At 44.0% G+C, this 221997-nt stretch overlaps 2 protein-coding genes across 3 annotated transcripts; one reads left to right on the top strand and one right to left on the bottom strand.

The window, feature by feature from the left end:
- The first annotated feature begins 27008 nt into the window (after nt 1–27008).
- LRRC56 (leucine rich repeat containing 56) lies at nt 27009–99595 on the top strand. Of its 2 annotated transcripts, XM_084857245.1 has the most exons (14): nt 27009–27274; nt 31001–31395; nt 35636–35830; nt 44813–44900; nt 50054–50114; nt 69268–69364; nt 70665–70862; nt 79837–80014; nt 81501–81698; nt 88056–88120; nt 89417–89547; nt 93561–93751; nt 95801–96167; nt 97966–99589. In XM_084857245.1, the coding sequence occupies exons 3-14, from the start codon at nt 35675–35677 to the stop codon at nt 98156–98158; spliced, it is 1923 nt and encodes a 640-aa protein (XP_084713371.1). In that variant the 5' UTR covers nt 27009–27274; nt 31001–31395; nt 35636–35674; the 3' UTR covers nt 98159–99589. The 2 variants fall into 2 exon arrangements, with proteins under 2 accessions (XP_084713371.1, XP_084713380.1); XM_084857254.1 differs by lacking the exon at nt 70665–70862 and having other exon boundaries at nt 97966–99595.
- Nucleotides 99596–100521: 926 nt separating this feature from the next.
- On the bottom strand, nt 100522–171739 carry LMNTD2 (lamin tail domain containing 2). The gene is made up of 15 exons (XM_084851997.1): nt 171687–171739; nt 171322–171534; nt 164102–164287; nt 157663–157744; nt 154653–154814; nt 143389–143487; nt 140717–140829; nt 123532–123686; nt 119945–120071; nt 117264–117459; nt 115657–115773; nt 113686–113912; nt 110530–110675; nt 108082–108167; nt 100522–100668 (listed from the first exon to the last, which is right to left on the bottom strand). The coding sequence occupies exons 1-15, from the start codon at nt 171737–171739 to the stop codon at nt 100522–100524; spliced, it is 2109 nt and encodes a 702-aa protein (XP_084708123.1).
- Nucleotides 171740–221997: the final 50258 nt, after the last annotated feature.

The raw sequence follows: 221997 nt of genomic DNA, 5'->3' as shown, positions 1-221997 counted from the left end.
TCCTCCAGTCAAGCAAAGGCTCCTCTCCTTTTCCCCCTTTCCTCCCTCGTTAGGCAAATATTTCCTTCTATCCCCAGCAATCTCTCCGTCTAGGCAACGCTTCACTCAGTAGCCTCCCCGTTTCCTTCCTCTATCTTAATAATAATTAGAAAAGGCCCTTCTCTGTACGTGGCCTGGCTGTGTCGCCGTGTTTATTGCCGACTCTCCCCGCCTTTTCTCTGGCGGCGGCGGCGGCTCCCCCCATGGAGGCCTGTTTCTGTGCTGTAGTCTCTTTTGCTTCCTTCCTCTCCCTGCACAGGGAAGGATGAAGTGCCAGGCTGCGAAATGAACAGGGTGTGAGAAGACCACACCCGCCTGGATGGAAAATGGGGGTGGGGACAGAATCACACAAAGGACTGAAACTAGAGGGTCGTTCGCAAGATTCGCCTTCTGGTCGCTGATGATGTAAAACAGCATTCCCCAACCTGGTCCCCCCCAGCTATGCTGTCTGAGGGATTATGGGAGTTGTAGTCCAACACATCTGGAGGGCACCAAGTTGGGGACAGCTGATTTAAAATATTGCCCTCTGCTGAATTAGTTCCTGTACTGGGGGGGGGGGTGCATCACATGGTCAGTGAAAGTGGATTTTGAGAGCACTTGTGGTAGCAAAAAAGAAGCCATACTTAAAAACTGGAAGTCCAGGTCCATACCATCCACTCTTCAATGGACAGAGGACCTTACTGCCCTTTCTATACTGGAATGTGCAGCTTACTACAAACAGCAGTCTAGAGAAACTGCTGGATTTTTGGTCATCATATACTGATACATATGTTTGCATATCAATGAGAGCTTATATATGTCCTTGAATGTGTTCCAACTTAGTCCCAGTCCCCCCAACCCCATCCTCCTATTTTATTTGTATTGTGTAAAAGAGAAAATCAAATAAAAAATATTAATAAAATACTGCCCCCCACAAGGTTCTGTTCTCAGAAAAACAGATCACAATGTTTCTTTAGAGCACATTCTTAAAAGTGATTGATGTTTGGTAAATTCTTGGGGGTGGGGGGCAGGGAACACCTTTGAGCTTTGCTACTGTTTGACTACCACCCCCCTGATTGCAAGAACATCGGCATCAGTTAAAGTGACCTTGACAGCGAGTGGGTAAGGCATGATAAACACTGGGATTTTTCTACTCTTTCAAAGCGTGTTTTTGAAAACATTCTCACCAAGTATATATTAGTATCAAAATGCCCATCATCATGACGGGCAGTGTGTGCACAGAGGAAGGCTGTGAATCTTACGCACGCACGCCCTGATAGACACTGGGCTACCCAGTGTCTGGGATAGGGATTGTCCTCAAGGCTATGACTTTAAACTGAGCATATATATTAATGTTGGTTAGCTGCCAGAACATGGGAACTCTGCAACATGACCGCTCTCACACCACTTCGAGTATATGTGTGTACTGGCTAGGGCCTTGCATTTCCCCATAAGAATGCATGGCAGCCACTTGCAGCTAAAAGGGTGTACTTCAGGGGTGAGCAACTTGTGGCCCTCCAGATGCCGTGGCCTACAATTTCCATCAACCCTAGCCAGCAGAGCTAGGAGTGGTAGGCCAAAACATCTGGAGGGCCGCAAGTTGCCCATTCCTGGTGTACTTGATGGGATGGGAGCTAAAGTTGCTTCCAGTGTGACTACATTCTCTAGGCTTAGTAGCAGGCAACTTCTAACCCTCCATATGTTTTGGCTTACAAGTCCCATCATTCCTCACCATCGGCTATGCGAGCTAGGGCTTATGGCCAGATTATCTGGGGGGCCACAAGTTGCCCACCCCTGTTCTAAGGTGAGGATCAGCTTTTGCTCCCTGTGTTCTTCATACCAAAGTACTGCATACCTGCATCCTCCCTGAAGGGTCTCTGTCAGCAAAGACCAGGTTTGCTCAACCTCAGGGGTGGGAAGCAGATTTTGCCCCATTCCAATTATGGTGTCTCTAAGGCTTTTTCTTCTGTGGCACCCCAGTTGTGGAATGCCCTCCCCTTGCAGGCCCGATTGGCACAGACATGGTTTCATTTCGGTGCCAAGTTATAACACGGCCTTTTACAAAGCCTTTGATGGCTAAATGCATTCCCTAAAGTAGCACACTGTTTTAACTGTTGTATTTTTTTAGTTTTTACGTTGGTATTAGCTTGTTTAATGGTTTAATATGTTTTTAGCTGTTTAAATTATTTACTGTTTTATACGGTCTAAATTATGAACTTGAGCACACTCCGGGAGAGAGCGGAGGACAGGAAGGCCTGGCGTGCTATGGTCCATGGGGTCACAAAGAGTCAGACACGACTGAACGACTGAACAACAACTGTCTAAATTGATTTTATCTGTATTCCACCCTGAGGTCCTAATGATATAGGGTGGGATATAAATGTTTTAAATAAATAAATACAAATAAATAAGTACACCTAGGCTATAATCCTATACACACTTCCCCATACACACTTACCTGAGTAGACGTGGATAGGATTGCACTGCTAGTTACTTTGTATAAGGGCGCAATCCTATGCATGTTTAGACAGAAGAAAGTCCTACAACTCCAGCTGTCTAAACATGCATAGGATTGTGCACTTAGTGAATGACAATGGCCTATTTTTATGGCAGAAAGCAAAAGGGTAGCCGCAGGCACCAAAGGGAAGGAAACAAACACACTGGTGACCATAATGTCTGGAATAGCAGCAGACTTTGCCTCCAGCTTAACAACTCTCTGGGCAGTTCACAAAGTATATTTATCATCCCATCTTTCTGCCATCATAGAACTTATATCACTTAGGCATCATCTTGAGGTCATTGTTTTCAGCCCCAGGTATAGATGTTTTCATACCTGAAGGCTGAAGCAAAAAGAAGTAAAAATTATACCTCTCCCACACTTTTTAAAAAGCTACATATGCAGACATTCTAACTGAACCCATGGGGAGGACTGGGATCGTGCTGGCTCCACTTTGCCCCCCACCCCCAACATATATGTCATCCAAACATTGGACATTGCGTATCCATTGGCGCCTACTCATTTAGACTCCAGTGTGCATAGGCTTCAGTTGTGTTGTGAACTATAAGTGTAGGGCCCAGTGCAAACCTGATGTCCAACATATGGCCACTGGGCATGGGCACACCAATGGGTAGGGCTGGCAGAGTCATGATCCCACCCCAAATGTGTACAATTCAAACATCCGCGTAGAGTTACAGAGATGGAGAATAAAGGCAGGAAAATGGCAGTCCTTCTAGAATCTCCTGCCTACTTCACTTTATTCCACTGATAAGCCTGGCTGTTACTCAGTTCCATTAATTATGCTTCTTTAACATTTTTCATATAACAATTGCATACCATGCTACAAATATCTGTTCATCAAGCCTCAAAATACACTGCAAGCTATTCTAATTACGATAGCATACTGAAGGTAAGGTTTTCACACTTCATTCATGTGGATGCCTATGCCAAGGAAACATGTAATAACTTATGCAAAATCATCCACTTTATGTAAATTATCTTGGTTTGCCTAAACTTGCTTGATTTGTAGGACTTATGCTTGAACCCAACTTTTTTTTTTTTAATCCTGGAATTTTTGGCAGGGAGTACTGTAGTTTCCAAAGGAAAGATCTGAAGAACAGCAAAAATATTTGAGTCGGGGAACATCATTGCTGGAGGCTATAAGAGAATGATATTTAGCCATGTAAGGCACAGACTTTTCTGAACAATGGAGCTTTTCATTGACATTCCAATATATGTATGCCACCATGGGAGCTAGAAACTTGCTTTTGTCTAATGAATGCTGACCTGAGATGCTAAGACTGCAATCCTATTTACATACAGTAGGATCAGACTGCACAAATTCTATGCAACATGTTAGATTTGGTGACACAGAAGATCTATGGCTCCAATCAAGTTTTACAGGGCTCATCATTAACAATAGCACATTCTGATGAATATGCAATTACTAGTGTGATAAAAGCTGTTTAAATTTGTGACAAACCCTCCTGGGACTACATGAGAAAGATTTAGGAACATGTTATAAAATGAATTCCTGATGTTACACCATATTATTAATTGTATTACACCCCGCTGCCCAGCAGTCTCCCTGCCTGAGCTGGCTGAGCTGGTCTCGGAGGCGGTGTTGGAGAACCCTAGGACTGTGATTCTGGGAGACTTCAACATTCACGCTGAGGCTATCCTGCTCGGGACTTCATGGCAACCATGATAACTATGGGGCTGTCTCAGTACATCACTGGCCCAACACATGTGGCAGGACATACCCTGGTTTTTGCTTTTGGGCGGACGAGGGATGATCCGGTTTTGGGGGGGTGTTTCAACAACCCCATTGTCATGGTCAGATCATTCCCTTGTGGAGTTTGGATTGGCAGTAGCGAATCCTCCCTGCAGGGGTGGGGGACCAATTAAGACGGCCCGCCCCCAGAGATTTATGGAATCTGATGGATTCCTGAATGCTCTGGGGGATTTTCCAGCTGATAGGGCTGGTGATTTGGTCGAGACTCTGGTCTCGCTATGGAATGGTGATGTCAGGAGCACCCTAGCTGCGTCTTACAGTCCCCTCCAATAGCCAACTCAGGACACAGATGACAAGGAATTCTTTCCAAGGCTTTATTCCTTTATTATTTTATGACTCTTACAGATACTAATCACTAGCGACTAAGCAAGGAACTGCAATGGGGATAGATAGCAGAGTAGCCTAAGCTCCAGGTAAGGCAGTTGCTCCCCGTTTGAAGGAGAACCGCGGGAAGACACTGAACTTATGGGCTATGGAGAGATCCTCCCTCTTTCCCTTGGGTCCTCAGGACATGACCATTGTTTTAGCGCCAAACGAGCGGAGCGCCTCCGTTTGGCGCCCTCCATCTGTCGTCGCTCCCTGCGTCTGCACTAAGCATCCAGCAAGCCCCCCTCCAATGCTCTCTCAGTGCCAGGGTCACTATCTATCCCAGGAATGCTGGCAGGGGGAATCTCTGCCAGCTGCTGTGCCTGTGACGGATGAGCTGGCTCCTCTCCCATGGATTGCTGTTCTTCCTCAGAACCAGAACTGCTCTGGGGCTCTATGGGTTCAGTTTCCACCCTGACATCATCCCCGCTCCCATGAGGCCCCCCCTCATGCTCTTCCCCTGGGGCCCCGGGTTTGTGGGGGTACAGCTGGTGGAAGTGCCTCAGCAGCAACGGAGCATGCACATTTTCCACGGGTTCCCAGGATTGCTCATCTGGCCTGTACCCCTCCAGTCCACCAGATATTGCAGGCAGCTGTGAGAAAGGCGGGAGTCCAGAATCTCCGCGACCTCAAACTCCTCCTCCCCCTCCACCAGCACTGGCAGTGGCGGGGAGCCAGCCGAGCGATGAGGGTCGCCAGAAACCAGGGGGGACAACAAGGACCGATGAAAAACAGGATGGATCTTCATGGAGGCAGGGAGAGCCAGGCAAAAAGCAACAGGGTTAATCTGGGCTGTAAACTGGAAAGGCCCCGTGCGGCGAGGCGCGAGCTTCCTTGCGGGCGAGTGAGAGGGGAGGTATTGGGTGGACAACCAAACCCAGTCCCCCGGTTGCAGAGACAGACCCGGCTGGCGCCGCCGGTCTGCAGAGGCCTTGTAGGCTGTCTTGGCTTGCTCGAGGGAGTCCCGTAAGAGGTGGTGTACCGCTCGCAACTCCTCTAAAAAGTCCTGGGCCGCTGGCACCAAAGAGGGAGCTAGGGTGGACGGGAAGGCCTTGGGGTGGTAACCAAAATTGGCAAAAAATTGAGTTTGGTGGGTGGAAGCATGGCAGGCATTGTTATAAGCAAATTCTGCGAGAGGCAGCAAGGAAAACCAGTCATCTTGCTGGTAATTGACATAACAGCGCAAATATTGCTCCAGAGTCGCATTGGTGTGCTTGGTCTGACCGTCCGTCTGTGGATGGTGGGCGGAGGAAAGACGGAGCATCACATGGAGCAATGCCAGTAGCTCCCTCCAGAAATGGGTAGTGAATTGGGCCCCCCTATCGGAAATGAGACCCTCGGGCCATCCGTGGAGGCGGAAAACATGCGCCACGAACAGCTCTGCCGTCTCCCTGGCTGTGGGCAACCCAGAGCAGGGGATGAAATGGGCCATCTTAGAAAACAAATCCACCACCACCAGAATAGTGGTCTTACCGTGTGAGGGAGGCAAGTCAGTGATGAAGTCAAGGGAGAGCAGTTTCCAAGGTCCTGAGGGGGTAGGCAGGGGGTGAAGCAAGCCTGTGGGCTTGCCTGAGGGGGCCTTCGCCCGCTGGCAGGTTGGGCAGGAGGCGACATAGGACTTGACGTCCTGACACACACGAGGCCACCAAAAATCCCTCGTCACTCCATGCAGGGTCTTGGCGAAGCCAAAATGCCCAGCTGTGGGGGAGTCGTAGCACTGATGGAGGACCCTCTCACGGAGGGGTCTAGAAGGCACATAGACCCGGCCGGAATGGTAAAGCAGGCCACCTCGCAAAGAGAAGGGGGTAGAGTGTGGGGGGGCAGAGGCTAGCCCCAATTCCTCCACCTTTGTGTGAACAAAAGCATCCTGAGCCTGTGCAGAGAGAAGGAGCTCCTCCCAAGAATGAGGCACTGCAGCTGCCGCCAGGCCTTGTGGGGGAAGCCGGTCAGCCTCCTTCTTGTCAAACACATCCTGAAAAGCTGCATACTTCTCTGGGGGGATGATGGTAGCTGAGGGACTGCCAGAAGCAGAGAAGGAGGGGGGGAAAGGTTTAATGCTTGGGCCGGGACTTGCACCTCCTCCGTGAGGCAATGCTCCCGGCAGTAGGGAGATGCAAACTCCACTTGCCGAAGCCCCCAAGAAATCTGAGGGTTGTGCTTAGAGAGCCAGGAAAAACCCAGCACGACTGGGTATAAGGGAACCCTAGCTAAGTGAAATTGAATCTGCTCAACGTGGGACTGGGTGCGCAGAGTGAGCGGAACTGTAATACGGGTCACCTCGCCCGAAGAGAGAGGACGCCCATCAATGGTCTGCACTGCGAAGGGGGCAGGAAGGGGCAGGATAGGAATCCTGTGGAAGAGGGCCAAGGTCTCATCCATGAAACTAGTCGTAGCCCCCAAGTCCACTAAAGCTAGGGCCTCCACCCCACCCCGCTGTGAGGAGCGGAGGTGAACATGCAACAGCAGATGGGAGGGGGGGTTGGGGAAGGCACCCACCCGGTGGGGAGCTGACCCCCACACTGGAGGCCCCCAACAAGCTTGGGGGGCAGTCTAGTCAAGCCTGGAGACGAGGAGGAGGAGGAGGGGGAAGGAGAGGAGGAGGAGGCAGCGGAGCCGTGGATTTAACTCGGCAGGTCTTGGCGAAATGCCCCAGGTTTCCACATCGAAAACATCGGCGCTCAGCTCGCCGGCGCTCAAGTTCCTCTGGCAGCAGTGAGGCTCGGGTAGCCCCCAGCTGCATCGGGGTCTCCTCCACCCCCAGCGCCGGAGCGGGGGGTGGGGGAGGAGGCAGGAAACGTGGGGGAATGGGAGGAGGGAAATCCCGGCCCCTGGTGACCCGCCGGGTCTGCCGGCGCCCCTCCAGCCGACTATCTATCTGAAGGCAGGTCTGGATGAGCTCCTCCAAAGTAGCCGGGCTGGGCGTGCGCGCCAACTCATCTAAGATCTCGTCGTTCAAACCATCCAAAAACTAAGCCAGTAGCGCGGCATCATTCCATTATAAATCCTGCATCAGCAAGCGAAAGGTTGTCGAGTAGCTGGAAACTGAGTCCTTGCCCTGCCAGAGGCAGCGAATCTCCTGAGAAGCCATCTGCGTGCGCAGGAGATCACCAAAAAAATGTGCCATGGCTGTCATGAAACCTTGATAGTCCCCGAGCAGGGGGTCATTAGCGAGCAGGAGTCCCGAAGCCCACTTAGCTGCCATGCCTGACAGTAGGTTAATGATGAAACCCACACGAACCTGTTCCGTTTGGAAATCCTCAGGTCTAAGACGCATGTACAGCTCTGATTGGGCCCTGAAAATCTGAAAAAGTCCTTTCTCACCAGAAAACTTCTCTGGCAACACCACCGGGCACTTGCGGCGTGGGGGAATCGGAGGTGCGGGGGGTTGAAACGCTGCCTGTAGATTCTGCACGGCAGCCGTCAGTTGAGCCATCTGATCACGGAGCATCTGGTTCTCTTGCGCCAGAGCTTGCACCGCTGGGTTCTCGGCACCCTCCATAAGGCAACAGGAGAAGAGAAAGAGAGAGGAGAGGAAAAAAAAGAGGAACGGGGACCAAGCTGTCAAGGGCTCCTTGGAGGCCTCTCTCAGTCTAATCCAGTAGCCAAGTCCAGACACAGACAAAGGGATTCCTTTATTCTTCTTTTACAACTTAACAACTCTACAGGTAGCAACTAGGAGTGCACAAAAGCCACTTACCTGGTCTCGCAGCTTTTTGCGGTGCGGGGGTGGTTTCTTCAAATAGTGTTGCCCTTATTTTCGCCGTAGTCTACGTAATCTTTACGTAGACTACAGCGACCAAATAAGGAACGTGAATGGCGGCTCCCTATGGGGGCCGCCATTAGCCGTACGCGCTTTTTTTTTTTTTTAAGTCACCCATGATAGGCTACGTGACGATTTACGTAGCCTATCACGGCTGACTTTGCAAATCTAGCCGTGATAGGCTACGTTAATCATCACGTAGCCTATCACGGTGGCGTTTTGTTTTGTTTTTTACTTTTATTGGAATGGCGGTGGCGGCAGCCGGTCGAAAGATCGGCTGCCGCCCCCACCCCTGACGAAGACCTGACGAACCGCCACCGGGACCCGCCGCCGGGAGGGACATTCGGGAAAGGTAAGTCCCATCCCGGGGGGGGGGGTGCGGAGAATTTCTCCCCGAAACTTCTTCGGGGGGCCGAACACGTTGGCGCTCGGCCCCCCGAAGTTTCGGGGAGAAATTCTCCGCCAACCCTAGTAGCAACTAGATCTGAGCAGCAGAGTACCTATGCCCTAAGTTAAAACAGTTGGTCCCCGTTTGAAAGGGAATTACCGGCAGACCCCTGAACTTAAGGACTAGGGAGAGTCCCTCCCCTTTTCCCTTGGATCCTCGGCACGCAGCCGTTGTTTGCGCACCAACCGGGCACTGCGCCTCCTTTCCGTGCCCTCCATTTGGCACCGCTCTCTGTGTCTGCGTCGCGCATCCACCAAGTCTGCTATCTCTGTTCAGTCACTCCCTGGACTGCTTTCTAATCTAGGAATGCTGGTGGGAGGAATCTCTGTCAGCTGTGGGCCCTGGGAAAGAGGAGCGCGCTCCTCTCCCAGGAGCGACTGCTCTTCCTCAGAATCAGAACTACTGTTTGCGCACCAACCGGGCACTGTGCCTCCTTTCCGTGCCCTCCATCTGGCACCGCTCTCTGCGTCTGCGTCGCGCATCCACCAAGTCTGCTATCTCTGCTCGGTCACTCCCTGGACTGCTTTCTAATCTAGGAATGCTGGTGGGAGGAATCTCCGTCAGCTGTGGGCCCTGGGAAAGAGGAGCGCGCTCCTCTCCCAGGAGCAACTGCTCTTCCTCAGAATCAGAACTACTCCGGGATTCTATGGGCTCAGTGTCCACCCTGACAGAGGGAAATCTCGGCCCCCAGCACCCTGCCGGGTCTGCCGGCGCCCTTCCAGCCAACTATCTATCTGCAGGCAGGTCTGGATGAAGTCCTCCAAAGTAGGCGGGCTAGGCGTGTGTGCCAACTCATCCAAGATCTCGTCGTTCAAACTGTCCAAAAACTGAGCCACCAGTGCGGCATCATTCCACTGTAAATCCTGCATCAGCAAGCAAAAAGTTGTTACGTAGCTGGAAACTGAGTCCTTGCCCTGCCTGAGGCAGCAAGTCTCCTGAGAAGCCATCTGCATGCGCAGGGGGTCACTGAAAAATCTGGCCATCACTGTCATGAAACCTTGATAGTCCCCGAGCAGGGGGTCATTTGTGAGAAGAAGTCCCGAAGCCCATTTAGCTGCCACGCCTGAAAGTAGGTTAATGATAAAGCCCACATGAACATGATCTGTCAGGAAATCCTCAGGTAGAAGGTGCATGTACAGCTCCGATTGGGCATGGAAAATCTGAAAAAGTCCTTCCTCACCAGAAAACTTCTCTGGCAGAGCCACCGGGCACTTGTGGCAGGGGGGAATTGGGGGTGGTGGGGGTTGAGCTGCAGCTTGCAGAGCCTGTACGGCAGTCGTCAGTTGATCTACTTGATCACAAACAGCCTGGTTCTCTTGCGCGAGAGCTTGCACCGCTGCGTCCATGGCACCCTCCAGAAGCAGTAGGAGCAGAGGGAAAAAAAAAGGAATGGGGACCAAGCTGTCAGGAGCACCCTAGTTGCCTCTTACAGTCCCCTCCAATAGCCAACTCAGGACACAGATGACGAGGATTCTTTCCAAGGCTTTATTCCTTTATTATTTTATGACTCTTGCAGATACTAATCACTAGCAACTAAGCAAGGAACTGCACTGGGGATAGATAGCAGAGTAGCCTAAGCTCCAGGTGAGGCAGTTGGTCCCTGTTTGAAGGAGAACCGCGGGAAGACTCTGAACTTATGGGCTATGGAGAGATCCTCCCTCTTTCCCTTGGGTCCTTGGGACGTGACTGTTGCTTGAGCGCCAAACGAGCGGAACGCCTCCTTTCCGCGCCCTCCATCTGTCGTTGCTCCCTGCGTCTGCGCCAAGCGTCCAGCAAGCCCCTCTCCAGCGCTCTCTCAGTGCCAGGGTCACTATCTATCCCAGGAATGCTGGCGGGGGAATCTCTGCTAGCTGCTGTGCTTGTGAGAGATGAGCGAGCTCCTCTTCCACGGATTGCTGTTGTTCCTCAGAATCAGAACTGCTCTGGGGCTCTATGGGCTCAGTTTCCACCCTGACAGGTGAGATGGGAAGGGTCATCGATACAATCGCTCCCAAGCGTCCACTCCGGTGCTGTGGAGCCCATAATTCACCTTGGTTTACAGAAGATCAACGGGCAATGAAACAGACCAAACGACGGCTAGAGTGCAGGTGGCGCAGGTCTCTGAGCGAGTATGGTCAACGATTAGCAAAGACTCTTCATTGTGCCTATTATGCAGCGGTGAGGATGGCAAAAAAATCATACTATACATCTATTATTTCATCCTCGAAATGTCACCCAGCAGAATTGTTCCGAGTGGTGAAGGGCCTGTTGAGCTCTTGCTCAGGCTCAGAGAAACTGGGATTGGTCATCTGCTGTGATAAGTTTGCTAGGCACTTCGAGGAGAAAGTTGCTCATATTCGCTCAGAACTTGACGCCACAGTTATCGCAGAGTCTGGGGAGGTGTCCAGTGTTCCATCTCGTTGTATTTTCTGGGATCAGTTTCAGTTGTTGCAGCCTAATGATGTGGACAAGACGCTTGAATCAGTCCGGCCCATCACATGTAAGCTTGACCCTTGCCCATCTTGGCTTATACGATCTAGCAGGGTGGATTGGCTGGGTGGGTCCAGGGAGTGGTAAATGCTTCGCTCTGTCAGGGGGTGGTTCCTGCTGCCTTGAAAGAGGCTGTAGTGCACCCTCTCCTGAAGAGGCCCTCCCTGGACCCAGAGGTGTGTGAGAACTATCGCCCATTGCCAACATCCCCTTTTTGGGCAAGGTGCTTGAGCATGTTGTGGTGGCTGGGAAGCTTCAGGTGTTCTTGGAGGACACTGATTATCTGGACCCATTTCAGTCTGGTTTCAGGCCAGGGTATGGCACTGAAACGGCCTTGGTTGCTCTGACTGACGACCTACTCCGGGTGAAAGATAGGGGAAGTGCTACCCTGTTGATCTTCCTGGATCTCTCAGCGGCTTTTGACACCATTGATCATGGTGTCTTACTGGATCAGTTCTATGGGATGGGAGTTGGGCGCACTGTGCTACAGTGGTTCTGATCCTATCTGCAGGGCCGATTCCAGACAGTGGTATTGGGGGATTCCTGTTCTACCCCATGGCTTTAAGCTGTGGGGTGCCACAGGGTTCTATTCTATCCCCCATGCTGTTCAACATCTATATGAAGCTGTTGGGAGAAGTCATTAGGAGTTTTGGGGTGGGGTTCGCCAGTATGCTCTATTTCTCCTTGTCGTCGGAGTCGGCTGAGGCTGTGAAGTTGCTGGATCAGTGCCTGGAGGCTATAATGGGCTGGATGAGGGCCAATAAACTGAAGCTAAATCCTGACGAGACGGAAGCTCTGTGGATTGGTGGTTCCTGAGTCCGGGAATTGGGTAAGCGACCTGTCCTGGACGGGGTTGCACTCCCCCTGAAGGAGCAGGTGCGTAGCTTGGGAGTATTCCTAGATCCATCCCTGCCACTGGAGCCCTAGGTGGACTCCATGGCCCGGAGTACTTGGGGCCAGCTTCGGCTGATCCACCACCTACGGCCTTTCCTGGACAGGGATAACCTAGCCACAGTAGTACATGAGCTGGTAACTTCCCAATTAGACTATTGCAATGCACTTTACGTGGAGCTGCCCTTGAAGACGACTCGGAAGTTGCAGCTAGTGCAAAATGCAGCACCTAGACTGCTGAGCAGAACACCCCATAAAAACCATATAACACCGGTTTTAAAGGAATTGCCCTGGCTGCCAATACACTTCCGGTCGGAATTCAAGGTTTTGGTGATGACATTTAAAGCCCTAAGTGGCATGGGGCCTCAATACTTGAGGGAGCGCCTCTCCCTATATATGCCTGCCTGAGAACTGAGATCTGTCGGAGGGGCCCTCCTCTGTGTCCCACCAGTACGAGACATACACTATGGTGGGACGTGGGAGAGGGCCTTCTCTGCTGTGGCACCCTGGTTGTAGAATACCCTCGCCTTGGAGGGCTGATTGGCGCAGACATTGGTCTCGTTTCAGTGCCAAGTAAAAATGTGACTTTTTACCAAAGCCTTTGAGGGCTAAATGCATTCCCTAGCACATTGTTTTAACTGTTTTAGATGTTAACTGGTTTTAGCTTGTTTAATAGTTTAATATGCTTTTAGGTGTTTAAATTATTTATTGTTTTATACTGTTTACATTGATTTTATCTGTATGCCACCCTGAGATCTAAATGATACAGGGCGAGATAGAAATATTTTTCTATCAATAAATACATTTATTGTATTTTTCCATCAATAAATGGAAAATGTTTTCCATCAATAAATACATTTCCTAAACTGCCCTTCATCCCAGCAGACTCCAGGAGAGTGTACATAAAAAGTTCAGAATTATTAATAGAATCAATACAAACAATTTAAAAAATAACCAGCACACAAACATTAACACTCAGAGCCAGCAACCAATAGAACAATACCACAAGCAGAAGCAATACTATCAGTCAAAATGCCTGGGCAGTGAGTGGTACACCTCGGGTTGAACCTCCAGGCAGACGTCCTGGGCCCTGCAGCATAACTACTTCCTATATTGGTAACCTGGGTGTCCCCCAAATGCTGCCTCCAGTGTTGGCACCAGAGAGTACTACACCAGCTTTCCCACTGGCTAGCAACTAGGAGTGAAGTTGAAGGAAGCTTTGCTTCAGCCTAGGCTCTAAAGGAGAAAGAGAAAGACCTTTCAGGGGAAGAAGGGCTATAGCTCAGTGGTCGCTGAGAGCACATGCTTTGCATGCAAAGGGTCCCAGGTTCAATCCCTGGTATCTCCAGGTAGGGTTGGGAAACTCCTGTCCAAAACCCACTACCATTCAGTGTAGAAGACAGTACTGAGTTAGATGAACCACTGGACTGGCTCAGTATAAGCCAGATTTCTAATTTCCTATGGGAGAAGTGGGCACATCATCTGCATGGGACTGATCATCAGGATCCTATAAACTATAAAGGAGATTTGACGATATAAAGGTTTTGCAGGGAAAGTGAGGCTTAGTTGTGGAGGAGCACTTCCTCTGAGGCCAATTCCAACGCACCCAGCTTGTCCCCCATTGCAAAGGGAGTAGGGGACTGAAAGAAATAGTGGCTGGGCCAAGGCCACCTAAGCAGTTTGTGGCTGTCTTGAGGCAAGGTTTGAACTGGGCCTTTTAGGGCACAATCCTATGCATGTTTAGACAGAAACAAAATCCTACAGGGGAATGCTGGGAGTTGTAGGACTTTTTTCTGACTAAACATGCATAGGATTGCACCCTTAAGCTCACATTCTTAGCCACTTTACTTAACAGTACTTGCTACTATAAAGCTTTGATGTCCTGGGCACAAATCAGGGCCCTTGTGCGCAATGGCATGCATGTATCTTTAAAGGAGAATGATTTTTGGATTTCATACATGTTATTTGTTTGGCACCTTTTAAGTGTTTAAGGCTGCAAGCCCCGCTGAACACTATAGGGCATGGGTAGGCAACATTGTGCCCATGGGCACCAATGTGCCCCTGAACACTTTTCTTGGTGCACATCAAGGTATTCTACTCCTCCCACTTTTAAAAATAAAATTAACACATTTTCCTACTGGCAACTGGGATTGCTATGAAATAGATATCTGTTGGTACTTAAAACTATGGGTTCAAAGGAGTTGTTTAGTGTGTTGGGGCTCAGATCCCACCTCTGCCTTGTACTCAGTCTTTTGGGCAGGTTACTTGGCCTTTGCCATGCCTCCCATGGCAGCCATTTTGTGATGGTGCCCAAGGTAGTTTCTCAATATGCCAAATGTGTCCATAGCCCAAAACAGTTGCCTGCCCCTGCATAGGCCTTACCTCTGAGTAGACATGTATAGGATTGCACTGTAAAGCACTTCACAAAATCATCTCAGTAGTCCCTTACAGCAACTTTGTAAGATAGGCCAGCATTTCTATGCAGAATGCAGAGGGAACAGTAGTGGTTCCCTCAGGCCACCTAGCAAGTTCATGGCTGAGGCATAATTTGAACCAAGGACTTAATGGACTCAGAGGTCTCTTAGCCATGGTACTACAATAGCTTCTCAGAGTTCCCTCGGAAAGATGCTACTGTAGACTTCTGATGAGCAACTGTAGCACTGCCAAGGAGTGTGTTTGTTCCTTCAGAAGCATATTCATGCATGTCAGACCACCCAGCTGCCATGCTGGTCTAGCCTTGCCCTAGCCGTTTCTTGTGAGCATTCAGGCTGCCATATATGAGTTCTCCGGGGCAATATGAGAATGACGTTAGCACATAGCTATTTGGCTGCTCATGCTTGACAGGGGGGAAGATTAATAGGACAGAGGGAAACATCCACACATCCTGGAGAAAAGAGCAGGGTGGGGAAGAATCCACAGAATCTGGATCTTGGTGGATCTCTTGGCATTGACCTCTAAGAAGAAGCATTAAAAAATAAATACTGAAAACACCCCAACGTTTTCCATGTTGTCAGATTATAATGGCACACATTGATGCATAGGTATCTCGCAGCTGCAGTTTGAGCCAACTCACTCTAATGAGTCATAAGCGCATATACACAAGACAGAGAAATGGAAATCCTGTCCGGTATTTCATCTCTTTCTTTAAAACAGCTGTTCTCTGGAGCAAGATTCTTTTCTTCTAGTGAAAATCATTGTCCATGAAAATTTTTGACAAGACATGCCAATCAGCATCCCACCTGTTTTCCCCCCAAGTGCTAATTTAAGACTTTTTAGATTGATGAACATAGTGAAGGATCATTTAGAAAATTCAAGGTTAGGGATTGTTATCTCAAATATTGTCGTCTCCTATAACAACCTCCATCAACACAAACAACTCAAGGAATTCCAAGGAATTCCAACCACAGCCTCTTGTAACTTCTTGTATTATTCACAGGGCACTGTGTTTCTCTGTAAAACTGTGAATTCCACACAATAGGAATAACAAGCCTGCAATTGTATACATGTTCATGAATCTCCTTGGCCTATGTTCCCCATGTGATTTGTTCCTGTGACTCTGCGTTTAGCCTGTGTCCATATGCTGGTTGGTTCTATTTTATTTATTTATTGCATTTATACCCCGCCTTTCTCCCTCTCGCAAGGAACTCAAGGCGGCTTACATTATCCTCCTCCTCACCGTTGTATCCTCACAACAACAACAACCCTGTGAGGTGGGTTGGGCTGAGAGTCTGTGACTGGCCCAAAGTCACCCAGTGAGCTTCCATGGCCGAGTGGGGACTAGAACCCGGATCTCCCGGCTCCCAGTCCGTCACTCTCACCACTACACCACACTGGCTCTCTTCTATAGCAGATTCTGGTTTGATTTTCTGACTGTGTCCTGACATCACTCAGGCTATGATAACACTCTGTTTCCTGCCTCTTTATCAGATTTCCCAACAGTCTCTCTGTGGGCTACCCATGGGCCACATCCTTAACAACTAGTGGTGCTGTGGTAAATTTTGACGTGCAGGTGCTCTTCATGATAGTCCCCATAGTCATGCCCCAAGGAGAGTCCAGAAATGCAGCTAGCTGTGTTGATCCATACCTATCTCTGTATGTATTATCTACTATCTATCTATCTATATACACACACACACACACACACACACACAACAGCAGTTCATAGTATAATATCCAGTTTATTAGGATCAGCTGACAGTCATAGAATAATGAACTGGCAAAAGGCACTGTAGTGGTTAGCATGGTGGGTTTTGGCTGGAGAGACTTGAGAGTGCAAGAGAAAGAGAAAGAGAGGGATACCACGACCTGGTTCACACATAACAAGAAGCCACCCTGAGTTAATTTCCCCATGGGGCTTCTTGTTGCTTGCAGTGGCTGCCATTTTGAATATTTGAGCCACAGCAGGGGCATGCCATCGCTTGTCATTATATGTAAACCCAGCAAGGGTAGGTTGTTGAGGTGACTGACAAGCCACCCAGAACCCATGGCTGTTTTAGAGTTTCAGGCAGCTTGTTTATCACCCCAACAACCCACCCTTGCCAGGTTCACATGGAACAACATGCTATGGGGTGCCCCCACCGCAGCTCAAATATTCGAAATGGTAGCCACCACCGCAAGAAGAAGCCCCATGGGGAAATTCACCCACACTGGCTTCTCATTGCATGCGAACCAGCCCAACATGTCCCCAAACAGCCTAAGACCACCAGCTCATGATTTTCCAGGATTTTTTTTCTCAGCAATAAGGAGAAACATTTTATCTACAAGTCAACAAGGTAATTCTAGCAGTTTTCATTTGCATCTGGAGCATGTCTTTTGTAAAGCTAAGGGATCTTAATTGCCCATTCAAGTCCAAGCCACCCCAAAGCACTGTGCATTACAACAGTATATTGATGCTGGGAAAATCCATTTTATTGCAGCTAAACTCAGAAGGGAAAGGAAATCCTGACTGGGGTGGCTGATGACATCATTGTCCCTGCTCATGAAAACGTTATGCCACTTCAACCCTGCAAGTCCTGGCCCCACTACACCACTGCTAACAACACTTAGTGTACTTTCACACGTGAAGCGAAAAAATTTATGCTCCCATAAAGCAGGGTGGGGTTCCCACATCAAGTGGTAGAGTGGGAGGAGCAGCAAATTGTGCCACCCACCCTCACCCCGCCCACCCACCCTCATGGTCCTCCATTGGCTCTATGGAGGACCATGAGACCTGGGCTAGCTCTTGTGAGAGCCCCACAGCCACTTTTTCCTGCCGCATGGCTCTCCATAGAGCTGCCATGGCAGAGGGAAAGGGCACATAATGTGGCAGTGGTGGTGGGAAGGGGCACAATGTGGCAGCAGCGGCACATATTCTTTCCCACCTCAGGTGGTAAGAGAGCTTGCTCTGGGGCTCCTTTACCCACAAAACTTTTGGCAACTCTTTATGGGTTAACTCAAGCAGGTAAAAATACAGAGCTGCTTCTGAGATCAAGTTTGGTAATTTTGTTGTGTTTTTCTTCTGGAGAAAAACCAAGTGCTTCCTTTTATCACCCAACAATATGACACAAGTACTTTGCCATGGCAACCCAGCCCATGAAACAGAATCATGTTGATCATAAGGTACTGGTTGCTATGGTGAGTGAAGCTGAGACTTGCATCATCTAGAAAGCAGGGTTCATGTCAATAAGAGCTCTTGCCAGGATGCACCTGAGATAGGGGTCAAGCTAAAAGGCCAGTACTATCAAGAAACAAATAATGTGCATAAGGATGGATATAGTACAGAACTATTATGGTATGTTTCCACAGCTAGGAATTCATAATTTGGCTCCTGCAGATAACATAAGCTGAATAGGAAGTTAGGGGGGAAAACTTAATTGAACTGATATGACACAGCATGGGAAAATGCTGTGTGACGTTATAGTGGTGAATGTGCAGTATCCACTTGCTGTGACAACAATACAATGGCTCCTGATTGCAGCACAAGCTGGGCACAGGGTGTGTATTGCAGATTGTGTGGTCTGGATACACATACAACCCCGGAGAGTTACATCAGAGGAGGTGCACCTTTGGAAAACAAGAGCATATTAATAAAGTGAATACTTTGCACTTTGAGCATTTCCCCCATTAATCGGGGTGTGCGTGCGTGCGTGCTATTAATGCAGGACAAAACGAAGAGACTGAATGAATGTTCACTGTTGTGTGAGAAAACACCCTTTTATTCTCCAGCCCTTTCTTGTGACACATCCTCTTCCAAAAGGTGCTCTGTGATAAAACATGTGTGCTTACTTTATCAACAAAACATTGGACAGCTTTCCCCAACCTGGTGCCCTCCAGATGTGTTGGACTATGATTCCCAACTGGGTGGGGTGATGGGAGTTGTAGTCCATTACATCTGGAAGGCACCAGGTTGGAGAAGGCTGGTTTATGGATTGCTTTAAGCAGGTAAAAAACCTATGCTGCTTCTGAGATCAAGTCAGTGGAGGCTGCCCCATTGTCAGTGGGGTAGTAAATGCACTCCAGGTTTCAGTCAAAACTCTAAAGGACTCCTTTAGAGTTCTGACTGGTTCTGACTGAAACTTGGAGGGGAATCACTCCCCCACTTGACTTCAGAGCTACCAGCCTCCGCTGGATCATGTTCGATCATTTTGCTGTCCTTTCAAAGGAAAAATGTGGCAGTTGGGAGGAGGGAGATAAACCAGCATTCTCTTGTAAACCTGCTATAGGGCAGGATTTTCATATACTGTATCTACTCCTCCCAGATGATAAAGATATTTAAATATTTTAAATGGCTTGATGATCAAAAATTTAATGTGTCAAAACTTTGAAAGTCAATGACTCTTTGAATGATCCCTTCCAATTTATTCAGTCACATTGTTCCTACCAAATGAAAAACATACTTAGAATAGGTGAATTTATAATAATGTGATGGTCATGGCATCTTTTTGCTCAGTCTCCCTTTAGCTTTGCCATGCTTTATTCACTAACAATTAATTTTTATGAATGGGAAATCAATTAAACAGATCATATTGCTCACTTGAATGGTCAGTTCCTGCTCATCTGAAGGGCAGGAGGAGGCTGTGAAACTGGTTTGCGTAGTTTGTGTCTGAAGCAGGATTAAGAGATCTGGATAAAGGGACAGTTTTGAATTTGGCCAGAGGAAAAAAAAGTGTTGCTGAGCTAGCTGACAAAGGTTTTTAAGTGAGGTGGTCCTGGGGACTGCCTGTACAGACAGTCTCCAAGGCCACCTCAGAATGCCGCACTTTGACAAAGGACCCCTCAAAGTGCAGCATTTGGGCACAATCTCTTATTGGGGAGGGGATGAGGGGGCCGCTGCTGCCACTGCACAGTGGTGGCTGCTGTGCCAGTGGTAGCCCGTGTCCTCCCACCTCTGGTGGTGGGACATCTTGTGCTACCACTGTTAATAAACAATTTCCAGTGCAATCCTGTACATGTTTGCTCAGAAGTAGGTCCTGTTGAATTCGATGGGTCTTACTCCCAGGTAACTGGGCATAAGATTGCAGCCTTCATTGAAGTTTGGTAGCATGCTTAATAGATCAAAATGCAACTGGCGGGTAATTAATCAATGCCCATACTAACCCTACACCAAAAAGTTGAATGTAGTCTACAAAACAGAAGGGGCTGTTTTTCCTTCAGGAGACTATATGAGACTACATGGGAAACATGTAGAAAGCTACAATACATGTTCTGATGGGCTGCCTTTTTCTGGGTGGATCACAAGTTATACAGCCTTGACCCTATAATGTTTATCTGATAGCCAGCCTTAGCTTGCTGTTCTGTACTTCAGAGTTGTACAGCTTTTGGATAGCTGCCATCCTTCTTTACCCTGCTATAAAATTCCCACATGTCTGTCAAGATTCAGTATCCTTCACAGCAGATCAAGAGTTATTTGTAACCACCCACAAAGAATAAAGCATGTGGAAATAACTATTTGCTTTGAAGTATCTTCTAGACCATGGTGCGGGTGGGCGGGGGACCGTAGCCCTCTGCATGTGGTTGGACTTCCAATTCTCATCAGCCAGCACAGCCAATGGTTGGGATGATGGGAGCTGTAGTCCAGCAACAGCTAGAATGCTGCAGGTTCCTCTGTCCTGTTCTAGATCCTGTTTTTTAGTTTCTTCTGATCAGCAAAATTCCTCCAACACAAAAAGAACTTTGTCAATTTCAGGTGCTGATCAGATTGCTCCAGCCCCCTATAAAACATATGACTAAGATGATCATCTGATGCTGCTGTACTAACGCTTGAGTGATTTCCCAGCACTCATTAGCAACATTTTTTATAAGAAGACAAAGTATTAGCTATAGTTTTCCTGCAATAAGCTCTTGAATCATCACAGCTTACTGGCAGAAGGGTTTGTGCAGTAGCTTATATGATCACAAAGAGAATTAAATGAATTGTGTTTCCTTTGTATCCTACTACATGATATATTGTGGAAGGAGACAGTGACTGTTGGATTCTTGTAAAACCTGATGAAAAATATGTGACATTTCAGATTTAATATTAATGCACTACTGGAGAATAATTTAGGGTGGTGTTATATGAGTCTCATACTGAGTCCATTAACCTAATATTGCACCTATACCATACAATATATTTCAAAGCATCTAACCATGTGAAGAGTCTCATTTGTCCTCAGCATCGCTGTGTGTCGTTTCAGGTTATTCCCATCTTACAATTAGAGAACTGAGGCTAAAAATACTATCTCTAAAGATAGCAACCAAATTTGTCTATGGCTGAGCTAAAACTTGAATTCCAGTTGCCCAGGCTTTAGCCAACACTTGGCCAACTGGACCTTATTGATTCATACAGATAAAAGCAAATGTCTGAAAGTATTGTGTAGATGAAGCTCACTGGGTGACTTTGGGCCAGTCACTGACTCTCAGCCTAACTTACCTCACAGGGCTGTTGTGAGGATAAAATGGAGAGGAAGAGGATCATGTATGCCACCTTGGGTTCCTCGGAGGAAAGGCAGGATACAAATGCAACAAAGAAATAAAAAGAATAAATAAACCCGAATGTCCCTTCCTGTATTATGAGCCCATTAAGTCTGTATTAACAACTATGTTAAGTATTCTATAGAATGTGGGCTCTACTATGTTTCAGGCAATTAAACATTCTATCATTAACTAACCAGCCCTGGTTCCTTGAAGTGCACAGTGGTTTGTTGCAGCAGGTTCCCCCTTTACATTTCCAACAGCTCAGCAGCAGTCGATGAGCTCACACGTAATTTGAGAAGGAAGCACAGTAGCCATATATTCTCTGCCATCCCGTGTGTTTGAAGTACTGAAGAAGGAACACCCTGCAAGAAACATACCAATCAAATTGAGCACTGGGGCCTGTCTTCACGGAGAATTTGCTACAAATTGGGAATATTTTGAGGTTGTTTGCAGCACATGATGTTGTGGTCAATCCACAGCCACCTTGGAGTTTACTAGTGGAAAAGCTGGATTTTTGCAGTCTACTTTTACTCCGTTTTATTTCTTTAATTCGGCTCCCCTGCTGGCTCCATTTTATTTCTTTAATTCGGTAGAACAAGATGAAAGAGGGGAGATCAGGACCAGGCTATCAGGATGAAGACGTGCATCTGTACTGCTGGGACTCTGCCCAAGCCATCACAAAATAAGGCGAATTAGAGTGCTGTATGACCTGTGAAAAACCCAGGCTTGGGTGTGGGGTAGTATGCTTTTTTCAGTGTAGTGTCCCCGCTAATAGAGCAAAGATAAATTATTTAAAAAATGCAGAAAAGCTGAGAGCGATCTCAAAGCATTGCTGTAACGACCCCGGCCCCCCAAGCGGGTACTGAATCTATTAATATGCTGTAGGTATGGTCTGAATCGTAATATCTAAAGATGAGGAAAAGCAACAAAAAATCCTGTCATCTTAAACATCAACAATTTTTTATATAGTGATCTAAGCTTTCACTAGCAAGAACAGCCCCTCTGTCAGATGCATGAAGTGCTAACCTCAGTTGTCAGACATATAGGTAGACATTGGAACAGAGAAAAGAAGTTTGAGAGTAGAATCCCAAAGCCATAAACCAAATGCAAGGTCTCTCACATTTAAAACAGAGGCGCAAGAATGGCGGAATGCTAGTAGTTCAATGAGATTTTAGCGGTGAGGTACAATTGGACATGCAATTCCCCATAAAAAGCAACAGCGAGCTTTCATGCAGGGGGATGACAATGTGTGCAACCAATGCACCAGATCTCCTCCTTGTTTCCAGGTGGTTGTAATTGTTTCTGATACGGAAGGTTCCTGTCTCCTATTTAGAAGTACAGTGGTGAATAAGTCTAGGCCAGCCTTCCCCAATCAGTTGGTGCCATAGTGGCTGGGGGATGATGGCAGTTGTAGTCCAACACATCTGGAGGGAGAAGGCTGGTCAAGGCTGTGGGATCAACACCACAATAGTAGTGTTTTAGCAGGATTCCTTTTTCTTGTACCAATAAAATCACATACCTTGCCAATTTACCCTGACACAGCAGCAAATTACCTGCTGAACCGAAAGAGTCAGCAACCTAGAAGTGAAAATGATCTCAACCTGAGAGAATGCCAGTCCTCACCAAATCCCTGAGCACATTTAAAGGGAAACAAGGCCAACTGGTTTCTAAGGAAGGGTGTTTAGAATTACAGCATTTCTCGGGGCCATCCAAAGCCATTTCGGCAGAAAATCCAAATGACACCACCTCACTTGCAGATACTAAGTTGGAGCACAATCTACGAAGACATTCTCATGCCTTCCCTGATGCTAGGGAACTTCTCAGTGCAGTGTGCTCCATTGGTCAAACCTCTCTCTCTCTCTCTCTCTCTCTCTGTGCCATCCTTAATGGTGTCCAAAATTTGCTGCCTTTGGTGGCCCCATCTCTTTGTTTCATGGGAAGGCTACCTCTGGTCTTTGTCACATTAGAATATTCTTCTCCAACCTCGTGCCCTCCAGATGTTTTGGACCACAACTCCCAGCATTCCTGACTATTGGCTATGGTATTTGGGGCATGCATCTGGAAGGCACCAGGTTGGGGAAGGCTGCTCTAGAGAATTCTTTAGGCTAGCATACAGGATAGCTCAGATAATGTGAATAAAGACCCTCAAAACCACCCTACATCTTACCAAACATTGATCCACAGCCCACTGAAAAACACCGAGTAGTTGTTGATTTCTTAAGATGTAATTGTGTTCAGTAGGCACCTAAGAGAGGTCATGACAAGAGAAGGTGAGTTACACCAATTGAGACAAATAAAGTACTGCCACATCTCAAGAATGCTGAATGTTTTTCTACATGCGATCTAAAGCTTCTGCAGATTTTTACACTTAAAAGAACAAGATTCTACTATAAACTGTTCATTGTATCCTGGATGATCCTATACTATTGACAACATTCTGTGAGTGCCAAACTTTATGTAGCCAGAATGGCATAATCCATACACAAGAAGGAGGTATCAGCAGGCTTGGGGGAACCCCAAGGTTTGCACAAGTATTTTTAAAAAGTTAAGACAAATCCTAACAGGGAAAATAACTCCCAAAACAACCCAATGTGGACTGAGCATACTCAGGAGCCACAGAACACTGAGACCTAGTTCACATGATCATTTTCAGCTGTTTGTGGTATGTGCCATGGTTGCCTATTCCATAAGTCAACCCTGCTTGTAGGTTGTTGTGTCATCTGAACCCAGTGAGGATGGGTTGTTGGCATGGTTAACAAACCACCCACCACCCTAAAACAGCCCATGGGTTCTCACTGGTTTGGACAACATAACAAGCTATGAGCGGAGGTTGGGTTATGGAATGGGAACCCACAGGCTAAAAATGATCATGAGAACCTGCCCAGTGTGTGGGGAAGGAAAACTGGTGGGGGAAGTGAATCAAATGGAGTATCCTGTGGAAGGGCATGGTTGGTTAACTGGAAGCTTGAACAGGAGAACTACACTGCAACATTTTGTTGTAGGTCACAATTGTGGGATCCAGAATTTGTTCTAGTAGCCTAATAACATTTCAATAGGTTTAAGTCTGTCATTTCCTCTATGACAAGAGCTGTTCCTGATATTTGAGTAACTTGGGAAGAGTGGTTCTGTAAAACCCATGCCTAATATTCAGTCATCTCACACACACACACACACACACACTTTCAAGCATCTTATTTTGCTATCTTAGTATTTTTGGATAATCAGAACTGGCCGTTCATACCTCCCAAGCCCCACCTATCTCATGCAGTCATCTGAGCATGAAACATTTTCTGTCCTTTGTTGCAGTTCAAGGGGGAATTTGCTTCATCAGCGTACAACCCCACTGTCTACAGATATAACAGGCTTTTGCATTCCCTTGGAAAATGTCTCCCTGTGGTATTACACAGTGGCAATAATTCAGAGCATAAACGACTCCTTCGGGAACCTGTGCTAGCAAGTTACATCTGTTTCTTGAATAGGCTGCATGAGCACGACGGGGAGAGAGAGAAAGAGAGAGAGAGAAGAAAAAGGAAGGAAGCATATTTCAATGTTGTGTTTGTAAGCACTCTGAATGAGTTGTTCAACACACACCCCGGAGGGCTCCCATATCGCTTGGCAGTAATTCCTGCCTAAGGATTACAGACACAACGTTATATCTGATTTTACTAGGAGACTGCTGCTCCTGTAGGCCATGGATGCATTAACAGGGCGTTCAGGGCCAATTTTCACATATTTTTGTACATGCAGGCACACATGTATTTTATAATGTGGGAATGACCATTCCAGAACATGTCTCTGCTCTAATGCAAATGCTTATTCTGTTTTTAAATGTTTTAACTATGGAGGTTTTGTATTTTAACATTTGCTGTTGTAAACTGCTTTAAGATGTCTTTTTAAATATAGTCAAGTGATCTCTAAATCGATTCAGGGTGTAATCCTATGCATATTTAGAAAGAAAAAAGTCCTACAACTCCCATGTTGGCTGAGGCATGCTGGAAGTTGTAGGGCTTTCTTCTGTCTAAACATGCATAGGATTGCACCCTAAGAGCACAAGATTGGAGTCCTCTGTCTAGCCTATGCTCTGCCAGCAAGAGCCAGGTGGGGCAGGAGGAACGAGGGAGGCAATTTTGCCTCCTGTTCCTCCTAAAAATTAAAAATTTAGCTTCACAGGGTCATAGAATAGTAGGGTTGGAAGGGGCCTATAAGACCATCGAGTCTAACCCTCTGCTCAGTGCAGGAGCTTGATGGGCAAGGCAGGGCTCACTAGTGATGGGCAGGGATTCTCCTCTTTGCACCACCAGAATGTGCCTTTCCTTCCTCTTTGAGAACTTCTGAGGTCGTTGTTGCGACTTTGGAAGAGCAGGAATGATCCAATCTCGGATTCACCCTCCCGAGGTCATAGGAGTGTCTACAGCCTTGGGAGGGGGAATCTGCTATATCCTATGGGCCCTTGGATCAGGATTGCTCTGTAAATCAATCAATAATAAATTAGATTTGGAGCAAAAGGTACAATAGTACAGCCATTCCATGTTATAAAATACATGTGTGTCTGTATACAAGTGTGGGCCTGTGCATTTGAAAGTGTGTGTGACATTATGTGTACACATGTGTAATTTTCTCCCAGTGCCTTTTTAACATTGAAAAACAATCTCAGTAGGCTGCAATCAGGGCAGAAGAGTGACTCTCCCTGCCAGCTGTTTTCCTTTTCAAAATTACCCCTGAGTGCTTTCCCCTGTAGTAACCTACCAATATATTTTCCTCCATTTGTGTGTGTGTGTGTGTGTGTGTGTGTGCACACGTGCGGGGGGGCAGGGTGAACAAAAATTTGGTAGGCAGACCTCCCTTCTGCTTCCACTGTAACCTCCTCCAATGCAAACACAACACACACACACACAAAGCAACAAACAAAATCCTGGGAAAACATTTTGTTTTTGGCACTGATGAGAATTATAATTCATTTGTTATGAGAGAAAAACTTGAGAAGACTTACATTACTACACTGATTTTCTTTTCTGTTGTTTAATTTATAAAAGGGTAGTTAAAATATATTTATAAGAGGAATGAATTTTTAATTTATAAAAGCATAGTAATAATTATTATATTTGTAACTGGACTGTAGCAGCAGCAAGCTTCCTGAAAAGTGATCTATAGCCCTTAAAACCTATAGGAGTCCAGCTATGTGGGAGGTTTTGTTTTTTGTTTTGGAGTTCTTATAGTTCCATGATCCTAATTGTGGGTGAGGAAAATAAAGGGCAAAAATGTACAGTGCGCCTGAGACACAGCAGGTAAGCCTGCCTGATCATTGGCATAGCAGTGCAAGTGACCTGAAAGATCTTCCTGCGGAACGGTGGGTTCTATCCAATGTTAGTCCTACTTTGAGTAGACCCACTGAAATGAATGGGGCTTAACTGGATACAATCCTATAAGGACAAAAACTGCACATACACACACCTCGATTAAAGACTGCAATCCCGTTTATCTGGCACTGCCCCATTGGCATCAATGCCACTTCTTCCGGAGCAGACACGCTTAGGACCTGTTGGCCTACACCTACGTACAACTCTTTCAAGGTAGCAGCAGCTTCTCACGACCCTCTTAAGACAACTTTACCCAACGCGGTGCCAACGCCCATGCTGGCTGAGGATGGTGGGAGTTGTAATTCAACACACCTGGAGAGCACCAAGCCTCCTTTACCATCTTATCGACCGCCGGCCCCCTGCCGAGTTCTAGGAGAGGGGGCGGCGCCTCTCAAAACAGGCGCGCCGCGCCAATCCAGCCGCGAGACGATGATTGGTTCCGAGGCCTCCGTGCTCATGACTATGCAATGATCGTATTCAAAGTAGGCGGTTGTCAGGGTGACCTGAGGCCCTGCTGGTCGCGCGAAGCCCTGGAAGTACCCGAGAGGGCAGCAGACCCGGGGCCGGAGAGTTGTCGGCAACGCGTGCGTGGGAATTAAGAGCACCGCCTCCTTCGCTGGGGCTTGAAGAGGAGGGCTCTTTCTCGACCCCTTTTTTACGGTGGGGACGACGGGAAGGGGAGGGCGTCGCGGAGTCTTTTTCCATTTGCTTGCAACTGGGAGAAATAAATGAGAAGCAGGTCGGTGACTTTCTCCCTCCCCAGTCAGAAGAGCCTCTATGGCTGAGAACAGGGTGGTGAGCGGGAGAGACGGGAAGGGGGCATGCAGCTGGGGCGAGGTGGGAAACGCACCCCTTTTCTCACGGGTGAGCAGCTTTAGAGTTCAAGTCCACGTAAAAATATCTCCCCCTCTTTCCTGGAAGCTCTGCCCCGTCCCGAGTGATGATGAAACGCACTCTGCGTATGCTCAGAGGCACCCTCTATTTTTGTCTGTTTTTAGAGCTGAACCCTGGCATTGTTCACCTTGATTAAAACTGTGAATGTAACAATCGGAGGTAGCAGTGATTTCCTTGATTGAAACTGAAATCCTAAAGCACACTTATAAGGAATTAACTCTCATTAAACAGAGTGGGACTTACTTCTGAGTAAACATGCACAGGATTGTGCTACATGACTAGAGTTCGATACATGCTTAACTAAGAGTAAGCGCCAATGAACTCAGTTGGACTTAATTCTGAGTAAAGACTGATAGGATTGCGTACATCATGTGTTATAGCAAAGGAAACATGTGTTCAGATATTTGTACACTTTGTGTACAATTTGTACACTCAGTGTGTAAAGTTATTGAATATGTACCTTGTAAACATTGTAGAAATACTAGATAACAATCATAATATTTATTAATAGTTATTGCCCATTTTATAACTTGGCTATATATGAAGGAAACATGATTCTACTCAGAATAAGAAGACAGGTTTCTGTGGTAGAAAAGCATGTTTGAAAAATCCTGTGTTTGTTTTTGCACTCAGAACTTTGGATAAAAAGGTAGACTGTGTCTGAGTGCTGGCCATCTGTGCGGTTTTATACTGCTCCTGCACTTGTTTACTTGGAAATGGCTTAGTGGTTGCTGTAGTTTATTTCCCATGAATGTGCATAGGGTGTAGCTTTAGGCTGCAATCTGATGTATGTTTACCAGGCATTGTGAGATCCATTGAACTCAGTGGAACTTTCTTCCGTTTAAGCTTGCACAGGATTGGGCTTCAGGCTCCTTTTGGAAGCAGATTATGATCATTGTCTTCTGTTGTTTTATAATGAACTTGGTGCCTTATTCAGGAAGTTGTTGCCACATTTTAATAAAAATGTTAAGTGATCTTAATAGCAGTGTACACTGGTCTGATTCCAAGTGCCCTTAAATCTGGACAAGAGGGCCATTATAAGATAGGGCCTTCTTCATGGTGGCACCTAGACTCCAGAATGCCCTCACCCAGGAGGTTTGCCTGGAGCCAACCAGGCCAGGATAAGACCTATCTCAGCCTTCCCCAACCTGCCCCCCTCCAGGTGTTTTGGACTTCAAACTCCATCGGCCCCTGCCAGCATGTTGGGAATTGTATTTGAAATCATCAGGAGGGTGGCAAGTTGGCGAAAACTGTCCTGTTTCCCCAGGCATTTATCAGTTGTCAATGAATATGACTGGATCTCAGTTGTGTATTTGTTTCTCTCTGCTGATTGTTGTTGGTTTTATTAGATGTGCATTTTATTGTTTTAATATTGTTACCTGCTCTAGAATTTATTTTTATGATGGATGGGATATGAGAAGAATTTACATAAAGTGTTTTTGGATTGTGGACCAATGTCTAGAATTTATTTTTATGATGGATGGATATGAGAAGAATTTACATAAAGTGTTTTTGGATTGTGGACCAACGTCTTCAGGTAGAATCTTAACCAGTAGGGTAGTTGAACATTGTGAGGCTTAATTCCAGATAAACACATGTATAATTAGGCAGCAGCTTTTGTTTGCTGATGGATCACAGAATTTAAAAGCTCCACTGTACTTGCAGATCAAATAGCTACAGAGTACTCAAGCAAGCAAGCAAACAAACCACACTGTAAAAGCAAGACAAGTACACACATCCCGCCCAGGACCACTGGGCAACCTGGTGAAAGAGTCCTTACTGATCCCACATTTGGCATCAGTTAGCCTTTGCAGGTGATCAAAATCTCTTGGAGTTAAATCCAAGGAAATTTTATTGCATGCAGTTCCAAGCCATTTAACATTCTCTTTCTATTTGTGACCTGTGGTGTTAACATAGAGAATAGAGTATTCTCATTTAATTCAGTTAAATGTGTATGCTGCCTGATTTCAGAGGTTTGGAGTGGCTAACAATGTATTTTCAAACTGGTGAACATTTCTTTGACTAAAATAGCAAATGTAAGACATGTTAACATTTTAGAAACTTACAGTATAATCCTCTACGTGTCTATTCAGAGTAAGGCCCATTGAGTTCAATGGGACTTACACTCAGGTAAGCATGTATAGGATTGCAACCTTATTTACTTGTTACATTTCTATCTCGCATTTCTTCCAAGGAGACCAAGGTGGTATGCATTGTTCTTCTGTCCCCCCGCCACCCCATTGTGCATTTTATGTGCACAGCAACTGTGTGAGGTAGGTTAGACTAAGAAATAGTGACTAACTGAAGATCGCTCAGTGAGCTTCATGGCTGAGTGGGGATTTGAACCTAGGTCTCCACAGTCCTAGTCACAACATGCTGGCCTATTTGCCTTATTTCTAGGGGCACCTGTTTTGTCCCATTTAATGTTAATCCATTGTCAAAAATGTGAAATGATTAGAAGTTTTTTCCTCCCATCAGGGGACATTTGTCCATATAGAGCGTATCTATTCTGTGGTAAGAAAATAATTTCACTGCCTGTTTCTACTCTGCCTTGTACATCCTTCACCTAGTTGTTCTTCTCTCATCTTGTTCTTGTAACTATCCTAAAATATTTACTCCAGCTAGTTGGTTTATTCATATGTTGTAGTTTTCTCATAACAGTCATTAGATGCCTTTCTATCCAAAGCTACCCAAGATAATGTACAACATTAACATTACATGCAAGCCAAAAAAAAATTGAACACATTAAGAATTAGCAAATCAAAATCTGCCCAATTAATCAGGTTAGGAACCACTATCAATAAAATCACAATATAAAAAATCCCATTTTTTTCAGCCAGCCCTCCTTTTAAAGACTCTTCTGCCAACTGCAGCAATAACTAGGGAGGTGGCCAGGCAGCTCTTCTTGGAGTGAATTCCACAAACTGGATGTCAAAATGAAACGTGTTCCTTATCCACATTGGGCTGTTCACATGTAACAGCAACCCAGCATAAACTATGCGCTCTTGGGGACAAGTGGGAGAGAGTGGGCACACTGCGTGCAGTGGACCTGCCACTTCGACTTTTATTCCACAATCGAAATGACTTGCTCCTTTGTAGGCTGTAGGACATGATGTCCGAATTTGGACCACTGGGTTTTTTAGCCCCTAAACAACCTGCCAGTTAATCTGTCAACAAACGATGGTGTGCAAACTTTTACTCCATCTGGATAAAAGATGGAAAATAGACCAGAGCCTCTCCAGCAGATCTTGGAACTTCATAAGATATGTGAGATCCAGACCACTTAAGGTCTTAAACTTAAATTCCAGTACTTTGAATTTAATTTGGAAGATTAGCTAAACTTGGTGTTTTGGTTCTCTATGCCCCATCTCTCCAGTGGAGATGATTCTCAGGACCAGCTTTTAATGTAGCCATGTGTAGAGTGCATTGCAGTAACCCAAAACAGTTGAACATGTTTGAAATAACTCGATAATATTTGTTGTAGATGTTGACTGATATGCCTTGACAACTGTCTGTCCCTATATATTTAGAGTTACCTGCCTTCTGCATTTTTTTCTCTTATTTATTACAGGAAAGCTTTTTAATGGTATTTCAAGAAGATAAACAATTAAACCAGTATATTGCAAGTGGATTTGTTGTTGGAGAAAAATACAGTGGATGTCATAACAAGTAAATGGAGATAGAATAATCATAATTTACAAGCAGCAGAAATGTTATGGAACAATGGATAAAGACAGACAGAAACCACAGCAACTGTGGTCTAAAAACTAACTTCCTGCAAAGACCAAAATACATTTGATTTAAACTTTTGCTATCATATTGATGATATCACCATTATGACCACCAAGAAGAAATAACTGGAGGTAAATACAATTCAGGGAACTTTGGATAAATGCGTTATTACTGAGGCAACTGTCTTCATCTTATTTATTCGAAGGGGCTGTTCATATGTAATGGCAGCAAACTGTGGCTTAATTAACCCATGATTTTTCATGGTGTGTGCTGGCTGCATTCCCACAGTTAACCTAGCTACTAATTGTAGGTTAACTGTGGATTGTTTAACCCACAATTAACCTATAGTGTCTGGATTCAGAGGTCATGTAACAACCCGATATAGGCCCTATTGGGGGTTGAATATTGAAAATGGCTGCAGAACGCACCCAGCATGTGCTGTGATAAATTGTGGGTTAATTAATTAACCCACAATTTGCTGCAGTTAGGTACAAACTGGGGTGAAGTGTTTATAAGCTGCTTTTTAGGGCCAAGCTTTCATGAAGCAATGTACAAAGAGGAATGATACAACATAGGTATACAGTTACTAAGAGGAAAACTGCTGTGAATCAGACAAGCCATTCATATTGTTAAGGCATGGGTGCACTGAAAAGATAAGTTTCCAAGGCCTTCTTAAAAGCCTGTACTGAAGGGACTAAGGAACTAACATAAAATAGTCTTCATTTTGTTTTATTTCTTCCTGTTTCCCAAATAACTAAAAAGTTTCAAAATGCAAATCACATTAGATAATGCAATTTTTAAAATGTTTTACAGACTCAGACTTGGTACCTCAGATTAGTTGACTTAGAGAAGTTCACCGAAGGAATGTTTCCCATCCCCTCCTCCCCACAGCAGCCCTCCAAGCCCCTGAAAGGCCTCTCCAGAGAGTAGAGAGCTCCTGAACAATGTAGGATGGAGCCTGAGGGGAGGAGGTGATGGGACACTTCCAGGAACTTCCTTAACTTACCTTAGGATCAAAGCCTATGGGTTGAGGCAATATTTCCATTTCCAGATGTTAAATCTGATTTATAAAAGAACAGTGTTTTGGAGATAACTCTTGATCTCTACCATTATAAAGGGACAGACAAGAGTTAAAATGTAAACAGTTCTCATGGCTAAGAAGTTTTAATTTAATATAAAATGTCCAAAACCTTTGAATTGCTGGAACTGGTAAAACATTTTTCACTTGATTAAATGAGCATGAGTGTGGGAGAAGAACAATAATCCATATAACCCCACTTTATTCTGTTAATCCAGGGTGCTTCCAGATGAGACTTTTATTATGCATTCACCTTGGTTCAAATGTCTTCCCACCGCTTCTTCCATCTTTGTTTTCCGTAAAAAGTCAGTTAAAGAGAAAAAGATGGAATAGTTCACAATATCTTTTGGCTGGTAGCACTAGGAGCTGTCCATCTCGAAGCACCCCCAGTGGATAGAGTGCTCTCTCCTTTAGAATAACCTTCTAGCATTCTTCTTTCTCCTGCTGATGCTGGTGATGTCTGTAATGGATTGTACTTGAGGCTGCAATTCTGTACCCACTTACCTGAAAGTAAGTTCAGTGGGGCGTACTTTTGAGTAGACATGTATAGGATTATACTTTTAGTGAAGGTCAAGTACAGCGAAACGCCTTTCGATCATATCATCATGGTCTTGTCATTTCTGGAGCACTCTTGATGATATTCAATGCCAAAAATTTAACATATGCTTCCACCTGTTTGTTGGAGAAAAAACAACTTGCTTTCACATTCTACAATCTGTACCAATTTACCCAGTCTGAGAACAATTCATTCTGTAAATCTTGGATCTCTGCAGACTGCTAAAGAAAAATAATTTTAATTTGTTTATCTTTTGAATGCTTTAATGATTTCTGTTTTTAGTGTAAAGGTCTGTCATTTGCTTCAAAATAGCAGAACAAATTTTGGCTACTATCTCTACTTTGAAGCTATATTCTCCTTTGAAGAACTTCAAGATTATGAGAGAGAATTTCCGCTGCTGCTTCTCTAGCCTCTTAAAAAGAGATCTGGCCATGTTTTGTACACATTACTTTGATAAGTGATATTTTAAAACTTGTTTTTAAAAAAACATTGCTCTGATCTTCCTATTTGATTTTTATCAGCAAATGACACGGATCTCAGAATAATGGGCTTTTAAAAAAATAGTAAATGTCAGTATGAGTCCATAAAGGTGAGTTTTATCTATATGAATATATCATCTGATTTCCCGGTGTCTAACTTCTAATGTAATTCTGCCAGTATGCAAAATATCAACATCTAGTTTTTGTCTAAATTTATTTAGGGTGCAATCCTATGCATGTTTAGACAGAAAGAAGTCCCACAATTCCCAGCATTTGCCAGGCAGCCAATCTAAACATGAATAGGATTGCACCCTTATAGATTAAAAAAATGGGATTGGGGCCTGATCTATTGCAGAGGGATGCTTTATTTTCAGAAGATCATATTCTAGGCTTCTGTGTGAACATTTTATCAAGGTTTACTAGAGCAGGGGTAGGCAGAGTTTAGGTTTACAGGATCTACTTTGTTTTTTACAAGAACCCCAAGGCCCATCAACTGGAGCCAGGTGAAAAAAGTGGCTCAAGATGGTGGACATAGACTTGTAGAACAAGATGCCTATGAGCACATGGTCAGCCTAAAGATTTGTTTTCAATACCAGTCTTGGAGCGTGCACGCAGATTTTTTCACATGCAAATCTACTCCTGTTTCCCCCCAAGCTTTCTTGATTTCAGCAGCCTGATCTAGAAGAAAAAAGGCTTTTGTTTTGCTATTGTTAATCCCTTGAGAGTTGGAATCCCTTGCTGATCTACTTCAAATCACCTGGAGATCTACTAGTAGATCCCAATCTACCTTCTGCTCATTCCTGTTCTAGAGAAGTTGTTGTATTGCTACCTCTAATATAGCCTATAAAAGCAGGGGCTGGCAACTCAAGCCATCCCAAAGAAAAAGAAATGCAAGAAAGCCAAGTGGCTGTCTGATGAGGCTTTACAAGTAGCTGAGGAACGAAGGGAAGCGAAAAGCAAGGGAGAAAGGGGAAGATATATGCAACTGAATGCAGAGTTCCAGAGAATAGCAAGGAGAGACAAGAAGACCTTCTTAAATGAACAATGCAAAGAAATCGAGGAAAACAACAGAATGGGGAAGACTAGAGATCTCTTCAAGAAAATCGGAGCTATCAAGGGAACATTTTGTGCAAAGACGGGCATGATAAAGGACAAAGAAGGCAGGGACCTAACAGAAGGAGATGAGATTAAGAAGAGGTAGAAAGAATACACAGAAGAACTATACAGGAAAGATCGTAATGTCCCTGGTAGCCATGATAGTGCGGTCATTGAACTTGAGCCGGACATCCTCGAGAGTGAAGTCAAGTGGGCCTTAGGAAGCATTACTAACAACAAAGCTAGTGGAGATGACAGTCTTCCAGCTGAGCTATTTAAAATCCTAAAAGATGATGCTGTTAAAGTGCTGCACTCAATATGCCACCAAACAGTGGCCACAAGACTGGAAAAGGTCAGTTTACATTCCAATTCCAAAGAAGGGCAACGCCAAAGAGTGTTCAAACTACTGTACAACTGCGCTCATTTCACATGCCAGCAAGGTGATACTCAAAATCCCACAAGCTAGGCTTCAGCAGCATGTGAACCGAGAACTACTGGAAGTACAAGCTGGGTTTCGAAGAGGCAGAGGAACTAGAGATCAAATCACCAACATTCGCTGGATCATGGAGAAAGCAAGAGAATTCCAGAAAAACGTCTATTTCTGCTTCATTGACCATGCTAAAGCCTTTGATTGTGTGGATCACAACACACTGTGGCAAATTCTTAAAGAGATGGGAGTACCAGGCCACCTTACCTGTCTCCTGAGAAACCTGTACAAGGGCCAAGAAGCAACAGTAAAAACCAGACATGGAACAACCGAGTGGTTCAAAATTGGGAAAGGAGTATGACAAGGCTGCATATTGTCGCCCTGCTTATTTAACTTATATGCAGAGTACATCATGAGAAATGCTGGGTTGGATGAATCACAGGTCGGAATTAAGATTGCTGGGAGAATTATCAACAACCTCAGATACACAAATCTTACTGAGTTTTGATGTGTTCCTAACACTTCCTTGGTGGTTTAAAAATCTGATACCTTTGTTTATCATTTGTTTCTGGAGTGATGAAGCAGTTGGGTGTGGATACACTTTGCAAGTGTAGAAGGAGCTATAAAGAATAACAGCGGTTGGATGATTCTCTCTTTAACCTTAACTTTAAAACACTGATGCCTCATGGAAATATGTGTATAAAACCAAATGTGAGATCCATGGTGTTTGGATTGTAGGTTTTTATATCACCTTTCAGTATTATTTTAGCACTGCCTTAGATGCAACAAACTACTTTTGCATTGAATGCATGAAGTAAGTACTGGAACCAAAGAACTAGCTTCTGTTCTTGTGTGTTTAATATTTAGGGCACTCTGAGATGGAGCTAACCTGGAGGTTAGAAAGAGTTTCGAGGCCAAGTTCTGCGACAGTTCGGGTCACAGATTTGGGTTGGCAAGGCCTGAATCCCAGTCCATCGATTAAAGATGATGATGAAGAGCTACTTGTGGATGAATATCTTTCTCCCAATAAGCTGGTGAGTAGATGCCATTTTACTCCATCTATATTGAGAACTCTACAATGTAAGTAGTCCTATTAGCCTTACTAATCAACATTGAATTAGCATAATATATTTGGTAGAATTCCAGTTGGGTGGGGCTATTGATGGATGTTTTGGGGTACTCTTGGCTATTTCTCATCCTCTTTCACACACCAGTTTGATCAACATGAGTGAGTGTTAGAACCCACAGAGTTAGCACACAAGACCTGTTGTACATTGATCTATGTTTAATATCAGAAGGGTTAAAAGCATTTATATTTTAACATTGCAGATATAATTAACATTTCTGAATGAGAGAGGCAGAGAGCTGCCTTAGTATATGGGTCATATACGTTTGGCATATATAAATGGTTCTGTTGTCATGCTAGTGAGGTTCATCTGGACTGGTATAGTCAACTTTGAATGTCAGCGCACTTCTCGCAGTGTCTCAGGCACTCTTTTTTTGAGGCTTTCTAGTTGCTGTCCCATTGCTCCTGGGACCTACCACTGAGTTGAAGTACCTCCCTCATCCATCTTCCCTTGTCCACAGGAGGGTCAGCTACAAAACACTAGGTTGGATCCAGCTTCTTTTCTACTGTCAAGAGCATTCCTTGAGCAGAGTTTTTATTTTTATTTATTTATTTATTTATTTTCTATACCGCCCAATAGCCGAAGCTCTCTGGGCGGTTCACAAAAACAGAGTTCTGCTCAGAACACTCCCAACAGTGGAAGGGGAGGGAGAATCTCTACCAATTCTCCCCAAACCTCCAGAGCAGATTTTCAGGGGACTGCAGGGGGAGGGGGAATTGGCAAGATAGCTTCCTCCCCTGTTCAACCAGTGGAAAAGCTCCGCTGGATCAAAAGCCTCCTGCTAAGAGAAAGGAGCCCTTTTGTCCATGGGAGGCTTTTGCTGGATAAAACCCCACTATTTTCTATATGTTCAGCAAAGTGCATAAGCTTCCATATTCTGTTAATATTTGAATATTGTTTTGTGTGGATAAAATAACAGTGCTATAGCCTCTTGGAAGTGAATGAGGCTGGGTTCCCTCGTGGTTATTTCATTTCTCTGTTGCAGCATGCATTATTTACTTGGTTACTAATTAAGAGCTGAGAACGGCCTGAGGTGCACTGGAAATGGCTCACTTCTGTTGGCAGGGGGATAGCTGGATGATAGGCTGCATTTTGAAGGGAATGAGGATAGCTGGGAAACTGGCAGCAACAAGCACTGTACACAGCACTCTCTGTGGGAAAGGAGCTTCAGCAAGGCTGTGTCTAGGCTTCTCCTTTTCTCTCTGTATGGCCGTTAAAGAAAAAAACCCTTACTCTGATTGTTAAATGAAGTTTGGTGATTATTACTGTGTAAAGGCTTTTTTTTTTTTTTTAGACAAAATGCATCCATCAGTGAAAAGCAGATGGTCTTTGATGAAAGTGTCATGAGAAATTGGTGATAGAAACAAGGTGTGGTAGAGTGGACATCTTCATTAAACTGGCAATTGCTTTTAGAGTGAAAGAATTTTACTGTGAAAAATCTGGGGCATGAGGCCATCCAGATGTCCCTACCCTAATCAACCTATTATGAAAGCTATAACAGATTAGCAAAAGGCCCATCTGATTTCACCTGTCACTGGGTTCTACCATTTCAGACTGAAGATGGGAGATCAAATGTTGTAATCCTCTCCAGCATTTAAAAAAAAAAAAAACATCTTACTATACATACAAAACTAGCAAAACATACAAAACATGCTAGTTTTATATGTATAGGGAATATTCAGATATTAGATCCTCTAGCTGTAGTCTGAAATGGTACATCCAAGCAAGAGCTGTGTCTGATGAGGTTTCAGCTCCTCTGGTTTTAGCTCTGATTCAAGCCCTTCAAAGTTCCATGTGTCAAAAAAACAACAACCCTGCTACAATGGAGTAATTACCTCTGACAGTTACATTATTTTCTTCCAAATATGGACTTTCATTTGGCTTGGAAAATCAGTTTTGTGAGTATTGTTGGAGCAGACTCTTCCTGCTTTTTTTTTTTTAAGATACAGCATTGTCAAGGAAACACTAACTATGTTTGCAACACGCTTTAATAACAAGTCTGATGTGTATCTATTATCTGACCTCTTGTTGCTCAGGTTGCAACAGCTGCTTCCATACAGTTACTTCCTTTAGCTTATTCAAGTTTATAAATAGTAGTGCTGTTCATACAATTGATTACAAACAAATGTTCATTATGTATTTCTAGTGCTTAGATCTCTTTAATGGTTTAGTAGCAGTGTCACTGAAGAGAAATCATTTTCTCCTCAGCACATTTACACCATCATTCTTAATGGTTTTGATATCTGGGAGCAGTTTTTCTTGCTCGTTAGCATTTCAAAAAGAGCAGTCTTTTAAAATGGCTGCCGTGTGTGCCTGACTTCTTCTTTCAGTACATTAGGTCCAGATCCTCCTCAATGGTGCAATAGTATGGACATTTTCAAATGGGTATACTCTGCATATATTTTTTTCTATAGCCTTAAAGGTCATTTTTTAATCTTCATGGTGTAGTGGATGTTTTGATCCAGAGAGTATTGCAGGCAATGAACTGTAATTCTTGCAGTAAAATCCTGCTTTCATAAATCAGTGCCAAAGTCCCTATTAATCCTATTTAAATAGGGGCATAGTTAGTATTAGTTGATATTACTTACTAGTTTTAAAACGTGTAATTTGAGTGACCAGAAACGTTTGAAAGTTTAGTTCAGAATTAACTGAAATATTCAGCAATCTCCATCACACCCTGTCTCTCTCCCCACCCGCCAGCAAGAACCTACAAATTCCTGCCATCTGACTTCACATTTGTCCCTGCTGGCTCCCCTGCACTTTGTCCTGCTGTGCTGCTGCTGTATCTTTTGCTTTCGTATCTTCTCTTTTTGTCTTCTGAAAATGGTAGATGATGTGACCATGTGGTATTGTTTTAAAGTTTTTAAATTGTAAGTCACCTTTTGGCCCTAAAAGCACTCCCTGCCCCAGCACTGTGTAAATAATTGTGTAAATAAATCTGTGAAAAGTCCCTGCTAAATTTAGGGCATCCATTAAATTTGTGAGCACCCCAGATGTAATGCTTTTTTCTTTAAAACGGGTGGAGAACCTGTGGCTCTTCAGATATTGTTGGACCCCAACTCCCATCAGCCCTAGCTAGCATGGCCAGTGGTCAGGAATGGGAGTTGTAGTCCATCAACATCGAGAGGACCACAGCTTCCCAACCACTGCTTTAAAAGCAAGGTTCAAGTTCTCATGATTTTGGAGATCATCTTAAAAGGTAAACATTCTGAGGGTAATAGGGCTTCCAGTATCAGGATCTATTCAATCTTCACAGCTTCCGTGTCATTCTCCGTGGAGCTCAGTCACAGCAACCCTTCCCCTATTTATTTCCTGCCATTGCATTTGATTTATTACTACAAAGAATTTGAATGTTATATTTGCATTTATATAATAGAATATTTGTAAATTATATTTTTGCTCATGGCTTGCTTGCAGTAGTTGGATTACTGATTTTCAGTAAATGGTGGCCATTGAATTTTAGATGCTGTCCACTCCTCTGCCCCTGATGATAGAAGTAATGGTTTCCTCTGAATAATTGGTATGTTTGCTAGCTTGCTGTGGAAGCTGGGGATGTGCGCTTAACTGTGCTATGTGATCATCTGTAGGGAAACAGAAAGTTGGCGGGTCCTGTATCTACAATTTAGATCTTTATTGAATTGCTTCCTTTTTCTTTCTTTCTTGGCAGAGATCACTTTTGAATAGTAAAAGTAAATTAATTTGACAGGGAGGCCACAGACAAGTGCAAAACATGCCAGATAACTGACGAAGTTTTAAGGATACGAGGTGGGGGGATTTGGTTCATTGATGAATTTCTATTTGTGTACCTTGACATATGCAATCTGAGAGTCACAACATGGCAGCAGGATGTCAGTGCAGCTGAGATTTAAAGAATACTGAGGGGCGTTGGAGAGGGAAGAGCAAAAAATCAAAGCGGGTTGCCCATTAGTATTACTGAATGATATGTTGTATAACAGAAATAGTCAGTGGCTGGTAATGCAGAATCATAGAATCATATAAAATCTTCAGAAACATAATTGCATTTGTTGGTTCTGAATCAGGTTCAGCAAAGTAAACAAAGTTTTGCCTGAGTTTTAAAGTGCATAAATAAGTCGGTTGCTATTACACTGATATCTTTTGCTGAAGGATGAATGAGGAAATATCGGCTGTGAAAAAGATTTAATTAATGGGAATGCAGTCTTATAGCTGGTTCATCTTATGATGGCTATCTTTGGACCAAAACTGTAAATGCCAGAGCAAGGAAGGATTGACATCTACAACTGGATTTCAACTTAGCTGCTGAGACATTCTCTGAGTGTACTTACTGTAGCTGAGGAGTAGACCACATGCAGCCTTCCTAGTCTGCTGTGGTGTCATTTACTCTCCTGCTCTACTTCATCCTGGCTGTAAATTCTTCTGCAATTGTGTTTTCTCCCTAACTAGCTTGCACAGGACTGTTTCTTATGGCTGTTGCTAGACCTCTGAACATGTCTGGCTTAGACTTTTGCTCTGTCTAAATTAGGCTTTCCAAGCTTGGTGCTCTCCAGATATATTGGAGTGCAGTTCCCATCATTCTCAGTAAGCATGACACGCTGGCTGGGAATTATGGCAGTTACAGTTTAACACATCCCAAGCTTAGGCCAGGGATGGGCAGAAAGTAGGTCTCCAGATGTTTGGTCTTCAACTCCCAGCATTCCTGACCATTGGCAATGCTAGCAGGGGCTTCTGTGAGTTGGAATCCAAAACATCTACCTTGTGCCCACCTGTGGCTTAGGCTACCATCCTATACACACTTAACTGGGAGTGCCCCATTGAACTCAGTGAGGCTTACTTCTGAGTAGACATGCATAGGATTATGCTGTCAAAATGCAGATGTATAATATTGTTAACTGAGCATTCTGTCTGCCTGATGATCTGGGGTCAAATAACTGACTGGTTTAGCAATGTTAGCATGTGGCAGGGGAATGTCTGTAACAGTTAGGAAATGACCTAGCATTTCAGAGAAGACAAATACAACTTGAAAATGCCAGGCCCTGCATCTGCTTGCAGGTATAGTGTTTAGTAACAGCTAACTTTTTTTGAAAGCTGTTGCTATGAATTTGTCAAACTCTAAAGGATCAGCAGTGTGAATTCACAACTGGAAATGCTTATGTGGTCCCCACATATATAGACAGCTTGTTTTGGAGGTTTGGCACAATATATACATACACCTTTTATTTGTTTGTTTAATTTGTACCTTTCTACCAAGAAAATAGCACTCTAGGCAGTTTACAGTCACAAATAAAACTTGATAAAAATAATAATAAAACAAGTACATTAAAACACAACAATAATAAAGTGTTGTGAGCATGAAAAAATGTTGTCTTGGGAAAGGAACATTTCAGTCCTCCCCTCCTCTCCCCTTCCCCCAATTTGTTTTACTGCTATTGATTAGTGATGATTGACCATTGGTGTGTTTTTCCCCAAAGTTATTACCAACAGCAATTATTACTGGGGAGATAGACTAGTTTTCAAATCATCTTCCCTTACATAGACGTTCAGTAGATGAACAACAAAGCCCAGGACTTACTTTTCTTAAGTCTGATCAAGTCAGGCTTTGCTCTCTCAGTGCTAGATTGAACAGCATGGGCAGGGATGAGGGGAGATTATAAATCACAGGCAAATTAGGTGATCAATCTGAGTTTCCTACTAGATCTATCAGTGCACTTGGACAATCAGGTAGTGCCCATGGTTGGAAGTACTTTTTACCAATTGCCTCTGACCTATTAACTGTTCCCTTACCTGGAGGAGGGGATCTAGCAACTATAATCTATACTTTCGTAACTCTAGGATTAACTACTGCAATGCACTTTATGTGGGCTGCCCCTGAAGAGGATTTGACTTTCATCTGTTATACAATGCAGCAGCCTCTCTCCTGTTTCATCTGGGAACAAACAAGTGGAGAGAGAGGATCCCCACCCACACCCACCCCAGCACCAATGGTGATTTAAAAGATGAGTCATCATTGATGGTGTGCACACTTACACCTCTTTTGCTTCTGCTAAACAGATTGTTGCATTGTTTGATCAGAGCTCACAGTGGCACAAAAGAAATGTGTGGACATCACAGGAACAGAAAGTGCTTTTAAGCCACTCTCTTAACAACTATTGTGCCTTTTCAACCTTTTGTCCTGTTCTGTAGCAGTTTCACTACCTAGTTGCTTTCACTTCCAGCACAATTGCACTTGGAGTTTATCTTTCTTGCATATCATAGGGTGGAAGTACATGCTATGTGTAATTCCATGATTGTTCCTCTGAAGCTGCCATTTGAAGTGGAAGACCCGCATGAGAGAGCGTCTTCTTAATTCTTTCCCCATCATGCTATTTTTCTTTCATCTCTCCCCTCTGCTGCTCTTACCCCCACTGGAGAAAAAAAATACAAGTGGCCATCTTTTCCCCAGATGCAGTAAAAGCAGCAGGAGGGCAGTTTTCAGCAGAAAAATGGCACTGAGGGGAATGATAAAGGAGCCCCTCCCCCATGCCATTCTTCCACTTCAATGAAGAAAACACCCTAAATAAGAATCACGGAAGTACATGTAATGTAAAATTTTGCTCTAAGAGAGCATGCTCGTCCACTGTGGTCACCTGAAGGCCCTACTCCAGCTTCCATTTCGTGTTGTTAAATCTAGCAGAATTTGATATGGATTTATTCTGTGGTGGCGGCTCTAGAGTTATGGAACTTTCCCCGCCCCCAAGGAGCCCAATTTTGAAGCAACAGCAGTGTTGACAATTTTCTTTATTTTTACTGTCAGACAATGATTTTTAGGTGTATGGAGTACCAGCTCCTAAAACTAGGAATGACAAATCAAGGTACAATGTAGTTGTCCTCCTTAATTCATGGATGGAGAATTGTAAGGTTTTATTGTGAGGTCTGCAGATTTATTCTATAGAATAAGATACCAGCTGTCCTTTTTTACAGTAAAGTATACAGTTGTTGGATTCCTGTAGAGTCCAAGGACATTGTTGCACTGAAGACTAAAGACTGAGTTGTTGAATATTTTTGCTTGACTTAAAGCAGCCCAGGGCCAGTGCAGTATATTTCTACTAAGGGGCAAATGCTCTTTCCTGTTGAATCAGCCCCCCAAACTCATTTCTGCCTACTTGGATTTCTTTGCTGAAACAAAACAGATGGAAACAACTGCTGATAGCATTAGCATGAAGGAATCCCCAGGTGGGATGGGGCATACTTTTTGCACTGTGCCATGCCATCTCTTTTTGGCATTTTGGCATAGTGAAGGATCATGGAAAAGACTTGGGTGCTCCAGCAGTCTCCATCTGTCAGGATGTTTGTTTCATGTTATGGTAGACAAGTATAACTTTGAGCAACTTGGAGATCTATGTCATTTTAGCAGCTTCTTGGGAAGAGACAGATTGCTGCTGTGCCTACTTGTCTCCTGTCCCTGATGAAATCTTTTGATCCACTTGATTAATATGGCAAAAAGACAGAAAGAGCATTGATACCTTAACTAACTGGTTTACCGCAGCATAAACATACATCAGTCACCACCTATAAGGGGCTTCCATATATAGTAAAGAATAGTTCTAATCCATTCCTATTAACCCTTGTAGTGTGGACCATCATTAAAGTTATCCAAGATTTGCCCAATTACACAAGGATTGAGATTTGTCCATTTAAAGAAGGACTGAATCGTCTCACAATGAATAAATGGGCTGGTTTGAATATCATGATACCAGGCTTTTGGGGAAACCTGGCTTACTGGGATTGAGCAAACATTGTGGTACATGCTTTCCAATCACTCCCACTTGGCTCCTCCTGAAAGCAGGAGCAACTAAACAAATCACAGACTCTCTGTCCATGGTTTATCATGACATCCAAGCTGAGAATTCTGGCTTAGCCCCTTGCCCAAACAAGCCAGAGTCGTAATGACAACAAACCATGACTTATGACTGGCTTGTTGTGGGAGAGACAAGCCAGAACGCCCAGGTCAGATGTCATGATAAACAAACCATGGACTGAGAGTCTGTGGCTTCTCTAGAACCTGGGTTATTATGATGTCTGAACCAGGCCATGAATCCCAACACTTTTTATTCTAGATCTCCAAAAAGATGCCACCCCATATATATATTCTGTCTTCTGAGTCATTTTCCACTTTGTTAATTTTCTGAACTGAATTATTTCGGTTTAAAAATAATGTAATTTGTCTTTTAAAATTGCCTTTTAAAATAGCATTCTGCCAGTGTGTGCTGATATTGGGTTATAGAGCAGAATTCTCACATGAATGCATGTGCTGAATACTAGGGATTCAGATTACCTCCAGAATGGTATACGAGGTGATGCGTTCTATCATTTCTGCAAAGCCTTAAACTCTCACTATTATGGGGTTGGACTGCAACTGCAAGATGTTTTAAAAAGGAAAAACTAGTAAAGTTTGTCTAGTTCCTGCCTCTGGCTGATAATGTATCTCCTGTCTGTCTAAGTGTTGCCTATGTGTCTTTGTAAACTGCCCAGAGAGATTTGGCTATTGGATGGTATAGAAATGTTGTTGATGATGATAATGATAATGAGATTCAGTAACTTCTAATACATCTCAAGTTGAGCACTGCCAACTACTTGTCAGCACTGGGAAACCTAGCCTTTAGCCAAACAGTATGGCTATAGAGCCGCTATGGTTGATTTTTGTACAAAATTCTCTTTGGTATTGCTATATACATTCCTTCTGAGCTGCTGTAGCATTAAAGCTGAAGTTGAGTGCTATGTGGAGGTTTAGAACAGGAACTTAAAATCAAGTGTTGGGCCTTCTGTGAGAGCCCTTTACATAGGGCTGAATTATGAGCAGAATACAAATATCTTCATGGAATACCATGATAAAAGGATGCAAATGTCATACTTACCTTTTGCTTATTGTTGCAGAGAACACTGACAGGATTAGATGATCTGCAGCAAGTGAAGGCCCTAGAGATGCGTGTAGACACAAGAGAGAACAGCCTGGGAAACTTTGGTGAGAAAACATTTGGTTCTGACTGAAACCCTTCTAGCTAAAAAAAAAAAAAAAGTATTTTAGGCAATGGAAGCTCCCCAAATGGAGCAGTTTCCCCACCCCCCACCCCCTGTGTGTGTGTGAATTTCTGCATGCTGACAAATCAGGACTTATATTCAAAGCAAGTTTGAAAATTATAGTTGGTAAAGTCATTCATAATGCTACCAGGCTTCTTTATGCGAGAGCCACGAATTAAATTACCCTTAACTTATTTGATTTTTGCCTTCTGGCAGATGCACTAAGTTGATTATATGTCTGAGACGGCCTTCTTCTTTGGGTGTAGAAATACAACAGAAAGTAATCTTGAATGTTTCTGACAAAAGAAAAGTCGCCTTTGTCAAATATACATATGTAGGGGAAAATAATTGACATCTGTATGTTTCATAAGTACATCGTTTTTTGAAGTGATTTGTCCTGTAATAGAGTGCTTTCTAATACTGGTTGTGCTGCAGAAACAGGCTCATATAAACCATGCACAACAGTAATCACCAATGACAGCAATGACAAAATGCTTGTTGTACAACAGCATAAGACTTATTGAACTAGTCAGAAACTGGTCAATTGATTTGAACTTGCACTTTCTGCAGGCAAAGCTAACAGCTCTGTAAGATGAAAATTTACACCTGCTCTGCTCCCATTTTATATATTGGTGGAACAAAAAAGCATACAGAAAACATATAAATAGGGACCTGCAACAAAATGTTGCAGTCTGGAGCATTTCTGTTCAGGATACTATATTCCATTTTCCTGATACGATAATATATTCCCAGCCTCCAACAGTCAGTGAGCATTCCATGGTTACTGATCCCATTCAGTCGTCTTTGGGATTTTTTGGGGTTTCCCCATAGGTTTTTTCCCCCTAAAGATTTTTTTTTGTACTTCTGCGAACATTTGCATTGCCCCACACCTGCTGATACGTCAAAGGGGATGTATGGGTCATGCAGTTTTGGCTAGGAAACCTGTACGAGGGTCGAGAAGCAACAGTAAGAACCGGACATGGAACAACTGATTGGTTCAAAATTGGGAAAGGAGTACGACAAGGCTGCATATTGTCGCCCTGCTTATTTAATTTATATGCAGAGTACATCATGAGAAACGCCGGGCTGGATGAATCACAGGTCGGAATTAAGATTGCCGGGAGAATTATCAACAACCTCAGATACGCAGACGATACCACCCAAATGGCAAAAGACAAAGAGGATCTAAAGAGCCTCTTGTTGAGGGTGAAAGTGGAGAGTGCAAAAGCTGGTTTGAAACTCAACATTAACAAAACTAAGATCATGGCATCTGGCCCCATTACTTCCTGGCATATAGAAGGGGAAGAAATGGAAGCAGTGACAGATTTTATTTTCTTGGGCTCCAAGATCACCGCAGACGGTGACTGTAGCCATGAAATTAAAAGATGCTTGCTACTTGGGAGGAAAGCTATGGCAAACCTAGACAGCATAGTAAGAAGCAGAGACATCACCTTGCTGACAAAGGTCCGTATAATCAAAGCTATGGTTTCCCAGTAGCAACGTATGGCTGTGAGAGCTGGACTATAAGGAAGGCTGAGCGCCGAAGAATTGATGCCTTCGAACTGTGGTGCTGGAGAAGACTCTTACAAGGCCCCTGGACTGCAAGGAGGTCAAATCAGTCCATCCTAAAGGAAATCAACCCTGAGTGCTCATTGGAAGGACAGTTACTGAAGCTGAAGCTCAAATATTTTGGCCACCTAATGCAAAAACTCCCTGGAAAAGACCCTGATGCTGGGAAAGACTGAAGGCAAAAGGAGAAGGGGACGGCAGAGGATGAGATGGCTAGATAGCATCACCGATGCAATGAATATGAACTTGAGCAGACTCTGGGAGAGAGCACAGGACAGGAAGGCCTGGCGTGCTATGGTCCATGGGGTCACGAAGAGTCGGACACGACTGAATGACTGAACAACAACAACAATTCATATTACGCAAGTGGAAACCTGCACAAAATGTTGCAGCGTGGAGTGCTCCCTGTTCAGGATTCAAGCCACTCTATTCAATTCTACCTCCCCACTGGTCTCCAATCTTTTCCCCTCTCAGTCAGCATTCCATGGCATTAAGCACACTCTGTCCTCACTGGACTATTTTTGGGTGTTTCTCGCCCCACCATGTTTTTTTCTAAAGGTTTTTCATACTTCTGCAGATCTCAGGGTTCCCCCAAGTCTGTTGCTGCTTCCCTCTTGTATGCAGGTGCTGCTGTTTTGGCTACATATGTGTGAGGACTCTCTGCTGAAGATCGGTATTGGTATATGTAATGATACTCCAGTAATATGTGTCACCAGTATGTATGTATGGCACTAGAAAACCCATAAGAAGATATTACAAAATATGAAGCAAGTCTGTGTATATTTGTTTATTGATGCTGTTTGTGCACTGTGGCTTTGTCAATGTCCTGCAGAGATCCTCTAGCTGTGAAACCTGCACACTCTGATCCCTACTTCTCTGCCTTCCCTCCACCTGGCTTGGGAGCCTACCTAACTCCCGCTACAAATGCTGCTGTTCATGCTGTTATTTTTGCTGTTGTTCAGAAGTTTTTTTCTTATTATTTTTTCTTTGTTCAGATTTAGTATGAATGATTATTGGATTTCTTAATTTCAGTGTATATTTAGTAATGTAAGGTGATTTGATTTATCTATGTTATGACTATTTAAATCTCGTTATGACTCATATGTGTTAGAGAATTATCTGGAAGTGTTGCTGTATTATGTAAATTTTTCTGATGTTGCTGTAAGTAGCTTTAAGTATGGTTTTACTTTGGAAAAGTAGCGTATAAACAAGCAGCAGCTGCTGATCTTGTTCAACTGTTAGCACTGCCAGTGCTTAAGTGGGAATCTCATACAATCGCTACTCCTTACTGCTGTGCTGACATCTCATCCAATCCTCTTTGTAGTTGAGATGCTTGTAGGGGCATTTATTTATATTAAGTTCTAAATCATGGGTGGGAAACTTCTGGGGCTTGGGGGGTACGTTCTCCCCCCCCCGAACTGTGTGGGGTACGTTCTCCCCCCCCCGAACTGTGTGGGGTACGTTCTCCCCCCCCCCGAACTGTGTGGGGTACGTTCTCCCCCCCCGAACTGTGTGGGGTACGTTCTCCCCCCCCCGAACTGTGTGGGGTACGTTCTCCCCCCCCCGAACTGTGTGGGGTACGTTCTCCCCCCCCCGAACTGTGTGGGGTACGTTCTCCCCCACCCCCACCCCAAACTGTGTGGGGTCTTCACCCTTCCGCCACTGGGGGATTTGGCTGAGAAGTGGGGCACATGGGGAGCACATGCCTTCTTCCTCAACAGAATTGGGCTCCCAACAGCACACCAAACAACATGAGGGGAGTCATCCCTGCGAGCCACGTTTCTCTGCAGAAGCAGCAGTTCTGCTCAGAAACAGCACATGCTTGGCGCATTCACCCTGTGCCCACCAAACAACAGAACTGCACTCCTGACAGCCTTCCAAACAGTTGTTTGGTGGGCTGTCAGGAGCCTGATTCTGGTGGGAAACAAGGTGCGCACTCCTTGTGCACCTTGTTTCTCAGCGGAATGACTGGTATTTAGGGGTACAATGGTGGGGATAAGTACCAGGGGCCCTGCATAAATGGTCATGGTGAGCCTCATGTTGCCCACCCCTGTTCTAAATAAAAGTTTACAGATACTGTTACAAAATGACAAAGGGTTATACAAGGTGATGAAAGAAGGTTCAGTTTCTTTAGGTGAGGTGCCGTTAATCAGTTTTTAAGTTTAGGTAGTGGAGCACTAACCACTGTTACTTATTGCAGAGCAATAATGGTTAGAGGAAGTCTCTGTTGCTTATCTAAAAGTGCATGTTTAAAGAGTTAAAGAGTCCTCTGGTCCCCCTTCTTCCCCCTCCCAAGATCTTGATTGTGCCAATTTGTATAAAGTTGCTTATGAATGAAAGCAATAGGTCTGAAGAAAATACTTTTGTTTTGAGAACATTAACCAGGGACTGAGCTGGTTTCCATGCAACACCAATTTATGGGTTGTTTAGCCCAACAACAAACCATGAGTTCAACTGCTGGGTTGTTGTTCCTCAACATCTCAAGAGTTCTGGGTTTGCACATTGCCTTAGACAATCCAGGAACTGGGTGTTCCTGACTTGTTGATGATGCTGATGCAAAGCGAAGGTGGTGAGTGGACAGGAGGCAATGTGCTTTCTTGTATGTGTAAAAGGGGCTGCTGTTACCTTAAAAATAATAGGCGCACAAGGCTGCAACATTTAGCTGCATTCTGCAACCAGGATTCCAAACAAGTTTGTCTACATTTGTAGAGTGTAGGGTACTTCTTCTTGGGAGAAAAAAGTACATCTTTCTACCCTGTGCTTCCACTGCTGGTTCCCTATCTAGTCAAATGTGCTGATTCCTAATACACTCTCCCTTCTCTCTGCTTTCTCATGCTAATCAGAATGATGGGGCGGGAGAGGGAGAATAATTGATCAAAAGGTGTGGGGAATCCTGTTTTTAAAGTGGGAATGGTCTGGACTGTGCATTATTTACAGAGAACACAATGCTTTCAAAAATAAAGAAGAGAGATTGTGTGGATAAGCCTGAAAAGAAAGAGAGATAAGAAGGATAAGTGACAAAGCATATGATAGATACAGCCTTTGAGAGTGTTGAAAGTTGTTTGAAAGAAGTTTTGTTTCCTGTGGTGTACTAAATTTGGCCTGCTATTGTCTCTAATCAAACAGGTTTTTTGAAATACAAAAACCTCTTTGACCATAGGTGAAAGCTGGATGAGAGTGCATACCACATGCAGTAATCCCCCTTTCAAACTTCCTTTGTGAAAAAAATAGTGTCTTAGTAGAAACAGATGTTGGACACAGGGAGATGTTATCAAACATAACTTTTAAAATGTCAGTTACTAGTCAGGCAGTCTGTGATCACTTCCAGGCAAGCCTTGTCTTAGTATGAGCTTTTCATATGGGATAAGTCAAAGAAAATATATTGCACCACAGGAGTCAACCAAATATTATGGGGAACAAATATATAAGCTGTAGTATTAAAACAACTAAAATTATATGCCTGCGAGGGTCACACACAGACTACTGTGTTAGCCTGTAAATTGTTCTTTTTCCTTCCTGATCTTACAGGTACTTATCTCCCTAATCTAAAACAACTGAAACTGAACAGTAGCGTGCTTACATCTGTGAGGTAAGGAGCTCTAACTCAGAAAGTTAATTTCGGAGTACTTTTTCACCCTCCTCTTCCTCCTCCCCATAGCTCCGTCTTGCATAGCTTTAAAACATCTTTATAACCCATAGAGGCTGACTTGGTTCTTCATCTTCTGTATACTGGGAAAGCTTGATATGTTAAGCTATGTTGTGATAGCTTAATCACAGGAAGCTAGTGTGTGATCCTTGGGGAAGAGATGTCAAAATTCTTCCTTCCATAGGGGCAGCCACGTTAGTCTGTTGGGTTTTGCTGCAAAGAGTCTTTGTGCACTAGACTCCACTTCAATCAGAAGCATTATTCCTGTGTTTCATATTGTTGGGCCCAATCAGAACATGATCGGGGGGTTAGATTTCTGAACACACATGAAAAAAACCCTCCCAGGCTGCAGTTGGAATAAACTGTCAAAATAGGGTTCTTTTATTCCCCCCCGCTTTTTGTTTGTTTGTTTTCATTTACCAATTTCCCCCCCTCCAGAATGTGGAAGTTCTGGCAAGGACTATATAAGTAGAGAGCAAGGGACGCACACCAAACACAACAATCTGGAGAAGGGGAATAATAATATATGGGATGGAGTAGGAGGAAAGAGACTGCGGAAGGACAGGGAGATATGAAGAACTTGGCAGTGCTATCTCCTGACCTGTGGAAACTCCACATCGACAGCCTTTGGTTTCTTAACTTTTATACACCCTGTTTAAAAAGGTAAAGGTGTCCCCAACCAGTCGTGTCCGACTCTAGGGTGCGGTGCTCATCCCCGTTTCTAAGCCGAAGAGCCAGCGCTGTCCGAAGACGCTTCCGTGGTCATGTGGCCGGCATGACTGAACACCGAGGTGCACGGAACGCTGTTACCTTTCCCGCCGAGGCGGTACCTATTTATCTACTTGCAATTTCTTGCTTTTGAACTGCTAGGTTGGCAGGAGCTGGGACTAAAGACGGGAGCTCACTCCGTCACGCAGCACTCAGGCCTCGAACTGCTGACCTGCCGACCTTCCAGTCTGCAGTTCAGCGTTTTAACCACTAAGCCACCGCGGTCCTTGAGGACACCTGTTTGGGTGTCCTCAAAACCTTTGAGGGTTATGATAAGTATGTTCTTTTGTTAATTTAAAATGGCGGATATCTCTTTCCTGCTTGTGCCAGGATCTCATTTCAGTGCTGCACTGCTAGCTCACAGCCGTGTAGATCTTGGGGTTCCCTGAAAATGAATGAGGTATGGATAAGATTATGAGTTTTGCCTACTCTTGCCTGTTGCAGTATTTGGTATAACACTGCAGGGCAGTGCTTTTCATATGTTTCTGACAGCTAACAGGCACAGATGCACTATTAGAAGCCACACCAGGCTTCCTTTTGGATAACTTTTCTTTCTGAATATTTGTGGAATTAATTTGCAGGGAGTGGGCAAATGGTAGGGACAAGAACCTGGCAGCTTTCCTAGACTAGGCTTGTGCCAATAGTTTTAAAGCAGTCACTCAAGGCAAGAGTGGCTTCCTAGGATATATTCATAGCGTATCACTTCAATACAAGGGAAGAAGTCCCAGCAACAGCGCTGCAGGGTTTAGGTGGTTTGCTTGTTTTGTTGTTGACAGTTTATATTTAATGTCTATCCCACGTTGTCAGTCATAAAACTCTCTCAAAGAGACTTACAAAAGATAAAATAATATAAAACAACCTAAAATTACTAAAACAATCACAACCAATATACAAATCATTTTAAAGAGCATAACTTGGCTATGGACAGAGTAGTTAAAACTATTTTTGGCACCAGCACTGTCACGTTTGCTACCCATTAAATCAAAGTTCTGAAATGGTGTGCAGTCAGAAGGGCTGGTGTCATTTTAAAAATTAATGTAGTGTAATACATTTTGCACCTAATCCTCCGTTTCTAATCATTCAGGCCCATGTATAAGTTCTCTGAGTGATTTGGGTATTTGATCCCGAAATGTACGTGTGTGGTGGTTTTTGTTCAACAAAAGTGCATGCACACGTATGGGGTTAAGGGCATGTCCTCAAGTCATCCCCTTTAAGCTTGCCTCCTTTCTGCTCGCCTCTCAGGTTTTGTTTCTTTCTCCATTTGCTCTCACCTGGCCTGAAATGATGTGTAAATTGCAGGGCCATGAATGAAGTGCAGACTGCACCAGCTGAACTGCATTCAACATCAGGTTCGGACCCCCATCAGGAAATGTTCAGAGGGAGAGCTGATTGTCCCAGAGGAAGCTGTCCCTGCAGAGAGGCAGTTTTGGGGGTCAGTCAGTTGCTTTGTGGGGTTCTCTGTTGTGCTGCATCTTCCCCATCTGTGCTGTGTGTACCAGTTGCTGGGGTACATGGACTGGAGGGTGCTGTTGCACTCATGTCCTTATGGATTTCCCATGGGCCACTGTGTGGGCAGAAGGCTGGACTAGATGGATCCTTGGTCTGATCCAGCATGGCTCTTCTTATGTTCTTATGTGCTGTGATTGCCCAGCAGCACAGCCATGGGATGCTTGCCAGGCTAGTCACCAGATCTGGCAATCAGTGCATGGCAGTGCATCTTTGAGCAAGTGAGGCCAATCCTTCTCTCTGCCAGCAGCAGAAAGCCTAAGCAGTACCCAGACCCAGAAGCACCTCACCACTTCTGAGCATGTAGGGAGAACCTTTCCCATTAGGCCATGGATTTTAAAATATAAATTGTGGTAGCCCTGTGTCATTAATGCTGGCTCAACTGGTAGTTCCTGAATTTTGAGTAGTTTCAGTTCCTAAGGGATCCATAGCTGTGTTCGCCAAAGAGCGAGTCAATTCATTTTCATTGGGTGTTTTTGGCACTGCTTTGGGAATGAAAGGAGGTGTGGGTCTGAGGGCTGCTACTTGTATTACTCTTTTACTGTATTATGGGGAATGTGCTTTTGCAGATAAATCCCGTAAGTTATTTCTATATCTAAAAGCGTCGCATGGAAAGAGCAAACATGTACTACTGTTTTAGGGAGACGTAGGCATGACTGAAGATCTGTAAGTGACAGCAATAATCAAGGTTTTCTCAATGGTAGTAACTAATCCTAGACAATGTTGCTAAATGTGGTGGTGAATTTCAGGGGCACACTCCTGTGTCATAATGCGGCAAGTTGACCTTATGGCCAAGCTTAGCATCGGGATGTCTGGCAGGCACAGGGACACCAAGGAAGAAGGCCTAAAATACTTCCCGACCATAAAATGGATATGAGAAACAACAACTGCTCTTTTCCATCATGCAAGAGGCAGTGGTTGTGTGAAGCAAGCTCTTGACCTCTGTACAAGAGCTTTCAGAACCTATCATGTTCTTTGACTTCTGCTACTTTCAAGGTCAGACAAAGCAAGCTTGCAGCATTCAGTGGGAGAGTCTGTTTTGGTTTGGTAGTTGTGAGACAGGTGCTTGAAGGATGGGAAGCCATGTTTTTCCAATTTCAGCAGTATCAAAGCCTGTATTTTCATGTAACTCTGTGGGTTGCAGTTTATTTCTCAAATATCTAGAGGTTAGCCCACTGATTCTTTTGTGGTCACGAGGGAAACTAAATACACAGCATGTAGGTCCTTGTTAATTTCCTACTTTACACTTCTTTTATGAGGCTTTTACTCTATTGCTTCCATCTATCTCTCTCCAGCCAAGTAATCTCAGATTTATGAAGTAATAATTGAGGGAGAAACATGGAACATTCTCTGAAGAGAGCAAGTTAAAAAACTATCTTTTACTCCTCCATGATGACATATGTTACTTATCTTCCTAATGATTCTGGCAAAAAGGACTATATTTCAAAACTAATGGGGTTTTCGTTCTAGTCTGGATAACAGCCACAATTTTTAATCTAATTGCTTCTGCTTTCTAATTTCAGGGATGAGTAAAAGGATATCTGTAAAAACCGAGATAAATACTTTCTTAAAAGGGAGGCTGTTCTATTAGATGCAGCTTAGCTTATGTAGCTATGCTTTGGGCATAAGCAGTAGTCTCCGGCTGCTGAGTGACCTATCCATTTTGAAGTATCACAGAGCTGCCTGTTTGTTTTGAGAGGCCTCTGCACTGCTTTAGCAGCTAAAGTACAGGGGCTGCTATTTGTCTGAAGGCTTAATGTGCGAAAAGCCTGGGGATGACAGTAACAAAGAACGTAGCCAGTAGGTTCCAGGAGGAAACCTTTTATATGGGCTAGGAATGACCAATATTCTGTGGGTTCATGGAGTTCAACAATAATAATCATGCAAATGAAGCAAGAGATGAAGTTGATTTTCTGCAGTTTCAGACACTTTTTCATTTTAAGGATTTTTTTTAATATGGGGAGGTGTTGTTGTTTTTTTAAAGACACAGTCTTGGGAGTGTTGTAACATGTGGTGTTTCTGGATAATATATGTTTTTAAGATGTGTTTTCAATAGTGATAGATACAGGAAAAGTATTTTACCAAATGCTCTAGCTAATAGCTATCCTTTTGTTAAAATTAAAGGGCATGCTTGATAAACATTTGTTGTTGTTGTTGTTGTTCAGTCGTTCAGTCGTGTCCGACTCTTCGTGACCCCATGGACCATAGCACGCCAGGCCTTCCTGTCCTGCGCTCTCTCCCGGAGCGTGCTCAAGTTCATATTCATTGCATCCGTGATGCTATCTAGCCATCTCATCCTCTGCCGTCCCCTTCTCCTTTTGCCTTCAGTCTTTCCCAGCATCAGGGTCTTTTCCAGGGAGTTTTCTCTTCGCATTAGGTGGCCAAAATATTGGAGCTTCAGCTTCATTATCTGTCCTTCCAATGAGCACTCAGGGTTGATTTCCTTTAGGATGGACTGATTTGACCTCCTTGCAGTCCAGGGGACTCGTAAGAGTCTTCTCCAGCACCACAGTTCGAAAGCATCAATTCTTCGGTGCTCAGCCTTCCTTAGAGTCCAGCTCTCACAGCCATACATTACTACTGGGAAAACCATAGCTTTGATTATACGGACCTTTGTCGGCAAGGTGATGTCTCTGCTTCTTACTATGCTGTCTAGGTTGGCCATAGCTTTCCTCCCAAGGAGCAAGCGTCTTTTAATTTCATGGCTACAGTCACCGTCTGCGGTGATCTTGGAGCCCAAGAAAGTAAAATCTGTCACTGCTTCCATTTCTTCCCCTTCTATATGCCAGGAGGTGATAGGGCCAGATGACATGATCTTCGTTTTTTTAATGTTGAGTTTCAAACCAGCTTTTGCACTCTCCTCTTTCACCCTCAACAAGAGGCTCTTGAGATCCTTTTCGCTTTCTGCCATTAGGGTGGTATCGTCTGCATATCGGAGGTTGTTGATAATACTCCCGGCAATCTTAATTCCGACCTGTGATTCATCCAACCCGGCATTTCTCATGATGTACTCTGCATATAAGTTAAATAAGCAGGGTGACAATATGCAGCCTTGTCGTACTCCTTTCCCAATTTTGAACCAATCGGTTGTTCCATCTCTGGTTCTTACTGTTGCTTCTTGACCCTCGTACAGGTTTCTCAGGAGACAGGTAAGGTGGTCTGGTACTCCCATCTCTTTAAGAATTTGCCACAGTTTGTTGTGATCCACACAATCAAAGGCTTTAGCGTAGTCAATGAAGCAGAAATAGACGTTTTTCTGGAATTCTCTTGCTTTCTCCATGATGCAGCGAATGTTGGCGATTTGATCTCTAGTTCCTCTGCCTCTTCTAAACCCAGCTTGTACTTCCGGTAGTTCTCGGTTCGCATACTGCTGAAGCCTAGCTTGTAGGATTTTGAGCATCACCTTGCTGGCATGTGAAATGAGCGCAATTGTGCGGTAGTTTGAACACTCTTTGGCGTTGCCCTTCTTTGGAATTGGAATGTAAACTGACCTTTTCCAGTCTTGTGGCCACTGTTGAGTGTTCCAGATTTGTTGGCATATTGAATGCAGCACTTTAACAGCATCATCTTTTAGGATTTTAAATAGCTCAGCTGGAATACTGTCATCTCCGCTAGCTTTGTTGTTACTAATGCTTCCTAAGGCCCACTTGACTTCACTCCCTAGGATGTCCGGCTCAAGTTCAGTGACCGCACTATCATGGCTATCAGGACAAAAGAAAATCCGATGCTGTAAAGAACAATATTGTTTAGGAACCTGGAATGTCACATCAATGAATCAAGGTAAGCTGGAGGTGGTCAAACATGAGATGGCAAGATTGAACATCGACATCTTGGGAATCAGCGAACTAAAATGGACAGGCATGGGCGAATTTAATTCAGGTGACCATCATATCTACTATTGTGGGCAAGAATCCCTTAGAAGAAATGGAGTAGCACTCATAGTCAACAAAAGGGTGGGAAAAGCAGTACTGGGGTACAACCTCAAAAACGATAGAATGATCTCAGTACGAATCCAAGGCAAACCATTCAACTTCACAGTAATTCAAGTCTATGCCCCAACCACTGAGGCCGAAGAAGCTGAGGTTGATCGGTTCTATGAAGACCTACACCTTCTAGAACTAACACCAAAAAAAGATGTCCTCTTCATCATAGGGGATTGGAATGCTAAAGTAGGAAGTCAAGAAATCACCGGGATAACAGGCAGGCATGGCCTTGGTATACAAAATGAAGCAGGACAAAAGCTAATAGTAAACATTATCATCTACTTGTTCTAGGCATAGCTTTGAAAGTCCAGAAAGAGATCAGAGTGTAACGTTTTGCAAAACACAATTGTGTGCTTTTATTATAAAGTAGGGGGAGAAATCTAGTATTTCTTATGCATAGTAGAAATAATTTCAATGTAACTTTGTGCATATTTGTTATAAGTAAACCATAGGATACATATTTACTTGGAAGTAAGTCCCATTGAATTTAATAAGGGTTACTTCTGAGTAGACATGCATAGGAATGTGCTGCATGTATAGTGAAAAATGGTGTACTGCATTCAATTTCTTGAGAGCAAATCCACTTATTTTTCCATTACTATATCATTACTTTCAAATTTGAGATGAAATTTCTGAATCTTGCTAAGACAGTGTTAATTTTGGTGGTTGGTTTGAATTAGTATTATAAGATTAGGGGTGTTCAAAAATATCATTATCTTCAGGCTAGTAGATATTGAGGTCTGTGTAGAAAAGCATAAGGTTGTATCTTCTCCATGACACACACCACAGACGTATGTGGGCTTACTTGGAAGTAAGCGCTAGTACATTCAGTGGGACTCACTTCTTAGTAAGTATGCTTTCAGCTTCAGCCAGCGCCTGTCTTTCGTTGCCTGGGAAGTTGCTGATCTGAACTGAGTTTTGTAAACTGCCAGTTGTTGTTGTTATTACGAAATTCTTATTCCCACCACACATCTTCCTCTACTTGCCTGCATTCGTATCTGATTTTAGAGATAATTCTGGTAGTCACCAGCCTAATCATAAAATTAAAAATTGTCTGAGTGGTTCCAGCTACTGAAAAGATTTTTTAAGCAAACAGCAGCCTGTGTCTTTGACAGGATTATTTCTATGTCTGTCCTTTTATTGTGTTTCAGTTTTCAAGATGATTTGACCTGGTTTTTGACACTATCTAGAGAACATAAGTCATTTAGGGCGCAGTGCTATTCAGATAGGCTGCCTCCAAACTCTGAGTCGACTGCCTATCCAATGCAGGGCAGGAGAAGCACGGAGGGGATCATTCCCTCTGCGCTTCTCTTGCCCTGCATTTTTGGCTAGCCAGCCAGTTGCAGCTGTCTAGCCACAGGGGGTGGGGGAGAGCAGGGGAGGAGGCTGCTGTATGACACATTGGATGTGTCGTACAGGCATTTCTGCCCTCCCCACCCAGAATGCCCTCTGGGAACGCCCCTTTTCGCCTGCTCCGCACGCCTCTTGTGAGCATGGAGCACAGGGCTGTTCCGCGCTGCCTCCAAGGCAGCATGGAAGCGGAGGGAGGTTGGTTGTCTGGGAACCAACCTCAGAACACGGGCTCTGAGGTCAGTTCCCGGAAAACCAGATATCCTATGGCTATCTAGCCGCTGTCTAGCGGCCATAGGATTGCTCCCTCCATTTTGGAGCAAAGGGGTTTAGTAGTATGTGAACAGCCCACCCCTGCTTCAGCCTGCTATAGAAGGCTAGTGAACCTCCCAGAGAGCTTCAGCTATTGGGCGGTATAGAAATAAAATAAATACATTAATACATAAATAAAGAAATAGTGTCTGAGAGCCAGGGACTCCAGTAGGCAAGGAGGTGGCTTTCATTATACTTAGTAGTCTTTTCTCCTCTAAGGAATATCTGAGATTTTCCTCATTTCCCCTTCTATTTAATGTGTTGGGTACTCTGTCTTATATTTCCCACTTCTTGTCCTACCCTTTCTCTGCAGTTTTTAAGAAATATAATCGTTTAGAGCAAATCAGAGATGTAATCTCACCTTGTGAGCCTCCAGATTTCTATTACAACAAGAAATTTGGCAAATAATTTTGTCTGACTGAGAACAGATTCTTAAATATCTAACCAATTTTAAATTTACCTACAACATTTTGCTCCCATTTTGAATCCATGGACTCAATGATCTGGTAGGCCCCTTCCAACCCTACTATTCTATGATTCTATGAAGGTTCTGAGTGATTGATTTAGTCAGAAATGAGAAAGGAACAATTATCATTCAACTTTGAGAAAATGAAAAGAATTTAATGTTGGGAAATAATAATCTGGCAGCTGCCAAGAGAGTTGCCGATCCTTATCAGTCTCCATGGCAGCAGTGGTCCAAAAAGTCATCAAACGGTTACAGAAATGAGTTGAAAATAATCTTCAGCAAGAACAATATCTATGAAGAGTTGTTTTTTCACTCTTGCCTGTCCCCTGACACCAGCTTTATTTTTTTTTAATTTAATACTTTTTATTTATTTTTGTCTTTATAAATGAAATAAACAATACCAACAACCTGATCAATAACTACAATTTCCCAAGAATACAATATTCTTAGGAGGACACAACAATAACGAAAAGAAGAGAAGAAAGGAAAAGAAAATAATTTTTTTCTTTTTCTTTTTTAAAGGGTTAAATTTAAACTCCAATACACACGGGCTTCAGATCCCATTCTATTTTAAAAACTATACCTATAACATCAGCAATATTACAGTTTAATAATCAACCTTACATTTCAATATCATATCATCAGTCTTATAGCAAGGAAGCAGGCTTACAATTCATTCCGAGTAACCATATATTGCCCTTAAGTTTAAATATAATAGTAATAATAAAGCTTAACAGTTTAACCAACCAAAAATCTTACTCTTATAATAATGGTGGTGGTGATGATGATGATGATGAAATTATAATGTTATATAATAATAAAGCTTGGAAGCAACCTTACAACAATCAGTAATATATTTTATACTAGATATATAAATGAGTGTGCACAATACACCCTCAAACAATATATTTGAATATAGCATATCATATCCATTTTAGAGAACGAAAATTTAAAGAAAAATAAAAAAGAGAAGAAAAATGAAAGAAGCAAACGAATATATGTATAATCAGTTATCTCTGGCCTAGCCTGAATCATGCAGACTAAACATAGACAGTTAACAAAACTTGTTTAAAGATTCCAGTTCATGGGGCTGGAACAGAAATCTCACATACTTTTACGTTCAGTCATGCCTCCACCATTTCATGATTTAGGAAGTTCCTCATCTTACCTTCAGAAACAATGCAAAATGTAGCAGGATATTTTAAGTGATATTGAAAGTTCATTTGTTTTGCCACATTTTTCGCCTTGATGAATTGCCTTCTATTATCAGTCACCTCTTTGATGTAATCTGGAAATAACATAACTTTATCTTGTTTCCAAAAAAGACTTCTACCCTCTCTTGCCAAACGCAGGATATAATTCTTTGTGGAGATTCTTGCAAATTGGACTATAATCGTATAGCCAGTCCCTTTAGCATTTGGCACACGAAATGCCTGCTCAGTATCAAGTAAATAATCAGATGGCACAGGGAGTATCTCATGCAAAAGCTTGTCTACAAAGGCAAATTTAAATCACTAGGCAAATTTTTAATACCAATAATACGTACATTGGATCTGTGCATGAAGGCCTCCAGTTGGGAAATTCTGACAGAGAAATTTTTGAAAAAAGCTTGTGTCATAGTTTCGTTCATTGTCAGCCTATCTTGTAGCTTGTTAACCTTCGCCTCCATTTTTTGCGAAGAAGTGTTAATTAAATCCACAGCCCCTTGCAGGGCGGTGATGGAATTTTGAATTGAATCCGACCGCTTGGCTTGCTCCGCAAATTGTGAAGATAAAGTTTTTATCAGAGTAAATAATTCCCCTATATCTTCTGTTCTTGGAGCTTTTGCCAAGGGAGGTACGGGGGGAGTGGGTGGTGATGCAGTTCCTTTCTTTCTCCTTGCTGTAGCCATGTTTTTCTTCAAACAAATATTGCAGGTCCTCACGTATTCTCAAATATTGTTGATATTTCTTAAACCATCCCTTGGATGTTGTTGATCTTTCTTAATCCATCTATTACAATGGAACACGTCAGCCCTGTTTTCTCCTATTAGGAGTTTCAAAACAGCTTTTTGTGATGATTAAGCTCTGGGAGGGTAGTCTCGGAATCCAGCCCCCCCCCCCCCGCTGCCTCACGGAGAGTACTTTTCTCCAAGATCTCATCCAGATGCTGCCTTGCCCCCCCCCCCTTTAATTCCAGGGGGGAGATGAAAAGGTTTTTCAACCTTTTAAAAAGCTTTTTGAGATAGTGTCCTGTGGAGGCTCCGCGGAATGCTGCAAGGGCAACATTGGTCCCAACCTGAAGTCCCTTGACAACAGCTTTAAACAAGAAGAGAATTGTTTTTAAACAAGGAAGTATGATATAAGAAAGCAAGGTCAGAAGTGGCTTAAAGATGGTAAATTAATTGGCATTGCTTATTTGCCTGTTTGCAAATGTCATACAATGGGTTTTGGAGCTTGAAAGTGAGTTTATACAGTGTCTTTTGATACTGATCTTCATCTGTCTAGAAATAATTAATATACTTGATATTATTTTCTTTATAAGAGTTATTGCCAAAAGGAGAAGTTACAAATTTGGGTGATGATCCTATTGTGACATTGGGGTAGGGGTAAGACCATGTTATCAAAACATTAATATACTGTAATACCAAAAGGCATAATACTGAAAGCCAGTGTGGTGTAGTGGTTAGAGCATTGGACTGGGACTGGTGAGACCCAGGTTCAAGTCCCCACTTGGTGATGAAGCTCACCGGGCGACTTTGGGTTAGTCACTGACTCTCAGCCTAACCTACCTCACAGGGTTGATGTGGGGATAAAATGGAGAGGAGGAGGATCATGTATACCAACTTGGGCTCCTTGGAGGAAGGGGTGGACATTTGTTAACTGTAACAAATAAATAATAAATTAATGTGTAGCAAGTTAAAAGGAAATATCTCTTTCATGCATCTCTAGAACACACTGAAATAAGAATGAGATCATGCCCAGCAATATAAGTGAGCTGGGGAAAAACTCTAAACAACTTATTGGACATGAGAGTATGAATGGCTATTAATCAAAATGATCAAAACTGCCTCCCTGGGCAGGGAGCACCTGCCATTTCAGAATACTAAGCTGTGCTTGAGGGATTCCCATGGGAGACTTTCATGTTTGGGATATCTTCTCACATTGGGATTGCTGGCTAGTATGAACTGGTCCTCTGTGTTTTAAGTTAAGCTCTGTGCAAGTTATCCTTTCTTATGTGTATTAAAGTGCCATAATAGCAAATATGATACCTGTAATGATCTTGCATTATAAAATATATAGACCTGGATCTAGAGAAGCACCAGCAGAAGAGGGTTAGTGGAAGGTGATTTTCCCGCCCCGTCCCCCAACCCTCAGGAGAGGCTTTTGGGGAGAGGGGCTTGGGGGAAGAGAGTTTGGGAAAATCACCTTCCACCAACTTTCCTCTGCTGGTGCTTCTCTGGATCCAAGCCACTGTCCTTTATGTAGTAAAAACTTGGTAAGAAGCCATTGGGAATATGTTTTAATACCACTTTTTTGCAGACTTGCTTTGGAAAAATATTGTAAATGCTTGCATGGTAGAAATCCTCCCACTGTCATGATTCCCACTGTGCTACATTTAATATCCTTCTGCTGAAATTATAATTAATTTTTATTTATTTATTATTAAATTTATTAATTGCCCATCTGGCTGGTCACCCAGCCACTCTGGGTGATGGCAGAATGCCTTTCATCATATCGTTGTTTTGGGGCTATATAATCAGCCTCTTTGATGCGAAAGAGAATATTGAGTTCTAATTCAATATTGGTCAGAGTTTACCACCAGCCACCCAATCAAGGAGAAGACGAGGATGAAACTTTTGAAAAGCAAATAGCCAATGTTTTAAGGAAGCATGATGTAGTAGTAATGGGAGACTTCCATTTCCCCGATATTTGTTGGGAGACAAATTCTGCAAAACATGGCCCCTCCAGGAAATTCTTGACTTGTGTGGCGGATCACTTCCTCCTACAGAAAGTAGAGGAAGGAACTAGAGGATTGGCTATCCTTGACTTGATCCTAACCAACAGAGATGACTTAGTGGATAAAGTAGCAGTTACAGGAACTCTGGGGGAAAGCGACCATGTTGTACTTGAGTTCTTGGTTCTAAGGGAAGCAAAAGCCGGGCGTAGTCAAACGCGTACCCTGGATTTTAGGAAAGCTGATTTTAATAAACTCAGAACAATGATCAGTAAGGTCCCATGGCAAGCGATGCTAACGAGAGAACGAGTCCAAGATGGGTGGGAGCTTTTAAAAAAGGAACTTCTCAAGGCACAATCACAAACAATTCCAACAAGAAGAAAAGGTGGAAGACAACAGAAGAAGCCTATGTGGCTTCACAAAAAGCTTAGGGATGACCTGAAAACAAAAAAGGACACATATAGGAAGTGGAAAGAAGGCCAAGTAACAAAGGAAGAGTACAGGCAGGTAGCACAGAATTGCAGGGATGGTGTCAGGAAGGCTAAAGCTGAGAATGAGCTGAGGTTAGCGAGGGATGCTAACAACACCAAAAAGGCTTTCTTCAGCTACGTGCATAGTAAAAGGCAGAGGAAAGAAATGGTTGTTCAGCTATTAAATAAGGATGGCAAAACGATAACAGATGACAAAGAAAAGGCAGAGGTGCTCAATTCCTACTTTGGCTCAGTCTTCTCCCAAAAGAGGGTCTATGACCGCCCTGGCAAAGGCGAAGTACAGGCTGAAGGGGCAGGATTGCAGCTTGAGATTGATAGGCATATGGTCAAGGAACACCTAATTACTTTGAATGAGTTCATATCTCCAGGGCCAGATGAACTGCATCCTAGAGTAATAAAGGAACTGGCAGAAGAACTCTCAGAACCGCTGTCTATTCTCTTTGAGAAATCATGGAGGATGGGTGAAGTGCCAGATGACTGGAGGAAGGCTAATGTTGTCCCTATCTTCAAAAAGGGTAAAAAGGAGGAACCTGGGAACTACTGACCCCTAGCAGGGGGTTGGACTTGATGGCCTTGTTGGCCCCTTCCAACCCTACTATGATTCTAATAACTGCTAGCCTTTGACTTGTTTCTTCTGGGAGCTTTCTAAAACTTGTGTTCTCTTCATTGTGAAGAAGAGAGCGTTTACAAAGGTACCTATTTTTCCAGACCGTAATTATGTCACCTTTTTCTTGGATTCAAATTCTAGGGGGGAAATAAGCAATTGGAAAACATTCCCTGGATCTTTATGCAACGTACTAGAAAATCCCATTTTTAAAAAGATTGCCTGGTGCTAGAAAATTTATATAGTGCTAGCTGCATTTTTTAAAGACATGTTGCTGTTTCTGGTCTAGTATTTTAAGTGGGGTAGGGGGTGGGATTATGCTGACATATGGGACCATCATAGTTTATCCAAGGGCTCATTCTGTTTGTGCAGTGTCAGACTCTTCACAATTCTTCAAAAATACCAAGAATTTAGAATTGGTTTTTATATCAAAACCACTGACTTTTCCCTTTATTTATAGTATGTTTGTTTCTCTTTGGAAGTGCTGGAGCGTACCTTTTAAAGCTGTATATGGCTTAGGATCAGATGTCTGAAGGAATGCCTGCTTTCTTAACAACTTACCTCTATACTGAGGTCATCTTCAGAGGCTGTTCCCCAGGTGCTCCCGTCATCTGACCAGAGTCAGATGATGTGGTGGTGGTGGGGACCAGAGTGAGTGCCAGCGCCCCATTTGCAGAATCCCTGCCCCCCCCCCCCAGAGGCTCACTTGGCACCACCATTGTGAAGTATTTCTCCCTTTCTTAACATGTTATATTTTATTTGTGTATGATCTTGTGTTTGCAAACAATCCTGGATGCTCTGCTTCCAGGATGATACATACATCTTTTAAAGAAATAAAAATAACTCTCTTAAGCTTTATTGATATAAGTAGATGTCTCTATATAGGGCTGTATATCTTGGATCTGTAATTTTGCTGTTTCAGATGGATGGACATGTTTACTATCCATCAGTTGGCATATTCACAAGTTGGATTAGGAAAGAGAATGCGGCATACTGGCTAAGAGGCTAACCTGTATATCAGGTAGTCCCCAGCTCAAACTCAAATTTTTGAGACCTTCAAAAATTATGTTTATACTTGCAGGTAGAGCCTGTGCTGGGCCCAGCAGATATCCCCCACCTCCCAGGAAGTAGCTGCAAGTTTTAGAGCCTTTGCAGCAATTTGCGGGGGGTAGGGTGTCATCACCTGGGCTGACGATGTCTGCGGTAGCTCCCTTGGCTGGCTGAGCATGGTTGGTCTTTCCCCCAGATCAGCAGTGGGGATAAGGGAATGGGGGGCTAGCTGTGAAAAGTCCAAAACACTTCTTTCTCCCTGCTCCCAGCTGTTCCAGCTGCTGCTCAGAATTATGAGTACATGTATCAGGACAGCCTTCCTGGTTATATGAGATGTATATGGATAAACAGGATTTCATGCAGCCTGAATCTGCACTGTGCACTGAGGAATGGCAGAATAATAAGCTTGTACAGTATATTCCAAAGTCCTGACCAATGCTTACATTTATGGTGACACTTGGACATAAAACTACTATAAACAAATATGGCACAAACTATGGGTGAACATGGAACTGGTAGTATGTCTTCAGGTAGTCCTTTATTTACATCTATCCATCTCCCAGATAACTGCAACCTGCTAGAAAGAGTTCAGGGATGTTATTGTCTACACAAGAGAACCAGTGCAAAAGGCCAGTATGATCCTCTGTTAAACTTTACGTCTCTAAACTTTCAAAAGCTCTCCTACCAGCAGGACACAATACTATATTGACATATTTTTATTTTTATTTTTGCTGCTGTAGCAAATACCATTGTGCCAGCAGATTGCTAGTACTGCAGCCAGTGTAACTGTACTGCTGATGGGACTTTACCAGCACAAAGAGAAAATTTGGGCAGAATTGGAGGTATGCTGGGCAGGAATCCTATGCTTGTTCAGCGGAGAGCCCTGACAGCTGCCCCATGTCCCCTCTCTCCCTTCCAGCCACAGTGGAATATAGGATGCTGACTGACTCGGGTCTAAACTACACATTATGGCAATTGTGCTTTTTTAAAAGTGTACTTAACATGCCACTTATTTGGAAGGAGAGACAGCTATGGAGCTCCAATCTGGTGCTGTGCTCCTGATCTGAATGTGGGTGCCTGTACCATTTTCCTGCTGGAAAGCCCCCACCGCTGCTATTTGCCCCAAAGGCATTTTCAGGGGAGGAAACATGGCACCCTGCGACAGGCTTTGCGCCCCACAACAGGCTGTATGTGCAAACATTCAAAAAATGGCAACTGCAGAGCTCAATGAGGCTGCCGGGGTGAGTGTGGGCTGTTCGCTGAGCATGGGAGGGGTAGAGCGTGGTCCGGGGACCAGCAAGTGGGGGCAAGGGCTGGGCAGACGTCTGGAGAACCTGAACAGGGGTGGGTTCACACAGCCCCAGTTCTTACAACTTGTGTGTGGGAGAGGGTGGGCATCTGTGATGTCATCATGATGTCCCTGCTGTGGTTATGTGTTAATTGCTGCCTTCTGTATATGGGTAACGTGGGAGGCATTGATTCCCTTTTATTAGGAAAGTGAGCAGCACTCTAATAGGTGGGTGCCAATGTAGCTGTCAGATATCCTGTAGGACTTGTACCTGATGTTGCTACATTATCTCTGGTTTCTGTTGCTATTATAGTCCTTTCAGCTTTCTTGCTGGGAGGGCATTGCATTGTGACAATGTTATACCAGGGTACAAAGTGAAATCAAACTAGGTCCAAACTAGTCATGGTATTTGTCATGAGGTTTAATCTTGCATGCAAGGTTGTTTTTGTTTTTTATAAATAGCCATCGGTGGAGGCTGAGCCAGATTGAGACTATAGTTTGGGGAAAGCTTTTCCTCCTTGTGAATAGCAGATGTGGAGCCCCGCAGTTCCATTTGGGAATGTAGTGGGGACAAGGGGTAAAAAACCCTTCCCCCCATGTCACAGTCCCAATCCCGTTTAGTGCCCTCTGGCATGCCAGCTTTTTTTTTTTTAATGTTAGGAAGGCCAGATCACATGGCAAGTGGCATGTCTAGTTTGGCCATAAGAGGGAGCAGAAGAAAGAAGACAGCTCTTATCAAAACACAATAATGTGTCCATTTTTATGAGGACCACAGTTTCAAATACGTATAAAGAATTTTTATCAAAATCCAGCCTTTCTTAATATATCTAATACTATATAATTCTCTCAAATGCTTTTCCAGTATTTTTTAAAAAGAGATTTTCAAGGACAAATACAGTTCTGACAGTTTCCACTTGTCACTCCATTGAACTGCTGGCACAGCAGAAGACTGTGCTCACACTGCTACATCCATCAGCCAGTTGCATGTTTCTAGTACATGCAAGCTGTTTCTTCCTGGATTTGCAAACATGGGGTGCAGATTGGCCAAAAGAAGTGAGTGCTTTTATTTAACTTGCCCAATTGGCATTCCATTTCTTTGTCAGTTTTTGGTTACTTCTAATGCAATGACTTTGTTGAACACTGAGGTATTAGAATAACGTTTGGTACACACATTCAGAGGTCAGTTCTGCATTTCAGATTTGAATACCATCACAATTGCATGCCCATTTCCAGGGGGATTAAGAAAGGAAAATTGCATGCAAAACAGTATTTCATTCTGATATCTCAAATTGTGTTTCTATTGATGGTTACTGTGCAAATTCAGGATGACATTCTGCATTTCAAGAATGATGTCCAACTTGAACCCTACACTTGTTTTCAAATGGGCCAGGAAACACAAAAAACACAAAGCACTGTGATTATCTCTACTGAAGATACTTCACTGAATTTTTTCCTCAGTCTCAACTCCAGAACCAGCTGCCAACGGGAAGCCCACAAGCAGGACATGAGCACAATAACACCGCCCCACCTGTGTTCCCCTGCAGCTGGTATTCAGAGGCATATTGCCTCTGATATTGGAGGCAATTAATAACCATCATAGCTATTGATAGACATATCCTCCATGAATTTGTCTAATCCCCTTTTAAAGCTGTCCACATTGGTGGCCATCACTATCTCTTGTATTAGTGAAATCCATAGTTTTACTATGCTTTCTACTTCCTTTTATCTTTCCCAAATCTCCCACCAATCAGCTTCATGGGATGACCTCTGGCTTCTAGTACTATGAGAGAGGGAGAAAAATGTCTCTGGATCCACTTTCTCCACAACCTGCATAGTTTTGAACAGCTCTGTCATGTCTCCCCTTACTAGCCTTTTTTCTAAGCTAAAGAGTCCCAGACATTGCCCAGGTTCGGACAATTGCAGGGGCAAAAGAACCCATTGTGGGTTCTTTCCCTGCCCCAGTGCATTCCGGGCACGCGAGCACGATTTGCATCATTACCTGTGATGCAGCACAGGTTGCCATATTGTCCAAAACTGGCACACAACGCGGCAGGGGTGGCTTCTTACCCACCCCTCAAGTTGTGGGTTGTAGAGTGGGTAAGAAGCCATGTCCACCATGCTGCATGCCAGATTCAGACAACATGGCAACCTACGCTGCATTGCAGGTAATTATGTAAATCATGGTTGCTCAACTGGCACATGTGAGGCGGGGAAAGAACCCACGATGGGTTCTTTCACCCCCGCAATGACCTGAACCCAATAACTGTAACTTTTCCTCATAGGGGAGTTGCTCCAGACCTTTGGTCATTTTAGTTACCCTTTCCTGCACCTTTTCCAATTCTACAATATCCTTTTCAGTTGGTGTGACCAGAACTTCACACTATTCTCAAGTGTGGCTGCACAATAGATTTGTATCTTGTTCTTGCTCCGAGTAGCCTGGCCTAGGGAGGACTAGGCTACTGGACACTTTAAGATGGTGTATAGAAGGTGTCAGCTTGATATTAATGGCCTAGTGCTTTAGGGTGTGCCCAGTGCTGGAGCAACATGCCAAGGGAGGAGGAGCATTACATTGGAGTCCTATGAGGAGCCCTTTCTCTATTTCACGGAAGGAGCAGGAGTGCAATCAGGGAGATTTATCTGTGTTTGAAAAAGGAACATATGTGCACATGGTCCTGAGATCCCCAAATTCTTTGCAGCAATCCCCATTAGTTACAGAGGAGAATGGACTACCGCTGTTTCTCTTTCTTGTGAAGGGTGGAGAGCTATGGTCATTGACATGACATCTGGAATTAATTTAGGTTTATGCTGGTGAAGCCAAAGAGAGTATCTGGTATCTCTCCAATTATTTTTGGCTCAAATGGATTTATTCCTAGTAGTTCTGAATCAAGGATTAATTGAATAAATTCTACTTCTTCATCAAAATGCTACTCTGTGCTGCTGGCTTTCTCCCTTGTTTTTAAGAAGTGTCACCAAATGAGAGAATTGGATGTCATGAATATGTATTGTGGAAGCCTGTGTGCAAAGAGAAATTTTGCAATGCAGAATATTGAATTCTGGGAAGTTACTGGTGAGTGTTCACAACTCTGAGGCAGTTTCTTTTAAGCTACAGTCCTAAACACACGAAGGAGTAAGCCCTATTGAACACAGTGGGAATTGCTTCTAAGTAAACATGCATAGGATTGTGCTGTTAATCACTTGCTCACAGGAGCTGAAGTGCAGTTTCTGTGTTTCCTTCTCCTATGTTACACACTTCACTTGTATGAGCTCTTGAACACAAGTGTGTTAGTGTGAAAAGTAATGGATAAATGTGGCCCTCAAAGTCTCAACTTTTGCTCTTTGAAGGGACCTTGGAACAGCACTGACTCATCTTCAAGTCTTGTGGATGGCTCGCTGTGGGCTTCCAGATTTAGATGGGATCTCTTCCTGCTGCTCTTTGAAGGTAGGACAATCAGGGATTTGACATGTTCCCTCAGTTGACATGTTTGCTTAATGGTCAGGTTCTTTGTGCTTCTCATTAGCCTTTTGAAGGGCATCAAATTAATGCTTCGTATCTTTCTTTTTTATAAAGATGCTGGATCTATTTAAACATTAATTCTAGGTCTGATTCAGATAACACTGCCACGCATTGAACTTAAAAGGGATCACCATCATAATTTATCTTATGTATTACACGTGTGAAATTTGGCTTTTGAGAATTCATAACCGAGAGATCTAAAAATATAATTGTCAGGATTGGGCCCAGACTTCCTGATCTGGTTTCTGACTCAGATGCAGAGGCAGAACTTGAAGAAGCCCAGCTGGGACAGGGAGTGGGGGAGGAAATTCCCCAAGACTCTCCTGGGGGCAGTGAAGAACCTTCCCAGGGGCTTATCAGCCAGGAGGGCCAGGCTCAGAGACCATCTTCCCCCCTCCCTGTGGGAACCTGGTCTCTGTCAAAGAGAAAGGAAGGAAGGACGGACTGGCATCAATAGATGCCAGAGCTCACTGCCAGGTTACACAGGCAGAGCTGAGAAGAGGTGGGAGGTACTCCACTGGAGCGGCGGCCCATCAGAAGTTGAGTCAAGAGGACCCTCCCTGAAGGGAGGAGCCCAGAAAAAGCTTGTGGAGCAATAGTTGAAAGACAACTGCCCTGATTCATTAGTTCTCTTAACAAAAGCTCTGTTTTATTAATTAGGCCCAGAGGGCAGCTCCTAGCCTTTGTAGTCGCTTTAGGTGTGAATCATAGAATAGTAGGGTTGGAAGGGGCCTACAAGGCCATCGAGTCCAACCCCTTACTCAATGCAGGAATCCAAGTCCGAGCATCCCTGACAGATGGCTGTCCAGCCTCGTCTTGATTGCCTCCAGTGTGGGAGAGCCCACCACCTCCCTAGGTAATTGGTTCCATTGTCATACTGCTCTAACAGTCAGGAAGTTTCTCCTGATGTTCAGCTGGAATCTGGCTTCCTGTCACTTGAGCCCATTATTCCGTGTCCTGCACTCTGGGATGTTTGAGAAGAGATCCTGGCCTTCCTCTCTGTGACAACCTTTCAAGTACTTGAAGAGGTGCTATTAACTGAATAAAGAGCTTTTGGATTTCTAAGAGAGTCTCGTTTGCTTCACTACTCTGCGGGGGGGCTTGGAGTCCTTGACCATAATGTTGTACAATATTTTTCTAAAAATGGAAGCCATTAATTCAGTGTTGTTACTTAATGTACCATGGTTAAATCTTAACATTGATAAGGTCCCTTGATTTCCTTTAGGAACTCTACATAGCCTACAACAATGTCACTGACCTAGGTCAAGTGAGCCAGTTGGAGCATCTTGAGATTCTAGACCTAGAAGGAAACAACATTGAGGACCTCAGTCAGATTCAGTATTTGGGGCTCTGTACTAAACTGTCTACTCTCACAGTGGAAGGAAACCTTATTTGCTTGAAGCCAAGCCCACAATCTTCAGAGGTGTGTGTGTGTGTGTGTGTGTGCGCGCACGCGCGCGCGTGCTTGCAGGTTTCGTTACAGAATATGCATCTGACTTCTTTATCTTAATCTCATCATAAAGTCAAATTGCTTAGGGATTTAACACAGCATGCTTGCCCAGGGGCAACTACTACTCATCCCAGATGAATAGGTAAGTGGCATATTACTAGTGTGAGCTAGACAAGATGATGCATACTCCAATTTATTAAGCCGAAGGGAACCTAGGATTTTAATAAGCACTTGAAAGATTGAGCACTGTGCAATCCAAGGCAAAGTTTTTTGGAAGTCAGTTCCATTGAAATTAGTGGGATTTAACTTTGTATGAGGGTGTTTCACTAAGAAGTAGCAACTGTCTGCCCATTTTGTATTTTAAAAATGGCCACTACTTTCTGAAACACCCTTGTAGGTGGTGGCTGCAATTCAGAACACATTATCCATGCAAATGTTCTTCATTTCTAGCACAGTAACCCTTTTGTGCTTCATTGCAAGCAACTTCTGGAATCCTCAAGTGCTTCAAAAACAGTTTGCAGTGCCATGTGGAGGACTGCCGTGCCAGAAAAGAAGTAAAGAGCCTTTCTGCATGCACAACAGGGATGTGCTCCTCTGCTATGTGGGCAATTGTGTATTATACTGCACTTGTGGCAGTGAAGTTGTATCTGATGTCAGTGAAGTACTGGATGTGGGTGAACAAACTGAAGTATAATCTAGACAGAATGGAGTACTAAATTAATCTTGGCTGAGAGTTCTGCTGATATGGGGCTGGGTATATAGCCTGTGTTACATAAGGTTGGACTCCCCCTGAATCAAGTTTGTCACTTGGAAGTTCTCCTGGATTTATCGCTGCTCTTGAATGCTCAGGTGGCAATTGTGGCCCTGAGGCCTTTTCATCAGCTTCAACTGGTTTGCCCAAATGAGCCTGGCTGTGATCATTCATACCTTAGTAACATCCAGACTGGATTATTGTAACACGCTCTGCATGGGGCTGCCTTTGAAGAGTGTTCATAAACTATTAGTTCAAAATGCAGCAATTAGAATCTAGTTTCTAGATTGTTATCTGATGTGTGCTGTGCAGGGCATGTAAAGTGTAGTTATAACTATAGCGTTGTTTCACTTCTATTGGCTGCCGGTTAGTTTCTGGGCCCAATTCAAAGGATTTTCATAAATAAAAAAATAAAATTTGCCTTGTTGACTAAAATTATGACAAAATTTTATCGAGGTAGAGTAAGCTAATGAAGACAAAACCTCATACATATGTCAAACTTCTAGCCTGTACTAGTAAGAGTAACAGCCATAGGAACTGGGACAGCTATCAATGTGGAGGGAGGGTAATGCTGAATTTATTTTATTTATTTAAAACATTTTATACCACTCAGCCTTTTAGGATTTCAGGGTGGTGTACAATCAATTATCATAACAAAAATACATTAAAATAATACATAAAAATTAATAAAATCAACTCACGAGAAATTAAAATGCCTGGTAAACAAAAATATTTTTGCCTCACTTCATATTCTCATGCTACCTTTAACAAGTATATTTTATAGATTTCAGCTAAACAAATACAACCACTAACTCTGATTGGCTACTTCCATGTAAAAAAAAAAAGAAAGAAATTAAAATTACATATACTGATTCAGCTAAATTTACTGTTCTCTCTACAAGCTGTCTGTTTGCTCAGTGTAATTTGATTTCCAGATGAGCTCATCCTTTCCTGACATTTAAACCAAAAGCAACAATGTAATGATAAATATGGAGGTCTCTATCACAGCTGTTGTTGCAGTAGCATTGTATGTGTAAATGTAATGTGATGTACCTCTCAACCAGGACAGCTTTGCAGACTGGAAAGCTATAGTTTATGCATCGTGCAAACTACATGCACTAGATGAGCAGATGATTTTGTCTTCTGTGCTTCTGTATTAGGTACTTACTCTCTCGTGGGAAAAAATATTGGCTGAAAATTGGTCAGCTTCCTTAACATTACACTGATGCACAACACTGCCAAATGGAGTGACAACTTATAGTCCCAAAAAAATTCCAGTTGCATATATTTACTGCTGCTGCTACTTGTGCTAGAATTTTCTCTCACACCAGTAGGTTGCTAGGCCCTATATACAGGACCTGGAGCTGCTGCTGCATTTGCCCAGAGATCTTACAGCCTAAAGGCTGTTTCAGACGCAACCTTTTTAATGTGTGCATCTTGAGCCCTCCATCCTCTAGGAGCATCCCATCTGGCTGTAGCATAGCCTCTGATCTCAAGGATGCCTCATTATGCAGTTTGTCATTTCTCCCACACAAGATGAGTCATAAGCAAAGAACTCTGACCCCCTTCCTTCAGGTATGAATAGCAGAGGAGGCTTTGCAGAGCCCTCCTCTTATGTACCCCACTGCTTACACCTTGCCTGTGTCTTGGCTGAGGCACAGGAGTCAGTACATGACATACATAAAGGGGGAACAGAACACTGGCAAAGCCTCTGGTGTTATTCACGCTATAGAGAAGGATGCCAAAGTGCCCTTTGAGCCCTGGTACCTCAACTTGCACAAGAATGAATTATTAGAAGGAAGAGTACTGATCGTTAATCCATTAGCTGCTAACTAGGCCGCTACGTCTTAAAGTGCAAGAAAATGTCACGTAAGGAGAGCAATAAGAAGAAAGTACAGTAGTCTGGATCAGGGCTGGGTGGACTTCAAGGATCTTGTAGGATCTACTTGTAGGATCTACTTTGTCATTTTACTAGTATCCCAAAGACCACCGACCAGAACTAAGTGCAAAATAGTGGTTGTGGGGAGCAAGGCAGGAGGACAACAAGCATACACTTAAAATTAAGAAACAGGGTGCTGCTAAGTACATGTGCATCCCTGGAATTTGTTCAGTACCAGAACTGACCAGAACAATCATTTTGCACACAAATCTGCTCCTCATGTTCCTGCAAGTTTTCTTTGTTTCAGCCAGTTTTAGTACAAGTGACCTGTGATGATGATTGCACAGCTGGCGGTTGTGTGATTGGTGTTTTTGTTAGCACCTATGGGGTGGGGTGATCTGGATCAGGGCAGTGGGGGAGGAGAGGGGATTTAACCCTTTGCCCCCACCATAGTCCCAGTCTCGATCAAGCCCCCACAGCTGCTCTGTTTGGTTCATAGAAAAAGAAACACCTTTTTTAGCTGCTATTATCAATTAGGAGGCAGAAACCCTTGCCAATCTGCCATAAATCATCAAGAGACCTACCAGTAGATCCTACTCTAACTTTTGCCTGCCCTCCCTTTATCTGAATAAGCTAATCGGAGCATGAAGGAAAGTCTAAGCAATAATCCAGTGTGGTGATGGAGAGGAAGAGTCTACAGGGCATGGCAATAGCCTGAGGATGGGGAGAGAAGAGAAGATGTAGACATAAGATAATGTCAACAATGTAGGCATAAGTGCAGGCCAGGGAGATGGAGGGCATTGTATGTCCCCAAAGCACAGCAGTGATTTGTGTGCGCATGCAAGCACACATAGTGGGGCAGTTTGGTTTAATAATATTGGGTTGTATCCAATGTTAGTCCCACTTAAATTAGACCTATTAAAATGAATTAGACTTACACTACTCATAGAATCATAGAATAGTAGGGTTGGAAGGGGCCTACAAGGCCATCGAGTCCAACCCCCTGCTCAATGCAGGAATCCAAGTCAGAGCAGCCCTGACAGATGGCTGTCCAGCCTCGTCTTGAATGCCTCCAGCGTGGGAGAGCCCACCACCTCCCTAGGTAATTGGTTCCATTGTCATATGGCTCTAACAGTCAGGAAGTTTTTCCTGCAGTTCAGCCAGAATCTGGCTTCCTGTAACTTGAGCCCATTATTCCATGTCCTGCACTCTGGGATGATCGAGAAGAGATCCTGGCGTTCTTCTCTGTGACAACCTTTCAAGTACTTGAAGAGCGCTATCATATCTCCCCTCAGTCTTCTCTTCTCAAGGCTAAACATGCCCAGTTCTTTCAGTCTCTCTTCATAGGGCTTTGTTTCCAGTCCCCTGATCATCTTTGTTGCCCTCTTCTGAACCCTCTCCAGCTTGTCTGCATCCTTCTTAAAGTGTGGTGCCCAGAACTGTACACAGTACTCCAGATGAGGCCTAACCAGTGCTGAGTAGAGGGGAACTAGGACTTCCTGGGATTTGGAAGCTATGCTTCTATTAATGCAGCCCAAAAGAGCATTTGCCTTTTTTGCAGCCACATCACATTGTTCGCTCATATTCAGCTTGTGATCGACAACAATCACAAGATCCTTCTCGCTTGTCGTGTTGTTGAGCCACGTATTCCCCATCTTGTAACTGTGCATTGGTTTCTTTTTCCTAGGTGCAGAACTTGGCATTTATCCCTATTAAATGTCATTCTGTTGTTTTCTGCCCAGCGCTCCAGTCTGTCCAGATCACTTTGAATTTTGTTTCTGTCTTCCAGAGTATTAGCTATCCCACCCAATTTTGTGTCATCTGCAAATTTGATCAGCATTCCCTGCACCTCCTCCTCCAAGTCATTAATAAAAATGTGGAAGAGCACTGGGCCCAGGACTGAGCCCTGCGGTACCCCACTCGTTACCTCTCCCCAGTTTGAGAAGGTCCCATTGATAAGCACTCTTTGAGTCCGATTCTGTAGCCAACTGTGGATCCACCGGATCGTTTCATCTAGCCCACTTGGAGCTAGTTTGCTCATCAGGATATCATGGGGCACTTTGTTGAAAGCTTTGCTGAAGTCGAGGTATATGATGTCTACAGCATTCCCATGGTCCACAAGGGAGATTACTTGATCGAAAAATGAGATCAGATTCCTCTGGCAGGACTTGTTTTTGACAAATCCATGTTGGCTTCGAGTAATCACTGCATTATTTTCAAGGTGCTTCCAGATGGATTGCTTTATCATCTGCTCCAGAATTTTCCCGGGGATTGATGTCAGACTGACTGGTCTGTAGTTCCCAGGTTCCTCCTTTTTACCCTTTTTGAAGATAGGGACAACATTAGCCTTCCTCCAGTCATCTGGCACTTCCCCGGTCCTCCATGATTTCTCAAAGAGAATAGACAGCGGTTCTGAGAGTTCTTCTGCCAATTCCTTTATTGCTCTAGGATGCAGTTCATCTTGCCCTGGAGATATGAACTCATTCAAAGTAATTAGGTGTTCCTTGACCATATGCCTATCGATCTCAAGCTACGATCTTGCCCCTTCAGCCTGTACTTCGCCTTTGCCAGGGGGGTCATAGACCCTCTTTTGGGAGAAGACTGAGCCAAAGTAGGAATTGAGCACTTCTGTCATTTCTTTGACATCTGTTATCGTTTTGCCATCCTTATTTAATAGCTGAACAACCATTTCTTTCCTCTGCCTTTTACTATGCACGTAGCTGAAGAAAGACTTTTTGTTGTTTTTAGCATCCCTCAGCTCGTTCTCAGCTTTAGCCTTCCTGATGCCATCCCTGCAAGTCTGTGCTACCTGCCTGTACTCTTCCTTTGTTACTTGGCCTTCTCTCCACTTCCTATATGTGTCGTTTTTTGTATTCAGGTCATCCCTAAGCTTTTTGTGAAGCCACCTTGGCTTCTTCTGCTGTCTTCCACCTTTTGTTCTTGTTGGAATTGTTTGTGATTGTGCCGTGAGAATTTCCTTTTTTAAAAGCTCCCACCCATCTTGGACTCCTTTTCTTGTTAGCATTACTTGCCATGGGACCGTACTGAGCATTGTTCTGAGTTTATTAAAATCAGCTTTCCTAAAATCCAGGGTACACATTTGACTGCACTTGGCTTTTGCTTCCCTTAGAACCAAGAACTCAAGTACAACATGGTTGCTTTCCCCCAGAGTTCCTGTAACTGCTACTTTATCCACTAAGTCATCTATGTTGTTTAGGATCAAGTCAAGGATAGCCGATCCTCTACTTCCTTCCTCTACTTTCTGCAGGAGGAAGTTATCCGCCACACAAGTTAGGAATTCCCTGGAGGGGCCATGTTTTGCAGAATTTGTCTCCCAACAAATATCGGGGAAATGGAATTCCCCATTACTACTACATCATGCTTCCTTAAAACATTGGCTATTTGCTTTTCAAAAGTTTCCTCCTCGTCTTCTCCTTGATTGGGTGGCCGGTAGTAGACTCCGACTACCAGGTTCCTTTTATTCTTTGCTCCATTTATTTTAACCCAGATGCTCTCGATGGGGCTACCAAGCTCATCCTCCTGTATTTCTGTGCAGAGATATGTCTTTTTCACATACAGTGCAACCTCACCTCCCTTTCTGTTCCTCCTGTTCTTTTTGAACAAGTTATATCCTTCAATTGCTGTATTCCAGTCATGAGAGTCATCCTACCAAGTCTCAGTTATACCTACCAAGTCATAATTTCCCTCCTGTATTAAGAGTTCAAGTTCATTCTGTTTTGTTTCTCATACTCTGGGCATTGGTATATAGACATCGAAGACCACGTGCTTCATTGTCTGGCTTTCTTCCTACATGTGTCTGAAGACTATTATTGGGTGCTATTAGAGCTGTTCTCTCCGTTGCAGTGCATGAGCCTATGTCCATTGTTACCCCCAACTTTACATCTCCCTTCCCCATAGGATTCAGTTTAAAGCCCTCCTGATGAAGTTCTTCATGCTGTGGCCAAACACATTCTTCCCATCCTTTCTGAGGTACAACCCATCCCTTGCCAACAGCCCATCTTCCAGGAAGTATAGCCCGTGGTCCCAGAATGCAAATCTCTCTTGTCGGCACCACCTTTGTAGCCAGTCATTTGTCCGGAGTATTTTTTGTTCCCTTTCTATCCCTCTTCTAACTACTGGAAGGATGGATGAGAAAACTATCTGGGCCCCAAAGTTCTTGAGTTTCCTTCCCAAAGCTACGAAGTCTGACGTGATTTCTTCGTAGCTCTGCTTGGTGGTATCATTTGTTCCCACATGGAAAGGCAACCTTTCAGTCACGTCTCTAATTCGTCCTCCCAGGAGACAACATACCTGGCGAGTCCACGGGTCTTTGCGACATACTTGGGTCTCGATCCCACGCAGCAAAGAGTCTCCCACTACTACCACTCTTCTCTTCTTCTTGTTGTAGGCCTGGGTTTCATCGCCTCTGTTTGACTGACCTTCAGCCTCTTGCTCACTCTCATGTAGGTTCCCCTGTGATTCTTCCTCTGCAGGCTGTCCTCCAGTCTCATCCTCAAGTATGTGGAATCGGTTCCAGAGCTCCACTGCTTCCATTGGTGCAGAGTGGCATCTAGTTCTTCTTCTCCTAACTGTCACCCTTTTCCAAAGAGTATCCTCTACTCCATTTTTCTTCACCTCAGCATTTCCCACTGCCTCATCTTACTGTTGCTCTTCAAGCTTCTGGTCTTCCCTTTGCTGCTATAGTTCCCGCATTCTGTCCAAGAACTCTTCATGTTCTCTTATTCCCTGGAGGGTCGACAGTTGTCGCTTAGTTGTCCAGTCCACTTACTTTTTCTTCCAGCAGCGTGATCAACTTGCACTTGTTGCAGGTGTAGGCCATGTTGTTCTCAGGCAAGAAAACAAACATTGCACACACCTTGCAGGTCACCACCACTGGAGAGTCTTGTCCTTCCATAGCCTCTTTTCCCTTTTTGTGTCTAGCTTTGTGATTGTTCTAGACTAGCCTGTGCCTGCTCCTCTACTCACTAGAGGTTAAAAGCAGAGTCCCACTGTTGTGAAAGTGTGTGTTACAAGACAAATAAATGAAAAAAAAGTTAGTTAAAAAATGAAAAAAAAAATGTTAGGGGCCTCCCCCTTGACCTCCCCTGCCAAACTCCCCTGGGCAACTCCTGTTTGCTCCCTCTGGTCGCTCGCTCTGGTCGCTCGCTCTCTGGTCGCTCGCTTGCTTCTGTAGTCCTTGGACCAGCTGGAGCCGCTTGCTCTGCTCAGCTGGGAGGCGGGAAACAGTCTGAAGCTTCCCGCCCACTCAGCTGCTGGGAGTACTTAGGCCATACACCCCCAATTCAGTTGGAGCTCTCAGAAGCACCTGGTGAGCTCACAGCCACTCAGGAGGATGAAGGGCAGCCCCCTGGGCTTCCTGCAGCCCACTTACCTCTTAGCCTCTGTCTCCTTTGTCTCTTCTACCACTGCAACTCCCCTGGCCAACTCCTGTTTGCTCCCCCTGTTCGCTTGCTATGGTCGCTCGTTCTCTGTGAGCTTACTTGCTTCTGTAGTCCCTGGACCAGTTGGAGCAGCTTCCTCTGCTCTGCTCTGCTCTGCTCAGCTGGGAGGCAGGAAACCGACAGTCATGACTAACTTAAGTCCCATTAATTTCAATTGGTCTACTCTAAGAAAGATTAGCACTGGATATAACCTAGTATCTGATTACTAATAGTTGGATAGGCAAGATGAAGCTAGAATTAATACTTTATGTTTGCGTTGAATGTTTGGTACATATGTAACAAAATCATGCTTGGTCCTGCTGTTTTATTCATCATGAGAGTAAGAAGTATTAATCTCACATAGGAAAACAAGGAAGCTGAAATATTTGGCTACATTACACTTAAAAAAAGGTAAAGGTAAAGGTGTCCCCAACCAGTTGTGTCCGACTCTAGGGTGCGGTGCTCATCCCCGTTTCTAAGCCGAAGAGCCAGCGCTGTCCGAAGACGCTTCCGTGGTCATATGGCCGGCATGACTGAACACCGAGGTGCTCAGAACGCTGTTACCTTTCCCGCCGAGGCGGTACCTATTTATCTACTTGCAATTTCTTGCTTTCGAACTGCTAGGTTGGCAGAAGCTGGGACTGAAGACAGGAGCTCACTCCGTCACGCAGCACTCGGGTCTCGAACTGCTGACCTGCCGACCTTCCAGTCTGCAGTTCAGCGTCTTAACTACTAAGCCACTATAGCCCCTACATTACACTTACCTTCCTGTATTTAATGCTAGTGTATATATGTGCTTCGTTACTTATTTCTCAGACTCTTCTGCGGTTAAAATGGCTACACTTGGGAATTTTCTGCTTTGGTCCTTCTTTCCAGGTCCCAGACTACAACTACAGAGCTGAAGTGAAGAAACTCATCCCTCATTTAAAGTGTTTGGATGAAATACCAGCAAACCAAACTACTCTTCCTTTCCCATGCAAGATGAACAAGGACTGGCTCATTGTCAAGGAATCAATCAAAGAAGGAAGTTTAGTTGAAGAGGCTTTGGGTTCAGGTATGCTAAATTATTTTGCAAGGTACATTTTAACCAGGAATAAAATCTTAAGGGGAAGAACATGTGTCCATACACACACGGACTCTTACACACACCTGAGGCAGGCCTGATGACCAGGAATAAGAATAGACAGTAACTTGCTTGTGCAGAGAAGGGGCATCAGGATAAACTAGATGTGGCAGCAGCAGAATGAGTTCTTCATACTTCGGACATGCCAAACAGCTGAGAGGGACAGGGAGGCCGTGTGTGGGCCCCTTCAAGCAGAGATCTGGCAGAGGTGAAGGAGTGCTGAACTCTTCCCTCCTAACTCCCCGGCTTCTTTTCTCTAATCTTTGCTAAGAGAAAAGTAGTTGTGGATGGGCAGGGAGCAGCAGGCAATGGAAGGTTTCAGCTTTCCCTCCCCCTCTCGCCTCACCACTTGAAAGTATTCACCCCACTTCACTGCTGCTCTCAACAGCAAACCAACATTTGAAGGCACAGGTCGTCACTTCTAGTCCCAGCCTAATACTACCTTGAGATGGCTTTTTGGCTACAGCAGGAACAGTGCGTAACACTAGCTTCTTCATACAGTCTTGTAGCCCATTGATTATATTGCTTGTGGTGAAGTTCATTACCCAGGAAATAGGCATCTTGAAAATTCTCAAAGCTGGGTGATCACTGTATTTATTTGAATTACCCATCCATTTACAAAATAACTGAATGAGGCTCAAAAGCCCTTTTGTCTCTCATCCCATTCAGGAGTTAATGAACTGGCATTGTGCTGTGCTCTTTGGTGAAACTACTCTTGTTCCTTTAATGAGACTTTCTGTAGATCATGGGGAACTCTAGGGAGACCACAGGACTCTGCTAAGCTACCTTTATTTTGATTTAAAATATCAACAGTGGCATTAGCCACAGGTGCAGTTGCCTGATGCTATAACATAGATGAGCAACTTGTCTAGCACTTGGGATCATCTTGGAAATATACCAAGAATTAGAGAGCTGTGGATGCCAACTCAGAACTGGTAGTATATGCTTTGTAAAACTCTCATTCTGAAATGTTGTACCTAAATGTGAAAAACCTAGAGCTGGCGCCAAAGAATTTGAAATGTTCTTAAAATCATTAAGATTTCAAAGCTCATTCTCAATGTGTGCCCCTGTTCTTGCATTATGAGCTTGTTAGTTGCCCTAAGATACTATGTTATGTTGCCCTAAGATATTAATGTATCTGCACCACTCTGCGACTGCTGTTAGTGTCATGTTCTAAAGAAAGCTAGCGCACTCAAGGCTCTAACAGGGTTCCTGAGGTTGTACAGTAATAGCCTGAGGGACACATGTGATTCTCACTTGTTCTACATGAGAGAGCAGAAGTACAAGTATTACCTAAGGATAGGGGCAAAACTTTTTTTTTCTGTTCTCCACTTTGTTACTGCTTTGATAAGTCAAACACTATAGCATTTTCTGTGTTGCAATATCTTACTGTATCATCTCCCCACCTGGGGTTTAGATTCTCATTCAGGATCCATAACAAGAAGGCCCAGCTCTGCTTTGAGACCTTCCACAAGTCAGTTCTTATTAGCTTCCAGGCCTCAGATTGCACAGAAACCTCCAAGCGCTCATTTGATTTCTGGTTGTAGCACCCTCCTGGAGTCTACCATTAGTGATGAGATATTGCCTGAAGATGATGCCAGTGACTTGACCCATGGTAATGTGTGAAGACACGTTTCTTTTTAAGTTAGTCTTTTAAATTATGTAGTTGCTTTAATGTTAAAATATTTTACTGTTTTTAGTGTTCTTGTTTTTATTGTATTAAGGTTGTATTGTTTTAAACTGCTATGTACTGCCTTGATGGTTTATTATCAAAGGGGAGAGCAATCCTATGGTCCCTGGGGAACATCTCAGGGACCACTGGATTTATTGGAGCCCCCTTCCTAAACCGTAGACACTCCTACAAGCTCAGGAAGGGGACTACATCATCTGATGCCTCTCCCTTCCACTGCCCCCACCACAGAAAGAACCATGCCACCTGCTTTCTGAACTTGCAAAAGTGGCCTCGGGGGACTTTGTAGAGGTTGAAAAGAGGTCGTTCTCGTGGGCAGGGAGGGGGAGAAGAGAGGCCAGGATACAAGAAATTGTATGGCCTCTCTAGCCCTGGTACTGCCCCCACCAGTGTGCCTCCACTAGAAGGGATCAGAGGTATGTCTAGAGGGGAAAGAAAAGAAAAGCTGGTCCAGGGACTACAGAAGCAAGCAAGCTCACAGAGAGCAAGCGACCAGAGCGAGCGAACAGGGGGAGCAAACAGGAGTTGGCCAGGGGAGTTGCAGCGGTAGAAGAGACAAAGGAGACAAAGGAGACAGAGGCTAAGAGGTAAGTGGGCTGCAGGAAGCCCAGGGGGCTGCCCTTCATCCTCCTGAGTGGCTGTGAGCTCACCAGGTGCTTCTGAGAGCTCCAACTGAATTGGGGGTGTGTGGCCTGAGTACTCCCAGCAGCTGAGTGGGCGGGAAGCTTCAGTCTGTTTCCCGCCTCCCAGCTGAGCAGAGCAGAGCAGAGGAAGCTGCTCCAGCTGGTCCAGGGACTACAGAAGCAAGCAAGCTCCCAGAGAGCGAGCGACCAGGGGGAGCAAACAGGAGTTGCCCAGGGGAGTTCAGCAGGGGAGATCAAGGGGGAGGCCCCTAACATTTTTTTTCTTTTTTAACAAACTTTTTTTTTCATTTATTTGTCTTGTAACACACACTTCCACACTAGTGGGACTCTGCTTTTAACCTCTAGTGAGTAGAGGAGCAGGCACAGGCTAGTCTAGAACAATCACAAAGCTAGACACAAAAAGGGAAAAGAGGCTATGGAAGAACAAGACTCTCCAGTAGTGGTGACCTGCAAGGTGTGTGCAGTGTTTGTTTTCTTGCCTGAACCAATGGAAGCAGTGGAGCTGTGGAACCGATTCCACGTACTTGTGGATGAGACTGGAGGACAGCCTGCAGAGGAAGAATCACAGGGGAACCTACATGAGAGTGAGCAAGAGGCTGAAGGTCAGTCAAGCAGAGGCAATGAAACCCAGGCCTACAACAAGAAGAAGAGAAGAGTGGTAGTAGTGGGAGACTCCTTGCTGCGTGGGATCGAGACCCAAGTATGTCGCAAAGACACGTGGACTCGCCAGGTATGTTGTCTCCCGGGAGGACGGATTAGAGACGTGACTGAAAGGTTGCCTGCACTCATAAAGCCCACCGACAGGTAACCCTTTCTTCTCATCCATGTGGGAACAAATGATACCGCCAAGCGGAGCTACGAAGAAATCACGTCAGGCTTTGAAGCTTTGGGAAGGAAACTCAAGAACTTTGGGGCCCAGATAGTTTTCTCATCCATCCTTCCAGTAGTTAGAAGAGGGATAGAAAGGGAACAAAAAATACTCGGGGCAAATGACTGGCTACGAAGGTGGTGCCGACGAGAGAGATTTGGATTCTGGGACCAAAGGCTATACTTCCTGGAAGATGGGCTGTTGGCAAGGGATGGGTTGTACCTCAGAAAGGATGGGAAGAATGTGTTTGGCCACAGCATGAAGAACTTCATCAGGAGGGCTTTAAACTGAATCCTATGAGGGAGGGAGATGTAAAGTTGGGGGTAACAATGGACATAGGCTCATGCACTTCAGTGGAGAAAACAGCTCTAATAGCACCCAATAATAGTCTTCAGACACATTTAGGAAGAAAGCCAGACTATGAAGCACGTGGTCTTCGATGTCTATATACTAATGCTCAGAGTATGGGAAACAAACAGAATGAACTTGATTTCTTAATACAAGAGGGAAATTATGACTTGATAGGTATAACTGAGACTTGGTGGGATGACTCTCATGACTGGAATAAGAATAGACTGGAATACAGCAATTGAAGGATATAACCTGTTCAAAAGGAACAGGAGGAACAGAAAGGGAGGTGAGGTTGCACTGTATGTGAAAAAGACATTTCTCTGCACAGAAATACAGGAGGATGAGCTTGGTAGCCCCATCGAGAGCATCTGGGTTAAAATAAATGGAGCAAAGAATAAAAGGAACCTGGTAGTCGGAGTCTACTACCGGCCACCCAATCAAGGAGAAGACGAGGAGGAAACTTTTGAAAAGCAAATAGCCCATGTTTTAAGGAAGCATGATGTAGTAGTAATGGGGAATTCCATTTCCCCGATATTTGTTGGGAGACAAATTCTGCAAAACATGGCCCCTCCAAGAAATTCCTGATTTGTGTGGTGGATAACTTCCTCCTGGAGAAAGTAGAGGAAGGAAGTAGAGGATCGACTATCCTTGACTTGATCCTAACCAACAGAGATGACTTAATGGATAAAGTAGCAGTTACAGGAACTCTGGGGGAAAGCAACCATGTTGTACTTGAGTTCTTGGTTCTAAGGGAAGCAAAAGCCGAGTGTAGTCAAACGCGTACCCTGGATTTTAGGAAAGCTGATTTTAATAAACTCAGAACAATAATCAGTAATGTCCCATGGCAAGCGACGCTAACGAGAAAAGGAGTCCAAGATGGGTGGGAGCTTTTAAAAAAGGAACTTCTCACGGCACAATTACAAACAATTCCAACAAGAACAAAAGGTGGAAGACAACAGAAGAAGCCTATGTGGCTTCACAAAAAGCTTAGGGATGACCTGAAAACAAACAAGTACATATATAGGAAGTGGAAAGAAGGCCAAGTAACAAAGGAAGAGTACAGGCAGGTAGCACAGAATTGCAGGCATCAGGAAGGCTAAAGCTGAGAACGAGCTGAGGTTAGCAGGGGATGCTAACAACAACAAAAAGTCTTTCTTCAGCTACGTGCATAGTAAAAGGCAGAGGAAAGAAATGGTTGTTCAGCTATTAAATAAGGATGGCAAAATGATAACAGATGTCAAAGAAAAGGCAGAGGTGCTCAATTCCTACTTTGGCTCAGTCTTCTCCCAAAAGAGGGTCTGTGACCCCCCCTGGCAAAGGCGAAGTACAGGCTGAAGGGGCAAGATTGCAGCTTGAAATCAATAGGCATATGGTCAAGGAACACCTCATTACTTTGAATGAGTTCATATCTCCAGGGCAAGATGAACTGCATCCTAGAGTAATAAAGGAACTGGCAGAAGAACTCTCAGAACCACTGTCTATTCTCTTTGAGAAATGATGGAGGACGGGGGAAGTGCCAGATGACTGGAGGAGGGCTAATGTTGTCCCTATCTTCAAAAAGGGTAAAAAGGAGGAACCTGGAAACTACAGACTAGTCAGTCTGACATCAATTCCTGGGAAAATTCTGGAGCACATGATAAAGCAATCCGTCTGCAAGCACCTTGAAAACAATGCAGTGATTTCTCGAAGCCAACATGGATTTGTCAAGAACAAATCCTGCCAGACAAATCTGATCTCATTTTTTGATCAAGTAACCTCCCTTGTGGACCATGGGAATGCTGTAGACATATACCTCGACTTCAGCAAAGCTTTCAACAAAGTGCCCCATGATATCCTGATGAGCAAACTAGCTCCAAGTGGGCTAGATGAAACAACGATCCGGTGGATCCACAGTTGGCTACAGAATCGGACTCAAAGAGTGCTTATCTATGGAACCTTCTCAAACTGGGGAGAGGTAATGAGTGGGGTACCGCAGGGCTCAGTCCTGGGCCCAGTGCTCTTCCACATTTTTATTAATGACTTGGAGGAGGAAGTGCAGGGAATGCTGATCAAATTTGCAGATGACACAAAATTGGGCGGGATAGCTAATACTTTGGAAAACAGAAACAAAATTCAAAGGGATCTGGACAGACTGGAGCGCTGGGCAGAAAACAACAGAATGACATTTAATAGGGATAAATGCCAAGTTCTGCACCTAGGAAAAAGAAACCAATGCACAGTTACAAGATGGGGGATACGTGGCTCAACCACACGACAAGCGAGAAGGATCTTGTGATTGTTGTCGATCACAAGCTGAATATGAGCGAACAATGTGATGTGGCTGCAAAAAAGGCAAATGCTCTTTTGGGCTGCATTAATAGAAGCATAGCTTCCAAATCCCAGGAAGTCCTAGTTCCCCTCTACTCAGCACTGGTTAGGCCTCATCTGGAGTACTGTGTCCAGTTCTGGGCACCACACTTTAAGAAGGATGCAGACAAGCTGGAGAGGGTTCAGAGGAGGGCAACAAAGATGATCAGGGGACTGGAAACAAAGCCCTATGAAGAGAGACTGAAAGAACTGGGCATGTTTAGCCTTGAGAAGAGAAGACTGAGGGGAGATATGATAGCGCTCTTCAAGTACTTGAAAGGTTGTCACAGAGAAGAAGGCCAGGATCTCTTCTCGATCATCCCAGAATGCAGGACACGGAATAATGGGCTCAAGTTACAGGAAGCCACATTCCGGCTGAACTGCAGGAAAAACTTCCTGACTGTTAGAGCCATATGACAATGGAACCAATTACCTAGGGAGGTGGTGGGTTCTCCCACGCTGGAGGCGTTCAAGACAAGGCTGGACAGCCATCTGTCAGGGATGCTCTGACTTGGATTCCTGCATTGAGCAGGGGGGTTGGACTCGATGGCCTTGTAGGCCCCTTCCAACCCTACTATTCTATGATTCTATGAAAAGAAAAGGAGGATGGAGAGGTGAAAATCACCTCCATTTCTCCTCCTGCCTTGCTGGAAACAGCCTGGCAGGGCACTGGATACTTGGAAGCCTCCAAGATCAGAGGCTTCCATCTAGCATGCAGCAATTTGATAAGATTGCACCCTGACGTGGTATATAAATGGTAGCCAATAATAAATAAATAATGGAACACCTTATGCTATTCTTGCCCACTTCCTATTCCCGAACCTCTCTTTAAAAGAATGTGTGAATGCACAGAAATGATGATGGAGCATTCTCTCTCCTTTTTCTAAATATGGAAAGTCAAGGAGTATCTGTATCGTTGCATATAAGCTGTCTGGATGTATTGGTGCAGGAAAGAGGTTTGGGAATGCCATAAACATAGTATATCTTGATTTCAGCAAAGTACTTGACAAGGTTTCCCATGATATACTTGTTGACAAGATGGCAAAATGTGGGTTGGGTGCTACTATGGTTACATAGATAATTAGCTGGGTGAGCAACCTTATGGGCTAGTAGGCCCTGTGGTGTTCAAATTTTTATAAATGACCTGGATGAGGATGTAGAGGGGTTCCTTAGCAGATCTGCAGATGACACAAAGCTAACAGGGATAGTCAACACCATGGAAGACAGTATCAAGATCAAAAAGAACCCTGACAGGCTGGAACACTGGTATGAAACAAACAAGATGAAATTAGACAGAAATAAATGTAAATGTTCAGTACAAAAAAGGCATGAGTAGAAGATGGGGGACACTTGGCTTGGCAGCAGTACATTTGAAAAGGATCTAAGTGGATCATAAACTGAACATGAGCCAGCACTGCGATGTGTCTGCTTAAAAAGTGAATGCAATCTTAAACTGCATTAACAGAAGCATAGTGTCGAGGTCATGAGAAGTAATAGTTCTGCTCTATTAGTTAGGTCACATTTGGAGTACTGTGTTCATTTCTGGGCACCACATTTTAAGAAGGATATTGAAAATTGGTGCGTATGCAGAGAAGAGCGCCCAGAATGGTGAGGGGTCTGGAAACCCAAATCCTATGAGGAACAGTGGAAAGAACTGGTTATCGTTAGCCTGGAGAAATGAAGATTAAGGGGAAACATGATAGCAGTCTTCAAATATCTGAAAAAATGCCATGCAGAAGATGAATCAGAGTTCTCCTCTGTTACTCCAGAGAGTAAGACTAGAACCAGTGGGTGGAAATAGTCAGGGAAGCAGATTTTGGCTAAACATTAGGAGAAATGTCCTAATAGTGAGAGCTGTTTAGCAGTGGAACAGACTGCTTTAGGAGGTGGTGGATTTTCTTTGGCTGGAGATATTTAAGCAGATGCTAAACAGCCATCTGTCAGGGATGCTGCATCTGCATCCTGCATTGAGGAAGGGGTTGGACTGGATGACCTCTAAGGTACCTTCCAACTCTGTTTCTAATATTGTGAAATGGTAAACTGGAACAATACTTTTTCATTTTCTTTTTGCAGGTATCAGCAGAGTTATATGTGGGAACCCCATCAAAGCTCTTCATGCACGGAGACAAAAATTAGGTGTACGTTTTCTTTCATCTGTATTCTTTCATTTCTGTGTTGTGTGTTGTGTGTTTGGTCTGGTGGAGCAGTTAAGCAAGCCAGTATGACATGACTTCTAAAGAGAGAAAAGCTAAGAGTTCAATAGAACTTTATAGAGTTCTACTGTTTGTAGAAAACCATTATCAGAATAAACAAATTTTGGAAGAATACGTTTGAACAGTCTGCTTCCAGAGTTGCAGGGGTTGTGCAGAGCCTTCTGTTTCTTGGTGGGATGCTAGAGTGCGAGAACACTGGGAACTAGCAGAGATCTATATATATTTGAATCTCAGTGAAGAATAGAACTTTGGGAGGGGGTACATGGGCAGACGCTACCTCCGTTTTCAGTGGCTCCCATTGTTTCCTAGGAGACTAATTACATGGCTCCAATCTGGAACAATTGCGGGGAGAAAACATTTCCCTCTCACACCAGAGTTTGAGGTCACTGAGAGCAGGTAGTATATTTCTCACATCCCCAAAATAATGCTCCTGAATGCATCCATTTTACTTTCTTCTATTGAGTGAATGGCTGCCACCCACTTTTATGGAGCATTGTGCTTAGGGACATTGCTGTAGGAAAGGGGTATATTCCATCCACTACCTTGGCAGTGTGACATGAGGAGTGCAATGTGTCTCTGTGCTCGGAACACGCAGAAGTGCAGTGCACACACAGGGATCTGTCATACATAACCTACTCTGGTTCTTGTACATACATCCTTTCATACACACCCTGCCTGTCATAATGATGGGCATTTTGCTAATTTATCATAATAAAATCTACTTTGTGTCTTGGTCATGATGGACTCCAGGTGGACCCTTCCCACCTGTAGAGAGGTCTCCCTCTCACTCTCTGTGACACACACACACACGCACGCGCACATGCGTGCACAAAGCCCATGGGAAAGCTAACGGATGTTCTGAGGGGAGGAACACATAGGGACACCCTGCCTCTCCTACGTTCCTTGCGTAATGACTGATAAAGGCAAGCAACAGGCGGGATTTGGCATGGAAATTGCCTGGCCCTTCTTCTCCTTCATCTTGCAGTAGTCTGCCAGCCCATCTCCCCCCACACAAACACCAAACTCTGTGGCACAGCAGCAGTGGTCTGGTGATGCAGTATTCAATGGCCATGATAGGAGGAATTCTCCTAAATAAGACAATAGTTGTGAGAGAAATTAACTTGCAAAAATCACACACCACAGTCCCTAGCCCTTAAAACTTATAAAGTTTTCTGGGAATAGCAGCAGAGATGTTCTGAAATAATTCCACTGATGTTGTAGTCTGCAGTAATGAACCTGTTCCAGCCACCATGTCATCCGTCAGAACATACCTATGACTTTGAAGACACTGATTATGCAAATGGAGAAGACATCTTTGCTGAGCTGAAAGTCTTGAAAGAGCATCATTACCAGTAAGAATTCAGATTTAGTCTCTAAATCCGGAGTGTTTTGAGTTTGTCAAGTGAGCTTCCCTAGATAAAATAATGAATGGTTTTAACCTCCCTATATGGAACTAACACTCAATAATAAATTGGCTTGCATGAGATGTCATTCTATAAAATCCCTAAGGGAAGAAAAATAATTTGGAGTATCACCACTAGCCTCTTGGCCAGCCCAAACCTGTGTTGCTCCAATTGTGATAGGAGAAAGGGGTCATTTCCATACAGTGTCTCCTGGTCCATTCAAAACATGCACAAATCTGAGGGGTTGAGGGCTATAGAAACTTCTCCCCACCAAGCTGCCTTCATTCTTTAAGGACCCTGCTGTAGATTATCATAGGACAAACATGGGGCTGTCTCAATATGTCAGCGGCACAACACATGAAGCAGGGCACACCCTTGATTTTGTTTTTGCTCCAACTTGTGAGATGGGTAGTCTGAAGATTGGGGGGCTCCAAGTAACCCCACTGTCATGGTCAGACCATTTCCTGGTGAGATTTGAACTTAAGGCGCTACTCTCCTCCCGCGGGGGTGGGGGACCTATTCAGATGGTCCGTCCCAGGAGACTGATGGAATCCAATGGATTTCTGAATGCTCTTGGAGATTTTCCAGTGGAGAGAGCTGATGATCCAGCCAAGGCCCTAGCCTCACTGTGGAACAGTGAGATGCGGAGGGTAATTGACTTGATTGCACCTGAGTGCCCTCTCCGGCACTGTGGAGCCCATTCTGTTCCCTGGTATACTGGGGAGCTGTGGTCAATGAAACAGGCTGGACATCAGCTAGAGCGCAAATGGCGCAAGACTCGAAGTGAAGACGACCGAGCAAGCTCTAGAGTGCATAATTGTGTCTACTGCATGGCAGTGTGGGCAGCAAAGAAGATTTATTTTGCTGCCTCCATTGCGTCCTCAAGTAGCTGTCCAGCGGAGCTCTTCTGGGCAGTTGTTAACATCTTCCCCAGTAAATGGGGCCCTGGCCCCGTTGAGGACCCACTGTAAGCTTTTTGCATCATACTTTGAGGACAAAATCGCTTGTCTCCGCAGCAAACTTGATGCTGCTGTTAGTGCAGTACCAGTCAAGGTGTCTGATACCACCTTCTGCCCAATTTTGTGGGATCAGTTCCAGTTGTTACGGCATGATGATGTGGAGAAGATGCTTGCAATAATGCGACCGACCACGTGCCCTCTTGATCCCTGCCCCTCCTGGCTAATAAAAGCTAGCCAAGGGGGTATGACTGGGTGGGTCCAGGGAGTGATAAATGTTTCCCTACAGGAAGAAGTGGTCCCTGCTGTCCTTAAGGAGGCAGTAGTGCGGCCACTCCTGAAGAAGCCCACTCTGGACCCAACAGTATTAGACAATTACCGTCCAGCCGCAAATACCCCTTTTCTAGGGAAGGTACTTGAGAGGGCCATGGCGGACCAACTGCAGGCACTCTTGGAGGATACTGATTATCTAGACCCATTTCAATCTGGGTTTTGTCCTGGTTACAGGACTGAATCAGCCTTGGTCACCCAGATGGATGACCTTTATCGAGAGAGGGACAGGGGGAGTGCAACCCTGCTAATTCTGCTCCATGTCTCATTGGCTTTTGATACCATCGACCATGGTATCCTCCTGGATCGACTCTGTGGGATGGGTATTGGAGGTACTGTGTTACAGTGGTTCCGGGCCTACCTACGGGGCCGATTAGAGAGTAACATTGGGTGAATATTCCTCGGCCCCTTGGCAATTGAGCTACGGGATCCTGCAGGGTACCATCTTGCCCCCAATATTGTTTAACATCTATATGAAGCTGCTGGGAGCAGTCATTAGGGGATCTGGAGCTAGATGCCATCAGTATGCTGATGACACACAGCTCTATCTCCCTGTGACATCTGAATCAGGAGAGGCTGCGCAAGTCCTGAATCAGTGCCTAGACTCAGTGATGGGCTGGATGAGGGCCAATAAACTGAAGCTGAATTCTGGCAAGACAGAAGCCCTGTGGGTGAGTGGTTCCCGTATCCGGGAGATAGGCTCATTGCCTGTTCTGGATGGGGTTGCACTCCCCTTGAAAGATCAGGTCCATATTCTGGGGGTACTCCTAGATCCATCATTTTTGCTGGAGGCCCAAGTGGCTGCTGCGGCTCTGAGTGCCTTTTACCAGCTTCACCTGGTTCACCAGCTGTGGCCTCACCTGGACAGGGATAGCTTGACCACAGTGGTACAGGCATTAGTAAACTCAGGACAGGATTACTGCAATGTGCTCTATGTGGGGCTGCCCTTAAGGCTGGTCTGGAACCTGGAGCTAGTGCAGAATGCAGCAGTTCAGCTGTTGTCAGGAGCGTCCCCTTTTCAGCATGTAACTCCTCTGCTGAGGGAACTGCACTGGCTGCCTATTCGCTACTGGGCCAGTTTTAAGCTATTAGTACTAGTGTACAAAGCCCTAAACAACTTGGGACCAGGATACCTGAGAGAGCGCCTCCTCCTTTACCAACTTGCCCCGTCACTGAAGTCATCAGAGGGCATGTTCCTGGTGGTTCCACATGGACCTATGGCCCGGTTGGAGTCCACCAGGAAAAGAGCCTTCAGTGTGGTGGCCCCCTTCCTGTGGAATTCCCTACCTTTAGCAGTCAGGCAGGCACCAACATTTTGTTCCTTCCAGCACCTCCTGAAGACGTTATTTCAAGAGGCCTTCCTCGCATGACCAGCCGTGGTTTGTTAAATTACACTTTATTGGGGTTTGTCTTCTTAAAAATGTTTTAACTCTTTTAACCTGCTGTTTTATTATTTTACTGTGTTGTTCACCACTCCGAAATCTTCTGATGTGGAGCGGTATATAAATATTGTAAGTGAATAAACAAATAGATATGAGTAAAATGACAGTTCAGTTTTCTGCCTGTTCCCACTGACATAAAATAAGCATTTTGGCCATCTTGTGGTAGTGCTGAGGAATTGCCACTCATGTGTAAATTCAGATGTAATCTGATACCAGAATTGATTTTTCACCTCTAAGCCAAGACACTCTTCCTGTGGATGGGATAGTCGATTGCTTATCTTCACAGACAGATTGAAAGAAAGAAAAAGGTTCTAGGAACAAAGATTCCCAGGAGCGCAGACTGCTCACATTACTGCCCTCAGTCATTCTCAGTGCTGACAGTGGCGAATTGTGGTGCCAGTACAAAAGCCACCATCTGCATATCTGGAAGGAATATGTGGGTGAGATTTCTCCTGAATTGCATATTTCTGTTTATTCCAGGGGATTTGTCCTTAGTTCCCCACATTAACATTAATGTGTAATAAGGGAAATTCCTATGTATACAGTCCCTGTATCATACGCACATCATATCTGTGTAACAGGGTCCCACACAGGTCCCAATGGGGTCCCCCACACATTGGGGTCCCCAACCCCAATGTGTGGGGAACCCCACACATACAATATCTATTTATTGTATGAATATATTTACAAAAAGTCTTAGTTTCTTTTCCACTGCTGCTTCCAAAGCAGTTTACAAAACTGTCAAATAATTTTTTAAAAAATTACAGACTAAAAATTAGTATCAAAGCTAAAACAATGAAAACACAAAATAGGGCTAACTTCCCAAAGCAGAAAAAAACTTAATTGTCTTTACCTGCTTCTGTAATGCCATGAGAGAGAAAACCAAATGAGCAGTTCACAGAAAGGAGTTCCAGAGCTCTCAGAAGAGTTGTTGGTGGCAGCTCTCTATTTGTGGCATTTCTTCCCAAGAGGGACTTGCAAAAGCCTAAACCTCAACATCATCTAAATGTGCTATAAGATTTAGATTTACCTCGGGACTTTGCCTTTAACCAGGGTTAATGCTCGTATCAGGAGGTTTTAGCATGGGATTTTTATTCTTGCCTAGATATGGTCATTATGTATCTTGACCTAAAGATATTGATTACAATGCATTATGTTTTGGTTTTTAAATATGTTGTAACATGTGCTAGGGTTGAGGCAGGATGAAAATCTAAATAGATAAAACCTCTGGCAGGCACCTTCAAGCCCTTCAAAGGGAGAATTCCCCACAGATACTAAAAATCAGACACAGTGATGAGGAGGCGGAAAACTACAGCCTGAGTGACAGCTGTGATGAAGACATGAAAGAAACCATTCAGGAGGACATCCTGGAAATCACATCACCAGGTTCTTCCTGTCAGTCCCATCTTCCTCAGTTACCTTCAGGTACAGAGCTAATAGGACTTGTCCAGGTTATGAATGCATGTGTGTGTTGCAAATGTTTACATAACAGTTACACAAGCCCACCTTCAGAATTGAAAATGCAGTATCTCCTGGGGGCGGGGGTCCTTTTCCTACTCAGCTTCATCATCATGAGTAGCTGTGCACTTAGTATTTGAAAGGGAAAGAGTGCGGCTTTCAATAAACCAGATCAAATAAAACAATTGACAAATCGGGGTGGGGATTTGCTTTGAGCGGAGGGTGTAGCCTTGCTAGTGTTCCTCGCTTGTCTTTTTTTTAAAGGCCCCATTAGCATTCCTGTGCTGAAGTGGTATAGTGGGGAGGTGTTTAATCTTTAGAAACATATAAAGTACTTTTTAAAGGGCTACAAATGGTGTGAACATTGGAGGGGAAGTTGTTTTGCTCTTCTCAAGTAATGCATGAAGGGACATCACATGATTAAAAGGACTGCAGGGCCGCCCATCTGGCCCCAGCCCCAGTGACATGAGGTGGTCCTGCCCTCACTCCCCTGAAGTGGGGAAGCCCACGCCCACACCCACGGACCTCTATGTACAAAGGCTTCCCTGTGTCATTGAACACTGCACTGCCACCATGAACCAGACTAATGTTTGGATGCCAGAGGTGTGGCCATGCAGGCCCTTGAACTGCACAATGTCCCTATTATATGCTTACCTCAGGTTTTGTTGTTCTAGAGTTCCTGTGAATGATTTTTGTTTTTTGCTTTGGCAAGTCGCCATTTCCTACGTCAGAAAGTATGTGCCTGGAGTTATACTACGTTGTCAGCTATTTTCTCCTGAGGTATACTACACATAGAAATACTACTAGCTAATAACAACAACAATAAAAATGAGTGACTTGAGTAATTATTTTGCCGAACTTCCTATTCAAGATACCTGTACTCAGAAGAAATAATAATGCTAACTTGCATCAAAATAATTGTTTGGCATTGAAATTATAATAATTTATTATTTCGGGGGTGGGGTGGGGGTCTATAAAGGTAAGGAATAAAGGGAGACACAAACCAGGCTGTAATGGCAAAGTGACAAGAGACCAGGAGTCACAGAGCATAACAGGGAGCTGCATGGAAAAAATTCCCTGCTTGCTTAAATTGGTGGAAGCCCTACTCAAGGTTCCCTTTGGTTTTCCAAGATTTCCACAGTGATTGCTTGTCTACTGCCAAACTTTCCACAACAATTATTGGGGTTTGTAATGAATGAACAAAACCCAAGATTTACAGACTGAATCTGTAATTTGGTTGCAGAACAGACAGTTTTTTCCAACTTTGTAACTTGAATAGTAAGAGAGAATGACTCATGATTAAATTGTAAACATCACTGAAATTAGTGGGCTTACTTCTGAGTAAACAAGTTTAGGATTGTGCTGTTGATTCTTCAGGGGTTTGGAACTCCTTGTACCTGTCTATTCGCTACTAAGTTTAAGGTTTTGGTACTAGTGTACAAAGCCCTAAACAACTTGGGACTAGGATACCTGAGAGAGCACCTTCTCCCTTACCAACCTGCCCAGTCATTGAGGTCATCAGAAGGCATGCTCCTGGTGATTCCACATGGACATATGGCCCAACTGGAGTCCACGCGGAGAACAGCCTTTAGTGTGGTGGCCCCCTTTCTTTGGAACACCCTGCTCCTGGAAGTCAGGCAGGCGCCAACACTGTGTTGCTTTCAGGGCTTCCTGAAAAAGAGCAAGCATTCCTTAACTGACCAACCATGGTTTTTATTGGCATTCTGTTTTTTAAAAGAATAATTTTAGTAGTGGCATTTTTATCTTTTTACTATTTTACCTTTTATGTTCACTGCCCTGAAATCTACTTTAGCTATGGAGCAGTATACAAATGTTGTAAATAAATAGATGGGAGTTCAGACCATTATTCTCACTGTAGTAGAAATAAGAGTTCCTAATCCAAAACCCACCAAAATTCATGGAAGCATCTTGACTACAGTGGCTGTTGGTTCACTTTCTCACATTGGGAGAGGTGCTCTGCTTCTCAGTTGATGTGCCTTTCCCCTTTCATTTCAGATTCATCACACAGCCAGGAAAAGGCATTGCCCACCATTATAAAGCACTCTCTTGTACCCTCTCCTCCGAAATCTCCCTCGCCTGCATCCATACAGGGTGTCACCGCTGGATTTGTCAGAGCCAGACGCCTGAAAGTACCCGGTTCAAAAAGGGCAGTTCAGCTGAAGCCACAGTCTCCATCAACCGTGAACAGAGATGCTATGCAGCATGTGGTTGAGAAGACTGCCGTTCTGAGTCTCCACAGAAAATCTGATTCCTCATCTAATGCATCATTCTTAGGACAAAGGCATAGGACTTGTAGTACTGACAGCAAGCAGACCAGGAGACCCATTTCAGGATCAGCAGCACTTGGACCAACAAACAACAGGTTTGGCTACTTAGGCAGCAGTTTTGCCAGGATTGCTAAACCAAATAGAAAAAAACTGCATGGGATAAAGGCTGGTTCATAGTTATAATCCAGGACTGAGTTAGGCATGCTTTAAGCCCACTGGCGTCGGCTTACGCATACCTACCTTTTGTGTGGCCAAAATCTGTTGATACTATCCTTAGTAGTTGGCTTTTGATTTTGGGTGATGTTGCCCTTCTGAAACTGAGAGTTCCAAGAAGCTTAACAGACAACCTGTTTCCAAGATTAGGGGCAGCCTCCTAACGCATGTCCACTATGCATTTCCCTGTCATACATTAACTGTTGATTACACTCTTATCCTGCTTTTCCAACAAAAATTGTCTCCCGCAGTGGCTCATATCCACTAAAAATTCAATATGGTGCTGGTGACAGGCACTGTACACAAACAGAAATGAGACCCAGGCCCTGCCCTCAGGCTTACAAATTAAAAAGACAAAGATACAGAAGGTAAGGGACTTCAGGAAAAGGATAGGAGGAGGGAGGATCAATTTGACGGTGCCAGGATGAACTGGTGTAAATAGGCATTTATATCCAGTTGGGCCCAGGCTGATCTTCCTTTGCATGCATCCTCGCCTGGATAGAAGTGGTGCTGCTACCTGGCGGTCCTAAATCCTCCAGTCAATGGCAGAGGCTGACCTTCTCCTTGCTTCTGCGGTCCCAGGGCAACTGGCAGTTGGAGCAGAATTCTTTCTGGCAAGGAGCAGGGAAGTGAGTTCCTTTGCCCCCCTTGCCATGGTGCTCTTCTTGGGAGGCAGGGGCTGCAACCTCCCAGTGGCCCTTGCTCCTCTATAGCAGCTGTGTGTATAACTCATTTTGCTCTGGCAAACATGGTTGCTGAATTAAAATGTGAAGTACCCCTATTGTATTTTTCCTCTCTGAAGTTTTAAAGGACAGTAAACTACTCATGTTTGGGTGTGTGTGGCCAATGCTTTGATTTTAACCAGGGCAGAGCTCCAGAGCATGTTTTGAATGCCATCTCTCAAGACCAAGCTACAGGTCACACCAGACACGGAGGTGCTTTCAGATGGACTAGCCATGTCACATGCTTCCCTCTCTCCTTGTGACATGTTTCATTTGTCTGTGATGTGACATAGTTACATTGTGCATTTTTGTACTGCTGCCACAACCACCCCTTGCCAGCAGCACCTAATGCTGTAATGGGAGCAGAGAAATACATGATGTGACAATATCATGTCACAGCTCAGTGAAACGCTGCATCGAGGGGGATGTGACATGGGAAGATGGTTTTGGAGCAGACCCATATCTGCTGTACTGAGTGGTATGACCCTCAACCTGACCTACATGAAGTAACAATAAGTATGTCTGTAAGCATGTGAAGGATGCATTTTGCATGACTTCCAGGAAGCCTTCACTCTTGACACTGGTCATCTTAGACATTAACCATTGTGCTGGCAAGGTCTTCCTTCTATTTTCTGTCTCTTAGATCTTCTCTCCCACCCACTGGCAACTTTGCCACAAAAAGGGTATTCACTGTATGACTAAGGGCCTTTGAAGGAATCATTTGCACTCGGTTCAAATCTATTCACCCTTACTATATTCCACACACTATAGCCGAGCATTTCCCATCCCCCATGCTAATGAGGGCTGGGGGCATAAAGGGTCTCTAGACAAATAGAAGTAGTTCTATTCCTCTTCATGGCATCCTTGCAGGGTCTCCTTGGGTGAATACAGAATGCCAGTTCAGTCTCTCAAACATACTTGTGCTAACTCACTGTACTGTCGTGTTTCTTTTCTTCAGAGCCACTGTGGATAGAAACCTCCCCAAGACGATCAACACCCATCAACCTGTTGTTCGCTCGTGCACAAAAACACCTGAGAGATTTGCAGTGTTGAACGTGGTCCGCCCTCTGACCGCCAAGACTGCCCTGCAGAGCTTGCCAAACAGGCCGGATATCTCAATGACAGCTCAAAGCAAGACTCCCAGATTGTAGGAAATGCCCTGAGCAGCTGTGCATATGTTGTTGCCAAGTCACAGAAGCCTTCAGCTGCTTCCTATGTTTCCCGTCTTCCTAAGAGCAACACAGGCTGGCTTCTCTGATTCATCCTGAGCACTAAACACAACAGGGCCTCTAGGCAAGCAAAGCAGTTTAAAGAAACAATGTGATTTACCTCAAACAAAACTGCACCTGCGATGAAGAGAGAATCTGCAACTCCTCAATTAGCCATTTAAGCAGCCTTTGTAAGGAAGAGAGAGAGAGAGCTTGTGCTACCATAGCCCCTTCAAGTGATTACATACCTTATGTTTAGAGCAGCTGCATGGCTGGCCTCATGAACTAGGGTGGCCCCCTTGACTCAACCAGTGGGAGGAAGGTACAAGCAATCCCTCAGGTATCCAGCTGCAGCTCTTCGTGTGTCAGCCTGCTGTCAAAGGGATGCATTCCTACTAGTAAAGAACACAACAGACTGGGTAGGTTGTGTAGCTGCAACTGCCTTAGACTGGAATTGAGCATGCTTCCTTTTTCTTTGGAAAGGAATTTAACTTGCAGAACACATCCTTGATTCAGGTGCTAACCTCAATTCCACATTGATGTGTAAACAGTCCATCTTGGCTGTATCAATCAGTTTCAACAGGGAATTACTGAATAGCTCAGAGAGAGTTCAGGAGGGTTTGACTATGTCACTTTGCTTTGTTGGTGCCTGGAAGAAACTCATGGCACTCATCCAGAATTGCTGTTTTACAGATATACCTAAGTGGGTAGGTTGTACTTTCTTCAAGTTGTAAATAACTTTGCATTGGATGTGGGTTGTTCCCCCCAATCCCTCATTTACCTCATCCTTTCATGCCTTTTTACAACCAATGTACTCGAAATCAAATGTTCAATGACTTTTTTTTCTAGATCAGTTTCAGATTGAGGAAGCTTGTAAAAAATCTATATCAAAGACAACAGTTGGGGGAGACACCCTCTTTCTAATAACATATTTATTATGCATTTGGATATGATGTGAAGTGCTATGATCTGTTGTAATCTGGGCTGTTTCACATAACTAAGCTCTTGTCAATGCAAGCAGTCTCACTGGGCCCCAGGTGTGCAGTCAGAGAGATAAAGTTATTACGTGAACCGACAACTCACATATATGGCCAGCTGCAATGCTTGCAATTGTGACAGCTGGGAAAAAATGCTACCACAGTCATGGGAATTGGTGCTGGCCTTATCTGGAACTGCCAAGTTTGTATTGTATCTTTGTCCACACAAATCCCAGGGATAGTTGGGGCTGCTTGTGAGTAGAACAAAACCTTTGTGCGAACCGGTGCTCAGATGGATGTGTGTGGAGAATTATTGTGAATATTTTGAAACCAAGTACTGTAATTTAGAAATATATATATTAGATATTTTCTGTTTAGAATACATTAATTATGCAGCAATCCGAACTCTGGGACACTTCTTTCAAGTCAGATTTTTGAAATACAGAATAGAGAGTACTGGCTAGAACCAAGAATGGAACCAGTAATATTCAGTCAAAATTTTCAAAAGCATTCCAAAGAAATTGAAGCTTTTGGGTACTCGTACCCAAGAAGATATGCCTTCTCCCCTTGCCATAGGAAAGAGGGATGCCATTACTTTCCACAGTAAATGGAGCATGGAGTCTGTAGGAGAGCAGTATCAGAATTCATAGTTCACAGGCAATGTGGAAAAACTGGCCTTATCAACCGAAGCACCTTTTAAAGCAGCTTCCCCCTCCAATCCAGTCTCTCACTTTCCAGTCATGATTAACATTCTATATGAATTGTGGTAGTGTGGGTAGATAAGCAAGTCTGACACTTGACATTTTCATGGAGTATCTCTGGGTAAAACTGGATGTGACAAGTATTCTGTGCGTCGGATCCAGACTTGGTCATATTTAGAGTAGACCCATTGGGATCAATAGGACTTAACCTAGTCATTGTTTCTTGGTCTACTCCAAGTATGATAAAGTCTGGATCCAGCCCTTTATGTTTAAACATGAAACTGCCCCATTTAAAGACATGCTCAGTTTAGTCCGATGGCCAAATGGGTTGCCCAGTCTATGAAAGAGGTGGCCAGATTCAGACTACCACAACAGACTATCACTACCTCGATAGACTGAACACTTGGGGGCCCTGTTCACAATGCCACAGTACACTCCTCCTCTTCTCTGCCTGCTACCACCTTTCTTCCTCATTTTTTGTATGGTGCATCCACCTTCCAAGGTAAACAGGCACCAAGAATCACCTCAGAATTGGAGCTGTCAAAAGTAAGGGTACCTGCCAGACAAATAGCAGGATGTGTATTTCAAGAAGCCATGCAAACCTCCTTTGCCCCTGTTCATCAGTATGTCATCTAGCAGGACAGTAGCGCCTTAAATGCAGATCAGTGGTGGTAGGAAGGTGAGTCATATACTTGAAACCATACTTTGAGCGAGCACTCTTCTGTCCTATCAGCGACACCATGGGAAGCGTCGTATCTAGTGTAGTCTTGAACTCCTGAAGAAAAGGTAAGAAAGATATAAATATTAAAGGCAGATGTGTGATTGGCCTGTTGGATTTCATGGAGTATAATTACAGAGTTCCATAGCAGACCTGTGGCACAGACTGGAAGTAAATGCATCTAATTTAGTTAGCTGACTACACATTAAGAATCTAAATGCCATTTATTTATTTATTTAGCCTTTGGAAAATGCATCTATTTCCTTATATTAACTGGCTGTGCAGGCAGAGAGGGAAATACCAAAGCCATGTCATTCCTCTGCTAAAGCTTACAATTATAGGTTTGTCATTAGTATAAGGCCTAGCACATAGGCCTTATGTGGATGATTGTTGAATCATACCTAGGGGATGATGGTGAAAATGTTTCTGATTGCCCAAATGGGGATGGGGTAGAAATAGGCCCTTGGCATATGATAAAATGATAGCCAGTCAAAGAGGCCCAAGAGCCATAGCAGAAAATGAACACATCAGAGACATTGGGAGAGGGACACCATGGCCTGGTTTGCATGTAATGCTAACCCATGGTTTATTTAAACCATGGTTTGTTGCCCTACCATGGTTTGTTTTCTCAGTCCCTGGGTTGTTAGTGTACCTCCTCCTTCACCTGCTCCCCCCATATCCCAACTGCCTTTGCAGCACTGAAGTAAGGACGCTGGGGTTTTTTTTTTTACCTCTCTTGCCTGCAGCCTCTGTAGCTTGGTGAAACAACCCATGATTCTGGGTTTGCACATAACGACAACCTGTGGTTGAAACAACCCACAGTTCACAACCCAACAACCCATAGTTAACCTATAGTTCTGGGTTCACATGTAATGACAACCCACAATTCAACAAACCATGGTTAATTAAAAGATGCTTTGTCATTATGTGTGAACCAGGTCCATCTATAGGTGTCTCTGTGGTAATGCTAGTAGCCTCTGAGCCAAAATGGGAGAACTGGAATGCTTGGTTTGAAGCAGATGTAGCAGGCGTAATGAAAACCTGATGGAATGGAGAGAATCACTAGGATATAGTAATCTCTAGATACAAACACTATAGGAAAGACAGGGAAGGGCATACTAGAAGTGCTGTTGCTCTGTATATCAACGGGCATAGTGTCAAGCAAACTAGAAGCCCTAAAAGGGGCTGACTCTTCCACAGAATCACTGTGGATGACAAACCAGGCTCCAAAAGTAATTTTGTACTGAGGACATTCTATAATCCCCCTAACCAAAGTGCTCAGGGTGATCTTGAGATGGAAAATAAAATCAGGGAGGCATCCAAATGAGGAAGGGTTGTAGTAATGAGTGACTTCAATTACCCTCATATTGATTGAATAAATTAATATTCCGGTAATGACAAAGAGGTTAAATATTTCAATACCCTAAATGACTGTGTCCTAGAACAGTTGTCCATGGAGCCAGAGAGGAGGTGGCCCTGGACTTAATCCTAAGTGGTGCCACCCTAAACCTAGTGCAAGATGTGTTTTTTGAACCAAATAGAACCAGAGACCATAGTGTTATCAAATTTAATTTATATTTAAGTAGAAAATTGCCAAGGAAGTCCAACACAGTCATATTTGACTTTAAAAAAGGATATTTCTCTAAAATGAGGGAACTGATAAAAAAGAAGTTGAAATGAGAAGTCAAGAGCATTACATTTTTCCAAAATGCTTGGAGGTTACTGAAAACCACAATAATAGAAGCTCAGCTAAAATGTATAGCATAGATCAGGAAAGGTAGCACCAAGGAGAATAAAATGAAACACAAACTTGCACAAAGAACATGGAACCTCAAAAGGATATTGTAGAATTGGAAAAGGTACAGAAAAGGGTAATCAAAATGATCAGGGAGCTGGAGCGACTCACCTGTGAGGAAAGGTTACAATAACGGGGGCTGTTTTAGCTTAGAAAAAAGTGAATACAGGGAGACATGATAGAGGTGTACAAAATTATGCATGGTGTAGAGAAAGTGGATAAGGAGATTTTTTCTCCCTCATAATACTAGAATCTTGTGAAGCTGAATGGTGGGAGATTCAGGACAGATAAAAGGAAGTACTTCTTCACACAGTGCACAGTTAAACTATGGAATTCACTTCCATAAGATGCAGTGATAGCCACCAATTTCGATGCCTTTAAAAGAGGGTTGGACAAATTCATGGAGGATAAAGCTACCAATGGCTACTAGTCCTGATGCCTATATGCTACGTCCAGTATCAGAGGCAGTATGCCTATATACACCAGTTGCTGGGGAACATGGCGGGAGGGTGCTGTTGCAGTTGTATCCTGCTTGTGGGTTTCCCACAGACAGCTGGTTGGCCACTGTGGGAACAGAATGCTGGTCGAGATCGACCTTTGCTCTGATTCAGCAGGGCTCTTCTTATGTTTTCTCTGTTAAATCTTATTTCAAGGCTCCTGTAAATGACATATTACATGATAGAACCTTTACAGTGGTTTTGATGTGACTTGTGGGGCTGCATAATTGACAGAATGTAATAGCAGGAAGCTGTGTCTTAAATAAATACAAAATAAAAGAATTTACTCAAGAGCCTGAAAACATGCAAGATTTTGGTGGGCTCTTTGTCTGTTGCAGATGGATGCCACAGCAAGTCATCATTTCAGCCATCAAACACTGCCCTAATTGAGTAACTTGAATTAGCAGTTGTGTAGGAAGACTGGAAATTATAGTGGGTTCAGTTAGGATAGCTTTGACTTGTTTAGAGAGCAATCCTATGGCCCTTAGACAGAGTCTGGAGGGGCATAGGATAATTCGGATTCCTGCACCTGAGGTCAGAGACAGTGCTCTGACTTCAGACCCAGGAGTCTGAGCCTCCCTCCCCATTGCAGCCGGCATGGAGAGAACTGCACAGGCTGCCTCTCTGAGGTCTCAAAGGCAACCTTGGAAGGAAGGGAAAGGGAGTGTTCCCGAGGAGGGGAGGAGATTGGGAAGGCCAACATAAGCTGTATCCAAAGGCCTCCCCAGCCTCCTTCCCTCCTGCTCCCTGATGCATCAGCTAGACTGGTGAAAGTGTCCATGCATTGGATGGCCATAAGCCTCCGAGTTTGGAGGCTTACAGCCATCCCCATAGGATTGTACCCTTAATCACAAAAAAATTCCATGGATGTTACATAATGTGGACATGGAATGCACACACACACACGTGTGCGTGCGAGAAAGATAGAAAGACTAACAACAGAGTATTAAAAATATATTTTAAGCTAAACGTTTCGGTGTCCACCCTCATCAGTACAGCTACTGATGAGGGCGGAAGCCAAAACGTTTAGCTTAAAATATATTTTTTTAATACTCTGTGGTATAAGAAAGATAGAAAGACTAACATTTCCCTTAAGACTGACTGCATCCACAGTGGATCCAGAGCATCCTTGTTGCTTTGCTGTTGTGCCGCTTTACACCAACCTCTCTCTCTCTCTCTCCCAATTTTTATAAAGTCATATCCTGCCCTTCAGTGTAAAACACTTCTATAGCTGCATTTGTATGAATAATATTAACTGTGGTTCACTCCATGTGCTTTTCAACAGTTAAATCTGGCACTGGCACCCAGGGAGAAGAAACTCTCTGGAAGGAACAGCATGTTCCTTTGCCATAGCCCATTCTACTCATGTTAATCTCAGCAAAGTCCCTGGATCCAGTCAAATGCTACCATCTTCTAATGCTACTCTCTTCATATTTGTAAGAGACTAAGAAGCACAGACACTTTTAAAACTCTTTTGGAGTTAATGGGATTTGCTGCACACTATCAAAGTGTTACTTAAATAAACAAACTGATATTTATCGAAGAGCAAGTAAGAGGAACGGAAAAGAGATTCCCAAGTTAATAACTTGGCACCAAAAGGAATGCTTTCCAGATGGAGACTACTTATCAAGTTGGCCTTTTTCCAGTAAACCAATGTTGATATTCAGAGACTTTTTCCATGTACCTTTCCCTTCTCTCTCTCTCTCCTCCCCCCCCCTCGCTTATCTTGGGGCTTGCCTATATTATCAGCGTGATTCTCCAGGAACAGAGATAAGGTGAACCTGGCAATTGGAACAGGCACCATCGAAGGCTGGTTTCAATTTTCACTGCTTATGAAAAAAGAGGTACCAAAGTTTAAAGCATCATCAGGTTTATTAGAAGGCTGTGAAGATAGAAATACTGCATAATGCTGGCATGAGTTTCATTAGCTACTTCATATTTGTCCTCTCCCTTCCCTCTGCTGCCTTTGACCAATATATCTGGTATTTGATGGGCCAAGGATTTTTGGTGGTTTTGTGCAAAGCTGAATTTCTTAAAATGTTCTCTACAATTCTCTTGAATTGACAATTATTTGAAAGTAGAAGACTGAATGGGGAAGAACATGACACAAAGTACACCTAAGCTGACCTGTGTGACATAAAATGCATAATTGCTAACTAAACTTAAGGCTATTGATTTCAGTTGGCTTAGGCACTTCTAAACTAAGATTGTGTTAAGGGTTTGCCAAGTGTCCTGACAGCTCTTCCTTCAGTTAGAGAAGCAGATACCAAGAAGAACTCTTCAAGTCAAGATGATGATTATGAGATTGCATCTCCAGATCTTGCAATTTCCCCAACGATCAACAGAGCCTCAGCAGAGAAAAGAAGGGAAGCCTCTTCGGATATACACCTTCTACATGTTTATCCCCTTTATCAACAACAGAAATACTTCTGGCCCTAGTGGAAAACTGCAACGAAAATCCCACAGGTCCTTCAAAATGCCCCTATCACCAGAGTTCCAAGAACCCATTGAAATATCTCAGAGGTCAGTAGTTGGGTATGGAGGCGGAGAAATTCTCTGTGACTGGGTATGTAACAGCTCTGTACTTTGTTGAAGCATTCCCATGGCAACACAGAAGCGTTTGTTCTCCTTGGGCTGGTTTCTCCTGTCTACTTCTTTGGGAAGTGATGGATTAAGGAGCTTTTATTGATACCTAGATTAACCCCTGCTCTCCCGCTATGTTTTTTTCAAGAAACCCCTGTTAGTTTTGACTGCAGAACCGAGACTAGGATACTAATAATTCATTAGCAGTTTTAATAAGCGATACGCAGACTGAGAGGCAGTGCAGGACCAACATGCAGACAAGTTTACTCTCTTTGGTAGGTTTAAAGTGGTGGCCATGCTGGTTGGGGATGATGGGAGTTGTAGTTACCACATCTGGAGGACACCTGGCTGGGGAAGGCTGCTTCAAAGCAATGGGCAGGGCAGTTCTATTGTTTATTTGTAGTGCTCCAAGGTCTGAGTTCTCTGACATTTCCTAAACCTTGTTGCACTCCTGACAGGGCAGAAGGGGGCTGGGGAAGGAGCAGCATTTGCCACTCCTTTTCTCCCCGTTTTTCTTTTAAAATACAACTATTTATTTTTGTAAAAATACAAGCATTTGGACCAGCTCTTGAGCTGCTCTAAATTTCTCCCCAGAACTCTTAATTTCTCCCCAAGCCAGAGCCCTAACAATTCAATAGAAACTGTCACTGGGGGCTAAGATTGCAGCCTAAATCTGGCATGGTGATTTTTTTCATTAGAGTCTGTTCTATTCCTATCTGTTTACAGTGAAAGTCTTCCTATTCTGTGCATACTACATTTTACACATAATCACTCCTAAAATACATTTGGAGACAGTCTGCTCTCTCTATGCTGTAGACTTGGGGGCGGGGGGGGGGAGATTAGGTGGGAGACGCCTGCTGATGAGGATGGGAAGAGAAAATGGGTAACATCTGAGAGTTTCTAGCATGCTGCTTGGAATCCTTGAAGTTCTTGAGCTGCCTGCCGAGGTGTTCATCCTCAGGTTGTGAAAAACCTGATCTACGCTCTGGTGCCATGGAGGGTGTGTGTGTGTGCAGAGCTTTTCAAGAATGAATGAAGCCCATCACAAATGTTTCACGGATGGCAGGGCACTGCTGCATGAAGAAGGAGAGGGGGATCTTGCAGATGGTGGGCAGTTTAAAAAACATCAGCACAAAGCTCCTGGAGTGCTTTGCCACAGTGGGAAGATGGAGAGACTGCAAAGAATTAACAATCAATGAAACATTTTAAAAGAAAAGAGGTTATAAAATGGCACTGCCACAGAGGCAGGAAGGAAATTACAGAGTTTGTTGCTGGTGCTGCCACATACACTGTTCAACAGGTGCTCATAACTAACACAGCACATTCAACATTGGAATTAACAATTGCTGGGACAAAAATCCAGTTATTAGAGAAATGAAGAAAACGTCCCAAACCAAAGTACTACCTTTCTTGTCCTATGTATGAACACACACAAAACCGAAGCAGGGTCAGCCCTGGTTAGTACTTGGATGGGAGACCGCCTGGGAATCAGGCTTCCTGCATTGAGCAGGGGGTTGGACGTGATGGTCTTATAGGCCCCTTCCCACCCTATGATTCTATGATTTTATTATTCTACTGTGTGGAAATGCCCTAGATTGCTGCTTGGATCTGACAGTTGAATCCAGATAATGGACACATTGCAGAGATCTTCCTTCTAATTTACCTGTTTGAAGGACTTCCACTTAATGATTGGCTATTGCATAAACGAAGGATAGCCAATTGGAAGTCCACAGGCAACATCAGGACTGCAGCATGATTTTGTCTGACCCTAACCTATTGCCAAAGATGGATTACAGGAGAGGATGACATGAAGGCAGGAGTGGCATAGTTTCTTTTTTGCCTTCCTATTGTCTACTTTCTCCAAGTGTAAATAAGAGCTGTCAAGCTCAGTCGAGGGAAGGAGGAGGTAGAGACACTGCCATCCTTGCTGAAACTTGTCAGAAAAGAAAGCCAATGCATGTCTGGCCTTGTGTTGTCTTCCAGACTCCAAGCCTGGCAGAGCAGCAACAAAAAAACAGTACATAAATGGGTTGGTGACCTGGCAATGTCATCATAGTGTGGGCCAGCCTAGCCCTCGAGCAGTTTAGCTGAGGAGGGTTCAGACTCCAGTCTTCGGAAGCTACAGTAGCTGGTGTACACAAGGAGGATGCAAACAACAAATGAAAACAGGGCTGTTGTATTAAAAAATTGCGAAAGAGAAATCAGAGAATGACAGTCTAGGGATCTTCATTGGAATGACTGAGGGTGGAAAACTCACAGCCCTTCTCCTACTGGTCCTCCAGCATACACAGAGAGCGTGGGGGAAGAGGGACATGCAGAAGGTGGAAGCAGTGAAAGCCACTTGCACTGCTCCTGCTTTCTGCAAAAGCCCTGTGTAAGAGAGAGAACCTCCCCCGCCCATGCGTCCTCTAGTAAGAGCAAGGGACTCAGGGTTGCTGTGTGTTCTATCACATTGCATCATGCTTTGGGAACCCTCTGCTTTCGCTTCCTCGTTGTGTTTGTCCTTGATCTCAGAGGAACCAACATAGCATGACCAAGTTTGGGGAGGCTGCTAGTACCCTCTCCATGTATTTGTTACTAATGGACTTTACTTACTCTAATTTCTGGTTCCTCACATTCGGGTTGCCATGACTGCAAAGTAAAATATTCTCCCTCACTGGTTGAAGAAGGGTTCTCCTTGACTGCCGAGAACAATAAAAGCAGAGTGCTATTAGAACTAGACCCAACCCCCTCCATTCATGAGCTTGTCCAAATTGCAGAAGTCATCTAAAACGTTCCCATACTGAAGCAGAATCAAAAACTATTGGACTCCTTTATCTAGCCCCATGGAGCAATGATGTTGCACAATCTATTTTGGAAACATATAATACAAGTTGGTTTCACCATTTATCCCTGTTTTTACACACACACACACACACACACACACACACAGAATGTCATCAGCCATGATGTCACTGTCGGCAGAAAGGGCAGCACAACTGAATGGGGAGAGACTTTTCACTTATTGGGGCCATGCAGTGATGGGGTGGGAGGGTGAGCTGACTCACAGTGTCCCTCCCAAGCAACTGGGGCAGTCTAATAGCATCCCTGTGCCTGGACTGGTTGCTGAGGATTCTACAGGTTAGCCTAGCCACTAAATCCCTCCATCACCCTGTACCTCGAAAGTACACAAGCAGTAGGTCAGAAGCATTTTCAATGGAATGGGTTTCCCATGCTGATCTCCAACATACCACTCTAACACTGTGTGAGCAGTCATTTGGGTGTCTCCATCACAGTAAACTGAAAATCCTCAGTGGAAATAGCACACAAGAAATATATTACCCTGCCAAAATCATAGCCATTTGCCATTTTTATCCCTCTGTAGGATTTGTTTTTTACTTGCAAGGAAAGTGGACATAAATCAACCCAGGTGAAATAGGTTGTATTTGTTAAGAATTCATACAGTAATCGCCTGCTAGAACAACAGATAAATGCTGTAGTTGTGCTATTTTTTGTTCATATTCTCAGCAAGTGGGAAAGAACAGAATGGAATCATTATCTGCCTTTTAAATAACAACAAAAGTAAAGCAAAAGGCAGATCACTGGCAAAACAAAAGGTTCTGGGATAGGCAACCTGGTGCCCTCCAGATGTTTTGGACTACAACTCCCATAAGCCTCAGCCAGCATGGCCTATGGTCAAGAACTATGGAAGTTGTAGTCTAAAACATCTGGTGGGCACTAGGTTGCCTGCCTCTGCTCAAGGAATATTACCTAAATGTGATTGCTTAGTACACATGGGCACAGTTGAATGCGCATCTACACTGAAGAAAATGGTGGCTGTACTTTTGTCAGGATCCTGAGAATTCTGTGTTAGAAATTCCTGGTGCAAAGCAAGTGCTATAGAAACATGCACACACTGCTACTTCTAGAGCAAACAGCATTGTATTGGGAGTTCATAACACTGGAAAAACAGCTAGTTTCCGAAGTAAAGGTTGAGTGCAGCCATTATGGTTGCACTGTTCAAACAAAGGAACACTTACTACCATTGAAGGAGGAAGGAAGGAAGAAAAGCCTGAAAGTTGCAGTCTACATGAAAAAGTAGTTACAAGAATAAACTAGTAGTAGAAGAAAAAAAGTTCCCTTTTGTCTGTCACTCCACACTGTTTCAGAAGACTTCTCACAAGTGTTATTGCTTTACTCCAACAGAGCCATGGTTATTATACAGATGTAGATTGCAGAGTTGTCCTAAGGAGTTATGTGCTATATGCAAATGCATCAAATGGAGACCTGAAAACATTTTGAAAGAGCGAAGGGCTAAATTACAGTTACTTTGAACACAGAAGGGATGTGCTGTGAAGGGAATGCCTCACTTTTCCCCTTGCACACCATTTTTCTTCTCAGCAGCAATAAACATGCACTTTGACCTGAGAGCTGCTTGGAAAGTGATTTGGAGTAGAGAAATGATGGGGTGGGGGGAGGGTTAAGCACATCCTCTTTCTTTGCTGATTCTCTGCTCAAAATACCCCATTTCCTTTTTTGAAAAAATACATCGGGGCTCCATTACATGTGTTTGAATATAATAAGTAGTTACTTGTTGACTACCCCCATAAAGGCTCCTCCTTCCTCAAGTGTCACCAGCATCAGAGATTCCTGCAGGCTCTACAGAGGGAGATGAGAGGGAAAGCAGGGCCATTCTGCTGCTCCTGCTGAAAGACTACTTATTTTTTTCCTCTTCCCTCCCCATCCCATTTTCTTTGTATGTCATGTATTTTTAGAATGTAAGCCTACAGGTAGGGGCTGTCTTGTTTTACTAATTGCATGTGCCCCACTTTTGGAACCTTTTTGGCTGAGGAGCAGGATAAAAATACTTTAAATAAGTAAATTAGCTCCAGTATGTCTGGTTATGAAGGAATCACATTAAGTCATTCTGTTATCATGTGTACATTTTCTTACTGTTCTTAATGCAATACATAAATAAGTTGTTCTACATTGTAAAAGAGCTTTTAAACACCATATAACTCTGCAATACAGTTAACACAGATATCCCAATGCTAACCTACATACCCAAAATCGGAGGCAGATATTTTGCAGAAAACACAAATGAGCCAGAAGAAGCACTTGAGTCTCTGATTTGTTTCTTGACTCCTACAGGATGGTCACTTGATATTTTGCGATTCACTGAAGAATCAATAGAAAGGTGTCTTGTGTACCTGAATATAAAAACCAAATTGACTCAGTATGAAGCTCATCCTCAACCTGCAGAAACCTGGGACCAAGCATCACCTCCTTGCTCCCAACACATGACTCTGCTAGGCTAAACCATTTTGAAAGTTTTGCAGAACTGCTTCCAATATTTTACACCAATCGCCCTTCAGCAATGAAAGTAACCTATCTAATATGTAACAATTAAAAAATCAATAGTAACTTTAACATTTATACCACTCATGTCATATATTCAAAGCAATTCCCATACACTGGGCTCCTTCGCACTGAGCTTTTATCCTGCGATTGAGATTGCTCCTTCTCGGAACGTTGCAGCCTCTTTACATGACGCTGTGATCATTCAAGGCGTGTCCTGCAATAAATGCTCTTTGCTCCATTTTTAAATAGATCACAGATAAGCTATCAAATAACCCTCTGTGTTCTGCTTCAGTTTTCTCCGTGAAAAGAGGAAAAGCTTCAAGAAGAGGAGCAAGATCAATGAAAGATAATGGAAGACTCAGATACAGGGAGAAGGGGGGGAAGGAAGCATGTGAAAAAGGGAGTCATTGTGATCCTGCATTTAAAATGGAAGCAGAAAGCCCCATTTTAAATGCAGGATTTTAGGCTGGTGTAGAGATGCCCAATAACTCAGCAATCCTTACTGCAAATTGGTAAGGCAGGCCAATATTATGCCCATATTGAAGATGGAATGTAGGAGAGATGAGGCTGAGAGAATAGTAATGTGCCTAAAGCTACGTAATTAATTTGTAACTGAGGTGAGATTTGAGCTGAAGACTTCCCAGTTCCCTGCTCACATGCTTACACACTGCTTCACCAAACCTTTCTGCTGGAGCAGACATCTGTGCAGCACATGGTCAGAAGGGATATCTGTGCTGGCATGCCAAGACTCACCATGCTTGATTCCTCATGCTTTAAAAGCAGTGGTGGGGAACACATGGCCCTGCAGGTTTTGGGAGACTGCAATTTCCATCAGCCCTAGCCAGCAGAGCCAATGCTGAGGGATGATGGGAGTTGCAGTCCAACAACATCTGGAGGCCACAAGATCTCCATCCCTGCTTTAAAGGGACCAAAGAAACCCAGAGTGCACCTGGCCTGTTGGCCACTACTGTCAAATATATAGGCATCCTTTTTTCTAAGAAGAGCTCTCTGACACTCAGGGCCACAAACATTTGTTAACACCTCTCTGGACACCAAGAGTTACAGAACTGCTCTTTTAAACTTAGGCTGTGTCTTCATGCACATCCCAAAATCTGCACACCTAGCTCTTGCACAGAGTCCTTCATGTCTCAACCACTTAAACAGGATGTACAACCTGCACCCCCCCAGGCCCTAACTGTGCACCCTCATGAGTGCCACCAACACCTCCCCCCTGCCAATTTCTCCCTCTGCCAGAGATGTTCATGCAGCGAGGAATGAGCGACCTGTATCAGGGCCATTGGAATGCGTGTGCGCGCATGCATGCACATGGCTCTCATGTACAGCCCTCTGGGCTGAAAAGGCTGTGCACCCCTTAATTAACACCTTCCTGTGCTGCCCTGGAGAATGGGATTGGAGGCTAGATTCCACTTCAGCAGTGGCCAGGAAAATAGTTCAGGGCTGACTTCTCCCTGTTTCCCTTTAAGGCTCCTCTGTACTGCCATGAGCATATATGGAGAGACTCTGACTGGATTTGGACAACATGGCAACCCACAATGTGGCATGGGTGATTAGGGTGAAATGCCAGTCGCATGACCAGGATGCACAGAGGCAGGGGAAACAGCCTATACTGCATTGTTTCCCCTGCTGATTGTCCGAATGTGGCCAGTGACTCTATTTTCAGAAGAGCTTCCTGTGGCCTCAGAATGAGTTTTGTTACCATCACACGGCTGCAGAGTGCAGACATAGGGCCCGGTGTTACAAAGCTGCTGCTGGCCTCAAAGTAGACTCACAGACCTATAACTCTCAGTTGTCCTGAGATTCCACACTCATAATGGAAGCTGGAGTTAGCATGTGATGGTAATGTTTGGCCTGGGGAAGAGAAGATTAAGGGGAGACATGATATTTGTTTTCAGATGTCTGAAAAGCTATCATTAAGGATGTCCGGATTTTGTGAAATCCGTCCCATGTGTGTTTCATGGATTGTGCAATGTTGTTCATTTCGGCATCCGTTCACAGACAGATTCGAATCTTTTCCCCTTATGTGGAAAAATACGCAAATAATTCTGTGAGAGGGTTTGCAACAATTTCCGTAATTTATGTTAGTATGTAACATTTAGCATATGTCCCCATTCCATTCAACTTTTCCCTGCGTATATTTTCTAGGATGGAATATGTCTCAGCAGAAATTGCCGTATTTTCCTACGAATACATTTGCGTACATTTTGGGAAAGTGGGAAAAAAAAGCTTAGAAAGTCCATGGACTCTGTGAGGCCTGAGGGGGCCAGTCCCCAATGGATTCTGCAGGTTGGATTCTTAGAAAGCCAAACTCATTTTAGTCTGTCTCAAATTTCTTCAGGATCCCTAGCTGTCATCATGCAGAAAATATTATCTGTTCCTCCAGAGGGTAGAACTAGAACCAATTGAGTTCTGCTCATACTGGCGGAAGAGGATGGGGAAGAAATCGTGTTCCAGAGCAGCATGAAAGCCAATGCAGGGGGAATCTGCAAAGATCACCTCCCCATTGCCTTCCTCCAATGGGGAATCTTCACAGGAGCCCAGTGCCTTGAGAGAGATCCTTCATTCATGAGATGGCCAATCTGGATGCAATCTTGACTAAAGTTTAGGAGAAACTTCCGAATGGTAAGAGCTGCCCAACAGTGGAACAGATTGCCTCAGGAGGTGGTGGGTTCTCCTTTGCTGGATGTATTTAAGGAAAGGCTAGATAGCTATATATCAGATGCTGTATCAGGCAGGGTATAGACTAGATGACCTTCCAAATTCTGTGGTTCCAGGAATATATTACATGACACTGTATGCCATTCCTGTTTTTGACTAGTTCACTTCTAGATTGAATTGTACCTTCTCTTTATCAAGCTGCCTGAATCCCTGTCTTTGTTACGATTTCGTGAGGATGAAGCTTTCCTTAAGGGAAGCTTGAACTGATTAGGTCGCTCATCGTCATCGTCATCGTCGTCGTCGTCATCATCATCCTTGAGTGGAAACTTGTCCACCGAAAGGTCCACATTGTCAGTGTAGGCAGCTGCAGCTGCTGTTATCTGATGAGGGTTTGTGTATTGCGACACAGTCTCGGAAGATGCAAGCAAGAGGGAAAAAAAGTTATTCACCAGCCCTCTACTTTTTATTTATTTATTTATGTTTGCATGCCACCTCTCTGCCAGTGCTCTTGGGGAAGGTTACAATTTAATATATCAAACAAACCAGCCAAAAAAGATGCAGAAGAGAAAACAACAAAACAGCTGAAATCTCTCAGGACCTCTTCAGAAGCTGATGGTTATGTATGAGCACCTGACTTGGATGTCTCTTTTGCCTTCCCCTCTGGGCACACAGGTCTTTTACTATGTTCTTCTTTCTCAACTGTCATACAAGGTACCAGCAGTCGATAAGAAAATCGCAATCCAGGGTCACATACTTAGGATTGTGCTCTTTTATTCCAGATTTTTAAAGTGGCTTTATTTAGCGGCCAGCTTAGAACTACTATCGGACATGACTTAACGACTGAACAACAACAAAGTTGCAATGACATTTGATGACTTCACCTGATATTCTATGGGCTAGGGAGTAAATCCAGAGAACACAGCCCTATGTACACACTCCCTTAAGCAGTACTATAGAAGGGCCTGCTTAATACTTCAGTACATTATCTAGCTCTCACACCATGCTTTACAGTATAATTTGATAATGATCATTGCAATCCTTTGTGCTTAACATAAAGAATGATCATTGCAATCTTAAAATACATTTTAGGGCCAAACAAATCATGATATGGGTGACCCATGACGTCTTTTTCTTTGGGCAAAAGCAGCAGCTCATCATCCCCCCCCCCCGCTTACATTTCTCATTTAACCTTTTTCCCCTATGCAATTTCCTTGATTGATTCTCCCTCCCCCGAACTGTTTTTAGCTTTGGGGGCGGGGGCATACAATACTGGTACCCATATTTATATCCTGCCTTTCTTCCATGATGAAACTCAAGATCACATACATCAGGCTCCCAGGCAGTCCTCTATTTGAACTCCTCCATTTGAAGGGCTGCCAGAGGACAGTCCTCTATTTGAAGATCTATCCAGTCCAAGTCATGGATTCTCTTTCCCCACTTCTGCAGAACCGTAGGATTAATGGGGTCATCCCATAAAGCTGATTGCGGGGAGAGTTAGGACAGATAAAACGAAGTACTTCTTCACACAGCACATAGTCAAACTATGGAATTCGCTACCACAAGACATAGTGTTGGCCACCAATTTGGATGGCTTTAAAAGGGGATTAGACACATTCCTGGAGGAGAAGGCCATCAATGGCTACTACTCCTGATGACTCTATGCTACCTCCAGTATCAGAGGCAGTAAGCCTATGTAAACCAGTTGCTGGGGAACATGGGCAGGAGGGTGCTGTTGCACTTGTGTCCTGCTTGTGGGTTTCCCGTTGACAGCTGGTCAGCCACTGTGTGAACAGAATGCTGGACTAGATGAACCCTTGGTCTGATCCAGCTTGGCTCTTCTTATGCTCTTGAAGTTGTACCCCTCCGTGACCAAAACGGCATGCATGTGTTATTTTAGCTAACTGCATAGTATACAGATTTCATGGACAACTCAGACTGACTATACCACCATTTAACATTCAACCTATCTGATGAGCTCCAAGACCCAAACACTATCTCTCTTTTTACAATTCTGGGTTGGTGTTTACTCTGATATAGTCTCACCTTTGGATGATAAACCCTGGAATACTCTTCACTCACTTCCTTTTTTTTAAAGGAAAAGTACAAAGCAGTGCTTTTGCCTTCCCTTCCAAACTATTAAACAAAGCAATTCACCTGGCCACTGCAGTCACAAAGGATGGTAGTGCATTCTGGGCCTGCTCTGAAAAACCGTGGGCCTGACAACTTGTCTGAAGGATGCTCATGAGCAAGGTTAGCCCCTGCAGCCCAGACCTATAAAATACAGCGCAGATGAATAAGCCACACTATGTCTGTGAATCATCTGCAGTTCACCTTTATTTACCCGCAGCCTTCCATCTTCAGATGGATAAAACTGACCTGGTGGTCCCCTCTTTAGCTTGAAAATGCAAACTCTGTAGGGAGAAAAGCTATCTGAGGAGGCAATTTGGAGTGGGGAAATGGCAGAATGGGAAAGAGTTAATGAATATCCCCTCCCCATCACATTTCTTCTCCATTCTTCCAAAAATGCCTTTAAAGCTTAAAATGGCCCATCAGGCTACAGTTACACAGCTTTGCATTAAAGGTATAAAGGCCCTTTATACCTTATAATACTCTGTTAATATTATATTCTTTTATTGGGAAAGTTTGCAGATTGAGAATCAGGTGCAGAGAAGCCTACATTGTTTCCTGCCTGCCAGATCTCATGGCAGCCAGGAATTACTGTGGGTAACAATTAGAAAGAGGTATAAAAATCATAAAACCAGCAAACAAACAAAATCAATACATCTAAAATAAATTTAAATTGAATTAAATTTAGAATTTCAAAGTTCTCAAAATGCCTGGGCAAATAAAAACATCTTAATTTGGCACTGAAAATAATGGTGCTAATCCCATTATGCTAATCCTATTGGTTCCTATTTGTGTTTTGGTCTAACTGCATACAAAAGTTTCTGTGAGCCCAGGCACTCTTGAGTTTCCCCCCACATACATATATAATGACTGGGTTTGCACAACACGCTAACCCACATTGAGTGCTTGAGTGTGGGTTGTTCTTGAACCGTGGGTTTGTTTGAACCCAGGACATTTTCCACAGAGTGGCCTCTTAACCATGCAGTGTGGCTTATTTTTCTCAAACAAACCACCTTGAGAACCAACAGTTGTTGGGTTGTTCAGGGTGGTTAACAAGCCACACTGAATGGTTAACAACCTACCCTGTGGAAAATGTCCTGTGTTCAGATAACATGCTAACCCATGGTTCAACAAACAACCCATGGTTCAACAAACAACCCATGGTTCAACAACAACCCACACTCAACCACTCAGTGTGGGTTAGTATGTTGTGTGAACAGCCCCAACTAGGGATGGGCAAACTCACTATTTCTCACCCTGCACACTACCCACTGGATCCCCATTGGCTGCCTGACCCTGCTTACTGCATGTGGTGAACTCCCAGGCAGTCCATGGGCGCCTGGCGAGTGGCGTGCAGCTGCTAGCTCCCTCACTGAGCTGCCATTTTTATGCAAAATGGCAGCTTGGTGAGGGAGCGGGCAGCTGCATGCTTGCCCAACTCAGCATGCACTGAGTCAGGCAAGCAAGGGGATCCATGGACTGGCATCCAGGGGGCTGAGCTGGCAAGAAATTGACTGTCCCCAACTGGACACCCACGCCATCTCTAGCCCCAACCACTCCTGTTTTGTACTACATATCAACAGAGTTTACATCACATGAAGGGTTGGGAAATGGGAAGGGTCCCTGCTGCTTACGGTGATGTGGTGCTGTGCAGGCAGAATGGTGCCATTTGGGAAACGGTAGATAGACACCGGGTACCCTCCAACCCACTGCTGGATGACGTAGCTACTTAGGTCTACCTCCTTGTTCAACAATGAGTTGAAGATTCGGACAAATTTGCCTGTACGATGTACACTGACAATCCTTAGAGAGCCTGTGACAGCACAACACCTGGAGGGAGCGAGGGAGGGAGGGAGAAGGAGGGGAAAATAGAAGCATTTGATATTAGTTTAGAAAATGTCTGTAAAAACCAACTCTTCTAATGGGTATGTGGTTCAATTAGAATCATGATTCTTGAAGGCAAATTTCCCACAGGAAGTACCAGAGCTTGCTAAAGTGTAACAGCCCCCCTCCCAAGATTGCAGCAGGAAGAGATATGGGGGTGTGGAAGAAGGCATCATGGAAACAGAAAGGGTACAGTACTGAAAATCAGACCTTTTCTGTTTTATCAGAACTCCCTGAAAGGAGCACTGGAGTCAGGTGATGGGTTAGAGACCAGATATGAAGGACACAAGGTTTGTACAGTGCGGCAGGCAGAGCAGTTGCCATTAACTCTTGTACTTAGCACCCAGTGGTAGTTTGAAAGGGAATAGCAACAGCTTAGGTAATGGTGAATTTGTTGGAGGGAAAAGTGGTAGAAGTGGAAAAAGAAAGTGTGTGAGTGTGAGAGACCTCATTTATGTAGGAAATATAGTTTTATTGGTTTCTTGGCTAAACAAATGATTTTCTCTAACAGTAGTATTTATACCTCTGGTATTACATATGCAAATTGGCCTTCTGCAATTCCTAGTAAATAGTAAGTCTGTGGATGAAGAACAGAGAAACATGACATGACATAGCTGAAGAGGCACAATGTCACATCCTGTCAGATATCATATTTACTGTGCTTGAGCTAGATGTTCCAAGAAGGTTCAAGAAATGTTTAGTTTAATAAACAACAGTAAGCCAACTGGAGAGTTAAGAGCCAAAAAAGAGAAATATGTGGGGAAGGTACATAAGAAGGTGATTAAAGCACATGGAATTAGCAGTGGATGTGAGAGAGATGTGGTGTGCTGGTAAAGTCACTCCATCTGAGGTGAGGTGATTCTAACAGCTATTCCTTAAATAATGAAGTTTTTATGATAAATATGAAGGATTTTCTGCAAAATGTTGGCTGTACGTGTGTGTGACCCGGTTCGCATGACACGGTGGGTTATCATGGGTTAATTAACCCACAATTAGCTGTAGTGCATGTGTGTGGGGGTGCTGCTGCCCTTCTGAGGCAACCTCCAATCGGAGTGATCAGGGGTTATGATGGGTCATGTGAACCTGGCCATCACTTAAGCCTTGATTATTATCATCATCATCATCTTATATAGTGCTATCAATGTACAAGGCACTGTACAGATTACTAATTTAACCCAAGATTAACCCATTAACCCAGTCATTGTGGGTTAAACGAGCATTAAACAACCCATGCTTAAGTCTTGATAAACTGCTGTGTCATGTGAACCAGTGTGTGAGTGTGTATATGTGTATGTTTGTGATGTCATGGGTTCAGCTGTTGTTTGCAAAGTCCAAAAAGTGCTCAGCTGACAACTGTGTGACCAGCGAGCTGGTGCCTTTAAGCACACAGCTATCTATATAATGTTCTTTCTAGCTTTGCTTGTCAGGGTCCTTACACTGTATTATTATATGGGCAGCTCCTGGCTCTCCAGACACCTGACCTGCCTGACAGAGTTGGGGAAGTTAGCTCAGTCGGTTGGTCGGAAGATCCCACTGCATCACTGAGTGCCTCTTCAGAGTTGATCAGTGATAGACTGGCATGTACAAGCTCAAAATGTTCTCTCAGAAAAGGAATACCTGAGGTGGGTGGTAATCCTCTCACAAAAAAGGCGGGAAAACTGAAGAACAATGCAGAGTCTCAAATAGCAGCCAAATGTGCAGCAAAGGGCTCAAAAGTTGAGGACTGGCTGTTTGTTCTGCACTGTTCCTAGTTCAACTTGCAAATAATAAAAAAAGGTCTATCAGTACTTTACCGAACAATAACAGGGTCTTTGCTCCCTGCTTTGACAATGCCTATCTCCCCTTCTGAGGGGAGAACTGCTACTGCATTGTGAGAGGAGGGGATGGTCCCAATGCTCAGCCTTTGGTATACAGCTGGACACAGATACAGCCTGCTGCCTCCTACTGGCTATGCCGGGAATGCCACACACAGCATATGGACCATCCAGGGAGAAGGAATAATACTCGATTCTAAATGGAAAATGGTCACTTATGTATGTATGTATGTATGTATGCATGTATGTATTACATTTCTATGCCGTCCAATAGCCAAAGCTCTCTGGGCAGTTCGCAAAACAAAACATAAACCCATAAAATACAATAACACAGTAAAACATAATATAAAAACCATACTTTTAAAAAAGAATAAAACCAAAGTAAAAACCAAGGTAAAAGCCAGCATCAGTGCAAAGATCTAAAAATGTACCGATGCAGTTTGTAACACTGAAGAACTAAAAATGGATAAAGCATGCAGGAGTCTCTGCCTAACTTGGATGAATCTGTAAGAGAAAGAGTTATCACTATTCCCCTGAGCTGCAGAGAAACAACAGCCTTGCTCTGTCCAGAGTTGAGCTCTTCAAGTTCCTCCAGGCCTCTCCTCTGTGGCACTCACCATTTGCATTTTTCTATGAAGGGGGAGGGCATAAAGTGGGGGCATATTTCTCCACCTGATGGCTGTCCGAGTGTAAGACCAGACTGAGCGAGGCTCCAAGGATCCAGGGCATAAACCACGTGGATGGCTGTGGAAAGTGGAAACAACATATCCCCATGTGGCACATTAATTCTTTCTCATGGTGGGGGAGAACTGTGGCTGGAGGTTATACATTGCACAGTGGTGGTATTAGCTGCATTTAAAACACACACACACACACACACACACACACACACACACCAGTTTTCTGTATTTATGGATTTTGGTTTTTCAGACCTTATCAGAAAAACGGCTGTTATTAGGGGCTGGGGTGTGTGTGTAAAAATGTAAGAAATACATAATGGGGTTAAAAACATCTGTTGCCTATATGTCATGTGTATACCAAGTTGCCTCTTCGAGAATTTGTTTGATTGACAAGCAGCCTATAAACTGCCTCAGTCAATCAATCCTGCTCCACCACAGTCTGAGTTGCTGCGGTAAGGGATGTTCTAGTATTCCAGCTGTTCAGAGAGAATGTATCAGCCATAGAGTGTTGACAAACTGTGTATCTTCTTCCATAAGGCATAGCCATGTTAGTCTGGTGCAGCAGTCATATAGTAGTACCTAAAGACTAGCAAACCTATAATGGCATAAACTTTCATAGAACAGAATCTACGAACGCTTATGCTGTTATAAATTGGTTAGTCTGTAAGCTGCTACAAGACTCTTTCTGGTGTTTCTGTGAGGGAAGTGAAAGGCCTGATGTGGTTTGGAACTATCTTATGGGTCTACAGACAGAAGCAGCACTGTGCTATTGGAAGGAAAGAGGGGCAGCAGAAAGGTTGCAGGGCAGGTGAAAAAGTGAATGACTGGGAAACTAAGCAGAAGAGGTTCCATCAGGGAAGCTAATGAACGACAAGAATCCCGAAGGCAGGCTGACTTAAGGAGAGGGGACAGAGTAGCTAGGGGACGCAGAAGTGGGGACCCAAGAGAAGGATGGTCAGAAGAGGAAGGGACCCAGAAGGGCTGAGAGGAATAGAGACAAGGAGAGGAGTGCTGGCTACGAAAAGCTTTATGTGGGTCCTAGAAATAGAAAAGGCTATGTATTGTAGGAAGGGAGGGAGTGGTGAGGCAAATGTATTTATGTATTTGTTTAATTTCTATACTGCCCATCAGCCGAAGCTTTCTGGGTGGCTCACAAAATGAAACTTAAAACCATAAAATATAATAACATAGTAAAACACAGTATAAAAAACATATATCCAACACAGAATAAACCAAGTAGGAACCAAGATAAAAGCCGGCAGCAGTGCAAAGATCTAAAAACGTACTACTGCGATTTTTAAAACTGAAGGATTAAAATGCCTGAGAAAATAAAAAGCTCTTCACCTGGCACTGAAAAGAGCACAATGTAAGTGCCAAGCGAGTCTCTCTAGGGAGCTCATTCCACCACTGGGTTGCCACCACTGAATAAGCCCTCTCCTTAGTAACCACCCACTTCATTTGGTGAGGGCACCTGGAGGAGGCCCTTTGAGGATGATCTTAGGGTCTGGGCCATATGGCAGGAGATGAACTTTCAGGTAACGTGGCCCCAAACTGTTCAGAGCTTTGTAGGTCAATACCAGCACTTTGAATTGGGAGGTAATCTTGAGGTAAGAAATTATTGTGGACTAGGGTACCGTGAGGGCAGTGGATGGGCAGCTGCATTTCACATCTTGATTTGAACTAATCAGACAGATCTACAGTAGTTTAATATTTTAATGCTGGAAGGGACGGCTGTATATAGCTTGACCAGAGTGAACTCCATGCTTTGGTGGGCCCTGGACAAAAGATAGCAGCTGACAGATTATGGGGTTTCATTTTGTTTGCTTCACCTGCAAGAACACTGATTAGAAGCATCCTCTAAGAGTTAATTTTTATGAATTCTTTACAAAGAAACCTCACCCCACAGTAAAAAAATAAATCCTGTTATTCTTCCATTGTTAATAGTTTGGCAGGATTGTGCTCCTATGACAGTGCTAGGAGATGCAACCACAATTTTTCTTCTACTACAAGAAAGTCACCCAGGGGCATGGAAGACAAATGGCACAATTCTATGCATGTCTACTCAGACGTTAAGTCCTACTGCGTTCAATGAGACATACTTCCATCTAAGTGTGAATAAGTGCGATTTTCAACAGGGGGTCAGAGCAATCGAGATTAGTCCTCCCCTACCCAGCAGTGTCTCCCCCCAAAATGCCCCCTGCATGGCAATTAGGCTTTTTAAAAGCCCCTACTGGCACCAATAGAAGCTTTTTAAAAGCCTGATAGTGGGGCTGGGGGGATAGGGGAAATCTCATCTCTGATTAGCTACTGATGGGAGATGAGATTTTCCCACCTGGGGAGAGGGACAGGACCTGAGAAGAGTGGGCCAGGCCTGGGGAAGAAACTGGCAGGCCAGATGTGGAATCGCCACAGGCTATATCTGGCCTATGGGGCGCAGGTTCTCCATGCCTTGTGTATAGGATGGCGGCCACAAACTTATAAGTAGGAAATTAAATGTGCAGAAACATTTAATTGGAATTTCCTCATTTGTTTTTCTTCTGCTGGTGATAGCGAGAATACCAGTCTTTTGTCAGTAGGAAGGGAATTGGAAATCCCACTCACTGAGATCTGAGATTATAACTCTCTGGAATTTCCCTCATGTAGTAGAACTAGGTGAGTACTTCCAATTTTGTCACATAATATACTCCCTTTATACCATATGCATGTCTTGTTTGGATGAGGATGCAAAATGCTAGCCTATTTCTACAACCTACCTACCCAGTGTCTCACACCTTTTGCTAATTACTAGTGGGAATAAATGGAACAATACTTCTGTAGTCATTTCCCTTTGCTAAGGCTCCTCCCAAAGTAGGTGAATACTTGTCAAGGATCTTTACCTTTTTACTAATTCTGCCTGCCTCTGGACACAGAGTAAAGAGTAAGGCCTGGTTCACATGTAATGATATGTGAGTATAGCTTGTCCTTGAATCATGGATTGCCAGTACGTGCAAACTCTACACTATGGTTTAACTGTGGGTTTTTAAGCACAGACAGCCCAGGAAAAGAATGCATGGTTTGTTGGGTTGTGAATCCTGGGTTGTTCGTGGTTAACAACCCATAGTTAAATCATAGTGCTGGGTTCACACATAATGACAATCCACAATTCAACAACAATCCATGATTCAATGACAACCCATGCTCTGGGTTGTTGTTATGTGCAAACCAAGTCAATGTCTTGTCCCATGAGCCATTTCTGCATTATTATTCTATCATAGGGGATGTACACATGGCCCTTTTATAGGGCGATGAGTGTGGTGAAACTGCACAATTGATTCATGTCAGGGCCAACACATGGAGATGTTTCAAGCTATGGTTGCAAGCTGCATGTTCACAGAGCTGATGGGAGCTATAAGAATGGGTTGTGCATTCTGCACAGAGGTGATCCAATATATGTGTGTGCGTGTATGTGCATGCATTGCATGTGTGACTTTTTGATCATCCTGCCAATGCCAGACCACTTTTAAAGAGGAAGAATTAGAACTTACATTTCCCCTGTTGGACTTTGTCCAGTGATGGTGGCAGACTCAAAGAAGATTCTGTCGTCTTGGTCTCCATTATAGATGAAGTGAGATCTGATTTCTGAGGGATGAGAACAGCCATGGAGGACTGGGAAGAAGGCAACTGACTCTCAGTTACTGAGCTGTAGGAGGTGGGGATGAAAGTTGGGCTTATCCAGAATTTTTAAACACTCAGACATTCTTCTTAGTGCTATAGTCATGCTAACCTCAATCCAGTACGAAGAGTGTGAGATTCTCCCCATAACAATACATAATAAAGTGGGAGCCTTGTTACCAAGGGGATAGCCTGCCTGTTCATTGGTTTTTACAGAAAAGTCATGGGAAATTTTTGCTCCAGCACTGGAATGGGAAGTAAATATTCATCAACGAAAAGAATGTTAATGTAATGGTGGGACATTGCTGCAAGATGCAAGGGTAGGCTTTGCTGATGTTTTCTACTTTTCTTTCTAAAATGCTACATCAGCCTTCCCCAAGTTGGTGCCCTCCAGATGTTTTGAACTTCAGCTTCCATTAGCATCAGCCACCATGGCCAATGGCCAGGAATCCTGGGAGTTGCAGTCCAAAACATCTGGAGGACACCAGCTTGGGGGAGGCTCTGCAACATAAACATTCCAGTGCTTGAGTCTTGCAATGCTGGAGTGCTCAACCCCTATTCTTTTAAGAAGTTCATAAGATAGCACAGGTACGGGAAGGGATGGGTGTTGCTCATCACTAGCAATGCCACAGGCATTACACAGCCAGTTCCCATGACATTCATGCAATCATATTCCACATCGTAATTCCAGGAGCAACGGATGCACTAGCTGGGGAATCCCATTTTCTGGGTGACAAAATATTGTAATTGACAGGCAAGACAAATGCCAGACTCCTCCCCACAATACAGTTACAACCTCAAGGAAAGACATTGGGTCTTTCCATGATAAAACGAGTTAAGAACTGTGCATTTATTGCTTTAAGAAAAAAGGTCTAGGAAGCCCATTTGGAGAGCCACAGTTCCATGGACCAGCTATTTTGCCACCGTCCATTTAATCTTTGTTCTCTGCTGCCCTGGTACATAATTCCATATCCACTTCCTCCTCCTTCATAAGTTTGGGAATATGGCTGGTGTAAGCACACAGGTTTTATTTGTTATTATTTATTTACTTAATTCTATACCACCCTTCAATAGGAATTCCCCGGGGTAATTTAAATAAAAGAAAAATACAAGAATTAAAATGAAGATTAAACAAATCAACAATCATAAAATACAAGGACTTTAAAAAGCAGCAGGATCTTAAGCAGATAAAAACAATCAGGGGGGCTAAAATTAAGGCTATAAAGTCTAGGCAAGTAAAAAGGTTTCTGCCTGATGCCAAGAAGACAATAAAGTAGGTGCCAGTCAGACCTCATTTGAAAGCGCATTCCACAGTTGGGGTGCCACCACTGAGAAGGCCCTTTCTCTGGTAGCCACTTGCCTTGCCTCAGATGTCAAGGGCATGTGTAGAAGGCTCTCATCTGAAGATCTTGATGTATGGGTAGGCATGTGCAGAGACAAGTCCTTAAAGTAACTTGATACTACGCCCTAAAGGGCTTTGAAGGTTGAAACCAATACTTTGAATTGGGCCCAGGAACAGACTGATGTAGCACCAGCACAATATTATTATAATGCCCAGTCATAGTTAACAGTCAAGCTGCTGCATTTTGAACTAACTGCAGTTTCCAAACAGTCTTCAAAAGCAGCCTTGTGTAGAGCATATTACAGTAGTCTAGCACTGAGGTTACCAGAGCATGGATTACTGAGTCTAGGCTACCTGGATAAAGTCAGCAGCTGCCAAGCCCCATGAATGGGGCCCTGGGACCAGCCCCTGGCACAAGCCCCCTCCAATTGCTTCTTGAATGTAGGGGGAGGGCAGAAATGCCTCAAAAATGGCACTAGGTATACACCTTGCATGAAGACTCCCTAAAGCAATCAGTACCATCAAGGGCTGCTCTAGGCAGTTAGCACTTCCTGCCGCTGCCACACCCCCCCCCCCCGCACTTGGCCTGGGTGGGAACTGTTAAAATAAGCTGGTGGGAGATGTCTTGGTGGAAAGCAGGGACAGCTCTAGAGGGAAATAGAACACTCAGCAAAGTAGTTTTCAGGGTTGGGGGAGCTCTGTGTTGCATTCCTGAATCTTCCCAAACAGAAGCAAGTTTATTTTTCACATCAAAGGCCTGATCCTAAACATAAAGAGCTAGAGTTTCCCCACATAGAGTGTGTTGCAGTAATCCAATCTTGAAGTTACTGGCATTGAGGTTACTAGGCAAGAGGTAAACGTTGCCTAAACTCTAGATGCCAAGCTAGCATGAGTCAAGAGATTCTTTGATAATTCAATAAGGCCACAAGACTATGCATGTTTAGACAGAGAAAAGGCCTACAATTCCCAGCATGCCCCAGCCAGGATAGCGCCCTGTATGATCTATAAATAAATTGTAATAAATGCTAAATTCCGATGTAAACCAGCAGCATCACCTAGAGTGCAATTCAGCATCCCTTCTGAGAAGCAATAGCCTGGGTTTTGTCTACAATATACATTCCCAGGTTAATCCCTTTTTTACAGTAACCCAACTGGTTCGAACTGGCTAGTCATTTTGTAATAAAAATTCAGAATAATTAAGAAAGTGGAATCAGCCTCTAAATAAATTTCTGATTGGCTAACTAAGCCATTTGTATCAGAGATGGAGCCTCTCTTACCACTGGTCCAAACAACAATCTGTCTCTATTAAGTGGCATGCTTTTACTGGTCTCAAATTCCCATAAATAGGTGAAGCTTCACCCCACTACTTTTTTCTCCAAATCAGGAGTCCAAAGATGCTATTGTGCTCTCTCAAATCATCTTTCATACAAAGCACTCTGCACATGCTCTGAAATCCTAGACTCTACGCAAGCAGGTAAAATGAAACTTGCTAGGTTAGGTTGCTATTTTATTTGGAAGTCTGTGTGTGAGAGAGTGTTGTCTTTCTTTCTCCTATCCCCCTCTTTCTTGAATAACTTTCTTTAAATAGTTTGGAGGATGCAAGAGTTGGGCATGATTTTGATTTGTGGCCGGGGATCATTGGGAAAGAAGGAGTCGGCAATAGTAACCAGAATGGAATTTTACTTCTGACTAAATGTGCAGGGCATAATCTCGTTATTACCAACACACTCTGTCACCAGAAAAATACATTTAAAACATCATGGAAGCATCCTCAGTCGAAGCACTGGCATCTCTTAGACTATGTAATTGTCCGTGCCAGAGATCGCTGTGATGTACTCCTCACTAGAGCCATGACGAGAGCTGACGACTGCTGGACAGACCACTGATTAATTCATTCTACGATGGCCATTAAGATTGTCCCTCAACGTAGGCTCCGAGGAAGAAAACTAAGACATAAAATCAACACCCAAGCCCTTCAAGATCCTATTAAGCGAGCCTGCTTTCAAACAACTCTCAAGGAACATCTGTCTATGGAAACCCCTGAAAATGTCGAGGAACACTGGAATAAACTGAAGACCTCCATTATCGCAGCCTGTGAACAAACTATTGGATACCAAACTAAGAAACATCAGGATTGGTTTGATGAGAATGATAGGAAATTTAACATATTATTGATAAGAAAAGGAAAGCCTTCCAAATATGGCAAAAAGACATCAACTGTGCCACTAAGAAAAAAATCTAGGCCAGTGCAAAGGCTGAGGTCCAAAGAAGAACTAGAGAACTTAAGAATACCTGGTGGATAAAGAAAGCTCAAGAAATCCAGCATCTTGCAGATGTCCATGGTGCACGGGGCTTTTTTAATGCCACAAAGGCATCTACGGACCAACAAATCATGGTACAGACCCCATACGCTCAATAGATGGTGCCAAACTTCTAAAGGATAAAGAGTCTATTGCAGTGCATTGGAAAAAGCATTATCACAACCTCCTTAACTGTAACTCTATTGTGGCTGATGAGGTCTTCTCGCAAATTCCACAAAAATAAACTAGAGATGAGCTTGCAGTATCCCCTAGTTTGGAGAAAGTCAGTAAAACCATCAACCAAATGAAAATATACAAAAACAAAGCTAGTGGACCTGATGGGATCCCTGCTGAAGTTTTTAAAGAAGGTGGGCCTGAAGCTACACAACAGCTTCACAAGCTCATCGAAAAAATCTGGATGAGGGAGGAGATCCCAGCAGACTTCAGGGATGCCATAATTATCACTCTCTTCAAAAAGGGCGATAGAACAGATTGTGGAAACTATCGAGGCATCTCCCTTCTAGCTACGGCAGGCAAAATCCTGGCAAGGATCCTCGCAGACCGCCTTCTATCTATCTCAGAAGATGTCCTCCCTGAATCCTAAAATGGCTTCCGCCCCTCCAGGGGGACAGTGGATATGATCTTCACCACACGACAGCTCCAAGAAAAACGCAGGGAGCAAAACCAACCTTTGTACATGGCGTTTATTGATCTGACTAAGGCCTTCCACACTGTAAACCAAACTGCTTTCTGGACCATCCTTCTGAAAACTGGATGTCCTAATAAATTTGTGAACATCTTGTGGCTCCTCCATGACGGCAACAATTTTGGATAACAATGGCTCTCAAAGTGATCCATTTAAAGTGGGATCAGGTGTTAAACAGGGATGCGTCATTGCTCCAACCTTATTCATTATCTTTATCGCTATGATTCTACACCTTGTTGAAGGGAAACTTCCCACTAGTGTAGAAATCATATATTGAACAGATGGAAAACTTTTTAATCTCAGTAGGCTGAAAGCAAAAAGTAAGGTGATTACAACCTCTGTCATAGAACTTCAATATGCTGATGATAACATAATCTGCGCACATTCAGAGGAAGATCTCCAAACTATCCTAAACTTCTTTGCAGAAGCATATGAAAAGCTCGGCCTCTCGCTTAACATCAAAAAAACCAGAGTGCTTTACCAGCAAACACAAACCAATCCCTCTATAGCGCCATCAATCCAGCTTAATGGTGTGATGCTGAAAATGTTGATCACTTTTCTTATCTTGTCAGCCATCTCTCCACAAAAGCTGACATCGACTCTGAAATTCAGCATCGCCTGAGCTCTGCGAGTGTAGCATTCTCCCGAATGAAGCGTAGAGTGTTCAAGGATTGGGACATTCACAGGGAGACTAAAATGCTTGTTTACAAAGCCATTGTACTACCGACCTTGCTGTATGCCTGTGAAACATGGACCATCTATAAACACCACTTCCAACTTCTTGAAAGATTCCATCAGCGCTGCCTCCGAAAAATTCTGCAAATTACTTGGGAAGACAGACGGACTAATGTCAGCGTACCAGAAGAAGCAAAGATCACCAGCATTGAAACAACGATTCCCCAACATCAGCTTCACTGGACTGGCCATGTTGTTCAAATGCCTGATCATCGTCTCCCAAAGCAGCTACTTTATTCCCAACTTAGAATGGAAAACAAAATATTGGTGGACAGCAAAAGAGTTTTAAAGATGTTCTCAAAGCTAATCTAAGAAAATGTAACATAAGCATTGAGAACTGGGAAGCTCTAACCCAGGAGCGTTCCAACTGGAGGTCAGCCTATATTAAAGGTGCTGTGGACTTTGAAGAGGCACAAGTACAGGGTGAAAGGGAGAAACGAGCCCAATGGAAGGCACGTCAAGCAAACACTCACCGTGATCACCTTCCACCTGGAAACCTATGTCCTCACTGTGGGAGGCTGTGTGGATCCAGAACTGGCCTTCATAGCCACCTGCAGACCCACTGTTAAGACTCTATTCTTGGAAGACAATCTTACTCGGTCACGAGTGATCACCATGATAAGCTACCCCCTTGTGTTCTAAGGATAGTTCACAAGGTTCTGTAAGGTTTGGTAGCCAGCACAGTTCTCTCCTTGCTGGCTGTGAGGGGGAGGGGGAGGGGGAGGGGGAGGGGAGCTAGGACTCCTGGGTCCGAGGTCAGAGCGCTGTCTCTGGCCTTGGATCCAGGAATCTGAAAAATTCTATGGCCCCTATTTAGGGGGCAATAGGATTGCTCTCCCCATCTGTCTCATAAATTAATAATAGTAATACATCTGAATCTTAAAATAAATGTTTGTCTATGCAGTTCCTTTTTACTTCAAGGAGACATTTGATTGTTTATTACACAATGATCCCCTCCAGCTTAAAAAAAAATATATTATTAAATTATTGTTGTTATTATTATTATTATACTATCTGTGTACACATGGCACTTTTACAGGAGATGAAAAGAAAAATTCCTGCCCTGAGGAGCTTGCAGTCTAAAATTTGACACAGCAGAAACAACTGAGGAAGAGGAGAGAAGTGGAGGCAGCAGTAAACAGGAAAGCAAAATATTGTTGTTCCAGTGGCATGTGCTTAGGCTTCAGGCTGAGCTGAAATGGGTCTGGAAACTTGTGGTTTGTGCCAAAGGCTTTACAGAAAAGTGATGTTTGAGGAGGGATCTGAAGGAAGTAAAAGAGGTGGCGTCACTCAGGTGTTCTGAGGGGCTGTTCCAAACATTATGGGGCAGCAAGGGAGAAAGGGGCAACAGGAGACTGTGGAGTATCATAGGAACATAGGAAGCTGCCCAATACTGAGTCAGACCCTGGGTCCATCTAGCCCAGTATTGTCGACACTGACTGGCAGCAATGCCTCTCCAGGGTTTCAGGCAGGATTCTTTCCTAGCCGTACCTGGAGACACCAGGGATTGAACCTCGGACTTTCTGCATGCAGAGCATGTGCTCCACCACTGAGCTAGGGCACTTCCCCTTGAAGGATGGTGGAGTTATCATGGGCAGGGGTGTATCAGGATATAAGTGCAGATAGGTAAGGGAGCAAGACTATGGAGAGCTTTGAAGGGAGGGATGAAGAAGTTGTGCTGGATCCAGGAGTGGGCAAGAAGCCAATGTAGGATTGAAGGAGAGCATCTTGCAGTGCATAATCTCAAGTTATCACAGTGGTTTGAGTGAAGAGACTGGGAAACCCCTGGTTTCAATTTTGCCTCCACCACGAACTAGGAGGGCTCTTTCTATGCTTCAGTCCACCACCACCCATATCCATAATACTGGGATAATATGACTGGCATACCTTAACAGGGGTATTTTAAGATAACTGAGCTAATGTACGTGATGCACTTTTAAAAAGCTTGTAGACAATTGGTGTCCCTCCACTGACAGAAGGCTCTTTGAACCAGTGGAGGGGGGATCACTTTCCTCTCCCTTCCGCTGACAGAAGCCTCCACCGGATCAAAGAGCCTTCTGTCAGTGGAGGGACACCAATTGGATAAAACTCGATATAAGGGCTATTCTTTTAGTCTGGACTGATGAAATCATGGTGCTGTAAAAATAATGGGTCAGATTTGCATCACAACCAGAGTAAACCATTTATGTACATCACAAACATAAAACTGCAACCTCCTTACTGATGGCCATCTCTATTTCAGTCATTTCCGTGACGTTTACTGCTTATTCTGAAGAGCTGAAGGAATTACAATAAATGTGAAAGTGGAACATCTCTTTCTGAATTCCTTCTCAGAAGAAGCATCAGAGTAGGTTTTCAAGTGGGTAGGTGGATGGGAGGATAGAAAGGAATGAGAGCAGACAACAGGAAGAAGACTGAAAACTGAGAATATAGAGAAGAATATAGAGTATAAAGAAGAGAAAGAGGGAGAGAAGGGAATTTGGGATGACTGGAGAGAGTGGATTCCTGAAATAAAAGTTGTTTGGACAAGGATCCAGAAGCATCATTCTGCCAGTGGAAGGACACTGCTTGCAGAATGGGATTTCCCCATCCTCACCCCCACCCCCCGCACAGCCCCTCTATGCACCCTCTAAATCTGCTCTGGAGGGTTGGGGGACTACAACACCCATCAGCCCTAGCCACCATAACCAGTGCTGAAGGATGACAGGAGACTGCAGTGGAAGAGGAGACAAAGGGGACAAAGGAGACAAGGGTAAAGTGGTGAGTGGGCTGGAGTAAGCCCGGGGCTGTCCTTTCCCTTCGGAGTGGCTGTGAGCTCACCAGGTGCTGCTGAGAGCTCCATTTTAATTGAGGGGGTGTGGCCTGAGTACTCCCAGCAGCTGTGAGGGCAGGAAGTTTCAGTCTGTTTCCTGCCTCCTAGCTGAGCAGAGCAGAGGAAGCTGCTCCAGCTGGTCTAGGGACTATAGAAGCAAGCAAGCTCCCAGAGAGAGAGCGATTAGAGTGAGCAAACAAGGAGAGCAAACAGGAGTTTGCCAGGGGAGTTCAGCAGGGGATGTCAAGGGCGAGGCCCCTAAAAAATTTTTAAAATATTTTTTAAAATTTATTTTTCTTGTAACACACACTTCCATATCAGTGGGACTCTGTTTTTAACCTCCAGTGAGTAGAGGACCAAGCACAGGCTACTCTAGAACAATCAGAAAGCTAGACACGAAAAGGGAAATGACACTATGGAAGGACAAGACTCACCAGTGGTGGTGACCTGCAAGGTGTGTGCAATCTTTGTTTTCTTGCCTGAGAACAACATGGCCTACATGTGCAACAAGTGCAAGTTGATCACACTGCTGGAAGAAAAAGTAAGAGGACTGGAGCAGAGACTGTTGACCTTCCAGGGAATAAGAGAACATGAAGAGTTCTTGGACAGAACGGTGGAACTACAGCAGCAAAGTGAAGTACAGGAGCTAGAAGAGCAACAGCAAGCTGAGGCAGAAGAGGAAAATGCTGAGGTGAGGAAAAATGCAATAGAGGATACTCCTTGGAAAAGGGTGACAGGAGAAGAAGAACTAGACGCCACTCTGCACCAGTGGAAGCAGTGGAGCTATGGAACCATTTCCAGGTACTTGAGGATGAGACTGGAGGACAGCCTGCAGAGGAAGAATTACAGGGGAATCTGCATGAGAGTGAGCAAGAGGCTGAAGTTCAGTCAAGCAGAGGCAATGAAACCAAGGCCTACAACAACAAGAGGAGAAAAGTAGTAGTAGTGCGAGACTCCTTGCTGCGTGGGATCGAAATCCAAGTCTGTCACGAAGACCCGTGGACTCACCAGGTATGCTGTCTCCCAGGAGGATGGATTAGAGACGTGACTGAAGGGTTGCCTGCACCCATAAAGCCCAAATTATGACTTGGTAGGTATAACTGAGACTTGGTGGGATGACTCTCATGAATGGAATACAGCAACTGAAGAATATAACTTGTTCAAAAAAGAACATGAGGAACAGAAAGGGAGGTGGGGTTAAAATACATGTTAAAACATGTCTATATGTTAAAAAAATACATATCTCTGCACAGAAATACAAGAGGATAAGCTTGGTAGCCCCATCGAGAGCATCTGGGTTAAAATAAAGGGAGCAAAGAATAAAAGGAACCCAGTGGTCGAAGTCTACTACCGGCCACCCAATCAAGGAGAAGACAAGGATGAAACTTTTGAAAAGCAAATAGCCAATGTTTCAAGGAAGCAAGATGTAGTAGTAATGGGGGACTACTATATTTATTATATAGTAGTCACAAATATTTATCCAATATTTGTTGGGAGACAAATTCTGCAAAACATGGCCCCTCCAGGAAATTCCTGACTTGTGCTGCAGATACCTTCCTCCTACAGAAAGTAGAGGAAGGAACTATCTTTGACTTGAGCCTAACCAACAGAGATGACTTAGCGGATAAAGTAGCAGTTACAGGAACTGTGGGGGAAAGCGACCATATTATTCTTGAGTTCTTGGTTCTAAAGGAAGCAAAAGCCAAGTGTAGCCAAATGCGTAACCTGGATTTTAGGAAAGCCAATTTTAATAAACTCAGAACAATGATAAGTAAGGTCCCATGGCAAGCAGCTCTATTGAGAAAAGGAGTCCAAGATGGGTGGGAGTTTTTAAAAAAGGAAATACTCAATTCCAGCAAGAAAAAAAAGGTGGAAGACAACAGAAGAAGCCAATGTGGCTTCACAAAAAGCTTAGAGATGACCTGAAAACAAAAAAGGACACATATAGGAAGTGGAGAGAAGGACAAGCAACAAAGGAAGAGGCTTTCTTCAGCTACGTGCATAGTAAAAGGCAGAGGAAAGAATCATAGAATCATAGAATAGTAGGGTTGGAAGGGGCCTACAAGGCCATCGAGTCCAACCCCCTGCTCAATGCAGGAATCCAAGTCAGAGCATCCCTGACAAATGGCTGTCCAGCCTCGTCTTGAAGGCCTCCAGTGTGGGAGAGCCCACCACCTCCCCAGGTAATTGGTTCCATTGCCGTATTGCTCTGACACTCAGGAAGTTTTTCCTGATGTTCAGTCGGAATCTGGCTTCCTGTAACTTGAGCCCATTATTCCGTGTCCTGCACTCTGGGATGATCAAGAAGAGATCCTGGCCTTCTTCTCTGTGACAACCTTTCAAGTACTTGAAGAGTGCTATCATATCTCCCCTCAGTCTTCTCTTCTCAAGGCTAAACATGCCCAGTTCTTTCAGTCTCTCTTCATAGGGCTTTGTTTCCAGTCCCCTGATCATCTTTGTTGCCCTCCTTTGAACCCTCTCCAGCTTGTCTGCATCCTTCTTAAAGTGTGGTGCCCAGAACTGGACACAGTACTCCAGATGAGGCCTAACCAGTGCTGAGTAGAGGGGAACTAGTACTTCCCGGGATTTGGAAGCGATGCTTCTATGAATGCAGCCCAAAAGAGCATTTGCCTTTTTTGCAGCCACATCACATTGTTGGCTCATATTCAGCTTGTGATCGACGACAATTCCAAGATCCTTCTCGCTCGTAGTGTGGTTGAGCCACGTATCCCCCATCTTGTAACTGTGCATTTGGTTTCTTTTTCCTAGGTGCAGAACTTGGCATTTGTCCCTATTAAATGCCATTCTGTTGTTTTCTGCCCAGCACTCCAGTCTATCCAGATCACTTTGAATTTTGTTTCTGTCTTCCAAAGTATTAGCTATCCCTCCCAATTTTGTGTCATCTGCAAATTTGATCAGCATTCCCTGCACCTCCTCCTCCAAGTCATTAATAAAAATATTGAAGAGCACTGGGCCCAGGACTGAGCCCTGCGGTACCCCACTCGTTACCTCTCCCCAGCTTGAGAAGGTCCCATTGATAAGCACTCTTTGAGTCCGATTCTGTAGCCAACTGTGGATCCACATGATCGTTGTTTCATCTAGCCCACTTCGAGCTAGTTTGCTCATCAGGATATCATGGGGCACTTTGTCGAAAGCTTTGCTGAAGTCGAGGTATATGATGTCTACAGCATTCCCACGGTCTACAAGGGAGGTGACTTGATCAAAAAATGAGATCAGATTTGTCTGGCAGGACTTGTTTTTGACAAATCCATGTTGGCTTCGAGTAATCACGGCATTGTTGTCAAGGTGCTTCCAGATGGATTGCTTTATGATCTGCTCCAGAATTTTCCCAGGGATTGATGTCAGACTGACTAGTCTGTAGTTCCCAGGTTCCTCCTTTTTACCCTTTTTGAAGATAGGGACAACGTTAGCCCTCCTCCAGTCATCTGGCACTTCCCCGGTCCTCCATGATTTCTCAAAGAGAATAGACAGCGGTTCTGAGAGTTCTTCTGCCAGTTCCTTTATGACTCTAGGATGCAGTTCATCTGGCCCTGGAGATTTGAACTCATTCAAAGTAATGAGGTGTTCCTTGACCATATGCCTGTCGATCTCAAGCTGCAATCCTGCCCCTTCAGCCTGTACTTCGCCTTTGCCAGGGGGGTCATAGACCCTCTTTTGGGAGAAGACTGAGCCAAAGTAGGAATTGAGCACCTCTGCCTTTTCTTTGTCCTCTGTTATCATTTTGCCATCCTTATTTAATAGCTGAACAACCATTTCTTTCCTCTGCCTTTTACTATGCACGTAGCTGAAGAAAGCCTTTTTGTTGTTTTTAGCATCCCTCGCTAACCTCACCTCGTTCTCCGCTTTAGCCTTCCTGACGCCATCCCTGCAATTCTGTGCTACCTGCCTGTACTCTTCCTTTGTTACTTGGCCTTCTTTCCACTTCCTATATGTGTCCTTTTTTGTTTTCAGGTCATCCCTAAGCTTCCTGTGAAGCCACATTGGCTTCTTCTGTTGTCTTCCACCTTTTCTTCTTGTTGGAATTGTTTGTGATTGTGCCTTGAGAATTTCCTTTTTTAAAAGTTCCCACCCATCTTGGACTCCTTTTCTCGCTAGCATTGCTTGCCATGGGACCTTACTGATCATTGTTCTGAGTTTATTAAAATCAGCTTTCCTAAAATCCAGGGTACGCGTTTGAGTACACTCGGCTTTTGCTTCCCTTAGAACCAAGAACTCAAGTACAACATGGTCGCTTTCCCCCAGAGTTCCTGTAACTGCTACTTTATCCACTAAGTCATCTCTGTTGGTTAGGATCAAGTCAAGGATAGCCGATCCTCTAGTTCCTTCCTCTACTTTCTGTAGGAGGAAGTTATCCGCCACACAAGTCAGGAATTTCCTGGAGGGGCCATGTTTTGCAGAATTTGTCTCCCAACAAATATCGGGGAAATTGAAGTCCCCCATTACTACTACATCATGCTTCCTTAAAACATTGGCTATTTGCTTTTCAAAAATTTCATCCTTGTCTTCTCCTTGATTGGGTGGCCGGTAGTAGACTCCGACCACCAGGTTCCTTTTAGAAAGAAATGGTGGTTCAGCTATTAAATAAGGATGGCAAAATGATAACAGATGTCAAAGAAAAGGCAGAAGTCCTCAATTCCTACTTTGGCTCAGTCTTCTCCCAAAAGAGGGTCTATGACCCCCCGGCAAAGGCGAAGTACAGGCTGAAGGGGCAGGATTGAAGCTTGAGATTGATAGGCATATGGTCAAGGAACACCTCATTACTTTGAATGAGTTCAAATCTCCAGGGCCAGATGAACTGCATCCTAGAGTAATAAAGGAATTGGCAGAAGAGCTCTCAGAACTGCTGTCTATTCTCTTTGAGAAATCATGGAGGACGGGGGAAGTGCCAGATGACTGGAGGAGGGCTAATGTTGTCCCTATCTTCAAAAAGGGTAAAAAGGAGGAACCTGGGAACTACAGACCAGTCAGTCTGATATCAATCCCTGAGAAAATTCTGGAGCAGATTATAAAGTAGTCCATCTGTAAGTACCTTGAAAACAATGCAGTGATTACTCAAAGCCAACATAGATTTGTCAGGAACAAATCCTGCCAGACGAAACTGATCTCATTTTTTGATCAGTCAGCCTCCCTTGTGGACTGTGGAAATGCTGTGGACATCATATACCTCGACTTCAGCAAAGCTTTCGACAAAGTGCCCCATGATATCCTGATGAGCAAACTAGCTCAAAGTGGGCTAGATGAAACAACTATCAGATGGATCCACAGTTGGCTACAGAATTGTACTCAAAGAGTTCTTATCAATGGGACCATCTCAAACTTGGGAGAGGTAACAAGTGGGGTTACCTTTAGAATTACCTTTAGAATTAAAGAATTAAAGGTTACCTTTCGAATTAGAATCAGACTAAAGAGAATAGGGAAGACCCACAGATCAGTTAGATATGAGCTCACTAATATTCCTAATGAATATGCAGTGGAGGTGAAGAATAGATTTAAGGGTCTAGATTTAGTAGATAGGGTCCCGGAAGAACTATGGACAGAAGTTTGCAACATTGTTCAGGAGGCGGCAACAAAAAACGTCCCAAAGAAAAAGAAAACCAAGAAGGCAAGGTGGCTGTCTGCTGAGACACTGAAAGCAGCCCAAGAAAGAAGGAAAGCAAAAGGCAACAGTGACAGGGGGAGATATGCCCAATTAAATGCAAAATTCCAGAGGTTAGCCAGAAGAGATAAGGAATTATTTTTAAACAAGCAATGCACGGAAGAGGAAGAAGATAATAGAATAGGAAGGACAAGAGACCTCTTCCAGAAAATTAGAAACGTCAGAGGTAAATTCCAGGCAAAAATGGGTATGATCAAAAACAAAGATGGAAAGGACCTAAGAGAAGCAGAAGAGATCAAGAAAAAGTGGCAAGAATATACAGAAGATCTGTATAGGAAGGAAAATAATATCGGGGATAGATTAGATGGTGTGATCAGTGAGCTAGAGCCAGACATCCTGAAGAGTGAGGTTGAATGGGCCTTAAGAAGCATTGCTAATAACAAGGCAGCAGGAGATGACGGTATCCCAGCTGAACTGTTTAAAATCTTGCAAGATGATGCTGTCAAGGTGATGCATGCCATATGCCAGCAAATTTGGAAAACACAAGAATGGCCAACAGATTGGAAAAAATCAACTTATATCCCCATACCAAAAAAGGGAAGCACCAAAGAATGTTCAAACTATCAAACAGCGGCACTTATTTCACGTGCCAGTAAGGTAATGCTCAAGATCTTGTAAGGTAGACTCCAGCAATTCATGGAACGAGAATTGCCAGATGTACAAGCTGGGTTTAGGAAAGGCAGAGGAACTAGAGACCAAATTGCCAATATCTGCTGAATAATGGAGAAAGCCAGGGAGTTTCAGAAAAACATCTATTTCTGTTTTATTGACTATTCTAAAGCCTTTGACTGTGTGGATCATTACAAATTGTGGCAAGTTCTTGGTGGTATGGGGATACCAAGTCATCTTGTTTGCCTCCTGAGGAATCTGTATAACGACCAAGTAGCAACGGTAAGAACAGACCACAGATCAACGGACTGGTTTAAGATTGGGAAAGGAGTACAGCAGGGTTGTATACTCTCACCCTACCTATTCAACCTGTACACAGAACACATCATGTGACGTGCTGGGCTTGATGAAGCCAAGGCTGGAGTTAAAATTGCTGGAAGAAACATTAACAATCTCCGATATGCAGATGATACAACTTTGATGGCTGAAAGCGAGGAGGAGCGGAGGAACCTCATGATGAAGGTGAAAGAAGAAAGTGCGAAAGCTGGGTTGCAGTTCAACCTCAAAAAAACCAAGATTATGGCAACCAGCTTGATTGAGAACTGGCAAATAGAGGGAGAAAACGTGGAGGCAGTGACAGACTTTGTCTTTCTAGGCGCAAAGATTACTGCAGACGCTGACTGCAGCCAGGAAATCAGAAGACGTTTACTTCTTGGGAGGACAGCAATGACAAATCTTGATAAAATAGTGAAGAGCAGAGACATCACACTGACAACAAAGGCCCGCATAGTTAAAGCAATGGTATTCCCCGTAGTAACCTATGGCTGCGAGAGCTGGACCATAAGGAAGGCTTAGCGAAGGAAGATAGATGCTTTTGAACTGTGGTGCTGGAGGAAAATTCTGAGAGTGCCTTGGACTGCAAGAAGATCAAACCAGTCCATACTCCAGGAAATAAAGCCAGACTGCTCACTTGAGGGAAGGATCTTAAAGAAAAAACTGAAGTACTTTGGCCACATCATGAGAAGACAGGATACCCTGGAGAAGATGCTGATGCTAGGGAAAGTGGAAGGCAAAAGGAAGAGGGGCCAACCAAGGGCAAGGTGGATGGATGATATTCTGGAGCTGACGGACTGGACCTTGGGGGAGCTGGGGGTGGCAACGGCCAACAGGAAGCTCTGGCGTGGGCTGGTCCATGAAGTCACGAAGAGTCGGAAGTGACTGAACGAATAAACAACAACAACAAGTGGGGTACCTCAGGGCTCAGTCCTGGGCCCAGTGCTCTTCAACATTTTTATTAATGACTTGGAGGAGGAGGTGCAGGGAATGCTGATCAGATTTGCAGATGACACAAAATTGGGCAGGATAGTTAACACCTTGGAAGACAGAAACAAAATTCCAGGTGATCTTGATAGACTGGAGCGCTGGGCAGAAAACAACAGAATGAAATTTAATGGGGATAAATGCCAAGTTCTGCATCTAGAAAAAAGAAACCAAATGTACAGTTACAAGATGGGGGATACTTGGCTCAACAACACTGCAAGCGAGAAGGATCTTGGGATTGTTATCGATCACAAGCTGAATATGAGCCAACAATGTGATGTGGCTGCAAAAAAGACAAATACTCTTTTGGGCTGCGTTAATAGAAGCATAGCTTCCAAATCCCAGGAAGTCCTAGTTCCCAGGAAGTCCTAGTTCCCCTCTACTCAGCACTGGTTAGGCCTCATCTGGAGTACTGTGTCCAGTTCTGGGCACCGCACTTTAAGAAGGATGCAGACAAGCTGGAGAGGGTTCAGAGGAGGGCAACAAAGATGATCAGGGGACTGGAAACAAAGCCCTATGAAGAGAGACTGAAAGAACTGGGCATGTTTAGCCTTGAGAAGACTGAGGGGAGATAGGATAGTGCTCTTCAAGTACTTGCAAGGCTGTCACAGAGAGGAAGGCCAGGATCTCTTCTTGATCATCCCAGAATGCAGGACATGGAATAATGGGCTCAAGTTACAGGAAGCCAGAGTCCACCTGAACATCAGGAAAAACTTCCTGACTGTTAGAGCAATATGACAATGGAACCAATTACCTAGGGAGGTGGTGGGCTCTCCCACACTGGAGGCATTCAAGACAAGGCTGGACAGCCATCTGTCAGGGATGCTCTGACTTGGATTCCTGCATTGAGCAAGGGGCTGGACTCAATGGTCTTATAGGCCCCTTCCAACCCTACTATTCTAGGATTCTATGAGATGCATTCCAACAACACCTGGTCATACATTCCCCATCCTGGATAGAGCGTTTTCCCCAAGCGCTCAAAGCATGAATCATGTCCTTGCCAGAGCAGATGACAGTAAACTAGCCCCTCACTTCCCATTTGTGGGATCAGTGAACCCACCCTCAGATGCCATGACCCAAAGGGGTTGCAGAGGGAGAGGGAAGTGGCTGCCTTTTTTCTATGACTCCCTCCCCACCCTCAGAAGAGGAACCTGGGCAGTTTGGTCTGAAGTGTGAAGAAGGAAAGCCACTGCTGCTTCCTTCTGCCCAGCCCCTGGATCCTCCTGAGTCGGCACTCTTGCCAGGAGAAAGGAAGAGCCTCTGCATGCCTAGACATACGTTCCATGCAGTCCTTGGACTAGCCCCTTTGCACTTTGCGTGCCTGGCTTTCTCTGGTCACAGCCTCCTGTAAATACTGAGCGTACATGGAATGCTGGGAGTTGCAGACCTGCACACCTGGAGGGCAACAGTTTGCGGGAGAATGGTCTAGGATGAGCCGAGGTCTCATTGTATTTAGCATTTTCTTGGGCATATTCTGGTTGCAGCTCACCTCAGAGTTATTTCCTCCACCCCCCCTTTTGGTCCCCTTCTGTCAGAAGGCCTATGATTTGTAGTTACCTTTCCTGTGAACTTTCATCTGTGGTGCCATGAAGTTGTGCTTTTTCAGCAGCTGTCTCTAATTTAGTGAGTATTTCATCTTTCTCCTCCTCAGACAGTGAGGAACTTCCAAACTAAAATAGAGAAAGGTGGTAAAACTGATAAAACACCATGTAGGAAGGAAAACAATCGGTCTGTGAGGGAAACCTATGGTCCCTCAATGCTGTGTGCTTAGTAAATCCATGCAAAAACCAGAGTCCTCTGGAAATACCATTACTTTATGTCTTGTGTCAATCTGCCTGACTTCCTCTTCAGGGCACTGCCTGCCTTTTGAAAAAAAAAATGTTTTGAAGCATGTGTGTGTATATATGTTTGTATCTATGTGTGTATGCGTGCGCACGTGCACACACATCTGCACGTGTATACATTCTCTCTCTCTCTCTCTCTCTCTCTCACACACACACACACACACACACACACACACTGGGTTCCATTGTCCCAGGTACTATACCCCTAAGTACAGATTGTCCCAGCCTGAAACAGTACAAGGAATAGACAAAGATAAATGATGGAAAGGGGCTTAGAGGAGTAAGGCAAGTAAGACAAGCTACACTCACATTCTGAGGCTGAATTATGACATTTTTACAGTCTATGAAGTTGAACTGATTACGGTGCATGTTGGTTAAAGGATAATCTCCATAGCAGATGGCACTTGATTTTGCCATTGAAATACATGGGGAGGCAATTACTCTGATTTAGGACAAAATCCTATGCATGTTTAGACAGAAAAAAGGCTGGCTGGGGCATGCTGGGAGTTGTAGCCTTTTTTCTGTCTAAACATGCATAGGATTGTGCCTTTAAGGAATGTTATATTGGATCCAGCACCTGACCAATGTTGATTGGTGAAAAGCCAGTCTTTCAACATTACCACCCACCATGCCCCCAGCTGCAGGAGCCAATCAGTATCAGGGAGAGGAATCTCTAGGACAGCCTTCCCCAAAGTGGTTTTCTCCAGATGCTTTGGACTCCAACTCCCATCAACCCTGACCATTGACTACTCTGGCTAGGGCAGCTGGGAGTTGGAGCCCAGCAACTTCTGGTGGGCACCAGGTTAGGGAAGGCTGCTTTAGGGGGCTGAGCTTGACCTACAAAGTGGAGTGGCTGTCAGAGGCTTCACCCAGTCCCAAGTGAACATTCCTGCAGCATGCTGAAGGCTCTGTAAGTAGACAGGGAGAGGACACCACAGGAAGTGGGTCAGAAGCTTGGGGAGAGCAGCTTCTGGCAAAGGTCTTTCCAGCCACACTCTCAAGAGAGTATCCCTCAATCTCAGTAGAAGTTCTTGATTCTACTACACCTAGACACCCCACCTTACTTCCCAGCTTTACTGGGCAAAATTGCCAGGTGTGAGCCTATACCTAAGCACAGAAATAGAAAGGATTACTTTCATATTGCCTTTGTCCTTGGGGGTGACATCCCCAAGTCTATAAGAAAGTTACCCCACAGGCCTTCTTGGGACCATGGCTAGATAGTTTCATCCATCCATCCATCCATCCATCCACTCCAGGAGCTCAAGGCACATGGCCTCAGGATGGCTGAAACTTTGTAAAGTGGATTTATATTCCTAAGGTAGGTTGAGCCCTACCTTAATTTGGGGGATGTATGCCTGAGGGGCTGTATGTTGATGCACCCATAGATTTGATTTGACGTTTGCTATGGCACCTATAATTTGAGTCAAGGCTCACCATAGCTCAGTCCCAGAACCCACTTTGAATGTGAAGGCACTAGGCACAGCCCTGGAACATGTGAAATAACAGAATATTGTGCCTCCAAGCTTCACCACTGTGTAACTAAAGATAGCCTCATATATATTTACGTAGGAATGGATTAAGGGGCAGGTCTTCCAGTTGAGAGACCTGGTACCTGGAAACCCCAGCAGCAGAATCTTTCTTTTTGAAATCAAGGGCTATCCATATGGCAACCACAAGAATAATGTGAGCATCCATCTATACCCATTTGAACTGAAAAGTATCAAGATGCAAAGTGTGAATACAGGTAAACTGTAAATAAGTGAAGCCATTACATTGCTTAGTATCACTTTAAGGGGCAGTTGCTTCTAAAGTTGCTTTCTTTGCAGTGCAATTCTATATAAGCTTTTCTACATGAGGCTGTTAATCCGCTGTATCATCTTTTGGTTTCGTCACAGAATTGAGATCCAAGCACTAAATGAAGAGCAATTCCTTTCTTGCTTTTTCACTACATAACCTCTAGGTGGTACTGTGGTACAGTGGAATAGTGCAATTACACAAGTGGAAAAAGTGTTTTCTTTCATTTTCACAAATAACAGCACATTTTCCATGCTCTAAAAACACTCAGCAAAAGTGCTGTTTAAAAACAGAAGGGAAACTGGAAGGTCACAATGTTGCTTTAAGAACCTGTAAACAACCATGAGCAGGGAATCATGAGTGAACAATAAATGCCTCATGTAGAAAAGCTCTACATGTCTACTCAGAAGTTAGCCCGACTGAGTTCAATGGGGCTTACTTCCAGGAAAGTAGGTATAGAATTGTGGCCCTAATTTAGGAGTATTATAGGAATGTTGTGCTAGATGAGAATATGTAGGTTTTGTGGGTTCATGTATCTAGCCATCACACTTAACTGGATTCTACTAAAAGCCCTGTCTTCATGGCACTAACCTTGTGAAAGGCATCAACAAAGCTGGTGTGCTTTGGAATTCTCCGAAGCCTTAGATCACTTGTGTCTGATGTTATCTTTCGTCCTGACTCTGACCAGAGCTGCACAAGAAGGAAAAAGTCATACATTATTAGAGTTAGTATTTATTGCTTACATATGCAATCCAGAACTTTCCCCATGTTGCTCAGACCACCAATACTCCAGCTCTGTGATCATTTTGGCTGCTTTTTTCTGCACCTTTTCCAGTGCTACAATACTCTTTTTCAGATGTGGTAACCAGAAATGTAGACACCACAAATTTGTATAAGGCAGGGATGGGGAACCTTCAGCCTGCAGACCAGATTTGCCTGTCAGGCCAGCCCCTCCAGCCCATAGGGCCTAAAGTGAAGCCCTAACCAAGCAGGGTCAGAAGAGGAAACCCTGCTGTTATCTCTGATTGGAGATAATAGTGGGGATTTGCCTGTATGCTGCTCTCCCTCCCAATTGGGAGGGGGAGAGCTTTGTGCCCCCCACATCCTCCCCAATGGGGGAAGGTGTGGGGCAAGTGAAGTCCCTTGAATTGAGATGCCAGCTGGAAGAGCTCCTGCCAGTGCTTCAGCCAGGGACCGGATGATGTCAGGGCGTGTGGGCTAAGAATGTACAGATTTTGCTAAATCCATTCCATCAGTGTTTGGCAGATCAAGTGTCATCTGCTCATTAACGGAATCGGATTTTTTTTAGGGATGTATAAGAATGCTGTTACATTTTCACTAGTGCGCATTAGTGCTGATTCACGCTAATGTGCATTACCACACATGCAAATTGGTGCTAATCCCCTCCCATCCAAGTAAAAAAGCAGTCCACAAGTCTGTGTGGCTTGGAAAAGGCCGGTTTGATATGGAATGCACAGATTGGATTCATAGAAATCCAAACTCATTTGAATCCATTGCAGATTTCTCTGACATTCCTAGAGTGAGCCCACCCCTGACATCATCTGGCCTGCGAGGGCTCAGCTGGGGCCCTCCACCCAGGCACAATTTGGCACTCCTGGTATAAAGGCATCATAACAACTGGCAGTTTTATTTTTGATTCTTTTCCTTTTATTTTTGGCCCCTTTCCTTTTCATATCTGACCAGCCTTCAGGTCATCCAGGCTTCCTGGTGGAATTAATTGTGCGTGCATCGCATATGGGGGTTGGGGCATTAGGACTGATCCTGAGCACTAGAACTACTCAGTCAGTCCTTAGTACTGGACCTTCATAGTTGACCAGTCCTTTTAATATTTAAAAAAAGTTGATAATCACAATAGGATGCGACATGTCTATGTGCTATGGTCCTGGTGGGGACACGTGGAACAGGAGTGGAATGGAGGTTGCAGTGGGGGGCAGTGAGTGGCAGAAAGGTTAACTACAATATCAGTACACTTCAGTTTAAGAACTCAGCTAGAGGAAAAGGGCTTACTTGGTTGCAGCAGCAACCAAATAGACATGGTAGCCATCACACAGCAGGATCTTATTTTCTATAAATAATCAAGATCTTATTTATCCTGATGCTTTTGTGGTTGAAATTATTTCATAGCTGGTGGTTTTGACTGGTGTGTGTGTGTGTGTGTGTGTGTGTGTTTCAACAAACCTATTTGACTGTGAGCCTTTGCAATGAAGCAGATTCTGGAACAAAACGAATAAAATATAAATAAAAGAACATGTGCAGCATGTCTACATGTGCAGTCATACTAAATAATCTAGGACTTTGGGGTGTTCACTTCTTAGAAAATGAGAAGAGGGCATGGCATGGTCCAGGATCAAAGATTTGGCAAGCAGTGCATGCCCCCTAACGGCCAGATATTGCAATTAGTCTTAGTTCTACTCCTTTAAAATTGCTTTGCTCTGTCCATCAGTGGGTAGCCATTATCTGATGTACACAGAGGGAGGGAGGGAAGAAGCTGTAGCAATATTAATAGCGATATTAGTAGACAGACTGAGAAAGAGCAAATTCTTTCCTAGAAAACCTCTGCTCAGTCTCTCAGCGGCTTTTGATACCATTGATCATTGAATCCTCCTGATGGACTCTATGAGGTGGGTACCAGGGCCATGGTGTTTCTGTGGTTCTGCTCCTATCTACAGGGTCAATCTCAGAGAGCAGCATTGAGGGAATTGTTTCTCGGCCTCCTGGCAGTTGTGCTGTGCTGTGCCGCAGGGTACCATCTTGTCCCCAATGATATATAACAACTATATGAAAGCATTGGGCGTGGTCATTAGGAGATTTGGAGCAAGGTGACATCAGTATGCTGATAAGCAAAACATGAGGGGTACAGTTGGTAGTGAAAAAAACAACCAAATGTGCCAAAAAGCACACAACTGATATAATTAAACCACTAGAGTCATATATGTTTTTATGAAAGTATACACATGTGTATCTTGCATGAAATCCAAAGGTACAATGCTTAAAAGCTAATAGATAATATACTCCAACAAGAAATCCAACAACTAAGTTATACACATGTCCTGATGAAATAAGAGCCACTGATTTTTAATTCTACAGGCATCTGGTAATATCCCATTTCATTGAACATCATCAGGTGCTACCAATAAACAACCAAAGTTCTTCCTCCTATGCACCATTCTTTCAGTTCTTTAATGAAAATAATCCATAGCTACCTAAAAGTCAAGGCTTTCCTAAAACACCTTCTCACATATTCCATTGATTGAATAGAAGCCAGCAGACTGTAATTAGCTACTTACAGGCTTTACAATTGATTGGAAAGAAGAACTTTAGGTACGTTCAATTGCTTTCCTTCCTTCTTCCTGAGGCCATTTCTCTCTATAAAAAATATGACATAAAGCAGCCTTCACCAACCTGGTGCTCTCCAGATGTTTTGGACTTTACTGGGTCCAAAACATGCAGAAGGCACCAGACTGGAAAAGTTTGGCATAGAGTTATCTATATGGCATTTTGGGCTGCCTGTATCAGAAAGTTAAATACATATGGACAGCACTCCTAGCCCTGCATATCCGTCCTAGCTGGGCTTCCAGAAATCTCTGTAGGAAGGCACAGATGACAGAGAGTGGCTTCAGAGGAAGTGCAGATGTAATACTGTCTGCTCACCAATGATTTGGCACTTGGGAGCACTTTGTGGGCTCCTCCTCTTTCATGTGGCCCTCCCTATCAATGTGACACATAACCTTGGTTTGCATTTTGTCTGCACTGATGTTATTGCTAACCACAGTTGGCCCAAATCCCAGTTTGCAAATCCACTTTTCAACATGGTTTCAAAATGTGGGAACTATGGTTTTCTAGCTGACTAGAGTTAGCAAAAAGCCCTCAACACAGAGATAACACTAACTGCAGTTCTCTCCCAAACTGGAAGCTGGGGGTGGGGGGAGCAAAATGCTCACAGGAGTGGGGAAGAGGAGGAGGGGGCCATTGCAAGCCTGTAGGGTGCCTCCAATTGCCAGACAAAAGATGATTGCAGCAGTACATCTGCACTGAGCCAGTGTGTGAGAAGAGTGGGAGAGAGAAAGATCGTGTGCATGGAAAAAGGAAAGGAAGAAAAATAAAAAGCACAAAATAAGAAAAAGTTGAACAAACTGTATTTCTTGTGCAGTACATACACTGGGAAATTGTTTCGAGATTGTTCTAAAAACCAAGCATGTTTTACTTGTGCCTAGGGATTTAAAACCAAATATGTGTTAGTCATGTGCTTGATTGACATAATTAAAAAGAGAGCATCATGCTAATTTACTTGTGGGCTTCCCAGTGGCATCTGGTTGGTCACTGTGGGAAACCTCTTGTCTGATCCAGCAGGGCTCTACTGACATTCTTACAAGTTGGACTTGCAGCAGGGTGTAATGCAATCATTGTAGTATCATATAGCTTATAGAAGCCTCAACAAAGGCATAGTAGCTGGCTGGCTGGCTGGAACCCTGAACAGGAACACTCCTATTAGCAAGTGAAGATATACTGCAACATTTTGTTGCAGGTCCTACTTATGCAGTGTTCAATTTATAGCTAACAGTATTGGCAGCTGCACCCATCTGGATCCAGAGATCGCATTAGCCCATTTTATTTATTTAATTATACATACATACTGTTTTATACCACTAATAATCTTACAATCTCTAAGCGGTTCACAACACATCTATAATACAGTATTAAAAACAATGTTAAAAAAGTGTAAGAATAAAAAACAATAAAAAATAATAAAAAATTTGCAGCAAAGATAATCATTATACAGGTAAAGGGGCCCTCGTGCAATTACAGACAACCAGGTTCACACTGCTGATCCCACCCTCAAGACGGCACAGCTTCCCCCTTGTCCGTGCATTAGGCATGGGCGTCTGCAAGGGGAAAGCCTACACCAAGGGTGCCAAACCTCGGCCCAAATCCAGCCCTCCTGGGGTCCTGATCTGGCCTTCTGGAGTTCCCCAGATGGCCATGCCCCTTCCTCTGGCCACACCCCATTTCCCCACAGCCACTGCTTGTTCGGCGGTTTCCAGACTTTTTGCGCAGGTTTCCCCCATCCTAAAAGACTGAAATGCCTCTCCTAAGGATTAGTTACCGGCTGTAAGAGCTTTAAGCTACAATATTTTAGGTATGTTGCCCCTGTTCTTTTTGCCCCACCCCTTTTGCCTTCAGCCCTCCCCACCACTGGAATGTGGCCCTCAAAAGCTTCTCCAAAATGGAATTTGGCCCTGAGGCTGAAAGAGGTTCTGCACCTCTGCTCCACATCCACAGGTTTCCCCAGGAGCTGGAGTGCTGTGTGATCAGAACACCAGCTCTCAGGGGAGCTTGCCCAGGAAGAGGTCTACATGCACACCATAGACTTTGCCTGTGCAGACACCTACACCCAATTACATTGACATAGGGGGCATGATGTGGAGAAAGTGGAGGCGGTTTTCCATAATTCCATGATCTCTTTCCCATAATACTAAAGTCCCTTCCATGTGTTAATTGTTTGAAGGAGTTTCCACGCGACTAAGGGGAAGTGGGGCCATGCTGTTAGCCCCACCTCCAAAGTCCTGGAGCTTCCCCTCCTCCCAACATCCATGTGTTGAGCATAGACTTTCTCCCTGCACATGGCTGACACATATTTGGTTTTGTATCCCTAGGCACACTTAAAACATGCTTGGCTTTTCAAACATCAAAGCATGGATGTTGTGAGGAGGGCCTGAGGAAGCTGCATGATATTGGGGGCGGGGGGAGGGAACAGCAGCATGGCTTTGCTTTCCCTTCATAGCGTATAGTCCAGGAGCTTAAAACCCAGGGTCTTACAGTGAAATTGATTACCAGAATATTAAGGACAGACACAGGAAAAAAGAACTTCTTCACACAATGCATAATTCATTTATGGAATTCACTGCCTATAAATGGCAGTGAATTCTTCCTAGTGGGATGTGAAGGGATTATACAATCTATACAAATAGTAATTGGGGTTAGATTACTATATAATCCAATGATTTTTCTATTACTGTATCCCAGAAATGTTCTATTGTTCAAACAGGAATTGATTTCATACGATAACAGCTGTATGATTTTGCTATGGCAGGCATTGGAAAATGGCAAAAATATGATCAATAAATGAAGGTGAGGGGAGTCATAATTTGGCAGTAGTGGCTAAACTTAAAAAGCTATTTTAAAAGGCTTCCAGAGGCTTACATCTAGCCACATTCCACCAATTATTATAATTAAGCTTAGTAAGAACTCTGGGATGAGCGTTTGTAATTCTCCAAGACTGCGGCTAGTTTGGTTCACTGTCAGACCAAAAGCTCTGAGAAGCTGGGATGCTCTTTGTACATGAGCCTGCAGTGTCACTGGACGTGCAATTTTGGAGAGGCACCTTTGCTTTGCTTTCCCACAGCCTGCTCCCTCCCTTCTCCTACTTCTGCATTAGAAACTTGACATTTGACATTTGGCTGCTTGGCACACACCTCTCCAGCTCTCTGAAACCATGTCCAGATAATGAAGTAATTGCTTCCAAGGAGCAATGTTCTTCTTTGATTCAATCACACACCTTTCCTAACCTTTCCTGTTAAGCTGCAATCGTGGAGCTGCTTTGTCACTCCTCCAGGCTTCGAGTGACTACTGACACTTCCAAGGGACAAAACTTTAGGTGGGTTCTGGAGCTTTTCGCCTCAGCGTTGCCAAGGCAGGCATGGACAGCAAGAGGGGATTACTGGCTGGCCATGGGGCAAATAGCTCTGTGCCCCAATCTCTAATTGATCTTCCAGGAAGAGAAGGAGGAAATCAGTTTCCCTCAAATATCTCTTTCTGTGCTTGACAGGAGAATACAAGTTTGTCCATTGAAGAGACTGCAGCTTAACTTGCCCAGTGGTCTGTACAAATTGAGTGGACCTATGTAAACTTGGTGCATTATTTTTTTAAAAGAAGTTCACGTTTCCTGTGACACGTGTCAATCAGTGTTCAAAGTCTGGCAATAACAGTAAATGTGGGTTTCACCACATGCCCATCTACGTTCTTAGCATGCTAATTTAGAGCTGTTCTCCTTATTATGCAGAATGAGGCACTAAGCTGAGGAGGTAGAATTCTGGACTATACCACTTCAGAGTGGCACTTTAGGGGTGGTGGTGTGTGTGTCATATTTTTGGATGTTCTTTCACACACAACCCCTTTCCTGCATATGGAAAATGTAGCACAACAGTGGGAAGAATTTATCACACCCCTCTCCCTGGAATGCTAGTTTATTATATGCAGGGAGCTTTTAAGTGCAGCAGCATTAAAAAAAATATATTACCCTCTCTCCATCTGTAGTTTGAAGTGGTGCAGTTGAGAATTCCAGTCCAGCAATTAATTTAGCACCATCTATGTGAATCTTGGCAGTCTTGAAACAACTGCATTGGTTCCAAGTTCATCTATCCTATAGCTTTAAACTGGTTTAAGAGTCATTACCTCTCCAAAGGAAAACCCGGGAAAGCAGGCCTGTGAAGAGAGCCAGGGATCTCCAGAAGATAATTCTTAGCAGTACCCTCACACTTCTGCAGCTGGTATAAAACCGCTATGCATTTGTAAAAGAGGTATTAGAAGATGCTGCCTTGCTAGATTCCATATGAGGATCCATCTTGTCTCCTATGTGGTGTAACAGTTACAGAAACCCGCAAGGTGAGGGTATCTAGATATGTGGAGCTTTTTTACATGAGGTATTAACTGTACACTTGTGATTCCTCACTCATGGTAGGTTGCGGGTGCTTTACACGATTCAGAGCCTCTCCTGTGCTTTGTAACCATTACAGTGTTTTGTTTTCTAAGGAGGAAAGTTTGGTATTTCTGTGAATGGCAGCATGAGGCCCCTAGTGTATTTGCAAAACCACAGCGCCTCCTAGTGCTTGTGTAATGGAACATATACAGTCAGGGCCAGAAATATTGGAACAAGGATAACTGTTTTGGCCGTTGGCCTCTTTACACCACCACATTGAAGTTGAAAGGAAACACACCTAGATGGGAGCGAAGTCAGGACTTTCAGCTGTAATTCAAGGGGTTTGACAAAAGTGGGGCACTAACAATTCAGGAAGTACAGCCAGTGGCATACACACACACCCATTGTTGGTGGCTCATAAGTAATGGAAGGAATGGCTGACAAGCAGCTGCATGGCCAGGTGTGGCCTGTTTCCTGGGTACCCCATGACCAATCAAGCAGATAAAAGGCCTGGAGGTGGTTCTGAGTGTTACATTTGCATTTGGTAGCTGTTCACTGGAACTCCCAACATGAGGGCCAAAGAGGTGTCCATGCGAGTGAAGGAGGCCATCATTAGGCTGAGGAAACAAAATAAACCCATCAGAGAGATAGCAAAAACAGTGGGAGTGGCCAATACAACAGTATGGAACATTCTGAAAAAGAAGGAATTAACTGGCAAGCTCAGCAACAGCAAAAGGCCTGGAAGACCATGGAAGACAACTTTCACAACATCTAGCCAGGTCAAGAACACTCTTGTGGAGGTAGGCATGTTATTGTCAACATCTACAGTCAAGACACTGCTTTATGAATGCAAATACAGAGGCTTCACACCAAGGTGCAAACCACTGGTAACGCTCAAGAACAGAAAGGCCAGATTAGCCTCTGCCAGCAAACACTTAAAAAAGCCTGCCCACTTCTGGAATAAGATTCTTTGGACTGATGAAACCAAGATTAACTTCTACCAGAATGATGGGAAGAGAAAAGTATGGAGAAGGAAAGGAACAGCTCATGATCCAAAGCATACCACATCATCTGTCAAACATGGTGGAGGCAGTGTTATGGCATGGGCATGCATGGCTGCCAATGGAACCGGGTCACTGGTGTTTATTGATGACCTGACTGCTGATAAAAGCAGCAGGATGACTTCTGAAGTGTATAGGGCTATACTTTCTGCTCAGATTCAGCCGAATGCTGCCAAACAGATAGGACACCACCTCATATTGCAGATGGATAATGACCCAAAACATACAGCAAAAGCTACCCAAGAGTTTCTCAAGGCAAAGACGTGGGATGTTCTTCCATGGCCAAGTCAGTCACCTGATCTCAACCCAATAGAGCATGCTTTTCACTTACTGAAGACAAGACTGAAGGCAGAAAGACCCACAAACAAGCAGCAGCTGAAGGCAGCTGCAGTGAAGGCCTGGCAAAGCATCTCGAGGGAGGGAACTCAGCATTTGGTCATGTCCATGGGTTCCAGACTTCAGGCAGTCATTGACTGCAAAGGATTTTCATCCAGGTATTCAAGGCAATCCTTAAGTTTGAAATGATGTTGGTTTGTTCCATTACTTATGAGCCACCAACAATGGGTGTGTGTGTATGCCACTGGCTGTCCTTCCTGAATGGTTAGTGCCCCACTTTTGTCAAACCTCTTGAATTACAGCTGAAAGTCCTGACTTCGTTCCCATCTGGGTGTGTTTCCTTTCAACTTCAATGTGGTGGTGTACAGAGGCCAACGGCCAAAACAGTTATCCTTGTTCCGATATTTCTGGCCCTGACTGTAGAAAAGCAGAGCCCCCCCCCCAAAAAAAGCACGTGGAAAGGAGCCAATCTTAATCCCACAAAGAATCTGGAAGCAGAAGCCTCATTAAAGCAGTGGGTTAAAAGACTCAGGAAGAAAAACCCTTGGGCTGAGCTGTCATCAGTATGCTGATTATATCCAACCCCCCACACCACCGTATTTCATCAGATCCTAAGGAGTTGGAAATCATGAACTGATACCAGAGGCAATAATGGACTGAATGTGGATGAACAAATTTAGATTTAATCCAGATAACATAGAATCTAGTGCCCTCCAGATGTTTGGGACTTCAGCTCCCATCAACCCCAGACATCTTGGCCAATGGTCAGGAATCCTGGGAGTTGTAGTCCAGAACGCCTGGAGGGCACCAGGTTGGGAAGACTGCTGTAGACTGTGGGACTGGCTGACCCAGGATTAGATGTACAATCTGCTCTGGATGAGGTTGCAGCCCCACCTGTCTTTTAACTGGGGTTTGCTACATTTGTTATCAATTTGTTTCCAGGCTGAATTCAAAGCACTGGTTGTGATCCTGAAAGCCCTACATTATCTCAGAGCAAGCTATCTTAAGGGCAGCCTCACTGCAAATGTGCCTGCTACTCACATGCTCAGGTCCACATCTGAGGTGCTACTCCGTATTCTCCAGTTCTACGCCCCAGTCACAGGTGGGGCAGGTGAGTATACAGAACAATTTTGGAACACCCTCCTAAGTGAAGTCAGTATGCCTGGATCAATCACTGCACTTTTTCAGTGAGTAATGAAAACCTGACTGTTTAGGAGAGCGGGGGCGGGGGAGGAGGAGAATGCAAAATGATATTATTCTGCCTCTAATCCTGATGTAATGTGGTGTTTTTACCGGTATTGGGTTTTGAGGCAGTCGTTTGTTCTGTGCTTATTTTTAGAAGTATTTCAGTGTTTTACTTTTTCCTCAGTTGTTCGCATATAAGTATTCTGTTATTAATCACTGGAGGAGGCAGGGCAAAAGGCAGGCTAAGAACAACTGTAACTACATAAAGACTTCCATCTCTGTCCCAGTGCCTGGGGGTATGAACCTTGGGTGCACAAGTTTGTTTGCTTTTGGAAGAGGTTTTCTTCTATTCCTCTTAGCCAGGAACCTTTCTTGCAAAATGCACTGATAAATCACAAGCTAGTGAGTCCATTGACAGTCCACACATTTAATCTCCTTTGAATCCTGATGAATGAAGAATGTACAGTATTCATTTCTGGCCCTAAATGTCTTTTTGATCTCTAACCAAGCCCCTAGAAAATCACCACCACCCTCTCTCTTCCATGTCTTGCTGCCTCCCCTTTTTGTTCTAGTGCTTGACAGAATACATGCACTTGCTGGGAATTATAGGAGTTGCTGGCTGGGAATTATAGGAGTTGGAGTCCAACACATCTGGAGGGTACCAGGTTGGGGAATACTACATTAAGGGAACAAGAGGCTTAGTGTGGTATGAGCCAGATACTTCCTGGTGCTCCAGTTACTTGTTTTGCTGAAGAAAGAATATTTGAAACAGCAAAATGTTACATTCAGTGGCAACTCCAAAAGCACTTTTTCCCAGAGGTAGATATCATAAATGTCAGTCACATAGTTAGTTCTACTGTTCCATAGCATTTCAGTATCCCCGTGTAGTGACATTTTTCAGAATTACTAAATTCAGAAACACTAGCAAAGTTGTGAAATCTAGTTCCACAGTAAGTAGCAGACAGTATTAATGCTGGAGAAACAGTCACATTTGGTAGGTAAGCTCCAGTCTTCAGTACAAACTCAGTCTGGAAAAGAAAAAAAATGGGTTCTATCCAACATCATGTGAGTAAACATCTGCTCGTGCAATGGGACTTCCCCTCCCCTCATCCACCTTGCACCCCCAAAACCTTATCTGTAAAGTTGAGGAACTCTTTGGAGCAGATTTTGGTGCTGCAGGGGGCTACAGTGGGGAATCTGATCTACCAATAGTGTCCGTTGCATTGATGGATGGACACCATTGGATTTCACCCAATAGTTCAAAGTAGGATAAGTACAGCCATTGTTGCTTGAGATATGTACACATTTCTTGCTTCAAAAACCTGTTTGACCAGAGATGGCTGTAGAACAAAAGAAATGATGGCTCTACATACCACTTTCAGCAATTAAAAAATAGTATCGTCTCTCCCCAGCCCATGCCAGCAACTGGTAAACAAAGCAAGAATACATACAGTGATTATATACATTATTATATACTATATTATTAAGATATCATCATTGACTATAATTATTATTTGCAATACAGTGTATTGGAGGGTATGCATTTTAGCTCCTACCTCAAAGCACTCGCATGCTAATTTTGTCCCTTCGTCCAGCGACACACTGGACTCTGTGTCTGTTTCTTCCTCAGATTTTGCTGACAGGGTTCTTAGTACCTCCTGCAAGTGCTGAACATCCAGTTTTGATTTCATGAGTTTATTTTCCAGATTTTGCATCTCCTTTTCAGAAAGAAGAATAGGGGAGAATAAGTTAAGGAAATGAGAGACTTAACTGAATGATCAAGGCCCAAATGTTCTCCTGGCAAAACTGCAGAAATTGTAGGATAAGTACCTGAACTGACTTTTTCAGGGAGAGAGTCTGAAGAACTCAAGTTCAAATAAAGGGGCAAGACTTATTGACATATTAAAAAAAATAACAAATTACTGGGTCCAGTCAGCATCCACCTGAGAGTTCTTTAAAAACTCAAATATGAAATTGCCGAACTTCTAACAAAAACATGCAACTTGTTCCCCAAATCAGCTTCCATACTGGAGGAATGGAAAGTAGCCAGTGTTATGCCAATTTTAAAAAAGGGATCCAAAAGGAATCCAGGAAATTACAGGCCAGTTAGCGTAATATTTTTCCCAACTAATTTGGTGGAAAACATAATTAAAGATAAAATAAGCATATAGAAGAGGATTTGCTGAAGAAGAAACAATTTGGCTTCTGCAAAGGGAATGTTTGCCTCACTATCCCAAAAATGGGTGACTAGGCAATAAAATGGCAAAATAAGTTTCAATGTAAGCAAAGGTAAAGTGATGCACCTGGGGCAAAGAATCCTAACTTCACACATACAATGATAGGGTCTGAACTGGCAGTGACTAACCAGGAAAGGGATCTTAGGGATGTGGTAGAAAGCTCAATTAAAACTATGTGAGGCAGATGTAAAAGAGGTGAATGAATTCCATGCTAGAGGTTACTAGAAAAGGGAATGAAAATAAAACTGCCAGTATCATAATTCCATTATACAAATCTATGGTGCTGCCATACTTGGAATACTGTGTACAGTTCTGGTCACCGTACTTCAAAAAGGAAATTGTAGAGCTGGAAAAGGTGCAGAAAAGGGCAACCAAACTGAGCAGAGGGTTAGAACACCTGCCCTACAAAGACAGTCTAAAGCAGGGGGTCCTCAATGTGGTGTCCGTGGTGGACCTCCAACAGTGCCCATGAAGCTTTGCACTCCCTGTCCCCTTCAAAAATTTATTTTTCTTTTTAAATTTTAATTTATTTTTGAAAAACATGAGAGTGCCAGGTTCTCCTCCCTGTTCCTGCATGTGCTGCAGGTCAGCTGTTGGCAAGCAGGCAGAGAAGGAAAGAGTTGCTTCCTGGCCCCACTCAATCTTTCACCCACACAGACCTTTCCCCTTTGCTCTCTCCCTCCCCCTCCCTCCCCATTCCCAGTCTCTAGCCTCACTATTTCTCTCCCCACAACCCCTTTCCCTGCTAATTCACTCCCTTCCCCATCCCAGTTTTTCAAATTCCCAAATGTGTCCAGGGGGCCAAAAAAGTTGGGGACCCCTGGTCTAAAGTGTTTGGGGGTTTTTAGTTCAGAAAAAATGTGACTAAATGTGGGGGACATGTTAGAACAGCCTTCCCCGACCTGGCGCCCTCCAGATGTGTTGGATTTCAAATCCCATCACTCCCAGATATGTTGGACTGCAACTTCCCTTCATTGGCCAAGCTAGCTAGATGTGGAGGGCACCAGATAGGGGAAGGCTGTGACAGAGGTTTATAACATTCATGCTAGAACTCTAGGCCATCCAATGAATTTCATTGGCAGGAGATTCAGGATAGACAAAATAAGGTTTTGTAGTTCTTCACACAACACATAATTAATGTACGGAATTTGCTGCCACAAGAGGAGGTAATGACCACTAACTTAGATGGATTTGAAAGGGAACTTGACAAATTCACGGAGGATGGATCTGTCAATGGCTATTAGTGTTATCATCTAGGACTTGGAGCTCTCTGACTTGAGGAGACCTTATTCCCATCCTATCCTGAGTAGATCCTCCAGCATTAGATTCTGCACAAAGCCCCCTGGATCCCAAGGGTGTGTCTTTGCCTATAGACTCTGAGGAATGGACTACTGACAGCTCTAGAGATCACAGAAGCCTTGCAGCATCTCCACTGACCTAGTCCCTGCAGTCCAGCCCCCTGCCACCTAGAAGGAGCTTACGGCGGCACCCATAGGCACTGGCCCTTTAAGTGGAAAGTTGCAGCTCTTGGAAGGTGGATCTTCTGTCTTGATCTTCCAAGCCAGGCAATAAACTTCTAGCAGCTGCAGCAAGCCAGTGCTGAGGTAACCTGTTCCTTCTGCTCTGTTGCAGGATCACTGCCCAGGGTCCTGAACCTCTTGCACCCTGACCCAGCACCCTTGTTCCTATCCAGAGTCCTGGCCTTATTCCAGCACAAAGGTGGCTCAGGCAGTCCTGGGCTTGTCTCCCAACATCTCGTTTGGGCCATTGCCTCCTCTTGGCGACAGAGATAAGAACAAGTGATGGTGACTTATAACGCCAGTTAAAAGGCATTGCGAATCAGGACAATTAGCCCCAATGGCTTTATGAGCCCTCCAGGATCAGAGGCAGTATTGCCAGTGATTCCCAGTCACTGGGGAGCCATGGAGATGGCTCCTGTCTCCACACCCTGTGTGTGGGCTTCCTGGAGGCATCTGGCTGGCTACTGTAGGAAGCAGAGTGCTGAACTAGATGGGCCTGCAGTCTGATCCAACAGGGCTCGTGTACATTTCTTCTGAATACAACTTGGCATTTAAGCCTGGCTTCCAGGATTGTAAATATGAGAAATGGCTTTTCTCATCCCAGAATAATATGACCCCATTTGGATAAAATCGAACTCTAGTAAAATGAAGTATGGTTTCAGCAAGATTTGCCTGTGGTCTGGACAGCTTTTCAGGATCCCAGTTTGTTTGCTTTGTTTTGTAAGTTAGCACATCCATGTGTTTGTGACACTAGGGCCTGCCAAAGTTGAATAGCCCTGGAGAATTATCTGCATCTGTTAGTCGTTCACCTGTTCGTGGTCTTTCTTGACAGCTGTCAGTTCAGCATTCAGTTGATCTACTTCTTTTTGAAGGGCATTTTCATTTGAGCTTCTGCAAACAAACACAGATAACAGACTCCATTCACTTCTTAACTGTGTTTGTAGAAAATAAAAAACCTAGAACAAATGAACTATCATACAAATTGGCTTACATCAAAATTGGTAGTTTTTATACTTTTTGATCTATACTTGGTAATGGAGATACTCTTCCGGAAACCCTAACCTGTCCTTCCCTGCCCTGTTGCCGTCCAGATGTGTTGGAGTACAACTGCCATCATCCCCACAGGGCCAATGGCCATGCTGGCTGGGAGTGATGGGAGCTGTAGTCCAGCACATCTGGAGGGCAGCAGGTTGGGAAAAGCTGCTGTAGAGGAAGGGACCTGGCTGGGCAAGGTTGCCCTGACAGTATTTTCACTTGCAACTGAACTCTCTATAGAAGTGGATTTTTTCATTGGATTCTCAAGGATCATACATGTGACTGTCCTTAAATAAATAAAATACAAGAGCTTGCATTAAAAAAGCAGAGTATTGGAGGCCGTTTGAATTTGGGAGGATGGAAGAGTGAGGGCAGTGCCGTTCTCCATGGCAGTCAGGATTAAATAGCACAAGGAGGAACCTTTGTTTTGCACTATTGAAAAACATGTTGACTTTGTCCTAACAATGGGTTTGAGTCAGCACAAGCCTCCTCTAGATGGAAGGGCTCCTTCCATCAGCAGGAGGCTCTTGGTTTTTGAGCTTGAGCCGGGGAAGAGGTTATCTCTGCTGATCCCCTGCAGTCCTGCATGTTCCCTGAAAATCTGCTTCAGAGCTTTGGGAGACCCTCTGGAATGGTGGGGAGGTGGTGCTGGAGGCTGCAGAGGAAAGGGCAAGTCAGAGAAAATTGCCTCCCAGTCTCTTTCCACCACTGGAAGCATTCTGAGCAGAACTCCACTCGGACATGCTCCTACTCGTGGAATAAATCTCTGGATCCAACCTAATAACAACAGCTAACAACAAACCCCATTGCCACAGAGAACCAGTGTAGTGCAGTGGTTAGAGTACTGGCCTGAGACTCAGGAGACCTTGGTTCTAGTCTCTACTGTGTCATGAAGCTCACTGGGACACTTGTGTCTGTTTCACCTCCCCAGAAACAGACACAACATCAAACCAATAAGCTATATCAGCCTTCCCCAACCTGGTGCCTGTTCGTTGTTTTGGATTGCAATACCCAGCATTCCTGATGGGAACTGAAGTCCAAATCCCTCAGTAACTAAACTTTTTCCTGAATCACCCTACACTCAGAGCAATTTCGGACGTCGCATCGATCCAGGGTGGGGGGGCATGCAAAACACAAGTACCCGCCTTGTGTTTTCAATTTTACAGCACCTCCAACTCACTGGAAATAGAACATTCACATCTCACCAAGTGCTGCCACTCTGGGAGACATGGAATCCTGCCACTGGGAGCTTGTGCGTCGTGGGTGCCTCTAGAAAAGATGTGAATGTTCAATTCCATATACAGGAGAACAGGTGTCAAGGGGAAGGGAAGGAGGATCCCCACCACCAGGACTGGCCCCAACCTCCCTGCGAGGGAGGACTGCCCAGGACTCGATCCCCTTCCCCAAAACAGGACTGGCCAAACCTGACCTTTCAGTCCCCCAAAATACCCAGTAGCCACCCTCTTAAGCCAAGAGGCACTGAAATTAGCACTGAGGTTATGCAGAGAGATCACACCGACTAAAGGTTGGATAAAGGTTTATTAAGATCAACATAAAGGCGTAGAGGGAAAGGGAAGAATGGAAGTAGCAAGTTACACAGAGGGTACAAAGCTAAATCATTTAACTATAAACAGAGAAAGCTTCATGAATGCACACCCAAGCAAAATAATAAATCTACCTGGCCTGTCCTTGCATACCTAAGTATGGATCTCCCTGGATAGCAACCAGCCACCTGCAGGTCCAGGACCACCAGGATGAAGGGAGACCCCATGCCTCAACCTCAGCCCACTTTTAAAGCCCAGCCTTAGCAACCCAGGGCAGATTTTCCTTCAGCCAACCACTGGCTCAGCCCCTGGGTGGACCGCCCTGGCCTCCAAGAGGCTGGAACTCCCTACCACCTCCAGCTGTTGGCACTGTGTAGTTAGCAGGGGCTGCACCTGGCCTTGGGCAAAGGGCCGAGGAGCCTCTAGATTACAAACAATTCCAGGTGGTTACCTCTGCCGTGACAGCCTGACCTGACCTTATGGCGGAAAGCAGGCTGTTATCGTTGACAACAGGAAATACAGAGACATTGCAGTCAACTGGTTTCTTATATTGTTATATGCACACAGTGGTAAGGAACTATAGGGCTAAAGGTCATCCATAGCCAGCTACTATTGTGCAACAGCAGCTGTAGGCGGTAATGCATCATACACAAGCCTTTCCCAGCCTAGTGCCTTCCAGATGTTTCAGACTTCAACTCCATCAGCCCCAGCCAGCATGGCTAATGTTCAGGAATGCTGGAAGTTGTAGTCTAAAACATCTGGAAGGGTACCAGGTCAGGGAGGGCTGCCATATACAGTCAGCTGGGTCTAGATACAGGGTGCACAAACTTTTTGGCCCCAAGGGCCACATGTGATGCTGGTTCAAGGCTGTACAGTTGCACGCACACACACATGTGCACACATATTCACATGCAGCTGCAGAATATACTCACAAGAGCAAGGTGTGTGAGGATTACTGGGAGAGGGAATGGAGAGCCTAGTCTCTCCCTCTCTCCTAGTGACCCTGATAGAGATCGTTCTTTCCTCACTGCTGCTACCAGTGAAGAAAGAGCAATCTGTATCAGGATTGCTGGGGGAGAGACTCCAGTGGCAAGGGACTGGGGCATACATGGGGACAATAGTTCAGGCCTTGAGCCATGGGTTATGCACCCCTGGTTGAGATCAAGCAGGGCCGGTCCTACCATTAGGCAGAGTGAGGCAGTTGCCTCAGGTAGCAGATGCTGGGAAGCAGCAGGAAAGTGTTGGAGTAGATAGCTGCTCCCCATGAGCTACTCTGTTGCTTTCAGTTACGATGGAGGATGCTGCCAATTGCCAGTATCGAAGGAAGACTGAACTGCTAGTCCCATTGCCTTTTGTATATGGAACTAGGGGGTGGGGGTGCTATCTTGTCCTTTGCCCCAGGCAGCTAAGTGTCTTAGGCTGTTTCTGAGATCAGTGCTGTGTATAGTTAGGAATGCTAGGCACTAAGTGGTTTGCACTATACATATTACCCATAAAGATGAGATGTGAGAGAATCTGCCTCTGCTTTTGGTGATCTGGTACTGATGAGCACTGCACACATTCTCTCTCCTGAGAACACTGCCACTCTCACTGTGATTGCTCCTTGCACTGGTTGTGGCTTGCCTGCTCTTGACATCACCTCTCTCCAGGATTGATGTTGTGCCTTGTGGGACAGCAGCATGCCTTTTCAAGGACAACATTGCTCTAAGGCAGGATGAGCTCTTGCCTGGCTCAGTTCTAAACTGCACAGCTTAAACTCAAGCTTTAACTCCAGTTTGGAAAACCAAGCAGAGGAACAAACAACCAGCAAGACTGATGGTATTGGGAAGCCAAGCCATGAAACTATATAACAGCCCTTCCAGAATCAGTTTAGTGGGTAACAGATGCGTAGGTGTTACACATTTACTGTGTGGAAATCAGAAGTTGTCCCTCACAGGAAATCAGATGTCAACAACTTCTGTTGTGGAGGTGTTACATTTTCCCAGACAGCACTCAAAATATATTATGTCAAAATACAATTCTTCCCTCAGCTATTACACAGAAATAAGCATTATCACCTACTAATGTCTGCAGGCCAAGCATGGTTAAAGTCACAGGAGTAGAGGCTGGCAAAAAGAAAGTGTTGGTAATGCCTTTTGGTGAAGGAAAAGGACGGTACAAATCCTAAAACAACAACTATATAATAAACAAGTGTTTGAATAATGAAGGATTTCAGATAATAGTGATTCTATACTATCCATTCCTGCCCCGCCCTGGACTTCAGGAGAATTACTTCACATTTAGCAGTTCAAAGGGGAATGTGGCCACAGCTACATAGCACAATATATATCCTGGAATCCTAGAATAAAGGGAAGGCTATTCTTATAAAAGGCATGGTGGCTGCCTTCAGCCACATGCAGTTTACTCATGTTATGGATCACAACATTTGAATGGGTGGCGTGTTTTTGTTTCCTTGTGAGAAAGGGAGACCAGCATTGTTTGCCCAGAGATTCATGGGACTAACTGTGAAGTGAAACAGTCCTTTCTATGCTCTAAACTTAAGAGATGCTGCTGGAAAGAGAGCATTACTAGGCACCTAAAAGATCTGAGGTCTAGGACCATAAGGCACAAATCTGCATAAAATGTTTTCATGCTAATTTCGATCTATATATGCAAATTTAGAAACTATTACTAGGATTTCTTTAAATTTCACAGCCAATTAATTTCCCATCCAAAGTGTACCAAATAAAACAAATTATTTAATTCATTTGCACCCAGATAAAGCTGAATCAGTAGTTCTTCAGTTTCAATGGTCGGGTTCGCACGATCACAGAGGGAAAATAAGCCATGGTCACAAGCCACCCAATTAGCATAATTACCCTCACCAGCCATGGGTATCATGACATCTGAACCTGGAGAAGGTGACTGGCTGGGATGGTATACAAACCACCCTGCTACCCTAGAATGAGCCATGGGTTTTCAGAGTGATTTGTAAACCACCCCAGCCAGCCACCCTCACCAGGTTCAGACGTCATGACAACACATGCCCAGTGAGGATAATGCTAATTAGGTGGCTTGCAACCAGCACATGCAGGGAAACCACAGTGGCTTATTTTCTCTCTGTGATCACGCAGACCCAGTCAGTGTACTGGCAATGGCTGTGAAAAGGTGTGAACAAATGCAGAAAAAAGAGTGGCTAATAAGTTTTACCATGAACCCCTTCACACACACAACTGTGCAATTAAGCTTAGGAACAGAGATGTATAGAAATGTTATAAAATACATACATACATACATACATACATACTTCCATTATGTAAATTTGTTATTAGTATTGTATGCCGCCTAGAGTGGCCAGGTAGCTGGCCAGATGGGCGGCTAATAAATCAAATAAATAAATAAACAATAAAAATTAGCAGCAATGGTAGGGATATTTTTCCTAAGCTTAACTGCCATGTACGGGGAATTTGGGGTGGGTGGGTATTGCAGCATGTGCGAAGAGGAGGGTTAACCCTTCCTTCTCATCTGCAATCTCCCTTGAACATTGTTCCTGCATGGCAATTAAACTGCGGGGGGGAGACTTTTGTTAGCATCAATGGACACTCAGGGATGCGAGGAACAGACCTGGGGCCCTGGTAAATAGATTAGGAGCCAGAGCCCTATGGAGCCAGGCCTAGTAACCCCCTGGCTGGAAATAAGGAAGGAATTCCTGCAAGAGACAACTTACAAACCAGTGACATGGACAGAAACAGAGCAGACATTCAGCAAGACATCTTAGCTCTTCATGCAGCAAGTTATACTGCAAGCAGAGTTTTCATGTGAGAAGCGCTCTCTGAGGACACATAATTTTGACTAATTTAGAGCCATTCTACACCTTATGCAGCATGAGGTGGTAGACTGAGGTGGCAGACTGAGCTTCCAACCCCAGGGAGGAGACGTCTTTTTTCAAGTCACCCCATGGTAAAAGCTCCCTGCCTGTAGAAAACTAGCACATTGGAGAGAGAACTACCTGAACCTTTCCTTCGGCTAGTTCTTTTACACACATGTTTCTTTCCTAATGTGGTAGAACCCCATGCTGGCAGCCTGAAATGGCATAACCCAAGAACTCGGCCAGCTCACAACTTCTTCTCACATTATGCTTGCCATAATTTATTTTATTATTTATTTCATTTATTTCATTTCTGTACCTCCCAATAGCTGAAGCTCTCTGGGAGGTTCACAAAAATTAAAACCATGTAGGCCCACTGCAGCACAGCTCTACTTCCCATGCTGTTTGGATAACATGAGAACCCAGACCACAGAGGAAAAAGCCACATGCCAGCTGTTCCCGAATTGTCACCACTAGGGGATGCTGGTGTGAGTTGGAACTGCACAGGCACAAACGTTGGAAATCCCAGCTAGGAATGGTTATCTCTAGCTTTCCACCTTGTTAATCTGTGAATGACATTTTCAATCTCACCTCTGTGAGAGATGTTGGAATGTTACTTCCTATGGGCACATCCACACAACCCACTTCACCTATCACTGGATAGTCTCTGCACCTCCGGGCAAGGCAACCTGGTCGCCCTGGGCGTAATTTGATGGCTTGAGCCCTCCTCCTTTGTCATGTGTAATTATGCAAGGCTCAGTTTTTCACACCTGTATGTGTTTTGGAGTATACTCCAGTTTTGCCCAGCTTTCTGTCACTCACCTCCTTAGTGGTGCTTTCTGCTTTGACTTCACAAGCTCCCGCAAAATACAGGCAAGCCGGTCAGATGGATCCTTCTGGGCAGCACTTTTCAGCCCCTTGATTTCCAGATCCCTCTGATGCAGCAACAGGAGCAGGGCACGTGGGTTTTCCAGCAGCTTTTGGTTCTGCTGCAGCATGGTGGATTCCCTGCAAAAGAAGTCAAGTGCCCGGGTTTATATAGTGCAACCTCAAGGAGGACCTCTTTGGCACAGATAACAGGGAAGCTAATCATATGAGAGGCTGGAGACAGACAATAGTCCCCCCCCCCCCGATAATTCAAAGCAGTGTGAAAGAAGGATTGCTACTCATGGTTTGTAAGCCCACTTTTGACTCTTGTAAATATTTCTGAATTCTTTCAAAAGTCTGCAAAACCTGTTTGACCAGAGGTGATAAGACAAAAGTGGTATGTATACACCACGGGAAGAAAGTCCTGACTCCTACACTACTGGCTGCCTCCAGCCAGTGAATTGTCATTTTCCAAGATTGGTCAATGGTGACTGAAAGATGTGAGAATTTTTTTTTTCTGGGGCCCGCAAACAACATTCTGCTATCCCACCTGCTGTATCCGTACTGTAATCAATCTTCCTTGCATATCTGGAGGTTCTGAGTTCAGATTTGCCATTAGCATCTAGTGGGACTAAAACACACACAAATACCAGTGGAGGCTGGTGGCTCCTATGTCAGTGGGGCAGTGCATCCACTCTGGGTTTCGGCCAGAACTCTAGAGGAGATGTCCAAGGTGCTGAGTCCATTTTGGGGATAGGGTTCAGCACTCTGGATAGCTCCTTTAGAGTTCTGACCAGTTCTGACTGAAACCCAGAGCAGATTCACTGCCCTACTGACGTAGAAACTACCAGCCTCCACTAATAAATACCAGTCAGTCAAAATCCTTATCTACCTGCCTGTCTCTCTTTGCACACGCCTCTTTTTTATAGCACTGACTCTAAGGTTCAGTCTATATACACTATTTTTGACAACCGCAGGAAATAGCTTCCATGTGGCTGCTGCTTCACAAAGAGCCCTTAATATCAAGGGTCCAAACTATACATTACTTTTACATGCTCCCTACCCAAAGGGGAGGGGGCTGCAATTTGTATTGCCAAAATGTGATTTTTTAAAAAAAACCACTTGCTGACAACACAAATAGCAGGCACAAGACCCCTGATCCATATTCAGACTGCGGTGGAGAGCATAGGTTTCAGGCTCCAGTATGCTAGAGTCTCAATCTGGATTGGGTCCCTTGCACTTACTCTAAAGAAAGAAGAAGAAAAAAGACATGGCTGCTAGTTACAGCTTTAAGGGCGCAATCCTATGGCGCAACTAGTCAGTGGCTAGACAGCCATAAGATACGTCAGTTCCCGGGAACCAACCTCGGAGCCTGTGCTCCAAGGTTGGTTCCCTGGGAGCCAACCTCCACCCATTCCCACGCTGCCTCATAGGCATCGTCGAACGGCCTCGCACTCCGCACTCAGAAGAGGAGCGCGGAGCGGCAAAAACGGGGCATTCATGGGGGCATGCCAGAGTGGGAGGGCGGAAGTCCAGCGTCGGCCCCCCCCACTCCGACTTCCCGCTGCTGGACAGCTGAAATCAGCTGTCTAGCCGCGAATGCAGGGCAGCTGAAGTGCGGGAACGATCCCCTCCCTGCTTCTCCTGCCCTGCATTGGATAGGTGGTCACCTTTGAGTTCAGAGGGGGCTGCCTGTTCTGATAGGATTGCGCCCTCCAGGAACTTGTAGCTTGGGTCTGGGACTTATCTGAAAGTGGATATGGATATGTCCATATATCTCCCAGTGGATATGGGAGACCTGTGGAAGGGGACACGCGACTGACTTGTTTGCTTTTGGAAACTCATATTTATTAAATCATATTTTGATCCCACCTATTCTCCAAGGAACTCAGGATGCCTTAAATTGGAAGTTTCCATTTTATTTTCACAACAAACCTGTGAGGTAGGCTAGAGACTTGCTCAAAGCCACCAACTTTACTTGAACCCAAATGCTCCCTCATACGTATTCAATACTGTACCCACTGACTATTGCACCACCCTTGTTCAGTCTCAGATTCCCCATTTGAAAATGGGAGTAGTAGTGGCCTACCTCCCAGGACTGTGGTGTTGATAGATATTATTTATTTAGGATGCAATCCTATGCAAGTTCAGACCAAAAAAAGTTCTACAGCTTCCAGCATTCTCCAGTCAACCATGCTGGCTGGAGAATGCTGGGAGTTGTAGGGCTTTTTCTGTCTAGATATATATAGGATTGCACCTTTTCTATGCTGCCCTTCCATAAAAACTCTCAGAATAGCTTATGATGGAAGCAATAAACATATAAAAACAATAAAAGGTAAAATAGTAGAAGCAGCGTTGAAACAATGTCATGGAAATTCAACAGAATAGATAAAGCCAGAGTCAAAATCAATACTACATGCTAGAATATTTGGCAGATAAAAAGGTCTTTGCCTCACACTGGAATTACATCAAAGTTGGCATCAGACAAGGTTACCTGGGAAAGGCATTCCATAGATGGGGTGCCATGACTGAAAAAGCCTTCTCCCCACCTCATGGATTAGAGCAAGGGTGAAAAACATCTGCCCCTTCATGTGGCCTTCTGCAAGGGATCATTTAGACCTCTGGAAAGAGTGATCTGTTCCTTCCCCAGCAGCCACTGGGTGGAAAGAGAGAAGGGGATATAAGACAGAGAGAGAAGGGGTGGCAGAGAGAGAGAGAGAGAAGATGTTGCCCAGCCCACCTTTGGCTCTTGCTGGACCCACCACTGGCATGTTGCCCTTGATAGATTACCCCCAAGGCAATGTGGTTCTTGATGGAAAAAAGGTTTCCTACCCCAGCTTAGGGAGAAAGCTGAATAAAAAACAGTTTCTGTAATTCACTTCAACATGAATGCATCCCCCCCACGATTCTTATGGTTGTTCACCTGCAGTCTAATGTCCCCTCCCAACTGGCATGTACCTTCTGCATGACCTTTTTTTCTGTTTTGCATCAAGCCAGTTTCTCTTGTCCTCCTAGAATCCATCTTGACTCTCAATATGTTGGAATAACTACTGAATGTCTGCTATGCAGAGCTCTGTTCAACAGCCTCCAATCTCTCCTCCTCCCTCCTCCTTGCAACACAGGGGTCAGCTTTTTTGGCTCCAGCAAGCAGGGATTCCTGCAATATCTTGGCTCCTCTAAGATCCGGAGGTTGTTTTACCTGTCTCCATCTGTCTCCCATTCCTTTCACTTGATCTCAAAAGCAGCAAATTGAATGGTTTTGTGTTTGAAATCCTTTGGTTGCCATGGGGTGGGGGTGGGGAATTAAACTGCTAAAATATGCAACTTTGCCTGCTAGGTAAAGGCAAATAAAGGGATGGAAGACATTACAGCCCCCTCCTCCCCACTCCCTTTAAAATCCTTCAGAAATAATAAGACTCTTTCCTACTTCAGCCCAGAGGTAACAAGAAGGGGGAAACAGGTTTTGCAGACAAGTTCCTGCTAAAGCATATCACGCTGCAATTCCTGGATTGTTTAATCCAAGAATTGCCAAGGACAAGCGAAGAGAAGAGCATGCCGCCTCCCACACATTCATCATTTCTACTTTTGATTAACAGCCCAGGAACGTCCCACTCATGGGTAGTTTCATGATGTGCAAACCTGGAAACTACCCACATTTTGTTCTTGGGTTAACGCAGAGTTGTTCAACCCATAAACAGGATTCCTCCAGGGATGGCAATGACATGGGCTTGAGGCCAGGTCATTAATGGGCACTGCCTAACCTGCTATAGTGTTACCATCATCCAAATGTGCGTCCAGATTAGTTACAGATAATCAGTGCAGGTGCTTCAGTCTTTCACTTGCTCTCTATCTGTTTCATTCCTGGCTAGGTTAACTGCTGCTGGGCAAAAAACCTGCAAGTGCATGCTCTCTTTCCAGGAGAGCTGTGTGCATGCCTCTGCTCTGCCTCCCTTTCTTATCTCTTCTGAGCATCTGCTCAGATAGTCACTTCAGGCATTACTGCAGGGGGAGACAGTGTGTCCAGGAGTACAGCTCTCCCTGGTTCCCAAATATAGGCCTGATGTGCTTCCCCAAACCAATCGGGATCCAGATATTATTATGCAAAGGGGCATCCATGGAGGACACCCATAGGCAAGAGCAGTCTTTGTTTCTTCCCCCCACCCTGCCCCAAATTTCTTCCCGCACCTGTGAGGACCTTCCTGCTCTGTTGCTAATCTCATCAAGGTAAGGGCACAGGGAGAGCGGGGCAGAGCAGTGCAGCATGGCAGAGTGAACTGAGCCTCTTCTGTACTGCATGTGTACGTTATTATTTCATCCCCCTGGGCCATGGGAAGCCACAGATTCACACACACACGCGTGCTCAGGTCCAAACCTGTCGGTGTGTGTGCATGTGTGGGGATCCTTAGTATCTTAAGTTGCATAGAAGAAACAAACACTGATAGGAAGAGCCCCACCTTGTGACATTTTGCCTTATAATGCATCTCTTTATTGGGAATATGTTGGGCTGCAAGTCCCATCATCCCCCACTATGCATGCTAGGGCTCATGGGAATTGCAACCCAACAACATCTGAAGGGCTGCCTGTTTCCAGCTCTGTCTTGAAAGTACAAGACTCCTCTTGAGTTCTGAGCCTGTGAGCTCTTTGTAAGAACTGTTCACATCATTCCAATACTTTCATGGCAATATTACTTCCTTACTATCATGACAGCATCAGAAGGGTGATACAGAAAATGTCAACAGATATGCCCAAGTGAACACATGATAGTGAAGTCATGACATCCAGTGGTAACACTCTAAGGACACAATCCTATGCATGTCTGGCTGGGGAATGTTGGGAGTTGTAGGACTTTTCTCTGCCTCAACATGCATAGGATTGCACCCTAAATCAGCCTACCCCCAACCTGGTGCTCTCCAGATGTGTTGGATTATAACTCCCATCTTCCCCAGCAAGCTTGCTGATTGCAGATTATGGGGGCACCAAGCTGGGGATGGCTGCTCTAAACCAAAGTAATGTGGGTATACTTCCTCTAGGGTAGGACTTCTGTTCCTATAAGAACTCCGAGGAGGACAGAAGCTTCTCCCACTTCGGTGACAGTAAAACCTCACCTTATGAACATCACCTTTTTTAGAGCTCTTGGAAGGAATAGATGGAATATGGCAACTCAATTCCATCTCAGGATAGAATACAGCAGTTCTAATAACAGTATTTTCGTATACAGCCACCAAAATGAAATCCAGTGACTCATATAACAGGTGCGTTTCCAAAGCCAAAATCCAAATTTAAAGTGTTAGAATATGCAGAAGATCAGGCTACATTATTTCAAATGTCTTTTTCAGAAGGGTGGGAACTGATTTCCATGGCCTCGGACTAATCTGGGCCAGCCAGAACTAGATTTGCCAAATTAAATGCAGAATAGGATTCCTGCACATTTTAATATTGGTATGGAAGGAAACCATTTCAGAATCCTAATGGAAATAATAGTTAATATTTAAAATTTAAATAATATAATATTTAATTTAAACAAATATTTAAACAAATAATTGTATAGCACTTAGTGCTCAATCCATATGTACAGTTCACATATATTACTTCAGTAAATCCTACATTCAGTAAATCTGTTAGGCCAGTATTTCTGTCTTCATGTTATGGAGGAGTGTGTGTGTGTGTGTGTGTGTGTGCTGGAACTGAGCTTGAAAGACAGAGCCTTGCCTAAAGCCACTTAGGGCACAATCCTATGCATGTTTAGACAAAAAATAGTACTGTAACTCCAAGCATGCCTCAGCCAGCCTGGGTAGCTGGGGCATGCTGGGAGTTGTAGGACTTTTTTTCTGTCTAGACATACATAGGATTGCGCCCTTAGTGAGTCCTTTCCCCCCCAATGCAGGACTATTATGGGAGAAACTCCATCTGCCAGCCCCTGTTCTTGTACATATGTATGGCAACCACAGGATCCTTGTTCTACACAGAAGCAGGCAGTCCAAGCTGGAGCCTGTGGACAACTATTCTTCACCTTTCAGAGAAATACAGGCATGGGAGTTGGGTGGGGGAATATATTGGAATGCAAAATCCACATTTTTAACTTTTATTTTTCAAATCAGGTCAGCAACTAGATCAGATTACAGCCCCTGCTTCCCCAGTTAAGCAGCGCGGATTGCAATGTAATTTACATTCTGATTGCACATGTGGGGGGTAAAACCAGTGAAAGTACATTAAGTGATAGCTAATCAGTGTTATGTGTTCTTGAGCATATAGCCCAGATGAGTGAACAATGAACAGACAGCCTTTGGGAGAGGTTTGCCACCCAAGAGTATATAAACAAGATTACTTCATGTAGATTGGTTACCCCAAATGCCTCACACAGTGTGATGTTGTATATGTAGCATCTTAGTTGTATCTGATTATTTCATGCTTCATAAAATGCATGTATTTGGCACCTTGGTTTCTTTAGAATGCAAAAAACATTTTAGGCTACAATCTTATACACACTTCTGTGGGAGTAATTCCCATTGAACTCAACAGGACTTGCTTCTGAGTAAACATTTATAAGATTGCACTATAAGGTCCCATAATTATACACACTTACCTGGGAGAAAGTTCCATTGAACTCATGTGAACTTACTTCTGAGTAGATGTGCATAGGAGTCAGTGCTGGTGGCAAGGGCAGGCATGGTCAACTCCTGCTGCCGGCCCACACCCCAGCAGGGGGGCCCTGGCAAAAGCCCCCTGGAGTTGCTCCTCCACTTCATCACTGCAATCTGCTTGTTCACCTGCCTCTCGCTCTGGTCTAAACAATGGTGGTGATGAGAAAGAGGAGTAGGTGCCACTGCTCCCTGACTCTCAGCGTATCAAGCAGGCAAGTGGTGTCAATACTGGTGAAAAGGCCAGAGGGAGGGGCCCATAGAGGGTGTCCTACCCAAGGGCCCTCATAAACTTGGAGCTGGCACTGGTCAGATTATACCGTAAATCTCTCAAATGGCTCCGCTTGCCCAAGGTACTATAATGCCAAACTCCCAGGCTTTAGGAGTCTGTTGTTAACTCAGACCTATCAAGGCATTTTGGGCTTTTAAAAGACACAACTGTAAAAGAACAAAATTATGTTGTGCCCATTTCTTATTTTTTAAAAACCCCTTACACTTTAAAGCCTATGGAGGAGTTGTTGTGTGAACAATACTTACTGTTGCTTCAGGGGTTCATTTGCAGTTCTGGAAGAGCTGGAGAAGCTGTCATATTTTTGAGTGTCATTCCTAGGACTGAACATCATGCTGACCTTGGTGATGACAGGATATTCACTCCTGTCTTCCCGCTGGAACCGGAAGTTAAAATCATCTTTACCTATTTCTATTTTACTTCCTTCCACAGGCTTAAATCTAATGCTGGAATGTTGTTTCCTGTGAAAAAGAAAAAGCCATGGAGTGTAGGGTTTCTCTGCCAATTGAAAACATTCTCTACTGCTTTTCTATTCCTGTCATTTGTAACCATTGGTCTCAGGGCTATTTTACACATTAGATGTCAGCAAATCTCAATTCAACACCACGTATACCTTGATTTGACAGGGAGCCTCAGCTTCTTGATCAGTGTACTTGTCTGATGCATGTTTTTGCAAACATATCTTTTGTCACTATAATATCTGATATTTTTATGTATACATACTTATGATGTTTGGTGTCCACCTAAAATGTGTGAAGTGCCTCTCATTCCTCAGTGTGGATTTCCTTGACTGTGTTATTCTTTTATTCCCCTGATTCTAAGTATGTAGAGGTAGTTGGTGACTGTAGGAACAGCTCAGAACAAAACATTCTGGTTTCGACAGAACATTTGGAGGGACTATAAGGAAGGCTGAGCGCCGAAGAATTTATGCTTTCGAACTGTGGTGCTGGAGAAGACTCTTACAAGTCCCCTGGACTGCAAGGAGGTCAAATCAGTCCATCCTAAAGGAAATCAACCCTGACTGCTCATTGGAAGGGCAGATACTGAAGCTGAAGCTCAAATATTTTGGCCACCAAATGCAAAGAGAAAAGTCACTGGAAAAGTCACTGATGCTGGGAAAGATTGAAGGCAAAAGAAGAAGGGGACGGCAGAGGATGAGATGGCTAGATAGCATCACCGATGCAATGAATATGAACTTGAGCACACTCCGGGAGAGAGCGGAGGACAGGAAGGCCTGGCGTGCTATGGTCCATGGGGTCACGAAGAGTCAGACACGACTTAACGACTGAACAACAACACAGGGAAAAATATTCTTGAAAACAAGACACCAGAGTCCAAAATCTATGTGAATTCTGCAGGAAAGATTTCAGAACATGTGTGGGCAGCAATCCAGTTTCCTGCTGATTAGGCCTGGCCCTACCACTAGGCAGTGTGAGGCAGCTGCCTCAGGCAGCTGACTTGGGGTGCCATGCAAAGGCAGCAAACTGTTAGTTATTTAATTTATTATTGTTGTATTTTTACTACCAGGGAAGGGGAGATCCACTTGTGGGTCTTTCTGCCTCAGGTGTCAAAATAACTTGCCCAGACTTGGATACTATGCACCTTGAATGGAGGGGGTGGGGGGATTTGCTAATCTGCCTTAGGCAGCAAAATGTCTTTGGGCCAGCCCTGATGTTTACTGATCTCTTTTTGCAAAATCCATATGACTTCCTTTTCATATACTGATATTTTTCACATGTATTTCCCAGATTTCCCCGTGTGTCTATGTTGGGGGGCGGGGGAACATTTACACCAGAACTGACTGTGTATCTCTGAAGAAAGAGAGGAAGAAAAACACTGATATAACCATAAAAGTTTATTATCCAACATTTGAGCTTATATACTTTTAATCAGGGGTACAATGTAAATATCATATATACAATAAGAGTGCAACTATAAAGCTCATTATCAAATACATATAGTACAGGGATTATCAGAAATTCATATTACTGATAATCATGTAGGAACAATCCCAGACACATTTTGTTAATGTTCTTTAATTAGATTATCGACAATTGAATGGGAATGCTGACACCAGGCACATTTCATGAACATCTGAAAATACAACAGTAGACCAGTGAATGTTGATGTCTGCAACATTTACAATATAATAACTGTGATGTATTCAAAAATATGTAATATATGAAAAAACAGCTAACCAGTTAAAAACATTTTTTTCAAAATGCTTTGACCAATCATATAGCATGTGTGTGTTTTTTTATTTACCTGTGCATTAAAAAAAAACCACTTTCTTACAAGAACAATTCAGGTATCACATCTTATAATAAGATGAGACATATAATAAGGAGGACAATAATGTAAGCAACTTTTTTGGTAAATCGCACTGGTAGTATAATTACAGAGATTATAGTTTCAAATAGGATCTCATTGTTGGCACTTCTGCTAAAAAACACACAAATGCAGTTCAGGGTTATTTTTCTTTAACTGAAGTTGAAACATTGTTAAGCTCTGATTGAATAGCTGAGGTTAAGAGCAGAGCTGTTTGGTATCCATGGCTGTCCTGCTTGATTCTATTGGCATTTGGAATGCTTTGTAGAGAATAATTTTTGTTCAGTGCTACTTACAGATGTTAAAAACTGGCATATTTTAAGCCTCTATGGACTACATTGTAGCTATTACACTATTAGAGCATCCATGAACTCCTGAGGTCAATTTGCTGTACAGAATGTTTTAGGTAGAAAACAAGCTGGGAGGACAATAATGGCAGATGGGGGAGGGGGGGGAGAGAGAAAGCAATCTCCATTCACAAAGGAGCTGAGGCTCAATGGCTGCAGTATTAGCCTACCCGTGTAAAAACAAGGGTAGGCTAATATTGCAATCATTTACCTGTGATTGCATCCAGTGTACAGGCAAGTAGAGGTGGTACCTTTTATGGACATGGCCCTTGCTCCTGTTCTTTCCTCCCTTCCTTTGTTTCATCTCTCTTCCGCTCTCTGTTTCCCCTTTGACTCAGGTGGCCAGATGAAGCAGAGAACAAGGCTCTGGTACCTTTTTATATTTGTTTGACTGTTATATTTATATCCCACCTTTTCTTCTAAGGAGCCCAAGATGGTGTACATATTCTCCTCCTCTCCATTTTATCCTCACAACATCCCTGTGAGGTAGGTTAGGCAGAGAGCCAGGAACTGGCTCAAAGTCACCCAGTGAGCTTCATGGCCAAATGGGGCCTAGAACCTGAGTCACTCCAGACCAACACTATAAGCATTACACCACTCTAGCAGCAATGACAACAATAACAACAACAACAAGTTGCCCACAATACGCAAAGTCATGTTACTCAGTACTGCGTCTGCTAGTGACACTGGAGGCATATTGTTGGTATTATTATATTTATACATTTATACATAAATATGCACGGAACTTTACCAAGTACAAGACAGCAGGTTCCTTGAGATAACGGAACAACAAAAGAAGATACGGGAAATGGAGGCAGGGTAAACATGCCTTTATTTTAGTTAAACATCCTTGGGTTTAATTACACCATGGCAAGGGGAGAAAAAGGTTGTGCCAAAAGCTTTATGGAAGAGCTGGGTTATGAGGATGGGTGGAAGGAAGGAAGGGTACGTGCGTGGGTCAGTGGGTGACAGCGACACCATGCACGTTTTCTGCAAAGAAGTTCTAGGCATAGGTGGCACCAAGAGATAAACGATGGAGGTGTCTGAGGGTGCAAGACACCATAGGATGACTGAGGGTGATGGAGCTGGAGAGGCAAATGCCATGGGCAGAATCGTATCTGGGATTTAAGAGCAGAGAGATGAGTGGGGACAAGGCCATGGAGGGGGTTGAAGGGAAGGACAAGAAGTCTGTGCTGGATCCAGGAGTAGACAGAAAAGTAGGGCCAAAACAGACATTATAAAACAGACAGGTGTCCAGCAGATGTGTCTTTTTTCATTTTTAGTTTCGAGCAGGTTCAGGGCCCCCAGTCTGGATCTTAAAAGCCCTTTACCTCCCATGCTAGGGTGGTGATCTGGAGTGGGGGCCCTGCACATACTCTAGAGTAAAAATAGCAAAAAAAATGACGCTGATATACATACATTTGATGTAACGTCTGTTTTGGATCCTAGTGTAGGGTTTTAAGAATGTCAGAGTGACAAGAGAGGTGAATTATTCTGGAAGCAAAATTCTGGTTGGATTAAGGGGCTGAGGTGAAACAACAGAAGACCAGAAAGGAGATAGCTGCAGTAATCGATTCCAGAGGTGACCAGGGAGTGAACCAAAGTTTTTACCGATGGGCTGAGGGGAAATGTCATATTTTTACAACTTTGTAAAGGAAGAAGCAACAGACTGAATATGGAGACCAAAGGAGGGAGAGGGGACAAAGATAATAAAGGCACAATCCTATGCATGTTTAGACAGAAAAAAGTCCTACAGCTCCCAGCATGCCCCAGCTAGCAGTGCTAGCTGGGGAATGCTGGAAGTTGTAGGGCATTTTTCCATCTAAACATGCATAGGATTGTGCCTTAAAGCTTGTTCAGCAGGGTGGATGGTGATGTTGCCAATGAATATTACGTGGAGCAGTGGTCTCTGAAGTGGGGTGTGCAAGACAATCCATTGGGGTGTGTGAGCTGCCTGATAGTTTTGCAGCCCCCTGCTGCCCTGACAAGCTGCCACTGTGTGCAATGATGGTAGTGGCAGAGGCAGCAGGATGGGACAGGAGCCAAGAGCGAAGCTCCATGGCATTTCTTTCTTGGCTCCAGTACTTTTCTTGCCTTTTCCGTGGCCACTGAGAGCAACTGCGCCAGTCCCTGCCAGGCACGACAGAGGAAAGCACAGTTACTTGCTCAGCCGTGGCACTGGAGCAGCTGCCATCCTGCTGAAGGAGAGCAAATTGGCTCCAAATTTGTTGATCTTTTCTGTGATGACAAGTGGCTGTCAGTAGTATGCTACCTAGCAGATATTTTTGAAAAATACAAACACACTTAATCCGTCCCTTCAAGGTAAAGGTGATGTTTTAACAATGAGTGAGAAAGTAACTGCTTTACGAAAGAAACTTGTGCTATGGAGAGAGCATTTTGAAAATGGATGTTTGGAAATGTTTCCATCGGTATGCGATTTTGTTGCTGAAAATTATACAAGTGTGTCACCTATAAAAACTCTCATATCTGCACACTTAAAAAACATGGAAACAGAATTTTCTAACCTGTTTAAAAATCTTCCAAATGAAAAGGTTCAGTGGGTTTTACACCCATTTGTTAAAAATATAAAAAGGCAACACCTTCCAAGTAGTTTGCCAGAACAACTGATTGACATTAGGAAAGATGGAAGTTTACTAGATGAATTTCAACAAAAACCTTTGCATAATTGATGGATGGGATTGAAAAATTAGTATCATGATTTAGAAAGTGCAGCCAACGATGCAATTCTTCCATTTGGATCTACGTATCTTTGAGAGGTGTCTTTTTCACCTTTGACAGCCATTAAAACCAAGTATCGAAATAAACTGAACTTAGAACCAGACCTTTGTATCACAAAGTGTTAAACCAAGATTTTCAAAAATAATGACGCATCTTCAATCACATTGCTCTCACTAAAAATATCATCCCTAATTGCTTTTTCAGTGAGAGCAAAAAGGTTTTTTAATAAATAAAATATATTATTTTTAAAATATTGTTTATTCCATCTTTATCTCATATGTTTTTAATTTATATTTTTGTGTATATTTTATAATGTACATAATATATTAGTACTGTAGTACATGAATATAATTTATAAATAAATATACTTATTTTGGGGGTGCATGCTCAATTTTTTTTTACGGATAGGGGTGCATGATGAAAAAAGTTTGGGGACCACTGATATAGAGTATGTCTTGTATTTAAGAAAGCTTATAGGCTGCCTATAGGACAAAAGAACCCTCTTATGGTGACTTAGAAATTTCATAAAAGCTCAATAAAATACAATTTAAATCTAATTAACAACTTAGGGAGCAATCTTATTGGGATAGGTGGCTGCCTCCAAATTCGGAGGCGATTGCCTACCCAATGCAGGGCGGGCAGATGTGATCTTCTCCACGCCCCAGCCACCCTGCATTCATGGCTAGTTGGCCGAATTTGGCTGTCTAGCTGTGGGACTTCGGAGGGAGGAGGCCAGATGATGCATAGGACTCCCCACCCCTGGGAAAAACCCCTTTTGCCCTGCTTCGCGCTGCTCTTCTGAGTACAGAGCCTGGGGGTGATCCGCACCACCTACAAGGGAGTGGGGGAGGGAAAGCAGTTTTCTGGGAACTGACCCTGGAGCGTGGGCTCTGAGGTTGGTTCCTGAAAACTGAACAAGCCTATGGCCATCTAGCCGCTATCTAGCGGCTATAGGATTGCACCCCTAATAATGAATAAAAGTTGGATTCTATGAGGGGAGGAGGGTTTGGGAAGAAAAATGTGAAATTCCATCCGGACATGTTGGGTATCATAGGAATAAGAAACTACAATTGCACAAGAGGTGCAAGAAAAAGCAGCTGAAGGAGAATTAGTACAGAAATGTGGCTGGGTTCTAATTCACTTCATAGGCTGGTCCATACATGAATGTACATCACTTTCTTTTTCTCCATGATGCCCAGCAGCTAAACATATGAAATGATTCCATTCAAAGCATTGTATATGGGGATGAATGAAAAGTTCTGTTTGTGAAGTTGTATTTAAGATGGCTCATTCACACATGCAAGTTATTGCAAGTACCTGGTCTGGGGGATCTGGGTTGAAATTCTTTTTTATGCAACCCTGGGCAAGTCACACACTTTCTCACCTTTATTCCCCATGTGTAAAATGTGGGAAAACAGTGGTCCTTCTTACAGGATTGTTACAAGGGCATTGAGTAAAGCCTATAAAGCACTCTGAAAATAGTAAGTACACAGAAAAGCTCTTCATTTTGTTGTTGCGAGAAAAGTGCAACCCCTTAAAATTGCTTCTGTGTAACTCTCCCCCTCCCCCTCCCCCTCCAGGATGCAATAACCAAATTATCAGGGTTGCTTCCTCATATTTCCCCACAAAAAATAGCTGCTTATGGCCTGCCCCCCAGCCGTATAACTCACATGCCTGCCTTTCTCCTGCTGTTACTTCACACTGGAGGGTGGAGTGAGGGCTTTGTTATCCTAGAGTCCTGCTGGTTGTATCTCTGTATCCCAGAGGCCTTGTAAGGTCTTTGTTGAGGTCACCATAGTAACATAGTAAAGGGAGGGAGGAGCTAATGAAACCTATTGTGGGGGGAGGCTAGAAGGAAAAAGCCCCATGAGGAGGATGCTAGCTTGGGCCCTGCCTTAAAAAATCCTTATGTTGTTGTTGTTGTTCAGTCGTTAAGTTGTGTCTGGCTCTTCGTGACCCCATGGACCATAGCACACCAGGTCTTCCTGTCCTCCGCTCTCTCCCGGAGTGTGCTCAAGTTCATATTCATTGCATCGGTGATGCGATCTAGCTATCTCATCCTCTGCTGTCCCCTTCTCCTTTTGCCTTTAATCTTTCCCAGCATCAAGGTCTTTTCCAGGGAGTTTTCTCTTCGCATTAGGTGGCCAAAATATTTGAGCTTCAGCTTCAGTATCTGTCCTTCCAATGAGCAGTCAGGGTTGATTCCCTTTAGGACTGACTGATTTGACCTCCTTGCAGTCCAGGGGACTCGTAAGAGTCTTCTCCAGCACCACAGTTCGAAGGCATCAATTCTTCGGCGCTCAGCCTTCCTTATAGTCCAGCTCTCACAGCCATACATTGCTACTGGGAAAACCATAGCTTTGATTACATGAATCTTTGTCGGCAAGGTGATGTCTCTGCCTCTTACTATGCTGTCTAGGTTTGCCATAGCTTTCCTCCCAGGGAGCAAGCGTCTTTTAATTTCATGGCTACAGTCACCGTCTGCGGTGATCTTGGAGCCCAAGAAAATAAAATCTGTCACTGCTTCCATTTCTTCCCCTTCTATATGCCAGGAAGTGATGGGGCCAGATGCCATGATCTTAGTTTTTTTAATGTTGAGTATCAAACCAGCTTTTGAACTCTCCACTTTCACCCTCAACAAGAGGCTCTTTAGATCCTCTTCACTTTCTGCCATTAGGGTGGTATCGTCTGCGTATCTAAGGTTGCTGATAATTCTCCCGGCAATCTTAATTCCAACCTCTGATTCATCCAATCCGGCATTTCTCATGATGTACTCTGCATATAAGTTAAATAAGCAGGGCGACAATATACAGCCTTGTCGTACTCCTTTCCCAATTTTGAACAAATCGGTTGTTCCACGTCCAGTTCTTACTGTTGCTTTTTGACACTCGTACAGGTTTCTCAGGAGACAGGTAAGGTGGTCTGGTACTCCCATCTCTTTACGAATTTGCCAGAGTTTGTTGTGATCCACACAATCAAAGGTTTTAGCGTGGTCAATGAAGCAGAAATAGACGTTCTTCTGGAATTCTCTTGCTTTCTCCATGATCCAGCGAATGTTGGCGATTTGATCTCTAGTTCCTCTGCCTCTTCGAAACCCAGCTTGTACTTCCAGTAGTTCTCGGTTCACATACTGCTGAAGCCTAGCTTGTAGGATTTTGAGCATCACCTTGCTGGCATGTGAAATTAGCGCAATTCAATTGTGCAGTAGTTTGAACACTCTTTGGCGTTGCCCTTCTCTGGAATTGGAATGTAAACTCACCTTTTCCAGTCTTGCGGCCACTGTTGAGTGTTCCAAATTTGTTGGCATATTGAGTGCAGCACTTTCACAGCATCATCTTTTAGGATTTTAAATAGCTCATCTGGAATACTGTCATCTCCGCTAGCTTTGTTGTTACTAACGCTTCCTAAGGCCCACTTGACTTCCCTCTCTAGGATGTCCGGCTCAAGTTCAGTGAGCGCACTATCATGGCTATCAGGGACATTCAGATCTTTCCTGTATAGTTCTTCTGTGTATTCTTTCCACTTCTTCTTAATCTCATCTGCTTCTGTTAGGTCCCTGCCTTCTTTGTCCTTTTTCATGCCCGTCTTTGCACAAAACATTCCCTTGAGACCTCTTTTTTTTAAAAAAGATCTCTAGTCTTTCGCATTCTATTGTTTTCCTGGATTTCTTTGCATTGTTCATTTAAGAAGGCCTTCTTGTCACTCCTTGCTATTCTCTGGAAATCTGCATTCAGTTGGATATATCTTCCTCTTTCTCCCTTGCTTTTCGCTTCCCTTTTTTCCTCATCTACTTGTAAAGCTTCATCAGACAGCCACTTTGCTTTCTTGCATTTCTTTTTCTTTGGGATGGATTGAGTTGCTGCCTCCTGAACAATCTTACGGACCTCCGTCCATAGTTCCTCAGGCACTCTGTCTATCAGGTCTAATCCCTGAAATCTATTCCTCACCTCCACTGTATATTCATAAGGGATATGATTTAGGTCATACTTGAATGGTTTAGTGGTTTTCCCTACATTCTTCAATTTAAGCTGAAATTTTGCAAGAAGCAGCTCATGATCTGATCCACAGTCAGCTCCAGGTCTTGTTTTTACTGACTGTATGGAGCTTCTCCATCTTTGGCTGCAAAGTACATAATCGATCTGATTTCGATATTGACCATGTGGTGATGTCCATGTGTAGAGTCGCCGCTTGTGCTGTTGGAAAAGAGTGTTTGCTATGATCAGCGTGTTCTCTTGGCAAAACTCTATTAGCCTTTGTCCTGCTTCATTTTGTACACCAAGGCCATGCTTGCCTGTTATCCTGGTGATTTCTTGACTTCCTACTTTAGCATTCCAATCCCCTATGATGAAGAGGACATATTTTTTTGGTGTTAGTTCTAGAAGGTGTTATAGGTCTTCATAGAACCGATCAACCTCAGCTTCTTCGGCCTCAGTGGTTGGGGCATAGACTTGAATTACTGTGACGTTGAATGGTTTGCCTTGGATTCGTACTGAGATCATTCTATCATTTTTGAGATTGTACCCCAATACTGCTTTTCCCACCCTTTTATTGACTATGAGTGCTACTCCATTTCTTCTAAGGGATTCTTGCCCACAGTAGTAGATATGATGGTCACCTGAATTAAATTCGCCCATGCTTGTCCATTTTAGTTCTCTGATTCCCAAGATGTCGATGTTCAATCTTGCCATCTCATGTTTGACCACCTCCAGCTTACCTTGATTAATTGATCTTACATTCCAGGTTCCTAAACAATATTGTTCTTTACAGCATCAGATTTTCTTTTCACCACCAGACACATCCACAGCTGAGTGTCCTTTCGGCTTTGGCCCAGCCACTTCACTTTTTCTGGTGCTACTTGGAAATTCCCTCTGCTCTTCCCCAGTAGTATATTAGACACCTTCCGACCTGAGGGGCTCATCTTCCGGCGTCATATCTTTTAGCCTTGTGATACGTTCCATGGGGTTTTCTTGGCAAGAATACTGGAGTGGGTTGCCATTTCCTTCTCCAGTGGACCACATTTTGTCAGAACTCTCTGCCATGACCTGTCCATCTTGGGTGGCCCTGCACGGCATAGCTTATGGCTTCACTGAGTTGCGCAAGCCCCTTCGCCACAGCAAGGCAGTGATCCATGAAGGGGAAAAAATCCTTATCCACAGAGCTAAATAAATAGGAAGAGGAGACAAGGGAGGAGGAGTTAACCATTGCCCTGTAAGGCTGGTTGAACTGCATGTAACTTTGTCTTTTCTGCAGAGCAAGGCATTTTGTTTCGATTACTGTATTTATGACTTTTAAAAACTAACTATTAAGCTTGCATTGACGATTTTGAATAGTGATAGTAGTGCTACTTAAATGTAAGAACACAGTATGAGTAATATCTTAACCCTCCCCCCCCTGGACACACCCAAATGAATGCGGGGAGAAGAGGGAGAAGGGAGCACAGAGGTGAGTTCTTGGTTCATGCATGCATGTACATCTGTGGTCTCTCTTTAGCCCACGTTATTCACGCTTGATGGCTTGCGCCTGAATATGTGAACTGACTCTACTGAGAAATACTGTGCTTGGAGTGATGGGAAGTAATATGAACAGTCTATTTTGGAGAAGCTCTCTGGGGCTGCATTCCAGTGGTGGGTGGGGCCAAAGGCAAAAGGAGTGGGGCCCCAAACCTCCAAATGCCAGCATATGTTAGCTTTAAGTTCTTATTGCCCGTAATGAAGCCTTTCAACCTTTTAGAATGGGGAAAAACTGCACACAGGCTGAGAAACCACCAAATGATCGGTGGTTAGGCAGAAGGCTAGGGGCATAGCTTTTGGGGGGGAGGGAGGCAACTCAACTGGGATGCCTGGAGGGCTGGATCTGGCTCCACTGCCTGAGGTTCTGCACCCCTGCTTTACATTATGCTATCGTCACTGTAGTGAATGTGCATTTCTGAATCATCCTGTGATGCATTGCATCCCAGAAACTGTTTTTTTTCTTCATTTAAAAAAAGGTCTCCCTAATCATTCATTTATTCTAAATATGAAAATAACCTGGAAGTATAATCAAGGGCAAAATGAGGATGAAAATACTGGTGTTGTCGAGGGCTCCTTGGAGGTCTCTCTCAGTCTAAACCAGTAGCCAAGCCCAGACACAGACAAAGGAATTCCTTTCAAAGCTTTATTCTTCTTTTACAACTTAACAACTATACCAATTGCAACTAGATCTGAGCAGCACAGGACCTATGCCCTAAGTTGGAACAGTTGGTCCCCGTTTGAAAGGGAATTACTGGCAGACCCCTGAACTTAAGGACTAGGGAGAGTCCCTCCCCTTTTCCCTTGGAGCCTCTGGGCGCAGCCGTTGTTTGAGTGCCAACCTGGCACTTCGCCTCCTTTCCGCGCCCTCCATCTGGCGCCGCTCTCTGCGTCTGCGTCGCGCATCCACTAAGTCTGCTATCTGTGCTTGGTCACTCCCTGGACTGCTAACTAAACTAGGAATGCTGGTGGGAGGAATCTCCGTCAGCTGTTGGTCCTGGGAAAGAGGAGCGCACTCCTCTCCCAGGAGCGACTGCTCTTCCTCAGAATCAGAACTACTTTGGGATTCTATGGGCTCAGTGTCCACCCTGACAGGTGTGTATTAAGAGTATATCGGCACTCAGACCCAAGCAGAAAGGGGTTGGTAATTCCAGTGACAAAGGGAGTAAAATAGAAATAACTGCAGAAGCCTCACAGACCTCAAAATATGACAAAACGTGTAAATACAACATTCTTTGAAAGGATGCAAAGGTGTCCCAAAGCTTTGATAGTGGAATTTTTTTAATGGAGAGGATGCAGTAAGGTGTCTGTTTAAACATGAGCTGGCTTCTCCATTGTGGATGGAGCCTTCATAAAATGCTACTTGGCTGGGTTCCCAAGACACATAATTTTGCTGAGTTTGCAAAGGGAGCATGTCATATTGACAAACCAGCAAAGGCAATAAATTATTAAGAATTGGTTTATCAAGGCATGGGCATAAGTTCTCAAACTGAATAGAATAAAACCAAATTGCATTGTTTTTATGGTTAACATTTATTTTTTACCATATGAAAGTAAATGCTCCCACATCCCTTTCAACCCTTACCTCTTCCCCCTCCCCCATCTCACCTGATATATTGAATAACCTCTTATTCTCCCGTAACTGTTCTATGTGCCCCCTCAATGCTATTCCCTCATGACCTGTGATTGCCATCTCTCTCTTCCACCATTGTCCCTCCTCTCCAGCATACATATATCAACTTATCTTTCTCCTTTGGCTCCTTTTCTGCTTCATTCAAACATGCCATGGTTTTCAAATAACCTTCCCTTGACCCATCCTCCTTCTCCAGCTACCACCCAACTTCCTTTCTACCCCTTATCTCCAAAGTCCTGGAATGTGCTTTCTGTATGAATAAATAAGAGGAGGCAGGGAGTTTTTGAGGTGTTTTTAAGTAGCTTAAGAATATAAGAACATAAGAAGAGCACTCCTGGATCAGACCACATGCCTATGTAGTCTTGAGATGAGAGAAAGGGAGATGAGAGTGAGAAGCAGGACCATTTCCCAGCCCTGCTGAAAGAATTAATTTCCTCCCTTCCCTCCCCGTTCCTTTTTCCTTGTGTGTCATGTCTTTTTAGATTGTAAGCTCTGCAGGTAGGGACTGTCTTGTTTAACTGAGTATATGTAAGCTGTTCTGAGAGCCTTTTTGACTGAGGAGTGGCACAAAAATACTACAAATAAACAAACAATCCAGCATTCTTTTTATAGTGTGGCCAACCAGATGCCCACAGGAAGGCCACAAGCTTAGCCCACAAGTTTAAGATTCTAAGTACCACTCAGAACTGTCTAAAATCAGAACTGGGGTCCAGTACAAGAGATTGGATAGCCTAAGGTAGCATCCCTGATCAGGGCTGCACTTCTGGAGGTTATTTTTGCAGAGACTTCATGAAAAGGAAGTAACTTTCCTACAGTATTTCTTGCAAAGTCCAGAGGACACACATTGTAAGAATCATCGCCTCCCCTCCTCACTGTTGCTTCATGCAGCAATCTGTGGTCTTACCTGTGAATAGTCTGTAGAAGGGAGAGATGCAATATTTCAAAAAGTACACTGGATCATGTACACTCATGCATTTGCTAGTAGTTAAGCTATTCCCTGCCCAGCTGTTCTGCTCCCATGGAACTGCTCTGATCTGCCACTTGGCACTGCTCCTTGCATGCGTAGACTGTGAATGTACAAATGTACTAGAACAAGAAGAGAGGGTTTGTTTCTCAAAACATAGTGCAAGCCACTGGTACAGATACAGTGTTCAATGAGAATAATTTTCTATGGAATCTGAAATCTCCTACATTGCATTTCAGTTGGAATACTCTGGGTCTGTTTAACTGGATTAGTATAGGTCAGGCAGGATGGTCCATAGCGCAAGTCACTGGTACAGATACAGTGTTAAATGAAGATAATTTTAGTATCTATTATTCTTTTATGCATCTATTATTATGCATCTATTATGCATCTATTATTCTTTTATTTGGGTATTTCCCTATTTTTTTTAGTCTCAAAACTCAATGGAAGTTTGTTGACCTAATGTTAACTTTTAACTTTAGCCTCCTTATCTTGATATCTCTTTAATCTTGGGGATGAAGGCACAACAAAGCACATTTGTAGAGATGTGTCATCTAATTTACATTTGGCTTGAATGGGACTTCATCCCCTTTTGTGTGTACAACAATGGACGATTAAATAACACATGAATGACCACAGATTTCTACATCATAATTTGAGCTTACTTTTCAGCACCAGGAGTTCAATACAGTCTTAACTGTGTCTTCGTAGCGGTGGAAGGAAAGCTGGGTGTTAAAATTCTAGGCTGTCAGGATTACAGTGAGAAAAATGTTCAGTACGCTCTTCATTTCTGCCTTGTGACCAGCCAAAGAATCTGACATTTGATTTGGCTTTTTAAGTACGTTGGGTTTCTTTTCTTTTATTCTTAAAGCTAGAGATCCTAGCTATCATTTTTATACATGAATTTTCATCAATATGGAAACTAAAGTGCTCTGTCCTTATCTGATATCTGTAACACTTTCTAGTGACTCATTCAGTGTACAATCACCAATTTATCATGATTTTGGAACTGAGCCTATACTGCAGACATCATAGCCACAAGATCTGGCCTATATTTTTTAACTTCTCTGTTTCTTCCCCCTGCCCTTTCACCTAGCCTGATAAAGAATTCAGGAGAACTCAAAAGCGTGCACAATCTTTTGTGGCATTTTGGTCCGTCCTAATAAAGATATTAGGGGCTGCGGTGGCTTAGCGGTTAAGACGCTGAACTGCAGACCGGAAGGTCGGCAGGACAGCAGTTCAAGACCTGAGTGCTGCATGACGGAGTGAGGTCCCGTCTTCAGTCCCAGCTTCTGCCAACCTAGCAGTTCGAAAGCAAGAAATTGCAAGTAGATAAATAGGTACCGCCTTGGCGGGAAAGGTAACAGCGTTCCGTGCACCTCCATGTTCAGTCATGCCGGCCACATGACCACGGAAGCGTCTTCGGACAGTGCTGGCTCTTCGGCTTAGAAACGGGGATGAGCACCACACCCTAGAGTCGGACATGACTGGTTGGGGACACCTTTACCTTTTTTTTTTTTAATAAAGATATTGCCTAACTGTGGATTTTGGATTTTTTCCCCTCCTGGATTTTGGATTCTTTTCCTCATGGACAAGCACAGCTATCTTTGTCTTTTTTAATCTCCCAAATATAGGCTCTCAAGTTCTTCCCACTGAAGCAATGAAATATGAAAGGCTGGAAAGTGTGTTAAATGTAGGAAAACCAAAGAGAGGTTTGATTAGGACTTTTAGAGAGCAATCCCTAGACAATGTCTGGGCAGGCCATAGAATAGTTGGTATTCCTTGATCCAAGCCTGGAGATAGTGTTCAGACCTAGGAGTCCAAGTCCCCTCCCCATCCCCCTTGCAGCCAATATGGAGAGAACTGGTTGCAAAGGCATTTTGCAACCCCAGAGAGGTCAACAGCTGGTTCGCCACTGTGTGAACAGAATGCTGGACTAGATGGACCCTTGGTCTGATCTAGCAGGACTCTTCTTATGTTCTTACGACAGAAGCCTGTCTAGCTGAAATGTAGAGCAGGGGAGCGCAGAGACAAACATCACCTCCACCACTCTTCCTGCTCTGCATTGGATGGCCATAAGCATCCCGAGTTTGGAGGCTTATGGCTATCCCCATAGGATTGCACTCTTAGTGGTTAGGATTGATTCTAGGTTCCCTTTCCTACACTTTTTAAAAGTAACTTTCCAAACTCAGCAACTTTGTTCAAGTTTTGCAAACATGGCATAATTTATTCTGAGCGCAGAATTTGGATCTCACTCACACGCACACTTGACATTATATCTACTACTGGCTGTGATTAGGCAGTACAGCTTTCTCTAGAAGCAGTAAGGCAGAGCTGTGATAAGTATACGGAGATCAGTTAACTCTTCATTGCAGGCTCCTCTGTCCAGAGTTTTCTTTTTCACTCTGGCTACCAGCCAGTTCCCAGAATTCTACTCAATTTAAGTAATGGCCAATTAATTCTATGTGCAACAGGGGTATATCCCCCTACAACCCTGGAAAGGGTGCTGTGTGTGTTATGTTTCGTTCTAAAGTTATCTAGACATGTTGCAATCTTATAACTGCAGAGCAGAGAAAACTGAGTGCTTTTCCTGTAATTAAAATTATTTTGCTTTTTTTCAGATATTAACCCGAGGAACTGATTATAAGGCTAATCTGTATGTCTTAACTACAACTTCTTTCTGTCTTTTTCTATGAATTGCTAATATATAGAAAAGGGGAAGGAGAAAGTCAAACTTCACATGTTTTGCTTTTTTCTTTCAAGGTAAGCTGAAGTGGGAACCATTTGAAAAGTTTAAGGGCAGTTTTCATTGTCTATGTGTAGAACGTGGTTGTGAATAATAGTTTGGATTCTGATGGAATCCTTCCTAATATTCTGCCACGTTTTGTGACAAATTGAGTTGAGACAAAATGTAGGTAAAAAAAGAAAAAATCAATGTTTGCTATTTTGTTCATCTACCCCATGCATAAATGTGCTCTTTCAACTCTATGTTCTGATCCCTTCCTTGGCTGCTAATGTTTTTTTCCTCTCTTTTGCTGTTTCATAGCATGACTTCTTACTGTTAGACTTGGTAAATGGATTTTTACTTTACAATCTATTTAGTCTCCTGTGAACGCACAATAGGTGCACCTATCTCAGCACCCTTCCAACTTTGGCTCCCGGTAACACATCTGCCTTCACACTGTTGTCTCTGGCCTCATGCATAAAGGAATCTTGTATTGGTCTCTCTTGTCTACTGCAGCTGGTTTGGGGGGCTTTGCTATTGTTGTGTACATCTCCTTTGACAGGTGGCAAAGAAAGGGCTGTAATGCTGTTTCTGATCTCATTTATTCTGTGTTTGTTGTGTTGTTCTAATCTTCTTTGCTATTTGTGGCCTGTGCAATGGTACAGAGATCAGTGTTTTAAACCACAAACTCAAGTCCTCTTTTAATTCATGTTATAATGTTTCTGAAGCTACAAAAGCAGTATGCCAGCCTGAACTGTACAAAATCATAATTGCAAGTCACTAGCACTTTACAGGAGATGGGTGTCCCAGTCTTGTAAATAAGTACTTGCAGGATTGCCTGCGGCAAGTAGGAATAGCCCTCAAGCAATCAATTATACAGATTTTTGTAATGCAGAAGAGAAGTGGCTTTCATTCCTTCTTCTCTCTCTCTCTCTCTCTCTCTCTCTCTCTCTCATTTTGGCCAGCAATGTGCCACAAATGGAATTTTGTCTCGCAGGCTAATGAAAAATTATGGGCAGTATCCAGTGATGTCATTCTGCTAATGCAAATAATGTTGCACTAGCATAAGGAAACTCTTGTTGTTGTTGTTCAGTCGTTAAGTCATGTCTGACTCTTCGTGACCCCATGGACCATAGTGTCAGGGTGGACACTGAGCCCATAGAATCCCAGAGTAGTTCTGATTCTGAGGAAGAGGGGTCGCTCCTGGGAGAAGAGCGCACTCATCTTTCCCAGGGCCAACAGCTGACAGAGATTCCTCCCACCGGCATTCCTAGCTTAGATAGCAGTCCTGGGACTGACAGAGCGTGGGAAGCAGACTTGCTGGATGTGCGACGCCGACACAGAGAGTGGTGCCAAATGGAGGGCACGGAAAGGAGGCGTAGTGCCTGGTTGGCGTGCAAACAACAGTTGCGCCCAGAGGATCCAAGGGAAAAGGGGAGGGACTCTCCCTAGCCCTTAAGTTCAGGGTCTGCCAGTGATTCCCTTTCAAACAGGGACCAACTGTTCCAACTTAGGGCATAGGTACACTGCTGCTCCTATGTAGTTGCTAACAGTAGAGTTGTTAAGTTGTAAAAGAGGAATAAAGCTTTGAAAAGAATCCCTTTGTCTGTGTCTGGACTTGGCTACTGGATTAGACTGAGAGAGGCCTCCAAGGAGCCCTTGACACATATCACGCCAGGCCTTCCTGTCCTCCGCACTCTCCCGGAGCGTGCTCAAGTTCATATTCATTGCATTGGTGATGCTATCTAGCCATCCCATCCTCTGCCGTCCCCTTCTCCTTTTGCCTTCAATCTTTCCCAGCATCAGTGACTTTTCCAGTGACTTTTCTCTTTGCATTTGGTGGCCAAAATATTTGAGCTTCAGCTTCAGTGTCTGTCCTTCCAATGAGCACTCAGGGTTGATTTCCTTTAAGATGGACTGATTTGACCTCCTTGCAGTCCAGGGGACTCGTAAGAGTCTTCTCCAGCACCACAGTTCGAAAGCATCAATTCTTCGGCGCTCAGCCTTCCTTATAGTCCAGCTCTCACAGCCATACGTTACTACTGGGAAAACAATAGCTTTGATTATACAGACCTTTGTAGGCAAGGTGATATCTCTGCTTCTTACTATGCTGTCTAGGTTTGCCATAGCTTTCCTCCCAAGGAGCAAGTGTCTTTTAATTTAACGGCTACAGTCACCATCTGCGGTGATCTTGGAGCCCAAGAAAGTAAAATCTGTCACTGCTTCCATTTCTTCCCCTTCCATATGCCAGGAAGTGATGGGGCCAGATGCCATGATCTTAGTTTTTTTAATGTTGAGTATCAAACCAGCTTTTGCACTCTCCACTTTCACCCTCAACAAGAGGCTCTTGAGATCCTCTTCACTTTCTGCCATTAGGGTGGTATCGTCTGCGTATCTGAGGTTGTTGATAATTCTCCCGGCAGTCTTAATTCCGACCTGTGATTCATCCAACCTGGCGTTTCTCATGATGTACTCTGCATATAAGTTAAATAAGCAGGGCGACAATATGCAGCCTTGTCGTACTCCTTTCCCAATTTTGAACCAATCAGTTGCTCCATGTCTGGTTCTTACTGTTGCTTCTTGACCCTCGTACAGGTTTCTCAGGAGACAGGTAAGGTGGTCTGGTACTCCCATCTCTTTACGAATTTGCCAGAGTTTGTTGTGATCCACACAATCAAAGGCTTTAGCATGGTCAATGAAGCAGAAATAGACGTTTTTCTGGAATTCTCTTGCTTTCTCCATGAGCCAGCGAATGTTGGCGATTTGATCTCTAGTTCCTCTGCCTCTTCGAAACCCAGCTTGTACTTCTGGTAGTTCTCGGTTCACATACTGCTGAAGCCTAGCTTGTAGGATTTTGAGCATCACCTTGCTGGCATGCGAAATGAGCGCAATTGTATGGTAGTTTGAACACTCTTTGGCATTGCCCTTCTTTGGAACTGGAATATGAACTGACCCATTCCAGTCTTGTGGCCACTGTTGAGTGTTCCAAATTTGTTGGCATATTGAGTGCAGCACTTTCACAGCATCATCTTTGAGGATTTTAAATAGCTCAGCTGGAATACTGTCATCTCTGCTAGCTTTGTTGTTAGTGATGCTTCCTAAGGCCCATTTGACTTCACTCTCGAGGATGTCCGGCTCAAGTTCAGTGAGTGCACTATCATGGCTATCAGGGACATTCAGATCTTTCCTGTATAGTTCTTCTGTGTATTCTTTCCACTTCTTCTTAATCTCATCTGCTTCTATTAGGTCCCTGCCTTCTTTGTCCTTTATCATGCCTGTCTTTGCACAAAACGTTCCCTTGATATCTCCGATTTTCTTGAAGAGATCTCTAGTCTTTCCCATTCTATTGTTTGCCTCAATTTCTTTGCATTGTTCATTTAAGAAGGCCTTCTTGTCTCTCCTTGCTATTCTCTGGAACTCTGCATTAAGCTGGGTATATCTTCCCCTTTCTCCCTTGCTTTTCGCTTCCCTTCTTTCCTCAGCTACTTGTAAAGCCTCATCAGAAAGCTATTTTGCTTTCTTGCATTTCTTTTTCTTTCGGATGGATTTACTTGCTGCCTCCTGAACAATGTTACGGACCTCCATCCATAGTTCCTCAGGCACTCTGTCTATCAGGTCTAATCCCTGAAATCTATTCCTCACCTCCACTGTATATTCATAAGGGATATGTTTTAGGTCATACTTGAATGGTTTAGTGGTTTCCCCCACATTCTTCAATTTAAGCCGAAATTTTGCAAGAAGCAGCTCATGATCTGATCCCCAGTCAGCTCCAGGTCTTGTTTTTACTGACTGTAGAGAGCTTCTCCAACTTTGGCTGCAAAGTACATAATCGATCTGATTTCGATATTGACCATGTGGTGATGTCCATGTGTAGAGTCGCCTCTTGTGCTGTTGGAAAAGAGTGTTTGCTATGATCAGCGTGTTCTCTTGGCAAAACTCTATTAGCCTTTGTCCTGCTTCATTTTGTACACCAAGGCCATGCTTGCCTGTTATCCTGGTGATTTCTTGATTTCCTACTTTAGCATTCCAATCCCCTATGATGAAAAGGACATTTTTTTTGGTGTTAGTTCTAGAAGGTGTTATAGGTCTTCATAGAACCGATCAACCTCAGCTTCTTCGGCCTCAGTGGTTGAGGCATAGACTTGAATTACTGTGACGTTGAATGGTTTGCCTTGGATTCATACTGACATCATTCTATCATTTTTGAGATTGTACCCCAGTACTGCTTTTCCCACCCTTTTGTTGACTATGAGTGCTACTCCATTTCTTCTAAGGGATTCTTGCCCACAGTAGTAGATACGATGGTCACCTGAATTAAATTCGCCCATGCTTGTCCATTTTAGTTCTCTGATTCCCAAGATGTCGATGTTCAATCTTGCCATCTCATGTTTGACCACCTCCAGCTTACCTTGATTAATTGATCTTACATTCCAGGTTCCTAAACAATATTGTTCTTTACAGCACCAGACTTTCTTTTCACCACCAGACACATCCACAGCTGAGTGTCCTTTTGCCTTTGGCCGAGCCGCTTCACTCTTTCTGGCACTACTTGGAAATTCCCTCTGCTCTTCCCCAGTAGTATATTGGACACCTTCCGACCTGAGGGGCTCATCTTCTGGCATCATATCTTTTAGCCCTGTGATACTTTCCATGGGGTTTACTTGGCAAGAATACTGGAGTGGGTTGCCATTTCCTTCTCCAGTGGACCACATTTTGTCAGAACTCTCTGCCATGACCTGTCCGTCTTGGGTGGCCCTGCATGGCATAGTTACGCAAGCCCCTTCACTAATAGAGATAGCATGTAACAGGATTCTCCAAAAAACTTGCTGTGCAAGCTATCGCTATTGGCATTGCACTAGAAGTCCTGTACACAAGCACAGTGTCATTTGCATCAGTGGAACAAAACCATTGGATATTGCCCAGTGTAGGCTAGTAAGCACTGAAGTCTTGTTTGCAAGACTGGGTTGGTTGCTTAATCAACATAGGCTCCTCCGCAGTCCTGGTCTTATTCCCTGGATTCTCCCCGTCCAGTAGCCAAACCTATCAGATAGAGATGCTTGGGAAAGATATGAGCCCATCTGGTCTCCTATGATATGTTGGTCTAATACACATTTGTCTCATGTATGTCTTCGTTGTGATGTTATATTACCTAGTTATTCACTTTAGCAACAGCTGCCCTATATCCACTTCTGAAAGTCGTCTCTGCTGTGAGTATATATTACAGGTTGCAATGAGATGAAATCACTCTTCAAATGCTTAATATTATTATTACTTGGCAATGGCTTCTTGACCACTTTTAGTGACTGTTTTGGCATATTGAAATGCTTGAATGTCTAATTTTGCATTTTTACTGATAGCGTTACAACCCAGATTCTTAATGAAAACTGTCAGCATCACTACCATCAAATTCAGTGGAATTCTGTGACTAATTCTGGTAGCTGAGAAATCAGCCCCAAATTGTGTTTTACTGATGTATAAACAGAGAATTGGTCCCACAAAGTAGGGAAAAAACATGGTTGTAGAAGCAGGTAGCTGTGAATTATAGTTATGTCTTCTGCCATTGCTTGTCCAATGATTAGAGATTCTTTTCAATTTGTGTAACCTTAGGATGTCGACAGGATTCTTGGATCCTGAGGTTGTCCACATACATGCTTGATCTTTGCCTCTCCTGGCTTGTAAAGGCAGCCAGAGGTGGACTGGCTGAGTGGGTGGTAGAAACTATGTTCATCTTTATGTGTGGGTTCTATTCCATCCTACCTAAACATTGCAGTCATCTATTTTAAATAATTATCAGCCAGTATCAAACATTCAATTTTTTGATGAGATGCTTGAGTGCATAGTGGTGACCCATCTCCAAGAATTCCTGGATTAAACTGATTATTTGGATCCATTTCTGTCAGGGTTCAAGCCCGGCTTGTGGATAGAAATAGCCTTTTTTGCCCTAGTAGATGATCTTCACTAGGAGCTAGACAGTGTCCCTGGACCTCTCAGTAGCTTTTGATATAATCGGCCATGGTATCCTTCTGGGCTGCCCTGCTGGGATGGGGCTGGAGGGACTGCTTTGCAGTGGCTCCAGTCCTTTCGTACAGATAGGTTTCAGAAGGGAATACTAGGGGATTTGTCCTCAGTCCCTTGGTCTACAGAGTTCAGTTTTGTCCATATGCATTTCAACATCAACATGAAACCACTGAGAGAGGGAATGGGTTTTCATCAGTATACTGATGATACTCAGCTCAATATCTCTTTTCTATCATATTCTGGGGAAGCTATGGAGGTTCCGAATCAGTGTGTGGATGGACTGGAGGAGGGTAAACAACTGGAAATTAAATTTAGCAATACAAAGATAAGTCTGTGTGAGCCTAAGGGTGCTTCTAGACAGAGGGCTCCTAATAGTAGCATTTAGAACATATTGTACAGCTGTTCCATCTTTTTTTCTTTAACTGATTTTCTGCATTAAGGGAAAAGATGGAAGAAGCTGTAAGAAGATATGGGAGGGTCATGAGTAAAACTTGGGTAAACTGCTAAAAGGCAGACAACTCCTACTCCATTGTCTGTGGTGAATGAATGTAAGGTCACATGGAAGGAATCTGCAAACTACATTGTGTGGGGGAAGGATATTGGAAATCATTAGTCTAAGCAGGCAGTCTCCCTACAAGGGTGGGGGGAAGTGAGGGGGAATAAACCAGCTGAGCCAAACATTTATTATAGTTGGGTGGTGGTGTTTTGTTTTTGTTTTTTAATGTCACAACCCCCACACTGATGCAACACCATTTATTTTTAGACAGTTCGCTCTTTCGTTTGCTCTATGCCTTTATGTGATTCCCATGGAATTAAAAGCCTGCTTTTTCATTCTGGCTAAAGCAATATATTTACATTCTTAGAAAGGACTATGACAACAATGCCCAGGGAGTGAGAAGGCATGACCTGTTGGACCACAAGAGCTCTCATTTTATTCAGCCATTGGGGGTTGATTGGAACATACTTTATAGTCTTTTTGTATTTTCCTTCCCGACCATCTGCTCCCATCGGTAGTACATGCCCTGGTCTCCGCTCGTTTAGACTACTGTAATGCGCTCTACATGAGGTTACCCTTGAAGACAGTTCGGAAGCTGCAGCTGGTACAGAACGCGGCGGCTTGCCTGGTTAAAGGCAGCCGCCGGCGAGATCACATCACTCCAGTGCTGAAGGAGTTGCACTGGTTACCAGTTGTTTTCCGGGCCAAATTCCAGGTGTTGTTTTTGACCTTTAAAACCCTATATAGTTCCGGCCCAGCCTATCTTAAGGAGCACCTCCAGCAACACCAGACAGGCTGCTTAACAAGATCAGCCTCGGATGGCCTTCTCTCTGTCCAATCAGCCAGGACAGCTAGACTGGTGGGGACGAGGGAGAGGGCCTTTTCTGTGGTGGCCCCCACTCTGTGGAACTCCCTCCCTAGGGAACTCCGCCATGCCCCTTTTTAATGAGCTTCCGCCATGCATTAAAAACGTGGTTGTTCAGGCAGGCATTTGGGGTGGGTTAGGGTATTTTAGAAAATATTTTTATTGTAGAATTTTATTGTTTTAAACTGTTTTATTATATGCTGTACATCGCCCAGAGTGGCTGGGTGACCAGCCAGATGGGTGATTAATCAATGTAATAATAAATAAAAAAATAAATATTTCTCCATCCTCAGTTTTTCATCTAACTGTTCAACTTAAGCTTCTGTAGCCTCCATTTTTGTATCTGTGTGACCTCACTCTTTTGTACTTTGCATTTTTGTATCTTTGTGACCTCACTGCTTTTGTATTTTGCAGATTGGTAGTGTGTTGCTATGGATGCAATTCACAACAGCATTTTTATTTTTCCTGAGACCGTAGCTATATATAGCTATTTGTATTGTGTGCCTTCCTGCTCACTAGCAATAATGATGACTGCTGTTTCAGGGAAAGAGACCCTCCACGATGGATGAAGAGGGGTTGTTTTGTGAAAGTTAAGCAGCCAAAATATATAGGAAGGATGGGATACATTTGAATTTAAGGAGATAGAAGTTAATGTGGATAGGTGGATGGAGTTTGTAATGGCACATGTTTTATCTAATTGATATTGTCATATGTATTTGGATAGCATGATGGTATAAAGGAATCTGCCAGGAATAAAATCAAGGTGTCACAAAATTAACTTGAGAGGTTTCATTTTTATCAGTGGAGGGAGGTGTATATGTTGACCAAAAACAAGCAAATATTAAGATGCTACAGTTTAAATCCAATCCCATTGTATGGAGGGCTGAATGAGCTATAACTTCTAATTTAACAGAAGTTTGGCACTAGATTTTTGTACTGGATCTGTATCCAGGTTTCCATCCAAAGGGTAAAGATAAGTACATTCGTGTTTCAATCAAGGCAGACTAAGATGTTAATTTTGTAAGCAATCCATTAAATTTAATAATTTTTAAGTTGTTGTTGTTGTTGTTATGTTTTCTGGTCATTAAAAGACAGCTGAAGCAGCTTACCATAAAACAAAAAAACATGTTGTGGTACTCTGCTTATTTTTAATTCGTATCCCACCAGTTAAAACCATACATTCACTGCAGAGTGTCACCCTTGTACATGAGTGGGCCAGTTCTAATAGTTATGGACTCCTTCCCTTGTATATCTTATTTGTTTATTTCTTCTTTCTTCCATTTAGTAGAAGCTGCACTTCTCAAAGCTAATTCTCTGCCTGGACCCAGTTGTTGTAGGAAGATGGCAAAGCACAGCTTGTTTTGTTGCCTTTCAACAACCCTTTTGCTTATGATTATGAACCAACCACAGTTTATTAGTAAATAGCTGGTTCTACTGTTGGCACTAAAGCCACAAATCTGGTTGACATCTTTCCTTGTAAAAATATTGGCCTCCATCCAAGTTGAGTGGCCACTTACAAACTGCCAAAAAACATGAAGTGCATCACCCAAAAAGGGGACAAAAGAGGGGAGTGATTTGAATAACTTTTGCAAATGCTAATTTGTCTGTATAGATACTCAATTATAAATAATTATTACAATTTAAATAGAAACACGGTACATCTCACCATACTGTGGGAGACTGTGACCAGGTCACCCTTGTGCCTGCCTATTCAGCTTGCTGTCCAGGTGCTCAGCTGATGGGCAACAGTTCATTATCTTTACACTGGAATTAAAGAGGACAGCCCTTCTAGAGGACACATTCAACTAGAGGACAGTCCTTTAGCAGGCTTTCAAATAGAGGACAAGTCTTCTCCCAGCCCCACACAAGAGATCAGAGCTGTAGAAACATCTGTCGCTAATGGTCATACTGTGACAGCAGCACTGAAAGTCTGTTGAGTGAAGGGAGAGAGCATCCAGACTCATTCTAATCCACTCTAATGTAATGACAAATCAGCACCGTGATTGCAATGCCGCTAGGAGTAGTGCTGTGATAACAGGCTGAGGAAGGGGATACATGAAGTGATTATGGGCCCACCCTCCAACATTGCAGTGTTGCAGTTTCTGCAGTTTCTGCAGTTTCAACCCAGGGGTTGAAAATCTGGGAAGCCCATAAATTATCAGCCCGATGGCCACCCTTGCCAAGACCCATACAGTATATTTACACTGCTGTGTGTGTCTCAAGCTGTCTTCACACCTTGGTTTTTTAGCAGGATTGTTCTTCTTTAATCACTGGTTTTCACAGGAGCTTTAAATGCTGCTGCTCTCCTGCTGTTATCTCACAACTTCCCCTCCCTCTTCCCGTGTTACCCTAGAACAGGAAAAAACCTAGCATTTTCTGTGCTTGCGATTGAAATTGCCATTTCCCCCCAGTTTATTTAGCACTTTGTCCCGCTTTGTGTGGGTGTGTGCTAGGGGGTGTTGAATAACATTGTCAGACAACACATCAGTGGGAGGGTGGGGGCAGGTTACAGACCATGCTTCCAGTGACTGTTTCTGCCTCTCTCCCGTGGGAGCTTGAACAGTAAAGTGGTTAACCATCCCAAATGCTTCTCCGAGACTCCACTGAACACAGTAATGCTTACTTCTGAGTAAACTCATTGGCTGTAAGGCTTTCCTTTCCTGAGAGTAAGTGCCATTGAAAACTGTGTGGCTTGCTTCTGAGTAGGCATGCATAGAAGTGCGTTGTAAGTCTACTTAGAGTAGCAGTCTTAAGGTCTCCCATCCCCTTCAGTGCATTTACTTGGAACTTCCCCCGCTCATTGACTTCACTGACTGCTTCTTCTCCCTTTTGCTCACCAGTTTGATGGGCTTTTTTCATACAGCCATTTAATGGACTTGCAGTCATGCCTGTGAAAAGATCCATATGATTAGGAAGCTAGCCAGCCACTATCTCTTTTTCTAGCCCACCTTGCAGGTTCATTGGGAAGCCAGAATAATTGGAAAGAGCAACAACAGCAGGGGGAAGGGGAGAAAGCCAGCCACTATCTCTTCTCCTAGCCCACCTTACAGGGTCATTGGGAAGCCATAATAAGGGGGAAGAGCAACAACAGCTCATGAGGGGGAGGGAGAAAGCCAGTAGATGGGAAGCCTCTTGTGGAAGCACCACGAGGACCCAAGGGAATGTATCTGGAGGAGAGTTCCTCCAACCTTTAAAGTCACTAGAAGGGCTTCCGACTTCCCTCCTGCTGGGAGGAGTGGAGGGGTGGGCAGAACTGTTACATCATGTTACAGGAACCAATGATCAGCCTTCTGTCCTGATTTTTCCATGCAGCCATGAAAAGGTATAGAGTGAAGGGAAATGCTATGAGAGATGCCTGTACACAGGGCCAGTCGAAATCCTGGAAAGGATTTGGAATCAACAGGACTGGTTTGTAGTAAGATAAAATGCCAGGTGTGAAGAGAGCCATTGCACTGGTGAAGCCAACAATACCAGGACCCAACAATACCAGAAGCCTTTATCTGTTCTATGTTTTTCATTTAAGGAAAGTTGGAGCATTATGGGGTTGCTTGTAGCCCAGTTACTCTGTTACATATAAATTGGCTCAGAATAATTTCTCTTCTGCGGAAAGCTGGCAGAGCTCTTGAATTTGGCTTTTAATAATATTACACAACCTTGCATTGATGGAACAATTATGAATCACTTCACATAAACATGCATTACATTAAAACAGAAATCAATATTTCTAGGCTCTTTTCCAAGACTGGAGGTGTAGAATGCAGTCCATTTACACTTTCCTGCTTCTCTGGTTGCCCTGTTTTTATGGGGGGGGGGTTGCTGGCGGGAGGGAGGGGGAGGAGGCGGTGTTTGGGAGTTGAATTTTTTTTTTTAAATCTGCAACACTGCACTAAAATATCACAGAATTTGCGTCATGCTGTTTCAGTGTTGTATGATTAAATTATAAAAGCACATCCTTGTGATAACAATTCGTAACTTATGCTAGGGTGGGATATAATACATTCTAACTGGGAAGAAGCAAAAATATCAGACCTTCGAATACTTGCTGGAATCAAGGATGGCCGTGGTATTGCTCTTTATTTTGAAACAACATCAGTCTTCTAGAACAGGGGTCCCCAACCCTCAGGCTGCGGACCGATACCGGTCCATGGCCTGTTAGGAACCAGGGCATAGTAGGGGTGTGCGAAACCCCCTTACCTTGGGTCCTCGGGGGTCCAGGAGGGGAGGCGATCCATCCCTCCCCCCCAGAATTCTTGCTGGCCCCGGCTGGCAGCAGACTTCTGACCGCTGGGATGCAAATGGCTCCTGTGTAGCGGACGTCGTTTGCGTCCCTGTTCTTCAAGTAATAGGCTACGTAAATCTTTACATAGTAAAAGGCAGAGGAAAGAAATGGTGGTTCAGCTATTCAATAACGATGGCAAAATGATAACAGATGACAAAGAAAAGGCAGAGGTGCTCAATTCCTACTTTGGCTAAAGAGTGTAACCATGAGCTTTATAAAATATTTCAGCCAGAGGAATTCAACCTGCTTTTTTAAAGTCATTCTAGAACAGCAGTCCCCAACCTTTTTGGCACCAGGGACCGGTTTCATGGAAGACAATTTTTCCACGGACCGGGGAGGATGGTTTCACTGGCAGACTTCTGGCCGCTGGGATGCCATTTGCGTCCCTGTTCTTTGCAGTAAGAGGCTACATAAGATTTGGCTCATGGTTACACTCTTTAGCCAAAGTAGGAATGGAGCACCTCTGCCTTTTCTTTGTCATCTGTTACCGTTTTGCCATCCTTATTGAATAGCTGAACCACCATTTCTTCCCTCTGCCTTTTACTGTGCACATACCTGAAGAAAGCCTTTTTGTTGCTTTTAGCATCCCCCGCTAACCTCAGCTCGTTCTCAGCTTTAGCCTTCCTGACTCCATCCGTGCAGTTCTGTGCTACCTGCCTGTACTCTTGCTTTGTAGCTTGGCCTTCCTTCCACTTCCTTTATGTGTCCTTTTTTGTTTTCAGGTCATCTCTAAGCTATCTGTGAAGCCATGTTGACTTCTTCTTTTGTCTTCCACCTTTTCTTCTTGTTGGAATTGTTTGTAATTGTGCCTTTAGAATTTCCTTGGTTTGCTTCATGTTACAAATTAATTTACATAGTCAAGAGATAAAACCACATTTGGAATTAATAATGGAGGGAGCAATCCTATGTCCCCTAAACAGCGTCTGGAGGACATAGGATTTTTCAGATTCCTGGCTTCATGCTCGAAGACAGAGCTCTGAGCTTGGAGCCAGGAAACTGTGCTCCCCTCCCCCTTGTAGGTGACACGGAGAGAATCAGGCCGGCTGCCTCTCTACACTCGGTAAACGGAGCACGGATATGGGGGAAAGGAGGCATTCCTGAGGGCAGGGAGGGGAAGAGGCTGGGGAGCCTGGCTTATGTCTTTTCCTATTGCTGCCCCAGCCTCCTTCCCTCCCCCTCCCCAAAGCCTCTGCTAGGCAGGCGAAATCGCCCATCTATTTAAAATGCAGCATAGGAAGCACTGGACACCTCTTTCTCTACATAGGATACTCATAAGCCTTCAGGTTTGGGGGGTTATGACTACCCAGGGCACAACCCATAGGATTGCTCCCTAAGGGTATTTCTCTCACCTCCATGGCCTTGGTAGGGTAAATAACCATGTAATATATGAAGCTGGATCTAGATGCATTCAAGTTACAGAAAGCACTAACCAGAGAATCTTGTATGACATAAGTTTTCATGGACCAGAATCTACTTTATTTTATTTATTTTTATTTTATTTATTACATTTATATCCTGCCTTTTTTCCTCCAAGGAACCCAAGGCAGCTTACGTTATCCTCCTCCTCTCCATTTTATCCTCACAACAACAACCCTGTGAGGTGGGTTGGGCTGAGAGTCTGTGACTGGCCCAAAGTCACCCAGTGAGTTTCCATGGCCGAGTGGGGACTAGAACCCGGATCTCCCGACTCCCAGTCCAGCACTCTCGCCACTACACCATGCTGGCTCTCAGAAGCACAGTGAGTGAGAGATATAGGATAAAATGCCCTGGGATTGACTGTGCACTAAAAACAAATCTGAAGTGAGATTATTTATTCAGGAAATTAAATTTAGGAACAAGTTAAATGGTAAAGTAATTCCTCCCAAGAGTGGTATGTGCCTCTGTTTAATTATATAGTGGATGGTCCACATATGAGTTTTATAAGCTGGTTAATACTTTCAGACTTGCAGAACAAACCTAAAGCAAATCATCTGCACTAAATAGCAGTGCAGCATGAAGTGTATTCTCTCAAGCTTGTTTTGCGGAGTTAAAAGCAAAACCCACACACGTTGTAGCCATTAGTTCACATTGTAAAAGCTTTAGCTTGTGGTGCTGAAAACTGAAATTCTGCTGTTATATCAGCACCTTTGCATTGCATCAGTTAGTGAGCTTGGATTACATTTCCCATTGAATATGCATTCAGATAATTAGAAACTACATTTTATTGACCCACATGGAGATGTGATTATCCCAGTAGCAAAACAACTTCAAGTCTGGGTTATTGAACAAATAACTTTAACCATCCTCTTCATCCCATCATTATAATGGCTACTAGTCCATTTGTTATTCCGTCTCATACCTCACACCTGCTGAGATGCCTTAGCATGGTGTGTTGCTGCTCAGTAATAAAGCAGTAATGCCCTGCCTGCTCTCTTATTGCAAGTCTATTTGGTGTAAACATTATAATTCTAACTTAAGTGTGGTGGTTTTATTGTGATACCACAGTATGTAATACCATTGCTATTGTTGTTCTTTGATGTCTTGATAACTTTTTCACTCGGATACATAATGGGCACACAATGACAACATGAACAGGACATGATTTTGAGGGAAATATAAATCCCCAGTGTAATTGGGACAGGTGCACACCCACCCCAGGGCCACAGCTGTCTCTTCTGTGCAAGGGAGTGGTGAGAAAGGCAAGTAAGCAGATAGATGCAGCCTTTTAAAGAGCATGAAGGTAGCACAGACTCCCAATATGTCAATTCCTGTGGTGTTTCCCTCCAAAAGTTCATGATGGGAGGTATCCCACAGGGCTGAGATGGGGTGAGTTATAGTTCTGAGGAATGGACCACTGTCCTCTGTGCACATGAAACAACAGCTAATAGGGCAGCCTCCCCCATCCTGATGCCCTACGTATGTTTTGGACTATAGTTCCCATAATCTTCAACCACTGGCCATGCTGACTGGGGTTGATGGGAGTTGGAGTCCAAATATCCAGAAGGCACCAGGTTGGGGAAGGCTGTAATAGGGGTTTTTGAGGTTACTGTTGTTCCTCAGCTATCTCCGTCTTAGATTGTTATGTCTTCTGGCTGACTATTCTGTGGCCATGGGAGCTTACTGTTGATCTACTGATACCTAGAAATTTCTCTTGAATGTTTTGAAGGAGATAGAGCTTAGAGAAGGTAGTTTTCCTTCGCCACCTCAGCCAAGTGATGGAGCTGATGTAAGTAGCATGCGAGTGTGTGTGTGTGTGTGTGTATGTGTATGTGTGTGTGAACACCACAGTTGGGAGTTTGGAACAGATGGATACCGAGGCAGACAGAAAACTGTGAGTAGGCTGAAGGCATCTTCAGGTGCATGACTGCTTTCTGGTTATCTGCCTTAAAGAATGCCTGCTATTTGCCTTCAGGGATGTTCTGCTTGTATATTTGTAATTAAAGTAAATACTATGGAAGTGAACTCTCCAGTGTTCTCTGATCCAAAAGAAACCAAGCCTGAGTAGCACTACTTCTAGATTTTCTCACTGTTTGGTAAAGTGGGCAGTGTTTAACAGTAGCCGTTTTCAGCACCCACAGGTACTGAATGCATGAAGGAGCTATCCAGAAAGCACGGGCTAGCCCTGATTCCTAGAAGCCAACACATACCTGGCCACACCTACACTGCAGATGGATGATTGGCATCAATCTAAAGAGGGCATCGTTGGCGTCTAGGGGGTGAGGTTAGCCCATGTGTTCTGGATAGCTACTTCATATGTTCAGTCCTCATGGGTGCTGAACACTTGAATAGTATGTACATTATATGTACCTAGAGAATTTGGGGGAAGCACCATCTTGTCCCTTTGTCTCAGGTAGCCCTGCTGTCTTTCTTGGCCTTTTGCCTCATCAGCTTGGAGCTTGGATCATCTCCAGAACTGCTCTTCCTTGTCCCTTGATATTTCCTTACAATGCGATTGTCTTACCTCCCTTTCCATTTTTAAACTGCATATTTCATTACATCCATATGCAGCTCTTCCACACCTTCATCATATGAGATAATTAATTTCCTTGTTTTTCAGACCACACACATCTAGGTGAAGCTAAATTAGCATAGTTTCTAATGGGTGGAATATTACGCTGAAATTTTGCCAAGTCAGGAGCAATATAGAGAAACCTCCTGGTTGTTGTAAGTGGTACTTGACTGCTTGTGAACTCAAGGGACAATCCTAGTGGCTAGGAAATGCGAGGGGACAGCTGCCACTCCATTATAGGTGAAATGTATTTATTTATTTATTACATTTCTATACCGCCCAATAGCCAAAGCTCCGTGGGTGGTTCACATCAATTACGTCTGCCAGCTTGTCAGTTTTTAAAATATCTGGTCAATGAATGGAGTCAGAGCAAGTATTCATGAGTCAGCAAAGTCTGATGAGTCAAGGGGTGGAGGCCCCTGGCTCAAATTACCTGGTACTTTCAACAAAATACCTGATACTGAATCTCATCAAAATGGGAAGATAAAATACCTAATGTTGGGTGACCCCCAAGGACTACACTAGCATTTTCTCCCAGTACTGTAAGATTTTGCTCACTCATGAGAATATGATGTACTCCCCAAAATGTTATCCTGACACTATTTCTCCCTCAATATTCCATTTCCCCCCAAAACTACGTGTATGATTCCTCCCCCCCCCCGCTGTGGTTTTCCTGTAGTATCAAGTCATGTGTGTTCCAAGATGTGGGTACTATAACTCTTGCCAGTGGGAGTGGCTTTAAAGAACCTGTTTCACAACACTTCCCCCCACCCCCCTGCTTTCTGCCCTCCATGTCTTTCTCTTTCTCCTTTCCTTCCCTCCTCTTTCTTCAAAAGGATTTTGATGGGATGTGTGTGTGTGTGTGTGTGTGTGTGGGAATCCATATTTTTTCAATATTCACCTACAGAGCTGCACAGCTGTGAATGACTTCACAATTTGTTTTTAAGCCTGCATTCCTACATAGCTGCGAAGGTGCGCATGCAGTTACCGGACTTTTTTTTTTTTTAAAGGAACCTGAAACAGCAGCATGACCTCCCCTCATCTAGCCCCTGTCTTTCTCCTCCTCTTTCCTCATATGGTTTTTATGTAATTTGTGAGCAGGAAATCCATGATTTTTTTAAAATTTTCACTGCGCACCTACACAGCTGTGAATAACCACACAGGTTTTTAGACCTGTATTCCTGCATAGCTGTGAAAGTGCACACACAGTTACCTGAAACAGCAAAATTACCTTCCACTTCTCCTGCACTTGTAGCACTATACCGTGGCTTCTGGCATGTGCTCACACTATAAACATAAATCATCAAACATACATGACGTGACGTTTCAAATTCCTCCTACTTCTGCAATTACAACAGTATGCATTAGTGAGTGGCATATTGGTATGGGTAACATTATTAACACGGGGAATACCACACGGTATTCATTAACATGTGCCCACAGAGAAACAATTGCATTTGAGAAAAAACATACCAGCACAATGGTGCCTTACAAATGAAAGAGGCTCCAGTGTAGATCTTCCCCAGGTGAAATGAAACTGAGCTGCTGCTGTAGCCTTCAACCATCCACAAAGTCTCTTGTATTTGATGGGACATGGCAGATCTCCCTAAGAGAACTGGTATGGTTCTATGCATTTGACAAGGTCAATTTTGGGAGCTGTTTCCTTGGTCAGCTTAAAGGGCAGAAGGTTTGTATAGACACATAGTTCACTCATATCAGCAGGGGTCAGACAGCCAAAGAAGCCCAGCTGAAAAAGACCTATTTCTGAACAGACAGTATTTCTGAACCATGGCCTTCTCTTGATATGACTGCTGTTGTTGCTGTTATTACTGTTGTTGTTGTTGTTGCTGCTGATTTTATTGTTGGCTTTTATTCTTGTTTTTATTGCTAATTTATTGTGTTAATGTTTTTATCACTTTTAACGTTGTAAGTGTTTTTATGTATTTTATTGCTGTGAGCCACCTTGGGAGGGCTTCTGCCCTGAAAGGCAGCCAATAATTTTTTTAAATAAAATAAAAATAACTAGTTGTAATAGTTGTTCATAACATGGGCTGAACCAAATGATTCAGCCTTCTAGTTTTTTAATTGTTTCAAGTAGGGCCAAAGTACACGTTGCATGCAGGGGTGTGTGTGTATGTGTGTGTGTGTCTTTTCTCTGTTGCTAGCTGTGGTTTTTCAACTAAAACTTTCAGCACAGGAATGGCAGGGGAATGGGTTATTTACCCCTTGGCATTCCAGCCATTTTCATCCCTCAAAATCTCCTTGTGGCCCAAATTTGACTAACATCAACTGAAATAAAATATATTTAAAATGGAATTTTTCATAAATGTACATGAACAAGCCCATGCAAAACTGCCAGTTATAGGGTGGAAATACACAGTTTTGAAACATATACAGATATAAAATAGTTTCAGGCAAGGTGAAAGAATACAGTATTTCTGTGAGGCTGCTTTTTCTTGCATCTGTAAGAGGAGCTATGCTGGCAGCCTTGCCCCGCCCCAATATATCTTGGGGCCTGATGTTGCTTGGCCAGGCACTATGATCATATTGAAACAAAAAATGATGAGCCAACATAATGGCTGCAAACCCAGTGAGTAAGTGAAGGATTTCTATTATGCACTTTGGCAGAGATTCCTGCACACTTGAACAAGAACTGAGTAGCATCAAGAGGGATCTGTATCCAACTTCTCCTTCATCCATCAGTAGCTCTGCATGGATTGGTTATAATGCACATTCCAATATACAAGTGGGACATTCAACAAAATGTTGTGGTGGATCCTGCCTCCCAAAATGCACATGTTCAGGGTTCCAGCTAGCCATTCCCTTCCGCCCAAGCATTCCACTCCCCCCTCTTCTCCCCACAAGTGACTAGCCAATGGTCACTTTCATTCTATGGCTACAGAGCATACTCAGTCCTATTTGGCTAGGGGGGCTCTTAAGCATTTTAAAAAGTTTTTTTGTACTTCTCCAAGGCTCAGAGTTCCCCCAAGCATGTAGATAGCCCCTCTTGTTTCTAATTGGCCCTATGTTGGCTGCAAATCCTAGCAGCACTCATCACCTGAGTTTGCTATTAGAAGGAATAATATGGCATAGCAACAGACAACTTGTTTGGTTATGCCCATTCTGCCTCCTTGTCCCAAGGGCAAGACAGGTACAGCTCCCTACCTGAGTGAAAACATACAGTGTAATTGCTTCCGTACTGATGGGGCAAATGTAGATGAAGAATGCACATGCAGGAGCTACAGTGTATGCACAGTAGGTGGTCACTGCTCTTTCTTAGATGATGTTTGGTGAGATGAGAGCCTTTTCCCACACAGTGTATTGTGTACACACCACATACCTTCCCTCAAGGTTGTGCTTCTGTTGTGGAGATGTTGTGTTGCAGCAGAATTCAAACAGCAATATCTGTGGGATGTAAATTCCCCACTGCCCAACAGTACACTTTTTTGCTGTTGAAATTGTAATATGGTTATCTAAGCACCATGGGTCCCTATTTGGCTATTGTTTGTGATGTGGTTAGTGACACTATATCCCCACGCACCCTTCTCCACACTCACTTCTTGCCATTAGCCAAGTTCTGTTCCTTTTGTTATTTTAAAGAGATTGGGGCGGGGGGCGGGGATTATTTAGAGGCTATGCACTCCTTGAGTCCCATGCAGTAGAACTCCAGTGCAGGAGCATTAATTGATGGGCCCATAGAGAGGGGGCTATGCAGAGAATTCCATGGGGCTCTGCATCTTGTGGGAAATCTATCCCCACATGAAAACCCTCTGTCAGCATGTAAAGTTTTTAACAACGACTACTTTATGGTGTAGCCATGGTGGCATAGCAGCAGAGTGAGGGGGCTTGAAATGATCAGGCTCTCTCCTTTTGTGTACATAACTGTGCTTTCTTGACCCTGTCCTCCCTTTCACAGCTCATTACATTTTTATTCCATTTGTTCTCCAGAAGCTAAAAATGGTGTACTTTTCAGTCAGGACAGCTGAGTACAAATTTTGTAGTGGGCCCAGAGAATCCTGTTGGCAATCCTGCTCACCTAATCATATTATTGATAGAGCGGAGGGTGAGCACCTGCAAGTCTACACCCTTCCTTCTCTCCTGAACAATGTCCTACCATTTTGCAAATCCTTTATTTGCATTATTTGGAAGTTAGTATGCACTTTCCCTCTTCTGTTCTGGAGCGCACATCTATCTTGGTTTTGAGAAAAGGTATGTGTATACACAGCTATACATATAGCCCTACAACTATTTAGACGTAGCTGTGAAAGTGCACTATTGCCCTTGGAAAGAGGGGCTTCAGGAAATTCACGCGAAAGCTAAAATACAGCAGGAGCACACTTTGACTCCTTGTGAAAGCCCCTCAGACTCACTTCCCCAGGTCTTGTGTTCCCCAGGCCCTTTCATTTCTGGTCCGGTTAACTGAGTCAGTAACTTTCCACATGAAAGAGGCAGATGAGAAATGACGTGAAGAGGGAGGATGATGTTTTCAATCCAGATTTCGGGAAGCTGCATGAGGCAGGTCCAATGTATTGACTCAACAGCTCTATCCATTCTCTTCTTGTGGGTGCTTTTTATCACCCATCCACCCCTTGCAGCTTTGTGGCACAGCTTAAATAGGATTCTAGTAATGAAGGCGGTGGCGGGAGGGGGGAATCGTTAAAGTTATACAAAGACAGCTCCCTTTGGTCCTTATGGATATTGTCATGCTTTTCACTCACAGACACTGAAGCATCACATGACCCAGGGCTGAGTGCCGCTCCAGCCCTGAGGCCTGATTGGTCACTGGCTCCTTTTTTGAAAGTCTAGGTGCCCGTAGCAACGAGAAGCAGCTCAGCCATACTTTCCTGGCCTCTCAGAAAAGTGCAGCACAGACGGAAGAAAGATCAGCAGCACACAGCATCACTTTGGGCAGCAGGACTTTCTTCAGGTATCTATCAGCCGTTTGTTTATTTTGTGGTCAAACTTTTATATGGCAAGTAATTGTGTCTGTGTGTGCTGGCAGTATTTTCAAGTGAAATGTTATCATTCCTGTCTCTGGATCTCCTTGCTTAAGACATGAGGGTTATGCACCCCTGTGCTTTCTAAGGACAGTTTTTCGAGGATACTCGTGCGCTTTTTGGAGTTGCACCTGTGGTTAAAGATCTGTGAAAATTATGTTGGAGAGCTTTCTACACATGCCCATCTATGAGAAGAGAGGAAGCAGGCTATGGCCCTACTTCCAGTATTTTGTCTCACCGTTCATCAAAAATTAAATGTGTGCATTATAGTTCAGCCATTATATTTTTCCGGGATGCTTAAACACCAGTTTAACTCTCAATAGGATAAGTGTGACTTTCCAAAGTAGGATAAGAAATGGCCTAAAGGCATATGATTTATACCCTAATCTGAAACATGTAACTTGGAAGTAACAAAACTGATTTCAGCTGAATTTGCTTCCAAATATGCATGCTTAGGATTGCAGGCTTATCCACATGGAAAAAGAAACTTGTTTCTGATAGTCTCAACTCTCTCTCTCTCTCTCTGAATTGTTGGAAAGCAATGTCCTCAGAAACGTAGGTGTGTGTGTGTGTGTGTGTGTAGGGGGTCTATTTACTTATTTTACACAAAAGGGAATCACCTTACCTCCTGTACTTCATTGCTTCAAACACTTTTTCTCCCCAGCCAGGCTCACATCTGGTATCAGAGTTAGGCTGGGAGAAAAGTGTTTCAAACAATGGAACACAGTAAGATAAGGTAGGGGGGAGAGGATGGTTGTCACCCCACCCCCCGCCGCCACCACCTGCTTGCTCCATATTATGTAAAAAATAATAATATTACACCCCTTCACTTCTTGTTTTATATCTGAACAAAATCACACGGCCATGGCTGCTCTGTCATGTCTAGTTTGGCCCTAAGGGGGTATCATCACTTACTTCTGAGTAAGCCTGCTTAAGATCTGGCTGTGATAACCAGGGGGCTGTCTTCATGAGCGATTTAGGGTGGAGTTAGAGCAGTGAATTCCTTCGCGACAGATGACATTGTCACCAAATCGTTGTCAACCAGCCGCTTCCCTCTTGAAAAGCTGCCTTTTCTGAAACTCCCTTTACTCTGACTTTTTTTACTGAAAGTGGCTCCTTGGCAGTTTTACCTCAGTGTGCCATGTCCCTGCCCCCTGCGCATTAAATCCTGGGTGTGCCTCAGTGATCTGGCAGTGATGTGGTCAAGCAGATGGGATGCCCCATTCCCTGTTGATTCCCCTGTGGAAATAATTTTTTCCCATTGAGAAAATTCCCAGAAGCACAGCAGCAACCCCTCACATTACTGCAGTAGCAGGGACACTCATTCACCTTAACTAGCCTGCTTTTAATCATTAACATACCCCCTTCTGTGCATGTTTACTCAGAAGTAAGAATAAATCTTGCTCTCCTGCAGTGAAAGGGTTAAAGGCTAACTTTAGTAACTCGCCCTAAAGTGCTCTCTCCCTTCTTGCTCTCTTAAATCTATCGCAGCAGGTTGTGCTTCTTTGATGTCCTGTAGTTTCTCTGATGTAAAATCATTTCTCCGTTGTTAGTAAAGTCCCTTCTTCCCTTTATTGCAGTAACGAGCTTTGGGAGCTTCTCATTGCCGGCAGGGAGAAGGAGAAAGGGAGAAAAATGGGGTGGAAGCAATAACTCCATGGCAGATTGCTTGAATGAGGTGAAATTGGGGTGGGGGGAAGCTCTTGGAGGAGTCTTCAGATGCTGCACTGGAGAACTGGGGATTTTGGCTTCTTCAGGGAAATTTGCACACATGGGGAAAATTAGTTGCTCTCCAGTCACAATAAGGTAGTAGCGCAGGGAGAGAGAGCCTGGACAGGGGCAGGAAACAAGCCTCTCTCGTTGCTTGAGCAGCCCCTGCCAGTTTGATGATGTTCAGTTCAACTCCCCCCACCCCACCTGGAAGTATGTTCCTTTCAAACACTGTGTAACCCCTAAAAACCGGATTTTAAATGTACACTAAACTCAGCTTATCTTGATTTGTGTGTCCCTGACAGACCAAAGCCGATTCCATGAAAATCTGAGTAATACTCCAACGCACTTCTCATTCCATTGTTGTGAAGATCCCCTGCCCCCTGACCTAAATGTATCTTCTTGGAAGCAACTTTTATTGATTTTTAATGGAAGTGGCAACACAATCTAATGCATGTTTGCCTAGAAGTAAGATCTCCTGTATGATTTAAACCTGGTGTGTATAGGACACGAGCCTTCATTTCTACATCAAGTGACCTTACAGCAGGAGATAAGCAACATGGTGCCCATGGGCACCAGTGTGCCCGCTGACACCTTTCTCAGTGCCTGCCAGAGTGGCCTAGCCCTCCATAAACATATTCTTTTTTCTTAATGGCAACTGGAATTGCTGTGAAATAAGTTTCTGTTGGTGCTGAAAACTGTGGGTTCAAAGGAGTTGTTTACTGTCTTGGGGCTCAGCCTCCACCTGTGCCTTGTATTCAGTCTTTTGAGCAGGTTACTTGTCCTTTGTCATACTTCTCATGGCAGCCATTTTGTGGTGGTCCCCAGGGCAGTTTCGCAAATTGCTAAATTTGCCCATGACCCCAAAATGTTGCTTACCACTGCCTTACAATATATTGTAGCCTAACACACAGTTTGGGGATGCTGATAGAAACTGCCATTGTTCAGCTCAACCCAGCAATGGTGTCCCAAATTGCCAACCAGAGGCACAGGTGTTCCATGTAGTTATAAAATGATTTTCACGAGGCTTCAGAAGAAAGCTGTTCCAAGCACAGTCCTTATAAAAGTGTTTAAAAATGCATCAGATGTGTTTGTTTATTTGCTTTTACTTTTCTCTTGGTAATGAGAGAAAAACTACAACTAGAATTAGAAGTTGATCCAGGGCTGTGAAACACATTATTACAGCATAAGGCAGTGCACAGCTTCTAAAATAATCTCCCACCTTCAGTACTAGAGAGAAACCTGTCAGCACAAAGCTGTCTTCTGTTCTCCTTCAGGCTATCAGATAGGAGAGTGGAGGATGGGGGGTTGGGGGGATGGCCATGCTCATTTAAAAGAAGGGAATTGCTCGTTAAGGAGAAGCATACTTTGTAGAGAAGGGCTGAGAACTGTTGCCACGTTGAAAGCTGAGAGTTAATTTGAAGAAAAGTCCCAAGTGTGAAGTTGTATTACTGAACTGCATGCAAGCTGAAAAGCCAAAGCAATGCTTGTGGAAATACGCAAAATCTAAATGTAAAAAATGCAAACGTCATTCTGGAATGTAAAAATAAATTCTTATAGTTTGCTTTCCTTACTTTAGTGGACCTCTTGTTCTGAGAAGCACAGGACTGCACACTAAGGTGCAAATTCAGGCAATGTAGCCTCAGTTTTGGGAAGAAGAGAAGAGTTCATTGGTCAGCAACTGTAGAATTAGACTGCTAGTTTCACAGTCATCTGAGATGGCTTCCAAAGATGATAGAAATAGTATACAGGCAGTATCTGTAGAGCTAGCTCTTCATTTTCAGCAGAACAGAACAACCGGTGAGCACCCCATGCAGAATTATTGTTGCAGCCCACCTCTATGTTCATTTGTTGCTCAGCACCCTCAGAAATCTTGCTTAATCCCAATCCTTGCAATCAGTATATAGTATAATAGCCTAGATTGGTTCTAGAGCTTCTCCCCTGGTTGGTTGGTGAGAGCATTTTTGAGCTTTGATGGTCTGATTGAACTGTATTTTACTTTCTCGATCATCCCAGAGTGCAGGACACGGAATGATGGGCCCAAGTTACAGGAAGCCAGATTCCAGCTGAACATCAGGAAAAACTTCCTGACTGTTAGAGCAATGCAACAATGGAACCAATTCCCTAGGGAGGTGGTGGGCTCTCCCACACTGGAGGCATTCAAGATGAAGCTGGACAGCCATCTGTCAGGGATACTCTGAGCTGGATTCCTGCATTGAGCAGGGGGTTGGACTCGATGGCCTTGTAGGCCCCCTTTAACCCTACTATTCTATGATTTTATGATTCTAATTTTTTTCTATCTGCTACCAAAAGAGTATAATGTGCATTTCTGGATGTTGAGTGGAACCATCTTGGAGAAAGAAAATTGTTGGCAGTGTGGAAGATGCATTTTATACTGGTGAGATTCCGCTTGTCTATATGTACACATTTTTACCCCAGCCATTGACATGGGACCTACTTTTACCTTTTTACTGCTCTCCTTTTCTCTGTTGGTCTTTGATCTGTTTTTCTCCTTAGAGAGCCTACTCAGGGCTGCTGTTCAGGAATTCATGTGACTAAGGAACCTTTTAACGTTGGTTGAGGCACGTCTTGGCAAATTTGTTCGAATGATGCATGCGCACGTGCACACACACACACAGCTCTATTCCAGAAGGGAGTTATTTTATTGAATACACAAGAATAAAAAATATACACAATAATTACTTTGGGAATGAGCTGGTTGGTAATAGGCACTATATGAACTCCAGAGTGGATGCAATCCATTCATATATCACAAACAAACCTAAGTATACTAAGCATACAAGACAGAAAACAAAATGAGTACTTATGACATCCATGCAAAGGGTTTGAACAGTGGGAAAATGAGCTCACAGGCCCACTTGGTGTCTGAACTGAGGCCTGCTATGCATAGAAGGCTGGGCCATGGGCATGTGCTGTGAGATCTGGACCTGATTGTTTCTGGACTATGTTTCTGGGGGAGCTGAAGGAATTGGGGCTAAGCAGATCTTGGTTCTAAGGCTTTCTGGGAGATGGGAAGAAGAAAAGGTGCAGAAAAGGTGGATAACGAGGCTGGGCAGACAAGATGACCTACAGTGGTATGTCTCTTGTCCAAGGCAAAGTGTAGCAGCTAATCCTTGGGCAAAGTTACGATGGCAAGAGAGGAGGGCAAAATGATTTAAGTATCTTTTCTAAGCATAGTCACACCAATTTCTAGTGCCTCTTGTGCTACCGGCTTCTTCTGGCGTTCTCTTCCGGATCTTTACTTTTAACCCTGCAATTCATAGAGCCTCCAGATTATGTAGTGTGCCAACCAAATCCTCTAGAGCAGGGGTGCAGAACTCTTTTGGGTTGGAGGGCCAGAATACCTCCCACCCCCTCCCCATGGGGCGGATGATGTCAGAGGTGTGGCCCAATCCCTGATGTCACCCCCTTTTCCCCTTCATGCTGGAAGGAGGCACAGAACAATGCCTCCTGCCAGCATGGAGAAATTTCAGGCCACCCGACATCCCCACTGCTATCTCCGATCTGAGATGCAGGGCAGCCTGGAGATTGGGACTCACCTGTGCTGGTAAGAGCAGCCACTCTTCCCGGCATGGGCAAGTCGCGCCCCGCCCCCGCCCCTGCTGCTATCTCTGATCTCAGTTCAGAGATAGCAGTGGGGATGAAAAGTGGTGGGCATTTGGACTCACCTGCACGGGGTGAGTGGCCACTCTTCCCCACGCTGCACCTCTCATCCACATTGCTGTTCCTGAGCTGAGATTGGAGATGGCAACGAGGATGAGAGGCGGTGGGTGTTGAGACTTGCCCGTGCACCAGCAGGGGAATCCATGCTATTGTCACCAATCTCAGAACAGAGGTAGCAGCAGGGGCGTCCTCTGGGTGGATTCCTCCAGGGGGTGGGACTTGGAGCCTAAATCCCACCCCCTGGAGGACCCCGAAGAGGCTGCATGGGCAGGACTGGGGTGCCCCGAGGGCTGGATTAGGCCTGTGGGCTGGAGGTTCTGCTCCCCTGCTGTAGAGGACTTGGCTGGCCACAATGGGCATGAAAATGAAGCAAGAAGGACCATGGTAAAGGGAGCCTGGCTGCTATCCATTCCATTGGTTGACTAAGGCAAGGCTGCACTAAACCGGCTGGGCTTCCAACCAAAAGCTGGTAAAAAGCCAGACAAAATTACTGCACAGACTTGCACAAGCACATGGTAGAGCAAACGGGAAAAGGGCTTGGAGCTACGATGTGTAGGGAAAAGACTTGCAGAAGACTGGGCAGAACTGAAAGACACCTATCCAGAAATCCTATTGGATAGTTCCTAAACACAGTGCTGGGGTGCGGGAAACTTCTGAGGTTACGGCAAAGGAAGCCTTGAAAAAGGTTGCAGGTGGATCGCTGCTTTCGCTGGAGTGGGGGCCTAGGTGGCAGAACAGGGATTCTGGGAAGGAGGGCTGACAAGGCTTTCAGACCAAACCCTGGTTCCGTGGCTTAAAGTATTTTCAGCAAGAGTCAACTGATGCAACCAGAGACACTAGGCTTGTCACACAACCAGAGACATCAGGTACCAAACCTTTAGGAAGGCCAGGAACACTTAAGTCTTAGAGTCCTGGCTTCTTACGGTGTTTTAACACAGGGAACAAAGGGAGAAAAAATTCTGGACCAAACTTAGACAAAGTAGACAAAAGAGTGGGGAGAAGATTTTGGAAAGAGTGGACAGGAGTTTTAATAGGGTGCACTCAGCATAGGGTAAATTTAATCAAGACAGCACGTCTCTGAGATTGCTGTGCTGGTGGGGGACCTCCTCCCGACCACCCGACTTATTGCTAATTGTGCAACACCTTGGAAGTATGTGACTCTTTGCCTAGGGTGTATTCAGACCTAGTTCCTGATTACAGTGCCTACTCTAATCGTTAGGCACTTAGCTTGGAGTATCTTGATTAAGGCACAGTGCTGAGTTTCTGGCCTGAGTATGTGACCAGATGATAATCACCTCATGGTGTGATCACTTGTCCGGGCCTTTTTAGCCATTACAGTTGGAGGAATCCCCTTTGGGTTTGCCTTTACCCTGGGTTCCAGACTGAACGTCTTAAACTAACAGCACCATGTCATGGAAAATACTGGGAAGAGCACCTCCCAGGCTTTCATACCAAGGAGCTTGCCAAGAATATGTAATAAAATATTATAGATCAGTAATTGAGCTTGATTTAATTTAGGTGGAATAAAGATTGTTTTTGGTAACCTTGCACTCTGTTTGTTTGTTTGATATGACTTCTGCAGGCAATCACTGCAATATTGGTATGGGTAGTACTAAATTACCTCCAAGAGAGTTTAACGATGATATATGCTATTGATTACTCATGGTAACAGTTACACGTTTGTAGCAAGATTGATTAAGATGCAGTGATGTGCAAGATAAGGGTATAATTGCCAATGATAAACTAGTGGGATTGGAGTAAACCAGGTTACTTGAATGTTATCCCAAAAGATGTCATTTTTTAAAGCACCACCAATGTGCTGATTGGGATCATGTTTTAGTAACTATGACTGCATTTGGAACAAAACAAGGCTTGCTTAAACATTGGCCAATCCTTGCCTGAAAAGTTATCTTTGCAACTACAAGTGCTTTGTAAATAATCTCTTAAATTCCATAGATATTCCTTCCAATGCAATCCTGTTTGTGCTGAGTAAATAGATTTTTCAAGCTCAGAAATAGATATGAAAACCCTGGAGCCTGAGAACGGTGTGATCCAATAATGTGGCCATAGCAAATGAGCACGTAAAACATTAGACAGAATGTGGCTACTGATAGTCATAATGGTCCCAGGGCAGTCATTCTTCTCGGTGGCATAGCATGTTACTTCAGATTTCTCAACACCAGGCTTTTGCCTTGTTGTACAAATGTTTGTGTTTGTTGTACAAATGTTTATGCTTGTTGTCCATAGTCAGACATTAGTTTCCATTTTATTGGTTGTTCTTCCAGCGATAGGATGCAAGAGGTTTGTGGAATCCAACCCTTAAAGCAATGTTGCAGCTTAAAGGAAGCTTGTTCCTTCTCCCTTCAAGAAACTGAGATAGCTCTTTGCTATAGAATGTGCATTACTGACATATTTCTGCTACATGATCTTAAGATTTTTGCTTGGAAGTACCACTGAGTTCACAGGACTTGTTTCCTAGTGAGTATTGTGGTTGCAGCATTAAAGTATATGCTTCTGGAAGCATCATTTCAGATAAACTTCCACTGTTACAACTAAGCAAACTGAACTGTCTGCTCTGTGGTATAGCTGAATATTAAGCTGTTCATGCCCACGCTGCAGCTGCACTAGCAGCTTTCCCACCATATCCTATGACCTGTCACTATGTTCTAGTTGTATTACTTAATTAGCATGGACTGAATCTCACATTGTCTTTCTGGCCATTGTCATTAGTTGCTATTTTTTTTTTAGACTGTGTATGTGTACTTTTGTGTGAATTTGTGCTTGTATGCACCTATTCACACATACATCTTGCCTAGGTATATATGGAATGTGCAAAGATTATTCTGGGCCAGTAAGGAAAGTAAAAATGAGATAAAGTGTATAAGAGCATCGGTGCAAGCATAGTCTTAAAAAGGCAGCTGCATGTGTGTAAGTGTTTATATTAAGAATCATTGGGCTGGATGGAAGAACATCTACTTGACGCTTAACCTTAAGAGAGGATCCTCCATGCACAGAGGTAAATCCATACCCCATAGTCACGTTCCTATAGATTAACCCCCAGAATTCTGGGTTTTATTTAGTTTTCTATTTGTAACCTGACTTTCACCTAAAACAGGAGGGGGCAGAACATAGATCAGGATCTACTGGTAGATCTCTAGATGATTTGAAGTGGATCAGCAAGGTTTTCAGACTCCCAACTGTTTAACCAAAGCCACAATCAAATGATCCCCCCCCCCTCGCCGCCACTATCTAAATTAGGCTGCTGCTGTTACCCCAACCAGGAATGGATTTCTGTGTGAAAGGACCGTGAACTCAATTCAGTTCTGGTATTGAAAAAACGTTCCTAGGCTCAGAATGTGCTCAGAGACACCCTGTTCATTAGGTCTATATCTTTTTCACTTGGCTCTGGTTGATGGATCTTGGAGGTCTAAGGAAAAATAAAGTAGATCTGACCAGTGGTGTAGTGGTAAATTTGGAAATGCAGGAGCTCATTGTGACAGTCTCCAAGGGCAGTCCAAAAATTTCAGGCAGCTGTGTCAATCCATATCAACAAACCAGTTCTAGGAGTTTTAATCTCCATCAGGAGCACGTCTTTGGTAAAGCTAATAGGTCTTAATTGCCCATTCCAGACCAAGTCATCCCAAACACTTTGCATTCCAACATGGAACAATATATTGTTGCTTGGAAAATTAATTCCCCCTGAAAATTCAGCTACAGTGAGGATCACAGCTAAGCTCAGAGGGAACAGGGAATTCTGAGGGTGGTGGCAGATGACATCAGAGTCCCTGCTAATGAAAAAGTGCTGGGGCTGTGTCCCTGCGAGCCCTGCCTCCACTACACCATTGGATCTGACAAGCCTGAAGGCTGCCCGCCCCTAACTTTAAAGGACCCAATGCAACTGCAGTGCTTCATAGGAGTGAACAAGGTGCCCAGCTCTGTGCCCAGCTCTCAGTCCCTTAACAAATAGCTCAGTTAGTACAACAATAAGAGCTCAATCAAGTGAGCCAAACATAGTCCTGCATCAAATTTTCATGAGGCAGAATTGCTATTTCAGAGGGTGCAAAGGTGTTTGTGAACAATTCCTTACTTTCCACTCTTTCACACATATTTTTTTTCATCCCTGCTACATGAGATGAGGGGAAGAGGAAATTCATTTCCATTTCAGAGACAAACAGGTTGATTCACTTCTGTTTATCCAAGTGTGTATCTCATTGAAAGTAATGTGGTGCAAAGAAACAACATCCATATTTGGAAGAGCATCCAAATGCAGTGTTTTAATTGGAATGTACGTTTGAGTATGCATCCAAAAGTGTGGGAGTGCCTGCTCTGACATCAGCAACAGGGACACACTCCTTTATCCTGACATTCACTACTTTGCAAATAGTTTTTTGGGACTTTTGTCAAGGAATGTGAAAAACCACCACAATGTGCTTCTCTGTTTTAGTTCAGCACCAGCGAAACCACCTGTACAAGGGAAGGCAAAAAATGTCAAAACAAATTAAAGTCTAATATCAAAGGATTGTTAGCTTGAAAGTATGATCCATGCATATTTATTCAGAAGTAAGTCCAATTGAACTCAGTGGGATTTATTTCTGAGTAAATTTGCTTAGGACCGTAGTGTTAGCAGAACTGAGTAGACCCCAGTTATGGTGATCAGCTGCTTCTTCCCAACTGCAAATATTCCCCTCCACAGTCCCTGACAGCAGCTTTAATACAAAACACATTCTCACTTAATGTTTTCATCATAAACAGATGCCGGCAGCAGAACAAGTAATCTGCAAAACTTTGTTGCAAACTCTCTGCATCTGAAACCTCTGTATCTACAGTGCTTCAAGCCCAGCAGGCTTCTGTGGCTTCTGTCCTATCCTCCAGCGTGCCTAAGAAGCTTCACTGGATGAACTTAGATGACAGTTGATCCTCCAGTTCCCAGTGTCTTCCAGAGGAAATGAAAAGTGCATGATAAATTCATCCCCAAATTCCTGCTCCCAATCTAAAATCTGCTTCCCCTTTGTAGGAAAGTAAACAAAATTAGGAACTAACCTTCTGCTTCATATTGTGAGCAGGAGCAATTAGCTAGCAAAGGTGGCAAGCCTGCAAATCTTCATAGTTTTTCATGAAATTTCCTTTCATATATGGCAATTTGCCTTGCTGGAACAAGATCTCCTTCCAGACAATGTTTAAGGTTCTGACACTATTACTGTACTTTCATATGACTAAACAGGCACAAAATGACCACTGCAATCTTCACATCATGTCAGTAACAAAGCATGTCTGCTGCTCAGCCTTCTAGTATGTTTCACCTTGCAGTGTGCATGAGAGAGGAATTTTAATGCATGTGGACTGGCGCTTTCAGTCAGTATACATTTATAGGGTTGTTGTGTGGCTTCTACTTTAGAGAAGACAGCCCTGTATTTGAAGTGCTGTGCGGCCCAAGTCAGCATTAAAGATGAGGAACTATGAGAAGGAAAAGCAAGGGGGAGGGCCTTGAAATGGCCCATCTTCAGTTAGAAGTTGGACAGCAGACTGAGCCCTATGGTGAGATGTATTGTAGTTCTATTTAAATGATAGTAATTATGTCTAAATTTGCATCTATACATATAAATCCAGCGTTATGTCAATGTTCAATTTATGCAAATTTTATGCAAATATGCCCTATTTTTTGGCTACAGTCTGAACGCAGGGACAAAATGTGCAACTATCCTGAAACTGGAAAAGCCTGCTTGTTGTTGTCTCTGGAGAAATGACTCTTTAAACCACATTTCCTCTTCCCTCAAAAAAGAAAAGAAAAGAAAAAGGCCCTCATCATAGAACACTGCTGCCACTTGACTAGGAACAGAATAAGGGGAAATGTGAGAGTGATGAAGAGCTGCTGGTGGTGCCCATTTAGTCAATGTAGCCGCTAATCAGGTGGATCTGACATCCTTACTGCTGTAGTGAATTGATCCATGGTTTGCAGCTCTTTACTGAGGCCTCTTCTGCTTTGCTTGATTATTAAAAGACAAAGGGGGCATTCCTTTTTTCTATTTCATGCAACAGGCTGGGCTAGTTTTTAAAAGACAAGACTACAAATTTTTAAAAAATGGAATAATGGAATATGGTTACAGACAAAATCAAGTGGGGTAGGCAACCTGATGCCCTCCAGATGTTTTGGACTACAACTCCAATCAGCCTCAGCCAGCACGGCTAATAGTCAGGGATTATGTGAGTTATAATCCAAAACATTTGGAGGGCACCGAGTTGCCTATCCCTGAATGTTCTGTGTAAGTTTTAAAAAGAAACTTTATCTTGTGTAGTCACACTACATGATCTTTCTTTCTCTCCCTACATTGCGTTCCTTCTTCAGTAACTAGCTGGAACCAGCTAATGGACAAGCCTGAGTTTATGAATCTCTGCATCTTGTATGTTTGACATATATAGTGACGTGCACAAGTGATCTGAACTGGAAGTCAAGAACTGCTGAGTCTGTCCTGGCTCTGCAAAACAACGCCTCCTCACTCTGCCCTTGAGCAAGCTGCTGTTTTGTTGTGCTTCATTCCCCCACTCTCTAATATAAGTATACAATAAACAAAGGAATGGTGCAGATCAGTTAATTAGATACTTGTGAAAATGCTTTGAAGCTGAAAAGCACAACACAAATGCTAACTAGTGTGTAAACCTGCAGGCAGGTCCAGTTACAGCTTTCACAACATAATTATGTTAGTAGGAAAGACTATGGCTTTGCAACAGAGGCTATGACTAATACTTAATTATATAAGCAGTGTCCCATTTTACCTGTTCATTGCTTAGTATTCTTCTGTATACAGAAGGAATAACAAAGTCACACAGCAGCAGAAGTAACAGGGTCCAAAACTACACTGCAAGTGGAATGTAAGTAGTAACACAGAATTTCCTTTCGTAAATAGGCCCTGCTGTAATAAATGAAGACACCACTGTCCTCCCAGTGTTCTTTTTGATTTTGTTGTTGTTATAATAGTGTATTTCATTTTTGTGGAAGATTTACAACATCACAATTAAAAAAGGCCAGTAACCACAACATATCTGCCAAATAAACAACCTCGTAAACTCCCTGTATTTGACACCTTCTGCAAGACAACCCAGATGGGGAGAGAGAGACTGGGTTTGCTGGTCATAATAAGCCTTGGTGGTTTATTTTTCTGAATAAGCCATGGTGGTTTATTGTGTCATCTGTGTGTGGTCTGCAGCGAGGTTTATTTAAGCCATCATGGCTTATCGTGTTGTCTGGCACTCACCATGGCTTATCCAATTGCCTACAGAGTCAGCTGGCAAGAGCAGCCAAAATTGCTATGACTGCTCTGCTCCAACCTGCAGAGTTCTTTCCCCAAGATCTGACAAGCAGCCCAGGGACAACTGCAGTCGAACAACAGTGCCTTCCCTGATACCATGCTGCAGTTAAAAAAATGATAGCTTTCCCTGAGTACAGTGACAGCCTTGCGCTATGGCGCTACCCCACTACAGCAAAGTTACACAATGATAGGCTTCCCTGATCGCTACTTTGAAACTGCGCAACTTGGGAAATAAGGGAATAGGGAAAGAACTGCTCATTTGTCCATGAAGATGTGCAATTCTGTAATAATCCACTATGGCATCTGAAGGTTCCCATGAGGGGACTCCACCTGTGCCATTTCTCCCCATTCCAGCAAACTGTCAGGGAGTTATAGGTCCCACCCCACTTTTCCTTATCTGGTCACTTTTCTGTGAAGAAGCAAAATTGTGCAATTATCCATTATAGCATCTGAAGGCTCCCCATGAGGGGACTCCAGCTGTGCAAGTTCGCACCATTTCAGCAAATTGTCAGAGTTATAGCTCCGACCCCCTTTTTTCTTTTCTGGCCAGTCTTCCCTGCTTGTGTGATCACGCAGCTGCGAAGTAACACAATCACAGCCTCCCCTGATGAGAATGCCAGCCTTCCCAGAACACGTGATTCCGTGGCAGTGAAGTTACACAATCACAGCCTCCCCTGATGAGAATGCCAGCCTTCCCAGAACACGTGATTCCGTGGCAGTGAAGTTACACAATCACAGACTTCCCCGATTGCTACTGTGAAAATGCGCTAATGCGCATTTGCGCGTTTCTGTAAAAGAAAAAGTAGAGGAAAAGATCCCTGCAACTCTGAAAATGCACAAATTTGGAAATTCGCAAAAGTGCAAAGGAAAAATAAAAAATAAAGAGGAACAGAAGCAACTGCAGAAGAGGGGGAAATGGGGAAATAGGGGAGAAGCATGGTCTTTTCCATGAAAAAGCCAAACTGCGCTGTTATCCACTACAGCTTTTGAAGGCTCCCCATGAAGGGTCCCCCCCTATGCAATTTTGCCTCATTCCAGCAAACTGCTGAGGAGTTATAGCCCCCACCCCCTTTCCCCTTCTCTGTGAAAAGCAAAGTTGGGGCAGTACAGTATAGCCTTCCCTGACTGCGCGATCCCCCTACTGTGAAGTATCGCATTTACAGCCCTCTGTGATGACCGACACCACTCATTTTTTCATTACAACTGCAATGCAAGGGAAGCTGGGATACCATCCAGCAGAGTGAGAGGACTGGAGATGGAGAAGGGGCGGGGGGGGGGGAATAAGCTTCTCACAGTAGCTTATTTGGCAGATCATGTGGGAGATAACAGTAGTTTATTTT

The sequence above is a fragment of the Heloderma suspectum genome, chromosome 1 (genome assembly GCF_057233095.1).
Source record: "Heloderma suspectum isolate Gila_16-S chromosome 1, 16-S_ref, whole genome shotgun sequence".
In the NCBI taxonomy this organism is placed as follows: Eukaryota; Metazoa; Chordata; class Lepidosauria; order Squamata; family Helodermatidae; genus Heloderma; species Heloderma suspectum.
This window is presented reverse-complemented; position numbering and strand designations above follow the sequence as displayed.

What these genes read in the sequence shown, in the direction of transcription:
- LRRC56 (XM_084857245.1), top strand. Translation starts at nt 35,675, where the DNA reads ATGGAGCTAACCTGGAGGTTAGAAAGAGTTTCGAGGCCAAGTTCTGCG. An exon ending in ATCTTTCTCCCAATAAGCTG is followed by an intron (nt 35,831 to 44,812) that starts GTGAGTAGATGC and finishes TTATTGTTGCAG; the next exon opens with AGAACACTGACAGGATTAGA. An exon ending in TCTTCCTCAGTTACCTTCAG is followed by an intron (nt 93,752 to 95,800) that starts GTACAGAGCTAA and finishes CTTTCATTTCAG; the next exon opens with ATTCATCACACAGCCAGGAA.
- LMNTD2 (XM_084851997.1), bottom strand. Translation starts at nt 171,739, where the DNA reads ATGCATCAGACAAGTACACTGATCAAGAAGCTGAGGCTCCCTGTCAAA. An exon ending in GATGAAAGTTCACAGGAAAG is followed by an intron (nt 123,687 to 140,716) that starts GTAACTACAAAT and finishes CACCTCCTACAG; the next exon opens with CTCAGTAACTGAGAGTCAGT. An exon ending in GTGAGGAACCAGAAATTAGA is followed by an intron (nt 100,669 to 108,081) that starts GTAAGTAAAGTC and finishes CCTTTTCTTCAG; the next exon opens with GAGTTCAAGACTACACTAGA.